This window comes from Mus caroli, unplaced genomic scaffold (assembly GCF_978045245.1).
Source record: "Mus caroli unplaced genomic scaffold, Mus_caroli_1 scaffold_18, whole genome shotgun sequence".
Classification (NCBI taxonomy): domain Eukaryota; kingdom Metazoa; phylum Chordata; class Mammalia; order Rodentia; family Muridae; genus Mus; species Mus caroli.
Window position 1 is genome coordinate 79,986,150 of NW_028227273.1, and position 261,586 is coordinate 80,247,735.

The 261,586-nt window shown below is 47.1% G+C and overlaps 2 protein-coding genes and 1 long non-coding RNA gene across 5 annotated transcripts; 1 reads left to right on the plus strand and 2 right to left on the minus strand.

The window, feature by feature from the left end:
- Positions 1–14,376: 14,376 nt before the first annotated feature.
- On the minus strand, positions 14,377–137,387 carry Smoc2 (SPARC related modular calcium binding 2). The gene is made up of 13 exons (XM_021186294.2): positions 137,103–137,387; positions 90,903–91,074; positions 79,837–79,943; positions 78,891–78,990; positions 70,833–70,880; positions 67,932–67,982; positions 66,388–66,462; positions 48,103–48,289; positions 41,626–41,708; positions 21,409–21,511; positions 19,454–19,728; positions 17,528–17,568; positions 14,377–15,655 (listed from the first exon to the last, which is right to left on the minus strand). Exons 1-13 carry the CDS (start codon positions 137,184–137,186, stop codon positions 15,638–15,640), a joined length of 1,344 nt encoding a protein of 447 aa, XP_021041953.1. The 5' UTR covers positions 137,187–137,387; the 3' UTR covers positions 14,377–15,637.
- Positions 137,388–201,271: 63,884 nt separating this feature from the next.
- On the minus strand, positions 201,272–213,447 carry LOC115029751 (uncharacterized). Of its 2 annotated transcripts, XR_015045834.1 has the most exons (4): positions 213,103–213,447; positions 212,744–212,868; positions 203,646–204,450; positions 201,272–201,494 (listed from the first exon to the last, which is right to left on the minus strand). It is a non-coding gene; the product is annotated as an uncharacterized LOC115029751 (long non-coding RNA). The 2 variants fall into 2 exon arrangements; XR_003835315.1 differs by lacking the exon at positions 201,272–201,494 and having other exon boundaries at positions 203,381–204,450.
- Positions 211,155–221,150, plus strand: Dact2 (dishevelled binding antagonist of beta catenin 2). Of its 2 annotated transcripts, none has more exons than XM_029471581.2 (4): positions 211,155–211,790; positions 216,981–217,113; positions 218,148–218,423; positions 219,112–221,150. In XM_029471581.2, exons 1-4 carry the CDS (start codon positions 211,743–211,745, stop codon positions 220,761–220,763), a joined length of 2,109 nt encoding a protein of 702 aa, XP_029327441.1. In that variant the 5' UTR covers positions 211,155–211,742; the 3' UTR covers positions 220,764–221,150. The 2 variants fall into 2 exon arrangements, with proteins under 2 accessions (XP_029327441.1, XP_021042178.1); XM_021186519.2 differs by lacking the exon at positions 211,155–211,790 and adding an exon at positions 212,202–212,460.
- The last annotated feature ends 40,436 nt before the right edge of the window (positions 221,151–261,586 follow it).

The following is a 261,586-nucleotide window of genomic DNA, read 5'->3' on the forward strand; positions in this document are numbered from 1 at the left end:
GTTCTCGACGAAAGAGACAGTCATTGGTTCCAAACTGTTTATTGGTTGTTCATCATGGAAAATGGATCCGTACCAACCCTTAGGGTGGACCAGAGATTCAATACCTTTGGCAGGGAGGAATGTCCAGGAAGAGGAGCTTATTGGTTAAACCCTCAGGGCCTCTAGGCACCTCATTAACATGGAGAACTCTGTTCTGAGGAGAAGGTCGTAGGGAGTGTGGGACGTGTTCCAGGCCAGGAATCTGGCAGGGATCAGGGAGATGCCTGGGTGCTGGGGACTCAGACCCACTCTACCTTACCAAGTTTCCTGGCTTGGTCGACTGTCCCATGCTGGGTGTTTCCAGACATTGCCTAAGTTAATGAGCAGAAGGTAGGTTTAAGCACAGCTGAACAGGAGGAGGCAAGAAACTTGGGGTCAGGACTGCAGGCTCCTGAGAGCCAGCATCATTGATCACTGATAATGGCCCAGTTTCTTTTTCCTTGCTGTTTCTTTTCCTTGTTATTGAAATGAAATGCCCACCCAATGAGGTTCTTCACCTGACCTCAGGTGTGAAGTGCCTACCACACAGTAGGTGCCCATTACTGCTGGCCTATGCCACTTCTTGTCCTTCTCTGGATCCTTCATCCCTCCAGCCAGCCCTCAAAGCTCCTGCAGGCCTCTGAGCTCCACCCAGATGGGGTGTTACTTGGCCACAGGATGCTGGATGCTCGGGTATTCTTCAGCAGTGCTGATTGAGATGGCTGTGTGTGGGACCACAGCATCCCCATATTGAAACACTGGGGAACACAAGTGGATACAAAGTAGAAGCCACTCTGCCCAAATGTGGAAGGAGCCCTACCCTGAGTTCAGTTCCAGTTCAGGCCGAATGTGAGCTAAGGCCTCTCCATTCACCAGCTAGTGCCGGAGCTGAAACGACCACCTCTGCCATGCATCACAACTCTGAACTTTGTATCAGAGTGTGCTGAGTCTGCTCTCTGCACTGCTTGTCAAATGTCACTGTCAGAACACAACATTCTTGAACATAGCACACCTCTTTTCCAAGCCTGTAGTCTCAGCAGTTACTGAATTTAGAAACACATGAGCTCAGAACCAACGAAGCTTATCCAGTTCTAGGTTATGGATCTGATTTGGCTACTAGAACAAGTTGAGATCTTGTTCTTCAGTACAGTCTTCACCCCTCTCTGCTGTGACCAAAAGGAAGAGATGGGAACAGAAGATGGAGTGGTCTGTTTATCTCACCTCAGAGAAATGTCCATATAGAGCCATGCCTTAAGGAACTAAGAGCCTTCTGGATTCCACAGTCCAGGATTTGGATTCTGCCTGCTGGACTCTCCCTCATGTCCACTGTTACCTGTTCTGGTTCTGAGTCTCTCGGTGATGACCATGTGGGCTGATGAGCTTGACAAGAAAGCAAAGGTGGCAGGTCCTACATGGCTACTGTTGTCCCTGGAGTCAGAGGACAAAACCAGCCTCCAGAGCCATATGGGCACATGCTCTGTCAGGATAGTAACAAGATTTTAATCCTTCGAGGTACCTTGGTATGCTACCTTCCTTGGTTCACAGATGGGTTGATTAACAGTGCCACTTGTTCCTAATTCTCAGACTTGGGGCATCTAGATTCCGAGCCACAATGCTAACTTATATGTCTTGCCATTAGGAAGACTAGTTTTATAGACTCCTTTCTATAATGAACTTGACATTTCAAAGTCAACCAGGATGCTCAGATATTATGACAACTGATACCAGAAAAGTAACTTGCCTTCCAAGTCATGGTCACTGCTAAGAAAGAATATACTCATTGTTCACTGACTTTTAATGTCAAATAGCTAACAAGTAAGAAGGGTGTCTCCAGATGGCCTGGGGAGTCTCAGTGACTTCTAATAACTTATGGTGTTGAACAAGCAGCAGAGCGCAGTCCACACAGTCTATACCACCAGCAGGCAAGCTGATGTCTGCATTGAGGTGGCTCTTGCCCGTTCCCGTGGGTCCTGAGCCCAATAATTCGGGTTTTGTACGTGTCAGATCCTTGTCTGTAAACCATCTGAGTATCCTGGGCTAGTGTGGGATTTCTTTGTGCCCAGTTTGGCAGTAATGACCTCAGCATCTTCATCTGTGTGTGTTGAGGTCTAAGTTACTAGCATACTGCAAGGGTGTGGGACCCTCAACTCTCCCAAACTGAGACAGTAGCTTCCTGTCCGTGCTCAGCAGCTCCTCCTCCCACATCAGCCGCACAGCTGCCCATAGTGAACCGAGAACTGGACAGTTCTAACCTCAGGGCCAGCTGACCACTTAGCCTCATATCTGAAGTACATACTCCATTACACTAGAGGCAAGTATGTCCACAGGTGGCCCACGAGGTTCGTATGCCACAGAACAGCTATGGATGCAGCTCAACATAAAGCGGTAAACGTGAAACAACATTCCTTTTCTTTTTAAAATTTTCTCCTGTAACTCGATCGTATGTTTCTCGAATGTGAACTTTGGGGTTAATAATGTCAAAAGGTTAGACATATCTGCTACTGTTCTTACCTATAGCTGGACTATCTACAGTGATGGCTACCTATAGTCACCTGTGGCCTGGAAAGAGGACACAGAAAATTCTGAAATAATTCATAAGAGTTTTATGAAACCTCAGGACATCCTGCAACACCCGCTCTGGTCTAAACCAAATGTGATACTCTCAGTCAGTCAGTGACCCGTGTATCATCAACGGGCATTGTAACACTTTATCCCTCCCTCAACAAAGCAGAGTACTGAGGCTCAGCACACACACACACACACACACACACACACACACACACACACACACACACACAGAGAGAGAGAGAGAGAGAGAGAGAGAGAGAGAGAGAGAGAGAGAGAGAGACTGTGGTCGCTATCATCAGTCTATTCTATGAGTTGCTGTTGATGGCTTCCTAAGCCTGATATATAAACTAAGCTTTATGATAGCTACATGTGGGCAGAAAGCATGTACCATACAGACTTCTTTGCTAGGAGCCCTTGGCAGCATCTCCTGCAGAAGAAATGGGGTAGCTGTGACATACACATGTACATAACACACTAATGTATATAATGTAGGCAGCATGTACATATGCACATATATTTACATAATGAGGATCCAGGTTTATTTATATGTAGGTACAACATATATACATACTTAGGTGTGCATAGCACTTGGTCTATGTATGTGTGCATAATCTGCATGTCCATGCTTGTGTGTGTGTTATAAGTGACACATATGTTGTATTGGTGGTTTCTATGGAGATGGCTAACACAGGAAGATAGTGCAGATGAGAACCCCATGGTGGGCACAGCTGCTATAAGTCTCCTCTGATTTCATTTGTGTTCCTCAGAGCCTGAGACATGGCTGATGCTTGTAGCTGATAGGCAGATGATCTCAGAAACCACATGGCCATGTGGCCAGTGATGAAGGGGAAGATGGCTGAAGAAGAGGGTGCTAATTCTGAGATTAACTTAAAAACTCCTTAGAAGTGCCCAGGTGCCATTGGGCAGTCCTGCATGGCCTTGGGCAGCATCTGGGATCACAAGGTCTACTTCTTGCACAGGGGCAGCACCCTCTTTCCTTGGCATAGAGATAAGGAGGTTGCTGAGTGTGGGGAATTAGCTCACTGAGAAGTCTGTGGGAAGGTAGATGGAGAATACCAGGGGCAAGCAGCCTGGGACACACGGCTAAATATACATGGTCAGGTACACAAGGCTGGGCACACAATTGAACAGCCACAGTCAGAGGTGGCTGCTATCCCCTTCAGCCCAGCTCACAGATGGCTGGCCTCAAGAGCCACCACTAGCCTCTGAATGTGGCTGTGAGACTTGAAGGCAGGCAAGAATTGAAGTCCAAGGAGACAGTGTGACTACAAGTGGCACAGAGGAGCAGCTTGTTCAATGTCAATGGGGTCCAGGGACCATGGGAAGTTACAGTGCACTCCTCAACTCAGTGTGCATCTGTGGAACACAGCTCCAGGGTCAACCACCAGTAAAGCTGAATTACAGGGCCACGTCTGTTTTGACTCAAGAAGTGGTTTTCTTTTTAGCAACTACAGACAAGGCTCTTGGGAGTCACATGCACACCAAAGTCAAACAAGTTTCTCACCAGGGATGTGTCAGCTAAATAAATATCCCAAGGCAATTCACTCCACTAAACAGCCAGAGCTTCAAAGGGTCTATTGTTAAAAGAAATGAAGTAAAAAAAATATTGTGGAATTGGGTTTTGCTTAGAGCATTAATACAAAAACGTTCTGAAGGGAAGTTCACCTCTGCTCTGCGGCAGCTTGGTTCCCACATACGATTGAGATTGCTGTTCATTTGAGGTCCATGCTGGGTCTTCCTTCAATTTCTCATCAGTTTGTATTATCTGAGTGATACATTCTGTGGATGTTGTGAGTCTGGTCTTCTACACAAGCAGAGCAAACATAACGAACCAAGAGCCAAATAGGTAAAAACGGAAGGATCTTGACTTCCCAGTGGTATATGTGGGATTGCTTTGAGTGTCTCTGTCTCTGTCTGTCTGTCTGTCTCTCTCTGTCTCTCTGTCTGTCTCTCTGTCTGTCTCTCTCTCTGTCTCTCTCTCTCTCTCTGTCTCTCTCTCTCTCTCTCTCTTTCTGTGTGTGTCTTTCTTTCTCTACCATGTAAGATCTCACATAGAAATTGATTATCTCCTAGAAGCAAAGATAACTCCTACCAGAGCCTGACTGGGCTGGCTCCTCTGTCTCTGTCTCCAACATCTCTAAGGCCTCATATGCAGGTGTTTTGTTTTGTTTTGTTTTGTTTTGTTTTGTTTTGGTTTGGTTTGGTTTGGTTTCAGATCTTGCCTGAGATTATTTGTAAAAACAGCACAGGACACTGGTCATCTGCAAATAGTGTGTGGATAGGTGTGTCACAGCAGTCCATCTGTCTTCACACTGGCAGGAGCCTTTTCTATGGGACCTTTAAAGGGGCCTGGGCACCTTTAGTAGCCTGGGCTGGAGCTTTTGCCCCTGCCTTGGCTTGCTTGAATCTTAGGCTTCAGTTGACAGAGCCTCTGACCCTTGGCCACGTAGCTTCGAATCTGCTTCCCAAGCTTGGGGTGAGCAATGAAAGCCAGCCGACCTGAGTGTGCGGCTGGGGCCCTTTGGCATCTTGGGCTTGACGGCATGAGGCTTCACAAGGGCCTTGATGGCCTCTGTGCATGCGTGCACTCACTGCCTTTGCATTGTTGGCCTGCATCTTCTTCAGGCCTTTCTTGTTGTGCTTCTTTTCCTCGGGAACTTGCAGTCAGCCCCCTTAAGAGATTTGTATCTTTGCGACTGGGATTTCTTGATGTCATTTCTGTGTCATTTGTGGGACTGGTTGTGTGTGGTGTGGTTCTTGGACTTGGCCATGTCTGCACGGTAACCCACAGCTCCCGCAGTGCCTGGCTCATACGCAGGTCTTGAGCAGGTGAGCTCAACTGTGTCAGCCAAAGCGGCTTTACCACAGTGCCAATGCAGCCCAAACTGACCTAAGAGATGAAGGAAAATGTGCTCCTAACACGTCCTGTGAGGTGGACAGGTGAGCACTGCTGACTCTCAGCAACAATTGACCTGGCAGTGTGTTCTCTTAGAAGGGGATCAGCCTGACCTGGAAGAAGATGCTGAGGTGACTGGTGGCCTCCTCTGCTCATGGTCCCCACAGGATGACTGGATGCAAGGCCTCTCTCTTCTGACACTCAGAGGCTTACCTTGCCCTGTTCACATGGAGAGGCACCAGTGCTGCCTGTTAGCAGGACCCAGTGCTCATGGTGGAAGGCTGTATGTGCAAACACATGATAGCACATGAAGACAAATGTACCTGCCACTTCGGAAGGGTGACCAAGCTTGCTATGCTCATGTCTACACTGACACACACAATGCATTATCCTTTTGGGCATGAGAACTCTTCTTTGGGGGTGGACATGACAAAAAATACAACCAGTATGTAATGTGCCTTTACACATTACTGGATAACTCTCGACTCCATTGTTGTTGGTGTTCACTAAGATGTTTCAACAGGAGTAGCAACCATAGTATTGCTTTCACTTGGACTGTGTGAAAAGTGAAAGAGTGAAATGCTAAGAAATGTGATTTTGTTTTTTTTTTTGTTGTTTTTTTTTTAAAGATTTATTTATTTATTTATTTATTATATGTAAGTACACTGTAGCTGTCTTCAGACACTCCAGAAGAGGGCGCCAGATCTCGTTACAGATGGTTGTGAGCCACCATGTGGTTGCTGAGAATTGAACTCTGGACCTTCGGAAGAGCAGTCGGGTGCTCTTACCCACTGAGCCATCTCACCAGCCCGTGATTTTGTTTTTTACTTATTTTTCATTTTATGTTCTGTGTATACTTTGCCTGCATATATGTGTAAGTGCCTAGTGCCTGCATATATGTGTAAGTGCCTAGAGGCCAGAAGAGGGCATTAAGTCCCCAGACACTGGAGTTGTGCGATTGTATGCCAGTGTGTAGTTGCTGCGTATCAGTCTCTGATCCCCAGGAAGACCGAGAACTCTTAAGCCCCGAGCTATCTCTCTGACCACAAGCAATGGGGATATTTTATTTCATTAAAATGTTTGAGTACTTTTAAAGAATGTAAAAGTTCACCAGGAATGTAAAGTGTATTTAAACCATAGCTCTATGCTCTGCATTGGGTTTCACTTTGCAGTAGTTGTCTGTGGGTCTCATCTCTGCTGATTCTGTTCATGCATGGGAGCAGATTGGGAACTAGCTCAGGACCATAGGAGCCATTCCTCAGAGTCACCTGGAATGCTCAGTGCATGTCTTCTGATTCTTATCAGAGTGTAGGTGAAGGTTGAGGTCCAAGTTCCAGAAGTGCATGGTGTGAGCTCTGGCTACTGTGTTCCCAGTGTCACATGTGAAGGGGTCAGTGCTGAGGCCAGAGGTCATCTGGTTCATGCCCATCCGTGGCAAATGGGACATGTCCAGCTCCTGTCTGGGACGGGCTACAAACCTCCTCACCATAGCGGATCCTGAAAAGAGGTGCTTTTGAGACGACTTCTGTCTCCTATCTCCCCACACTGGGAAGAACTAGAAGAACTTAGAAGGATGTCCAAGGTGATAATGGTTCTCAGCAATATGAGTTCCCAGCTCAAGAATGGCTTGAGGCTCATAGGACCTGTTCTCCACCTGTGATACCCCTCCACTGTGCTCCAGACCCAAGTCATAAAGCTGGCTTTGCTATTCCATGAATCCTCATCACTGGGCCCTAAGCATTGTGGGGCTCTACGGTCATAGTAGGCTTTTACTTCAGATGGGGACTGATGGTAATATTGGGAAGATGATAGAAAGGATGGATAGGGAATCATGCTCAGAGGTATGGAGCACTCAAGGCCATCGTGTTTAGAAAGAAGAGAAGGAGGAAGATCAGGCTCTAAGCGATATATGGGCAGGTGAAGCATGGAGATCCAGAAGCACTTATATGGGGAATATGAGGAGAGGACAATAGAGAGAGGAGAGGAAGGTGTTAGGTCCAGAGACATGAGACCATCCTGTGGAAAAACAGGATAGTGGGGAGAAACATCAAGTACTATAGGGCCATTCCCTCCACCCCATGAAGTGAGAGTATAAATCCAAATTGACACCAGTGGGCACAACTTTGTGAGATTTCTGCTGTTAGTCCAGAAAGGAGTTTAAGTCCAAAAGCAGCACTGGAGATGCTGTTGTCTAGGGTCTGTGACAGAGTTGGGTACATCCACAGAGGGGCCACTCAGTAATAATCCACACTGTGGTCCAGATTAGGGCAAGGAAGAACAGCTGGGCATTAGTGGGAACAAAGGATGGTCATGGCACATCCTGGGCTGCAGGCTTGTCTCCAAGGCCACTACGGAAGGATGGAGGGTGAGTGGGAAGCAGTATGTGTGGAGTTGGTGGGAGACCTCTTCCCCATGAAATAATAAGGCATCCCCATGTCCAAAAGAAGGCAGCAAAAGCCCAGTAGATAAAGACTCGTAGTAAATAGAAATTGGACAAGCTCAGGAGTACCAGTGCTGTGCTGGGCACTGGCAAAGGCTGCCCACAGCCACAGGCCAACAGTCCAGAGGGCAGGGTGTCCCAGCTGCAGTCCTACAGGGGAGAGTGGATCATGTGTGTATGCAGGGGTCTTTAGAACCTTTCTATAGGGAAGATGGAACACGGAGGGCAGGCAATAAGCAGCAAGACCATGTGACCCTCCTCTGGAGCCCTGTTAGATGTTACCCTGTGAGGTGAACAATGATGTTCCTTTTTAAAAGGGAGCTGAAATTCTGAAAACTAAAGGAAAAAGTGGCCACCTCACATAGGCTGACACCACACTCCCAAATCAATCTAAAGCATGCCCAAAGATCTCTTCCTATTCCTGCTGCCTTCTGTATAGAAATGCTGTCTTTGGCACCCGCCCATTTCCCCTATGTCAGTCAACATGCTTGCCTAAGCATTGATATGTGCCCAGTAGCTGAAACAGAAATGGAGGGGGGGAACTTCAAAAAAGAGAGCACACAGCTCCCTGTCCCTGTCCACTCACAGGAACATCGGTGGCAAGCCTTGAAAAAGTCACTGAAGAGTGGACCAGAGGGATTTAAGCCTAGCTCTACCTCAGTGAGGAACATTTAGGTCACTCAGAAGACAGGCTTTCCAAAGGGAAAGGATTGATGAATAACAGGTTGGATTTGTAATCAAATAAGAGCCATCAGTCGTGTTGCTAGGAGCATTTGTTCACATGGCTTTTTTTTTGACGCCCTAAAGGTAACCAGCTGGGGTTGTTCCTGTCGTTCCTTCCAAATTTTGTTTAAAAGAAACATTTTCCTTTTATTAGTCTATCTACATTTCATCTCAATGAAATGAGACAGAAAGCAGTCCCCATGTTCCCTCTACTGGGATGCAGGCTCTGAACACTGTGGTTCCTTCCTCCAGGTTGACAGGACAAGCCCCCTGGCAGTTCTCTCGTGTGTAGAGAACATGAATGATGGCATCTCCACATCCTGTCACAAGATGGGGTAGAAAATGTAAAAGGGAAGAGTTTTCATTGACCTTAAAGACATACTGAGATCTTGAAGTCAAGTTACAGAGTGAAGAATGAGCTGATTTAGTGGTGAGGACTCTGAGGGGTGGGCAGTGGTTTCAAGAGCCTGAAGACTTTGCAGTAGTGGTTGTGAAGACCCAATGTTGCTTTGAGGGTGCCAATATGAGCTGGCCCTGTGACAGTCTAGCAACCTCTCCCCATGCAGGAGGAAGCCACTCCCCACAAGGACCGCAGTGATCTGACAATGCAAGGGTAGTCGCCATCATTTACATCTTTTTGGAATATGTCTGTTAATGGTAATTAATGATGGCCCAAATTTTTATATGGTTTTTCTTTGGTTATATAGAGTCACTCAAAAGACGAGAACTGAAAGGTGATTCTCACCATGGTACTTTAGGGATCTGGTAGAACACTTAAGAGAGTAGGACCCTTTGGAGGAATCAACAGGTCACTGGGATATGGGATAAATATCCACTCTTGCCATCTGTCCTCCCAAGTAGACAGACTGGGGCCAGCCAATGTTGGACTTGAATTTCCTATCTGAGCTAAATACATCTTTTCTCTTATAAGGAATATAACTCTTTACATTTCATTTAATGGGTGTTTTTAGGCACCTCTATCTGGGAATGTTAAAAGAGAAATCAGTGTCTCAAAAGAGATGAGGTAGTATGCATACTCTTACACAAACCTCTTAATTCATGGCATCTTTGTGGATATGTGTGTCCTTTTCATTCTTTCACTCAAACAGAAGGAATTTAATAGTAGCCCAGAAGCAGGCTGGTGTCTGACTCAGTTTGAGAGCTTGGCTATCCTGGCCTCATGCTAGAAATCCTCCTGTCTCAGCCTCCCAGGAGCTGAGGTGACACCACCACCATGCTCTGCCAAGAGTCTTTGGTGACCTAACTAGTTGGCTATCAAGTAGATAGAAAACAGATAGAGCCCTCACTTCCCAGACTACAGGATTCTATGTGCTTGGTGTGGATTCTCACTGCCAAGTTCCCACTCCTCCGTTGCGCGGTATTAGGTAAATGGTCTGCCGAGTGAGGAAGGAGGAGGGAAGAATTCAGAATAGATGCCATCCACTTGGGCTCTTCTCTTTGTTACAAATGAAGATGGTGCCTCTAGAAGGCTCAGGAAGTCAAAACTGTCATTACACATGTTGAGATGCAGTGTCAGGGGAAAGCCTGGTCCACTGAAATCTTGTTCCCGTGTACCTGCATCTCTGAAAAGGCCAAACGCAGTAGTACGCTGTGGTTTCCGGATGTTACAGAAACCAACTGAAAATCCAAGCTGCCCTCTGACCATCCCTCATACAGGCCATTTTATTTCATTTTACTTTTAGAAATAACTTCCTTGTTATCGATGTGATGGTACTCATCAGAAATTCCCAACGCTTGGGAGGTTGAGGCAGGAAGATCAAGTTCACAGCAATCTTTCTCTAAAGAATCCCTGTCTTGAAAAACAAGGTAACTGATTTATTTCATTAGAGCAGAGCTCAATTAGTAAAATCTCTCACCAAGTTAGATTATGTTCTTATGCAAAAATAAATGGTTCAGCATGTATTAAGTGATAGAACTTAATGATAATGGGGGGGTCATGAATATGTAAATTAAAACTAAAGCACACAAAAGAGCCCTTTTAGTAAGTCCAGCCTTGCTAAAAGATACTCTGAAGTACCCCGAATATATTTTTCCTCTAATAAGGAAACCTCTTCACTGGGGAGGACATCAAGCCAGGTTGTAGGGGATATCAAAACTCTAATTTTGGCAACAAAAACAACTTAGTATTTATACTTATTTATTATTAATTTACTGGGTATGATTTCAATTTTAACTTGAGGATAAAATTATTTGTTCTGAAGTTAAAGACTTAATAGAAGGCCATGTAAAACCTCCCTGCCATGTAACACACATGAACTGAATTATGAAACCCACTTATCATCATTACTAAGCACTCAGGCATCCAGAGGCAAGAGGCAGGAAAGGAGCCATTGACATCACATAAAATATATAAGACAGATAAAAATCACGAGGTGTTGTTGCTCCACCAAGAATGAGAGGCTGCCTTGGGGCAATGCCACTCTGTATGCTGAGCAGGTCTCTCCCCTCTGCTGATTCTCAGATTCCTGTCTAGTCCAAGGCAGGGAGCGAGCGGAGAGAGACAAGGCTGAGGTCATAGCTTATGACCAGAGATCTGATGAGGTTCTACTGGCTAGAGCACGGGAAACTAAAAGCATGAAGCAAAATGTAGCGTATCCAAGTTTCCCCAGCTTCCCTGCCCTCCTTTCTTCCTCTGGTCCCAAGGCACTGTCAGGAGCCCCTGTGACATTATGGAGACAGACCTCAAAACCAGGACCCAGGGGTCTGAGAGAACCACAGAGCAGATGACTGCATCAGCCCATGCATCTGGTTTCTCCCTGACTTTGGGTTTGCTGAGATTAACTAAGTTCCTAGGTCACTGTTATTCCCCTTTGTAATTTCTGTTTCTAAGAAACAAAATCCACTCCTGCTCATTTCCCTTGGTTCATTCTTAGACCTTAGAGGGATTGTCTGTGCTTTAGACTCAAGTGTCCTGTTAGGAGAAACATCAAAGCTGGATGTGAAATAATCAGACCAACCATGGAATGCTATGAAATACCATGGAAAGTTCTTCACACCACAAACAATTTAGTATTTATACATATTTATTATTTACTATATAATAAATAATCCAGAGGATTCCTGGGAAGGAGCCACTGTTTGGTTTGAGGTGTTGAAAAACACCTTTTGGGGCGTTTATGTGGTCATGAGCTCACAGTGTGGATCTCACAGCTACGTTCTCCCCACAGTGCTCAGCATCCATTCCCTTTCTACCTACTACCTCAGGAAACTAGTGTTTTGTTACCAGAATATCCACATACATAATGTGCAGACTGAGGCCCAGGAGTGTAGCTCTGTCCTGCATCCCACCCTGTCATGGCTTCCTGGCCTGTGGCACTCACTGACTCTCATGACAGACAGACTCGCATGACAGAACTGGCAGCACAGACAGACAAGCAGGCACTTACGCAGCTGAGCTCACTGTGTCTGCACAACCATTAGAGAAAATGCCCCAAGGCACACTCATCCAAAGGATGAGAGCCCAGAGTAGTCCTGTGTCCAGCATGGGGCCAAGAACCAGGTCCAACAAGGTCTTGACTATTTGGCTATCTCAGACCACACACAGAGGCAAGAACAGAAACAAAGCAGGCATACTTGAGCTGCTAAGTGTTCCATGGGAGCTGTTTGTAGCACTGCGGAAAAATAGGAAAAAAGTGGCCAGCACATCTTTCGAAAGGGAAAAAAATACTAAAAATGTCTTGATATCTAATTACTCAAAATGCATTCCAAATTTTGGCCTGTGGGGTAGGCTATGGTATTAAGATTAAAATCATCTTTCCCCTCCAACACCATTATCATGTAGCAGCAGCTGCAACAGCACCACCAGCAGCAGCAGCAGCATGACCACCACCATCACTGTTATTATCACAGTCACTTTCCTCCTGCTTGAAAAGACTTTCCTGTTTCATTGCCATCCCACTTGGATGACAGGAGGAGGGTGACTATGATTATAATGGGGATGGATGGTGGTCCTGATGACGATGGTGGTGGTGGTAACGGTCGTGGTAATGGTGATGGCTGTAGTGATGGTGATGGTGGTGGTGGCGGTGGTTGTGGTGATAATCATAACCATCGTCGCAGTTATCACATCATATCCCCATTACCACCATGACTGCCACCACCACCAATCATGACCAATCACCACCAATCATCATCACCACCATTGCCATTATCACATTATTATCACAATCATCAGTATCATAACACCATCAGCATAGTCATCATTATATCATCATCACCATCATCACCATTACTGCCTCCACCATTAACACCACCACAGTCACCATCATCACTATGATCAATAACAGCATCCTGACTGCCCTCACCATCATCATCTGCTCCTCTGGTTTTACCCTTTATGGGTTTTTTTTTTTTTTTTTTTTGTCTTTCTGGAGTAGTGTTGTTGCTTGCACAATTTGGTTTTGCCCTTGGAAGCCTAGGATCACATTAGTCAGTCCACACCAGTTTCAGCAAGAGCTGAGACATTTCACCTTGATAATGGAAATAGTTCATCTGTAACATCTGTGCAAAGGATGTATGAGACACCCAGTGTGCTTCCGAAGGCATCCTCATAGGATGGCGAGGATGCAGGAAAGGAGGACGGTGATGGGGCATTCTAGAGGAGACATCCAACCCTAAATGTAGCTATTGTGGGCAGAGAGGGGAGCCAACTGCTGGTTTAGATTTTCAGTATTAATGCCCTGCAATCAGAACCATGTGTAGCTCCTGCCTCACCCATGATCTGTCAGCCTCCTGAACATTCTGTCCTCTCTCATGCCTTCTTCAGAACCTGGCCTAAACCCTTTCTTCACTCTGTACCCTCTTGGCCTTCTCATTCCCTCTCCCTGTGTATGTCACCATTGCTCAGACTGGGGGTTTTCCTGCTCTGAGTTTGGAGGACCAGAGATGAAGTAGAGATACTGGATGAGATTTACCGGGGAGGGAAGGGACTTCAAGAGTTTTCGTGAGATGTCACGGAGCAAATCAGGGTGGTGCAGAGCTCTGGAGGTTGGAATGGGAGAAGGAAAATGTCACCTTCGGGGTACTGGTTATTTGACTCATGGAACAGCAGTAGCTTTGATAAAACAAGGTGCCATTTACTGCTTCTGTCATGTCTGGAGTGTCTGCAGCAAGAGAAGCATGGGGCGGGTGACATTAATCCATACTGGAGGTCTGTCACACAGTGAGGGCATAGAAACGTCTAGTGTATCACACAGGGCAGATTGAAGAGTTCACAACTATTAACTCACACATCCCAGCTGTCGTGGAATGAACCAGCACTCTAGTCCTGGAAAAGAGACCCCAAGGTTCAGAAAAGTTGAGGAACATATCCCATTTCACACAGACTCCTCCAAGAGGCAAAATCAGACCCAAATCTGCTGGGCTAGCACCCTCAACTTTGGCTTCCACTAGTGGACAGATTTTACAGTGAGCAATCATGAAGAACTGGAGAGAGAACTCAGTGTAAAGAGCATTTGTTGTTCTTGAAGAGGAACCACGGTCAATCTCAGGACCCATCTAGCAGCTCACAACTGTCCATAACTACTATTCCAGAAGATCTGATGCTCTCTTCTGACCTCCATGGGCACCAAGCATGAACGAGGTGCACAGACATACAGGCAGGCAAGACTCTCACACATCTAGAAGAATCTAAAAAAATAATTTTTAAACAGTAATCTTTTATGAAATGCGGAAAAGAAGGCTAACACAGTTGAATCGCATATTTTAATCTAATAAAATGATTAAATTCAGAGTTCAGAAATATAAAAGATTATCCAAAACAGTTAGGATCATACTTGTTTGTAGACAGCATTGACATGAGCTGGTCACTTCTTGCCTCTACACAGTTCAAATGAGCAAAGGCCTTCTGCAGTGTGCGTTCACAATGCATCTACAGACATATATTGAGAGGCTGGGGACCATGAACAATTTCCCATATAAACCCCAGAATTGCCCCAGCTCTCCTCCCATCTGCCACTGTTCCTTGAGAACAGAGAGTACAGACTGACCTAGGTCAGAAAGTGACAGCCAGCCATACACTCAATCTAGTCCAGTCTCTCACAGTATGGTCATCCAGTCCCTAACCTTCATCCCATAGTGGCCTTGGGTGAATTCCCTCAAACCTGATGCCTCCACAGAATGAAAGTCATCCTCAGCTGCCTGTTGTTCAGCACTCTTGGAACGATGTAGTCTAGCTGTACCTTCCTCAGGATGTGGTCCATGATCTCTGTAGAAGGCATTTTTCCTTTCCAGTGGACCCTAGCAGGAGGGCCCAGACACTCAGAAGTGAGGCAGGTGGACTGGATCCTTCCTGGGCCAATGAGATGGAGCCGGCAGGCCAGAGTTAAATTTGCTCTCTGAAAGAGGACTCTCTGGCTGCTTGCCCATTCAGCTCCCTTTAACAGGGATTCAACAGTAGGGTTGGCTCAAGCAGAGGCTAAAACTGGAGTCTGACAGAGCCTGACAGCATAGTCTCAAGCAGGGGCTACTGGAAATTAAGGCTATGCCTGAGCTAGTGCCTGTGTGACCCATGGTGTGAGTGACATCTCTAGAGAGCAAAACTTTATGAAACAGGCAACCACTGCAAGCTTCTAAGGATATGGTAGGCTCTGGCTTGCATCAAGAGCACAGAGAGCAAGCCAATGGAGACTGGAGGCAGAGGAAAGGGCAAGGGAATAAACCAGGCCCTCCACAGAGGGACGAGGAAGTGAAGTTGAAATGCATTTAAAACCCACCCCACCAGCACAGATCTTGAAGGTCAAACAAGGACACATACATTGTATGTGATTAATTTCCCGAAGCCAGCCTTCCTTTTTCACAGATCACAACAGTCCGTTTAAATATCTCATTTCTACAAAGTGAATTTACATTTAAAGTACAAAGTGCAAATACTATGTGTTTTTCGTTTTTAATTGCTCTTTGGTGAGGGAAAATTCCCACATGTCTAGGAACTGTCTTGAGTGGTCAGCCGTTCATCCTTGTTTCCTGGGCTGGAGAAACAAAACAAAAAAACAAAATGAAGATAATCTTAGGAAGATGTCTGTGTCTTCCCTATGCAGACAAAGACTTGCTCCTGGAAGTAAACCTACTTGCTATGAGGAAAGCCATACAGGAAAGGACAGGGCACCTTACAGTAAAGAATGAGTGGGCCTGTTGTTTAGGAAGTCTTTTCTTCCCTTGAAATCACCAGCAGAATATATCATCTGAGAAAGATTGCATTGACTTCAAATACTGTAAGTGAACTAACTACAAGGTGGCACAGATAAAAGTCCCAAACTTGCAGTCACCAGACTTCAGCTTGGGTTACGTGTGCCCCCAGCCTAAACAGTCTTAACTTTTTTCCTTTTGATGTTTCTGTCTTGCTGTTTTTACCTAAGAAGAAATTCAGCTTGCATCTGTGTTTGCTGTCCTTCACCAAATAGACTTTCAAGGGCAGTCATTTAGAAAAGGAAATAAATAAATAAATAAATAAAAGCAGCCATCTTTTTATCAAGTGCATCAACCTGTATAAATGGAGATTAATCTTTTTATCTAATACCTAAAATACTAAGCTTGGAATCTTAGGCTGTCTTTCCTTCATTCTGATAACCCCAGGAGGAGGTGAATAACCTCTAATGCTAAGCTGGTGAAAGCTTTGTCTTAATTATAAGGCCTTCTGACGGACCTCAGTCATCACCGAAGATGCCCAGAGCTACTGGGGAAGGTGGTTGCTCTTGAGAGCCAGAGCCAAATGCTCGAGCTCACAGCTCTGATCCTGGCTGAGCAGCTATGAAGCTACCTAGGAAGAACTTTCAGATTTCTGGCCCGCTGAATCACCCCATGGCATAATAATGGTAAGGTTTCGCTCCGTGCACTGCGGTACTGCAAGAAAGATGGAAAAACCACACTGCTGTGTCTTTTTTTCGGGAAGAGTACTCAAGTGGAAGGCTTGGTTTTGAGTTGGGGTGTTTAAGATTGCATGGCACATGTGTGTCTGAGAGTTGCCATTAACTGAAGCAAACAGCCCCTGGGAAGCCTTTGGAGGCAGCTGGGTAATTGCTCTCAGACCTGCCCCCTTTGCAAGTGTAAGTGATTTGCAGTGTGACTGGAAAAGTCAAAACCATAAACATTTACTAAACAAAGGAAAATGAATCACATGTCCTTCCCTAATGAAAAGGCTTTCAGTTCTCTCCAAGGTGTGCACAGGAGGTCCCTACTTAAAGCCCACAATAAACAGGGACCCTCCGTCTGGCATCAAACAGGTGCAGCCAAAGTAAACAGATAACATACCAGAGTTAATAGAGAGCTCCGCTTGCCTGGGTTTGGGCAAAGAACCCTGGAAAAGTGTCCCCACTTAGGCTGCGGCTGGGACATGGGGTCCACAACTGCACGCTTTAATTGCACACCTAGAAATGTGGCCTCGGAAACACAAATGTTTGTTAACCCAGTAAGGAACTGAAAATCTCTTTGTGAGATGAACTCCTGCCTCTTTTGATCTCCAGGTGAGTGGGTTATTTGAGGGGCAGAGTGTCTCTTGTCCCAGCCATCTCTTTAAAGAAACAAACAACAAACACCAGCTTCCCTGACCATTTCTTCCACACAATTGGGAAACCCATCTTTAAATTAACAAATTAACTGGAATTTCAAATTTAAAAAAAAAAAAAAACAAAACAGGGCAGAATCTTTAAATACAGGATTTATCTGGTCAGTGGTCACAGGCAGAATTTGGCAAAAAAAAGTTTCTTTGCTCCAAATGCCTTAACAAAGCTGTCTGGTTTTCCTGAAGATACCACTGTGCCTAGTCCTACAAACAGACCCCGGTTTCTCTTGTAAAGTTTAAGTAGATCGGAGTACAATAAAGTCTACAGCACAGATATACTCACCTGTCTATTAGAAGAAGTCCTTTCAGCATTTCCTCTGGGGGCTGGGAGGGGAAAAGACATTATTGCTAGTCAAATACTCCTCAATGACAGGCTGGACAGCATCAATCAACAGACTGGGTCAAATGGCAATGTACCCAGAGAGGCCCGAAGCTAGATTTGGAAGAGTGGGCTTTTAAATCACTACGGAAACATTGTCTAACAACACAAATGCCCTACTGCAACACTGGGAGAGTGCCTTGTTTTAGCCCAAATCCCAACCACACAAGAAAAAGCAGAGTGAGCCTGAGCCACACCCACACACATTCTGTTCTTTGAAATATTTTGCTTCAGTATTAACATCAGCTTTGGCTCATTTCACTCATGTGCTGTTTGTCCTTGGCTTGGAGATGGGGGGTTCTCCCCTTTCCGCTCTCAGTGAAGTACTCACTCCTGTGCTACATGGACACTTGACTTCAGGTGCCCCGCCCCTACCTCACGCTGGTCTCTGCTCAGAGTTCAGCCCCTCTTAACTGGACAAAGTCCCTCCTTGCCCAGAATCGGGGTGGGGGGCACTTCTCCAGCCTTCCTTCCTACTTTGTAATGGCCTCCATGTACCTCCATTTCCTCATTCATTCCTTCCTGGCCGTGGACAGTTGCTGTCGGTCCCCAGTGGACTCATCTTCCTCCTTTCTCCCTATTCATTGTTAGTTACATGAGAGTATTAGATACCCATTTCCAGTTTCCTGCTGGCTCATAAGCACACACAGGCCACTATCCCAGATGTTCCTGTCTCCTAATCCCAGACTCTACCTCCAACCATAGCAACTTATCAGAATTCTAACAGGCAGCAAGGAAAGCTGGACTCTACTTCCCTTAACTGTTCTCCTGCCCATTCCTTTCCAGGACCGGGTAGCTCCATTCCAGAGCTACTTAGTAGTCTCATGACATCCCATGAACATTCCCTCCTTACAGCTCAACACCTGCAATAGCTCTGCCTCCGAACCCATTTCTGAGTTCATGATTCCCAACAGCCCTCTGTCCTGTGCAGACAGCCACCCCACTCAAAGGAACATGTTGAGCCCAGATACCCTTTTGAAGTCATCCTAACTGGATCTATACCATGTGGTTTCCCAGAAGGCAAAACATCTCCCTCCTTGTATCTCTGCCCCCCGGTATATGTCATGGTGACCATTCAGCATTATATAACCAAATTAGGGTCCAGGCTAGATTTTTGTCTTGGAGAAGTGATTCTTGCTAATTTATGAGAAGATGGCTTTTTATTTTGAAGATCGCTATCTAAAGTCCCTTCAGCCAATTACTGTTAATGCTGTCCTGACCACAACAACATGGCTCAGAGGTACAAAGGGAAAAATGCACTCATGTTCCACACATGCTCTCCAACATGTTGATGAAGCCAGTCACCAAATCATAGAATCAAATGTGAGAACCTCAGACTCTATCTATCCTGGAATCCTCTCTACTCCTGCTACATCTGATGACTTAGGCCAGCCCCCACAGAGAATCCAAGTGTTAAGCCAGCTAAACCCACTGGGACAACTGATCTCCTAGAGGTGATAATTTCACTGTCCTTGACTTGGCCTGAATGTTCCAGTAGAGCCTATGAACTGTGTTGGCCAGTTATCGCCAATGGTTCTACAATCAGGAGGGAAGTCATGTCTGAACAGATAGCCATTGTGATTAGAACAGGAACAGGTTGGGCATTAGAGCTGTACTCAGCTTATGTTCCTGAGACTTGCTGCTCTCCTGGCCAGGTGACAAGATGCTGACCACCCGTGGTCACTTCTACGTGGTCGACAACAACCAATGGCATACCGTGTATCTCCTATATACCGACCGTAAGGCATCCTGTCAAATCCAGGAAGCAAACCCTCGACACAAAGCCCCAACATGATTAAAGTGCAGGGTACTGACGTAAGGAAGGCTTACTGTGGCGCTTCCTGGTGTTGGCTTTACCCTCCTCTCTGGTGACACCCAAGCAGCCCATGAGCTCCTGCACGGTGATGGACTTGTCATTGTTCATGTCGCAGTACTCCACAAACTTCTTCACACACTTTTTGGGCTTGGATTTCTTTCGCAGGAACCTCTTAAAGGGTTTGATCTCCTTCTTGCCAATGTCTCCACTAGAGTTCTTATCAAGCAGCTTGAAATACCAATGCACAACCCTCTCCTCCAGGGTGTGGCTGGGGTCTGGCTCTGACAGCCTAGAGGATGAGCAAGCATGTCAGACAGAAGGCTGAAGCTGCTGTGCCCCCTGACTCTGGCTCCCCCCTTCCCCACCCTCACACCTGTGCCTACCCCAATGCACTACCTGATGCGGCCACCTCCAAATATAAGCCAGTGTGTTCAGAACAAGGAACACCACAGCAATGTGTGCACCGTGGTTATTCAATTGCCCAAGGCCTTGAGTTCAAGGTCACTGACCTGAGACCTGGGCTCAGGTCAAGAAGTAACAGCATCCACCAGAGGCATCTAGAGTGCCAGGCTCTCTACCTTAATGTGATAATTTGTCTACTGTGTATGCAAGATACACTTAAGTAGATGAGGTGAGATCAAAATTTTTTTCAGTTATAACTAGACAATTTTCTTTGGAATTCTTTTAAAGCTGTACATTCTGAGATACAGATAAGTCAGGCTGTGAGTCAAACCTTGACACTGTGCTGTAAGGACGTCCACCTCTCACCTGAGGTGAAGAACCTATGCCATCACTTTGGACTCAGCGGACTCCACTGTTTAGATGGACTTTCCTCTGTGAGAGTGCAAATACAGCAAGCAGATGCCAACAGCCCCCGGCGACTGGGCTCGCAGGCACTATTGTGGGTCAGACACTCATAAGGCAAGATAGTCCCTTCTAAAGTACATGACGGGAGGTTGAAATTTAGGTGACTTCTTTTGCCTTAGCTTATGCAAATGTGACATTTCCCCCTCAGTGTTCCTTCTCCCCTTATGCCTTCCTTAGCAAAGAAAGCACAAGATGAAGGGCGGCTTTTTGCTAAGGAGGCTTTATACAGGAGACAGCCAGGAGCTCGCTGTCAGGAGGACATGGAAACAGTGTTTTTAGAAAAACAAAAGCATTAAAATAAAGTTTCTTTCAGAAATAAGAGTGAGAGATTGTGATCACCCAGGGCTGAGTTTAAGTACTGAAGTGCCACAGCCGTTCACCTGGACAGCTCCATCACCCTGTACTGTGAGGAAGTGGGCACACAGGCACCGTTAGTTCTACCGTGACAAAAAACCAAGTCTCACTGTGTCTACAGTGTACACAGGAGAGCATCTGTAGGGTGAGTCTTGTTGGTGGGATCAAGGCCCCAGCTGTACACTTGAACCTGGATAAGAAGATAAGTCTCACATGTGCAGAGCAGGGATCAACGATAAATAAGTCCCAGCACTCGGGAGGCAGAGGCAGTGGCTCCCTGAGTTCAAGGCCAGCCTGGTCTGCAGAGTGAATTCCAGGACAGACAGGGCTATACACAGAAGCCATGTCTCAAAAACAAGTAAACAAACAAAAAATTAAAAAAAACAACAACAACAAAAAGCCAACTTTTTTTGAGTTGCAGAATTCCAAAGTAGGTAAGTCAAAACCCAGTAGCTAAGTCTCAGACTCAGTTTCCACCTATAGATCCACCCAAAGCAAGTGTGTTCCTCTTCTCAGGCCTCCCTGGGCCCCAGGAGCCCCTGATCATGAAGAGGGAGGCTGTTCCCAGGGTCCTCCTCCTCTAAGGTGCTCTCTCTCTCTCTCTCTCTCTCTCTCTCTCTCTCTTAGACATTCAAGTGAACTGCCTGATCTCACATGGCCACTGGCCAGGAAGAATTTAGCTTTCCAGATTCCTTCAAACTTCTGGGCTTCAAGCCAGCATATTGCTCTGCAGCAAGACACAGTATACCTGCCAGAAGAGGAAGAGGGGTCAGAGACGGCATGAACCATGTCTGTGGAGAGCGCATCCAGGACACTTGTCAGAAACTCATGCTTTTTGGCACCAGGACAACCTAAAAAAAAAAAAAATGCACATTTCCCCCCTCTGTTAGTGGAATTCACAAGGTATAACAGAAGTCTCTGTACAATGGAAAAAAGATTTAGTATTCAGAAATTAGTAAGTTAGACTTGCTTCATATGAATGAGATGATTGGATGCAGGCGCACTGTATTCGTACCTCATGCTCACCAACTGTACCACTATAATTCATAGGTGTTGACCTTGACTCACAGCAACTATCAATCATGGCATCTAACATTTGTTGAATTATGACATGAGATTAAGATTCTCAAGCTTTAGCCTCTGGTTGATCTCTAAAGCCACAATACAGGCATGTATGGGTGTCCCTTTGTTACCTGAGGCCTCAGATCCTTGGAAACATCCGCAGTAACCAAGTGCTCCCTACTGGGATTTTCACAAGGAAATCTAACCCAGGGTAGTGAGTCCAGACGCTGCCAGCCACCATTACATAGTTCCTGAAATCCCAAGTCTAGTTAGAAGCAATGTCAGGCAGATCTGTGGTTGCCTCCTTAGGGGCAGATTCATCAGTGCAACACATATCAAGGATCATGGATGTTCATACTTGTGAGCCCCAGAGCTCACCGTTTAGGATCTCAGCCCAAGAGAGATTCACCAATTCTGGTATCCAGAGCTCGACTTTCCACAGAGCATTTTACAGGCATGGTAGTGCTTTTTTACCAACCTCCCCTGCACTCACCCCCACTTGGGGTACCTGTCTATCAAGTCTGAGATATTCTCTCCATCCTGAGTTATGGTAGCTGGGCAGTAGAGACTAACATGCTAGTGTGGTTGAAGACATTTTGGTTTCATAGTTTTCCTTTAGACACTTGGGTTGTTTTATTGTTGTTATTGTTGTTTTGTTTTTTGTTTGTTTGTTTGGTGTGTGTGTGTGTGTGTGTGTGTGTGTTTACTATGATTCAAACAAATACTAGCTGCCTGTGGCAAGGATCTATGGAGGTCTGTTTTGACTTATTAAACATTCTAGCAGAAAACAGATGTTAGCCTTTCATAGAGTGTTTGGAACTTGAGACAAGAAAGACTGTGTATCTCTTCTGTGCTCAATTAAAAGGATGGATCACAATCTACAGAACAAGCCATACCCACTGAGTGAAGGAAGGGCTCTGAGAAACTGTCCTGAATCCCTGAGGCATTCTCCAGAAGGGAAACAGAAGCCTGAGATTGCTTCAAGTGGTTGCTGGCTCTCCAAAAACTTCTGGAAACCATCTTTGCTGGACAACTGGAGATGACACAGGCATTGATGGTGTGAAGACAAGGATGGGAAATCAAGCTGCAGGCCCATTGGAAGGGGCTTCCTAACTGCCTATATGCTCATCTGGCCCATGATACCTCTGAAGGAGGAGGCATACTGGGAAAGCATGGTAGGCCTTTGCAAAACCCTGAGGTGCACACATGAACTCCCCAGCGCTTGTCAGCCTTAAGAGACTCAAAGGGGAATATGGTGAAGGTAGCCATTGTTCACATCTTCTCAGAGAATGTCCACTGAGAACCTGTGAAGAAGCAGGGATCTGGTCACACTCGAACTCAAGCAAGGTCCTTGGGATGGATGCCAGGTATGAAATCCTTATTTTGTTTTACAGGAGGTAACTGATAAGCCATTTATTTTAGACTCTGACATCTATGTTTGTTATAGTTTTAGAGACATCAACAAATGGAAAAAGAACTGTGCATCACATCCAGAGAGGGCAGAATGAAGAAGTGGTTGGACTGGTTGGAGCAGCAACCCAGGAAGCTGCTCATGGCGGTCTGGGTTAGGAGAATGAAGGGAATGTCTTAACTACATGGATGGTCAGAGGTAATAGTGGAGATGTAAGAAAGAGACCCAGACAAAGAGCCAGAGTTATCTACAGGCTGTACCTGCCAGGTTTGTGTTGATTGGCCACCAAGTACCTTGAGCTGATTTGCTCGCTGTGAGAATCTGAGAGCCTTTTGCCTCCACTACAGAGCCTAGAGCCATACTGCCTTTGTGATACATGGACTGGGGCATAAGAACATTCCCAAAGTCCAAGACAAACAGATATGAGACTGACACGCTCAGAAGAGAGAGCTAAGAGCACCCATTGCCCTTGAAGGTGATGGCTTTCCATATATGAAAGGTAGCTGGACTATGTGTGTACAAAGTGCGTCACCAGGAATATGCACTCTGATAAAGTGCATATCCAAGAGAACTGACCTGGCTTGAGGTGAAGGGACAGTGACTTCACGTGGCCTCACAGTGGTCTGGTGTTATAGACAGAAGTCAATTCATTCTGCAGATACCAGTTCCCACACCCACACTACTAACCTGCCTATCCATCTCAGGAGCAGAGAGCCTTTGGTTTCCCCCGAGACATTACATCTCTGTCAGGACCACAGGCTGGCAGGAAACACAAGACTCATGGGTCATGCTCCATGCTTCCAAGTTCTCTTCTTAATCAAGCTGCCTGTCTTGGGGCCTGATGGAACGTTTCCAAGAAGAGTGACATTCCAGGGTAAGTGTCAGGATCAAGCATGCGGATCTTGATCTAACGGGACAGTCAGTTTATTTAGGAATAGTTCTGCTAGGAGGATGTTCTTCCAGTAAATGCATTACTGGGCTCAGAAGTCCTTGGCCCAGCAGTTGCTTCTCCAGAAGTTCATTTTCTATACCTTAAAAGATTTGTTTTTTTTTCTTTTAATCTTTCAAAAGAAATGTGTTCTGTACTTTCTATGAAACACCCCTATTTTTAAAAACAAGAGTCTTTTATTTAAAAACTACTGATTTCAGTACTTTTGCTTATGCTTATGATTTATCTTTTTTTCAGTATGCATTTATTCATGTTCACGACGGGCCTCCTGATTGCAGGGCAAATCTCCTCTGTGGATCATCACAATGAATGTAAACTTTCTCCCAGTAACCTACACGGCATGTCTGGCTACCACAAGGAAACCCCATGCAGAGCCAATAGAGGCAGAGAGCAGATGATCAAGAGAAGAGGCTGGGTGGTCCTAACCTGGGTCTTATAGCCATGCTGGTCAGGCACAAAGAGATGTTAGCCTCCATGCTAATGAAATACTGTGAGATTAGGGAAGGCCACTAGGATACAAACCCAGGCCTTGAGCTGGTCAATGTCCGTGAACTCCTGAGTCTGAAGTATCTGGTTGATGACAGGTTTTAGATTTGTGGGTACTTTCTTAGTTTAAAAAGTCTATTTTGAATTATAGCATTGAACCTGACATACAGCCAAATAACCCTCTGTCTGCAGCAACTTCTCAGTGAGGAATAACCAGAGTACTGTTTTCTCCAAGTTTAGAGTTTCCTTGAGCATTCTGGAACAAGCATTTCAAGGGACTCAGGAGTCTGGGGTAGCATGACGTTAGCAGAGGCTGGACCACAGCTTCCAGCTCATGGCACAAAGTGTTACACCTGATGTTTGAACCCACTTCAACACACAGGTTCTCTCCACCACGATAGCTCTAGACAATCCACAGTGTTGAAAAAATGGTGAATCCATTCAAACTCAGAGACACAGAAAGACAGAACGCGATAGAGGCATGAATCTTAGACCAGCTTAGTGGAAATCTAAAAGTGAATGGTCTTCAAAACTACAACCAGGATGGGTTAGAGGGGGTCAGTGTACTGACCCTGTCTGTGCCTGAGCAAGATCAAGGCCTCTGAGTTTTCCTCACTGCTCTTAAGACCACAGTAGTGGGGATGAAGGACCAGATTCACCCTTCCTGGACAATCATCCTAGTGTGTATGTGGTCAGAGTGGAAAGCACTCTTCAGATGACTTCAGTCTCCTTGCTGAGGGGGGAGTGAGGAAGGGAAGGTGGGCAGCCTTGTGAGCAGACGAGAGGCTGCTGTGGGCCAAGCCCATCCTGTCTGTGTACAAAGAAGACTCCATCCACCACACAGAGTATGGGGAGCTGGGAAATGGGTTTGGCTGAAAGGTCTGGGACTTAAAACAACTAGTAATGATCCATGGTCACAAGGCCTCTACTAAAACATGATATCACAGATATTCCTAGAAGGTGGCTGTTCCAAGTAGCTATCGTCTCCTCCTTGACTAGTCACAGACACATGCTGGGTGATGTGCTCCGGGACACAGGACCTATTCCCCCACCAACCCCCTGCTCTCTTTCCTTATGCGCAGTTCATACCTTCTTTAACATTTAAATTTACAACTATGAAAAGAATCAAAACTTAGACCCAGGCAACCAAGAGTTAGGAAAGTTTGCTCAGCTGCTTGGGTTTAGCTGCCTGCAACTTGTTACATAGGTGTGAAAAGCCAATCCCCTAATCCTTCCTCCAGGCTGGACCCCACAGAGGGTTTAGGATCAGGACGTGCTAGAGAAAAATCTCACTAAACTTTTCAAGTGTAAGATTTCAAAAGAAAACCAAACCCATTCTTGTGTTAACTCTATTTTTCTATTTTCTATATTTCTATACTTGAAATATTTATGCTCGGATCTCATTATTGTTCAGTGTATTTCCTGTCTTTTAAAGCATAGTTCCTGGGCTCCGGGATGCATGTTAAGGAGCTCACACTCATACATTGGTGGAAATCAGCTCTTGTTTAGGAGCCAAGGCCCAGGAGAGAGCTAAGATGATGGGGGAAAGCAAGCCATGGTGGGCACATGGCCAGTCAATGGCTCCCACTGGCCTAATCTTTTAAAGAAGCTATGGATATAAGGCCATGGGACTTCTCATAACAAACATCCCAGGAAGCCTTTGTCTTGGCTTAAATCTCCATAGGTTGGGCATCAGAAGGATATACACTAGGAATCTCAGGGACATGTCTGAAATATGGAGCTGCCTAGGCATTTATCCTCAAACCAGCCCTGCTGGTGCCTGGAATCTCTCTGAGTTTCCCAAGAGCATCGGTGACATTTGTCAAGGGCCTTGATGACAGCCATGACCCCCAGCCCTCAAGGTGCTTTAAAGGGAAGTGCTGCTGAAGAGATACTGAGAGAGTGGTCTTGAGTAAAGATTGGTGTCACTTCATAGGACTCATGGGACTTCTCTAGGTTCCAGTCTGTGTCCTTCTTACAAAACCTAAGGTCACAGGCCTCCTGGGGCAGAGTGAGCATCTCCGGACACATTTCACCTTGTAATGTGGCACTGTAAGTCTCTTCCAGGAGTCAGTGACAGTTCTGGTGCCTGGCCCCCACTACAGGCTGGTCTGGTCTCACTCTGTCATGCAAGAGAATAAACATATGCTGCTGCTTGGTGTCTTCCTGAGCTAAGGTTGTTGTATAGAAACTTCGCAGAGAATTATCAGGTAAGAGCTTTCTAGAACTGAACTGTCAATGTTTTAAAAACAGTTGATTGATAACAGCACTCCAGGAATCAACTCCAGTAATCCAGAGGCCATGGAGTCAAGGCAGAATAATCATGTCGTGCATGGGCACAGAGTCAGAGACCAGGCAACTAGGAATGAATGAAAGTGCACAGGATTGCGTCCAGCAAGAACAAGCTCTGACCACATACACAGTCTGAGATGTCTAAAGACATAAACACCTGGGTGGGTAACATCTCTATACATCTTAATTGAATGCTCAGTCAGTCCAGTTGGCCTCTTTAGGCTCCTAAGGATCTTCAGGAGTCCAAACACAGAACAGGTAGTTCTGAAATCTCCATAGCTCACGGTGTCTTCATGTTTAACTTCGAAACAGAAATGAAGGCCCATAGAGAAGAGAAAGTGACTCCTGAGCCAGTTAGCCTTGGCACACTTATGTCAGCCTCGTATAGTCAAACGTTGGCAGGGAATTTACCAGAACACCTACATTCTGAAGACAGGTCCCAGTTTAAGTTAGTTCCAGCATGTGCATTGATGTATATTTTGATAATGAACACTATAAGACATAGTGCAACACCAATTTCCCCCTTTTTGCACTGCTGAGATGGTAGCAGGTGTGTGGCACACACCAGGAAGATTCTGGGTGACTAATAAAAGGCTAAGTGTAAGGGATGTGGGTGGTCTCACCTTCCTGGGAAGTGCTGTGAGCCTTCAGCATAAGCATCTGCTTCTGTCTTAGTATCTTGACCAACCTCCAGGCAAAGCCCCCATCATTTTCCTCTTGCCTTTCACATTAGTTCCAAAGGACACAGCAAGGCTCCTAACTACTAGCTTGGAAACCCCAGACCTATTCATCCTCAGCCCTCCTCCCCACTCACTGCAGCTCTGTCTTGATGTTGCTCCCTCCATATTAACCCTCAGGCAGTTTCTTGCCTCCTTCTACCTCCCTTGCACCCCCAAAGCTACAGCAATAAAATGAAACACTTTCACAGGCTGCCACAAGTTTATCAATCAACGTGTATCTGCTAGTGTTTGACATGACGACACCCTTGCTTGAAGTCCTGGCTCTAACCCAGGGGATGACGTAGAGTCTAAGAAAGAGGCTCCACTAAACAGCTCACATGCTGGCTCCCACCTTGACCTCTGTGCTTCTCATGGGACCCCACTTCCTGTTCTGTTTCTATGACCAGTACTCAAATGTCATAGTTTCTGTTATCAACATTGTCTCGGTACTCTCAAATGACTGAGTTGGTCACACTTGTCTTTCTATTGTACATACTGTGATTCATATTGTATGTGCATGAAGGCCAAAGTATTGTCTCCTGACAGCTCTGGGATTCATGGCATAGGGGAGGCACTTACTAAAATGCTGTACATAGACTACATACCAGAACTTTACATGGGGTTCCCCTGGCTCTTAGTCCTGAGACTCTTGAGAGCTCAGGATTCATCTCCAAGATTATAAAAAAGAAGACACAACATATTTTTCTAGAGTTCTCTAGAGGTGGCTGATCTGATTGAGTTCCCAGTGGCAGGAGAAGGCAAGCTAGCCAATGACAAAAGTTGCTGAGTCACTATAACCTATTGTCCTCAAGAAGAAGGACCTATTGTCCTTTGGACTTCATGCACATTGGACTTGTGTGGTTTCTCACCCACACTCACAGAAAGCACAGAAAGATGCACTGCTCTTGTCTCAACAGGACAAGCTGCTGGGTTTCAAGAGGCTCCTCAAGGACAGTAGGGGACAGAGGAAACTTCTGCACTTGGGACTCAGGAGAATCAGGTGGGACAATGAGGTGTAGCAGAGCCACCCACTCAGTCGCAGACTTAACTATCTTGCATCTGGGTCAGGAGCATTGAGAAAAGGAAAAAAACAAAAACAAAAACAAAAACAAAAAACCAAAACCTTGGATCAATGACAGTCTAGTAGAGCCATGCCAGGAAAAGCTGTAAGATTCCGTCTTCAGCCTTCCCCTTTGCACAACACTTCATGATGATATCAGTGAAGACGGACATTAATTACCTGGCAACCAAACTGAGAAAGAGTACAAAGATGATTTCTTTCTCAAGAGGTTGGATAGCCAAAGTTTTAAAATTTATGATCCCAATCATTATGATTACTGGAATATTAAGGTAGCACCAACAGGAAATAGAATAGCCTAATGTCATACACCTAACGTCTTGGCAAGAGAAGCCATGCATGTAGCATCCTCACTGCAGATGAACAAGACTCTGCAGTCTTCCCCTAGTTCATCCAGATACTGCCCTAGAGAACTCGGGGCTTCTTTTCAGAGTAGAAGCTGGCATTCTCACAGGGGATTATGTAGTCAGGTGACTGAATGAGAGGGCTTAGGAAGGGAACATTAGAGGCACAGAGGGACAAGTTAGCTTCTTACACGTGATATCACTTCCATGGCATCAGGGAAAGTTGGACCATGGACTGAGACTCAGAATCCCACCTTAAAAGCCAGTGGCCTAGTGCCTGCTAATCTGCTCTCAGACTCAACTGCTCCATAAGTGGTGTATCTGCTCAATAAAAGTCAAAACAATCTAACTCATTTCTTGATGACCCTTGGGTTGCAGCAAGGAGAGTATTGTTAACGTAAAAAGTGCTATTTGACTGCAGGGATCCCTTCCTATGGAAAGATACCAGATGGTCTATATGTCATAATCTCAGACAAACTGGAATTTCTCAGGTGACAACTGTCCTATTTAATTTAATCTTTGGAGCTGTGAGTTTACAAAGTCAATGTACTGGGACAGCCCCAACCCTCTGATGACTTGTGTGGAAACTCATACAGTAGACGGCCATTCACCAAAGAGTAAGATTTGGGCTGCTCCAGGAGACCTGGCCCATCTTATATTATTTGTGTTCAGGAAGAATCAAAAGCAGACAGCAGAGACAGTGAGACAAGGTCAGAAAACATGAAGTCAAGATGACAGATGAACCTTGGTGAAGTAACCATATACTGGTGGCGTAACCACATACTGGTGGCCAGGAAAATGGACAGACAAGCACTAGGTGCCCATACACAGTGGGCACCAAGGTGAGAACACCCATGCCTGCCACCCAGGGTGGTACTCTTCAAGCAGAGCAGCCAAGATTATGTTCAAGAAGGAAGAAGAGTTTTTCAAAAGACAAGGCCAGCATCTCCTCACCCTCTGTCCTGGATCTTTTCTGGCTTTATCCTCAGAGATGGGATAACATACCCCTACCTGGTCATCAGGCATAAGACACACTGAATGGGTGCCAATGCTGGTGGGAGGCCAGGTGAGGTGTCAATGGAAGATCTGAGGGGTGCTAGAAAGGGCGGAGTACTCCAAAGTTTTTATGGAAGCCTCTATTTGTCTCTCTTAACCCTATAGAAACCTTGCTAAACAAGCCAGTCTGAAGTTGGGATGTAGGAAGGGGCTATGGTACAAATGAAGGAACAACTTATACTGGCTAAATGCTGCTGGCTTTGCATTTGCAAACAGGCTCTCTCTGGATTCCATCCCCAGCTTGTTTGTCAGAGCTGAGACGATTATCTCCCACAGTCTTTCCCTGGCCTTGCTCCAGACTCCTTCACCTACACTGTCATAAACCCAGGGCGTTAGGGAACAGGAATCCAGTTCCATTCTGAATGGAATGTTGTCACCTCGTGCTTATACATATTTATAGGTTAAGTTAATAACCTGAAGGATTTTCTATACCCCTAGAGTTTTACTTGGGAGGCAGCCACTGGATGGGGAAACTGGAAGCCATGTTTTCCCTTCAATAATGCTTACATCACCACTAGGAATCCTGTTTCCTCAGTTCAGAGGTGGCACAGCATGCAGCGCCCTGGCACATGTGCTTCCTGTCTGCTTTACACCCTGTCTCAGGAGGCTATCCACGGGTGGTGGGACCTGGACAAGAACGGCAGGCTGTGAGAAGCAGAGACCTGATACACTTTGTGCAAGGGACGTCCTTGGTCTGGTTCTGTGCCTGGCTTGGATCACACCAATCAGTCTTGGCATCTCTGGGCTCTGTATGCTCATTGCTTTCTTGTCAGAGTGGGCCCTGGTCCTCTGCATCCCAGTCATGAGAGCAGCATGCTGGCTCTGGTGAAAGCTGCTCTCCTTCTGTGTGTCTGCACAGTGCCCCAGTGTTCTCTGTCTCTGCTGCTTTAAACTTCAGTGAGAGCCTCAACTAAGGCTCCAGAATCCCAGGCCCACAGGACTGCATGGCACCCTACAGCAAGGGCCTGTGTGGGAAAATGTCAAACTTCTCAGCAAAGGGTGCACATGCTATCATGGTAAAATGTGTAGGGAAGAAGTCAGCATGAAAAGAAAATGAGGATGGAGAGTTGAGGCGGAAGACAAGCTGTGCTAATATGCAAAAGGTAGAGTCCTATTTGATGGCAGCAGCTATGGCAGGAGGAAATAAATGGTAGTCACTGTGACTGAACATGCAGGTTACAAAACACCCTTCCTGACAGGGCACAAGGAGCAGACTCCCTGTGTACTATGAAGCAAAAACTGTGTGTGAGGAGTGACTCCCGCCCCAGTGTGAATAAATAGGTCACTTCAGTGGGTGGGCAGACAAGACAGATGCTAAAGTCACAGGCCTGAGCCAAGCTTGGGCCCGGTACAGTCATGGACTGTGGGAACTAAAATAGGGGGCCCTGGGGAAGAGGGGGAAGGGAAAAGGCCCACACCCCGCCAGAGTTCCACCTATACTCTGGTCAGTCAGGCGTGGGAGGGCTGCTAACTACCTTCCACTCATCTCTGGGTGGGCATTCCTCTATCCCACTCTTCAGGGGGTGGCCAAGGCGCAGCCCTACCTGGGGAGCCCTGGAGCTACCTTGCTAAAGCCCCTGGGATTATAGGAGAGAGGGATAAGGGCAGTGGATCTTGATAAGCGGAGACTCTCTATAGTTTAAGAGATTTACTATAGAAATGCAGGGAGAAAGAGAGAAGGAAGAGAGAGAGAGAGACAGAGAGAGAGAGAGAGAGAGGAGAAAGGCTAGAGAGAAAGAGTAAGAGGGAGAGAGGAGAGGAGAAGAGAGAGAAGAGAGGAGAGAAGACAAAGAGAAAGGGGGTAAGAGTGAGGGGTAAAAAGCAAGAGACAAGTAAGATCATAAGAGGTAAGAGAGCAAGCAGGGGCTGAACAGCCCTTTTTATGGTCTTTACTGTTGCTAGGTAACTGGGGAGGAGTTTAGCCTGAAGATCAGAAGCTTGAGCCATTGCCTATGTGACTTCTAGTCATGCTTCTCTTGTGGGGGCTATGGGGGGCGGTAACTTAGGCAGGAGCCAGAATTCTAGGAGCATGAGGGAACGCCTACCATTCATGAAGGTGAATTATCACCACCGGGGTTCAGACCTCAGCTCAACTGGAGACCAGCTTGCAATTCCCCACCATGGGCAGAGGGTTACGTGGTTGGCACATGCCCATAACTCCCCAGCCCACTGTCACCTAGATTATGTGCTAGGCTGTCTTGAAATTAGGGCCATCTCCTCACACACATTCCTGTAACTATATTTCTTCAGGGAGAGCCCGACAAGCAAGGTTCTCCTCTTAGGATTCCCTGATACGAGCCCATGAGAACCCATGTGTCTCAAACTCACATGCTCAGCATCTGACTAGGACCCTAGGCTCTCCCTTGCAGAAGTGTTGGGCAAGATCACGCAGTTCAGGTACTTACAGAGTCCACTGGAACACACAGGAACTGGTCAGTCAGGGGGCTGTATTTTTATAAGCATATTCCAGACTAAGAAGTACATCAGGCAGGTACTACCAGATGCCTTCATATGCAGCTTAAAGTCCTAATGCAGATGCTGGCCTACAGCCCAGGGGCCTGGTGAGCTCATATAACAGTCCTGAAGAATGTTGAGAGTCCGGGTTGCTCTGACAACAGGAATCCAGTAGTGATAACGTAGTTTCAGGATGAGTGCCCAGTAGCCCTCTTTTTTGACCTTTGTTGGCCACAAATCATCATATACAACAAGACAGACCTACACACGGGGACTGACGGGCTTAGGGACAGCATGGCTGAACTTTCTCAGTGCCATGTCTGTTCTTGCTCTTTAAAGACCGGACATAAAGTACAACCAGTGCAGCTGGTCGCAGGCCTCCCTCATCACTTCACGTCCCCTGAGAAGCATGCAGTGCATGTAGTTGTGTTGGGCCATACAACCAGCCAGATGGCCTGGACAATCACTCCATTAAGCAAGTGTCTGACAACCCACAATCTGTTTGTTAGCTCTGGGCCTCTTAATGGAGGGGTGAGCAAGAGATTAGGTGTATATCTGTAAGGTGAGGATATGCAGTCTGGTGGAGGAGGTAGGCGTGAGTGGCCTGCATAGGACCCAGGTGGTGGGGACATGCATACACTGCCTGCTTGGGTTCCAGGCAGTAGAAACATGTATACGCTGCTTGTGTGGGTTCTGGACCCAGTTACTGACTGCTTCTAAGAAAACTGGGACTCTTAAGACACTGCACAAAACCTCACGACAGGTCAACTGGGAATTTGCTACCAAGCTGAAGGATGCACTATTTGCCTTTAATATGTAAAGAGTGAAGACGGAAAAATAAAATTACCAAAGGCCAACACCAAGGCAAAAAACTCAGACTCCTGAGGGCAACAATATGTGGCTGGACCCAACTTTCAGTGCATGTAGCTCTGTTGGGTCACAGCACCTCAAGCTAACCCTGCTGTCCCTGTTCCCCACAAGCCCTGCAGAACACAAGCATGATATAAGCTAGGAATTCTCTGGATTCCCAGTCAGCTCCTCAGCTGCCTAGGAGCTGATTCAGAACACTGTGCAGCCGGCAGAGCTCCCCTGCCTCCAGGTCTACACGACCATGCTCCACAATGCCTTTAAAGTGTGTCTGAGCACTAGGTGTGACTTCTGTCTGCTTAAGACTCCCCATAGACTCTCCCTTTGGTAGTTAAAAGGTCACTCCAAGCATGAGAGCTTGTGTGAAAACAGTGGTGAGAACCTGAAACTGGTCCTACTGGGTGCTTCCGAGAAGGCCTCGGAGCACACAGGCCAATAGTGGCTTCCAGGAAGCTCCACCTCATGCCTAGACTTTGCCACGCCTACAGCCACGACCTCAAAGGTGGAGGAAACACTGTCTTCGCTGAAGAACACACGAGTGCTTCCCAGAAATTGTCCCACCTGCAGCTATAGGCACCAGCTCTGATAGAAAAGACAATCTCTTATAAGCATCACCTGCCAATAAAAAAGCGTATGGCCAATGAGCTGAGGCAGGAAATAGGAGGTGGGACATCCAGAGAGAATTCTGGGAAATAATTGGAGGCAGGGGAGATTTATGCCACAGTGCAGTGGAGACAGATGTAAACCAGCTGGCAGCTAAACTCAGGTTAGAATAAACAGAAAAATGACTTACAAGCTAGTTGGAGAACAAGCCAAAGCTTATAGCCTAGATATTCATTAATAATTAGTCTCAGGGTTGTTATTTCTGGGAATTAAATAGTTGGACGGAAAAACTAGATTTTACAGACTCTTAAGTGTCCTCTTCTCCCTTTGTGAGCTGTAGAGGGGTAGGTATGGGTGTCACCAGGGAAGGGCAGGGGTTGATGGGCTGTAGCCCAGCTCCTTGCTGATTCTCTAGGCACAAAACAACTGCCTACTTCTACTAACTTAGAAGCTATATGGCCTCCCAGATGCCATGCAGAGAGGATGCTGGGGTGGCAAGTTCTGGGAAGCCAGTCTGTGCAAAAAGAGTATATGTCTCAAGAATTAAAAGTATGGCAACATACATCTCATGGCCAGACCAGAGCAATGGGCAGCGGTAGCGCTGTGGGTATGTCTGTATCCGGGTGTCTGCTTTATTCCTCTCATTACTCCAGAAAGAATTCTCCATTAGAAAAACTGCAGAGATAAAATTCCCACCGTTACATTGAATGAGCAAGTTGCCTGCTTCGCTCCAGGGAAGGTGAGAGGTAGTTACTATCTAACAAGATGGTGTGAAGTGACAGCGAGCCTCTCTGCTGAGCATGGCAGTGTGCCCCAGAGGTGTCCTGATATGACAGATATCACAAGGTCTTCAAGCTTTGAGCACCTCTTTGACTTCATGAGACCCTGATGACAAGACAGCCAAGTGGGGACTGAGGAAAGCATCAACTGTTGTCTGGGGACAAGGGGATCCCACAGGCTCAAGAAACCGATTAGATAGGAAGAACCCACGGGAAAAGATAGACCAGCAGTGCCGCCCGCCAGCAGCAGCGTCCTCAATCATTCCAGGAATTTCTGAAAGTCAATTAGCACATAAGGGGCAGCCATATCACCCTTTTGTCAGACAGAGACTCCATGTCACGGAGACTGCCTGCCCTCAGTTTGACAAGCCAAAAGAGAACTAGGATGAAATATTAAATCTTGTTCAAGGAAAACAATCTAGAAATTTCCAGGCCCTGCTATTTGTTCATTATAAACCATGCTTCCTTCCATTTTTGGCTACCCAGGAGCGTCCCGTACGCCTGTCACTGGTCTATATAGGTGGGCACTGAGGTCTTGGCCTGAAGAAAGTTATCAAAAGAATATAATCCAGTTTTTGCTTCCAGCAGGGTCTTTTCATAACCCTGCCTGCTATAGCTGTAACCCCAGAGGCCTGCCTGGATCACCTCAGGGAACTGGTGCGGCTGTCTCCACCCATGGACGTTCTCTAGCAGAGGACTGCCAACCTCCCAATGCCTGTGCCTTCCCCCTGAGGGGCCTGACTCGGCATGGTTGGGGATCAGCTGAGATATTCTTCTAATGAATCTGGACAATAGCTTCCCAGAATTCTACCCAAGCCTACTCAGGTACTCAGGTGTCAACAGAGATGTAACAAACACCAGTCTTCGTTTGTTCTCCCAGTCTCTCAGTCTTTCTAATTATGTCTGTCTGTCTGTCTCTGTCTCTGTCTCTGTCTCTCTGTCTCTGTCTCTGTCTCTCTCTCTCTCACACACACACACACACACACACACACGCGCGCGCGCACACACACACACACACACACACACACACACACACTCACACTCACACAAACACACACACTGTTGAAAAGGAACAACTCACATTGCCAAAGAGGGGTAACATCCTGACCAGCTCTTGATTCAGAACACAGGGTGGGTACTGGGGGTGAAACGATTTCAGATCACAGAAAATGATTTAGTAGGAGTGAAAAGAAAGGCAGGTCCGTTGAATGGAAGTATTATGAGGAGCTTTCAACTTGGCTATTGAGGAGTCTTAAAAAGAAAATCAGATTAGTCCTGGGCAAAGCCTAAATGGATAAAGTGAGCTAAGGTCAGGGGACAGCAAGCAGGACATTTATTTCTTCCAACAAGGTTATTTTAGATAAATGGCTTTAATAGCGAGGGAGGAAATATTTGTAATAGAATGGGGATTGTTTAGCAACAATTAAACATATTTGGTGTTGCCTGAGGACAGCAAGTCCTCGTATGTTTTTGAAGCCGTCTCTGGATGGCTGCTTACGCTGTTAACTTGTCTGGTGGGGCTTCTTTGGTGACTGAGAGTGACTTAAACTTCATTCTGTCTCATTTCTTTGTAAACACTACCCTCCGTACGTCGCGGTCAAGTAGCTTATCACATAACTAGTGATGAACGTGCCCAACCAAAGCTACACACACACAGTTCTAAACAGCTATGGCCGATGGAGCACTGCCTCCAAGAGTCGGCCCAGAGCCAGGACTCCTAGAGCTCTCTGTTGAATGTCCCTCCTGTCAGTTCATGTGTCATTTAACCCTGGCCCTGAGCTACTCAGCAAATCCATGGGTGTTCTTGTGAATGAGGTATTCATTATATTAAAATATTGGGAAACAAGAAGTCAAATAGAAGCCCTCAGATCTTTGGAATATTTATAGATGTTTTCTGAAATCTGACCATCTGTAAACACTCTTCGCTGTCAGTGCACCTCAGCACTCCTGGATGGGCATCCATGTGATGGGAAGCGTGTTTGAATTCTGCTGCTGCCTCCAGCTCTCTACAATGCTCCGGGCTGGGCCTTCTGCATGAACTATGCTCACTGAATAGGAAGGATGCTAAGATGTACCTGTCCCTCGTGGTCCTCCTGACCTCCCTGGTGTCCCACCAAGCTAATATGGTTTATGCCTTCCCTATCCTCCCAGCCCCTTTGCTAGCTGATTTTCCCAGTTCACCAAAGCTTTCTAAACATCAGGGCATTGGTTTTCGGATGACATACAGGTGAGTCACTGCCATGTTACCTCTAATCACAGCTAGCTGCTTAGTTGGCCCCGTGTAGAGCTATCCACACAAGGCTATTATCTTCAGGATGATGTTCATAGTGGTGAGCATAGAACAGTAAATTGAGAAGGCCCATTAAAGCACAGGGTGCTGACATGTGTTCAGTCCCTAAGGTGAGGCTGGCCCTGCTGCTCATAAAAATGAGGTCTATGGGTAAGGCTGATAAGCCTCTCAGATTCTTTTTCACTAGGAACCACCACAGAACTGGTACCAACCCTCTCCCTACCTGCCTGGTAGAAGGAGGATGGCACAGGATAGATACCCTCTGTGTGTGTGTGTGTGTGTGTGTGTGTGTGTGTGTGTGTGTGTGTGTTTGGGGGCTAGGGAAGCAGATGGCAGGAACAAGTTTCTGTATGCACAGAGGGACACACATAGCTTTACCCGTATGTTCAAGTTTAGAGAATTGTGTCTAAACACAGTATGAGCTAGGACCATATAGCTCAGTTAATAGAGCATGCAAGAGGCCTTGGCTTGGCTTCTCCAGCATCACAGAAAAGAGGTGAGAAAGCACATGTCTGTAAAACCAGAACTCAGAAGTGAAGCAGGAGGGTCCGGGGTTCAACATGATATAACAAGTTCAAGGTCAGCATAGGCTATATGAGACCCTGTCTCAAAAATTTTAAATGAATAATAAATACACAAGCATAAAGCCACCATGTTCTCAGCTGACTCATGTCTGAATTCAGCACTTTATCTGACAGGAGAAAGCATGAAAGTTGACGTTTAGTTTCTAAAAGAGAAGCATTGCCATGTCTCGCAGTCAGGGAATCCCCTGGCTGTGGAAAGTGCTGTCTGCTGTCTGCCCATCCGCTTGGCAAGAAAGGTAAACACCAACCTCTCCATGTGTCATGCAATACCTGGCAAGAATGCATAGCTTAGGGTCTAATTACCTTCGGAAAGCAAGCTAAGCTGTGCCTAGGGCGAGGTGAGGATCGTTTTCTGCTGCCTCAGAAAGTCATAATTAATTTTGAAGCAATTTACGATCGTGCTAAAATATTGCTCGAAAAAGATAGAAGGCGGCTTGATGGTTTGAGTCGAGGGTTATAATTACGCCTGCGATTGCTGTGGGCTGCCAAGTAGAGAACACACTCCTGAATTTCTTCCTCCTTTCACTGGGTAATGAGAGCAGAGGTATAAAGAAGGCAGTGAACTGCCAGGATCAGTTACCATTCCCACCCTGGAAATGTTTATTCGTTTAAAGCCTTATGCCACAGGCAAGGCACGTGGCTCAGTTGGGAGAATGCTTGCCTAACATGCACCAGACCCCCGGGTCCAGTCCTCAGTGCAGCATGTGTTTGTAACTCTAGCACTCAGGAGGTAGAGGCTGGAGGATTAGGAGTTCAAAGGTCACCCTCAACTATGCAGCGAGTTACGAGAAGCCAGTGTAGGCTTCATGGGACCTATCTCAATAAAAACAAAAATTAAAAATTAAAAAAGAAAGAGATTGATGCCAATTGAAATCAACAAATGTTTCTCAATACTGGGTCCCCAAAGGATGGCAAGAGAAAGAGTCTCGAGATTCCTTGGTCTGTCGTATCTGGTGGCCTCTGCACTCATGGAAAGGAGCAAGAGGGCTGGGTCTCACCCAAGGGAACCTGTGAGGTACAGGAAAGGGGCAAGAAAGAGTAGGTCCACATCTTCACCTGGTATCTCAAGCCCTGGATACAGAGGTGTACACCAGACAGGTGCATACTGATGGAGAGGCAGAGAGGGTGCCTGGAAGGTAAGTCCTAAAGGAAGAAGAGAACACATTTCTAATAAAGATCCCACTGAATTCCTCACAAATAGCTCGTTAGTCACAAGAGAGTCTGAGGAGAGGAAGACCAGTGCAGGTGGAATAATGGGGCACATTGGGGTACATTGTTCAAACCACCCATGGGCTTTTAAAACTTCCATTTAATTATGTTTGTGTGTGGCCATGGGCACATGGATGCAGGAACATCAGATGACCTTGGAGCTTGAATAACAGTGTGGAGCACATATGTGAGTGCCGGGAACCAAAACTGGTCCTGATCGAGAGCAGTGCCTGTTACTGATCGCTCATCTATCTCCCTGGCCGCTCAGCATACGGTACTTTAATTAGGAGCAAAAGAAGAGAGGTTTGCCTAAGGGGAAAAGATGGCTCTGCGACTATTTTATGTTTTTCTTAACCTGGTTTTGTTTACTTTTCTCAAAGCCACTATAAGGCAACCAGAGAGAAGCCCCTGGCATGAGAGAACTTTGAGGAACCCCCTCTCTTCCACATACAGCCTGATGCTAGACTCCAAAGACCAAGTTACCTCTTGCTGTCAGCGGGCATGAGCTACAAAAGAGGCAAGGAGAGGAAGCTGTCTTCCCAGCTTGACATGGGAGTTGAAGGTTGCCGAGCTGGAAGAAAGCAATGCAGAAAGGAACGCACGTCTGCACAGAAGGAAACTCACCCCTCAGCCTCTGTCACATGACGCTTCACCTGCCAGGTGGCTGGCTGCTGGGTTATTGTGGAAATACATTTCTCCTCCTCACAAAGGGGATCCTGCATCCTGGAGTTAATTTAGGACTTTCCTGGATTTCTCTCCTAATAAGGATAATGTTCCAACTAATGAAAGCTATTATGTGGGTGTGAGCCGTACTCTCCCAAACATTTTTGGGACTGCAGATGAGCTGACTTCTCCAGGGCTCAGGCAGAGGGATGGTAAGGCCTCGTGGTCCTTCCCCCTTGTGTCAGCAAAGTGCAGTGGCTGCCTTGACTCTACATGGGACCTCTTCTATATGCTGAGTGTTGGCTCTTCTGAGTAACTTCTTCTGACCTTCAGACAGGCCAAACAGTGATATCATGTCAGGTTCTCCACAGTGATGGCCACTGGTTCTCACCAAATTTCTTACAACCCCAGTCTTTGAATCAAGAACAGTAGCCACCTACAGTATGAAATCCCACCATGAGAGAAGCAAATGGGAGCTTCACTGGACAGTAACGTGTGCTGTTCATAGAGGGGGAGAGCCAGAGCCACAGAACTTAGAAGTCAGAGGGCATCGTATTAATGATACTAAGTCTTGGGTTCTTCATGGTAGGCATCGGGAGCAGAGAACATTGTGACATTCTATAGAATATGATAAGGCCTCATCAAATCCAGCAAGCAAATTGCTTTTAAGAAACCATATTGTTTACTGATACAAAAAGCCTGATTTCAGTCAACATGCCGGCAGAGGCTATAATCTAATCCTTGTGGGGAAGAAGCAAGAGTATCAGAAATTCAAGGCTATCCTCTGCTACATAGGGAGTTGAAGGCCAGCAGAGTCTACATAAGCAAATTTGATTTAGATACTTGTGGGAAAGTAGTCTTTAGGCCAGAGAGCCTCTGGGCCAGCTGAGAGGTCTCTAAGACCACAGCATCCATATGCTAAGGTCCCAGGCAGGGTGTCTATGCCAGATTCGCCCTGAACCGTATACTCTCTGTCTCAGTCCCTGATCCAGGAGGCAGGGAGCAAGAAGCTATCCACAGAGAGGAATGATGTCCTTAAGATGACATCACCTGCAGGTTCCTGAAACCTATGAAATTGGGAACCAGCAGAAAGCCTTAGTCAAGATCATCAGAGCAGGAGGTGGGCTACTGCTAACCCCGCTGGGAGGAAAGTGTGGCTGGTTCCCCACAGCAGGGCTAGGCCAGCTGTTGCTCTGCAGCGAGCATGTGCATACAGATGGTGCCATCAGGCCATAAGGAAATGAGGGTGTGCTGTCCTCTCCTGTTTATACAAATATTTTTCATTTTCAAGTTACCTGTGTAATCAATACAGTCCAAACTATGAAGGGAATGCAGAGAATTGCTACAGGAGGACTTTCTCCTGACCAGAAGAAGAGACCAGACCAACCTTGCCAGGCATAGAGGTCTTTACAGCGTAGGCTGTCAGAGCCTGGAGACTCTGGTGGGGGATTTGTGGTCTGCAGACACTTCAAGTACAACAACCAGACAGAAGAAAGCAGAGAGCTTCTTCCATGCATGGTCCTTACGGCACCGAGTTCACCTGTGACGTCAGTGTAGTGAAGGCCCTTGGTCCTCAGTCACAGGCAGACACTTGTATGCTTTTTGAGAAAGCAAACAGCAGAGAAGCATCTTCCAGCACAACACTGTGATTAATTGTAAGTTTAAATCTACTCTGTTTTATCTCAAGCAGTCCTGGCAGTTACGTTCACTTGGTATACAGATGGACTTGTGTTTATTAAAGTCAACAGCCAGCTTCAAAGGCAAGTTCAAGGAAGAGTCCTGTCAGGGTTCCCATCCTCCACTGAGTGAAGGCCTGCAGAAACTCCCAGGAGGGTTTTTTTGGGGGGTGGTGTGGGGGCTTGCTTTAGGGACAATTTTTCCCTCTTCCCATACATGTCTGGTCATGTCCTGGTGTCATTTCCACATTGCCAAATCTGAGTTATCTCTGAGGTCACTGTGTATCTTACCTGCCTCTTACATGGGTTCCCATGTCTGCTGGAATTCAGGCTCTTAGTGGAGGCATAAGGCACAGGGTCTACCAGACTTTTCACCCATCCCACATTATGTGTGGTCCTGAGTGGTCACCAAGCTGCCTGACCCCCAGGGATGCTGTACTCACCCTGCAGTGGCCTGTTCTTGTACAGGTCCCGGGCCTTTGCTGGATGAGCTCGGGCTGTGTTGTCACACTTAGGTTGCTCATACCTAGGAGCAGGGTGATAAGAGTGGGGTTGAGAGTCGGAATTGGAGTTGTCTTCAGTTTCTCACATCTAACAAGGTGTACACACACTCACACACACACACTCACACACACACACACACACACACACACACACACACACACACGGCCCCAGAATGTTTCATAAGCTCTACTGTTGTATCACAGCTCTGTGATTTAACCCCTTGGTGGCTTGAGCAAACACTCCTAGATCAACTTCTATCCACAGTCATCAGACCAAGGCTTGCCTCTTTAATCTGGTTAAGAGAGTCTTGTCTGGTGGTTTCTAAACACGCACACCCTGCCCTCCATTTTCTACTTTATGTTTTTATGAATAGCAAATGTCCTGCTCCAATGTCTCTCAGGGAGTTTGCAAATGAGTGGGAGTGAGGCGCGTGGGCATGAAATGGGGCAAGGATTTGCCACTTGGCTACCTTCAGGAAGGAGCCAAGGTCTCAGAAAGAGACTTGGACTCCACAGTTATGTCATTGAAAGACTTTTCAATACAACTAGTGGAGCTACAGAAATTTGCCCAAATGTTTAAAGAGAAAATAAAAAGGAAGAAGAAAGGAAGGAAGGGGTGGGCTGTGGTTTTACTGAGTGTTGGTGCATGCCTCAGAAGACCTGCCCATGCCTTCTGCCTGGAGGTACTTGCTTCCTGAATGTTTCTGGTTCAAGCCCAGATGTGTCTCTGATGCTGCTCAGCAGCTCCTTGAAGCTGCACTAGCCCCAGGCCCGTGTGAGTGCCAAGGTGACATGGAGTCCTGTACCAGAGACCACTGACTTCCCCCTTCTGGACATTTGCCCTCTCACTGTGAGCTCAAGGAACAGGTTGCCTCAGCAAGGATCAGGTGTGGAGGGCAAGAGAGCCCATCCCAGAGAGGTAGGGTCTTGTCCCCCCATGGGTGTAACAACCTATCTTTCTGACTTGTACAATCTAATGGAAGGTGTGTCCCATGAGCCATCCTTCCCTTCCAGCTACCAGCAGATGCCAGACTTCAACACTGACTGAGTCTGTTCCCCACAATTATAATCCCCTTTTTCCAAGTCTCATTTATTGACCCCACCTTGGAGACTCTTTCTTAGGGACTGGGGTGCTGCATACACAGCAGGAGATGGTCAGGAGGTGCTCCCTCATGGAGCACTATGTAGACTGAGGGAGCACTGGCTAAGAAAGGAGAAAGCTAGGTTGGAGGTGATAGGAGTACGTATGAATGGAATGTTCAAGGTCTTAGGACTGCAAATTTTTAGTCAGGAAATGGCAAAATTCTACAGGATCCTCCTCTCTTCTCCCTGACCACCTCCCTTTCCACAGGAAGGGCTGTAAGGGCACATTTATTTGGCTTCATTTTACCTCACTGATTTCCTACTATAGAAAATGAGAGAAAATGGAATTTCTCATAATGAGACATTCCTTAAAATCTTCAGAAACTAGGCATGGTAGTATGCCTGTAGTCCCCGAACTCAGGAAGTAGAGACAGGACAGGAAGTCTAGGCAGGGATGTCATGGTTAAGCATAAAAGCTCTTGTCACAGAAATATAACAACCCACATTCAATCACCAAAATCCACCGTGGGAGGAGAAAACTGACTCCAGAAAGCTGCCTTCTGAGCTCCACATACATGATGTGACATGTATGTGCCCAGATGTACACTCGCTCGCTCTCTCTCCCTTACTCACACACACACACACACACACACACACACACACACACACACACACTAATTTTTTAAAAGCGAGTTCAATGTACCTTTGCCTATAGAGTGGGTTTGAGGCTAGCCTTGGTTGCATGGGAACTTATCTCACAAAAACACACAATATATGATGTGCTATGAGATGTAATAATAATAATAAGATGATGATGATGAATGACTTGCAATACAGCTTTGTCACCATAGATATCAATGCCCTCTTTCCACAAACGTCACATCTTTCTGAAACACTGCTTTCAAATTAGAGTCCCCGATGCACCCCACAAACAGCCAAACTACCACATCCTTCCCCAAAGCCACTGGCATCTATTCTTTGAGAACAGAGACTCAGTGCCAGGCAGTATGGAACATTCACAGTCATAGGGCAGTGTCAGTGTGGTGGAGGGACCCTTACTCAGGTGGCTTCTGCTGCCCAGGACTACACAAGAGTCAAAATTCAGCTGAAGACAATAGTGAATGGCCTCAGCTGCCTCAGGGGTCGTTAACCACTATTCCTGAGTGATGCTAAAGCTAGAGAAAATAAATACCCTGGGTGTCGCAGAGCTTCACTCCAGTTTCCAGGCATTGCCTGAGGGTTAGGGGTAAGGTAGAACTGTCATCGATGCTGCCGTGACCTATAACCTACAGAGAGGTATGTGTCTCTGCTCTTAACTGATGGTGTAGAACTCCAAACCAGCCATCCCATGATATGGGAGTCATGGACTGTCCTTCAGTGTCAGAGAGCTGAGCCTTATTTCCAGTGTTCGTGTGGTCCACACGGTCGGAGAGCCAGGCCGTCCACCGACCCATGCCAACTCATTTGATCTCTGCTCTAGCTTGGGGCTGAGCTATCTTGAGTCTTCAGTGGTGCTGAAATTTAAAGAGCACATTTAAGTAACTGTGTTCTGCACATTTGAGAGAGCGTGGAGAAAGGCTAGCCGGTGCAGAAACAGTAACCTGGAGCGGAACTTGTGGGCTTACCAAAGTGAATTTGGCTGCAAAAGCCTTTGTTCTCTCAACAGTGCTTACTTCACAAAAGGAGGGGAAAAAAAGAACATTGCCTGGCTGTGGCTGCCCATCAGATACCAGGCTTGCCGCCATGGAGAAGTGCAATTTCACGCCCACATAGCCACATGCACACGGCCACTGTGCAGCAGAGTGCTGGTGTCAGAGCGGAGGCTGTCTCGAGGCAAATGGGGCCAGACTGCAGCACCAGGCAGGTGCACGAAGCCCAAGCAAGCCCTCACAAAGGTGAAAGGGAAGTCTGTTCCGCCACTAATGGAGCAACTGGCAGTCAGCCGACAGGAGGAATCCAATAGCCTTCTCCAAGCCCCTGCCACGACTGGACAGCAGCCAGGTAGAAACCTGCCACTCCTCCTGCTTTGGGGCCACCAGGCCTGGCAGCAGGGCCCTGCAGGTGTGCCCTAACTTTGTGCAAGGCCATACAAAATATGGTCAGAATGTCAATCTTTACCCAGGGGGCTGGAGAGCCTGCAAGATCTGCCATGTCGACCTCCTGGCTGATCCAGAGGGAAGGGCAGCTTTGCAAGGATGGACAGCACTGGGTGTGTGATTTTTGACTCAAGGCCACAAGAGAAGCACCGTATTCCTATGTGGTATATAAGGACAGAGACACAGCTTATAACTGGCAAAGGGTTTGACACTTTCAGCTTCCTGCTGCCAAGGTCAAGGAGTGCTCCTGTGGAAGCATGAAAGCAAGTGCTGAGCTCTATCTAGGGCAAGTGCAAGCCAGGGCTTCCCTGGTGGCTTGGGCCAAGCTTGTCTTGCTCAGTGTTGCACAAAGCACAGAGCTGCCAGGTGATGCTCTGTCTTCTGCCCAAGGTGCATTGAGCATCACTGTGTGGCCCCCACACCTTGCTCCCCAAGGGATTCCTGCTGTTTCACTACAATGTTACCATCCTAGAGGCCACACCCAGCTACTCTGTAACTCTGTGCCCCAAGTGCCTGCTCTTGCACAATGCCCTCCAGATTAATCATCATCCAAAACATTTCCTCATGCAGGCTGAGCGGTGGACCCATTCTGTCACCACCACCCCTTCCCTCAGAAGCCCTGGTGTTCATCCTCTGCATTCACCGAGTCCCCGTCCTACGACACTGATGCCTGGAACACGGGGGCCATTCAAATCATTTCAGTGTTTACTGACAGGAAATGGGAGGAAGGGAAGCCAGGACATGTTCTCACCACCACTGAGCAAGTGCGACAACACCAGCCAGGCTGTCCATCAGGGCTGATGTGGGCCGTGTGACCATAGACCTGAGTCTGAAAGCTCTGCTCTCTGCACTGCTTTCCCTGCTCCGACTGAACGCCTCACACCCCCCACACCACCTCTGCCTCATAGGGTCATCTTTTCCCTGCCTAGAAAGGCTGGTCAGGTAGGGACCAGCTGTGATCCCACCTGCACCTGCCCACCTCTGAAGGGCTCTCCACCTCAGTATCACATGTTATAGGATTGTCAGATGCTACAGGCGACATTATCTCTTTCCCTCAGAAAGGAAAATTTATTAGACTGGAGCCTGGCTCTGGTACTTAAGGAAGAAACCACAATAAATGGCTCCCTTCTCTAGCTGGGCTGGTGTCAGCCTAGGGATGAGACTGCAACTGGGCATGTCCATCAGTTCCCAGGGGAGGGCACTCGTACTGCTAAAAAGAGAAACTGCCTTGGGGCTAGAGAGATGGTTCAGCAGCTAAGAGCACCAGCTGCGTCTCCAGAGGATGTGAGTTCAATTCCCAGTATCCACACAGATCACAACTCTCTATAACTTCATCCCCAAAGGACCTAAACCATCTCCTGGCTTTGGTTAACTGGATGGAAGAAATGTGTGATACAGAGGAGGACAGCCATCTCAGCAGCCTTCTCAGTTTAGTTCAGGTTGAGCCTTTTTCTGAACCTTGGGAAGTACAGTTCTCCATCAGGCAAACATGGAAACAGGAGCCTGAGGTTGTCCTGTTTGGCCCAATACCAGGGGAAAGTCTTCACAGAGGAAAGAAAGCGCCTGGCTTTCTACTCAGCTACAATCTAAACTGTTCTCGGGTTCTCTGGGAATAGAATTATGCATGTTGATTTCACCATTTCGGAGCCATCTGGAGGAGTACTGGGTTTGACTGTGTAAGGATGTTCATTAGCCAACTCAGAACACCTCTGCCAGGGCTGCTTCTCCTCTTTGATAGAAATGTGCATGAAGCCAAGCCGGCAGCTGGTAGGAGCCAACTGGTACCCTGAGTGATGCATGCAGAGGGAGCCAGAGGCTCAAGTATATAGGAAGATCACTCCCAAGGAAGGCTGCTCAAGAAAAAAGTACACCCTGTCTACCTACACACAGGACAATGGATTACCATAGCAAAACCCAGGAATACAGGTTCTAGCTCGGCCACACAGCTTGTGCTTGCTTCCAAACCTAAGGCTGCTCCTCCCCATGAGATGCCCCCCTTCATCTCAGCTTTTTGGGTCCTCCAGTGTCTTGAGGACAGAGATGTTGACTACTAGAATAAGAGTTAATGTCATAGCATTGTTACAATATTCAAACCCCAAGGACGATGGCTCCAGTCAGGGGTTAGAAAATGGCTGGGATGGGTTGGACTTGGTCCTGATGAAGCCATAGCCATCCGAGCAATTGCGCTTTGCTTCTGCCCTTGAGATCTAGGCTGACCAGGGCCTCCCATGGAGTGCCAGTTGTAACACTTGAATAACTGGGGAAATGATTTAGGGAGCACTCCGATGCTCACCCAGGCACCTGGGATGGAGTCAGAGAGGGAAGCTCGTAACTCTCAGAGAAAAGATGTTTGCATATTTCTAAGTCTGGGGGAGGTTCTGTCAAATAGCTACTGATGGGTGTCCACCAGGCACATTCGCCCACTCAGGAACACCCCCTCCCCCTCCCCAGCATACAAAACAAGTACTAGTTCCTGCTGGTATTCAGGGAGAGCATAACTGTGTATTTAGACTGACAGAAAACATAAGCAAACCATGAATAACATTGATCACTCTTGCCTTACACATTCTCTCTCTCTCTCTCTCTCTCTCTCTCTCTCTCTCTCTCTCTCTCTCTCTCTCTCTCTCCATCCCTCCTTCCTTCCCCCCCCCTTCCCTATTTTAAATATACATTGATGTTTTATCTGTATGAGGATGCCAGATACCCTGGAACTGAAGTTACAGACAGTTGTAAGCTGTCATATCAGTGCTGGGAACTGAACCCACGTCCTCTCTCTGGAAGAGCAGCCAGTGCTCTTAATCGCTGAGCCATCTCTCCAGCCTTCACATATTCCGCTCTTTAAATGACATTTTCTAGATACAAATATTTACATTCTATAGAAAGCTATTTGAGGCATCTGGCTTCCTTGGCTTCTTAAATATTTAACCTCCCTGGCCAAAGCCAGCAGCAAGAAGGGGGCCAAATATTCTTTCCTAGAGTTGATCCCTTCTCTGTTTCATACTTGATGGCCCTTGACTGATAACAATAAGCTTCCCCTCCCATGGCCAAAATAACTCTTCTTAAGCAGCAGGAACACAGAGAACAGAGGACAGAATTCCTGTGTGACAGTCACACTCAGACTGTGACATTGAGTTTAACAAGAGCTGAGCCCATAGAAAGAATCTTGGGGGCAAGTTCCACTTTGCTGGCTGCATAACCCAACCATCTCTCCTCCAGCTCCCAAGGGGATGCAGTTTACCTTGTGGAGGTTCCGGGAATGGGCCGCCCAGTGTCCACTAGCACACACCAGCAGTATCCGGTGGATGGATGGCATTGCACTGGCTTGTAGAGACCACCATGTGCACACTCGGGGATCACTACATTGTCATTCTTGGGCTGCTTGGCTTCCTCAAGAGCTGACTGGTGCTCCTGATCACAGGAGGATGCTGCAGGGGTAGGAAGAAACAGGGAGTGAGCAGACACACGGAGCCAGCATTGGAGTCCAATGACCGGTCACAGCTAATTGTGCTGTGTGCTGTCCTAGCACTACAGTGAGAACCAGGACTAAGAACAGACAAGTGATCCCCTCCTCAGCACCCTGTTGTGAGGCTGGGATATTTTATGCGACAGGACAAGAATATGTTATTCTTCCCATGTGATCATACTATGTGCCCTTAACCCACGATCCCCGAGAAACACTTGTCATTGAGAAACATGGGCTTTCCTGCATGGATTATGGAGTACAGTGCACAGAGGTCATGTCCTCTCAGGCTAGAAACTCGTTTCTTCTTTGTGTCTAACCACTACTAGTTTATATCTCAGTGACATCTGCCAAAAGACAGATAAACTGGTACACACACACACACACACACACACACACACAGAGAGATCTATAGATAGATAGATAGATAGATAGATAGATAGATAGATAGATAGATAGACAGACAGACCACCAACCCTAGATTGGTCACATATAGTCTGACTCAGACAGAAGACAGCAGGCAAAGGCTCCAGACAAGGCAAGTGAACCACACCCAAGAGAAAAATCTCTACAACTTGGCAAGTAAGAAGTGACGATTAAGTCTAAGCTTGCTCTGAAGGCACTGCCTATGGTCACAAGGGGCTCATGAACACTGTGATGTCAGGGGAAGATATGAGGAAGCTGACAGGAAAGGATTTGTGCCTCACTCAGTGCTGCCCTACCTGCAGCAGCAGGTAATGGCCCGGGTGATGCCTAAAGACCAGGAGATTGCAGATGCAAACTGGATGTCTGTTTCGTAAATGTCTGCTGTCACTTTTCCCACTGCTCCAGTGCTGAAAGAACACTTGGCATTCACTACATGCACATTAATGTCTCTAGACGCAATAAATAATAGAAAGCTGCATCGATGTCAGCTTGCTTGGTGATTCTGAGGACAATACTGTATGTGTTTCTGTGATCTATCTGTGAACTGACTACACACCATCAAATGCAGTTTCTATATAAAAGCCACAGCCTTGTGTGTGATTAGCTCTAACTAATGTAGCTTGTTGATACTTCCCCTAGATTGCTATTCAGAAGGACTACTGAATGAGGAAGAAGAAAGCTAAACTAAACATCTGCCTGGACAGACATCATGGAGGATACAGCATATGGGGATTGTTCAACTCGCACAACTAAAAGAAAAAAAGAAATTAAGAAACTGGGCCTTGACTGTATTATAATCTGCACTTTCCATGTACGTTCCTTGAGCAACAAACATACACAGATACACAAATGAAACACACCTCCGATTGCTGGATATTTGACAAAGTTTTTACCCAACTATCATCAGAAGAAGGCTGGCATGAAAGATAGAGCAACAACCACTGGCCTTTCTCCCCAAATCTACTACAGCCTTGATAGCCATTCAGGGAAGCCAGGCAACACAACGGTCAGGCAACTCTGTGAAGACAGTTGACTGTTGACTTCTCTGTGGAACTGTCTGGCCCATCAGTCCGCGAGTAAATGGAACAGACTGTGAGAACAGCAAGCAAGCTACCCAAGGCAGCTCCTCAGTGTAGCCCTCCTCACATTACCTAAGGCTTGGCTGGCACTTTTTCAAATTCTTATTATGTCATAGAATGGACAGTGTGATTATCTGGCCACAAAATATGTTTGGTGCTCGAGTCCAAGGATATACTGTATCTACAGGAACGGGAATGGGAAACTTGAAATGTCCCTATGAGAGAGTTTATGTCATATTTGAAAGTTCCTCATAAGCAAAATGAAGTTGATCGAATTAAAGGATATTCGAAAATTTGTTGTACACTGTAAAATATCAAAGCCACTCTGCATTGGCAGATGAAATCCTGTTTATCTGAATGTTAGAGTAGGGCAGATGTCTGGCCCAGCCTCGACAATCTGCTTGCATTTGGGAATTCAAAGGTACTGGAAAGATGGAATCCCACTCTGTTGTAGGATAAGCCACAGTGAAGGCAGATGGTGTTTTAGCAAGGAAGGCCTTCAGGAATAGAAAACAAAGTAATAAGACAAATTATGCCGTAGTCAAGTCCCCTCTCTAGCTCCCCGCAGGTCCCATCCATTGCTGAGATCTGCACAGGCCACTCTGGAGTTCCTGGAACACAGAAAGTTCACTGTAGAGTCAGCGCAATACTAAATGTAACGTTCATCATGTTTACCTGACTCCACAGCTAATTTGTCCTGGATGGTCCGCTTCCTATCTGTGTCTGTCTTTTTATTTATTTCTAAGTTGACTCTGAAGAAGAAATCGAGTGTAGCTGATTTTCAAAGTGAAAAGGCTGATTTTCATTTTATTACTTAGTTCAATTAAGTCTTCCAAAAATTTGACTCAGCACAAAAGGATAAGGATGGGAAAAGCATGAAGGAAAAAGTGGAGTCCAAGTTTGGATTTACCTAGCCATGAGACTTCCTGCTCCTAATATAAAGGGTGTGTGTGTTTGTGTGTGTGTGTGTGTGTGTGTATGGCTGTGTATCTGTGTGTGTGCACACACATGTACATGTGTGCCTGTGTGTGTGTCTGTGTATCTGTTGTGTGCACACATATTCATGTGCACCTGTCTGAGTGTGTGTCTGTGCTTGTGCACGTGTGCCTGTGTGAGTCTGTGTGTATATGCCTGTGCATGTGTGCCTCTGTGTGTGTGTATGTATGTGTACACATATGTGTGCATGTGTATGTCTCCAGACCACATATCAAAACCTTCATCTCTAAGGTGATGGAATGGGATCTTTGCGGTGATTGGTCATAGGGTAGAGCTCAGATCTGGTCCGAAGGGACTCCTCTCACTCTTCCAGAATGTCAAGACACTTCAAGAAGGTGCTTTTTCTGGAAGCCAAATGTGCCTGTACCTTAAAGTAGGATTTCTGGACTTCCCAAACTGTAGAAAACAGCCTTGGGTTATTTCTAACAGACTTCTTCCATGTAGCTTTGTTACATCAGCTGGAGCAGACCAAGCAAGACACAGCAGACTTCCCTCAGCTCCTCATGAGAGGAGCAGCCAGTGGAACCTCAGCACCTCATGAGAGGAGCAGCCAGTGGAACCACCTGTGTGTCTTAGGAAAGAGGACTTACTGTCTCCCAAAACCGGAGAGGCTGGTTAGCACATCACAGCTGACACCAAGAACCCTGTCAGAGGTTGTCAGGGCAGGCCCGTCCAGCCGCTCTAGGGCAGTCAGTCTTCTGACAAGGCTGAGGTGACTTGTTTCTATTAAAGTGAATAACTTCATTACTTAAATGGCAAAACTCTTAGGAAACTGGAAATATGAAAAGATTTGTCTGAGGGGAAAGACATATTTTTTCAGTGGCCACAGTTGATATCATGTGGAAATGGCCTTCCTTTACTTAGCATTCTATGAGAAGTCCCAGGCAAGGCAACAGAGTCAAAAAAGAAAAAGTTAAAAAGACTGCAATTAAAGAAACAAAAATGTCTTTAAACATACATAACAATATTGTATATATAAAATATCCTAAAGCATCCATAAAGGAAAAAATTGCCAATGAATGTACAAAAGTATTTATATTTTATATACTGTGAATAAATGATTGCAAAAGTAAAGAAAATTAAATGTCATTTGTAATAACATCAAAACTAAATCACTTAAAAAATAAATTCATAATGAGAGGTACAAGATATTTAAAAGTGCCATTAGTAAAACAAAACTTAAGTAAATCAGTGGAGAGATACAGAATGTGGGTGGGTAGCAAGGCGTTATAAACATTAACATTTATAATGTTACAAAGTCAGATTCTCTAAATTAATTAGTGGGTGTAACATATTTCTTATTAAAATACAGACTTTGATGGAAACTAACATGTGGATTCCAAAATGAACATGGGAACTCCAAAGATTAAATAATATCTGAAGCATTGCTCCAAGGTTCCAGGGCTAATAGTGCCATGTTTGAAAAGGAGATATTAGACCACTAATCCAGACAGTGGATGTGACAGCTAAGTAGAGGAGTAAAGAAGAAAGGCCACCGCCCACCAGCACTGGTACTCACAAGGGACCAGAGTTACTCAGAGGGAAGCGTAGCATTCCCCAAGAAATGACAGTAGAATGTCAGAAGGACTGCGTGCCAGTTAAAGAAAATAGAGCCACACAGCACAGTGTGAGACATGCATATCAAACCTGCAATGTACTGACTCAAAGCAGACATCAGGAGTGCCCCACCATGTGTTTGGGACAGACTAACCACAGAAGAAAAGCTGGGCAAATTAGACATCATTAAAATTTAAAACAATCATCAGAAGATGCAATTAAAAAGTAAATGGCAACCGCAGATGGAGAAATGTTCCTAACACACATCTTGTCAAAGACCCCAAGCTTTTCTCTTCAATAAAACCGCAAATATTCCAATGCGAAACTCACTGAGTCTTCAGAGAGCAAGACACGGACAGAACAATAAACACTGAAAGAGAGGTCATCATGAATCGGTGACCACAACCACACTTGGGTGTCACACGTGTGCATGGTCCAAATTAAACATAAGGACGCCAAATGCTGGTGGGAAGTGCAGGGCCTGGAGCCTGGCAAGGCCTCCTCGCGGCTGACCGAATGCCGAGACCACTGTCCCATCCTGGACACTTATCCAAGAGGAATTAAAGCACACACATTCATGAAATGGCCAATCAAGAGATGGATGTGAACCTTCTCCACAGTCCCAACCTGTGTTTTAAAGCTGCCTGTCTAGGAGCTGAAAAACGCCCAGATTAAGTATGCTGCATGCAATAAAATAAAGTTTATGTATAGATCATAGAGAGGAAAAACTGAATCAAGACTGAACCTCGAAACCATTGTGCTAATTTTTAAAAGGACACCTCCGAATGGAAAGAGCACTCTCTTGTGCCCACTTGTAAGAAACACTGAAGAAATGAAGACTCGTGGGTGTACTCAAAACAGCAGACATCTTCGTGGGGAGACTCACCAGGGTTATGGAGCAGTGTCCACTGTGGGTAGCACGGCACAGGTGCAGGCTTTCCAGAGGTTTGTGTGTTAGCCAGGGTATCTCACAATGCTATCCCATCTTCCAGCCTTCTTCATGTCTTCCTAAAACATTGTCTGGACTCTCAGAAAATGTCCCTATTACCTCCAGGACTTGTATCTGGAAGCATCTCCTCCCTCTTGGTTGTATGCAATTCAGGACTGCCACAGCACACATCACACACGAGGGGTTTGGTCTGGGCAGGGGTGGACAAGGGACATAGGCAGGGTGTGCAAGGAGGGCAGTATGGGTGGAAACAGGGATACGCAGGAAGGCCCATGGCAAGGCTGCAGGGAGGCAGGTCACAGGTGGGGTCAGGTTGGACTGCAGCCTATGCATGCATGAAACCCCAGGATCTATCATCCTCTCTCACGCACACTTGGTTTCCTACCTCGTGACCATTACTAACTGTGAGTGTTCACCAACTCATGACTTGTGCCATGGTGGCACTGCCAACACCCAGTGACCTCAAAGAAAGGCGCCAGCAGGAAGCCAGAGAGCATAAGAGCTTCTCTGAGGCTACCCACTTCCTGCCCAGGTTTCTGACCCATAGGTCTCGGGGAGGTGAGGCCCCATAATTTGAGTTTCCGAGGAGCTCTGAGATCACGCTGAAATCAGCGGTGTTTTCGTGTGCCAAAGGCTTCTCCTTGTGGGTTTTCTCTTTCCCCTTACAATGATTACAGTGCTTAATTCTTATACACACTGTCCTCATCAGTCATGGAATCTCTTGTGGTTCTCTTTCCAATTACACAAAACCTATATGAAATGATCAAAGAAGTCAAGGGGAAACAAAGAATTCAGAAGGGGATTTGCTAGCAATGACATAGGAGAGTGAGCGGGGTGGAAGAGGTGCCCGGAAAACTCAGATCAGACAGTGCAAACTTGCTTGACTATTCACCAAACTGGGATCACAGTGTCTGGCTTTGCCTGCGCTTGGGATGTGGTCATGATTGGCAGTAAAGTATAATAACCCTGGGGGGTTCACATAATAGATTATGTTAAACACAAGGTCATTGCCATCGCATGACAGGGTGGTACTGAGCATACGTGTGCTCCTGTAATCCTCAGGACAGAGGGAGGTATGGGTTAGAACCCTGCATTCCATCAGTGAGGAGGTCCAGGCTCCCATGAGACTGGCACCCTGAGGGAGATGCGTAAATGTAGGAAATTGGTGTGGGTGTACAATCCTGGCATAGAGCCAAACTCCTTCTCCAAAAGCACCCCTCAAAGACAAACTAGGCAAAGTGATTCACTCCCACCAAAAACTATATTTCCTAGATAGATAGATAGATAGATAGATAGATGGATGGATGGATGGATCGATCGATTGATCGATCGATTGATCAATATTATACCTAGATCTAGGTTCTCTAGACACAAAAACAGAGCTGACATTGCTCAGCCAATAGACTCTAGCCCAAAGCACTGATTCTGGACCTTGACAGAAGTAAACAAGCACCGTACCAAGCCAAACAGAGACAGGTTTTCTAGGATGGTCATACATGCCCTGATTGTGAGAAGCTACTAAACTGCAGTCTCTTCCTCTGATCTCCTTCTAGTGACTTCCGTGTGTTCTGAAAACTACCAAGGAAATGCCGCAGTGAAACCCCATAGTCCTTGTGTCTAGCAAAGAACCCTGTGTTGAAATCCCATTGCTTTCCCACCCCTCGGGGGAAGCACACCAGTGTCCAAGCAGTTCCGAGAGTCTGAGAAACGTAAAGCCTGACGCTTCATGGTGCTTGCCAGCCCCACCCCTCTCTTGTCAAGTCCCCCTCAGACGTCGAGCACCAGCAGCACCGTGTTCCGCCACAGTCATCCGGGAAAGAGTCTCATCAAGTGAGTCAGCCCAGCTCCAGCTCTGAGCCTTCTGTCCCAGGACCTTTAGGAGTCAGTAAGAAGAGCATCAAATTGCCTAAGAACAGGAAATACTATTTGAAACTTCTGTGGAATTAGGAAATTGGCTCTATCTGAACACAGTTAAGGAAAGGCATGGTTTTGTTTGGTATCCAAGGACTTACAAAGGACATCTGAACATCTTCTATTTCACAGAAACATCCAACATTGAGGCCAGTGGCTTCACCCACTGCAGTGATTGCTAGCAGATCAAACAGTGGCTCAGCCTTCTCAGAGGTCCTACCTCTCTAAGGCAGTGACTTTGAAAAATGAGACAAGGGGCTAATGAGATGGCTTAGTGGGTGATAAGCCTGGCTGAGCTGAACCCCTGAACCATGTAGTGGAAAGAGAGAACCCACTCTGATAAGTTGTGCCCTGAACTCCATGCTCATACCCTGGCATGTGTGTGTCCTATGCATGCATGCCTGTGCACACATGCTCACACACACACACACACACACACACACACACACACACACACACACACAGAGAGAGAGGGGGGTGGGGCTGTATGCAAGCCTGTAGGACATTTTCTTAAGCAGTGATTAATTAAATAATCTTAAATAAGGTAGGGCCCCGTCCATTGTAGGTGGTGCCACACCTGGGCTGGTGGTCCAGGATTCTATAAGAAAGCAGAACAAGTAAGCCATGAGGAGCGAGCCAGTAAGCAGCACCCCTCTGTGGCCTCAGCATCAGCTCCTGCCTCCAGGTTCCTGCCAGGACTTCCTTTGGGGATGAACCTTGTAATATGGAAGTGTAAGCCAAATAAACCCTTTTCTCCCCAACTTGTTTCATCACAGCAACAGAAACCCTAAGATAGTATAATACCACACACACACACACACACACACACACACACACTCCCTGAAACACCTAAGCTCAGATTCAAGACTGCCGTAGGTCAGAAACAGACTAACACATATTTCTGACGTTTTGTGCCATGTATTTATGAGAAACAATATTCTCAGTGCTAACAACTGTAAAATCAGAATATGGATCATCTCGGAAAAATGTTAAGGAGCTCTACATTCCACAACATCAAATGTTCAGCCAAGGCGCTATGTAAAAGTGAACAAGCATATCCATGGCGTCAGGATGCAAGTTTTATCTTTAATAAATAGTAAATGTATATGCATACCAAAGAAGAGTGCTAAAATTCAACATGACTAATACTGTAACAAATTAGTAAATGTCTTAATCTCTATTACACACACACACACCTGGGGTCATGGCTCTTGAGTGGAGTATATTTAAGGAACCCTGGCAAAGAGAAAGCAAGCTGGGCTGGTGACTCACAGTGGGGCAGCCTGACTTTCAGACACAGCCAGGCCATAAGCATGGCATCAACTGATAAGCTGAACTTCAATGTACCCAAACATCTGTTCATAGGAAGATTCTATAAAGCAGATGAAAGAAGCCACACGTAGGGAGAAAATATATACAGGGTACATCCTTGACTTAGAAAGATCACTTCAACATAGTAAGAAAGTAAATAACTCCTTAAAACAGACAATTTGAACAGACACCTCACCAAAGAATACACTCAGATGTGAAGTGAACCTGGAGAATTTTCTTGGGCTCCAGAGCTGTCATGGTTAAAATGATTAGGATGTACAGCCACACCCCCATGAAAACAACTGAACCCTGAAGGCTGACAGCACCGAACACTGGTGAGGCATGGACCATGGAACTAACACCCGGGTTTAGCTACCTTTCTATTGCCAGGACATGGTAGTTTATAGAAGAAAGACTTTAACTGAACTTAAGGTTCCAGAGGTTTAGAGTTTATGTAAGCCACGAGAGGACACAGAGGGTAGCACTCTCACCCAGACCACCACACTCCACCCCTGCTCCACAAAGGCTTACGGCTATATCATAATGCAAGGTTTTAGACCAGCTTCAAAACTCCCCATAGTCTTTCACAGTTTCTACACTATTAAAAAGCCTAAAGTCCAAAGTCTCTTCTGAGACTTAAGGCAATCTTTTAATTATAATACACATTCCCTGTAAAATCAAAAGGCAAATCACACACTTCCAAACATACACTGCACAGAATATACATTACCATGCCTAAAAGGAGAAATCAGGGCATGCTGAGTCAGCATGGGAGCAAAGCAAGACAGAAACCCACCAGGGCAAACTCCAAACCCTGTATCTCTATGTCTCTGATAAAGGGCTCAGATGGCTCTGCCACTCTAGCCCAAAGTCCCAAAGTCTTCCATATTTGTCAAAAAACCCCAAAACTAAAACAAAAGCAAACAAAAAAAAACCCCAAACCCCCAAATTACCATGATCAGATCTATCTATCATGGCTAATGTGATAAAGCACTACGACCAAAGCAACTTATAAAAGATGGAGTTTAACTGGGCTTATGGTTGTAGAGGTTGAGAGTCTACGATGGCAGGGGGAAGGCACAGAGGCATCAGCCAAGGGCTCAACATCATGATGCACAAGCAGGAGACAGAACAGTGGGGTGACATGAGCCTTTCCCAAGCCCTTCTCCCATGCCACATCTCTTCCAACAGGCGCACATCTCCTAATCCTTCCCAAACAGTGCCGCCAACTAAGGACCAAGCATTCAAACATAGGAGCCTGTAGGGGCTGTTCTTATTCAAACCGTTACAGTCACTGTGGTAAGTGGGATTTCAGAATACCACGACTACAGGAGGATACAGAGCCAAACACAGACACCCACTATAATCCTGTACCTACACATGCAGCCAGGTCATGTGAATAAAAATCTATACAGACTTGGATATAAACACCTATGAGCTGATTAAATCATAATTGCCACAAATTGAAAACAACCAAGGCAAAAGTCAAGAGGTGAACAGATAAGACAACAGACTAGTCCATGCTAAGAAGTGAGCTATCACGAAAAAAAAAGATACCGAGAAACTTTACTGCACGTTTATAAATATAAGAGGCCTGTCAAAGTGATGAGGACAGCAGACAGACCACAGGTGCCTGGGGGCCACAAGGTATGGATAAGTACGGCAAAGAAGACCTAGGTAGTGGAGCCAGGATGAGCTGTCATGGGCCATCATTATACACTTCCAGAGATGCTCAAATGAATTGTGGGTATCTGATAGCAGCACCTAGCATCACTGGCCAGTGCAGTTGCATAGCATGTCAAGGTCCATGTTAGCTCTGGGGATGTGGAACACAGACAGTGGGGAGGCCAGTGGTTCTGTTCTCGGGACAATGTGGCTAGAAAGCTAAAGCTGCCTACAAAATGAAGTTTATACGATGTAAAAATAAATTAGTCCACACCTAAAGAGAAGTCCTGTTCAGCCCTGCCTTGACACTCATGTCTGGGCATAGGTAACACTGGCCTCCGGACACTGGTGTGTGTGTGTGTGTGTGTGTGTGTGCTGTTTGTATGTGTTTGTTTGTATGTGTTTCTCTGTCTGTCTGTTTGCGAGTGTGTGTTTGTGTGTGTCTGTGTGTGTGTGTGCTGTTTGTATGGGTTTGTTTGTATGTGTTTCTCTGTCTGTCTGTTTGCGAGTGTGTGTTTGTGTGTGTCTGTGTGTGGCTAGGGTGCAATGTTCCTCTCTCTTTCCCCAAACTATGAATTTTGATTCAGTCACATCTAAAAGTGGTTGAAATTGTGACAGGGTATTCTAGAAACCCCACAGGCTTTCAGCACTGCACGGGATGACTGAAGAATGTCAGTATGGATTTATAAATTATGACAAAGAAAAAACAGAAAATAAAAGGTACTGGTTTTTGAACAGCAAAACAAGAAACACGGATAAATATCTTAAGTAATTTATTTATTAACTTTTGCTTCAACCCATAATTTTGATTCATGTGTAACTTGACAGGAACAAGTTGCTTGTAGGGGTAGCCTTGGATATCATAAAATATGTCAGTAATTATGCAAAAAATGTAGCTTAAAATATTTAACTTAAGAAAAAAACACCTTCCAATTTTCAAGCGAGCAAGCACTACATTTGCTATGCTGTATTGTTTAAAATCTCTTCTAAAATAGAATATCATTTTTTTTTCTTGGATGAGAGTCATGACAAAACAACAAAAAAAATCAAGATTTCTAAGTTTTCAAGCAAAAGAGAAAATTGTCTGTGAGCTTTGAGATTTGGAGAACTTTGTTCTCAAGATGAGTTCAGAAGGTCTGGGCAGGAGTAAGGCACTGAGAGGGAGCAGGGCCCAGTCAGAATGTCTTAATGTCGCCCCGGGTCTCCCGCTGCGATGCACGTTCCCATGATCCTTTTCAACAGTGCTCGTGTCGCAGGTGTCTGGACACACACAGTACATGTGCCAAGTTTGCACAGACTGACTCTGCTTTGTGTGACGAAATGTTAATAAATGGTACTTACTAGCTTAGCTAAACGCTTCCGTTTACAAAGTATTAATATGTGGATGCAATAATCTACAGGTGCAGAAATTAAAGGTGGCTACTGCAGGGGAATGTCGTAAAGCCTCCAGGACTCCCTTTCCTGTGCACTGTGCATGCAGGAGGCACTTGGAGCCTGGGCCTCACCAGTGTGCACAGCTGCAGTCACAGAGGAGGAAAACATGCCCTGGGGGGCAAGGGGACGTTCGGAAGAGGCATCCTTCTGGCTGAAGTGCCAGACAGACATGCTATTACGGTTTCCTAAAACATGTATATGTTTTCTTAGTTTATTAGCATAGTTTTATCCTTGGCTGGTTTTCATAAAAGAAGCAAACAAGCATTGTTGGTGAGCAACGATCTTTTATACACAGTATCTGTGACTAGGAAACCATGTCTAAATTTGGAGGAACCCTTGCTTTCAGTCAAGGTTTGCCATATAAAAACAGAAACCTGTATAAAGAACTTTGAGAGCTCACCCAGCAGGAAAGACTTAAGTCCCTCTCACTGCTGCACAAACTCATTCTTACTCAGGGGACATTCCAGAACCGGACATCTGGACTACGTGTATGTAACAGCAAAAACTAGGGCTCCATGATGAGCCCCATCTCCACACCAGTCTTCTACTCAACTCTGAGTCACCCCAATAGCGATGACTCTGTGTGTGTCCTCCGAAATTTATACACTGAAGCCTCATATGAGAGAGTCTGGAGATAGGACATTTCAATTCCGAATGAAGTGAGTTCTCCAATTAAATGACTGGCCAGAAAGAGGGGCATCTGGGATGCTCAGAGGAACACTCCTGTGAGGAGGCAGAGAGCCCCTGTTGCAACTCACAGAGAATCTGCAAGAGACCAACTTGGCCAGTTCCACTGCCTGGACTCAGCCCTAGCTCAGGCCCGTGAGGAGGAATCCCCACTCTTTAAGCCCAGGGGCTGGGATATCTATGGAATCAAATACATGCAGCCAAGGCAAAATAATAGACAACATTAAAATTTGCTTCTGAAGAGTATTTAAAGAATTCTTTTTCTAAACTCCTAAGTCCCAGAAAAGCTAAACAAAGTTTTGGGAACATCATGGTGGCCTTGCTGCCAGGCAGCTTTGTCAGATCAATGCAGATGCCAATGTGAAGGAGAACTTCAATGACAAGAAGCACCATCCGTGGAAGGAGGTCCCATGCAGCGCGCCCATCAGTAAACGGCAGTGTTGTCATCTCTGTCACTCACAATGGTGGCTGACACCACTTTTAATCCATTACAGTGAAGAATGGACTGCCTGGATTAATTCCAAATTCTACTCTCAATGCCCAACTCAACGTCACAAGTTTCTATAAAACTGAGACTAGCTGCCCTTGGGGACACAAAGGCTCCTGAACAACACCCTGCCAGCAGCAGCTTCACCAATTCCTGATCAAGTGACCCAGTGACCCACACTGATGACACAGCAGGGGGTCTAAGAAGAAATGAAAGAAAAGCCAAGTGAATAAACCCATCCCAAAATTACCACCAAGCTTCAAAGAACACAGTCAAGGAAGCACACAGGCAACTCATGGAACAGGGTGAACTGTATGCTTAGCCTGTGTCAGACCTGTACCCAGAACTCATCAGCCTTGCTCTCTCAGAGCCTTCCTGAGAGCAATTCTTCACACCCACAGTGAACATTAGAAACATTCAAATATATTCACAACTTCACACCAGTAATAGTGTGTTTGTGTACTTGGCAGTCCATAAAATTTAACATTAACTTCCAACACAGACACACATACACACACACACACACACACACACACACACACACACACACAGAGTTTATATTGAGCTAGCAATGCAGATGCTAAGAGGCCATGCCTTTCTCTGAAACTATCTGTAAGAAGTAGGTTAGATGAGGAGGTTCTAGTAGCCTCTACCAGCATCTGCAGAAGACACACGTACAGCTAGTTCTTTTTTCTTTTTCTTTCTTTTGTTGTTTGGTTTGTTTGGTTTGTTTGTTTGTTTGTTTGTTTGAGGCAAGGTTTTTCTGTATAGCTTTGGCTGTCCTGGAACTCACCCTGTAGACCAGGCTGGCCTCGAACTCAGAAATTCACCTGCCTCTGCCTCCCACAGAGGCTACACTCTCTGACAGGATCCTATGGTGAGATGCTGCCTCAGCCCAGAGTCTCTCAGTTTCTGTGCTTCCCAAGGCCTGGAGGATGATAAGCCCCAGTAGCCCTGATGGCTGTTAGGAAAAAGGCCTCAGCTAGGTTGGCACTTCTCAGGAGAATGAGCATGCCGCCTCAGCCTTTGAAGTCCAAGAACTGCCATGCATATCTGGAAACAGCTGTTTTCTGACCTTCATTGAGACTTCACAATGCACCTCTTCCTTATCAGATGCCTGCCTTTCTTCTAGGTTCCGTGAGGAGGATCTCAGGGCCTGGCTAGTACAGTCCTCCATGAGAATACTGTCTCTCTCTAGTACTCATACACAAGGCCTCTTTTCTGTCTCCAGGGGCTTCTTCCAGAGCCAGTACCCCTCTACTCTGCATCTGTCAGAGCCAGAACTCACCTCTGACCACAGCCATGCAGTGGAGAAACACTAGCAGGAAATACATGTTTAAGGCAGATACATTCAGAGCTCTGCACAGCCCAGTCCTTTGTCAGCCTGAGAGACCCCCACCTCCTATCCTCCCATACCCAGCCATCTTTGGAAATCCTCACATCTCCTCTGCCCAAAACAGCAGGAGAAACCTACATTCCAGGTTGAGCTGCTCATCCAAGTATGATTCGGAAACACGTGCTTGCCGTGGAAACAAATAGCTCCCGGGGCTCGTGGAGCTGCTTTAAGGATGAAACGACACCATACGTAAACAGAGTCCTTAGCTTGATGCACAACCAACACCATCTCCTTTCTGTTCTGGGGCTCTGTTCGCACAGGAAACCCCTACTGCACCAGCGATTGGATGATGGCAAATTGAATTTCATCTGTCTTCAGAGAATAAGGTTAAATGTGCCTCTCTACCTGGAGATGCATTGGTGTGTTTCAAAGCAGCCTAGCCCAGGCTCCACTCAATTTCATTGCCTTATTTAAAAAAAAAAAAATCAAAACTCTAAAGCTTTGAATACTCTGATCATTTACAGTTTGATTGAACATTGAAATCTGAGAGTTAAGCATGACTGAAATTAACATACCCCCTCCCCCATATAGTTAGGAAAATTAAATCAACTCCACCGTGTGCATTTTTAAGTAGGATAATGAGCATTTTAAAAATCACTCATGGTTACAGCTACACTTAATGGGAATTATGCAATTTGTGTATTCTGATCTCTTCAAATGACCAAAGCTCTACAACTTAAGAGTCTAAATGGTATTTTGATGGTTTTATAAGTTTGCTTTTGAAAGGAAAAAAAAGAAAAAGAAAAACCTAGAAGTTACAAAATGAAATGTAACTCATATTATTTTCCCCCAGGGAGTGCAATTTAACTTGATTTAAAGCAGAATTAAAAGATAATTATCTTTTGGCATTAATTTTAATATATGCAATAAAGCAAAAGTTATCAATCCCGAATAAGGGAGAAAATATTTCCACTGCGGGGGTCCCATAAAACCACAGGACATGGTGACCATCAAGGGTGTCCTCCTGGACATAAGCCAAAGAAATGCTTAACCGTTGAGGAGGGACAGGGAGAGGGGAGGGGAGGGAGGTGTCCAAAGATGACATAACCCAGGCCTCTCTGTTTTCTCCAGCTTGTGCAAAATCCAGAAAGACAGTAAAAGGTTGGCCAGCCTATGTTCCATGGTCATCACAGAGACTGAGTGCAGGAAGCACTCTCTCCTGGAGGTCTGCAGAGGCTCAGTGTTGGGCTCTGGAGCGGCTGGAAGAGCCAGGGACAGAGAGAAAAAGCAGATACTCAACACCCCCACTCTGCATTTAAAAATAAACAAGTCAGTGAGGCATCCAACATCTATTCCATACTGCAAGTGGGGGGAAAGTCCAACTGCTGATGCAAGAGCTGTATCCAGAAGCCCTTCAGAAGTACAAGTGAGGGCCAGCCTCTGGCTAGTACCCAGGCAGGACTGCCTGCAGGCAATTAGAACTAAAGCTACAACAACATGACCTAAGAGGGAAGACTAGAGATTACCCAGCCACCAGGAACCACGCCCTGAGAACCCACCCTTGAAGTAGTAGCTGGTGACCATGGATACTCTGCTCACCATCGCTCCTCTACTACCGGGTATAGCTGTAGCCTTTCAGAGCTTCCAGGTGGTAGGAGATATGGAGGGCCCTGTGTTACTCTATATAACAGAGCCTGCCTTCCTTAAGGAGCATCAATAGATCCTTCAGACACAGAGGGGAGCCACCCCACCCCACTCCTCTCAGGGCTAGCAGACGGGATAACTTTAGATGCTGTGCTCCACAGGTTCCATGCTGACCCTGGTTAAGTGCCACTTGGGTGGCTGATCTGAGGTCCACATGGCTTCCATTTGATCTGGCAGTAACCTCTGAAATATTTCAGTGTCCATGTAGGGGTGGGGAAAAACAAAAGGTAGCAACTGCTGCCCTACCTGGTGTGGACTCACTCATCTATGGATGTTGAGAGAAGTTTTGAGCCTTGTTGGAGTAAGAATCCAATTCTTGGTCATCTGGCAAAGATTGTGAGCTCTGAAAATAATGAGTACACAGCAGCCTGGCTCTTGTTTGTTGTTTGCTTTTTGTTGTTTGTCTGGTAAAGGATGATGCTTGCTTTGTGGAGGGGAGGTGCATCACGTGAACATTGTCTAAATAGAATTCTTGCTGGAGAGTCTTCAAGTCACCACTCACTGAAAGATCTCTCTTCCCAGAGATAGGCAACTGGCCTAGCATCTCATCTCTATGGTTCTTTTTTTTTTCCCTAGAGTGTATCATCTGGATAAACTGCACATGGTTGTAGAGGTGCAAATAGATGCTCCTGTTCTGACCTTCATTCTCCTACAGACAGGACCTCTCCATGTATTAAACTGACGACTCAGGCTTGTACTCCGGAGCATGCTTCTTATTTAGAATGGGTCATAAAACCCTGTCTTAAGTTACTTTCTGTTGCTGTGAAGAGAGGCTATGATCAAGGCAACTTATAGAAGAAAGTATTTAAATGGAGAATTGCTCACAGTTTCAGAGGGCAAGTAGAGTCATGACTATCATGGTGGGGAGCATGGCAGCAGACAGGCAGGCATGGTGCCAGAGCAGTTGATGAGAACTTACATGCTGAGAGAACACCCAGGAAACATGGAAAGAGACAACTGGAGTAGTATGGGCTCTTGAAACTTCCAAGCCCACACCCAGTGACATAGCTTTTCCAACAAGGCCACACCTCCTAGCCCTTTTCAAGGCCACACCTCCTAGCCCTTCTCAAAGAGTTCCACCAAGTGGGGAAAAGCATTCAAGCATATGAGCTTATGAGAACCATTCTCATTCAAACTACGACAAACCCTATACAAATGGGTAGTCATGATTCGTGAGTAACATTTACTTTGTGACGCTGTTAACAGACAACGCAAGAAAGAAAAACTAAGCCTCTGTTTTAGTGTTCTAGACTGGTTTTTAAAGGGTCAGGTACAGGTAGGGAAAGCACTATATACATCAGCAAAGGATGCAGACTAGATTCATAGGCCTGCCTTGAAGTCATGCATGGGTAAGCTACCTTAACTTCTATCAGTGTTGGGCTGTGACCTGGAATTATAGGCTGAATAAACCCTTTCCTGCCCTAGCTGCTTTTCGTCAGGGTGCTCTGTGCTTTTCGTCAGGGTGCTCTGTCACAGAAATAGAAATAAAATTAAAAAGAGGAAGTTGCCACTAGTAATAACTGCTAAGTAAAAAATTCATTTTAAATTTTCTGCTTTTGCATATGTACAACTGGTACCTTTCTTAGAGCATCCAAGGGGGAAATCTCCATCAGGAAATTCAGCCATGCAGAGCCAGGGCCAGAAGGAAAAGATCAGGGACTAACATAGAACAGTGCTCACACACTCTTCGAGAGCCCACTGGCCATTCCAGGTAAGCCTTCTATTGTACCAAGGAGCCCCTGTCTCACATAGTGCAGCACCTGTCAGCAAGATTTCCCAAACAGGGTGTTCCTGGGGACCTGAGACTGAGAATACCAGACACAGCCTTCCTGACAGTCAGTCTTCTTTGTGCTGGGTATGGATGCACATAGATTCTTCTCTTCCAAGCTGTGACGCTTCTTAGATCTCTACTTATCGTATGTAAGACACACTTTAAAAGATGTGTACAGCCCAGACAGGGGCACTCTGTGCTAGGATGCCCTTTCGAGTAGCTGCCTCTCATCTCTGGGCTTCAAGGTCAATCCCAGAAAATTCCTGTGGTCACCCTGACCTTCCTTGGCTGCCTATCCACTAACCCAGAGGACAGCTTCAGATTTTACAAAGGGCCAGAGGAAGCAAGCAGGACAACCACCCACCATAAACCCCTGGAGCTTGTTAGAGCTGCTTGGCTTGTCTACAGAACATCGAAGCAGTTGCCTGCAAAGGTCATTTCTGTCAGTGCTGTCCTGCCGCAGGTACAATCCATACATTTCTGTCAGTGCTGTCCTGCAGCAGGTACAATCCATACGTTTGGAGGCTTTCACCTCTAACAGCCAAATGTTCAGACAGCTCGGAAACTACCTCAAAAAGAGCACTCACCAACCACCAGCCCCACTGTGCCTGGGCAGCCCACTGCACAGCTGCACACAATTCCTTCTGAGAATATAGAGAATCTAATAAGAAGCATTTTTTAAAAACCTGCAGAAGGCAAAAGTCTGGAATGAAATACTCCCTTCCGGAGTAACACCAGGTCCCAACTTACCTGAATTTTTATTGGTCTTGTTCTGCCGACTCTTAACTTGCTCGGTCCAGAGCGTAGGGTAGCGTGAGGCAATATCTAGAGAAACAACAAGGTGAACAGATCATTAGGCAGCATGGAGCCCCTCAGCTAAGGAACTCAGCAAGGGCTCTGATTCCCCGCCCAGTGTAACAAATAAATAACAGTTCACTGCACCTTTCAAAAAGAAACAGTTAAAAATGGTTAAAAGCACGTGACCAAGGAACCAATAATATAAAATTTTTAATATATTTTTTATTAATCTGAACATGTAACTAAACTCTGTTTGAATACAGACAGGTTCTAGGTGTTATAAGATACTCCAGGGTGAGCAGGGGTAGTTGCTCAGTGGTATGGTAACTTGCCTAACATACAGGAAGCCCTAGGTTTGTCCCTCAGCATCACCATGGGTGGATAAGCAGAGGGAGGTAGGAAGCAGCCTAATGCACAAATACATCCCATGAAGTAAAAATAGTCGCTCATTTAACATGAGACTCTCACATGGTTGAATGATTCCATATAAAATAAAACATGTAAAATATCTTTCACATCACACAGTTGAGGAAAGTAGCCCCTTGATATTAATTATCAGATGTGATTGACTATACATGGCTCTGAAAACACAGACCCTACACATTGCCTGGCTTTGAACCCCCTACCATATGGGACAGGCAGACCTGCACTCTTATGGGTGAACTGGAGTTCTCCAGGATGGAAAGTTAACATGGCAGAGCCCAAAGCAGCCCTACTACACAGGAGCCACTGCTATTATTTCTAAAGTATGTAGGATTCTGTACACTTGTGTGTTAGGGAGGCGTGTGTGTGTGTGTGTGTTATAATGTGCATTTCATACACATTTTACCCAAATCCTGATCCCATTTGACTTGAGAAAATGACCAACACTATAGACAATTTATTAAAGGTAAACATAAGAGGTCTATCCTTGTCACAGTGTCATAAAAGCCACACATGAGTAGGGGAATGGTACATGTCATCACACCATTTTGAACACATACATTTCTGTTAATAAAATGACTTCCAAGGGATTCTGCTCAGCAGAACCCTGTGGCAATGTGGAAAATTACCAGGAGAAGCAATGAAGGCTCATGACATGGGAAATGGGCTCTCATGGCCAGCCCACTGGACTGTTCTGATTTCTTCACATCTGCATTACACTATGGTCAAGCACAGGGCCTGTCCGTCACTCTCTGCACTGTGTGCATGTGGGCTGGAGTAAGGAACAGGAATATCATGCAGTAGCATGGTCCTCATTCTGCTCCCCATCTCTACCCCTGCACATCCTACAGAGGCACGCTTCAGCATCACTTGACCAGACTGTTTCTTGTCCTTCCTGGGTGGCTATCTTTCTGGGTGTAGGTCTTTCTAGATTCACAAGTGAGTGACAGCAGGCAGTGCCTTCTTTGTGTGCCTGGGTTGTGAATGGCATCATACCCATATGACTTGGTATCACTTCCTAGCCCCTGACTGCCCCTCCTTACTCCCCACCCAGTTCCCCATCACCTGCTCACCTTCTTCATCTCCTTGGGGCTGAGTCTCCAATGCTGGGGCTGCAGCATCATCTGAATTCAGAACGGAAAAGATTTGCAAGGAGACTACAATTATGAGAGTAAGCTAAATAAGTGTGCATCCAGGTTGGAGCCCAGGACCTGCAAACCACCCACAGAACCTCCCAACCCAGCCCAGCTCAGAGCAAAAACCAGCACCCCGGGGAGGCCAGGTAGCAACATTGACCTGCTTGCTATGAGACTGCTACTTTCAAATGCTATGGGAAGCTGAAATCCAAGGCCCACACAAACCATCAGGGCAGTGGCTACTATAGGGCAGTTACAGGCAAGTGGAAAACTGAGGGCAGGGGGTGCTAAACAACCAGTCTACTGCAGGCCACAGGTGTGGAAGGGAACAGAGATCTACAGGGGTCATTGTGGGAGTTGAAACCCATTCGTGCATGTGCTCCTATGCCGAGGACACTTTGAGAGCCACAGTCTGGACCAGCAATCCCCCCTCCCCATCATGTGCTTCCAGCCACTTAGTAGTGGAGGCACAGTGAGAACCGTAGGGGTAGTGTGCATGGGGTTGGGGATCCACAGAATGGGGAGGGTCAAGCAAATGAAAAGGTTGGTGGAAAGGCAGGGTGGAGTCTGAGAGGATTGGCTCCGTTTCCTGGCGAATCATCATCACTGAGTTTACTGACCACCTCCTGTGGTTTCCTGTGAAGCTCTCAGGGTCAGAGCACATGACACAGCAGTGGCTGGGACATTGGTCACTCTCCATCTCTCCCCCTTCTGCTTTTATTCAAGTCTGCCCCCGACATTTTGAGACTGTCATTTCAGAATCAACATATAAGACAAGGGCTGGCCATGGGACCCAGCTAGCTATGACTCCACCCTATCCTTCAACTGTCTAGAAGCCCCACTCAAGGATTGGAGGGGAGCAAAGGAGTCTTAGTTTTAAAACCTTTAATCTTTGATAACCTCTTGAAAAAAGTCTGATGTCTAAACATCAAAACTCAGGGTGACTTATATGGAACATGGAAGCCTAATGTTTGACACAAGGGAAACTTGATGCTGAACCATTTTATTTTCTATAAATAAATAAATAAATAAATAAATAAATTGGATGGAATAATATATTTAAACCAAATTTAACATACTAGGAATCGTGGAAGTTAATAGAAGAAGCCTTTAAATGGCATGTATGTCTCATGGGTTTGTTTGGGGTTTGGGGGGGGGGTTGAAAGTGAGTTCTTGCTGGTGTATATTGCTAAGGATCAAATCACTCTGGTGAGCCACTCCCAAGATCACAGGGTCCCTGCTGGATGAATAGAGTGTGGCTGCTGAGTGTAGGCATATTTGGTGATGTTCAGCCCACAGGTGGAGCTGTGCCCAGGCTCTGTCCCTCCAGCTCAGGCCCCTGTGTGGGCAGCCCTCAGCCTCACCTGCCCTCGGATGCTGTGATGCACAGCACCATGGGCCGGCTGGAAGCTCTAACAGAGGACATAGCCTATAGAGCAGGGAAGCTGTGCTTTCCTCCACATTTCTGTCATGTCTCCCTTGTTATCCCTAAACCTGGATTGTTGCTTCATTAACACTTTCTTTCTGTTGGGTGCCTGTCCAGAGAGTGGTGGAGTTTGGTCCACAGGCCTGCTTGTTCCTTAAATTCACACCCAACTTCCCAAAGGGTGTCCTCCAGTGGACCCCATGAGCATCCTGATAAGGAGATGCTCGTGGGCAGCAGAATCCTCTACCTTGTGGTCCCCCACCCCCATCAAGTACATTCTATACCACACAACCCTTCCTCCTATAAATCTTCAGGTGTTCTCTAGGCTCAATGATCAAAGACCGTGCCTGTTTCTGACTCCTCTGAGCATACCTCAAACCTCTGTGGATGCTTTAGCCCTCTTTGTCTACCTCAGGGCTCTCTGCATCTTCCCCAGGACCCTCTGTACTTATTCCATGCATACATCTTAACAGTACAGAGATCTTTATTCCAGGGCAGGAAGTCCAGTTCCTGGCCAAGAGACTTTCAATTTGAGCCCCTGGAATGGAGCTGAGTAAGCTTGGCTCTACTTGTCTTCACCCCACTTCTCTTTGACAGGTTTATTATACTACAACCCATAGGAGAAAAAATGTCTATGGTTATGTAAAAAAAAAAAAAATGCATCTTGAAAGTCTCTCCTGACTCCAAAGACTAAAGCAGAATGTGTGTTACAGGGACTTCAGGGGAAACAGAGGATGGTCAAGGGACAAACAGACAGATCTTCCCAAGGTGTCTCAGTAGGCAGGTTCCAGCCCAGGAGAAGATGAACTTAGTCATCAAGTGGCCCCCAAAGAAAGAAGAGACTGTCTGCCCAATGCTCAGAAGAACATTTGCTGTAGAGAAAGCTTTTGCCTCTTCACATTGGCACATAACATTCATTTCTATGGCTCAGAATGTGTGAGAGGCCAAAATACTGAACCTCTACTCTCTGGCCAAGTGCCTCTCTTGATGTTGTCCGAATCACTCAACACACCTGTAATAGAAATCAGTTCACCCACAGGGACCCTGAGATACCCACCGGATTGACTGACACAGCCGAGTTGAGCAAGGCACTCCTACCTACAGCTGAATCTGCCACACCACAGCATTAGCTGCTATATTACAGTTCTCTTCATACACTCAGTGCTATCCTGCACACCTAACACAACACACCCACCATGGTCCTGAGCCCCTTTCAGGGATCCCCACACACGCTGAGTGTACTGCCTGAACCGTAGGTGACTAGCAGAAGGCAGGACTGGACCCATGATTCTGGAAGATCTGGGCAATACCTTTCAACGTACCTCAGTTTTAACTTGAGAGTCATTTCAAGGTGCAATCGGATCAAATCTTATATATCAATCATTGTGCAAATTCATATCAAGATAGTTTACCTGCTCTCCCTGCTCCTTCCCGCTGCGGCAGCTTTTCATTTATTGAACCTAAGACAGGAAAATAAAGAACGGAATTACAATGCTCTACCAAATGGTTTTCTTCAATTAAGGAAAGCAGCTCTGCCCTTCTATTTTAATAAGTTCAAAGTACATTCTCACGTTCTAGTTAAATTGCACATGTCACCTGACACCACCCGGGGAACTGTAACCAAAGTAGTGGCACTGACAGTACAGGGGAGTCCCCATTTTTAGGCTCTGTAGCTAAGTGTGGAAGACCTTTACCCCCAACATATGGCAACATATGTACCAGAAAAGCATCCTGCATCCTTGTCCGCACACAGGGACACGGAGTGCTGGAGTCACAAGGTACAGATCAGACAGATGGAGTTAAAGGAAACCAAATCCTTGGCTCCAGCTTGAGTCTGATTATGGGAAGAAAGGAAAACTGTAGACTTGGCATTGGAAGCGGGACACAGACCACTGACAGATCTAAGGAGTGTGACGTTCTCAGGACGGTGAAGGACACAGGCTGAGGACATCCCAGGTGCTTGCTTTCCACATAGACACGGCCGTGGGTACCTGTGCTTCTGCCAAGCTCATCTCTCTTCTGTGTGAGGGCCATGCGCTCACCACACTGTCCACACGTGCTTCGTGGAGAAAGGTGTTGGTGTTGCGCATGTGGACACAGTTCCCACAAGTCCACGAGGCAGTGTTCTTTGCCTTCCAAAGCATTGGATACCAACTTCTCCCACATCTCCACTGAGGCACTCTTCTCAGAGCTGAGACTAATGCAGTGCCCCTCAGGGAAGATGCCCCAACTTATAACCTGCTACAGTTGTTTTCGGCTGTGAGTATGAAACTGGAAAGAGACCAACACTTCCATTAAAGGCAGAGATGGCTTTGTGACGTCATTTCAATTGCTGGCATTTCTTGAAAAACAGTAGTAATGTGTTGGGAGACACAAAAGCAAGGAATTCGGAGACTCCTGGACACAGATGGCTGCTCTGTAAGTTACAGCTCTTCCTGCTTCTTTGTAGCTGCTGCCTAACCTATACCTTAGAGACCTTAGCCCACAACCCAGGAGGCCAGAATGGCAACTGGACTTCCTGGATCATCAGCATGCATCCGTACAGGTACCATCTGAGGCAGGTACCTTCCTATTCCTGTCTAAATTTGTCTCCTGCCTGGGAATTCTGTCACTTATGGGGTCTGGGTTTACCTTGGTAAGAATCAGAACTGGCCGTTCTGTGCCTCCCACTGCTTCCTGGCATGCCCCATCTTTGGGAACCAGCTCCTTGCACAGCTCCCTTGTTAACACATCCTTCTTCTCACCACATGTAGCTATGATGAATCAAAGATTTCCCTCTTTTGACTCCAAATGACAGGATTTTGGTAGTATCTCTGAGCATTTGTGTGTGGATGGGGTTTTAATTTGTGAATGAAATATAAATATTCTAGATGATTAAACTACTCCCTTGAGAGAGATTCTCGGGACTGAATTAAGATAATCTTTTGTAATCTGAGGAGGAAACAGAGCAAGCTGCTGACCAGAAAGCTGATTAGAGACAAGATCAGGAAAAGACTTGACAGCTTACCACCACCACTCTCTCCCCTGGGGAGTTAGGGGTGGGTTGTTCCCTCTGAGAAGCCAGAACTCTCCCCAGGGCACCCCAGCTTCTCTGGGAAGATCCAGCAGCGAGTTCATCAGGCCCTCAGCATTTATGGTTAAGCCAGAAATAGTTCCATCTTGGTCGTCATCTGTAGAAAAGAGCTTCACTATAGAACCAAGTGTCCCTGATCACACACTGTGCCATCCAACATTGGGAAATAAGGAGTTTGACTTGGTGGGATCTGGATTCTATCCAGGATCAAAGACTCCATGGCTTTCTATCCCAGCCTCTCTGCAAGGTTCTGTCATCAAGGACTGGGAAGGGAACTGATCACAGATTGACAGCCAAGATAGTGGGAGAACCAAGGAAATCCAGGACCAAGAGGGCAGCTGGGATTTCTCACAGAGCTTGCTTGCCATTATTATCCACAGTGGGCTGTCCATGATGTGTCAGTCCCCGGACCAGCACCAGAAGAGCACACTAAATGTCCTTTATCAGTGAGTCTCTGCCTTGTGAAAGGGGTCTTTTAAGTAAGGTGCCATGTTTAGCAACTGTAAAGGGTGTTATAGGGGTGTGACCCATGTATTACAGAAAAGTACTGGACTCTCCAGCTTGCAGCCCTGGTAGCTGGTTAAAATACAGATCCAGCTACATGGCAAGAACAAAGGGCTACACACAGCCTCACAGATGGCAGTGCCCTAAGAACATGCTAGCTCTTTTCCCAAATAAGAGGTGAAGTATATGCTATGGACACCATGGAAGCAGCCGGTGTGGGGGCATCTGCTCAGACAGGTGGCACTCACTCACCTAAAAGAGCCACTATCTCCCTCAGAGCACAGTTAACACAGCAAGAATCACCCTAGAAATCACCAACTCCACAGATCATATGCCTTTTCTTGGGAGAGGCACTGGAGAGGGCAGAAAGGTTGGGGAAAGAAAAGAAAAAATGGACTGTGCTCTCTGTTTTAGGACAAACATTTTCCTTTGTCACTTAGCAGCTGCCAATGGCTTCTGCTCTCTCATTCTCTATCAAGAAGCCATGAGCATGATGTGAAAGATTAAGCCGGTATTGGAAGACACAGCATGGTAGGAGAGGAGAGGATGTGGCCCTCAGTGCATCTCAGCTCTGTGACCTGGCCTACGTCTGGATTTACCCCCTTTAAACCTATTTTCTTGCCTACAAAATAGGCAGAGTGTATGACGCCTGTAACCCCAGTGTACTTGGCTGAGGCACAGGGGACTTTCAAATTTGAGACTGGCCTATGCTACAGAGCAAGACTGCCTCAAGAATGCCACAACCACAAAGTAGCAAATGGGTACTGTGGTGACCTCATATAGAAGCAAGCCAGCAGCAACAATGTTGACTGTCCCCTCAAAGTGACATCACTCTGTGTGCTCTACACGTAGACAGTGAAGGAGCTGCCAACTCATTAGAGCAGAGGTTCCATGGCCACAACACCATGGCTTTCTCCAACTTGTTTGTTCATTTGTACAATCATTCAACCTGCCACCAGGAATTGTGTTAGCTAAGGTCAAGGACTATCTTACTTCTTTGTCAACCGTTGAAAGGTCACCTGTCTAACCCAAGGCCATCTGTAGTTTATACCTGGGTCTTCCACACCCTGAAGGAGAATTCTCTGGATCAAGCAGCAGACATGGGCATGAGAAGATTCCAGAAGAGACCATCAACCTGCACAGCCTCATCAGAATGGCCACAAAACTACAAGTGGCAAGATGGAATATTTTAAAACTTGTTAGTAAACAGACAAGGGTGAGCACCATGGGTTTGCTCTGTCTTGTTGGACCCTCTACTGAAGCATCCACCTGCCATCAACTCCAGAGCTGGTCTTTAGTATGGGAGCCAGGCACGGAGGTGTTACCACATACAAGCCATACTGTTTCCGTCCCTCTCCTGAGAATTGAAATCTGAAGCCTACTTCAAAGGCCAACCTCTGGCTCTGACTAGTGTCCCAATGAAGACTCTCAGGATACCACAGACTCTCGGGATACCACGATGCTGAGAGTCTTTTCGCTGGTGAAATGGCTGAGAGGCTAAGAGCACTCTCTGCTCTTATAGAAGATCTGAGTTCAGTTCCCAACACCCACACCAGGAGGCTCATAACTTCTTATTACTCCATTTCCAAGGGATCTGACGCACTCTGTCCTCTGTTGCCAAACACAAACACATGGGCATAAACACGCAGGCACACACATATACACATAAATTAAAAATAATAGATATTTTTCAAGTCCTTGAATGAAGGGTCAGACTACAGACCCTACAATATCTTAAACCTGACTAGGAATGAGCTCTCAGTCAGTAATTAGGGTGGAGGGATTAAAACCTAAAGTTATTTCCAAATTACAAAATTAGCCTGCTACAGACACTCTCCTTGGAGGGGAGTTTCTTTTTTCTTTTCTTAACATTTGCATCTATGCCCAGCCATTTCAGTCTTTGAAAACAGAGAAGAAAGAAAGGGCAGGAGAGAGGCAGGGGGAGCAGGGAGAAAGGAGGAGGAGGGAAGAGATAGAATGAAAATTAAATCCCTGAAGACTACACTCTGGAGACCTGCAGACCCTCTGGAGAGCCCACACCCTTCACCAGCATAGGATATGAGGGAAGCAGAACAGACTCTTTGCCATTTTTCTAGGACATGTCTGGTACCAGAGAGGATACGCAAGCATCAGCTGCAGACCAAATGCTCTAAGCATACAGGGCTCCATGAAGCACCCAAGTCTCCAAGCAAGGAACATCCACTCTCAGGAGGGGAGACAGGAAGCCACCAGGGAACAGCTCAGTCCCTCTAAAGCACCTTTGTCTTTAGCTTCCTGTCACCACTCTTCTTGAAGCTGTCCCCACCAACACCACAACCTCGGGAGTCTTCCTTCAGGCCATCTCCCTTTTGTATAGCTGATAGATGCATAGACATAATCCAGAAGGCGTCAGAGTCAATAGCACTCAGAAATGAGACCCTCTGCTATACCTGCCAGACCTGCCCTTAGTTATGAGAACCACCCCTCTGCGGTAGCTGATGGTATTCTGTATGTGTGTGTCTGCAGTGCTTGCAATGCTTGTCCATTGCTGGCCCAGGCTCCAGGATGCACCGGTGTCTGCCAGGCTCCACTCGCTAGTGCCCAGTGCTTGGCAGTAGCAGCAGTAACAGTGAACAGTGAGTGGGCTTCTTGCAAAACAAATCCAGACAGGAATACTGCAAGAACTGGCCAAGCACTGCCCTGTGGTGGGAAGAGGCTGGTGGCTCAGGAATGCCCATTGAGGAGTAAGACAGAAAGAGGAGGTAAAGGTTGACAAGTCTACTCTGTCTCTTCTGCCTGAGCCCTCTGCCCCTCACACCTATGTCGCCACAGGGGATCAGAAGGAGGAGGAGGTCACTGGTTTATGATCTGAGGTTAATTACTTATTAGTTCAAGCAGTGGCTGACAGTGGAGGTTGGCACCATGGAAACCCGTGAAGGAGACTGGCTTTTTGTAAGAAAGGAATTAGGGCCTTTCCATCCTGATCCCTCAAGACAATTGTGGATCTAGATTCATAATGTAAACAAAGATGTGCAAGCCCAGTGGGATGTTAGTCAATTGGATCTGGCAGCGACAAAGACATCAGCCACTCTACATACCTATGAGAGGGGGAGTTGGATCAGGGTATCCAGCCTCAGGGACTGATCAGCTACTGGGTTCTGGAGACATCCCTGCCTGGCTATCCTGGTCACAGGATGTACGGCAACCTGACAAATCCCTTTTATTGTATGTCCGTCCGTCAGCTCCATTCCTCTGTGGTCACTACTGGACACCTCCAGGCCAGGGCTGGTTTTGTCTCCTGAGAGCTGTAAAGTCCCTGCCCCGTGTTGTGCTTTCCTGTGTCTTCTGACTCACACAGCTGTCAGCTCCGTGGCACCAGTGAGAGAGACAGGGAGTGTGTAACTGTCTGCACTGATGTTTATCCTACTATGAGGCTAGCACTCTGTGTTGTGTTATCCTACAGACAGTCCCAGGGTTTGGCTTTTATAGCCAGTGTTGCTGTAGGCCAGCCACATGTCTGCACCACACAGCTGTGTTCCTCCAGGGTCCATTCCCAGAAGGAAAGTGCTGGGTCCTGAGTGACCAGCTTACACACTGCCATGGGTGGTCTATTGTTCTGTCCTCTCCCTTGCCACACAGTCACCTCTGGGTTTCTGTCTCCAAGCCCATGTTCTGAGAGTCCTAGTGGGACTCTAACCTTGATGCCCTGGCATGAAGACACAAGGACACCCTCCTCTAGAAAATGCTACTGCTTTGACCACTTTGGAACTGAGCTATTCTTCATCTATGGCCTCAGCACACCAGGTCTTCCTGGTTTAGCTAAAGGCTTGGGGAGGGGTTCTGCACTATGTCATTGGATACAGACATAGACGGGACACCCGCCTTTATCCCCACTTAGATGCTACAGAGCATATTTACACATGGTCCTAATAAGCACATACAGACACAAATTCATACACACACATATGCACACATACACATATTGGCATACATACACATATACGTATTACACATACATATATACCATGTACACACATATATATATATATATCATGTATATACATGCACATACATACCATGTATACACAGGCACATACTTACATGTACTTCACATATACATACATACACCCATGTGTAAATATATATATATATATATATATATATATATATATACACATATATATATATATACACACACACATACACACACATATACATACATGCACACATATACCATGTACATACAATACCCACATATACACACATACACCCACATTTAGACATGTACGTACATACATATGTATACATACACACATATATGTATACATATATGTGTATATATATGTGTGTGTGTATATATATATATATATATATATATATATATATATAAATTCTGACAAAAATTTGCTGTCTTCTGCTCATTTCTAACCTAATTTACCCCAGTTTAACAGATAATTTATAGCTGGAGAACAGTTATGTACCACCTGTGCCGTACACCAGCTACACCTGTGTTGTGCACCACCTGTGCTGAACATCGCCTGGTTGCTGATAACATGGGCATATCCAAAGCATAAGCTCCCTGGGATTTGCAGACAATATCAGGGCCACTCTCACCTGCTGTCAAAGCCAGCCCAGTGTAAAAGGAAGCCCACTACCCCACTTCTATATCAGGCAGTGTCACGACGCAGGAAGATGTCCACTGTGTTATGTCACGACGCGGGAAGATGTCCACTGTGTTATGTAAGGCTACATTGTCAGTTTCGTCTCTGTGGGGTGAAAGTAGGATGCCCAATTCCCCCACAGCCCTCCCCTAAATTTCAGAAGGCATGGAACCCTATTTCCCCGCTCTCTGCTTTCTCCCAGGGGAGCAGGTCTGTCTTTTCTTCCACAACTCTGTACAGGAACTATTCAATGTAAACATTAGCTCATAGGGAAAAAAAATAGCCCACTGTAGGTTTCAGTGGTAAAACAGTTTTGAAATAAAACAAATGTTATTTCCACTCTACATAACATAGAACATGTCAGTTTCAGAGATGAACAGTCTCTGAAATACAGGCTTTGTCACAAAGACCTGAGGAGGCCACTGCCAACGATCCCGTGCCCAGTTCCTCTGTCTGGGTCACAGTAAGAAACGGAATCTCTGCAGGCAGTGCCTGACCCTTAAATAGAAAATAAGTCTGACAGTTAACTCCAGACACAAACATTTCAACCCTCAAGTGACAAACTTGGAGAAATGTGTGTCTTACGTTCCTAGCCCCGATCGGTTTGCCTATTTTCATATTACAACCCAAAGAATTGGATGACAAGAATGCTCAGCTTCATCAGACAGACTCCTTCAGCAGACAGCAAGTTAGTCAGGCCCCGGGCGGGAGACCATTTTCACATAAAAATGATCTGAATCATCTATAACCTTTTTTGGTAAAATATTAGTGGAAAAGGGACCATTTTATAGACTGTGAGGCCGCCAGGCTTGTTACTTTCAGTACATCAAGCTCCTGTCTGAGTAATAAAATATCACACATAAACGTCTGGAAACTCAACCGTGAGCAAAGACCCACTTTCTCTTTGAAAACCCATGTATATAAACTCTGGATCTTTTGCTTTTTTTGGCCAAGGAAAACAATGGGTCATTCAAGCTGGTGACTCGAGCCTCTGTGGTTATATTTTCAAATGACTCAGGCCCAAGTGTGTCCCTATGGTGAGCTGTCCCCTGCCCCAACATGTAGACAAAAGTCTTTGGTTTTTTTTTTTCCCTCCAGGTCTATGTGCAGTGGTGTGTCCATGTCCAGTGAGCTCATCCCACATCCCCACCACCCCCCTCTAAATGTCCTTTTGATTTGTGAGGGAATCTGAGTAAGATGACCAAGAGAAACAGGAAGTCATTTCCCTGGAGCCAGCAATTAGTCAGACCTACCGGGGCACCTGGGTGTCTTGTGGGCCACAGCGGTGCCACTGATGGGTCTTCCATTTGGTGTAACACACCAACAGTATCCTGTGTAGCTGTGACACTGGACCTGCAGAGAAAGGACAGGAACGTGAGCTAACCACAGACAACGTCTCCTACAGAGGCACGTCAGAGGGTGGCTGAGACTCTCAGGTGCTGCGTTTGGGCATCCAATGGAGGCTGGGGGAGGAGATAGGTGTCCAACAGTGATAATGCATTTCTACATCACCTTCTCAGTTCCCCCAGATCCCTATGTCTACCTTTCAGCTGACCACAGTAGGGGACATCTATAAATGTAGCCACTCCCCATCCTATCCCTTCTCCCTTCTCCCAAACGTCACATTATGCTGAGATGCATGGCCCCTCTCTTCACATGAGCTCACAGATACTGATAACAGAATGTTTTTGCTGCTCTCCTAGAACCTACTCCACTGCTGGTATGCTGCAGGCAGCTCTCAATAACAGCATTGACCGAATCCAATTAGAACCAAGCTATTTCTGATGGAGTTGGGCCAGCCAGCAGCATGACCATAGGCAAGCCATGACTTGATGTGGCAGCATCCTACTATGGACTCAGTGGCTGAGTCATGGGGCTCATGAATGAGCTAAGCTACAATCAGAACAACGGCTCGGCATGTTGACCAGGGTTAATGAGCTTTTCTGAGAGAACTGCCTCACATCATATTCATGTAGCACAAGGATGCATACGCCACAGCTTTGGTATAAACACCTGAGCCAGCTGGGGTCTGGAACCCTCCCTCACGTACCATAATACTGTGAGACTTCTGAGGGTGGTGTCTCAGGAACAAGATGACTGTTTCCCACTCAATGGCTCTGGCTCCATCCCTTTCGCTCCTAGCCCTGGAACCTCAACCCCAATGGCCCAGGCTTAGACTCTCAAAGCAACACAAGTCACCTGACTGTAGGTGCCGTCATCATTGCATTCTGGAATAAACACTTGCTGGAACTCCTTCCGGGCCTGCTCCTGGGTGTACTTCCTCTCAGCCACACACCTGGACACATCTGCAGAAAGACCACAGTAGAGCAGTTATAGGCAGGAGGGGAAGACAACAGGCGACATTCTAAGAGACAAGTACAAGCTGTTGAGGGGGTAGACCACTGGGTTGAGAGAGGCTGCCCAACATAGCAGGTGCCTCCCTCTGTTCCCACAAGAGCAGAGAGGAGTATGACACATTCTCCACGCTTTATAGAAGGGAAATGGAGGCTGGAAAGAGTATCTGAAGGTGTGTGTGGGAAACGGGAAAGACTGACTTCCTAAAAACAAGAAGCAGGCTGTGCCAGGGCCCCAGGATGCACCTAGATGCAGATGAGAAGCCGGAACACACAACTCAACTCAAATCAGAGACAGGCATTGGGGCCTGATATCCCACCGTAGCCAACACCTGGTGGAGCTGAGGCTACCTTCAAAAGGAGTCAAGACTCACCTCTTTCCTCTGCATCTTGGTCCCTAGGATCTCACAGTATGTACCAAACTGTCAGGGAAGCATGGTGATAAATAGCTAAACATCTCACAGCACAAGTAAAAAAGGAAGCTGTCTCTGTGATGTATTTAGTGACATGAAGCATGACTAGTGAAAACTGTAAAGTTCAAAAACAACCAAGCAGACTGGGCAAGGAGCTCAGAGGTAAAATGCCGCCTGTCTGCATCAGGCCCTGTGCTCAGTCCCCCACACGAATATACAAAGTCCACCTAGGGTCAGTGAGATACTTCAGTAGGCAAAAGCACAGGCCAGCAAACTTAGTGACCTAAGCTCAATTTCCAGGACCCTGCCTGGTGGGAGGAAAAAAACCTGTTGTACAAGTTGTCCTCTGACCTCCACATGTACACTGTGGCATGTGGGGGGGGGGGGGAGGGAGAGGGAGAGAGGTGACAGACAGATAAACAGATACATAGATATATACAAAGACAGATACACAGATATACACATAGATACAAAGATAGATCCATAGATGGATACATAGATACACAAATACATAAATATATAGATACATAGAGAGATGATACATACATAGATGATACATAGATACATAGATAGATAGATAGATATGCAAATAAATGTAAATAAAGTAATGTAATTTAAAAATTTTAAATATATTTGATTTCCCTCAAAGGAAATGTACCCGCACATGTGAGCAAAAGCATCGACGAGCTAAGTCTTCACAGAAGGAGCCAAATGTTCTTTCTTTTTTGCTTACCAGACAGGACCTTGCAGGTGAATTCCCGGCTCATTTCAGATGCCAGCAAGGAGGCTTTGGGTGTGGGTCTAATACTAACTATGACCCATCTCACCATGCTGTTGGAGAGTGTGACAGTTCCTAAGAAGCGAATACACCAAAACATTGTAAGGCCTGCCACCTCGTGCACCATGCTCTGGGGACAGCACAGCAAGCCCCACCCTGTATCAGTTTGACCACACTGAATTTAATCCTGGAGACGGATCAGTTGCCAACACTCCTGCCTCCTAGTTGAAGTAACCAGTACCCAGATCAAGAACACTGCAGCCTCTCCCCTCTCAGAGACGCGCCACCCTAAGTCATCCATTCCTCTTCTCTGCACAGTTACTCCTGGGAGCTACAACCTATGTTGCCATTGTGGGTCCTGAGCAGATGCACCAGCTTCAGCCCAGCAGCTCTGGGGACACGGGTGACTCCTCCTGTCTTTGCCTCCCCAAAGCAGGGATTACGATCATATGCTGTCATTGCTAACTCTTTATGTGAGCACTGGGAACTGAACTCAGGTCTTCATGATTCTGAGCTGTCTCTTTACTGAGTGAGCCATCTCTTTGGATCAGTCAGTGGTTTCAATACAGTCTGTGTTCGCTGAATAGAAAACCATGGATTTACTGGTTTATCCTTTTTTTTCTTTTTTTTTCTTTTTTTTTTCTTTTTTCTGGAATTACTTGTGGATTCGCCGTCTAAAAGGAAATATAACATGAGCTTCAGCTTGCAGGCCTCTGCTAGGGAAAACATAGAACCATAGCTGCTATTCCTATTACTTGAGCCATCATAAACATTCCAGAAGAGCATAATTTTTCAAGCAACGTTTTGTTTCATCCTTGACTCACAGTTCCTTAAAGCTTTCACATTACCTTGGCCAAGCCATTTTCAAACTTGACAGTCTGTATAATGGGACTCTCATTCCAAGTTCATGGCTGGCACGTTCCAGGCTAGTTTGTCTTAGGAGACAATGGCAACAAACAAATAAAATCTGTGAAATCCAAGTATCAGATAATTACCATCCCCTGATGGCAAGCCACCTGCCTGCCGTGTCTCATTCCAGACTTTACTGGAATTCTTATCTTATCAAGGTCTCCACCGGGGAGACACTCTGGAGGCAGGGTCTTTGGGGGATCCACACTTGGAACTGACAACATCTCTTTATATTCTTCCTCTGACTCTAAGCTATTATGCCTCTGATATATATAGCCACACAAACCAAAGAAACGAAAACCTTTCACATCTTGAGCATTATATTTTCTCAGACCTAATTTTTCAGTCAACTTCAAAAGAATAGAATACAGATATTCTTTTAGCAGAGTTTCATTTACTGGTGTTAAATTTATGTTACCTTTTTTTTATTCTTTATGCTTATACAAACACTTTAGAAAATAAGCAACTCTCCTATTCAGGGACATCATTAAGTTAATTTTCTCTGGGCCTTTCGTTTCTCTTTGAATATAAATCCTCAACACCTAAGCATAACAAATATTACTGTGGTATTCCTGGACAGTACATAAAAACTCCCCTGTGAGCCATTTCCAGTTCAGATCAGTGCTGGTTACTGTGGTCCTGGTGTGGGATGACCGCTACCCTCTGCTGCCTCCACCCTGCCCAGCTCCAGGACACTGCTGTCACCCTGGACAGAATCCTGTGTCCAGTACACAGACACCCTCTACCCCAGCTCCTATCTACATCTAACGAGTTGCCTATTCTGAACATGTTGTATGGAGAACCACAGGACCTTGCTGTCTCATGGCACACCCCAGCTGCAGCATGGGGTACCAGTGCTTCCTGTAGTCCACCCAGCCATCTGCTGACCAACACTGGCAGACTCCATCTTTTGGCCACCATACACATGCCTCACTGAATATCTGGTCAGCTCTGAGTGCCCACTTTCATGCCCTTGTGGTTTAACACGGGGGTACAACTGTTTTGTCCCAAGTGACTTTGTCACTATTGGAATAGCTACTGAGGGGGAGGGGATCTACACTGGCTGACCTGCTTCACTTCCCACTGATAAGGGGCACAATGCTAACCTGTGCATTTCCCAATAGGCAGGTTTTCTCTCCTTTTAAACTGCCAGAGCCATCTCAGGGAACACGACTCTTGGTATTTTTAAAGCTATGATTAATTTCTATGTCATAAGAAAACTCAATTTAACTAGAAATTCTGATTTTAATATTCTCACTAGGACTGGAGAGACAGGTCAGCAGTTAAAAGCATGGGCCGCTTTTCCAGAGGGTCCAAGATCAGTTCCCAGTGCCCATACTGAGCAGCTCACAATCCTAACTCCAGCTCCAGGGGATCCAACAGCCTCTTCTGGCTTCTGTACACACACACACACACACACACACACACACACCACATACAAACACACACGGCATATACTCAAACTGACACCACACATACACAAATATATTCACACAGACATATAATAAAATTCTAATAAAATAAATTTATTAATAATTTAATCACTTAATTGTATATAATTTATTTGTTAACTAGAACAGAGAAAGTATCTTTGATGCAAATTAAATGAGACAATTTGGAGACCTTTTTGCTCTGACCTGAAAGAGCCAAGACTTTACACATTAAGCAGCAAGGCCCCGCTAATAACATCCAAACAGAAGTTTTTGATAAGTTGTTGATTAATACTTAATACATTTTTGAAGCAACTTTTTCCAATCTCAATTGAAGAGTAAACTAGATCCCAGAGGGATCACAGGATTATTGCTAATTGAAAACTTTCCCAGAAAAGATGTTGCTTGCTATGAAGAAACAGTGAGCAGTGTGGTTTGCTATGGTTATTTCGTGTGTGTGTGTGTGTGTGTGTGTGTGTGTGTGTGTGTGTGTGTGTGTTTAATGGGAAAAGAACAATTTCTCATCTTGCTGAAACCACTCAGAATAGAATCAAGCAGTCATTGAAAAAGGTGGCTTTGCTGGATGTCTTCTATCAAAAAGTCTTAGTTAGAGGGAGTTGAAGAGGGGCAGTTGGGGGCATTTCCAGATTTGTGCAATTGGGCAGCTCATGGTCTCTGTGCACAGTAGGTGCCTCCTTCAGGAACTCCTGATCAGCAGGAGCAGATAGAGAGCAACATCCCCAGGGCTCTGCTCACCCATGCCCATGCTGAGATGTTGTATGCCAAACTACAGATATTGACTCTGTCTTGGCATGTAACTTGGAGAGCAAAGAGTTTATTTGGGCTATACTTTCATGACCCCTTCCAACACTGGGGGAAGCCAATGCAGGAAATCAAGCAGAGGCCATGGAAGGATGCTTGGCTTGGAACCAAGAACCATCTGCCCAAAGTGGGTTCATATAGGCTAGGCCATCCCATAAGAAATTATTAATCAAGAAAATGCCCCACAAACCTGCCTACAGGCAATCTGATGGAGGGCTTTTCTCCACTAAGGTTCTTCTTCCCAAATAATTCTAAAACAACTAGGATGGCCTTTAACATGTGTCTTGTACAGAGCCAACTCCTCTTGGAGGTGGATAAATGTCTCAGTGCCTTTGAACACAGGGCAGAGCAGGCAGATAAGAGCACAGGTCTTAGTCTATGGGCCACTCAGTTGTCACGATTACTGCAATGGCCATGAACTCTCTAGGGTCAAGAGCAGATTGCACTACTATTTCCTATGATTCCATGTAGTGGCCACAGAAATGACAGACTAGTAGAGCCCTGCCTTTGATGTTCATGGCCTCAAATAAAGACAGACACTGTATTTCAAAGCTGTAATACTTTACCCACATGTAATTTAAGACCAGACTCTGGGGGGAAAAAAAAGACAATTCAGCAGTGACCCTTAGGTTGAAAGCACACATTCCATCCATACAATGATGTGCTATGGTGGGAACCTAAGGTCAGTCAGGGCACCCTCTCCCAGAAGGTCACTGTTGTCTCTGGCAATCAGCTAAAACAGCTAGCCTTGCACTCATAAAAGCAGAACTGTAAGTCCTTTTAACTTCACATGACAATGGGAAAGAATGTGGTTACAGAATTAGATAAACAGAGACAAAAGTTTCATCCTAAATCCATGAAGTATACAGATAGGAAGTGCTGTCACACAGCTGGCATTGCAAAGAGAGATGAATGGAAGCCATGAGGATTACTACCATGCGTTAAAGTGAGAGGTAGTTTCTACGGCGTGTAAACAGGGGATGTCTGCCTATCACCATCTCTGTCACAAGAACACACCTCACTCCCTGCACATCAGAATAGACGATGATGCAATCCCCAGCTTCTTTATGGTGAAGGTTGACTGTCAGCCCTCCAGCGGCTGGCTGATGCTGCACACAATTCCTCCTTCCTCCTGGAAGCTGTGCCCTGAGATCTCAGCTGAGCTAGAACAAATAGCGGGGCCATTTCCAGCTACGTACTCCCCAGCATTTTCTTGTCTTCCTGGCCATAGATTGGCAGGGAAAGGGGTGAAGTCCCTATGGTGACTTCTCAAGTCTACGATGACACAGATAGCAAGGAAAGCTGAGCGTAGTGCAGGTGAAGCTGCTGTAAGAGACAAGCAGGCAGGGCTGGGGAATCCTAGGGCAGAGCTGCTGTCTCTGAAGACTGCATCCATGGGAACAAAGGTATGCCAGCAAGGTGCTGGATGGAGGAGAGCCACAGACACCCATGCACACTCAGGAGCAAAGTCAAGCGCACCCTCACTTTCACACCATACATACTCTGCATCTGTACTCACACCTGCATGCTCACAGGTGTACTGATGCACACTCCCTCACTTTCACACCATACATACTCTGCATCTGTACTCACACCTGCATGCTCACAGGTGTACTGATGCACACTCCCTCACTTTCACACCATACATACTCTGCATCTGTACTCACACCTGCATGTTCACAGGTGTACTGATGCACACTCCCACTTGTATCTGTGTGAAGTCATATACTCGCACCTGCACACACATACACACATGTGCCCCTCACCCTACACAGAGTTCTAATGGACACCTTTCTTCCTCAGTGGGATTCAGATAGGTCCACTCCTCACTGAAGCAGCCAGAAGAACCATCCTAGCTATTCCTGTGGGTCAAGATAGTCATGATGGGGCTGCAGGCTTACTAGCTTGGTCTCGGCGCTTCCTTTACCTCTCCCATGGTGTTGTCTTAAAAAGTGAGACCATGAATGGCTGTATACAGAAAATGGGGAGATGTTGGAGCTTGTGACCAGTTTCCAGTTTGCTAGTTGCCCACCAGTAAAAGGGTGTTAGAAGTATTGTAAAAACCTTTCAGACAGGAAGACACCCAGCGTTCATGTAGTCTTCTTGGAGATAGAAGACAAATGTGTTCTCTACTCCTCTATGAAATGATAGATCCCGACTCCTGGACACCTCCAGTCTGAGGGTCTCAAACAGCAGGAAAGCTGAGCTCGGGTGGAGGCTGAAGAGTCTATCTCTGTTAGATAATGATGCTGAGCCACTGTGAGCCATCCTGACACAGTGAGAACTCTGCAATCTCCTAACAAGGACAACTGTTTACTCTCATCACGGGGTAAGGGCACCCTGTGAGTTCACGCCTCCCCAGTGAACAGTGTCATAGCTTTCCTACGTCAGGGATCCCAGTGTTGGTGAGTGGTGGTCACAAGAGGACTGGGCTGGCAACCAAACATTTGCATCTCCCCACGAGTCTACTTTGAGCTCTTTGTGCAGAAACCTTGAAGGGAGCTGTTTCCGGAAATCTATTATAGTTTTATTCCCAGAAATCTCAAAATAATCCCAAGGTTTCCTGGCATGTGACCTTTTCCTTTATTTTCTTCTCTTCTTTCCTCCCCCACTCCCATCTTTTTTCTGAAAAAAAAAAATCAGTTCCAGTGATTTTGTTGAAACAGCCATACTGGTTCCAGATCAAAAGAAAAAATATTAATATGTTTGCCGAGTTCTGAAAACACAAACTCCACAAATTTCTATGAAAACATGAGAAAAATCCATCAGTCTACACCACTGAAATTCCAGTCAGGGTCAATGTCAAATCATGACATGAGACGCGCACATTTTAATGCTATTTAATTAAATGCGGAATAAAATATCTTAATTGTTGTTTCCAAACCAACACATGCAAAAAAGACAGGCCCACAAATCTGTCACCCACAAAATATGTAAAAAAAAAGGCTGTAGCTGGACATTTTACAGTGTGGACAGCTTCCTTGCCAGTACAACAGGGAGGAGGGCAAGGTGGACACTGTATTTCTTGAAGGACCACAAACAAAATCTTGATTTCATGTCTCTTCAGCTAGCTCAGGGCAGCAAAGCTCACATGGGCTAAACATCTTGTATAGATAACAGCATTTGTAGTCTTTGAAAAGGAAGAGATGTTGTCAATTTGGCCACGACTCATCGTGTGGCAGCCAATGCTGTGCCTGGGTTTCATGGCATGGGTTCATTCCCACAAGCCATCTATCCAATGGCTGCTATTCAGAGCAGAAGATGTCACCCACTTGACTTTAGAAATCATGTAAGCAAAGCCTGGTGGTGGAGGCCACCCTAGGCAAAGACCCCATCCCTATGTTAAATCTGGTGAAGGCATACCCCAGCAGATAAAATTCACTCACCACAAATGGGAGCAAGTTAGAGCCTCTTGGGGTCCCACTTGTATTCACTCACCACAAATAGGAGCAAGTTAGAGCCTCTTGGGGTCCCACTTGTACCCCAGTGTGCCAGAGGTATGTGATGTCCACCCGTGTTGAAGCATCCATGTGTGGAGGGCACCCTCTGCTCCAGTTCTGTGTTTACTGCCTGGGCTGGCCACAGCCCCACATAAGCACAACGCAGAAAGCTGCTGGAGTCTGGGGTGTTTTTATTGTAATCCTTTCTCTGTAAGTTACGCTTGCTTTGGAGAGGTGTCACATTTGACTGATTCTCCCCATTGTGTTTTTAGAAGTTTATGATACAAAATTTCCTCCATTAGGGGTTGAGAACTCCACCAAGAAAATTATCCAGGAACAGCAGGCTGCCGGCAAACAGCAATGACCCAGGACTCCCTGAGAGAACATCTCTGTTCACTTCAAATTGACTCTGCCTCAATTAAGTCAAATTGTGACTAGAGCCAGTGGAAGTCTAAGCCCTGGGGAGACACCTCACACTAGGGACAGAAGAGCACCCCACTGTCACTTTTCTTCCCTTGAGATTGTCAAGCCCGCTGACCCCACACCATCCTTCTCATGCCTGTACTGGTAACCATGGCAGCAGCTGCTCAGTCTGACCACTTCCTTGTGGTCCATGACCAGGATGCCCAGCCGTGCCAAGAAAATGTGGCAGGAAGCAGGAACAAAGGATGCCAGGCTTTGTGGAGCCACGTGACGTCCACCGCTTCCCACAGAGATCATTTTTGAAAGCCAAGACCTCCTAGGCAATTGCTTCTAGAAGCTTCTGTCAGGGCTGCATGTTGGTATTTAATAGTTTTTATTTGCTCCTCTTCCTTCTGTGCATATAGCTGAGAGAGCAACAGTCAAGACATAAAATCACATCTAGATTTTCCTTAAATGTATGATTAGCTCTCAGTGCACAGACATCTGTGAGGGAAAGACCTAGAGTCAGGTGTGAACTGCTGTCATATCTGCTGTCCACAGTCTCTGCTAATGTGACTGTAGGGAGTCCATTAAACCCAGGGACACTTTTTCAACCACCCCATCTATTTCAACGTGAAGCTGCTGGGAAGAGTTGTCTGTGGCCGGAACTGGAATAGTGGACTCCTTGAATTTGAATTTGTAGGCTGCTCCCTCTCAACCTACAAGGTGCTACGAGGAAGCATACAGTCCTGTGGTGCCCATGGGAAACCATCTCACTCTTCCGGAACTGCAGGGTGGAACTGAATGGAACCTTAAGGAGTCACTCAGGGAGATGGAAGCAGCCATTCCCCAAAGTCATCAACCCTAAGCAAGTGCCAGGAATCGTGCAAGACTTGGGTCTGAATGAACCAGTGATGTGATCACCTGAACGTGCTATGTGTGTGTGTGTGGGTGTGGGTGTGTGTGTACAATACATATGCACGCATCTATGTGTGTGTGTGTGCAATACATATGCACACATCCGTGTGTGTGTGTGCAATACATATGCACACATCCATGTGCACGGCTGCATGTTCTTGGGCACATGAGAATATGTTTGCAGAAGTATGTGTGTGACTACCTGCAAGCTCAAGAATAAATAAAATCGAGAATAAATAGAACTCAGATTTTTCTCATTCTTGTTTTCCCTGATGGAATTACACATCTAGAGACAAATAGCAATAGGACAAATTAATAATATGGAGTATGCAATGTCAGGTGGGTGAGAATCAATAAAATATTTAGGTCTCCCCCCCCCAAATAAACAGGAATGGATGTTTAGGGACAAAGAATGTCATTAGTGAATGGCATTTGTCCTAAGTGTCCTCTTTTCCTCCTAACCACTAAGAAAGGTGACCGCCACTGGGTTATGTTGTTTCTGTAGTACTGAGAATTTTTGTTGTGGAATTGGGTTGATAATGTTTCTGTTTTGTTTTTATGAGTCAGGGTCTCACGATGAAGCCATATTGGCCTTGAAAGAAAAATCCTCTCCTCCCAAGAACTAGGATTACAATCATGACCCACCATTACTAGTCCTGGTCTCAGGACTAAACCCGGGGCTTCGTACATTCTAGACAATCACACTGCCACCACGCAACCTTCCAGTCCCCTGGCCACTTTTCATGTTATCTTGAGGCAGGGTCTCACTAAGTAGTGCAGACAGACTTTGAACTTGGGATTCTCCTGCCTCAGCTGCCCACGTGATAGGCCTGCAGGTGTGCTTCACCATGCCTGGCCAGAAGAGAGACAGTTGCTCTTGTCAGTGGTAGAGCTATCTGAGCTAAAGGACAGTGCCTGCATTACCTGCAACAATGACCCAAGTCTACCTAGCAGAACTTTGCACTTTGACAGAAAGAGTAAATAATTTGGCAGCTTGGTTAATTGAAGGCAGAGGCATGGCCCTGGTGGTGGTTAACGTGGTTAGGCTGTTTAGATAGGAGGATTGTCAGAGTTAATAGTTCATCAACACACAACTTCTCAAGGCCATTTTCGTCTGTGTGGTCTTGTTCCCCAGAGATGCGGAGGAAGTAAATCCCTTCTGAAAGCACTGTGTGCTTGCTGTTAAGCTGAACCCTTCATTACTGTGCGAAGCTTTGCCAGGCTTGCTCTAAGCTGTAACTCTGGCTGCTAATCGGAAGACTGATAAGTCCAAGGGGAACGTCCACACCAAACTGACCTCACTCACAGAACACAAAAGACAAGCTGATAATCATTTTAGAACACTTTGAGTCAAAAACAGACACACAACTCTGAAGGGCTTGTGATAACTTTGTTGTATGACAACATGAAACACTAAGGAAATCAGACAATTGGTAAAAATGACTGCTTTGCAGTTGGTAGAGATCCTTGCCTAGCACAAAAGGGGTCCTTGGTTCAGTCCCCAGCAGACCATAAACCACGCGTGGCTGTTCACATCTTTAGTCCCAGTACACTGGAAGTAGAAGCACAAAGACCAGAAGTTCAAGGCCAGCCTTTGCTCCATAGCAAGTTCTTGGCTAACATAGACTACATAAAGCACTGTCTCAAAAATTACTTTAAAATTCATAAAAAATTATTCTTCACATGCTCTGAGAAATAATTACCAATTTAGAAACTTTCAAGTTGTTGGGTGTGAAAGTAAATTATCTATGCTTTCGCCACATAGGCACTGTCTTCCCGCCATGACCATTGCAGCTCACCTTTGCAATTCCCCCGGTGAGCAATCTCCAGCTGTGGATCTTTGCACTTGGCCCGCTGGAACTCACATCGGGACAGGAAGGTCCTCCCGTCCGAGGCACAGAGTGGCTTCTGAGGGGAGCTTGGGCAGTCCAGGCTGCAGTCTCTGTCTTTGTCTTGATCGACTCTCAAGAACTTGGGGAAGAAAAAGAAGCAAGAGAGTTTTAAAGAGGAGGAGACAGGAGCACCGAGCAGACTGAGAACAGGCTCCAAAGAAATATGGCTACTCTGTGCTCACATATAACTGAAGCATCGAGTGAATTGCTTTCAGACTTGTACATTGTCCATTTTGCAAGTCGATAATAGCTGGCCACAAGTCTGTATCTAAGGTCTGATGGGAAGACACATGCAGCCCTTTGTAAGTGGAAGGTACTCTCCCATTCACCTTCCCCTTAGAATCTAGAGGAAGGGGCTCGCCCACTCAGCCATCCTCATAAGGGTGGCATCACTGCTGTTGTTGTGATTGCTGCTGCTGCTCCTCCTCCTCTCTACAGTCCCTTTTTCTAGTTCATTCAAGGTCAGATGTCTTCTCAGACCTCTGTAAGTCACTGATGTCTCTGCCCTGCAGTAACTGGCAGGTCAGCTTTCCGTATAAAGTGGCTCTATTGTCAGAATATACTTGTGTATCCCTTAGTGAACTAAGTCAGTGGATTTTCTTTTGCTTTTTTGTTGTTTTCTTGAGATAGGGTGTTTTGTAATCCAGGGTGGCCTCAAACATGCTATGGAGTCAAGGATGGCTTTGAACTCCTAATTCTCTTACCCTCACCTTCCAAGTTCTAAGATTACTGGGGCACACCACTTCATTTGTAAGTTTTATTCTTATGCTTTGAAAGTTATTGTTTCAACAAGCGTCAAAATGTTTGTTGAATGCATGCTTGGTCTCAAAATTGAGAAGCTGATGTATCCCTGTGAAATGCCTCTGGCTCCTCGTTTAACACGTCATCACTCACCCCCGCAGAAATAGGCTCTAAAGGTCGCACTTCCTCACAAGTTCTCACAACTGTAGTAGCGCCAAAACCCTCTGTCGGAACCTTAGGGTTAGCCATAGAACCAATTTGCATGGTGCAGTTCCCAAGAACAGACTGCCCAGGGTTTCTGTCCTTCCTTTCCTCTCTTATATGCTTGGGTTTGCTATGAGTCCTAGGGAATTCTCAACCTAGACACCTCTAGCCCTGCCATGGTCAAGGAATCAGAATCCCGGCCAACTTTCATCTACCTATTCCTCATACCCCAGACCATGTTCTGTCTAGTCATTCATTAAGCCAGATAGAAGAGCAAGCTGAACATGGCATTCCCTCTGGCTGGGAGCGTCTTGCATGACGCAGAGTTTCACCTATGAAGCCAAGGACCATCTTTCATTTAGACACAGAGCCTTAGATGAGGTTTCACACCAGGGAACATGACTGATGGGAAGACAATGCTGGCAACTTAGAGAAAATATCAAGTGTCCTGGAGCGAGGAGCGAGGGAAGCACAGCTTCCTGGAGCTCAGCTCCACTCTGCAGCCTGGAGTTCATGGACAAAGCTGTACCACAAGTTCTGGCCTTAAGGTTTTAGACACCTCAACAGGTGCTACCTCTAGTTGTGCAGCCTTATACTGGTCACATACTGTCACCATGGGACATGGTCCCCATGAGGACAATGACACAGACTCTCCTTTTTTTTCTTTTTTTTTTATTAGATATTTTCTTTATATTAATTTCAAATGCTATCTTGAAAGTTCCCTATACCCTCTCCCCCGCCCTGCTTCCCTACCCACCCACTCCCACTTCTTGGCCCTGGCGTTCCCCTGTACTGGGGCACAAAAAGTTTGCAATACCAAGGGGCCTCTCTTCCCAGTGATGGCCGAGTAGGCCATCTTCTGCTACATATGCAGCTAGAGATACAAGCTCTGGGGGTACTGGTTAGTTCATATTGTTGTTCCACCTACAGGGTTGCAGACCTCTTCAGCTCCTTGGGTGCTTTCTCTAGCTTCTTCATTGGCAGCCCTGTGTTCCATCTTATAGATGACAGTGAGCATCCACTTCTGTATTTGTCAGTCACTGGCATAGCCTCATACAAGACAGCTATACCAGGGTCCCTTCAGCAAAGTCTTGCTGGCATATGCAATAGTATCTGGGTTTGGTGGCTGATTATGGGATGGATCTCTGGGTAGGGTAGTCTCTGGATAGTCCATCCTTTCGTCTTAGCTCCAAACTTTGTCTCTGTAACTCCTTTCATGGGTATTTTGTTCCCTATTCTAAGGTGGATACCCATTGGTCTTCCCTCTTCTTGATTTTCCTGTGTTTTGCAAATTGTATCTTTGGTGTTCTATGTTTCTGGGCTAATATCCACTTATCAGTGAGTGCATATCTAATGACTTCTTTTGTGATTGGGTTACCTCACTAAGGATGATATCCTCCAGATACATCCATTTGCCCAAGAATTTCATAAATTCATGACACAGACTCTCCTTATCCCTCACCTACAAACAAGGTGGCTCTGGGTTGTGCATGTAGGGTGGGTCTGTAGAAACTGAAGCCTTCAAGTTCAGGACCTAGGTTCAATGCCTCAGTGAGATACATGCTGTAAGAAAGCCTTAGTGCCTCACTGACTCTGAGGTACATTTGTAGACATCTGAAACTTAGGCAAACTACTGAATGAGACACACTTTGTCGTGAATTACAGGACTGGGTGTAATCTGAAGACCAGGAAGACACCTGTGAAGTCAGGGAAGACATAAGGAGACAGCTGGACCAGGACTCTGCCTAAAATGAAGGATGGGTGTTAGCATCAGAGATGAAACACTGCATAACGCTCTGGACACTCCTCACAGCCTCTTTGTGTGTGAAATGGAAATGATAAAACAACACTCGTTTCATAAGATCACTGTGAACATAAAACAAGGTCATGTTCCGAAAGATATCTTGACCAGACATGAAGGAGTAAGTCATTGGCAATGAGCCCTACCAATCACAAACCTAGAGTCTATTATTTTAATATGCACATGTCCACTGTGGCTTCTCCGCAAATACCACTTATACTACGTTGAGTGCTGGGCATCCCTCCCATGTGTGATTATCTCCAGGTAAAAAATTGAGAGTGTGAAGCAAAAGAGCTACATTAGGTGAAAGGGGGATGGTGAGTGTTTTAAGAAAGTTTGAAAGAAGTAGGAAGACTCCAGAAAAGGACAACAGGAGCTTGGCTTTGTTTCACGGTGGCTGGAACAGTAAGTTAGGGAACATCTGAAGTCAGGGAGACACGGAAAGGCTAGGGCTAGAGGCCACTTTCCCTAGGTGGGAAAAAGTCACCTTGCATAAGGAATAAAGGTAGAACAGCTAGTAAAGATGCAGTGGACAGCCCCAATCCCACCACATCGCTGAAGACCTCTGAACTGAAGTCCTAGACAGAACAGGAGACATTACACAAGCAGGCCATCCATGTATCCCCCCTCTTCCTCCTTGCCTACTCACCCCTCCTTCCTTTTTCCCCTCCATCTTCCTCCCCCTCTCCTGTTTTATTATTTAAGGACCTAAAACCTTGTTTACATATTTACAAATACATTAGACATGCCCATCTTGGGTCCTATGACCTGGCATGTCTGCTAATTCTCTCAGCTTCTTGAATGTGTGGTCAGGAAGCCACAGCTGAACTCACGGTGGGTCAGGGTGCCCTTCTTGCTCTGTATCTTCCTTCCTCGTGCCCTTGAACATGTCCTCTTATCTCTTTCTCATCCCTGCCTCCTCCTCCCTACTCTCAGAGATGGAAGCCAGTGTTTTTGCTTACTGTTAGCATGTCTGAATGAAATTCAGCCATCTGCTGCTACAGTTTGTGTCGGTGGGAACTTCCTTATCCTAAATTCTTCCTAATAAGATACCATATAGCTGCTGTTACTTCAATACCAGAGTTACCCGTGGCAATAAGGAAAATACCTTCCTCAGCATTCAGTCATTAGCCTTTCGGGTCAGAGATGATGTGTCTGTAAACTCACTGTGCAGTCCTGAGAAAGGACTGAGCTTCAGACAGACATGCTCTGTCTGAGGTCTCTTCACTCTAAAATGTTTGTGGAAAGTTCCATGGACCACGGGCACTGTCCTCAACAACAACCAAGAAGCAGTTTCCTATCCAAGACCCCGGGGGGGAAGCAAGAAAGTGCCAATAAGGCATTAACAACTCCATTCTAGGTCACAGATCTGGGCCACCACACAGCCTTGGGATGTGGGAGAACCTTTGCTGAACCCTCAGCAAGTCAAGTTGGAACTCTTTAACTGGAAAACACTGGGAGATGGCTTTTATCCATTTACATGGCTTCGGTGCCTCATGCAGGACTGGCTTCGTGCTGGTGCTCAATACCAGCCTGTTGCCTGAAGAGCCATGTCAATGCAACGGAAAATGGAGGGGCAAGAAGAGGAGAAAGTGCTGTAGGATTCCACAATGACACCCAGAGCTCAGAACACTGAACAGCCACCCTAGGAGGAACCTGTGGCTCTTCCCGCCACCCATCCTTCATTTCTGTCTTCTCCTTTTTACTCAAGCCTTATCATACCTCATCTCCCAGGCTGTCTCCTTGCTTAGAGCTTGAACACGCTCGCTGTCACTGTGGTGAGCCAGGTTTGGAAGGTGCTTGAAGTCTTGTTTGCCACAAGCATTATTACCTTTCACTTAGATCCTTCTCATGAAAGGCTACCAGTAGCCTACCTTGCAAAAGAGCCTATCACCACGCCTCTGTGGTTTCAAAGAGGACAAGTGCAGGCATCCTCAGACTCAGAAGCCTGCTGCTGAAAAGCAAACCTTGGAGGTCCTACAAGGTGTTACACGGGAAGTAAGTGTGTGTGTGTGTATGTGTGTCTGTGTGTGTGTGTGAGAGAGAGAGAGAGAGAGAGAGATCAAACACCATTCTCATGAGAACCTGAACCATGAATTGTGTATGTGTGTCTGTCTGTCTGTCTGTCTGTCTCTGTGTGTGTGTGTGTGTGTGTGTGTGTGTGTGTGTGTGTGTGTGTGTCTGTGTGTGTGTGTGTGTGTGTCTGTGTGTGTGTGTGAGAGAGAGGCGGGGAGAGAGAGAGAGATCAAACACCATTCTCATGAGAACCTGAAGCATGAAAATACACAAATGACACATGTACATGTGACTTCAGGAAGCAGCATATGGTTTTCAGACTGTGCAGTGCTGGATACCCAGCATGAGGCTTAGCCCTTCGCTATACACCATACTTCATGCAGCACTTCCCAGGCCCTCAGGGGATCAGAGGAACCCTAATGGTTAGCCAAATCAAAAGCAAACTTGGGTAACAATTTCCCAAGCATAGAGGGAGAATAAGGGCCCCAGGACAAAACCATCCTTTCTAACCATTTCTTGGGCACCAATTGCTCAGGGAGAGGTGGTGGCATTGGTCCCCGAGGCTCAGATTGTAGGATAACAGCTCACCAACTTCCCCAACCCTGGTTCCATAAAGACAGGGTAGAGTATCAGGAGTGTTCACATGTGATTAAATAACCTGTGGGTGGGGACCCCAGGCTGTAGCCTAGGAAAGAATTCTCTCAGAGGCACCTGAGGCAGGTCCAAAACATGGTGTTTTGTGTACCTCATCCAGTGGTGCTATCAGTGTGCTAATGCCACAGTTAGACCTTCAGGATATAGTCTAATTTGGGGCTGGGAATGAAGCACAGTTGCTAAGGTAACTGCATAGTATGCAGAGAGCACTGGCTGATCCCTATTGGCACATAAAACCAGATACGATGGTGCAGGCCTGTATTAAGCACTAGGAAGTGGAGGTGGGACAGGAAGGTCATCACCTACCACACAGTAAGTTCAAGGTCAGTCTGGACTACAAACTCTGTCTCCGTAAACCTCCTGATGGTTTCAGTACTTTATGGAGCAGTCCAACTACAACCTCCAGTAGGCATCACTGTTCTTCATGCTGTCCCAGCTTTTCTGGAATCCAAGCACAGTGTGTACCTTATGAGGTGACCCAGTTTCTCTCCCTCCCTCCCTCTCTCTCTCTCTCTCTCTCTCTCTCTCTCTCTCTCTCTCTCTCTCTCTCTCTCTCTCTCTGTGTGTGTGTGTGTGTGTGTGTGTGTGTGTGTGCCGCTCATTTCAAAGCATCCATAGCAAATTGCACTAAAGTGCACACTACTGAGCAGGGAACTAATCTGGATGTCTGAGAACAGAGTAGAGAGCGAGATGGGACGGCCCGGAGCCAAACCTCAGTGAGTATCACACATTATACACTGAAGTCATTCTAGCAAGGATCAGGACCATGGGAGCAAACAGGAAACAGAAGAGCATCACTTAGCAGGAAGCCTAAGTTCAGGAAAAATCCCCATGCCCAGGTGCCATGTAAGAGAGAGGATGGCAGCCATGAGGTCTCACAAGGGCCTAAGCCATTGTCATATTTTATAATTTATTTTTATTTGGGGGGGGGCACTGGTGTTTATCTGCACATTTGTCTGAGTGGGGTTGTCAGATCTTCTGGAACTGGAGTTACTGACAGGTGTGAGCTGCCATGTGTGTGCTGGAAACTGAATCAGAGTCCTCTGGAAAAAATAGCCAGTACTCTTAACTACTTAGTCATCTCTCCAGCCCCCGCCATCTTCATATTTTAAAGAGCTGTGATATGAGCCATCCATGGCCAAGGATGAATAGAGGCTAATCGATGTCTATTGCTCGGCCCATCCAGCCCCGTGTGCTGTTGAAGATCTTACACACACACACACACACACACACACACACACACCAATCCCCATCACACAGTTCTGCCTGCACTCACTCACTTTTGCTTCCTGGGGAAACATGTTCCTCACAGCTTCTCAGAGTGTTTTCCAGAGTCCTTCAAGCCAGGAGCTCCCTGGGGTCCTTGGTACAAAGGGAGCTCCCACCTGAGGCCTTACTTTGGGAACTAGCTTGTGAATGAGCAGCTCCGAGAAGATCTTGTGCCCCGTTGAAACAGATGCTTAGATTATGCTTCTGCTAAAGAAGCATTGAGTCCTGAAGTGGGCCCATGAGGAAACGAAAAGCAGGGTAAATGACAACATCTAGCCTTGCTTTTGCAGCTGTCTGTCTCCTTTACTTTGCGTGAAAGCACAGAGATATTTCTAATCTTTCCTCTTGAATTGCCTGTTATTCCCAAATGATCATAGCCTGTCAGGAAACACAACACTCCACACATCCGTCACTCGTAATTGCCCATCAGAAAAGGCCTTACCTAGAGCAGATATCATATTCTGAGACCCACCTTGTCCACTCTAGCAATAAAGACTCTTTCAGGCTACCTTGCATGACTGGGAGGAGCCAAGAAAATGATGCACCAACAACAGACAGAACCACACGTAGCCATGAAGAGTTAACTGTGCTTACCCAGTCGACTTCCTCTGGGTCTGACTCTATTTAAACTAAAAGCTTATGTCAGTACCATAAAGGTGAACTTGGGGTTAGTGGGCCCTTCATCTACTCAGTGTGCCCATATTAGTAAATCTCTCATCCTTTCATTGGCTAGTTGAGTGAGATGGGTGACCAAGCCAGGGCTTTTGCCCCAAAATTTCCAGTTACATCATCACAGAGGGAAAAGCCCAGTGACCAGACTTTGCAAAGGCCCATGGGTGGGAATGAGGTTTTAATGAAAGGTACCTCTTCTGCCTGAGCCCTGTGCAAGAAACCAGGTGGCAGAAAGGGCAAAGCCATTTTGCCGAATGCTCAAAGGGCCAAGTACTGATATTCTCCCTGTGGGTCAATGACAGTGGGGACAGAGACCCAGAGTTAATCAGACCCAGGAGAAGCTCATAGGTCACCAGTAGATAGCTATTCCCTGTGGTCACTTAGATGGTCAGCAGGATCACCAGACCCAAACCCAAGGCTAAACCAGCCTTTTGTCCCTTCATCTCAGCAGCACCTGCCAGGGGGCCATGCTGGGTCTTTCTCTTCCAAGAAGGTAAGCCCTCCGCACTCAGGAACAACCCAAGAAGGAAGCCAAGGCAGGATACAGAGAGAAGGCCTGGGGTCTGGGATTGATTCAAAGCCCTGGTAGGGAGCTTCCTCGGCCAGCATCTCCATTCTCCCTCACCTTGCTTCATACATGGGAAGAATTCTTGAAATAGTTTTAGTTTTATTTACACTGTGAGATAGATGGCCAGGTCACAAAATCCTGGAGAGAAAGCCCTCCCATCTCTGCACCTCCAGTACAGATGCCTCACTCCCAGATGCCCCAGTGCTATCTACAGCCTTGGAACAGGAGTACAATCTAGGAGATAGGATCTGGTGCTAAGCACAGAGTGCCAGACACTGGCCTGTAGTCCTTCAGCTGACACCTCCCCACTAGAACTCAGGCACCCTTAGCTCAGGTGCTACCATGCCAGAAACTGAGCCCGTAGCAGGGCCTGGGATCCACAGAAACAGTCAATAGTAGGGTTTCTTTCAGGCCTGTTTATGATTCAACAGAACCCTCAGTAGCCCAAATATATTTTCTTCCAGGCTCTGCAGTCCACTAAGAAACCACTCACACATGAAGCTTCTACAGTCAAACTAATTGCAGTGAAATAAAATTAGAAATTCCACTGCCCACTGCCCCAGATGCACTTTGAGTTCTTGGTGGTCCCCTGCGGCAGATGCTGCAGTCCTGATAGCAGAGGTCATAAAATAGTCTAGCACCAGAGGCAAGTCTTTCCTTATCGAGAAACCAGGGCTACAGGATGACTGCGTCCCTAAACTAGCTCTCTAAAACACCCGGGGTTTCCCTGACAAAAGGAACGGTTTATAATAAGACAAGTAACAACAAACTCTGTAGCATATGACAAGTCCAATGAGTCAAAACTCCAGAGAGAAGGACAATTTTCGAAGAAAGTACCTTGAAATTCACAGCTCTGGTTATAGAGAAGGAAATGTTCTAATTGCAGGAAGAAGAGACACTGGGGCTTGTGTGGAGGGAAGAAAGGATTTCCAGGGACTTCAGAGGTGCTTAAATGAGAAAGGCAGAGTGGAGAGGGAACTCCATGGATGGATGCAAGGAAGAAGCTCTGGGATGGGGTTCCTAGGGAGAGGCTCCATGCAGAGGCTCCGAGAGGGTGGCTCTGAGAGAGAGGGGGCTCTCAGAAGGCTACCTCCCTGCTTCCAACAGAGCCCAGCAGGCCAAGTGCTCATGGGCTGGCACTGACCCAAGGGAGGCAAAGATAACAAGACCTAGAAAAGCGAGGTCAGAAGCCTAGTGGTGAAACCAGAATCCATGAGATTGTGGCTCGAGGGGCGACGGGCACAAGTTGGAGTTGGGGAGTCTCAGGTCTATCTCAGGGGGCAGCTCAGCTTTTAACAGCAGTTTCACAAAATGCTTGTCAGGTCAAGAATTGCATCTATTTCCTACATATTATAGATAACTTAGATGTTGTACACAGACAGGTTCTCACAAGATGGGGAGAGGCTGTGGAGAAGACCCCAGGATGGTCTCATCTGTCGGCATCAGATGAAGTACCGGTTGGAAGTTATCAAACTGGCCGCCACAGGCTTCCCAGGTCCTATCTCTAGCAATGCACTGCCATCAGGAGTGAGCTGAGCAGACAGAATCCTTAGGTCTTGCTCTTTGCATGGGCCTTCTTCTCTGTACATCAGACACACAGAAATACCTGCCTTGGCTCAGATACCCTGAAACAGGATGCATGGGTGCTCCCTGGCTCTTGTTAGTGCATTCATCTGACCAACGAAGCCTGGCTTCCACCTAGGATGTTAGGAGAAAGCTCATCAGAGCATCTAGCCTCTGCACTGTCTCACGAAGGACAGTGAGAAGGCCTCTTCATACACGCGTACATGCGGAGGGTTGGGGTGCAGGGGAAGAAAGAGGTTTATACTGGTTAATTTTAGTTTGATGGTGGTGGTGGTGGTGAACTTGACACAGGCTAGAGTCATCTAGGAATAGAGTCAACTGAGAATATGCCTCCATAGGATCGGCCTGTAAACAAGACTTGGTGCATTTTTCTAATGATTAAGGGGAGAAGGCCCAGCACACTGTGGGTTGTGCCACTCCTGGGAAGGTGGACCTGAGTTTTGTAAGAAAACTGCCTAAGTCTTGTGTAACAAGTCAGTAAGCAGCATTCACGGCTTCAACCTTCATGGCGCTGCTTGCCTCCAAGTACCTGCCTTGAGTTCCTGCCCTGCATTCCCTTGGTTGTTGGGAACAAAAATAAGGGGGGGGGGCTGGGGAAAAGTGGGGAGGAAAAATATGCCATGTCCGGCCAGAGTTCCTGTGCTCTGAGCAGGTGGACTCGAGGAGACTGCCAGGCACTTTCCACATGGCCACAGGTGAACATCTAAGGCTGACCCCACTCGGCAGGGGGTGGAGAAGGGGCAGCCCCCGACCGGGGACCCCCCAGCTACCTTGCTAAAGCCCCAGGGTTGTGGGAGAGATGGATGAGGGAAGGAGTTCCCAATACTGACCAGAGTGCGCAGCGGGTCTTGAAGGAACAGAGACACTCTATGGTTTAAGAGCTTTATTATAGAAATGCAGGGGAGGGGAGGGGAGGGGAGGGGAGGGGAGGGGAGGGGAGGGGAGGGGAGGGGAGGGGAGGGGAGGGGAGGGGAGGGGAGGGGAGGGGAGGGGAGGGGAGGGGAGGGGAGGGAGAGAGAAGTGAGAGGTAAAGGAACAAAGGAATAAGAGTAAGAGAGTGTGGTGGGGGCTGAAGCACCCCTTTTTATGGTCTTCACTGTTGTTGCTAGGTAACTGGGGAGGATTTTAGCCTGAAGTCAGAAGCTTGAGCTATTGTTTATGTGACTACTGACCATGCTTCTCTTGTGGGGGCTGTGGGAGGTGGTACCTTCGGCAGGGGCCCGGAGTTCCAGGAGCATGAGGGAAACACCTACTGTGTCATGTAGGTGGATTATGACCATCGGGGTTCAGACATCAGCTCGACTGGAGACCGGCCTGCAATTCCCCACACTTGGTGATGGACTTAATACATCCTTTCCTTCCCAAGTTGCTTTTGGTCATGGTGTTTCTCACCGCAATAAGAAGCAAACTAAGATAAGGTTCCATTCAGTTCCTCTCCCCAGAGCTAGCCAGCTGAGTGGCATGAGGCTGGGTCCCTTTTCTAGCTGAAGCTATATCTCCCCTTCCTAGTTCTGGAGAAGCCAGGGCAGGAAGACATCATTGCCCTAGCAGTTACTTGGCCTCCTACAGCTTTGTGGTACTGGATCAGGCCTCCAGCCTAGGCTTAACTCCCACCTTTAGGAAAAGAGAATGTCAAATTTGTTTACAGTTAGTTCTACCAAGTTATCTGGCTCCCTCTCTTAATCACTTGCTGTATTTGCTCAGGGACAAAGAGGAAAGCCCCTCCTTATGTGTCATATCACTATAACAATTTTATAAAATCTAGACTAGTGTGCCTGGAGTTATGCCAACCCAAAAAATACCCACAAGGGTTTACAATAGAGACAGATTTAGGACAGTTTGATGACATCTGGACAACTCATTAGTAATAACTTCAAGTTGCTGAGCCCATGATGTGAGCCATGCAGAGACTGCAAGAATGTCAGGCCACAAAGGGGTGGTACATCTCAGAAGTCCTCAATAGGCTACAAATGAGAAAACCCACTGAAAATGGCCACAGTAGCCAAGAGGGCTAAAAGGTGCACAGAGCTGCAGAGTAAGGTTCTCAGGTGGAAAGACTTTCTAAGTGCCATTTACCTAAGACTTGTATACTTACTGCAAAACAAACATATTAAACTGTTGATTTCTCCCAAACTTACCTTAACTACTGGTAACTAGTACACTTAATGTTTTATTAATATAGGTTAATACGTGAATCAAGTTAGATTAATTTGCATCGTGACACTGTGGCAGCCAACCCTCATGACAATGGCATCCATCTCAAAGGTACGGTGGCCTTTCTGTTTCCTGGGCAGAAAGTTTTCCTTTGTTTTTAGAGACCTGCCACTCACTTTAACACTTTCCAGCACCCACACAATCTCCTATGAGGTTAAGGTTATAAAACAACAGTGGATCATTGTCTAAGAATGTATGCCAGTGCAGTCTGGGCCATTTTTCACTGTTGATATGGTAACACTGAGGCCAGAGAACTGGGGTGTCATGCTCAGAAGAAAAAAAAAATACTTTTCAGTGGGGTGATTCTGAGACATCTTAGAGGATGCATCTTTGTCTTCCAGAGACGCTCTCTCAGACTATCTTCCATCTCTTAGGTCTCTATACTCCACTTACAAGAAAAAAAAAAAAAACTACAACACATCTGCCTCAGTCAGCAGTAATTTCAGCTTGGTATTTGGTCACAAACATTGACACTGCCCATGAACAAGTCTAGTTTTCTACCACATGATATCATCAGGGTGCTGAGAGACCACTGAGTCCCACCTTCTGTGAGAGGAGCTTACCTAGGTTCAGATTGGGGGTTAGGTTAGGGGTCAGGAGTCAGAGGTTAGGGGTAAGTTTAAACACAGCTGTGAGAATTAGATCCACTCATACCCTTAGAGCAGAGCAAGAGACAACGTGGGTGGCAGGCCTTTCTTGCTGTCTGTGTCTGCACCTTGCTTCTAAAACAGAAAGGGAACAAAGGGCTACCAAAGACTAAAGGGAAGTCATGTAGACTGACAATAGGTTCATGCATCCGTGCATGCGCATGTTTGTATCTGTGCTGTGTACACAGGCCTATATGTATGTGGCCCTCTATGCACACACAGTCTCTCGTCTATGTGTGTATGTGTTGCGTGCATGTGTATGTGTGCCTGCATGTCTGTGAGTCTGTGCATCTGTGGAAGTTGGTCTAAGGATATGCTTGAGACACAGAAGTGGAAAGTCCCATTTAATCCCCTCAACTTTTTGGTTTTGAAAGGCAGGACTGTGTTTTTGCCGCCATGGGAAATTCTCCCTTGAAAAAACAACCTTTAATTGTTCATGACAGAGCCAGGAGGTAGGGAATGAGTGTCAGGAATAGATCTTCCTGCAGGAGCCCACACCACATCTCGCCTTCCTGCCCTCTCCTGGGCTCCTGGCCCTTGTAAAAGAAACCACAAGCTCAGTCACCTGGTGTTCTTACACGAAGGATCCGGGCCACAGCTTTTCATAGCTACTTCTTCGCAGAAGTTAGCAGTAAGCCATGTAGTGAGGTGGGAAAAACTCTTTTGTAGAAAATCCCAGCTCTGGAGGGCTGGGATTCCTGTGAATCTCAGAGCTGGCTCACATTGTTTCCCTTCTCAAAGTCAGGGATGGTTGTGGATACTTTGAAAACCACTGTGACTCACCACCAACCAATATCTGTGGGAAGCTGGGACTGGGAGGACACCGAGCATCTGGTGCTTCAAAACATAATCACCATAATCACGTGACAGTGTTAAGGCACATGGAGGTCATGGGTCCTGGCTTTGGGGTTCTTCTCTTACCACCTAAACCCTCACCACAAATGAGTTCAGACCTCAGGCCAGAGGAAGATGGGAGATGCAACAGGTGGACAAGGGTATTAGAACTTATACAGAGGCTTTTCATCAGCTGCCTCCCTAGCGAGCCCCATTCGGCACACTCCTGAATAGTTCTGACGAGGTTAAGGGAAAGGGAAGTCACCTGCCATCTTGCACCATATTCAGGTCCCTGGCCACCAGAGAACCTACCCTACTTGTGAGTCACTAGAGGCTGCAACATCCCAGTGCAGGAAAACTTCTACCCTGCAGAGGACAGGCAGGGCACTGTGAAGTCCTACCCCAACCCTGCCTCTAACGAAGTTACAGGATTTGGGTTGGAAAGCAGAGCTGGCACTGGCCGCATATTCTTTGAGGACCCAGCAGAATCTGAACACACTAAGTAGGGAGACAGATGGTGTCCCCAGATCAGCCTCTAGCACCATCACCAAGCCACTGGTGAGTCATAGTGGGTTTGGAAGGGCACACAATAAGCATTAGCTTGGGGAAGAAAAGCAACAGGAGCCAGCTCTTAAGTTCATAGGATAAATCGCAGCCCTTCCAGGGCTAAACCTCCATCAAGACAGCCTTCCTATCCCAGGGAAAGGATTACTGCTTATTCTATGAAAAGGTGGTAAATGAGCCAAGCCATCTTAATTGCCATTCTCCTGCCGCAGGAGGAAACATGTGGATCCTTCACAAAACTTGCACATCAGTTTCCATGGAATAAGACAGAACCTGAGCAGAAGGGAAGTCACACATTGGGTCCATGACGTCTTTTGGTGGGCACCATGCTGCTTTGAATGTGGTGTTATTTTAATTCCAGATTCTGCCATTCGGTTATTTTTACAATGATGTTGAAAAAAAAGCTGAGTCCATGGTCTCATTCACTAAATTGGTTCAGGAGATACAGAACCTCTTCTTCCTCCCAGACACCATGTTTGATCAGGGACACTGAAGGACAAAGATCGATCGATCAATCTCTCTCTCTCTCTCTCTCTCTCTCTCTCTCTCTCTCTCTCTCTCTCTCTCTGTGTGTGTGTGTGTGTGTGTGTGTGTCTGTCTGTCTGTCTGTCTGTCTATCTCTGTGTGTCTTTCTGTCTCTCTGTCTTTCTCCCTGTCTCTATTTCTCTGCTCTGTCTCTGTCTGTCTTTGTCTCTGTCTCTCTCCTTCCCTCCCTCTCCCTCCACACCTGCTAGCAAAACCCTTTAGCACATTCTCCGTTTCTGTTACTTTTCAGCTCCAGTCTTTGGTATGGCTTCTCTTTGGTGATATTTTTCTTTTGTTCATACATTATTTTCATGGCTTCCTTGACATCTTCCTTCAGTTCCTTGAACATCTTTAAGATATTATATTACATCCTTGTTCTGTGTACTATCAAAAATGTCAGTTTTTCTACTAATTCCTTTTCCCTGAAATGTCCGTTTGAATGTCTAATGATGTTTGTTTGTTTGTTTGTTTGTTTGTTTGTTTTTTTTTTTAAACTGTACATAAGACTTTAACCATTTTCTGTTGCCAGATGACTTTGTGTCGAGGCTCTGCCAAGTGTGTACATTTAAGATCTTTTTACATCTTTTCTGAGCAACTTTCTCATGCTTTAAAAGCTTTCTGAGCAACGCTCATGGGTGGGCATGTTCTCATTTTGCATATGAGATTAGCTTTGAATATGCCCTCATTCTTGATGTATCCCAAAACAGAAGACAGAAACACAAGGGTGCATGTGTATTGGCCCTCTAAGGCCCCTAGAAGTCATTTTAGCTAGAGAGAAGAGTCCTACCACAGTTGGAGGATATGATACTGTACGCACAATGGTAACAACTACTGCTTCTTTGTCTATATCCCTCTGATCAGAAGGTGCAAGTGTTAATTTCAGCACAGGGCCTACAACATTTGTAGCCTACAACATCTTTTCCCTACACCAGGGTCCCACTCAGTCTCAGTATCTGCTGTAATATCAATCATATCTACCACAGAGAATTGGAAGGATTGATGAGGATGCTCCTATACTGAGAGTTAGAATGAACCTAAACTAACTACGCTTCACTGTCGCAACCTTCCCCTGAAGTCCCAGGCCTCAGACAAAGCAGAGTCTAAAATGGACTCTTGCGGGGCAGTTGATGTCTAGGTGGAAGGAAACCTAGAGTCCTCCACCATCTTCTCCAGACTACAGCTTCTTTAATTTCTTTATTATGTAGAAATGCCCTTTTAAATATATTAAAATGTACCAACATACAGTCTAGCCATGTCTCATAAATATAACTCAGATACTGCATCTTAAAGCACTAATAATTAGCAGAACCACTCTCTCTAAAGCAGGACCAGCTAAGAGCAGACAATGTGTGCAGTTCAGGGCCCTTGCTATCCCATGTAAGATAAGAGAACAGCTGGACCACACACCACACTCCACAGCTGTTCCTTTTCCCATGGACAACACCAAGAAGCAACCGGATAGAAAGCTACCCCCCAAATCCCATGACACATTAACTTGCACACACTCATGAGCATGTTGCCGTCACACACTCATACACATGCACGCACACGTGCACACACGTACACACATGCCCACAGACATGGTCTCCCTCAAACAGTGACATACACAAAGACATACACGCACATCACACACTTTTTCACACAATGCTTTCACACACGTACATGCATTAACATGTACACAGAGAGAGACACACACACACATACCACTCCTACTCCCACCATGCTGCTCTCCCAGCAGACATCAGCAAGCGCTCACAGAATCAGGAGGGGGGGTGCACGCTACTTATTCTTAGGACTTGAGAGGTCACAAAGCCAAGAGCCAGGACTCTGACTCTCACTCACAAGGTGCCCCAAGTACTATCAGCTCTCTGAGAACATCAGAGAAATTACAGCAACAACAACGTTTATCTGTACGCCTTCAGTGCTTCAGCTCCAGCCATGTTTCCACAGAATGATGGGAGGAGACAGCAGTGAAGTCAAAGAGAGCAGCGAATCCAACCCAGGGCTGTGGAGAGTGACCTTAAATGTCCAACCCACAATGGCTATCCATCTAAGCAGTGGGCACCAGCTTCCCCAGGAAGGAATCCTCCTGCATCTGAGCCCATCTGTTCCTCATTGACACCAAGCCTTGAAAAGTGCAGGCCCACAGGAAAATGAAGCCGCACATACTGCAGATTTCGAGCTAACCAGCCTTAATTGGGACTCAAAAGTATTCTAACTTAGCTCAACGTCGGTTAAAGGTCTGCAGTCAGCACCAGCATCACACACTGAAGTCTGTAATGAACGCAGATGTTCAAACCAGAAACCAAGGAAAACAAACTCTCTGGTTCTGAGCACTCAGTGGTGCCTTGCGCCTGAGCCCCAGTGTTTGACAACACAGAAACCCAGGCTGATTTACAGTGTGTGCTGAAGCCAATGCCATGCTGATACCTCTCCGCCAAGCAATTCCACTTTCAAACTGCATGGAGTAAAACTTAGAACTGTACAGAAATACACATGATGATGTGCATCATCAGCCACCGAAATATTAATCAAAATAGCAAAATAAGACTGAGGAAAGCGAAGTCTCCAATACTAAAGCTTCATCCAATAAGGTAGCAGAGGGCTGAAGCTGTGGCGCCTGCGAGGCAGTGGCTGCCCAGGATGCACAGGGCCCTGGGCTTGATCCAGTACAAAGCAAAAAAAGTAGCAATGACAATCACTATTATATCTGCAGACATCAGAAGTATACTAATTCACATCGTGTAAAACACTGAACAGTTCTGTCTTACATTGTCAAACAATATTTTAAAATGTAAATTTAGAATAGGATCCCAGTTTTCCGATCACTATATGAAATATCACACACACAAGCACATATGTACATACATACACACAAATATGAACAACACAGAAAACACACTTATATTTAAAACACAAACATATATGCCTAACACATGTACATACAGGCACATATATACATACATACATATACACATATATGAACAATACAATACATAAACACATATTCACAACACATAAACACACACATGCACATACATACACACATATATTCACAATACACATACACATATATACATACATAAACACATATATTTATAGCACACATACATACAGGCATATATATATATATATATATATATATATATATATATATATACACACACACACACACACTCTCTCTCTCTCCATAGATGAAAGCTTGAAAAATTCTCAGTAGCTAAAACCTGTCAGAGAGATTGGTCTGTGAGTCACTGAGACTTTCTTCTCTGTTCTCCTAAATGTCGCAGATTTCTTCAATGGACTTCTCATCTGGTTTTCTTTTGAAGTCATTCATTTTTCATCCGCCTTATTTTTCCCACCTTTAACTTGTGAAACACTTAAGGCCCACTAAAAGCATACAGCAATATGCCTGGCACCCCGGTGCATGGAATCAGTGGTAGACCAAGAGTAAAGCTTGCATTAGGAAAAGAACATTAAACTGTAAGCAAGCCAGACATCTAAAGATCTAAAGACGACCAGCAACTGTGTGTCCCCTGCCTCTTCACACAAGAGACATTTCCTTCCTGGGACTGGGGAGATCAGTTATATATAAGGAAAAGCGTGGGTCCGGTGAACTTTCCCAAGGCTGCCTTGCGTTCTGCAGCATTAGAATCAGAAGTAAATGGGTGACTTCCTCGTCCCACCCTTTGTGTCTCTGTGGTATGGATAGTGGTGTCTGCATTACCATCTTGATGCTCATCTGTGGGGAATGAGTGCCAACCTGAATGGTGGCCATGTTGAAGCTTTGACACAACCTGTCCCTCAGGGAGCACTGGCTCCTTACCTTAACACCTTTTAAGGCTGTCTTGTCCCAAACTTATCCAAGCACCATCTAACTCCCCATCTATCTACTTGACCAAAGCCACTGAAGCCTATGGAGGCAGCCTTCCTGTGGGAAGACCTTTCTTTCTTGTCTCCTGTACACCCTGTGTACACAACCCAGTTGTCCCTTCCCCTCCCTCCCTCCTTCTCCCCTCCTCTCCCTTTCCCCTGTCTTTCTCTTTTCATCAACTACCTCTTTACTTCTCCATCCATCAAGGTTACTACATCCTTCACAGTTGCATCTCGTCATTGGGGTAACCGGACATCCTTGTCCACTAGCAGGACTCCACACCCAAGCTTCCTTCATCCCTGTATCTGTGATATGCCGGGACTACAGGCAAATCTGCACTTGGTATCTTGGGAATAAAGGAGGGGGGGATGAATTCACCTGGGTCCACAGGGAGAGAAAGGGAAAACACCGGATGGAGTGAGTATGCACTAGGCTACAACATGGCTGCCTTTGAATCAGCACAGTCTAACTAAGCCAGGAATGCAGCCCAGACTTGAACCTCTATCTTACCTGACTCTCAGCTGAGTGGCACCAGGCATCGCTGAGACAGAGTCGTGGAAGGCTCATGGTCTCCTGACAGTGAAAAGCAAAGGCCTCTAGGCTCTGGGGTATACTACGTGCACTGTGTTCTGTGGTTCCCACATGACTGCATGCCTCCCACACTCAGACACTCGATACCCTAGCCAAAGGTTCCCTGTAAGCCACATGTGCTTATTGTGACAGCACCGGCTCTGTACTGGCCATCCCATGCCTATGTGGCTGACTTCACCCTAACTATTGTTTCCCAAGTGGCACGAGCAAAGTGCCAGCATGCAGGTCTCAAGATCTGCCGGTATCAGAAAGAGGCAGAGGTAACCTGGTATCCATGGACTTCTGGGTTCTCACCTCTTCTCCCAGGAGCCGTGCAAACAGGACTTCCTCAGAGCATGGTCTCTGGGTACCCCTCAAAGGAGAAATTGGTAAAGCCACAGCAAAGCATATGCTCCAGGCCTGCTGGATTCCAAACAACGTGGCAAATACAAGCAGAAGGATTGCAGGATCCAGGTACCACACCTGAGCTTCACTAGGGTCTCTAGCGTCATATCCACAAGCCCACACTGGCACCTCCCCTCAACCTACATCTTCTCCAGCCAGCCAAACTCCAAGGTGCCTGCATTTCTCCACCCTTCCGCCACAGTCACCCTTCCCTGGCAGATTCAGCGTCATTGTTATATTCAAGGTAAAGGGCTGGTTCACAGGCTTTGCTCACTTCTCAACACGTATGAGTTTCAGCCAAAGGATGAAGACTTTCATAGTTGGGGAAGTGTTTGCCTGCAAGAGTCGGAGTTTTGTCAGGTGCCATGAAATTACAAGCATGCTTTTGGATAGGGAAGAAAGAACAGGCACCTTCAGTGCACCTCTCTGTACTCTCTGTGTGCTATTAGGTGTTTAGGCTAGTTCTTTCAAGTAAGAAGCAAAAAAATTTCCTATCGTCCCTATAGCAAAAGCCAAGTACAGGTTCCAAGACCCTTAAGCATCCAGTGTAATGTGACTGACTTGTGCTTTCGGGAAGAAAAATGCTTATTCCCAACCACATCTATTTGAATGAAGGATAATATGTAAAATATCAGATTTAGCCAAGGTTCGTCAAGTTTTAACTGAAGAATCGAGATGCCGAAGGCAACAGCAAGCAGTTCAATACTGCAGTGATGTGAAGATGGTTGTATCTAAATAAACACAGCTGTCTTACATAGCTCACATCCACAATGCAAAAGGTTTGACTTTTTTTCCCACAGGAACCCTTTAAAGTTCTTTAACAGTGTGACGAGTGTACAGACAGACTAGACATACAGACCAATAAAAGAGAAGAGAGGCCACAATCAGGCTCCTACACATACAGCCAAATGATTTTCCAGGGGCTTGGAAAGCCAACAGGCTGAGGGGTAGCAGCTTTTAGCAACTGGCCTTGGGAGGACCGGAAGCCCACGTGCAGAAGATCAGAACTAGACACTAACCCAATGCCACACACAAAAGTTAACTGAAGATGAAGCAAGGAGCCACCACGAGACACAAAACTCTTGAAGAAAGCACTTAGAGATGAACCATGGCCTTGGGTCTGGGCATTACTTCCTGGCTATGATGCCAAAATTACAGGCAGCAAAAATAAAGGTTGGCAAGTTGGTTGACATCCTCATGAAAGGTAAGTCTGCCTCAAAAAGTAAAAATGAAGTGAAAATGTAGGTCCTCAGTATGGGGGGATTTGTCTGTAAACTGTGCATCTGACGAGAGGCTGAGGGTCAGAACACACAGAGAACTGCCATCCCCTAAGACTAGCAAATAGAACCTGAGTAACCCTTGGCTGTGGGGGTGAATACATGCTTCTTCGAGACAGGATATGAATTGAGATGTCCGATGTCACTGATGGTTTTGGAAATGCAAATCAAAACCACATGAATGAACATCATATTTTACCTATTAGAAGGCCCACTATCAAAAACTTAAAAAGGAAGTAACAATTACTGAGAGAGAGTGAGAGACTAGGAACTTGGTCAACTCAGATGAGAATTTTTGGTGGGGGAAAAGGGACATAGATGTTCCATGTGACCCAAAACTGGAGTGAGTGTGCAGCTCAAAGAACTGAAACAGAAATTAACAGAAAAAAAAAAAAAGAAATTAACAGCTACTTTTGTTGCTGTGATAGAAGCACTCCTACCAAAAACAACTTATAGAAGACAGAATTCATTTGAGCTTGGGGTTCTAGGATGGAGTTCCATAACTGTGGACATATCATGGTGCCTGGGGGCTGGAAAGAGAAGCTGAGAGAGTAAGCTGGGAGGGGGACAACACTGTGAATTCTCAAAGCCTACATTCAATGGCTTACTTCCTTCAGCAAGACCACGTGCTCCGTGCCCTCCAAACAGCTCCACAAACCTGATACCACATGTTCACATCATGTGAGTCTGTAGAAGATGTTTGCTGCCCGAGGTACTTACGAATTCTCTATACAGACCCAGAATGCTAACAATACTTAAAATACAAGCCTGGCACCTGTCTTCTCATCTAACTACAGGTGAACGACTAAGCAAACTAGTCTATGCACATACTGCAATGTTAGGAATTTAAAACAGAAGGGAATTCTGGCATGTGCTGCAGCAGGAACAGGCCTAAGAATGATGGCGCAGAGAGGTAACCCGGGAAAAGTCAGAGACTCCACGGCAGGATGTGCTCAGTATCCTAAGACCCACAGAGACAGAATGGCAGTGACCCCAGAACGGTGGCAACTGGAGGCAGGCAGGAGAGGGATGGGACCTGTTTAATGGACAGAGATTTAGGTCTGCAAGTTTTAGGGTCTGTGTGTTGTTTATATAACAACACAAATGTGCTTCACACATAAGTAGGATGAAAATGTCCAAAATAACCAATTTGTATACATATCTTCTCTTAATTTTTAAAACCTTGAAGAAGTAGGACTGGAAAGAAGGCTCGGTGGTTAAGACCTTACTGATCTTGCAGAAGGTAAGAGTTCAGTTCCCAGCACCCATTCAGAGGATCATAACCAAGTGTAGTTCTAGTTCTAAGGGATCTGATGCCCTCTTCTGGCTCCTATCGGCACTGCATGCACGTGGTACACAGCCAGGCGAACACTCATACACATAACAAAATACATCAATGATAGTATCTGCAAACAACAAACATTCTGACCCCCCATCCTTGACACTCCTTAACTACCCTGTGTCCTGGTGACTCAAATGAGAGTAAAGAGCAGCTAGCCCACACCACCTAGCCACAGCTAGCCCACACCACCTAGCCACAGCTAGCCCACACCACCTAGCCACAGCTAGCCCACACCACCTAGCCACAGCTAGCCCACACCACCTAGCCACAGCTAGCCCATACCACCTAGCCACAGCTAGCCCATACCACCTAGCCACAGCTAGCCCATACCACCTAGCCACAGCTAGCCCATAGCTAGCCACAGCTAGAACACATTTAGCTCATGAGGTTTAGACATCATTGGCATTAGATTTATCTAATATAACTTCATTGGCAGTTTTTTTTAAGCCAGAAAAGAAGTCCTCGTGGGATCTTAGAACTGAAATTCACTTAAAGATGAATTTTTTTTTGTCCAAAAAAAAAAAAAAAAAGCACTGAGCTGTTGGTGGAGATTGTTTAAAAACTAGATTTTTGATATAACAAATCAAACATTCAAAACATTCATGGCAAGATAGCTTAATAGTTCTTCTATTTCATAAGAGAGCAAAGACGCAGCAGAATGAGCAGTAGGGGTTCTGTGTATCACAAAGATTTGCTGCAGTTCCTGAGCGCCTGGGCTGGGAGCAGGAGACCTGTTTAAAAGGACCTGGTGGCTCTGTCCTGCAGAGAGACTGGACCTCACCTCACCACCTGGAGTAACCATAGCCCACAAGGTAAGTCACAGTGGGACTATGAACTGCTAGAAGCAAAGCCACATGCAGATTTGAAGCTAGGAATAAGTGGTATGGAGTTGTCAAGCTACCCTGTGCCCACCTGGCTTTCTGATGGGGTCAGTCTCAGCTCCCCCGGAGCACAAAACACCACCACTGGCAAAGGTTACTACTGGGGACATGGACCTGTTTGACTTTCATGTGTATTTTCTGAGTGGATCAAGCAGAGAAAATTATTGTTTCTAATTTAGTCTGCCTGCCCAAAGGCAGGAAAGAAACATACACACTACTTCATTGAAGGAACTGGAAATTTCCGTTCTGCTCTCTTGGGGGGGGGGGGTGGCGGGGGGAGATGGTCGGCAGGGGAGAAATCATTTCTAATGAGGCTGCAACCAGGCATCTTGGCACACTGGCGATGTGGTGAGCACCCTTTGTCTCTGTAAATGTCAGTATGCTGACCAGCCACTGGTCGGGAACCAAAGGCCCTGTTTATTTTACCACAAGTGCTTGTGATCCAGCCTCAGGACAGGCTCAGAGTTGCAGGGGGAGCTGATGTTCAGAAGTTTGTTGATTTCAGGACCATTTACAAATAGAGAGATTTAGAGGATTGCCCAGTTCTTGAATCCTGACCCTCTACACACTATGGATCTTTTTTTTTTTTTTTTTTTTTTTTTTTTTGGTTTGGCTAGCCACGTCTGTGTTTGTGTAAACTGGTGAACCCATATCTGTTTAATAAACATTCACTTATCCCAGCAAAGCTGGGTCCTTTGCTCGGCTTTGCATACTCTCCCCTGCCAGGACCTATTCTCTATGCTCAGGAAGACTGCAGGAGTTTATAGGGACTAACACCCCTGGCCTCACAGAACACACACCCTATTACTAGGAGCCAACCCCAGAACCTGCAAGGACAGTGCTTAACTTCTCTGGTAAAGATTATCTCCCCACTCCCCCACTTCCCACCCTCACCCACACCCAACCCCTGACAAATCAGGACAAGGATAATCAATTCTATGGAGCTAAACAGAAGGGCCAGATCAGCTAATGCAGCTCTCTGTCCACGGAAAGCAGCGGCTTGTGGTAGCCTAGCCAGACTGCCTCATGTGACTAACCAGAAAGGTGTGTAAGCTCAGAGCTTCTGAATCTAGAAAGTACTTAGCCTTGCTAGACACCCTCTTAACACATCAGATGCATCTGTTGACTCAGAAATAAGTTTGGTACAAGACCACCATCACCAAGATCAACACAGAATGATGTATTAGTGGTTCTAGAAACTTGAATGGACAGGAGTGATTGGAGGAAGAACAAATTTTAGTGGGCATGAACAAATGCAGATCAGAGGTGGCCTGAAAGGTGTGAAATTCTCTAGGCAGGAGGCACATCCCATTGTGTGTAGTCAAGGTTTCACAAGGCAGGCAGTCCCAGACACACCCCAGCTGCTGGCTATAGTCTCTGTAGAAGACAAAGGCCTGGAGTGCCTCTTGTTGTCCTGGACACAAACTCTCCCTTTATTCTCAGTGAGCCACAAGGACTATTTTATGTCAGCCAATGAAGAACCATGACCAGATCCCTAGGGCACCCTGCAGGCACTCTACTCAAGGGTTAAATCCAATGAGAAGTCAGCAGCTTGTTTAGTTAAAAGAAATGGTGCTTCCCCAAATGGAAGTAGATGGACTGACAAAACCATCTTGCTCACATGTTCACATACATGGGGATTTTTACATGACAGGTAGTACACTGAACTCAAGAAAAGACTACCTTGGTCTTAAGTCAGTCGTGAATGACTGCCCAGCATGGGCAAGGCCCTGAGGATTATTCTCAGCACTAAAAAAGAAAACATAGAAGTAAGAGGAGTCCATGTTGGAATATCAAGAGAAAAATAAACCTTGATTAACAATGAAAATAAGCCGGGCAGTGGTGGCACACACCTTTAATCCCAGCACTTGGGAGGCAGAGGCAGGTAGATTTCTGAGTTCGAGGCCAGCCTGGTCTACAGAGTGAGTTCCAGGACAGCTAGGGGAAAAAAACAAAAAACAAACAAACAAACAAAATGAAAATAAATAAGGAACTCTAAAGTCAGCTACCAGGCAAACATAACCTTAAATGGCTCCCAGATAGATAGATAGATAGATAGATAGATAGATAGATGGATGGATGGATGGATGGATGGATGGATGGATGGATGGATAGATAGATAGATAGATAGATAGATAGATAGATAGATAGATAGATAGATATTAACATGCACATTTGTACAATATTTACATGGCTTTATTGAAATACATTTCACATACTCCATATTCAAAGTGGGGAAGTACATTTTTTATTTAGTTTAATCTTATCACTTTGATGGTTGGTCGTGTCCATTCTGCCAATTGGATTCCAGAGGCACCAGTAAAATCCATCCATCATGGTAACCAGAAAGTTGTGGGAAAACTCTCAGTGTTCACCTGGGAGGCATTGGGACCTGGAGATGTCCCCACCCCAGTCCTAGCAGCACTGGCTTTGATGCTCAGAACAGATGAGTCTCACTGAGATGGAGCTACAGTTCTGAAAGGAATGCTGGGGCCGGACAAGGATTTACTGTCCCTCTGCGCCAGTCACCATTCCTTGGCCTGCTAATGCATCCGGTAAGCCAAGCATTCAGGATGAGTTTTCTACTTGGCCTCTCTCCCCACTCTGCTTCCTTCCCACACAAGGCAGTGGCTAACATGGAAACAAACATATTGCAGGTGCACCCTTCACTGGGCTGGAGTTGGAAAAATTCGTCCTCTGGGACAAATGCAGAGAAGCCAGACTGAGTGTTATACACACACTATGACAAATATGCTTTGTTCGTGAGATTTAATAGACTCCCATAAAGCCAAGCAATGGGAGAGGATGGAGTCACCCCCTCATGCATTCTACATCAAGCCTAGCCACTCACCATCCCCTACCAAACGCTGCCAGATTTCTCTAAACCCTTCCCCCACCTCCACAGCCATCAAACAGCTTCATGTGGTCTCTAGGTGCCCAAGAACAAGGGAACAAGAGAAGGGCCCAAGTTTGGGGGTACTTCCACCTAACCAAGAGCACCTTGACTTTATGTACATGCAACCCACAAAAAACTATGTTGAACATCGCAAAGAAAATTATATGTGTTGTGTTTTTGTTTAATTTCTAAGCAACAAGGCAATTTGTACACAATAGTAGCCCATACTGCATCCGTCTTTCTACAGACAATTTCTACAAACTTTCCCTCTCCCAGCTAATAGCACATTAGAACAGATCTTTGGGCCTATACGTTATATCTTGCCTGGGTCATTTTATACAGCCTAGTCATTTGAGGGACTGTAGAAAGGTATCCCCGAGTTTGATTCTATTATGGTCAAGAACTTGAGAGTAAACCCATCCTCAACAGTTTTAAGGGAAAGGGGACTCCACAGAATGGCTCCAGGATCCTATTTATTATCAAATGGCGAATATAAAAACAAAGGGGTCAATTCGATATGGGGTCTGACAAAAATATGAGTATGTCAGATCTTTGACAAAGTTGACAGACTAAAAGGAGAAAGGAGCCTCTGGGAACGAGCCAGGGGTCCACCGATGATGGACAGGCAAATGCTGGTAGATGAGATCTGCTGGAGGTGTTCTAAGGGTCTATCTGGAATGTAAGCTGCTTGAGTTTGGAGTGGGGCTGTGATCCACCAAGCCTTTGAGCCCTCTCAGAGCCTTGGTCCACCTAGGTCAATGTCTGGAGGATATGTGTTGTGGAACCAGTGGGATGGTGTTGTGTACCAGTACTCCAAGCAAGCCCACACACAGTCTTGACTTAGTAGTCCCCTCCATGGCTCATCATAGGACTATTATTACTCATCCAAGTGGTTTTCTTCAATATGAAGTGGCTGCACTTTGAGAAATGTCCCCCAAAAGCTCTTTTGTTTAAACCCTCGGTCACCAGGTGGTGGCGATGTTTACAGAGGTTGTGGAATCTTTAGGAGGTTGAGCCTGGTTGGAGGGAGTGGGTCACAGGGGCATAGACTGCCCCCACTTCCTGTTTATTCTCTGCTTCCTGAGTATGGATGCATTGTGGCCAGCCAGCCTCCTGCTTCTGTCAGCAAGCCTTCCTACCGGTTGTCATGTCTTCCCCACCATGGTGGTCTGTGTCTTTCCAGACTATGAGCTACAATAAACTCTTCCTACTTTAAATTGATTTTCTCCTGTTTGTTTGTTTGCTTGCTTGTTTGTTTGTTTGTTTTAAATTACTGCAACAGAAAAATAAAAAGACTGAAGTTGTTCTAAGCATGCTTCCATAATGATATGATAAAGTCTCAATACAGAAAGAAATCCAGAAGCTGTCAAAACATGATGACTACACATGTAAAGACAAAGTTTTAAAAACAGGGTCTAAATCTGTAGCACTGGCCTGAAACTTCACTACATAGACCAGGCTGTCCTTGAACTCATGGATATCCACTACCTACATCTAAGTGTCTGCATGTGCCATACCCAGCTCCAGGGGAAACTGTTTTAAGAAGCAATGAGTATAACATTATCAGGTCTAGATAGCTTTGAGCTAGAGGAAACATTACAGAACTTGGATTTCTAGCTCTTAGGCATGGAGACACACTAACAGAAACCATAGAACTGATGATACGGAAGCCACTGCCCTCCAGATCCAAAAGTGCCCCCTCCTTCCTGGAGAAGTCCATCCCTCCCACCTAGGATAAACAAAAAGAACAATAGACGGATCTCTGGCAGATTTCAGGAGTATTAATGGTTCTAGAAGCATCCAAGAGCAGGTAACACACTCTAGAATCCAAACAAGATCTCCATCTGTGGTGTCTCTGCTGGGAGACTAGCATTGCTACCTGGAAGTGCCATCTCTTATATCCCAAGCATTATGCCAGGACATGCTTGGCAGAACAGAGAGTAAAGGGATTTTTCTGGTTTTAAGTTTGGGTTAGTAATTGGGCCTGGGATATAGTTTTAGAGGTTTAGTTCATTAGCTTCGTGGTAGGGAGTATGGCAGCATGCAAAAGGACTTGGTGCTGGAGAAGGAGCTAGCAGTTCTATATCCTGATATTTCAAAGACAGAAAACTAGATACCACAGCACACTAAGCAATCTCCAAGTAGCCTAGAGACTACTCTTGTGATATTTTGGCAAAGAATATGACTGCTTTTTCCCCCTGTTCTAAAAGAAATCTGCCTGAGGCTAAACTGCAGAGTTTCAGATTAACTTTGGCACAGCAGAGTTCAAGACACCTTAGTATTGACTGTGTTGTGTAGTTAACCGTGATCATTCTTACGCAGATCTATAATGAAGAGGAATAAGCTAGACAAAGAGAAATTACAAAATGTACAGTTGGAGGAGAAAGGGAGAAGTAGGAAGTGTAATGGAGCTAAATCCAGTGCTCAAGGAGATAAAAAGTTAAAAAAAAAATCAAATTAAAAAAGAATTAAATAAGCCGGGCGTGGTGGCACATGCCTTTAATCCCAGCACCCAGGAGGCAGAGGCAGGCAGATTTCTGAGTTCAAGGCCAGCCTGGTCTACAAAGTGAGTTCCAGGACAGCCAGGGCTATACAGAGAAACCCTGTCTCAAAAACAAACAACAACAACAACAAAAGAATGAGATAAAGAGAATGGTGAACTTAGGGTAAGACTCCACCCAGCTAAGCTCCCAACTTGTGAAAGGCATTTAAAGAAAGGCTTAAGTAGTGAAAAAACCCTGGCTTCAATAGAAAACTGGTGTAAATGTAAGTGACTGAGGGGGCCAAGTTCCAGCTCCGACAAGCAAGAAAAGTTGGCAGCTACAACCATGTGGTGCTGGCTTTAGAATTAAGAATACGAGAAAAGAATTATAGATTCTCTTTTCTAAGCTAGAGAAGACTTCCTAGGCCAGGCATGTTTCAGGGGTGCCTCTACATGGAGGCTCAGAGGTCATTGCAAAAAGCTGAAGGTGAAGCCTGGATTTTGTTGGAGATTCCAAGATGTTGGGGATGACAGAGTTGTGGGATACTTGCCAAGGAGAGCTGTTAACAGGATGTAGAACCAGCCCACGAGACTGCCTTGAATCTCAGAAGAGATTTTGATTTGGGGCTTTTTAAACAGTATTGAGACTGGGATAGACTCTGGGAACTTCTGAAGCTGGACTGAATGCATTTTTGCATTATGATATGGCTACATGACTGTAGGAGGAGCCATGGAGTGGAATGTAATGGTTTGATTAAAAATGACCCTATAGACCCATACAGCTGTGAACTTGTTGGAGGAACTGTGTCATTGGGGTGGGCTTTAAGGATTCAAAAGCACATGCCAGGCCCAGGCTCAGTCAACGTCTGTTGCTCTGTCACTAGCCCGTGTTCTCTCTCTCTCTCTCTCTCTCTCTCCTGCTACCTGCCAATCAGGATATAGAACTGCCAGCCCCTTCTCCAGCACCAAGTCCTTTTGCATGCTGCCATACTCCCTACCACGATGCTAATGAACTAAGCCTCTGAAACTATAAGCCAGTCCCAATTACGTTTTCTTTTCTTTTTTTTTTTTTAAGAATTGCTGTGGTCATGGCGTCTCTTCACAGGAATAGAACAGTGACTAAGGCACCTGTTATCAAATTAACAATAAGAGAAGTGTGGGAATTCAAAACATAGCAAGGAAAAGACACTAAGATTCCATCTCTGGTTATTTGCTTCAAAGACAAGTTCAAACTTCTAAATTGCCCTACGTGCTGTTTCTAAAGATCCCTTGTATCTTTCCAAGTAGCTCCCTGGCATTTCTAGCAGGACAGGGGAGCTACTCTGAGACTGCTTGTCTCTGTAGACACCCACAACCCCAAGGTATGTGAAGCCTTCCCATCCATGATTGGAAACCATCTAAATCAAAGCCACTACACAGTGAGGCTGCTACATTTTTTTGTTTTTGTTTTTGTTTTTTTTACATTTTCAATTTTAATGAGTAAAGTTATTGCCTCTTAACATATTTTCTCCCAAAATATTCCTACATATGAACATAGACAGTCTGAGTGTCCAAGACTGCCCATATTTGAGGTCTATGTTAAATACAGCCTTAACTTCAGGTTAATTGTGCAGTCAGCAAAAGGGTACAAGAGGTGGTGAAGTAGACCAAATATGTGTCCCATACCTGGGTTCCCAGCACTGACCATTCTCAACGGAATGCTCCCGTATCAACTGAAGACTCTGAGCATACAAGTGGCTAACCCTTCTTGTGGTAGAGTGAGGGAGGCCGACAGGAGGAGTTCACTCCCTCCTCACCTGCCTCCTGCCCCCACCGCTGTCCTCAGGTATAAGTAGTTAGGCAGTGTGACATATTCTGTCCTCGTAGCAATGCTTCTAACAGCCACAGAAGAGAGCCTTGCAGACACACTCCAAAATTCCTGGTGTTGGGCAGGCAACGACAGACCAGCTGTTATCTTGCAAAATGTGTTATATTATTGTATCACATCTAGGCTTCTTTGAATTGCCTGAAAGGGTACCCCATAATTCTGAACAAGCGCCTGGGGGTTAGAGTTCAGGGATGTTCTTTGTCAGGGGTTCAGTTAAGAGGGAGGGTCTGCAGAGTCTTGTCTGTAAGTGTACACAAATGAAATCTGCCTGAGAAACTGCTTCCCTGTGTGTTCTTAACACTTTTACAATAAAACAAAAGGTCTTCTGGGGTCTCCAAAGAGTTTGAGGTTTCAGTTATGGCTATTGCTCAGTCTAGATTGTTGAAGCCAGATGCCTACTATTGGAAAGGAGAACCCATGATTCAGAGACAGGGGAGTCAGAGAAACTGAGCTGACCACAGTGGCCTGGGCCTATCCCAGCTCGGCTTCTGTCCCAGCTCTTGATGCAGGTCTGCCTGTATCTCCCACAGCAATTTCCAGCATCGCCTCTCACTAGTTCCCCCAACTCCCTAGCCATGACCAATCTGAACTCATCCTCTCATGTCTTGAGAATCCCCTCCAGATGTTGCAGACGGATCCTTTCCAGGTTGTTCTGGGACCTAGTACTTCCTGCCTGTGACCCAAATTCCTCCACACCAGTCCAGCAAGCCTGTGACCCTGACAGGAACACATCTATGGAGCACTAGAATGAGGTTTAGGCCCTGGCCCAAGCTCCTGACTCACAACTTGTACTGGCTGCAACTTTCCCACCTCGTTCATCATGGCTGGACACCCACTCATCCCATGACCCTGGCGTGTCATTTAATCTAGCTATGTCTCAATGTTCTTGTCTGTAAGATGGGTGTAATGAGAGTTCCCATTGGTAGGGATACAGTTAGATGTGCCCACTGTTAAGGATGTAGTCCAGAGTATCCACTGATAAGTGTGTAGGCAGAATTATCTAGTTCTAAGGATGCAGTAAGATGTACTTGATGCTGAGGGTACAGTTAAGAGAACCCACTGCCATGAGGTACAGTTAATTCTATACACTGTTAAGGATGACATTTATAGCACCCACTGCTGAGACTGTGTTTTGAATGAGATGTCACTCATAATTTCAGGCATTTAAATAATTGGTCCCAGCCGGGCGTGGTGGCGCACGCCTTTAATCCCAGCACTCGGGAGGCAGAGGCAGGCGGATTTCTGAGTTCGAGGCCAGCCTAGTCTACAAAGTGAGTGCCAGGACAGCCAGGGCTATACAGAAAAACCCTGTCTCGAAAAACCTAAAAAAAAAAAAAAAAAAAAATTGGTCCCAGTCGGTGGTGCTCTTTGGGGCTTTGGGGAGGCTTAGGCGGTGTGGACTTTTGCTCAATGATGGGTTGGGCACTGAGATTTTAAATGCCCAGTTCCATCCCCAGTTCACTGTCTCTGCTTTTTGTTTTTGGTTTAGTATATGAGCCTTCAGCTTCTCCTCTAGGGAGTCACACTGTGGTGGTGACAGAACTGTAAGCCCAAATAAATCCTCCCTTCTATAAATTGCTTTGGTCATGGTGTTTTATAACAGCAACAGAGAAACAACTAACACAAAGCTTTGTAGCAGAAGTAGGCTATGTCTATGTTGGGTGTGGTAGCAAAGGGTAAGTGTTTGACTAGAAAGGCTATTGAACACCCAGTAAGCAGAGTTTAGTGGTCGGTCACAGAAGTTCTGGTGGCAGTTCTGAACATTGTATGCTGTGGACTGCAGAGGCCCCAGCTCAAGGAGTTCCAGAGAGAGAGCAATGCTAGCACCTGGGGTAGAGATCATTCCAGTGAAATTGTGTCAAATGATGCGACTGCTTTCTGATCTTATACTAAGAACCTGCCTGAGCCTGAACTTAAAAGAAATGGACCAGACAGCCTAATATTGACTGGCTTCGTCCTATGATTATTAGCAAGCGCTCTCACACAGGTCTACAATGCAAAAAGAGCAAGCAGGACAGAGAAACAAACAAAATGTACACTTTGTAGAGAAAAAGAAGCACCGGGGAATTTAATGTTACCGCTGAGGTTTATGCTAAAGACCTACGTGGATGATAAGACTGCACTGAAATAAAGGAAAGAGATGCCTCCTGGACACCCAACCCAGCTAAGATTCTGATTCTCAAAAGGAAGAAGCCTGCGGATTTTCTGCTGGGATAGAGGAACAAAGCAAACAGCTACAAATGTAATTCAGGAGGGCCAGAGTTCATCGTAAACAGTAACCAAAGCTGGCAACATGAACGTTATCCACCTGGTGCTGGCTTTAGAGGCATGAAGGAGACACAAGTCACAAGGAACAAGGAACTGATCTTGGATTCCCTCTCTGCAGCTTTGGAGAGCTGCTGAGATCTGGCACTGTGTCTAGGGAAGCCTTGCATTGAAGCCCTGAGAGACGTGTGATGATATGCAAGTGAAGCCTGGGTTTGCACCAGAGACCCAAACAGGTTGGAGATGCCAAAGCTGTGGGATGTTTTCCAAGAAAAGCAGCACACAGGTAGTGGAACTGGCCCGAGAAGGAGATGTCTTAGCAAACAGCAGAGTTGGAGGGCCAGAACTATCTAAGCCATTTTATATCAGATATGAAGCTTGGGAATGTGGTATTCGACCTGCTGGCCTTTGGTCCAGGGCATCCTCACTTTGTCCCTGTACCTTTTTTTTTTTTTTTAATGGTAATGTATGTTTGTGTCATGTCGTTAGATGTTGGGATTATGTGACTTGCTTTTGGTGGGGGAGGGTTACAATTGGGAGATTTTTTTCCTGAGTCTCAGAAGGATGCTGGACTTGACCCTAACGTTAAAAACACTGCTGAGGCTGAAACATTATGGGGATTTTTGCAGTTGCACTAACTTTGATATGACCAGGGGCCTCTGCGAGTCAGGGGTAGAATGTGATGGTTTGAATTAAATGTCCCCCATAGCCTCAGACATTTAAATATTTACTCTTCATTTGATGGTGCTGTTAAGGAGGCTTAGGAGGGATGGCCTTGTTGGAGAATGTATGTCTGTGTCAGTGAGGTGACTTTAAGGTTTCTTCCATTCCCAGTTCACGATCTCTGCTTTCTGCCTATGGTTTAAAAGATGTGATTTCTTAGTTTGCTGCTTCAACCACCCTGCCTGCCTGACACCACACCGCCCTGCCATGAGAGTGATGGACTTTTATCACTTTAAAACTGTAAACACAAAGAAACCTCCTTTATAAGTTGCCTTGGGAAATAACACAAGGTGTCCAATCAGGTTACAGCAGTAGACATCCAACAGAAAATGAACTTAGTAATTTTTGTAGAGATTTCTCTTTGTCTCATACTAAATTGTTTGCTTGAACATGATGGTTTCTGATTTTGTGTTAGTATTTTTCTGTGTCTTATATGTGTCTTATCCAGGGTTTCTATTCCTGCACAAACTTAAGGAACAAGAAGCAAGTTGGGGAGGAAAGGGTTTATTCAGCTTACACTTTCACATTGCTGTTCATCACCACAGGAAGTCAGTACTGGAACTCAAGCAGGACAGGAAGCAGGAGCTGATGCAGAGGCCATGGAGGGATGTTACTTACTGGCTTGCTCAGCTTGCTCTCTTATAGAACTCAAGACTACCAGCTGGGGGATGTCACCACCCACAATAGGCCCTCCCACTCTTGATCACTAGTTGAGAAAAATGCCTTACAGCTGGATCTCATGGAGGCATTTCCTCAACTGAAGCTCCTTTCTCTGTGATAACTCCAGCTGTGTCAAGTTGACACAAAACTAGCCAGTACACAGTCCAAATCAAGATGCCTTCTTAAAGGAAGGGTGGTTGTATAAAGTAAAAGGCAGATGGTTCATAGCAACAAAGAAACCCAAGGCTCTGAGCATTGGGAAACCCAAGGCACTGGACATTGGGAGGTGGGGGTAAGCATTCTGCTCAGTAGCCAAGCCCACCAGCACAGCAAACCTCGGCTCCAAGAGCCTTGCTTTTACTGGGAGTCTAGGTTTACCTTGTAGCATGAGACAGGAGATGTGAACAGGCCATACCAAGATGGCATGGGGAGTGACTGAGAACTCTTCTGCCATTTACAACACAGAAAACTAAGACCCAAGAGCAGATTCACCACATTGAGCAATGGATCCAGGACAACACAGAATGCTGGCTCAGGCAACAAGATACCCTGCAGCTCCTATTACCTGCCAAGTCCCTGTACCACCCTCATGGTATCCATGAGGACTCAGGAACTGGTGCCCAGTGAGGGCCCTCATGCTCTGAGTTCCAATGTCTGACCTGTAACATACCTGTGTCATCACACTGAGGTCTTGCCAAGCTTTCCAAGAGTTAGATATTTTGGAAACTGTCCAAGGGGCCTTATTTCACTCTATGTGGGAACACAGTGTACAAGAAACTCTGGGTGTCCATTTTATTGTAGGTAGAGAAGAATGAATTGGGATGCCACCCTCACCAGAAAAAAAAAGGTAAAAGAAAAATCAAATAAGGGCATGAGGAGTGGGGAAGGAAGGAATAAGGCTATAAGGAATAAAGGAATACTATCTATCAGCTAAGAAAAAGGACAAAACCATTAGTTAGCATGTCCAGGTGTTAGGTGGTATGTCCAGGTGTTAGATGGCATGTTAAGGTGTTAGATGGCATGTCTGGGTGTTAGGTGGTATGTCCAAGCTTCCCCTGAGCAGCACCTGTTAAGCTTCTGTCTAGAGGCCATCCTGTCTCCAGAGCAAAGGTGAGCAGTCCTGGTATGCTGTGTGTGAAGTCCTGTGGCAGTCCCTGGTATCTGTCACCAACTCACTTGCAGACCTCGTGCTGTTGGTTCTGTCTCCCACATATGATCAGAACAACACTACCCTGCGTATTTACAAATAACAGCTCCAGGGAACTTTATAATCACAACGCTGTTCTATAGGGACCACAAAAGGTGAGCTAGCCTGAGTGAGCCACCCAGAAGTACTCTTTGTGGGTTGTGGAGGTGAGTGAGCCCCTGAAGCTCCCTAGTGTGTATGACAAGCAAGCCCAAGCCATGTCATTCTCACAGGGAACAACCTGTGACATAGAGCTGAGCTCTGCCTACTCCCATGGTTCAAATCAGCCGCTGTTCAGCACTACATCCTGAGAGCTCTAGACCCCTCAGCTGAAAAAAAATTACAAAGTTGGAGGGATTTTGCTGCTGTTGTTGTTTAAGTTTAAAAGTTACTATTTGGGGTTCTGTATTAAATGGAAAGCCTGAAAGCATTTAAAGGGAAAGGTTGTTATTTTAAGTGACTAAAAAAATAAAAATAGAGGACTAGTTATGTTTTGGCTCCGAGTCCCTGTGTTAGTCAGATGTTTTGTTCCTGTGACCTGAGAAATTAACTTTTCAAAGGAAAGGGGATTTTCCGCTCTTAGTTTCAGAGGTGCCTCTCTGGTCCCTTGGTGGTGGTAAGGCAGAAAGGACACAGCAAAGCAAAGAAAGAGATAAAAGGATCCAAGAACATGATGTGCTCTTGACAGATATGTTCCAAGCAGCCTCGTTCCTCCAGCCAGCCCTACCTGTCTCCTCACAGCCCACTCAGGTGAACTAACCCCATCACCAGGTTAGTGCCCTCAGGGTCAGACCCACTCCGAATCCCCTCAGCTGTGACCTTAACTTTGAGCCTTTGAGACATTTCCAGATTCAAAGCAGAACAATCTGGCTCCAGGCTAGTTCACTCACCTGCCTTATATTCTCTGCTTCAGATGGTTTGCAGCCTCTGCCTCTCCATCCTTCCCTGGGAGCTTAGGATAACCTCACTGGTACTTACTAGACTCAACAGCAGCTGGAGCCGGGCAGAGCCCAACTATAGAACAGCAAGAGATCTGCTCACAGGGTGGGTGGGGACGGGACAGACAGGAACAAAGAAGTGCACACTGGGAAAGGCCTGGGAGATGAAGAGACAGAGACTGGGACAGATGGAAACCTGGAAGGATGGAAAGAAGGAGAAGAGAAAATAAAAGAGGGAAAGAATTGAGGAGGGGTGCTGCTAGAATCTAATCAGCTAGGCAACATAGGGAGATAGGTCTGGCACATTTCAAAGGAAAAAGAAAGAAAAAGGGGCAGGGACCAATAGAAATGGTGACATAGATTTGAGTGAGGGCATTAGTGTTTGTTTGTTTGTTTGTTTACTTTTCTTGTGGTCTTTGGATAAAAGAACTGTAAATGGATTTTGACCCAGATGCCAACTGTAAGAATATACACAAGAGTGCATCTCATCAGGGCATCTGTTTAGAATGTATCTAACAAGAACAATGGTCCCAATAAGCACATTGCTAAGAATACACAGAGCAGAGCTGAGTACTTGGCTCAGTGGCCCTGTGGTGGAGCATGCCTTTAATCCCAGCACTTGAAGGCAGAGGCAGGCGGATTTCTGAGTTCGAGGCCAGCCTGATCTACAGAGTGAGTTCAAGGACAGCCAGGACTACACAGAGAAACCCTGTCTCAGGAAAAAAAAAAAAAAAAAGAAGAAGAAGAAGGAGGAGGAGGAGGAGGAGGAGGAGGAGGAGGAAGAGGAAGGGGAAGGGGAAGAAGAAGAAGAAGAAGAAGAAGAAGAAGAAGAAGAAGAAGAAGAAGAAGAAGAAGAAGAAGAAGAAAGTGTCTAGTAAGAATATCTATAAGGAAGTATTTGACAAAAAGATAGCCAAAGAGGATGTGTTCAAGGAACTAGAGAGATGACTCAGGCTAAGAGAAAGTGCTGCTCTCCCAGAGGACCACTCCAGCACTTCAGCACCCACATCAGCCAGATCACAGCTGTCTGTAACTCTGGCCATACAAGCACCTCTGCCTCCTGCATCCTGCCTCCTGCCTCCTGCCTCCTGCCTCCTGCCTCCTGCCTCCTGCCTCCTGCCTCCTGCCTCCTGCCTCCTGCCTCCTGCCTCCTGCCTCCTCTCCTGCCTCCTGCCTCCTGCCTCCTGCCTCCTGCCTCCTGCCTCCTGCCTCTCCCCTTCCCCCTCCCTCTCCCTCTCTATAAATATATCTCTAATAAGGGTGTGTCTCAATGGAAATCAAGCCAGTAGTTCACCTTCCATGAAGCACATTTAAAAACTTGCTGAACTACCAAGGGAGCAAACCTTTGTTGCAGTGCTGGCCACAGGATAGTGATCTGCTGTAGCTAGTTTTCTTTTACTATAGATTAAAATTCATTTTTAAAATGTCACATTTTAGAGCTTTATTGTGAAGAGAACGGATACAATATTAACTTAGCAAACAAAATAACTCTACTTGCTGCTTTACAATTAATGGGGTAATTAAGTTTGCAACAGAAGCAAAACAGAAACCCCAGAACATGCCAGCCTCCTGTTCCTCCCCCCAGCTTGGCTTGTTTTAAAGACAAATTTCTACCCCTATCTGATATTTGCGTGTAACACTGAGTTTGACACAAATGTCCCAGACTTCTAAAGAAAGCTATTAGAAATATCGAATACAGTGCCTCTGCTTTTTAGTTCTCTCATTTGGGACTTTGTGTCTTGAGTCAAATGTCTGAGGCTGGAAAGCCTGAGGTCAATGAGAGCAGAAGATGCCTCTGTAGATGGAAGCTGCGATGGGGCTGTAGTGTCTGAAACACAGCTCATGCCCTTGGGCTCCCTCCTGTGGCAGACTTGGGAAACATTAGAAGCACCTTCCAAAGGGTGGAGGGCTAGGTTGGTACTGCCCAGAGATTGCACCTGGATGTGTCTCTCTGGGAGGGTGGAAAGGTGGGAGAGAAGCCAAGAGTACAGAAAAGGAACTCACAGCTCCACCTGGATTATGTCTATGAATAGAAAGATCTGTCTTTGGCAACTCTACCCAAAAGATAAACCTTTTAAGAGTGAGACACTGATTGGCACAGCACCTATCTGTGTATCCGCTCAAGAAAGAACTTGAGCGTGTGCGTTCAGGTCACAGCTTTTGCTCACTTTCCTTACCCGCAGGGGGTTTCCAAACTCCAAGCTGCACACAGCCAGGACATATATTTATAGTCATCTGGTAAGGAGAGGGTGAGGGCAAGTGAGATAGCATCTGGGGGAGCTCAGAAAGCTGAAAGAACACTACAGAGAGCAAAGACAGTTTGGTTATTAGTGCAGGTATCTCGATTCCATTCCACGATTCACGGAAGGCCTAGTGCTGTCCCTCAGAAGGGCTGTAGGGGTGACGTGAGGAGGGCTGGAATCACAATTCACACCCATGAACAGCCTGGGCTGACCACACTACTACTAGTGGCCTAGTGCGACTCTGGGATCCGATTTAGCATTTTATAAATGACCACAGTTAAATCATGGGAAGGCTGGAAGCTGTGATTTTTTTTCCAAGTCTCCTGAGGCTTTATCCAGGGACACTGAGTTAAGCAGCCAATGAAAACCAGATGAGCTTCACCTGGTGGAACGAGCCTTGGACAAGCACAACCCAGGAGAGCTAAGGAAGCCCCTGTGCATGAAAAACCAGGAGCACCCCACATGGGCATCACCCAAAGGGAATTTCCAACCTGACATAAGGCACCCAAGTACAAATGCCTGTGATCGGCAATGATAAAGTATTCCTGTGACAGACAGAAAGGTTTACAAACAAAAACACAGCTAAAGGCGACCGGTTCGAATCTCAGCAAGTCATTAGGAGTAGGAAGCAGCCACCAGCATACATCGTAGTTCAAAGTTGTGTTTATGTCAGTGAATTTTGGCACACTTGTCTGGTACGGACGCTCACATGTATTAGATGGCCAGTAACCCTTTTGTGGGGGGGGGCAGTGGGGGGAAACAGTAAGGGCCACTGTCCCACACAAGCACTGAGAACCACAGTGTCAGCTCCACCCAAACCCATCTACCCCTGACAACAGAAACTAGGTCTGAAGAGACAGGGCTAGGAACAAGATTCTGTAGAGTTCTACCATCTCCTTTCAACCCTGGAATGGACAAGCAGTCCTCAAAGAAGAAGAAATGGTCATAGTTCTTATTGGTTGACACGTGTTCAGGGAGGGCGCCTCTCCATGCATTTAACCCATGATGTGGGAAAGAGAAAGGGGGCAGGGCTCAGGGTATCACCCTGTCTCCATGTGTAAAATGTCCTGTGCACTCACTCACATCCTGGGCAGCAGGTCTGGCCAGCACTGTCCTGGAAAAGGCCTGTGATCCATACATCGGTATCTGGTTTCCTTCAATAGTACCTTCCTTTGCTCCCCCCTCTCTCTCCCTCTCTCCCCTCTCTCTTTCTTTCTCTCTCCCTCTCCATCTGCCTGTCTCCCTCTCCAACTCCCTCCCCCTTCTCCACCCTTCTCTCCCCTCCTCTCCCTCTCTTCTTCTCTCCCTTGTCTCTCTCCCTCTCTCTCTTTCTCTCTCCCTCTTCCCCTCTCTCCCTCTCTTCCCCTCTCTCTTCCTCTCTACCTTCTCTGTTTCTCTCTGTGTGTCTCTCTCTCTGTCTCTCTCTGTCTCTCTCTCTCTCTCTCTCTCTCTCTCTCTGTTTCTCACCCCCTCCCCTCTCTCCCCTCTCTTCCCTCTTCAAATCCCTTTTAAAAATAAGCTCCTCTAAAAGAAAGTGAAGTGGTGAAGTGTGTGTTATGGCGTGCATTGTCGCTTCAGAGGCAGGACAAACAGGTCAGAGCCACTCTTCCAGCCAGACAACAGGAGTACCCTCTGCCTGTTCACTTCCCCTCCAGGATGTAGCAGCCACCTGGAAGCAGACGTACTGCCATGCTTGGGTGGACTCTTCTTTGCCACAGAATTATGATGGAATAGTCCAACACGCATTTCATACTCTCATAAAGCTCAGGAAACCACACAGACAGCTTCAGGGAGCAGCTTCCACACACAGGAAGTGTCATAGCCTGGAACCCAAACCATAAACAGATGATAAACTCAAAAATATTTCTTCTCTTTCCCCTCCCCCATCATGCCACCACTGAAAAGTAGAACACTAAGATCTATTCCCCAAAGCTAACTCGTGTGTGTGTGTGTGTGTGTGTGTGTGTGTGTGTGTGTGTGCATATTTGTGTGTTCAGGTGCACATGTGCATGGGTGGGTGCATACACATATTTGTGTGCACAGATAGAGGTCAAAGGACAACCTTAAATGTTGTTCTTCAGGCTCCACTCATCTTTGTACATCTAAAACTGGTCTCACATTGCCCTGGAGCTCACCAAGTAAGCAAGGCTAATAGACTAGCAAGTCCCAAGGATCAGACCCGTCTCTGTCTCTTCCTTACTGAGATCCCAAGTGCCTGCTGACATACTCAGATTTTTAAAAACAAGAGTTCTTAGAATCCAACCCAGGTTCCCACACTTACAAGGCAAACATTTTGTCAAATGAGCCATCTCCTCAGCTCTTAAAAGCCAGATTTTAAAATGTTTAATTGTGCATAGGAGAAAACTTAAACAGTTCCACACCCTCTGTCGAATGAACAAATCCAAAATCAAAACTAAGCTGCACACTTCAACATTTTTAGTTAATTTCATCTATTTTCTATTTTTATCTATTTTTTTTAGTTATTTCACTATTTTCTGAATTATAGATAGAATTCCCTTCATCATCATAAAATCTCTATTTATTTGCTTATTTATTCATTTATTTGGTTGGTTTGTTTTGTTTTGTTTTGTTTTGGAGATAGGGTTTTTCTGTATAGCTGTCCTGAAACTTGCTCTGTAGACCATGATGGTCTCAGAGATCTCCCTGCCTCTGCCTCCTATGCTAGGATTAAAGGTATGTGTCACTACCACCTACAGTGAAATCTCTACTTCATATCAAAATGGTTATCAGATGAGATAACTATATCCTATGAAGCTTTTTTTACTTTTACTTGATCTCTCCCAGGTGCATAAAGGTGAGACATGTCTGTGCTGAGGGCTTTCCCTAGTTAAGACTGGTACAATTTTCTTCAAGTTGTAAGTACCAGCTGGTGTATGTAAGTAGATGAAAGTCATAGGAAGGGGAAGGAGTCTGCGGGACCCTCAGAGACCAAGACAGAAGCAAGAGTCCATAAGGCAAATGCAAGCCCAGGTTGGATGTGGCCAAAGAGAATGGAAGAAGGGTTGGGTGAGGAACTGTGAACATTGGGACTGGGGGTTTAGACATGTAGTATACCTATAACAACATGTAAAACCAGAGCACCATAAAGTAATGAAGTTGGAAAAAGACTCAGAAAGATCTGTCTACTAAACACAGAGACACTCCTCTTACCTCACATCCACAGCCCTGGTGCCCTGGAGCTAAAAGATATCCTAGGAGTGAAGACCACCTATCCACTAACCCAGCAACACACACTCCCATTGTTGCCCCGAGTGCTGCCAACACATCTGCTAGTTTTTCGAGCTCCTCGTGAAGGCATGAAAGCTAGCAGGTGTACACACACCTGTGGGACCAGAGAGGCGTGGCCAGCATAGTCCTCCTGGAGCCCACAGGAGGGCTTCTTAGGAGCGAGCCCTGGAGCTTGTGGACAAGTGCATTGTTCCTTCAGAACCCAGCCCTCATGATCATCAACTGATCACTGGTTCTTTTACACAAACACTGGGGTCTCAGCCTGGAGACACCTGCTTTTCTGGTCCTTTGTGACAGTATATGAGCTGACCAGAAGAAGCCCTGTCCTGGAGTACCTGACAACTGTCTTCAACTCAAAACGAAGCTCAAGCTCAGCTGTGCTGTGCACCCATCTGGAGCTCAAAGTGGATTCCTTGCTCCTATTGACTTGGTTACTGGATCTAAGAGACAAAACACCCAAATCTGCAGGGGCAACTTTTACGTACCAATTGTATTTTTGGTTGTTGCCAAAAAACTTAGGGATCTGTTCCCTAAGCAGTGACTATAGTCCCTAACTCCAGGACAGGCACAGGATGGCCCTCGGAGAAAAGTACTCACTAGACTGTCCTCCACCTCTACCGGTCCTCAGAGTCCTCCCTGGGTTCGAGGTCATTTCTAACAATGAGAAGGAGAATCTTTCCAGTCAGTGCCAGGTTCTGGAGATGAGAAGAGCTTGGGGTCCCATCCTGCTGAGAAGCTCCCAGTACTACAGACACCAGTCGAAGGTCACAGGGATAAGACTGTGAAGTACAGAGACTGAGAGCTCCCTTCCATGAGGGCCAGGAGGGAAAGGTAAGAGAATTGCTACAGGCTCATGGGAGGAGAAGCAAAGGGCCCTATGAGTAACTGTGGATGGAGGGAGAAAGTGAGAGCGAGAGCAAGAAGAAAGCAATGATGTTATCAGAGGCTGAGGGAGACATGGATGGATGGATGGATGGATGGATGGATGGATGGATATTGCATTGCATGTACCCTATAACAGTTTTACAGTAAGCCACACTGGGTTCAACACAATAAAAATATGAATGTACTTGGCTTTTCGTCAACAAAGTGAAGTTATCCTGTGACCTTCCTGGTGTTGAAAATCTAGTTAATTTGGCCAGACTTTATAATATAACATTCCCAGTTAAAATTCCTTTTTAAATCTAAAATACAAGTGTGAGTTGACATCTTTATGCCATGCTCTTTATTTTAATTGAATTACATACACCCTTTGCCTTTCGATCTTCAGCCTGGAACTATGAAACCATGGCAGACTGTGTCCACGGTCCTCACTTGGAGGAATTTGGTTTTAATCCATGTGAAATTAGAATTCAATGCAAGGATAACTCCTATTCTGAGCCTTTTCTTCACGTGGGATATAGCATAATCTTTCATACATGTGTGGATATTTAAAGTCTGAAGACACACAATTAGTGACAGGACCCTGCTCCCCACGCAGAGGCGGGATGTTTCTTCCCCTGTAAATGAACTCATTCACAAAGAGAAATTCTCCTTTCAGTTTTCTTTAGCTTCAAAGCACAAATGGAATGTCCTCATTGTGAGCTTGTGCTTCTATGTAGGAAATCATGTGTCTTTTAATATAATTTTTAACCTGTACACATTCCCTTTCACCTCCAACCTCACAAGCCACAGCCAGCCTTTATGGCCTCCACATCCTATCATCCTGGCTGAACCAAAGATACACTGGGATACACTGGGATACAAGATCCCTTAAACCCCTGAGCCACTGTAACCCACAGGTATCAAGGTTGCCTTAGTCAGGCTTGAAGCTATTCACAATCTTCATTTCAAATCAGAACTAAAGGTTTAGAGATCATGTAAATGAGTTCCTAGTAGGAAACGTTGTCTTTAGTTCCCTCCTCCTTCCCCCCATTTCAGAGACCTTCTTCACAGAGCCTCAGACACAGTGTTGCCAGAAGAGGAAGGAAAATGTGATCACTGTTGGGCTATGGTGTCACAGCATCATGGTCCATACATTCCATTGCACCATCACTCAAGTGCAGAAGGAAACATGATCATGGACAGCACGTCCTGTCCTGGACTGATGACCATCAGTGGTGTTCTTCTGAATCCACTTGTCCATACTGCTGTCTTCCCATCACTGTCCTTCCCTTCAAAGATCCATGCTGAAAATCACAGAGCACACGGCAGAATGCCCGCATCTCCTCACCTCACTCCACTCACTGGAAAGAACGCTAACATCTATGCACAACCAGGCCATGAGAAGGGTGGAAAAACCCACAGGCTGGCTCTGTCAGCTGGCTCTGTCAGTGCGCACTTCCTCCCCAAGAGGTCAATCAGTTTACTCATTCCCAGAACAAATGGGCAGGACAAAGGGAAGAACGTGCTCTTCCCATCTGCCTGGACAGCCCACATGATTTCTCTCATCTAGGCCAGGAAAGGAATCTACTCTAATACCCAAGCACCCCTTAATGACACAACAGTGTTAAGAGCTGGCGGCTATGGCTTCTAAACTCCCTTCCAACAGCATAATCTGGATTGGAGAATGAGTGTAGCCTGAGTGCATGCTGGGTAGTCTTCCTCATTCTATAGGTAAGACCAAAGAGGTTCAGTCACTTGCATAAGATCATACACCCATCCAGAAGAAACCGGGCCCCCACACATCCCCATGGACTGTGAGTCCCGTATACTCCTGTGAACTGAGAGGCCCATTTATTTCTATGAATTGAATTCCACACACCCATAAGAACTGAGTCCCATGCACTTTTGCAAACTAACACTTCAGTCATTTACTAGAGGCAAAATAGAAACCTCGTACATAGGAGGCCATTCTCTAGGTTAGTCTTTAGGAACCCAAAGACATCTCCAACAAACAGAAGGTAACTTGATAGGAGATTAGCAACCACATTAGAAAACTCCAGAACATCTAACATTTCCCAGTGACTGATCACTCAAACTTCGATGTTATCTGAAGTACTTTCTATTGCAACCACAGTCGTCACTTTCTAGATGGGGGTGGCAGGGAGGAGAGAAGAATCCTGGCAAATAGTTTATAGCTTTAAATATTTCTCCTGGATGCAAAAGAAGCAGCATTTTATGTGTTAATGTGATTTTTAAGACAAAGTGTTCTTGGGGAGTGCGGTAAATGGGGCACTTCCTGTATGGTGTAAGACCAAATCCCAGCTCCGGTAAAGGGACCCCACAAGCAGCTGGCACCCATGGAGCCCAGGAAACCTTGCAACAGTGTAAAGAGACAAAGGGGGAAAGCAGGAAAGCAAGAAGTTTCCAGAAGGGGTAGGGCAAGAAAAGAAAATCTGTCCTGTTTACCAATCTTAAGACACAGAGAGAGAGAGAGAGAGAGAGAGAGAGAGATAGAGAGAGAGAGAGAGAGAGAGAGCGCGCACAGGGGGTGAGGCATGTCTACTTGATACTTTCAGAAAACAGTATAGTGATTACAGAAGTCTGCTGCTTAGAGCTCAGATACATGGTGCTAAGACCTTTTGAGAACTGGCCAGTTTCCCAGTGGACTTTTTAAATTTGCTCGAAGTGTGTGCACGAGCTCTGTACATACATGAACATCTGTGCACACATTCATATATGAATGCACGCATGTCGTCCCTTCAGGCTCTTTGGGGTAGGGCAAGACTGAGGGAGTGAAAACTCCCTCCAGTTTCCAGCTATGGTTCTAATCTATCAGTCGCTCACGAGACACAAGGCAGGGCCCTAGGACTGCCCCAGAAGAATTTTAGGTATGAACAATGAACTCACTCAATCTTCCCCCCTTCAAGCTGCTGAGAAACAGGGAGAGGGGAAGAAAATAGCAACAGGCTGGCCAGCTTGCTTCACTTTTGCAAAGAACTTCCACTCGTGGGCTAGCCCTAGTTTTCCATAGGCTAAGCACCCTCCCCAGGGCACCTACCACTCCAACACTCTTCTCCACAGGAGCCTGCTCACCACCTTGGTGTTTTCTTAAGCACTTGTTCAAAAACACGTTTAAGTGGAATGCTTTCGTTTCTGCAGATTGCATTAATTATGGGCTCCCTAGCGCGCGGGCCGCAGGAGGGCTGCCCGCCGGGCTCTGCAGACACCAGCCTGCAGGAGTGGCCGCGGTTGTGTTGGCCCGAGGTGGACGCGCTCAGCCCCCATCCACAGCGCGGCTTTTGGCACCTCACCTCGCGCCTTGGCGTAGCCAGTACTGCAACTAAGAGAGACAAACTTAGAGCGGTCAACCACAGTGCCACGCGCGCTCGGGAGCGCGCCCTGGCGCGCACTGCATCCTGCCCCTGAGGAGAGGACCCACGAGACCAGGGGCGCTCCTCTATGCCTCTTGTGCTGCAGATTGTTCCTCCTCTGTGAGTTGTTTTTTAGTTTTTTGGCTTTTGGTTTTTGGTTTTGGGGTTTGGATTTTTTTTTTTTTTAAAGAAACGCGCTCTTTAATTCAATGTCATATCTGCTTCTTCCTCTCAATTAAGGGTTCTCTGAGATGCTCCGCCACAAGTGGAACACATGGGCTGAGGCCCCTTTCTCTTCCATAAGGGGGGTTGGGGGACAAGGGGTCCTCGTGGCGCTGGAGCCGAAGATTGCCCGCTTCCTAATCCTAGGTTGGGTCGGTGGCGTTGGCAAGGTGGGCACCCAGTCCCGGTGAGTTCACCCTGAAAGAGCTGAGGTGCATAAGTGGCCCAGATCCTTGTTCCTGTGGCATCTCATCTCGCCCAAAGTGGGGGACACCAGGCACTCCTGCATGTCAACTCCCTTCTATCCTGGACTAGTAGGGCCAGCAGCCCTTCCCGTACGGAGTAGCTATCGACCCTGGACACGCACGCCGTGGAACTCTTCCGGACCCACCTGTTGGAGATTGCTGGGCCACCTGCTCCCGGAGCCGTGTCCCAGAAGGAAGAGTGGGTTCTCAGTGAGGGACAACAGAGAAAGACGGGGGCGCGTCCCGGGACTTACCGTGAGCGCTGAGAACTTCTGCGCGGGCACTGGCGGCAGCAAGGCAGCGAGCAGCGGCAGCCAGCACAGCTGTGGCGGCAGCATGGTGACACTGGAGGGGACCAAGCGAGGCAGACGCCCCACGCGCTGCGCCCTGGCACTCGGCGAAGATCCGGTGTGCGAACGTGCGGGCGGGCGGGCTAGAACTGCTCCGCGGTCCTATGGCCGCTGGTGGAGACCGCACGGCCCCTCCGTGCGTTCTGGCCGGCGCTCCCCGAACTCTTCGGCTGCCGCTGCTGCTGTCAAATAGCCCTAGTTTCCCCGGATCCTCCTGTCCCGCCCTCTTCGCCCTCCGGCCCGCAGATCTCCTCCCTCCGCCCCACCTCCCTCAGCCACCGCGCCCGCGCAGGGGCCGCCCGGCGCGCAGGGCTGTGAAGGAGACAACGAAGGCTACCAGGACTAGGCAAGCGTGTTGTTGATGCTGTTTGCACGCCTCTTTCAAGCAAATGCAAGGGCACACCTTACAGGCATGCACACTCACACTGGCTCCACGAGATGCACTGAGCCCCACCCTCCTGCCCTAGGGCGCCTTCTGTCTTCACCTTGGAGGGTCCCCACTGCGCCTTGCTTGCCTGTGGCTTTACATTCACCAGAATGTAGCACTCTGACATGCTAAGTGGTCATTGGCTCCTCGGTAGGGCCTCTGAGAACACCACGGAGTCCTGCATCTTTCCGCAGGTTAACGCGGAGGGCGGGAGGGGTCTGAAAACAGATCTGTGAGGCAGATGACTTCCTTGAGTTGGGCAAACTTAAGAGGAAGGTGAGCGCACACATTAACGTGGCCGCTTTAAACAGTTTAGGCAAGCATTTCAGGTGTTCGGCAGCAAGCGCATTTGAGTAGGCTTTTGACTGTGATAGAAACCAAGGGGATTTTGCACACCAGGTCCTGCAAAAGGAGCATTGCTGAAATAGTTTAGCCCTGGCTGGTAGCTTCACAGGAAAAGGCCCTAATTCTACCTCACGCAGAAAGCCAACTGGGAAGACTTTTGAGAACAAAGAATCAATTGACTTGTCAGGGCCTCTCTGTAGGGAGCAAAACAGCAAGCTCACCTCTAACTTCTCTCTCTGCTGCTCTGGAGATTCCTGTGAGCTCGTAGACCAATCAGAAAGCAGCTACCCTGCCCTAGCCCAACACGGGGACCTCTGGAGAAGAACAGCCAGCGCTGGAACTCCAAAAGGATAGCCTTGAAGAATGAGGTCAACTGAGCAAACAGTCCCAACTTCATCAGGTGGGCTGTGCCTATTTTCAGGAGGTCATTAGGAGTGGGCTTGTGGACGGCTGACATTCCCTCACTGGAGGAGAGAACGAATGGGAAGTATCACTGGACTTCACCTCAGATGCTAGGTGTTCCTGCAGTTCTTCCTAATAGTTGTCCTTCGGGGCCTCTGGAGGTACTCGAGATCATGAGCTGGGGCAAATTCATCGAGAGGGGCTCCATCTATGTGGGTGTGGAAGCCATCATCCAAGCTGTGTGAAGACTGGACTATGGATGCTCTGACGTTAATCACATTCCTGCAGTGAACCCCTCACCTATGCATGTTAGTAAGCACAATAAGCTCACTAGCTCCCCATGTTGAACTCCCCATGGAATCTAGTTTGTTTTGCCATTGGGGCCTTTTGAGGAGAGGTAGATCTTGCTTATGTCTCCTCAGGAAAGGAACTCTCTCATCACACAGGGAAAGAGAACCTTCTAGAGACGGCTGGTGAAAGAAACCCTCAAAACTCGAAATCTGTCAAGCCTTCAACACCCTTCCTACACAGCAGGACATGGAGGAACATTGTAGCAAAACTCTTCAGGGTCAGACTCAGCCCAGGGACAGGCATGACTGAGTAAACAAATAACATATACATTGAAATTAAAAAATGAAACAAATGTTGTGTACTTCTAACTTCTACAATAGTAGTGGTGGTGATGATGGTGATGATGGTGATGGTGATGATGATGATGAAAATCAGCACATTCAAGAAGTATTTGGTACAAAACATTTTCTTTTTACCTTTTATTTCAAGGGTACAAATTATTAGCTGAAATGTCTTCTTGGGACTCAAAGTCTGAAAATAGCTTTTTGTCTGCTCTCTTCCGTGGAAGTGTCCAGCAAGTAACAGGCTTCATTTGCTCCCATTTTACAGATGAGAAACAAAACAAATAGCTGTATGTATGTCTTAGCCAGCCACAAAATCGGGGGCCGAGTCCAGATGTCCGAACTTGGAACTCTGGCAAGTCTGTCACATCCCCTGGAGACGTGGAAAGCAGAAGACAGCCCCTTGGCACTCACTGCCTCGAGGCCTCCAATCTCAACACATCTTTCATTTGTCCTCTGAGATTCCAGGAAGATCAGTGTAACAACACGCTTTTCCAAGACACTGACAGATGAGAAGGGTCGGAGCCTTCAGAGACCCTCTAACATTTGGAGGCACTAACATGTGGACCGAAAGCCAAGTTCTGTGTTCTTAGAGATGCTCGAAGTGAAATTTGGAGAGGTAGCCAGTTCCCATTGTGTGGGGGAAAAGTAGAACATTTATTAAAACCACTAAGAAATGGTTTTATGTGTCAGCCACTTCCTTCAAAGTTAAGGCAGGAAGTAGTCAGCTCGAAGGTCTGAGACATCCCTACAGGAATGAAATAATATCCCCTGCTCCTGGAAATGAGCTCTCAATTGTAAGTGTGGCAGGCTTGCTTTTGGATGTGACCCTTGGACCCCAAATTTACATTTCTGTCATTAGCGAGAGTCACAGTGAAGATGGGCAGAGAACTGGTCAGTCCCTGTGGGATTATCTTGAACACACATGTCTCTCCACAGACTCTCGTTAGCCTTCAGCCCTGCCGTCCTTTCCTTGTTTTACTGTGTTAAACTGAAAAGTCTTTTTGCTCTTGGTGAAGAGGCCATTCACCATAAATGTCTGGCTTACTCTAGGTATTTAGCCAGTAAAAGAAAAAAGTGTCAGACATCTTCCCAACTCCCAGTATGCAAAACACAAGAAGAGTCGAAGGTCCTTTTCTTGTTCTGTGACTTCCAAGGTTTCCCTCGTCCTTTGGAGGCTGGATTGGAGCAAGCAGCCAACCACTGTGCCTACGATGCACATCACAGCCAGCCGCCAGCTTCTGGTTTCCACTTAATCCTAAGAGGAGAAATCTTCACAGATTCCCTGGCTTTCCTTGGGTATATTCTGTATAAATGCCCAGGGTTTATGAAGTCTCTATCCTCTTATTGGCCTGTCTTTACCTCTTCCTATATTGTGGTCCCTTCAATCCCTGGGATATTTAGAAAACTGGGGCTCTTAGATTCATTAATAGACGAATTTAAGAATGACTCAAACAGCCGGGCGTGGTTGCACACGCCTTTAATCCCAGCACTCGGGAGGCAGAGGCAGGCGGATTTCTGAGTTTGAGGCCAGCCTGGTCTACAAAGTGAGTGCCAGGACAGCCAGGGCTACACAGAGAAACCCTGTCTCGAAAAAAAAAAAAAAAAAAAAAGAATGACTCAAACAGAAGTCTGAAGATAATTTTAGTAGAGATGAAAAGGAAAACACCCCAGCTGTAAACCTTAGCAGCTGTCCGGAGGACAAGAATGAAGAAGAGAAGGGGGGAAATTGCTCTCTGTGAGCCAGTACAGAGGGCAGACATAGGACAAGCACTCATGTGGCAGGGAGGGGGGCTTTAAAGAAAGATGGGAAAGCCCAAGGCATTAGGGAAAGTGTGGTCTGAGCATGGATAGAGCATGTGAAAATGAAAAGTTATGCCTTTCTGAGGGATTCCGAAGTAAGAAGATATATGAAGCCGTCTTGCTACCTCTCTGTAAGCTACCACATTAGGAGTGGAGATCCTGTGAAGACTATGTAGAGTCTTCTTGAAGGAAAAAGTATTTCACCCATCTCCTTAGCAGGCTTAAGGTGAGCCCTGCCTTCCTAAGGGTGGTCCCTTGGTCAGGTGATTGGTTCAGCACAGGACAGAGCATTTATCAGCTTGACCAGGAGTTTTCCCTTGATGGTCCTTTATTGATGCTCTAAGGAATGGATCCACCCCTAGCCTTTGCCCAGATTCCTCGGCTCCAGTTCCTGCTTGTTAGCATAAGTGAGTAGACATTGACAGAGACTGGCTGGGGATAGGGCCATTGCTCTAGTTTCATATATGTGCTAGAGTTTGGATTTGTCCTGTGTTCAATCATATAAACAAGCCTTCATGACCTTCACATAGCAGATTCCCTGTCAACACTTCCTATCGCTTTTATGGATATAATAGTTCATGATCACGTTACAAGCTAAGTCAATTCCCACAGGAACCCCGTAGGAAGGTAGTCTTCTATCAGCAATGATAATGAGCCCAGGAGGTCGCAGGATGTGCCCAGAGCCACAAGACTGGCAGCACAGACGCAGATCCTAGCTTGGCTTCACCTCGATAGGGTCTTCTTCTGTCTTGAAGAAAAGTTTTGAAGAGACTAGGAAAGGCTCAGGCCACAGCCCAGCCTGAGATGCTTAGTTCTTATGATTTGAAGTCCCGACGTCCTTTGGGGAATGATGGGAACTGTAGGCACTTCATCCAGGAGAATCTGTGGGCATGCGCACGTGGACATGCACTCACTGGCTTATCCTTCTGCGCATTGTTTGAGGTCTACCTCAAAACAAACAAAAAGCACTTTTTGTGGTTGTTTCTGAATTATTGATGATTCTTCAACTCCAGCACAGTATTTCACAACTTAATGTTTCCAAAGAAAGCTCTGTCTCACAAAGCCACAGGCAGAATCCTCACCTTCCCAGAGAGATCCATCCCTGCAGCACTGAAGACAGATGCCAGGGCCTGCAGAAAGGGCACAGTCCTGGGAAAGTGGATGGGTGATTCATTCAACATAAATAATGGATCCTATTGAATGTGCAAAACGCCCTCTGAGGACTACTGTCAATATCCAGGCTCTATGAAAGATCTGCCTTTCTGTTCCTGGAACAGCGTCTGTCAGGGGGCAATACTTGCAGAAGACATCAGCTCCCGGGTTAGTAAAATTCACCAAGACCCAAGATCACAGAAACAGTCTCTTAGTCTCCATCTCTCTTTCTGACTTTTTTCTGTCACTCATTATGTCTTTCTCTGTGTATGTCTTTCTCTGTCTCCCTGTCTGCTTCTATCTCTGTGTGTGTGTCTGTCTGTCTATCCCACAGCCGAGAGTTATACTCCTCTCCAGTGGAATCACAGCATCTGGGTTTTTGGAGCTTCTGTCCTGCAGGTTGTCGTTCTGAGAGCATATGGACACCTCCTTTCTGTGGCTCACTCCCTCACGTTTTAACATTCACAAGGTGGGATAGCCTTAAAAGATATTTATCTGTAAGAGAGTACCGTGTCATGAGCTAATTAGGAATATTTTCATTTTCATAGTGGCAGATTAAATAACATTATACTTAACAGTATTATGTAAATTCCAATCATTTCTGGATAGAAAATAAATTTGAAATGTTTTTTAAAACTTGAAAATGCTTAAAGTCTACAAAGTCCTAAAAATGAATAAATAGGCTTAAAATTACCTCTGATAAGTCTCCCCCATTTTTGATACAGGATTTCTTTATATAACAGCCGTGGGTGTCCTGGAACTCCCTTTGTAGATCAGGTTGGCCTAAAACTCACAGAGATTTGCCTGCCTATGCCTAAGTGCTGGCATGAAAGGTGAACACCCTACACCTGGCTATTTCTGTTCATTCTAGACTTCAAGACTCTCTTTTTTAGCTAAGTGATTCCACCTGTATTTTCATACTGACCATTTTTCCAAGTCATGTCCACTTAGAGGCTCAAAGTTCCCGGGAAGCCCAGCTACCCACTAGACACTGAGTAAATGAAATATATTGCAAAGCTTGCCATGTTTCCCCATCAATGTGAGGTGATCTTTGACATCTTGGACTGTGCTCAAAGGAAAGATGTAGCACGAAGTCACAACTCCGTTTATTAGCAGAAAGTTGAGATGAATCTTCATGGGTCTCCTTGAAAACAGATGTTTTGTGTCCTGAGCACCCAAAGTGCACATCTTGCTCTGCTGAGGATGTTGTGGCAATGAGGGTCATAACTGGTGTTATGTTCAGAAAGCTCTGAAGAAGTTGGCACATGTCAAAGAATGAGTAATTCAGGTTATGGAGGAGGCAGGCTCCAAGCGCTTGAACAAACAAGGAACTTACTGACGAGGGTGGAGCTAGAGGTAGCAGACAGGTTCTGTGCCACTCTTCCTGTGCAGTTGTGCTTGCATTTGCACGACTCCTCCCCAGACGGTGTGTGAGCCTGGGACACTGAGCAGCTATTGCATGCATATAAAGAGCCAGCTCCACAAGATGTAGAAGACTCCCCTTCTGCCCTCCTTTCTGGAGCCATAAGCATCTCTAGTGTGAGTACTCTCAAGGCTAAACTGCCTTACAGGAACTAAAGAAGGAACATGGTTTCCTTTGGGTATGCTGAGCTGAATTTCTTCAGTTCTGTGTGCTTTTTCTAAGGACAAAAAGGCACTAGAACGGTTGGAGGCAGAGTAGCCAGGGCCAAAGATGTTTCAGCTTCCTGGATTGGAGGCAGAGAGACATGCTTGCTTCTGAAGACAAATCAGAGTGAGCTAATGAAGTATGGCTGGCTTCATAAGGGGTGTGTGGTCTAGGGGATACACAGCAGTGCAGGGTTGGGGGCACTTCTGCCATCATGGGCTTCCACTGCCAGGCAGCTTAGGCATGAGGTTGTTTGTCTAAATACATAGAGAACTTTCTTTCTGAGATACATCTTAATGCTCAGAGAAGGGTGGGGAAGTAGAGGGATTAAGGCCCAGAGGGTGTGTGGAATTCTGTCCCACTGCAGCTGGGTCAGAGAGCTGGGCGGACAAGAGAGAATCACTGGAGGCTAATGGAGAGCTCTTTTTAATAGAGTGTCTTCTTACACCGTTTTCTATCCATATAAACTCTGTCTGTGTGGTCCACACTGTCCCAGAGGACTCCTGGCAATCGGTATTTCTTTCACCATTTTAAAACTTTTTTTTCTCCTCTGAAGGTATGTCTCCCATGAAGACAGGAAGAAGGGAGTCCTTAGGCTGGGTTGACAAGGAGGGCCAGTCCTGAGGTAGTCTAGGCCTGGTCACAGGGAGGGCTGATCCTCCTCTGCTGAGATGGTTTAGGCTGGGCTGGATCCTGAGGTTGGCTGAGCAAGAATGGAAGCAAGTCCTGAGTGGATTGAGGCTAGGATTTAACCCATTTTAATGCCTCTCAAACATGAAGAGGTTCCGGGATCTCCAGACCCAGTGAACATGGGGGCCAGAACCTATGTGCTGTGTGCCCCACAGAGAGCAACACAGGAGGGATAACACCCCACTCTTCCTCCTCAGTGCACATAAAAGGCAAGGCACAAAAAGCAAAGAGAGGAGTGGCCTAACCCGGACCACAACAAAGCACTAGAGAAAGAATTGGCAAGGCAGGGAAGTGAGGAGGGGAGAGAGGCAGACTGAGGACTTACTCAAAATATAGGAACCCACCACCGTTTTCATAAACCTGTATAATTTCATAAGTGCATTCTAAATACTTATCCTTATACCCACAGATAATGTAGCTTTCAAGTATCAGGAATGTAGCTTCTCTTTGCAGCAGGAGACTATTAGAGAAAGCCACAACCAGTCAAAATACAAAGAACACCTGACTGGTGCCCAGTTCCAATTGACACAACTACACCACACTGCCTGAATCTAAGGCTCAGGAGATATTACAGAAGAGAGAGCAAGGAGACTGTAAAAGCCAGAGGACCAAAAATTCTGCTGTGGTGTGGTCCCTTCCAGTTGTGATAATGTATTAGTTATTTTTCTATTGCTATGATAAAACACCGTGACCAAGGCAATTTATAGAAAGAAAAGTGTATTTGGAGCTCACAGCAGCTGAGAGCTTACATTTTGAGATAACAACTGTGCAGGAGGGAGGGAGGGAGGGAAGGAGGGTGAGAGAGAGAGAGAGAGAGAGAGAGAGAGAACTGGAGTGGTGTGGGCTTTTGGAACCTGAAAGCCCACTCCCAGTGGTGACACACTTCCTAATCCTTCCCAAACAGTTCCAGCAACTGGGGACCAAGCATTCAAGTATAGGAGATTCTGGGGACCGTTCTCATTCAAACTACCACAGTCCGGAAAGCGATCCCCATGAGATATTAAGTACATGACTGCTTATACACCATCCAGCAACAATGGGCATTCCAACCTAGAAGGGGGAAAATCTCACCTCTAGATGGGGTCAACTAAAACCTTCGGAAAGGGAGAACTGAATATCCCCCCAGGGATGAGCCCCTGATTGGTTATCCAATGCCACGTGCTCAGGCCTCTTGCAGGCAACACTGACTTGCTTGGCAGGTTGCATTTGCTTATGTGTTCATCTATATCTAACATCCATGGTTGAAGGAGAGGAGGCTATACATTTAGGAGGAAGTTTGGGAGTACTTGGGAAGGATAGGAAGTGTGCCACCCCCTTCGCCTTGGAGACTATTGGCTACCAGCCTGAGAGGACAAAGGAAGCAGAGACAAAGAGCAGGATTTGGACAACCGTGAGTATGACAGAATGACCTCCAAAGACCGCCCCTGTGAGACAAGTCTACTCCATTGTTCAGGGATAGGGTATATAAGGACTTTTTAGGGATACAAGTGAAAGGGGTCAGTTGTCATAACATCAGGTGAGTGGGAAGGGCTGATTGGTTATAATACGGCACCTAATTGTCAGGAAGCCAGTCAGGAAGCCAGAATGGGACTTGTGTGCCCAGTTATGCAGCTTTGCAGAGACTCTGTACAAGGTCACTTTTCAGACAAGGCCAGCCACCTGTGTTCAGGGACACTCTCCAGACAGAGGCAGAGACAGGGAAGCCCCACTGAGCTAGAGAGTCCCCCATATTACTTACTCTGAGCTCAGGAAGCCATCTGGTCATTGGGGTACTGCTCCCTTAATAGCAAGGTTCCCCGACAGGGAAGGAGGAAGGAAGCAGAAGACTGGCATAATCTTATTTAGTTAGATTATTTTAAAATGTACATTAAAAAAATATGGCCCTTGGATTGAGCTATTCAAGGCAGTGAGAGTTTCTTAACTTCAAAATGAAATGGGTGGAGTTGGCTACATGGCGCAGCATGTAAGGGTGCTTGTCATCAAGCCTGACGCCCTGAGTTCGATCCCCGGGATCCACATGGTAGAGGGAAAGAACTGACTTCTGCCAACTGTCCTCTGACTTACCTCTACACTTTTGCCACGGCATGCTTATGCCACCCATGCATAGATGACACACAAACACAAAATCAATGTTCAGAACGCTGATTAAAATGAAATGGACTGCTAAGTCAGAGCTCTCTGTCCTCCCCGGCTCACCTGCTGCTTCCCCCCGCAGATCTACAGCTCTGCAAAAACAGCTGCACAAAACACCCCCTCTGGCAGACATAGTTAGGAGTGAAGAGAAAGGCAACTCATTCCAGCTGAGCTAGCAGGCAGAGCAGGCACGCCGGACCCAGCTTTGAAGTGCTTGGCACTATTGCTCCAAGCAGTAAGGACTAAGTTCTGTTTCCACCGAACACGAAGTTATAAGTGGCTAGACTTCCTGCTACTTAACTATTCTCCCTTCCCCCCCTCCCCCCTCCCCCCTCCACTTTATGATGAACTATGCTAACTTTACCCTACAGCATCTATAAACCTGGGAATTCTAAGTAGGACTCTGGGAAGCTTTACCCACACCCATCAGAAGACCTGGCGTCAGTATCCCCATGTTCCAGCAACCACTTTATCATGGTCAGTCCAAACCTCAGAAGCTAGAGAAAACGTCCCAAGCTCAAATGTTGTTAGACACGTTGGGCACAGCTTAGCTGGCTACCTTGATCAGCAACACAGAGGCTGCAGGAATGCTGCCATCTTGGCCTGAGCACCATCAACAAACCTGCCTGGAGGTCAGGGGGTATTCATACTCTTTGTTCCCTGTGGTCTCTTCTCCCAGGCTGGCTGTTGGCTCCAGGACTGTTGTTAGCAAAAGGACAAACCCCTGGGTATCCTGCAGTAGCCCAGTCATGCCAAGCCTGACCACAGCTGTTCATTGATAAAACCCATGCCCAGGTCCCTGAGACCTAGCTCTGACTGAACTCATTTGCTCAACTTATCTCTGGGAAGCCTGGCTTAGGAGCCAGGGCGCTATGGATGGCTTTAGCTCCTCTTTCTCAAAGTCTTCTCCCTCTTTCCAGAGCTTGCAGTGAGCTCATTTGTTTCTTCTTCTCCACTGAGTGCCTTTCCTAAGGGCCATAGGCAGAGTAGGGCAAGAATCCACACCATAGAAGCAGCCATTTTCTACATTAACTACCACTGCACTGGGACCATGACCACAGGCACAGCAATGCCTTACACTTGCCCCCTTCCTAAAACCATACACACACACACACAAGCACGCACACACACACAAACACACACACCACCATCATCACTACTACCACCAACACCAGATCACACACACAAGCACACACATACACACCACACCAGACCACACATACACACACACACACACACACCACACCACACCACACACACATACACACACACCATACCAGACCACACACACATACAGACAGACACACCACCAGACCACACACATGCGCATGCACACCCCGTACCTACACACACCACACAAGACCACACACACACACACCATCACCACCACCACCACCAGAACACACACACACACACACACACACACCTGTTCTCAAGTCATGCACTCATTAAACTTCAGGCTATGTATCCTCATTGCCTCCTGAGGACTAAGCTCCTGTAGAGACATGGGGCCTGGGTATGCCTAGCACCTGGCATATTCTTTGACATGCATACAGGCTCTCAGGTTGCTGAGTAATACAGGGTGAGTAGGGGGAATACTAAGAGGGCAGATATGGACTAAGGGCAGATATGGACTAAGATACAAGCACTCAGGGAGCAGAACTTGGATCAGGAGTGGAGAACTACTCCAGAAAAGTAGGATATGGATTCAACCACAGACTTCCCGTGTTCATATGAACTGTGAACACTGGGGTATGGCTCATTGCAGGGTAAAGCTAACATGAATTCATTAATGGTCTGACTCAACTCTGGCAGCCTCATATTCTAGCAAAGGATTATGGAAGGCAAGAGGAATTGTTACATAACTCAGGGAAGAGAGCTGGGAATGGAGAGGGAGATCGCAGAGCTGGCTTTGGCAGTATTGGGGGCTGGCAAGCCTGAGATCCACAGGGAGGAATGGCAAACTGACCCAGGAAGCAGCTGGTGTATCCAGAGGCTTTCTTCAGGCCAAATATTTGCTCGATCAGGAAACTTTCTTTTTCCCCAAAGGTTTCAGCTGCCTGGTGGAGGCCCACCTACAATGCACAAGGTCAGTGCTCACAGCATTTTCGAATGCTTCATGGCCACAGACACATTGTGTTTGGCCAAACAGCTGGGCATCTTGGCCCAGACATATTAACACATAAAATTGACCACTGTGGCTGTTCTGTATGTCCCTGAGCCACAGACATCTAAAACAGTATTGTAGAGCTGGGTAGACTGTGTATGGCTCTTGGAGGAAGCGCTCCAGCAGCACAGGCTTTATCAACAGACACACAGACACATATGAACACAGCCTCACTGTGAGCTGTGCGGCAAAGGGGCTGCTGCCTTCAAAGCGAAGATAGACCAGATAAGAAAATCAAGTTGTGCTAAGCATAAGTCAGAAAGGGCAAGCTCAGCCCACGAATTATCCACATCTTCTGCCCCTTCCTCCTCCTGCTGTTTCCTGCTCTTTAATAGCTCTGGGAAGGGAAAGACAGAAAAATTTAAGAGATCTTATCAAGGAAGCATGGCTGTGTGTACCCCGGGCTCACCCACATCCATGGAAGGATAGACCGGATGAGAGGCAGGTAACAAGTCAGCTTGCTATTATTCACAGCACCTGTTTTCAATTACTCCTGTCGAATTTCATAACTCATAGATAAGTTTGGCTGCTGAGGCAAAAGAAGAGTCCGTCCTGTCTATGCATTAATCTGCACTGTTTAAAGTGTACAAAAGTCCTACATCGGGGCTGCCTTATGTGGAACACACAGAGTCAAGCACTACCAAGAGACCAGGGACTCCACAGGAGAGGGATGTCAGGGATAATGGTGATGGGGGGTGGGTGGGTATTGAGATGATGGTGATGGGAGGTACTGGGATGACAGTGATGGGGGAGGGGTACTGGGATCCATCCCATGGCTGTGGGCTATGGGTGTTTATTTCATACTTTTTACTAAATGTGTGGGCTATTTACTGTTGCTCACTATTTGAGCTAACCTCACCCCAACAGGAATCAAGGAGTTTAAATCAGCTTCCAATCCAATGCTGTAAGATTCTGAAGGTGAAGGGTAAAGATGGACCAGAATACTTTCTGGCCCTGAACTAAGGGACTTCCCCAACCTACTGCCACCCAACTCTAAGCCATGTGTTTGTTGTGGCTGTCTGTTACCATTGCAATTAAATTTGGTGGTAACAGAAACAGAGGTAAACATGAGGAGTTTCCTCACCTTGATCAGGTTGGAAACAGAAATGTTCATACACACTACCCTTATTCAACACAGCACCTGAGGCCACGACAACCAGCATAGCATGAAGAAACACAAGTCTTGGGCTGAGAAGGGAACAAGTAGACTGCTCTATATGCAGAGAGTATAACTGGTAAGGTAGGAGAGTCCCAGTAAATCTACTCAAAAAAGAAAGAAAGAAAGAAAGAAAGAAAGAAAGAAAGAAAGAAAGAAAGAAAAGAAGGAAAGAAAAGAAAGAAAGAGAGAAAGAAAGAAAGGAAAGGAAGGAAGAGAAAGGAAGGAAGGAAAAGAAAGAAAGAAGGAAGGAAAGAAAGAAAGAAAGAAAGAAAGAAAGAAAGAAAGAAAGAAAGAAAGAAAAGAAATGGGGAAAATCCTTACAAATTGAAAAATGATTACAATATATAAGACTAACATGCAAACAACATGTTTTTATGGCAGCCATATATTGATTAAATTTAAATCATGTATGGCATTCAAGGCAAGAAGATACATACTTCACAAATAAAATTCTCAGAAACTCTACATAGCAATTTCATTTTTTTTTCATTTATAAAGTGCTGATAGAACAAACCAAGGAAAACTTGCATAGGACACATAGAGTGGCATGCCGTGTTCACAGAGCAGAAGATGTACCATAAGCAAGGGATTGCCTCCTCCCAATTCGACTCACAGCTTTAAGAACATGACCATCAAAATTCCCCCAAGGGTTTCTAGGGAGCACCATCAAAGTTGATGGGGAAAGGCATGTGATCAGGAGCTGTTGGAAGCAGGGAGGACACAGGGAGGGATATAGCCACTTGATATTAAACCTTGTTGTATCTTCATTAAGGTAACACAGTCCTAGAGGAGGAGTGAGCATGGAGATCCAGCCGTGAGATTTGGAAACACACCCTTTCAAATACCCCAACCAAGACTGAGTTGATGGAAGAATACCCCTTTCAACTGAGAGAGAGAGGTGGGGGGGTTGGGGTAAGTTGTTGACCACTGAGTTGTATTCAATCCCTTCAGATTGTATATTGAAGCCTAAACAGTCTACATCTATACTTGGAGTTCAGGCCTTGAGACAAGGGTCGTTACTGAGAGAGAGGGTAGGACCTAATCTGAGGAGGAAGAGACTGTGGTCCCTCCTCCATCCATCCATACTCAGAACAAGCACTGGAAGGAGATGCCACCTGTTAAGGACAAAGACGGCATACCAGAAACAAACCTCTTGTGAGCTGACTTTTGGTTCCTATACCCAGAGACTTCTAGAAGTCAGTCTCCATTGTGCACTCCTCCAGGGTATTTGGCTACAGAGGGCCTGCCAAACTGATTTGTGAGAATTACCAGAGTCCTTAAACCTGACACCAGGAATGGAAGATTATGTGATCCCACCAGAAAAGACATCAGGTGACAGATGAAACTACTAACACTAAATACCTTTAGAAAAAGTGGTATGGTGTGGAAGTGGTATGGAAACCTCCCACTGTAGAAGTGTGTGTGTGTATGTGTGTGCACATGTGCGTGCATGAGTGTGTACGTATATATGTATATATATGACCATGAAGCTCTGTGGGGCTTGAAAATACAGATACACGTATTGAAGGAGAAAGTAGGGAGTTGAGTGGAGTTGCCCTAAGACAGGTGATAATGCTCCTACTAGACAAACTAAAGTAAAACTCTGAGTGGCAGAGATAGTCTTCGGTTTGGGGGGCTGCATTATTTTTTCCACTCTATATGTTCAAATGTGCCCACCACTCAAGGGAATCTACAGAGTCCATGCAACTCCTATCGGAATCCCAATGAGATCTGGGCAGAAATACATTTTCAAAAATCCTAAAATTCAAATGGAATATCAGAAGAACCCATGTAGCAAAAACCAACCGTAAGCAGGAGAAGGTGGCTGTGGAAGATTGTGTTTCCTGACGTATAGTGTTTCAGTGGACCAAACAGAATGACAGGTCCGAAAACAGGCACAGATACAAAACAAAGTAGAAAGCCCAGAAATAAATCCACACATATACAATCAACCAATCTTCACCCAGGTACACAAGGGGCTGGGGTCTCTTCAAACTATCAGTGCCAGGAAATGTGGATATTCACATGCAGAAAAATGAAATCAAGTTTTTATAGCCCATTGTTTCAATTGGCTTACTGTTGATGTACTAAAACGCTAACCAAAACCGGCTTAGGTGGTAAAGGGTTTGTTTGTTTGGAAGCCAAGGCAGGAACTCAAAGCAGGAACTTGCAACAAAGAAACCAAGGAAGAGGAGCCTGTTTGTTCAGTGGCTTGCTTCCTCTGGCTTGCTCATTTACCTTTCTTATACAGCCCAGGCCCACCGGCCCAGGCAGGGGACCGCTATGAGCCCCCACCCCCCCCCCCCACACACACACATTAATCAACAATCAAGGACAATGCTATGAAGACTATGAAGATAGGTCCACAGGTTCATCTGACAGAGGCAATTCCTCAGCTGAGAGTCCCTCTTCCCAGATAAGTCTGGTTTTCTGCCAAGTCCATAGAAACTAACCAGTGCACTCTCTGTGTGTAAAAATAACTTACACAGAGTTGAGACTTAATGCAAGAAGCAAAGCTTAAAAAAAACGCCTAGAAGGAAATAGGGGAGGGGCGCGTGGGTCTTGGGCTGGGAAGGAATTCTTGGGGCAAAAGTGAAAGCGGACAAAAGACATTATGTTAAATAAAAGGGTGCAGCGCAGTAAAAGAGGCAGCCTGTGGCAGGGGAGAAAATATTCAAAAGCCAGACACCCTATAAGGAGTCAACAGTGAACCACAGGAAAATGGACAGAGATCCTAAGCAGACTCTTCTCAAAAGAAGCTGTCAACAAATAGCAACTTGGGAGAGAAAGGGCTTCCTTCTTAGGGTTCAGGATACAAAGTTACAGTTTGTCCTTCGCTGGAGGACAGAGTCGGCAGAACTTGAAACCTTCACTCACACCACAGCAGTGAGCAGGGAGAAACTAACCCTTGTGTGCGTAGAGCTCAGCCAGCTTTCCCTACTCTTCCAAAGTCCAGGACCCAGTCGTGAAATAAGGCTGCCACCTTCAGCCTCAATTAACTCAATTAAGACAATCCCTCACAAGCATGCCCAGAGGCCAACCTTATCTTAATAATTCCTCATTGAGACTCTCTTCCCAGGTGATTCTTTGTTATGTCAAGTTGACCATTAAAACTAGCTGTCATCTCAGGAAAATGCAAATCAAAGTCACAGTGAGGTGTCAACACTTTCCTTAGGATAGCTCCTAGCACCAGCCACAGACAAGAGCTGACAAGCAGGAAGCCTCTTAGCTCTTGATGAGAATGTAAGTTGGTTCTATTACAGAGAATGCTAAATAGCATGGAGACTTCTCACCAAGTTGAATGTTCTTCATAGGAAGGTGGCTGGCTCCATTGCACAAGGGGTGGTACATCAGACATCTAACACTCACAGGACCCAGGATCCTACTGCAAGAACACATGCACAGAAAATGAGTTCAGGGTTCTGAAGAGACACAGCCACTCCCCCCACTCCACTGTAGCAATGCACGCATTATCCATGCCAAACTGGAGGAAAAGGGTGACAGAAGGCAGAATTAGTATGCAAAGTAGGAGATGCTGGGCAAAGGATGTGATATTTCCATTATGCTGGACCCACACGCTCTAGGAAAGTAATCCTTAGCCTGGCAACCCCAGCGGATGGCAGGCAGGCTTCACAGAAGCACAGATCAAACAGCAGGCAACACACTAAAGGGTGGCCATATCCACTTTTAAGACCAGAACAAGATGAGGGGGATTCACTGTGCTGGTGGCCTCTCTCGGGGCTCTGTGCTTGGCAGAGTGTTCTGGTTCTGCCATCATAAAAGATCCCAGGCCACCATCAGCTGGGAGACACTGTTAGCATGGCCTAGAGAGTTGATCAGCAAGGGAAGCCAGTGGATAAAATCCAGAAGGAAGTGGAAGTGTTCGAGCAACTTGCTAACATCCTGAGTCACCCTCTTAAAAGAAAGAGCCAGATTTGTTGTGAAGAATTCTGTCATGGGTCACTGCACTGGGGGGTGGGGGTGGGGGCAGGGATGCCATGTGGTGAGACAAGATTGAGCTGTTGGGGAAGAGCAAAACTGTGCTAAGGGGAAATATTGTTTGAGGTGTCCTGTGGGCCTGGAGATAGAAGACTGGAGTCCAGAAGAAAGACTCGGTGGGCAGTTCAGGAGAAGCTACCAAGAGGCAGGTAAGGTCTTCAGGGACACAGGTGGGCTTATGGGTATTTCCAGATAGTCCCAAGACCTTCAGAGCCAGCATCTCCTTCCCTGGGGCACAGGGCAGCTCACGGTGATTGGTAGAAACCAAGATCAGTGACCTGCCTAGATGCCAATTGCACACAGAGATCCCCGGTCCCACCCATGAGGGGCTCACCTGCCTGGACTCTTTCCTTCTCTCATTCCCTTGTGCGTCTTTGGTTTTAGACAACAAAAGGCAGCTGATGTTTACTCTTATCTAAAATATTAGCCAACGTGTCCACATTCAGGGTGGAGTTCCCAGGAGACTCAAATCTACTTTAGCCCAGGCTCCGGCACCCGTCCATAGCAAGCAAGAAGGAGGCTCAGCACCACTGTGAATAGCACCTCTGTGTAAGCCAACATAACAAACACATTTAGAAAGGGCCAGAGAAAAGCGCTGCTTCACTGCAGTCAGCCAAGCAGCCAGTGCCAGGTGTGTAATCTCACCTTTCATCAACAAGTGAGAATTCTTGGCTCCCTCTACACCAGTCTTCCCTCTTCTCTGGCCCACCTGGGACACGTATAGCTTTTGACATGTCTTAAAGTACGTTTGCTTTGCAAAATTGATGGTAGTTTAGGGAAAGAGGGTCAGGCTTCATGAGACTGTGCAGGCTGCACGCTGAAGCTCAGTATACTCAGTGCATTGGGTCCTCAAGCCTAGTCCTCAGTCAAACCAGGGCCACTGTGTATACTCTGGCAGCCTGCATGTTTACTCTAGGGTTCTAGAATGATCTGATACCCTCACTTGGTTCACCCCATGTCTCTGTCATATGAGGGATTCATCCACCACAGCTAGGGGGTTGGGCCTTCATATTCATATCCTTGAGCAGATGTGTCTGGTGACAGCCACACCTTAGGAGGCTTCCTAACAAATTCAAGATGAGACCAAGAACCAGCATCCTTTCCCCAGCTTCCCACATTCACAGAGTGTCAGTACACAGAGGCACACATTCCCCAAGGGCTCTAGCCAAGAGCCCAAGAATACAGAAATGAGATTCAGCCTTCGTGATGAAAGTTGTGAGTCTGTGGCGATACCCAGAACCCCCTCTGTTCACATAGGTGTCTTCAAAACCTAATGTTGACTTTATCCTCAGCTCTGAGTTACACCTCCTCCGTTGTCAAAAGGTAGCTGAGGGACATGAAAGACCCTCAGAAGACACAGCCAGCCACATTATCATTCTAGGTACACCGTTGTACTTAATCGTCCCTTTAGTTGGTAAATAAATACCGAACTACTTGTTACATGTTAGGGAGAACACCATTTACCACTCTCCTCAAAACCCCAGTTAGCCAGATCTCCTGATCAGAGATAGTCTGCTGAGCATCTTCATTGGTGTTCACAATCTGTGGCCCTGGAGATACACCATTTATGGGTATACATGTGGTTCCCAGGAAGCCCCTCTGCAGAAGGAATGGAGTCATGTCGGCCAATGCTGCCTTCCGGTCTTTCCTTTTATCTGGCTATCAGGGAGCCTCGCAGTAAATTAGAGTCATTTTGAGCCAACTTTTAAATTATTTGATAAATATCTAATGAAGTCTTCATGTGCAAAACTGTTTGTATTTTTATCACAAAGGTGTGTTTCTTCTCTGCTGGAGCTGATGGTGTAATTACTGCTCAGGCTTTCTGAGTGTGTTACATAGATGCCTGGTGCTCTGCCAGAAGCTTCTAGGGGGTCCAGGAGCAGGTCCAAAATGAGAGCAGAGTGTTTTAGGAAGACTCAGCCCAGTGCCCAGGAGAGGTTGAATTTGAGGCCCGGCTGCAGGCTTCGTTCCCAGGACTGTGTACTCAGGAGTCTCTGCATGCATCCGAGCACACCATGGCTGTGAATCTTTTTGCTACCCCAGGCTTCTCCCTTCCAAGTTAGTATAGGGAGCAGTTCCTGAGCACTGGGGTACAGAGTAGGCCAGTGATTGTCTTGAAGGAGCACATGCCTGTGCCATGACCTTTCCCTAGGCAGTGTGGTACCCAGAAACAGTGTGACACCCAGAAACAACTTACAGGGCCTGGGTGCCCTTGATTCACCGTGGTGGCACAGGCCTCCAACAGCTCCAATTGCCCAGAGTGAGACAGCAGGTAGGCCTCACCTGCAGCACAGGGGTGAGAGAAATGTGTCCCCGCAGAGGGCCAGGCATGCAGTCATTTTTCCTAAATGTGGAACTGCCCCCAGCTTCCATCAAGAGCAAGGAGCCCTTCCGTTGGAGAAGCTGTGTGTGTCTCTGAGCTCCCACCTTCTCATCCTCTTGTCCTTCTGCCAGGTCTCCTGTACCTAGCCACAGAGAGTGGATGTCTAACTTTTCCTGAATAACTGTTAAAAGTAGCACACACTTGCCAGAAAGAAGACACTGACTGCCCAGGGCAGGAAGCTCAGGCTAGAGCCCCGCATCACAGAAGTTGACTGTCAGGCTTGTTGTGTGTAGAGTGGAAGCCGTTAGATGAAGGGTTGATCTGTGGGACTAGCATGCTCACCCTCCCATGCTCTCCCATGACTCCCTTAGGATAGTCATGGTCATGGAGATGCCGGTTCCCACTGGTTGCAGATGATGTGACTGCTCCATCGTGACTTGCTGTTCCAGGTGGAAGGAGCTAGGTATCCCTTGGCATTTGTGGAATAGCCCAAATAGAACAGGTGCCAATCTCATTTACCAAAAGCCACAGCCCAAGCCTTCCACTTGAATATATTGACAGGCCAGTACATAAGCAAGACAGAGCACTATACCTCCGTGATGTCTGTCTGCAGACCGCCCCCCGCCCTCCAAGCACCTCCATTCCCTACCTTCTACCCCTGAAACCTTCACTCAGTGACTCATAACTTTCCGAAAGTGTTTTGGCTGAAACTATTTAGTCTTGGTTTGGTTTTGTTTCGGGTTTTTTTCCAACCGAAGAAATGGTTTTGTGTGAATAAGACTGAACAAAACTATGTTTTATTTTTGAATCATGGAAGAGGATATTTTTAAAAGAATAACTGACATTATTTTTAAGTGGTGAGGCCAAATTACTCAGCTCTTTACATGCTGCCCAGGAGTACGTGGGTCCCGGCAAGGACTGGTCTGGCTTATTTGTGGTTGTGGTCTTTTTGTATACCCACTAGAGGGGAAACCAAATCTTTCTTAAGTGTGAAGAGAGAGGGTCCCTGAAGGAGGACCCAGGAACTTGTCTACTCACCTGGCTTGGTGAAACCTCCCAGGATTCCTCAGTGGTGGTAAAATGAGACCCCAGAGAACATAGAAGTGCTTTAGCTGGCTGGATCAGCTCAGGAAGATCCACGGAGTCAGCAGAGTCAGCTCCGAGGGATTTCCTTTGACTTCAGCTCTCTCATCTGTGTAGGAGCACCTGTGTCATAAAGTCTACAGTGCCCCCAAAATACAGATACTGCAGCCGTACCCCATCACCATCTATCTGGTGCAGAGTTCTGGTGGAGCAGGTGAGGGAACAGTAAGGGCAGAAGGCTGGGTTCTGAGCTGGCAAGACTGGTGTCTGCAGATAAAGCACTTAAGGGGCATGGCCAGGGAAGAGGCCATGTAGGAACATGATAAGAAAGTAGAGGCCAGTGTCTGCAAGCTAAGAAAGAGTCTTCCTCTAGAAAACAATTTGTCCTAGCATCGGTATTGGAGACTTCTATCCTCCTCTTTGAGATTAAGTGTCTGTTCTTGGAGCACCAGACCAGACAGCTTATGAGATGACAATTCAAGCTACTGATACCAGGCTGGCCTTGACTCGGGTGGGTTGTCATGACCAGCTGAAGGGGAGAGATCTCACACCAACCTTAGTTCTTCCAGGTCTCCCAGCTCAGCCCAGGGCACTGATATGGACCCCAGATCTTCTGGACTCCAGTTGTCTCGCTGAACTCTCGTCAGGGCTTCTGAAAAGCCAGAGGTCACTAGTCCCACTAGTGAAACGTGGGCAGCAGGAAAGGGGTACTTACTAGGTTATCAAGCAAGGTACCATCTGCATGTTGTGTCTCTAAGTAGCCAGGTGTGAGACAGTGAGACAGTTGATTACAGAAGAAGAACAATGGACTGTTTCCAGAAACATTTCCAGCACTGCTAACAGCGGCTGAGCTATGGGACCAACCTCGGTGTCCATCAACAAAGGAAAGGATGAGGGAAATATAGCTCGTATGCATGAGAGGATGTTTTCTCAGCCATAAAGAAAAAATGAAGTTGGGACATTTGGAAAAAATAAAAACTGGCTACAACTGGGGACCACAAATACTGAATGACTTATGTCAGTCTCAGACAGACTGCATTGTTTTCTTTCATTCATGTGTCCTGGACTTTATACAGATTTATAAAACCATACATGTACAGATGGCATAAAAGCAGAAACCTGCAGAACAAAAATGGTTATGTGGGGGAGAGGAAGCTGAGGAGGAGAGAGGATGCACATCAGCCCCAGGACACACACATCCCAATGTCCTCTTGGCTTTGTCCAGTAGAGGACTTGGCCTGGCTCCACCTATCGGTCCATGGTTTCCTGCAAACCCAGCTACTCCTTACCACCAATTCTTTCTTCTATCCAAATGGGGTGTGTGCTACATACATGCATGCATAAAAGCAGAATTATGTAGACTTGAATAGTGATAATAATTAAAATCAATTTTAAGGCATTTTTATTAGATATTTTCTTCATTTACACACCATTTACAAATGCTATCCCTAAAGCCCCCTTACCCTCCCCCGCCCTGCTCCCCAACCCACCCACTCCTGCTTTCTGGCCCCGGCATTCCCCTGTACTGGGGCATATGATCTTTGCAATAAGAAAGTGTCTCAACTTTCCTGAGTGTGAGACCAACAGTGTAAAGAGTGGGGAAAGACACCGCTGATGGAAGTCAGTGTCTCACCCACCCAAGGGCCTCAGCATAGCACAGCACCCACCACCACCTCCTGGTGAACTCCAGACCTTCTGAGAGAAGCAGCCAGTATGAGGGGAGATGGGAGGCTTCCTTGGATGTAGGTCAGAAAAGGGCCACCCCTGCTCAGAGCCAGGTGGGAGGGAGAGCCCAGCCCAAGAGCTCAGTGCACATGCAATTTGGCACTGTGCACCCTCCTGACGAACTCTCAGACCACAGGGCAGGGGTGAGCATATTTTTAGCTCTGCCTATAAATATTTGAGTTAAATCTTTATTAAATCTTGTATGATTCATTCCATAATTATGGCTTCTCTCTGTGAATTGCTCACTGTTAGATCATTTCTAGAATTAAAAGAAAACTCCCAGGTATAAATCGCTACCTAAGACATCCAACCAAACCTGAAGGGCACCGGCAGAGCAATCACCCACCCTGCAATGGGAGCTGCTGGGTTGTCTTTCCGTCTCCAGCATGTGCCTCCACCCACCTGCTCTGCTGGCCACCTCCTTCCTAATCATTAAGGGAAGAGGAGAAGGCTTCTCACCCTCAGCTCTCTGCTCTCTTGCTTGTGAACTTTAAATCCTGGGCTTCTGGCATGGAAGATGAGGAAGGCAGCATTCTGGAAGGACAGAGAACCCATGGCTATCTTTTAGGACAGCAGCAAAAGAAACTTAGAAAGATGGTGTGTCTCATGCTGGAGATAATTCCTAAGCCATGCCAAGCAGAGCTGTCCCCAGGGCCACAGAGATTGAGAAGGATGCCCACCCACCCCAGGACACACACAGCTCGCTGTCCTCCTGGCCCTGTCCACTAGAGGACTTGGCCTTGCTAGACCTGTCCATGGTTTCCTGCAAACCCAGATACTCCTCACCAGTGCTAACTCTTTCTTCTACCTAAAGCAATATTTTCAAAATCTCTCCCATGCCAGGCTGTCTTTGTATAAATAAAGGCCTTGGTACTCACTTGCTCTGTGAGAGGACAACACCTCTCTCCTGTGGGAGGAGGGAAGTTATGGCACCTACCCAGACACACTGAGAAAGAAGGTGAAGCTCACAGTGGCTGCATGACACCTGCCATTGTTGAACTGTTCTTGGGGCTATTGCCCCTGACAGGGTGATTCCTGCTACTGACTCTTAAACATTTCACTTGCCTCAGATTTATCCGGCTTTCACAGAATACTGCTGTCATTTTATGATCGAAACATGCTTGCTGAGTTTACACCCCAAATCAAGTTACACTTGGAGCGTCAGGTATCGTCTGTTTTTTTTTCTTTTCTTTTCTTTTCTTTTTTTAATAGATATTTTCTTTATATACATTTCAAATGTTACCTCCTTTCCTGGTTTCCCCCTCTGAAAACCCCCTATCCCATCTCCCCTTCCCCTGCTCACCAACCCATCCACTCCTGCTTCCCTGTCCTGGCATGTCCCCTACACTGGGTCATCGAGCCTTCTCAGAACCAAGGGCCTTCTCCTCTCATTGATGACCAACAAGACCATCCTGTGCCACATATGCAGTTGGAACCATGGATCCCTCCATGTGTAGTCTTTGGTTGGTGGTTTAGTCCCTGGAAGCTCTGGGGGTACTGGTTTGTTCATATTGTTTTTCCTCCTATGGGGCTGAAAACCCCTTCAGCTCCTTCGGTCCTTTCTCTAGCTCCTCCTGTACTCAGTCCAGTGGTTGGCTGAGAGCATCCACCTCTGTATTTGGCAGGCACTGGCAGAGCCTCTCGTGAGACAACTATATCAAGCTCCTGTCAGCAAGCACCTGTTGGCATCTACAATAGTGTCTGGGTTTGGTGACTGTATACGGGATGGATCCCCAGGTGGGGCATGCCTTCAGTAAAGCAGAGGAGCTCACCCTGGAGCAGAATACAGGGAGGTCCACTCCTTAATAAACTGCACAGTAGCCAGCAAGTGGAGGAGAAACATGCTATGTGCGTCACACAGAAGGATGACCACAGGCCCCTCACAGGGTGGATGCAAGAGTGCTGGCCTCCAGCAGGCTACACCAGGGGCCAAGGTGGGGCCTCCCTTGTAGAGGCCAAGTGGCTGCTTCACAAACACACACTCCCAGGTTTGGATCCTGCATCTGCAGAAGCACGTAGATGACCAGCTGTCTGGCCGGCTGGCTGTGGGATGCAGTACGGGCTGCCTCTCCTCACAGGGTAAACACGCTCGCTCCGGAAGACTGCTCCCTTAAGTACTCAGCCACAGATTTGTTCTCTTTAAAGGAAACTGAGGACAATTTTTCTATTGTATAAAACTAAGCCTGTGGCACATTCATTCCTCACACCTGCCTCCCTCTTGGGAAGTGAAGCCTAGAGACTCTCTAGTGAGCCAGTTTCCAGAGGTTCTTGTAGTTCCTGGACATTGGCAGGATAATGCAAACCACTGTCTATGAAGGCACACAGCCCTGGGGAGGCCAGGCATACTCTAGAATCCTGAGACACATTCTCCAAACCTCTGCATCTGCCTGCGTGGCGCCTCCTTTGGGCTCTGTGTGCCATGTGCCTGCTTCTTTTAGAGAAGCCACAGAGAACCTCAGATTTTCCTGGGAAGCTTGTGGTCTGGGGCAAAGGTTCTAACATCGACAGCCCAACAGAGATAAGCAGCTTCTGCCCTTTGGCAGGCAGCTCCAACTTTTGGAAACTATAAAACCAACATCAGACGTAGATACAGAAACCCCTGCCCGCAAAGGCTGGAAATGGACGTTTGCCTGTGTCCAGAGAGTCTACCGCTGGCCCTTGTTATTTGGGGGTTCTCTGTTATTTTTATGGCTGCTTCCATACTGCAGAATAATATGTCAATGTGACCAGCCTGAGGATGCTACAAATTTCTGTGGGTCAAGACAGATTACAACACAGAACAGAGACCATCAGAGGTCATCTGGGGTATCTTCTGCCAACCCTGACCCCAGTCCTGACCCCAGTGACTGGGGATTCCCATCCTGTCTTATTTCAGTCACACACGGTTCATCTTTTTTGTGCTAAATATAGCACAAAATCTGTCCTGCCCAGGACTTGGTTTTTTTCTTAGAAAACACTTCCCAGCAGCCCCCAGTGAGATTGTAGCTGCTTCACATAGTCCTCTAACGTTCTGTCAATGGGGAGGGCCCAGCTCCCCCACTTCTGTTCATCATTAGTACAGTCTAGCCACTCTGGTTACTGAGTCGCCTCAGCACTTTTGTGGCCCTGCCCTGTAGACCTGTGCCTCTGCTAAAGGTGCTGCATGGACCAGCTTCTGGGTTTTGCTGACTCCGCTTCCCACAGATGTGTACTGATGAGGGAAACTAGAGTATTAGACCCCTGATATATTGTTCTTTGTCTTTCGTTCCGCTACTGCCCACCCAAATCCTCCACCGTACACCCCTGGCCTCCCTCCCCCATGCTCTCTGTGGTAGATGGAGGTTGTGATTTCCCTACTCTACGTAGTTCAAGTAGACACCTTCACGTCTTGTGTATTATCCTCCGTTGCCGTATTATCATTTGTGATGTCCAGTCTCTTCCAGAAAATGATGCAGAATCATCGTGTGAGTCTATCCTTGGTGCTAACTAAGTAGATGAATGTCACCCATTTGGTGTGGGTTTTCCTGGGAACCCTGATAGACACAGCCACAGAAGGGGACTAATAATTGCACAAGACCAAATCCTGGGCCATGCCCCATGCCCACATTGCCCATAGGGAGTTGGAGGAAGAAAGAAAAACTGAGACTGGAAGGGCCCAAGACAGATGGACTGCCAGGGCTTGACATGAAGGAAGTGCCCTGAGGGTGGGAGAGATTATCCTGAATGCAAGTCAAGGAACAGTGTAGGATTTAGTCGCTGTCAGTGATCACAGGTAGAACAGCCCAGATGAGAGGCCAAGGGTTCAGGGCAGCACGAGGCACATGTGATGGGCAGTACATGGCATCAAAAATGAGTAACATTAAATGCTAGGAGCATGGAGCCAGAGGGAGGCTCTTCCCAAGTGGGAAGAACACAGCTATACTGTCATGGTGATGGAGACATCCCAAGCAGAAGAGAGCAGTCAAGTGGGTGGGGGGACTTTGGAGCAAGCAGCTGAGGGGAATTGTTCACAGCACCGTTTTCCCTCATGCGGCCCATTGTTCACCTTCCTTACAGAGCGCGCACACATTCCACACACAGCCACACCCTTCTGAGGCTTCCATCAAGAACATAGAAGTTCTTGGATGGAACACACTTCCTCCTTGAAGCCCTAGCCTTCCAGGGCTCTGACCAGCTCTTCCAAGTTGGACTGCTGTCCTACCCTCCCCCTGCATTCTTGGCTGGGCCCCACATCACTTCTCAAGTCCCATGTCTCTCTGCCTTTTGGATTCCTTCTGTGACTTGCTGGAGACAATCAGCCTTTTTTAATCAATGTGCATGCATAAGGTACATTTTTATTATTTTCAGCTGGCCTGAAAACGACTCATCTCTCTCCCATCCCACTTGCTGGTAGTTTTGGACAGTGGATCTTTGATTTAACAATCACTCCTTCTCGTTATTTCAAAGCCGTTGCTCTTCTTCCTCGGAGCAGTGGGTTTTATGGTAAGGCTTTTGCAAAGCTCCTTCCTTTTGTTTTTTTCTTTTGTGTAGGCAATACATTTTGTTCTTCTGGGTACTTTCTCTATCTGACAGTTCTTCTATGTGTCCCCAGGATCTACTGAGCTGGAACTCCCACTGCCTGGCCTCTTCTCTTCTCAGGGAGTTACATCAGCCTGAAGATTTATGCCTTCCCTCAACTCTAAGCTTTCTTTTCTGTTTTTTTTTCTCTCCTTTTTATTAGTTTCCCTAAGAGTTTTTTGAACTCTCTTATTATCATTCTTCTGAGAAAGACACCAGGCCCTGCTGCTGACTGCTGCACATCTTAATATTCTTTCTGCATTTGCCCCATCTCTCCATTTTTAGTTGTTTTCTGAGAGATAATCTGGCTTTTATCTTCAAGTTTACTAATTGAATCTTTAATTATCCTCATTCTGTTATTGAGCCCTTTATGGACTTTTACAATTTCCTTTAATCACAACTGTGGTTTCTACAAATGTCTTATGCTCTGTCGTTCCCTGTTCCGCTTTGGGCGATGTTTGGTTCTTATTATGCTCTGCCATCTTAAGAACATTGCTTTCCCGTGGCTCAGTTGCTTCTGAGCTTGCTGGCTTCTGTAATTTGGGGGACAGAAACCACCAAGATGCTTCCCCATTATGCCTTGTGAAAATACACTCAAATACAGCAAGGTCTAATCCTCTGCCTTCACTAAACTCATCCACAGAAAGGGTGAAGAGAACCTTTCCCCACTCCCAGACTATAGCAATAGTCTGTGCTATTCCTTATCATAGTTTGCATATAAAATGTCCTCAAGTGCTCAGGCAAGGTCCAAGGCTTAGCTTCCAAGTTGATGCCACCAGGAAGGACCTTGACAAGGTCCTTTGGTCACTGAAGTGCAGACTTGAATAAGATTGGGGATCCCCAGGGTCTTCTTTCTCATTGCTCACAGCTTCTGAGTGAGTGTTTTAACTTTAGAAAACACTCCTTCCTCCATGTGCTGCCTCTATACAGGCCAAAGCCAGGAGGCCAGCCATTCATGCATTGATGCTTCCAGAATGAAGTGCCAGAGGCCAGCTTCTCTCTCTCTAGGATGATGGTCTCTGCATTTTGTTGCAGTGACTGAAGTCTGACGAATACGCTGGCCTTCATGAAGATCCTGCCTTATAGAAACTGCTGTCAGGACACGGAGCAAAAAGAGACTGGGGCTCCTGGGGCTCTGTCTGAGCAGGAAGGGGCAGAAGCTCCCATCTGCCATTAGCAGGGCTAGGGATCTTAGCAAGTATCTTACTCTGGCTCACCCGTGGGTTAAGTGGGAGTTCCAGCATTCACTGCTGATAGGTGATTCATGGCTGACCCACTCCTGTGACTGCCTGGATGAATACTACAAGGTCAGACAGATGGCTATGTTCACCAACTGACTTTCCACCCCAGTTAGCCACCCGGGAGAGCAGCCCGCCTCAGTACTTGAGGATCTGAATGAGAGAAGGTGAATCTTTGTCAGCACAATCCTGGGCCATCTGCGACAAAAGTGTGATTGACAGGGGTCTGCATCTCTCTCTAGCTGTTTAGCATGACATGGGCACCAGCTGAACACAGGCAGAATGGACTCTTCAGGAGTAGCAGAGTGACACCACCACCTGCATCCCTCTTGTCATTGATGCCTCCACTCTGAGATGTCCTGGCTTGTGCTTGACCTCACAATCTGGCTTCTCTCCTCGGAATTATCCCTTAGAGTATTGGCTGATTGGCTTCAATAACTTCCTGCATTTGCTCTAACTAAATCAATTGCACACACCCCAGGGGTTTTATGAGCCGGAAATATCTGGGGTCTGATATCAAATATCAACAAGACTGGGAAAGTCGCTGGGACATGTTCCCATGTAGACGGTGCACTGGCTGATCTGAAGGACATTCGAAACGTGTTCTTCAGCAGTCAGCATGTTCACCGCAATGGCAATGTTAAGCTACATCCTGTCCCTCCTCACACAGGAGAACTAGCCTGTGACTAAATCTTGATCTTTATGACCATCATGTGAGGGTGATCAGATTCCACCCACTGATGGAATCAAAAGTCTCTATATAGGGCTGAACGTTCATACAATCATGCTCACACGTGTTCCTCACAAACACCCGCACTCACACATACTTCCAAAGTCACACACGCACACTTACCTCACCTGCTCGTGCATTCTTTCATAGGAGGTAGACCATAGGCTCTCTGTGGGTGACTGATGGTCCCTCTGCTTCCTTCTGAGTATTAAGCAGGACAAACCGGCTGTGGAGGTGACCACTTTGATGTCAAATGCTGCCTCATTCTGAATGATCCAAAGCCTTACTCCCCAAGACCAAGAACAAGTCCAACCTCTTACAAGTGTGCTCAGGACATGGGTGCCCAGGGAACTTAGCCTATTCCCCAGTCCTCACAGATCAAAGAGGTCCTTCCTGCTCATCGCAGCTCATGGAACTACAGAAAACAAGATGCAGCCACAAGAGCTGCAGAGAGAAGCAGGCAAGCCCACATCAGCAGCTGGTGGCACTCACTGGTGCTACTAATGTCATGCTGTTATCTCCCCCAGCAAAGGAGACAGACACCCCACCCTCCAGGCAGCTGCCAGGCATGGAGCAATACTGTTCTTCTTGTGGTCAAAATATGTAGTGTCTTTAGTCACTGTAACCAATCCCTGCTCTTCTGGCTCTCCTCTGAGTAAGTCACTACCTCCTGTCAGAGTCGTGGGGAGAGACAATGAGAGTTTAGCACCAACCTGATGAGCTGCAAAGCAGCCATCATGAGTCTCTGCCCCCACCACCACCACTAATTGGTACCTGGCTCCTAAGACCTGAGCAGGTTCTATTCGCCTTCCCTTCCTATTCAGCTGAAGACACACAGCTGAAGTGAGAGTGTGTAAAATCTCCAATTTTTAAAAACTCAGTCATATACACAGAGACATGTGGTTGTAAGGTATAGAGAAAGAAGAGGGTGTCAGGCTGTGCCAGGGAGGCCGAAGGAGAAGAGGGAGAAAAAGGCACTATTAACTAAGTCCACATGATCTTTCCCATGCTAATATGCCTGTTATAAAGATGAAATGGAGAGACTAGTGTGGGTCCCCATGAAGGGAATGATATACTGGAAATTACCATTTCCTGCAAGGTTAAGATAAAACTCAAGTCAATCCCAGGAGACAGGGAAAGCCATCCATTCATTTAAAGAAATTGCCGGGGTTCTCCACAATGTCCTATGTAAAGGATGCTCTTGGAAGCATCTCATACCGCAGAAAATCCAAACACGGCCCTGACAGTCAGGGGTTGGTTATGTGAGTGTAGCACGTGCAGTGTGGAAAGCTTAGGGAGCATTTGAAAAAGTCTAACCACCATGGCCTGAGCCATCGCAGCGTGCTTATATAAATGCCAAGATCCCAGCACTTTCTGTGTGCGTCAGGCTGTCCACGTGCTCTGTGCTTCTCCTTAACAGACCTGACTCAATGAAGACTGTTACCACTCCATCTTCAGATGAGGGACTGAGCCCAAGATAGCACCGTGCTCTGACACTTGATGCCATCTGACAGCAAAATATGGTCAGTTTACTGCCTCTTGTGTATGAACCCCTGAGAGAGAGAATCCACATATATGTGGGTTCATTGCCACATACATCTGTGTGTTCCTGTTTGTACCAATGTGTGCTTTGGCCCATTTATACGTATGAGTCCATGCACATGGGTGTGTGTACACATCCACATCCACGTATCCAAGTGTGGGTTTTGTTGGGTTTAGAAATGTTTCCAAAGCTTTAGGGGCTTTCCATGTCAAGGTTACACAACTATCTCCTTCCCCTTCCCCTTCCTTTATATTATAATTGCTATGTTCTCTCTCTGTTTCTATCTCGCTTTTCCTTGCTGTCTCTTAAGTAAACCTATTACTTCCATAACTGGAAAACAAGCCGATCTTTAAGTGGAAAGTAACAATAGACTGGCTAGGGACTCTTGTAAAGTTTATACTAGTCCTCCTAAACTTCGCTCCGTCTCCTCAACTCCCATCTTTAGACATATATCAAAACCTCTCCTTAGTAACCTTCAAATTCACTTGGCATAAGGACAGTGGAGTTGTTAATGCAAGCCACGCATGCAGATGGAGTGTGGGTGAGCAGGGCGAGGACAAGTGTCCCCACACCAGATGGTCCACCAGCGGGCTTCACACCCCTTTCCCAGAACTGACTCAATCTGTCTCTGGAGAGCTTTGCTGAAGTCACAGCAAAGGAGACTGGAGTCCTCCACAGAGGCCTGCGGCACCATACGTCCATCCATTTGTGAAGATGGAGGACATATGTGGACATGTGCCGAGGGGCAGATGAACCACCCCGACTCCTCATCCCAAGTGTGCATGGGAGACTGTCTGTGATGACCAGTACAAGTGTCAGGGCTTGGCCACAGGCCGCTATACCCAGCGCTGCTCAGAGCTCTGCTAACTGCTCTGACAGGTCATTTGCTGCCCACCTCAGTGAACACCTACTTGCCCTCATCCTCCCAAAGTGATGGTGCTGCCAGGTACCCAGCCCCTGTGGCTGAAAGACGCCTCTGCACTTGCTTTATGCTGTCCACATGTGAGATCTGTTGCTGTCACCTGGTACCTGCGGACAGCACTCAGTGCTGGGTGCTACACTTCTATGTGTGTCTGACTCGCTGTGATTCCCTAGAAACAAGGTGTGAGTGAGTTGACTGTCATCTGGATTGTCTCTGGTGTCAGACAAGAGACCCATCTCTGGGTGGATCTGTATGGGTACCTCATGGAGGTGAGTGTGGGAAAAACCCTCCCCCAGAGCGGGAAGCACTCTCTGAAGGCAACCCAGATATAAGAAATGTCAGGGAAAGCCATGCCCCTTGCCTGCCTGCCTTCCCTTCTTGCTAGTGAGTGCATCTGTGCTGTTATTTCTGGCTTTCTGCTATTAGAACCCAGATTCTCAGCCTTCCCATGTGGATTGAAGACTAGAGATTGTCCTCCAGGCCTTCAGCACCAGGGTGGGATGTCAAGGCATTCAGTATGATAGACAGAGAAACTACCAGGTTCTCAGCCTCTCCAGTTTGCAGACAGTGTCTACTACATAAGACAATCTAATAAACATATATATATACATATATATATATATGTGTGTGTGTGTGTATATATATATATACACACACAAACACACACATATATACATATATATAGTGTGTGTATGCATATATACATATGTGTGTGTACATGTATATGTATGTGTGTGTAGATACATGTATATATAAGTATATATGTATAGGTGTATATAAATATACATTGAAAGGGATTATTATATACATATATTTGTGTATATGTGTACATATATAAATATATATGTATATATTCCTACTGTTGGTTCTATTTCTCTACAGAACTCAAGAGCTCCTGATGTGTCCTGGGTTGAGGGAGAGGTGCAAGTTGATAGACAGTGACAAAGAGCAAGCTGTGGTGGCCCCTGGGCAGCTCCACAGGGCTCCCATATCCAGGTATACCTATGAGCTGGCCTGAAAAGGTAAGTCCTCTCTGTCCTCTACAGAGATGCTTCAGCCTGAGTCAAGCAGGCCCCGGAGGCTCTGCCCAGCATGTGATTTCCAATACTACTACAAAACCTACAAGGGTCTGAGGGGACACAGGAGGACCATGACCAGGCTGTTGTCCCCAGTGCTCAGGAAAATCCCCATTCAATTTGCTCACAGACAAATGCATATCTGTAAGCCATGCCTAGATGGTTAAATTACATAATAACTTCTGGAAATAACTGACTTTGTATGTCTGCCCAGACATGATGATTTCAGCACCCAATGCAGGGGATTAAGAGCTTAACAGAATTTTAATCCAGTCTCTCTAATCCAGAGGGCAGGAACCAAGACCTGGTTTTGTTTCTGTCACTCACATGACAGATGTCTAAAACTGTTGATTTGATCTCATCTACCCAGATACTGACTTACCTTGGTTGGCTCGTTCCTTTTCTGTAGGTGATAATATTTTAGGCTTCTGTTGGCTTCCCAGTTGTATTTCTGTAAGATCAAATGTTATTTTTTTTCCGGTAAAGTGTCTCTGACAATCAGCTAGTGAAATGACGCTGACTTCTCCAATCCCTAGTCTTCAGTCCACATGGGCAGACGGTTTCTCCTGGACTGCCTCCCCAGGTGTGACTGTGTTAGGGTCCTGCAGCCTGTGAGGCACGCGAGTGTCCTCCAGTGGAGTGAGTGGGGCATGCAAGTTGGGCCGGAACACAGTGGATCAGAATTCCATGGATTTTCACATGCTAAGCACACAGCATCAATCCAAGGCTTAAAGTATGGGTTTCCAAAGACTGATTTTAGCTTTGGACTCAGATCCCTTTCCTTAAAGAACCCTTGCCCAGAAACTTAAACAGACACAAGTGATAAACAGACGTTCGCTGAGATGGCCTGGCTGGAATTCAGGCATTTGCTCCTCCCAGAGGAACTTGGGGCTATGAGGAAACTTTGAGGGAGAATGGTGCCACAGGCCTGAGAAGCTCAGCTGTGGGTGTCACCTAAGCAGACAAGAACACTGTGCCTAAACAGCTCTACAGTGCTTGCTGCATAGAAGATGAACTCCCTGGATAGTGGCCCCTATTCTCTTGAGCTGTCCCTCGGCTTGTCATGCTGCCATCGACCTACATTACCACTGAAGACAGAGAAGGATAGGCTACAGTGTTGCTGTGGATACTTCCCTGTCTATGGTGGCTCTCACAGGGCAGATCCTCAAAGTTCCCCATCAGCACCACCGCCCAATCCCATCATGCTGGTATTTGGTAAAAGACCACATAAGAAAGAGGCATGGACACTAACACCCCTGTACCCCAGGTCACAGTGTGCACACACATACTGGAATCTTGTGTGTCCACACAAGCAGGAGGAAACTTGGGAGTCCGTACTCAGATGCACAGAGAATCCTGGATCCCTAACTACCTGAGGACACAGGAACAGCCCAGAACCAGCTCAGAATTTAGACATGTGTGAGCATTCAAGTCAAGGGCAGGCCAAAATAGGCCTGTAGTGTTTGGTTTAGTTTTGCTTAAATATATATATATATATATATATATATATATATATATATCTGACAAGTTAAAACTAGACAGAAATATGCCTGAGGCTACCCAGCTGCAAGGAGCCTGGCAGATCACGGGTGAGATGGTGTTCAATATTCATGTCATTAGTGGTAGTTTCTCTGCTGTGAAGGAAGGCACTCAGTCTTGTTTGTATCTGCTTTTCCTCCTGGTGCGGTTTGTGTTTGTGTTTGTGCCCAAGGAACAAACGCTTCTGGATTCTGGAGCCAGAGAGCTGGTCCCCAGAGGCCCTTGTTTGAATGGGACTCTGCCTTCGCTCGGTGGGGAAGCTGTTGGAGGAAGATCCCAATCAGAGCTGCAGATCGGCTGGGTGTGCTGCAAGCCCAGCCAGGTTCTGGGAATGGCTGCCAGGCCTTGGCTGAGACTTGCTGCCAGGTTTCTGCCCTCACTATCCTCCAAGGACATTTGATCAGCAACCGTGGCCAATGTCGAGTGTCCGCAGAAACCCCAGCCAAATATGGGGACTCTCGTGTCTCACAGCTGGGACTCTGCTTGTCTCACACCCCCTGTGTATGTGTGTAGTGCTTTTCAGGTTCACATGGACCTGGCAGAGAGCAGAGAGCACTGGCTTGACTGTGGTTCTGTGCAGAGCCCCAAAGTGGATTATAGGCTCATTTGCAGAAGAAAGGGTGACAGTTTTCAGTTTCAGTGACCTGAAGCTACTTGTTCCACTTGGTTTCTACCAAGGAGAAGGAGTGGCTATGAAGAGCTTATGAAGTGGCCCACATACCTGGCAAGCTCACCTCACTAGGCACACCTGGCCCGGCCGGTGCCCTGCAGACCACCTAGCCACTGTGACCAATGCTTGCAGGTGCAGGCAGCTTGGAGATGGTTCCTAGGCTGTGTAGAGCTGAAGTTAAAGGGTGGAGTCGGCCTGGGTCTGAGTGCTTCCCAACTACCTTGCAGACTGGCCTCAGAGATCTCCTTCTCACTTGCTGGTTCTTACATCTCAGGATGGGCCTTAATCAGTGATCTGTTCCATTTCCTAGTGGTGAAGCAAAGGCTTTTTCTCGGAGGGTCGAACAGGACCCTGAATGTTGTGCCCCGCTCTTGATGGCCAGGGGACATCCAGGCCTGTCGAATAAAGCAGAATATAGATAGCCTCTATCTTTCCTCTCGAACATGAAGACTCAGGATAAAATAAGGTCTCCAAACAGTCTCTTGGTGCCTTGGGGGCCACACTGGTCACATCTCCAAGGATGCAGCCATCCTTACATACTGTCTCAGGGCACAGCCATCCTGAGATCTAGGTCCACTTGCTCTGTCTGCCACTGAGATTTCCCCCCAACACACATACCTGGTTCCTTGCTTCCTAGGCTCCTATATAAGCCCCTTCATGCAATAGACAACTTCATGTAGTAGATGGGTTGTTGGGGACCTCTCCAAGGGGAGTTAAGGAAAGACCTTTTTCTCTTATGTGTGTTCCAGATTCAGAAACATATAAAGTCATTCCTCGAATTGTCAGAGCCCACCCTGGCTGTGGCTACCTGGCCCTCAGGTTAGATCTGAAGCCAGCTCACCCTCCACAGACACTGTTGTGAGTTTTTGACGGTGGCCTCAGTTATTTGAGTATTCGGGCTATTTTTCACATAACTCTGGTTTGATTAAAACCCAAATACATTTGGCCAACCACGTTTCCCTTTAATTTTTCAGCAGATATTTATTTTAAGGGAAATATAAGCCATGTATTACCAATTCCCCTTGTTGCGGCCTCCAAGCCAGCCGTTGGTGGTTGGGGGCCCCTGCCAGTGCCCTAGACTGTCCCTGAAAGTCCCATTCAGGGGAGACAGCCACCCACTACACAGCCAGCCTTCTCATGCACAGAACCCACAGGGAATGGCCTGTAGTCCTCTGATACGTGCTGGGTGCGGATGTGTGTCAGTTCTGAACAGGACTGAGTTTTTGTTGTTGTAACTTATAACCCATGATTTGTGAGTGGTTTTAGACTAGGAAAAACATGTTTTTGCTGCTCTGACTGACGGAGATCTCAAGTCTGAGGGAACGTCCTGACATTCCCAGACCCGGTCATCTACAGAAAACTTTCCAGGCTCCCATTCGCTTTCTGTCCTGAGTTACTAGCTGATCTACTGACGAGAGGAAGAATGGGAGGTGAACATGTCATTAAAAATGTTCAATCCCCTTTATGCATCGCTGGGGAATGGTGCAGCCAATGTGGAAATCAGTGGAGGGGGCTCTTAAAAAAAAAAACTAAAAATAGAACTTTCCAGATTAGCCTGTTATATCCCTCCTTAGTAAGACCCAATGCAGACGTGTCTTAGAGATACTTGCAAATATTCATGTTTTCACTGCAGCATGGGTCATGCTGACCAAGTTTATTATGGTCAACCTAGATGCCCATGACAGATGTGGGCGAGATGCACCACAGATGCACAATGGGATTTTTTAGCCATAAAGAAAGAAGTATTTGTGGGGAAATGGGTGCGACTGGCAATCGCTGTACCAAAGAAAATGAGTCAGATTCGGAAAGATACATATCATATCTTTCTTTTCTCATCTGTGAGTAATAGGATTTATACAGACACACAGAATCACACATACATGTAGAGCATGGGAATAGAAATAATGCTAGGGTGACAAAGGGGATGGCAGGAGAAGAAGTGGGAGGAGGAGAGATGCTTGACATATCTGAAATATTATTGAGAAGGTCTTTATAAAACACACTGGCATATATTCATGTATAGTGAATTTTAAATAATAGTTTAAATTTTTTCAAGCCAGGCATGGTGGCACACACAATTTAATCCCAGCACTCAGGAGTCAAAGGCACTCAGATCGCTGAGATTGAGGCCAGTCTGGTCAACAGAGTGAGTTCCAGGACAGCCAGGGCTATACAGAGAAACTGTCATGAAAAAAAAAAAAATGAAGCTCACAGAAATTTCCTTTCTAAGCCAACCACTACAGCAACATCATTTCCTCGAAAGGAAAACACAAAGCTCTCTTTAGTCAGTTTGCCATTACTGTAACAAAAAACCTGAGACAATTAGCTTGTGAAGAGAAAGGTTTACTGTGTCTCGTGGTTCTAATAGTTCCAGCCCACGCTTCAATGGACTCAGCTTTCGGGGCATTTTGGGTACTGATAGGGAACATGAGATAGAAGAAACTTCACATCCAGGAGGCCAACGGAGAGGAGGAAAATCCCAGAGACCCACAGTTCTCCTCAGGCCATGCCTTCTGCATCTAAGGACCCGTCAGCCTATCTCTATCCTTCTGCTACTTCCCAGTGGCATTGCCGTGAGAAGCCTTTGACACACACCCAATGGGAGATACCAGACACCTAAATACAGCATTTTATTGCTATACCCAAAGGCTCATGTCCATCTCACAGTGCAAAAGACCCTCAGTCCATCCCAAGATTATCCAAGTCACCTGTCCAGTGTCACCCCAAGGGGCAAGTCTGAAGACTCCCTTGAGATTCCAGACAAACTTGACCAGGAGCTCCTGCAACAAACTTTCAACACTCAGATTCCTACTCTAAAAATGAAGAATAGGGAGAAGCAGAGAGGAGGTACCAGGCCAAGACTGAAACTCAGCAAGGAAAACATAACTTGAAGTCACAGTCTCCATGGCAACTTCTAAGGATCATGGGCCATGAACTCTGAGGAACTCCACCCTTACAACATGGCTGGTTGCAACACACATGACTGCTCTCCCAGGCAGGCTTCCCACGCTATCCATAGTTTTCCAAACACATGCTTCATATTCCTGGGTCTCCACTGTCCTATTGATGACTGCAAGGATCATCTCTGATCCTGCCACACACTGCCCTGGCATCGAGAGCATTTCCTTGAAATCCCACTGGAAGCCTCTGACAGTACAACTCGTACCCTCTGCCCATCTGCAGAACCAGTATGGTGAAGACAATTGTAAGGTGTGCTTGAACCAACAGGTATGCTTGAGCCATATTTATGGTACCCTTGGGACATTTCACTGGCTGAGCAGAAGGAAGTGGATCTGAATCCAAGGACAGTTCTGGGCATGCAGAACACTCCAGGGCTCTTTGGATTGGGGGTGGGGGAATCTGCCCTGGAAAAATTTCTGAAACACATTTGCATTTCTACACTTCTGAGCCTGTGGTAGAGGCCTGGAGCACTTTATGTTGAACTGTTGACTGTACCTGCCCTGGATAGGACAAAAATAGACACTTCTTTCTTGGCGGTGCCACAGGTTTTCCAGCTCCTGCTATTCTGCTCCCCTTTGATGCTGATCCTCACTTATAAAGTGGGCTAAAGAAGAGTTACACTCACTCATCCATCTGGACACTGTGCTGCCTTCAAATTCTCTCCACCAGAGAAGTTGTCCGTCACCTCTTAAGCTCAATCTTAACAAGTCCCAGGACACGGACAAAATGCAATCTTTTTTTTTTTTTATGTTGTAGTACAAATAAGGATAATCTCTTTATAGTTCCCAGGAGAGTGTTCTGTTCGTGTTCGTCTGAAACCTCATCAAGATGGTCTCCACTGTCTACATTTCCTTCTACATTCTGTTCTGAGCTTACACAGAATTGCCAATACAGTCTCCTCAATGCACTCCAGGTTTCTCTGGCTGCTCCTTTGAGGTCCTCCAAGCTCCCCCTATAAAGCAAAGCCTTCTCCACCTTGCCAATATAGCTGTACCAATGATCTCACTCCTGACACCGATTCTTTATATTAATCAGGTAGACCAAGATACTTAAAATAATGTACTTATGAAAATTCTTATTTTCAATGATGGTTTGAAAGGTCTAGTCCAAAATTAGGAATACCCACCCTTTAATGAGCCAGAAAACAACAGAGGAGGGGAGAGAAGAGAGACAGGGAAGAGAAAGAGGGAGAGAGAGAGAGAGAGAGATCCCAGCCTCAGTCCCTTAAAGACAGGAAAAAGCTAAAGACCAGTTATGTCTCTTGTAGATGCTATTACAAGCACATGACAGTGACAGCTGGGCCGTCATCATGCCAGGCGTCCATGAAGACTCCCAGCGAGACAGCCCGGTGTGGGCTCACTTGTGTCCCACAGCCCTACCGTTTACAAGAGCTTGGCTGGTGTAACTGTGACCACAGTGTGACTCATTGCTCCTTTATTGGCTCCTGTTTTATTTCAACAGCCATCACTCACGGTCGTCTTCCGTGCCCACAGCCAACCCTTGGTAACTGGGAAATGTGCTAAGTGAGGATCCTCAGGCTCCATCCCAGGTATGGGCTCTGCGGCAGTGACACCCAGCACTCTCTGTTTACTCAACCTTAACACAGTGAGGTCAGGTGCGGCACTACTGAAGTTTCAGAGCTTAGAACAAATGAACGCAAGAGGGTTTGGATAAGCCAGGATCCATATAGCCTCGGTATATACCCTACAGAAAACCTCCAGACAGTGGAACCAATAGGGAAAGCTGCATACGTGACCCCTGAGGAGTCTCACCCTGACACCTGAAGGCTGTGAACATGGTTTACAGCAAAAGGGACTTTACAGATGAGCTCAGGTCAGAAGCCTTTGGGTTGGAAGTTGGGAGGAGGTATGGTCCTAGATTGCCTAGTGAGCCCTGGACATAGTCACAAGTATCCTTGGGAGAAAGAGGAAGAGAGTCTCTTATATGACTTTCTCTGGAGAGAAATAAACACATATGTGTTCTCCCTAGATAGTGTACTAATGATGGCAGATCTTAAGAACCACGATTCCCAATCTAACATGGTTAACCAGAGTTTATTCTGGGTACTCTCAGGACCATGGGTGACTCCAAGACAGGGAGCATCATCAGAGAGTCTCGCCTGGCCTGGGTAAAACTCACAAGATTTGCATCCCTGGAGCTCCCTGCCCAATGCAACCAGCAACAGTCCACTCTCTGGCCATTGTTAAATGGCTTAGTGTAGTTGGGGGAGGGGGTGTTCCTCAGCGCCATAAATACCTCCCTCTAGAAGGAAATGACTACCTGACCATCTGTTCAATGCAAAAAGCTGATACATTCCATGAGCAGAAGCTATACCGGGTGACACATTTAGAAGATAGAGAGGTATACATGCCTCTAGAAACTGGAAAGGGCCAGAAAAGGTACGGTGCCTGGCACCTGAAGAATGAAGCAGCCCTGCCCACACTTTCCCCTTTCCTGTGAGTCTGACTTCAGGTTTCTGACCTCAGGAACTCTGGGACAGCAGGTCTATCCTGCTTCAAATCACCAAGTGAGCAGGCTTGTCGTGGCAGCAATAGGAAACTCAGAGTTCCCGTGGTAGGTCCAGGGACAGGAGGACTGACCACATCCACATCCACTGGTTCCTGCAGTTCACTGGGTCTTGCCCGCCATCATTTCCCGATGGGACATAGTGTGGCACAGAATGGGCAAAATCCAGCAGAAGACAGGAAAATCTCATGGTCTTTTCGAAGAGTAAAAGCTCTCCCTCAGAAATGGCAGTGATCCTCCTTGGAACCAGTCCAGACAGACCAGCTTCCCACAGATGCCATTTGGTCCTGAGACACTGCACTGGCGCATGCTGATTTCTGCTGACAAGAGTTCACAAGGGTGAAAGGTGTGAGGCAAGCATGGGTGTAGTTGCTGGGCCAATTCAGCTCCACGGCAGAAATGAAGTTCTGGCTGCAGGAGAGCAGTCTGTACCCCATATAAATGTTTTATGGCCAAGAAGACAGGGTCCTAAAGGTCTCACATGGCGCCCGCCACATACTCACCTGTCAAGCATCTCCCCCTCTCATTCAAGAATCAGAAGCAATCGACAGAAGCTGGCGACAGAAAGAAGGGGCTTTGCAACAAACCATGAGTCTTACCAGAAACTGGCGGGACCAGGGACTGTGGTCTCTAGCCAGAGAACAGGAGCATCTAACAGAAGTTCAAAAGGCTCCCCACGATGTCACAGGCAGAAGAAGGGACTTGCATGTAACAGCAGTGTGGCCCATGTCAGTTGTATCTTTCAATGATGGAGCCACTGCAGAGGCCAATCAACACCAGGACCATCCAGTCAGCATCATTGTCACAGCTGCATGGTCTGTGGCAGAGTTCTCAGGACAAAAGTCAGAGGGATAGAGAGACTTCCCTGTCCCCAACTGACCAGGAGCTGTGAGCACCTCAGAGCACCGTCAAGTGGAAAAACAAACACTACACTAAAACACTCTCCATTCCCCTGCTTAAATGTGAAGAAGTTTGGTGGAGAGAACAGAAAATATACCCCCCAGAACATCAGAGTATTTGTGCAGATATAGACATGACACTCCCACCCTCACCCCCAACTCTGTGCTGCTTGTGTGGCACCTGGTTATTCCTGCAAACTTCTGGTGACAGCATCTTCTCTGAATGCTGCAGGGAGAGACTATTAAAAATGGTACTGTGTCTTCCATCCTGGTCAAGGGTGGGGCCCGCTGGGGTCTGAAGAAGCCAAGGGTCTTTGTTCAAAATTTAATCCCGTGCCTAGAGGTTTGAGGATGCCAATTGTTTGAGAGTTTTCTTTGGGGATGAAATACATACTTTACTAAGTCAACAGATTACTAAGCATCTGGTGGTATGAAAACACAGAACCAAACCAAAACAAACCCCAAGAGATGCCTTGATTTAAAAAACGCCTCTAACCATGTGCACATGTGGCTGGGCCACCTCCATGGTACCGATCTTTTAAGTCCTGACTGCAGAAAGATTATAAATGTCAGGTTTTATGAGGCCATGGAGAAAAAAGGATGCATTGGCTCAGATATTCTAAACCATTGAATGTATGGACTCTATTACACGGAGCAGTGTAAGACCTGTCCAAACAGCCCTGTGCAGTGGACGTTTAAAGGCACAGAGAAGCATTCCTGATGTCAGTTCCACACTGACAATTCCAGGACGAATGGGCCCAGAGGCCGGATCTGGTTTCCAGCTTCAGGTGACTCATTCTCAGCCCTAAACACCTTGTTCAGAGCTAGGCCACCTGGGAGAGGAGCCAATCTCATGTGAGAGAGAGGCTGAGGAGGGAACAAGAAGCCGCTGGATTACGAGTGTGTCATCATGACACTGGTCCCAAAGGGATCCTCCAGTCCCCAGTGTAACCCCCCTCACCCCAGAGAGACCTGGGAGACACGTTGTTCTTGCTCACCCATAAGCGTATCTGCTGCTCATGACTGGCCATGGAGACCCTCCAGGACTGACAGCCAATGGTCTTCAACTTGATCATACACAGACACGTAGTGAATGTTGGAACATGGCTTTCTTATAGGAGGATTTCTGTGGAGAATGTAGTATGATCCCTGTCTTATAGATAAGTTTGGCATGGAGTATCAAAATTCTCAAAGCTATGTAGAGACAGAGTGAAGCTCAAGTTCCCCTCCCCCATCTGGTCCCACAGCCAAGTACTGTGTCCTGGCTCAAGAAGTGATACTTGATAGTCACAGTGGTAACACACATGCAAAAAGTAAGTCTGGAGTGTGCCTCACCCAATCCCTCTAAGACTCTGGGAGTTGCGGTAGCTTAAGGCCCAACCTGAGGTTTTACATCAGATCTTGCGACTTCTGGAATGGAACATCAGAGAATGGCAACCATCCTGTGCTCATGATTTTCTGGGACCTAGAACCATTTCTGCAAATACTGTTCTTTGAAACTCCAGTGGCCTGGACAATCTGGGGCAAGGATAGGCACTTCCTTGACATCACTGGTACATGCTGAAGCCCTTCCTCAGATAACAGGACTAGGCATCTACCTGAGAGGAACTGGCATCTATATGACTGTATTATAGCACAAGACTTCACCTGACCTCTGTGTCAGCCAGGACACCAGGAACAAACTCCAAGAAGGACCTGAGAATAACTGGCCCCATGCCCCAACTTCATTTGGAGAAGCTGGGGTTTCCAGATAGCTGCAGGAGACCCTAAAGGGAAGGACCAGCCATTTCTGGAAGAAGAACAAGGTGGTTTTGCCATCCCTAGTAGCTTCCCTCTGCCATGGTGGGTTCTGCCCTCACAAAGACCCTTCTGGACACACCTAGATGGCCACATCTGAGCCACTGGCTGATCCCAGATGGCAGCTATGTACTGGATGCTGAAGCTGGCTTCTGGAGAACAGCTCTGTACTCCCAGCAAGTCAACCCCTATCTCTTGTCTCTCACAGCCAGGACAGTTGGGCACCAAGCTTGAGGATAAAATGCTGATGAGGTGGCTCTGTGCTGGCCCAGTGTTCCCAACGGCTGCATCTGCCTTGAATTTCTACTGCAGTCAGTGGTCCAGGTCCCTCTCTTCCTCTGGAGAACTGGACTGATCAGTAGCTTCTCTCCATCACTCCTTCCGAGGAGAAGCAGCACCATATCTCCTTGGCTTTTATAAGGCTTTGAGAAGAACTGGAACCACGTCTCTCTTACAGTGTTCCGAGTTTGGTGCGGAGATGCTCCAGAAGCTGCTAATCTCCCATTTCTATTGTCTCATCTACTAAGCTTAGTTGATAATAAAAGTAAGGAGAAATGATAAATGTGTCTGCTCACTACGTGATAATGCTGTGGGCTCAGAGTCAACAGAATCTCAGGATTATGGCAGGTGCAGATGTGTCACGAGTGTGTACCACGAAGGTGACAAGAAGCCATGCAGAAGTACTCCATGTAATGAGATCAGTGAGCCAAGAGGTCCCAGGATAGCAGGACCCTGGCTGGGCTTAGCCCTTGCTAGACTTGGCCTTTGCTGTGCTCTTCTCGGCTCTGCCCTGCTCTGCTATGTAACTCCACTTAGCCCTATCTCTTCTCAGCTCTGCCTGGCTCTATCTCAACCCAGCTTAGCTCATCTTTTGCATGGAGAAGCCTACCCTAGGCTCAGCCCTGACTCTGAGGGAATCTATACAGACTGTTAACTGGATGTAAGGCTGTTCACTTGAGTTTCTGTGGTCCACATTCCTAAACGGAAAGAACAAAGACCCATCTTCCCCTGAGGCTGTAGTTTTCTCTGAAAGGGGCCCAAAGATGTAGCCTCTGGGTGAGCTGAGAGCCAGCTGAGCTGAGGGAAGGAGTTCTCGTTACCAGTAAGTCAACACAGGTGCGCATTAGGCGCTGCCAGGCAGGTGACGGTTTGTTTTCCTTTCCCTTCACAATCATCCTTTTTATTCACCTCAGCTCAGATCTAAGCCCTCATCCCTTCGTGGATCAAGGAGGAAATGTCACCTGGCACTTGTTAGGTATTAAGTTTCCTTATCAATAACGGCCTGCCCGCCCAGTTTATCCTGGCCTCGGGCACCTGCAAGGCCATAAAAGACTGTTAGATAGAGCCACCAGCCTGGAGCCCCCAGAGAGCACTGTTGCTGAGGGCCAGCCACATGCTCCTGCTCCGGGCACACCACATCAAAGCCAACTACTTCTAAGTAGCCAAATACAACCATAAAACCAATGAAAGGCCTTGTCAGCTTCATTCTGGCAGCTGGCTGCTTCATGTCACTGATGAAGACTCTCTAGGAGACATGTGTCCATGGAGAAGAAGATGAGCAGTGAGCAGGGCTGTAGGTTGGGGAGAGACCCAAAGGAGGCCTCACTCTGGAGACGAACCCAAGAGGTGACTCAAGACTCAAGACCAACAGGACTGCAGGGAGAGTGACTGGGTCTTTGAACTACATCTAGATCAGGCATTGTCACCATGAATATCATCTTAGGCCAGTAACTGGCCACAGGTGACACTGCTATGGCCTCTGGCCAGGCTGTGTTCCTGGTGGTTTGTATACCTGTGAGTAAGGCCAAGTATGGATGTGTGCACAGATATGGTTATATGTATGTGTATATACATGTGTGCAAGGATTGTGTAAGCAAGCACATACATGTATACTGGGGTACAGAGATATATGAGAGATATGTGCACATGTGTGCATCCTTGTGTGAAGGATGCATGTACGCGTGCGTTTTGTGTATTCCTATGTTCGGGGGTACCTGCTAATGTGCATGCAAGCGTTCACATGGTACCCCAAAGGCATTGTACCTGATCTGGTTATTGGTTCTGGAAATTTTCATCCCTTTTTTGCAGCACTAACCAAAGATACTTTCAGAGGAAACTGTCCCCACACCATTCTCAGGGCAACAGGTGACAGATAGACAGACAGACATTTCTTTTTCCAGCATCTGTTCGTCATTCCTCCTTCTCCTGACCTGCTGAGAGTGCTTGTGGAGTCTGGGACCATCCAGACAGGGTGGCCTAGGGGCTGTGCTAGCCTTTTCAGAACTGATAAAGGAACAAGAAAACATTTTACTCTGACCATAAGTACTCTTGAAGAAGCAGAGAACTTTTAGGGTCTCAGCACCAAGGTTTGCCATTATCCAGCTCTACGGCCACTATGGAGATCAGTTTCCCCGCCGTGGGTTGTAAAGCTGTGAGCACACCTGTACCTGAGATCCCAGTGCCACCTAGTGATTCATGACCTGTTCCTGCAGGTGACTAAGTGCTCACCAGCAGAGGAAACAGCCCCACCCCACCCCCTAACTTGTTACAAACTGAGTTTTGTCACTTAGCACAACACATCAAAACTCCAACTCCTAGTTTCTGTGAATGTGAACGTAGCCAGGAATGGAGCTTTGGCTGATGCCAAGTTAAAATGGGGTCATAGAGGGACCAGAATCAGGTTAGGAGACAAGAAGGGATGAGACATTAAATAGAGCACCTGTGTCCATTTCATCCTGTGTCCAGGATGCCTCAGCTGTCAGGTCTTGCAAACTATGAGTGCATTTAAACCACCCACCATTCTGGCATAGGAGGCTTAAGGTACATGTGCCAAAGCTATGGAGTGTTTCTGAAGAGATGTAGCTTTTTCTAACACTCAGGTAACAGGGACATTATCCAGACCCAGTGATATTCAGCAGGTGTTTGCATCCAGCCTCAGGGAAACTTGTGTCTTCTGCTCTGTCCGCTTGCTCAGATTTTCTGGGCCAGCACCTTGTTGACCGAGTGTGGCTTCTGCCTCTTTGTTTTGTCAGTGACAGAAAGGAGGTCAGATATGCTTTCTAACCAAAGTATTCATTACAAGATGGTTTTGCAAAATAACAATTCATTTGAGCGGTACTCGTCTACGTCACAAAACCCTGAACCACTGATCTTCAAGAACCAGAGAGGACGAAGAGGTCCTGAATCTTGCTGTCCAGCATGCCCATTGCCAGCAGAACTCCTAGACCCAGCCACAGCTTGCCGAGGATATCTCAAAAAGCCTCCATCTGGCTGCTCTAATCCTTCAGTGGACTTCACATCTGGGTCTATCTATGGCAAAGCAGATAGCTGCTCCCCAAGGAGGACCTCCCTGTGGTTTAGCAAACAGAATGTTTGAAGTGTGGAAAGCTTGCAGGGACTGCTTCTCTTTTGTAACAGGCTAGGCACCACTCAAAACCAACTCTGAAATGAGCCAGCCCGCAAGAGGGCTTCATCCAGTGTGGGTCAAGGGTGCCCCCTGCTGGCACGACTGCTCAAGTTGGTCATTTCAGGAGCAAGAGGGTTGAAGGACTCTGGGTCTCTCCAAGCTCCTGGTAGCCCTGTACCCACTTCTGAGCACTAGAGCACAAGCTACTGACCCACCTCCTGGTAAGAATGAGAAAGTCCGTGTTCATTCCCATCAGTGTGGCATCTCAGGCACAACGCAGCCTTTGCACACTGTTTCACTGCTCCTCGTGCCTAACATACACTGACATAAAAATATACAAGTCACAGGACCACACATACATTTCTATTATATCTACTGTACAGAGTCCTCTTAGATAGATGCTTCTGGAATTCATAGGGTGGGAACATCGTTCTTGGCAGGGACCCCTTCATGGGAACACCTTCAGAGTGTGTCACAACTGCTGGCCTGCTCATGAAAGTGTAGGCACATTGCGCTGTGTGCTCGTGACACCCAGTCCAATATGGCGCCTCTGTGCAGGCCTGGGAGAGAGAACGCGGGCCTGTTTCCTTTCTCCTAACAAATTCTCTAGCTTAAACTGTCTCTGAGGGTTCCCTGGTAATCCAGAAAGTCGGGTCAGAAGCGGCCATCTTCATCCAGAACTTCTCTGTTCTGATGCTTCTCTAGCTCGGATGCCCAGCCAGGCCGAGGCAATGCAGCAAGCTCTCCTTGGAGACTCCTACAGGGGAAAGCTTGCAGAGGAAGGAGGGGAAAGAGCGGGCGCTGTAGGGAGAAAGCCTGCAAGCCAAAAAGAAAAAGCTCACAATGAGAGAGACCTTACAGGAAGAAAGCATTTGCAGGGAGAGAAGGGGAGCTTGCAGAGAGGCAGGGGAGAGAGAGAGAGAGACAGAGAGACAGAGAAACAGAGACAGAGAGAGACAGAGAGAGAAGGGGGGAAGGGAGGGAAGGGGAGGGGAGGAGAACTCGAGGGGCAGCCAATGCATGGGTTAGAAATGAGGAGCCTTGAATGGGCCCTGCTTTTTCTGCTCTCCTTTGCAATTTGGAGCAAGGGCAAGAGAAGAAAATATGAAGATCAATTAATTCACCGTCTGCCTAAGGAGGAGCTCGGGGTGGCTGTCACAGCTAACTAAGGGTCACAGAGCTCTCTGTGTTCTGCCAGCTTTCTTCTGAAACCATTCATCACTCAGGCTCCGCACTTTAACACAGCTTTTGCCAGAATCTTGCAGAAAGTTAGAAACAGAATCACAAAGTACTGGGGGCCTCACACTGAGCCAACAAGTCTGCAGGTCATTCTCCGGATGAGAAACCAAAACAGCTACAGTGCTGCGAGTGATTGTAAATACAGTCTTAGTGAGACCAGCTTTTCACCTACGGGGCTCCAACCAAGAACAGACGTTCTGTCTGCCCAGTGTGTGGTTAATCCTGCCTCCCTCCGAGGGAAGAGCACTAAGGATACTGCAGAGCTGTTTCCATGGCTCAGGCCTGGTCCCATTTATCATCGCCTTCGATGGCTCCTTGTTTGTACTGGAAGATGTGGGGTTAGATGTCAGCATCCATCGCAGAGGTGGTTAAAGCAAAGCATGGAGATCATCCATCATGCGGCAGTAAAGGCACGGAGCCAAGAGCCTGCATCCACTCCCCAGCAAGTCTCTGCCTTCCCCTGGGAGCCACCCTGCAGCAGATCTCACCTGGGCTCCCAGCCAGGAGCCAGTGGGGTAGTGCTGGGAGGGGGTGTGATGGAGTACGGGGCACATCCACGAGGCAGCACGTCTGGAACAACTTGGGGGCATTTTAAAGTCCTGATGGCCAGGCACACAGGGATCACATTAATACAAAGCCCAGGTGCAACCCACGCATCAGGTATTTTAAAGCTCCCAAGTGATTATCCAATTATCTGCACTGAGGACCAGGACCACTGAAGTTGGAAACAGCCCTGATCCCTGGCTGTTCTTTAAGGAGTCAGGTTACAAGGCAGAGAGGCCTGAGTCCTAAGGCTCCAAGCTCTTTCCAGAGTCTCTCAGTCAGCCTGTGTCCAGATAAGACATAAGATATAAACATTTCTGTACATACATTCCCCATAAGCCCTGGATGAGTGAATGCTCTCTGTCAACAGGAAATCTCGGGTGACACTGATTATTTTTGAGACAAGATCCTCTCTGGCCTGAGGGGTCCTCACCTGTTAGGGGTGACCATGCCTGTCTGTTCTCCCAACATTGAGATTACAAGTGTGTACCATAGCTCCTGGCATTTTACTTGGGTCCTAGGGATCAAACTCAGGCCCTCACGCTGGCCCCAGCCAGTGGAATGAAACTTTACTCTTAAAATAATGTTTGTGGAACAGTGCTGTGATATGTTTCAAATGTCAAAATCGACTTCTTGCTTCAATAGAAATGACATGTGTGCTATGAGGCAAACACAGTCAATTTGAAACCATACGGCTCAGAGTCTCCCTGAGTCCCGGGCCCCAGGATGGCCAAGTTATATAGAGGAAACACCAATGACAGCCATGCCCATGTGTCCTTCCCGAATTTGTAGAGGCTACAACTTCATGGCTAGCTTCATGCTACTAATGATGGGCGCGTTCATCAAAAACATCCATCTCTCTGGTGGTTGTTCATATGCCCTAGGAATCAACACAGATTCCCGAGTCAAGTAAGAAAATGGATGGCTAAAGGAATGAGTGAGTGAATTAATGAAGGAATTAAAGTGAATAAGTGCAGGATACTCACATGCACATACACACGTACATACTCACACATGCACACATACACACACATGCACACATAGACACACACACATACATACACACACATGCACCACACACAGATGCACACACATACAGGCACACACACACACACACAGTTCACAGAGGTCTTTGTGCTTACAGATCAGCACCAGGGGAACCTGGAATGTTAAGCAAACAGGGTTGTTCCTTCAAGGAAAGGAATGCAAGCCCTATTACCTGTGTATATGCCCACATGTACACTCACACACATGTACACACACATGCACATATATACACACTCACATAGGCATGTATACATATGAACCACACATACAGGCACACACACATGCACACACATACCCCACGCCCCCCCACTGAATACATGAATGACTAAATGAATGAATAAATGAGTGAACTGATAAATGAGTCAATGCTTAAGTGTATAATTGAATGAATGCACGACTGTCTGAGTATGTGAGGAAGTACCTGCATACACCAGTATCTGAATGTATGTCTCTGGTTCACGCACACACACACACACACACACACACACACACAGATACCACCCACTCACACACATGCACACCACACACACACGCATACATACTCATGCTCACACACACTTACTTGTACACTCACCCACACACACACATACACGCACACACACGCACACGTGGCTAGAGGCTCCTGTTTGCAAGTGGCTATGATGCAGTGAAGGAGCTGTGGTCCCAGCTGACAGTGTGTGTCAGAACAGAGTGGCGACTGTCCACCCATCCACCCGAGGATCCCTGAGAAGTCTGGACTGGAAACTTGTCCTAAGTGTCAAACAGGCAGAAATTCCTCAGAACAGGAATGAGCTTCAAGTTACAAAGAGAGCAGATGCCCGTGCCTGGAAAACTTACTACTCTGTAAGGCATTTCTGAGCTTCGAAAGAGTCCTGAGAAGCAAATGGGAGTGTTTTCTTAAAGGAGCATGGGGTGCACATCCACTCTACGTGAGCAATGCAGCTGTTAAGTCTGGGGAACTGAAGGCAGACGCTTGGCCTCTGTTCCCATGGACACACTGGCCCCTCGGGATATCTAGAAGGCGTCTGCATCCCATGCAGGGTGTCCTGACGTCAAGGAATCAATTCCTCCTAGAGACATGTCTGAAAACAGTGTAGGTGCCCTGTTTAAACAGCCCATGAGACCCCCTCAAGGTCCAGGAAGGAGGTGCACCCAACCTGCAGCCATGAGACACATGGCCACCTTTACCTTAAGATAAACTACATTGTTTATCTTAACACAAAACAGAAACTTGCCTACATATATTTTGTGACTTTTTTTTTTTTTTTGGTAGCTCTCCAGTTCCCTAGTTGTGAAGTTCTCTAGTGTGAATTTTATGGATGACCTCTGTCATGGTGTCAAAGGTTGGATGGTAATAAATGTGTGGCACTACTCCAGTGTTTTGCTCTCCTTGGGGTATGATCCAAGAGGCTGGCCCTCGGTACAGGGCACGTCTAACACTTGGGAGTGATGAGGGCAAGGTTCATGTGTGGCACATCATTCCCGACTGCTCTGGACAGCATTTCTAGCTCCCTGGTGACCAGGTCAGGATGATATCTCATTGGTAGGCAAGGTTCTCTTTATCACAGTGTGAGTAACCTCCGTGGTACGGAGAACCCGGGTTATGGGATTTGAAGATGTTCATGGAAACTGAGAACGCAGAATCTAATTCAGAAAAATGGTGAAAAGCTCTCCCTCTGTGGACTTTACATCCAAGGATCACTTGCTAACCACTGTCTTCCTAGCCCTTGGCCACACACGTGGCTGGAGGTGCTAAGATTCCTGTAAAGGAAACCCCCTTTTCCCTGTCTTGCTCCTGAGCATGTCTTCTGGTTTCACAGTTAAGCCAGAAAACAGAAAGCAAAGTCTCCTGAGGAATATATATCCCTGAGGTAAAACATCACAGCCTGAGCCTACCGCCCCACCTAAGAGCACCCACCCACAGAAGCAACACATGGAAGAAGACATGGATTCCAAACAACACCCACAGAACTCAAGGCCAGCCGGCAGAGCCCTAGTCCCCCTGGACACCATTCCCACTAGCCCAGTCCAAAGATGATACCACTCCTGGCTCCTCTCCTCTACAGTTCCCATCATCACCCACACGCAAACTCTCAGGGCTATCACCAGCTGCTAACTGAGGCTGCCTCTCAGGGCCCCCTTGTAGAGCCATCTGGAGGTCTGTTTGAGTCACTGTCCTGAGTCACAGCTGTTCGTTCACCCAGACTGACAACACTGCAGAGTCCCTTATAGCTTCTTGTTCATCTTCCCAGTCAGTCTTGCTTATCAGAGACACATTCCCCCACCCCTGCCCCAGTGGAGGGTGTTTATGTTGTTCTAATCGTACCAATATAAATAACATAAATAATAGGGAGTGAGAGGGTCTTGCTCCTAGAGGAATGTTGTCTCACCCTGTGAACCCCCTGGTGGGGTTGGCATGTGACTTCTGAGATACTGAACAGCCAGGCAGTAGAGAGCAGAAGAGAAATCTGCCCCCTCCTCTTTCACCCTTTCTCTCCCTCCCTCTGCCCCTCCCTCCTTCTCCTTCTTCTACTTCTCATTCTTCTCTCCTCTCCTCTTTCCCTTCCTCCCTCTTCTCCTCCCTTCTCCTCCCTCCCCCTCCCCCTCCCCTCCCTCCTCTCTCTCTTCATTTTTGGAAGCAGAGTCCTGGGTGTTGTGGTCCTCCAGGCGGCACCCACCCCAGGTGACTCTATCAACTCCCCATGGGTTCCAGGGCTCTGTTGCCCTTTCACCTCAGAGTGGGTGTCTCTCTAGTAGGACCCATGCATTTCTCAATGCCATCTAACACGTTACACAAAGATCAGTTTCACACGCCAAAATTATGTTAGACAAATGAAACATATTCTTAATATATAAATAAAGAACATGCTCTAGAAAGTGTGAATCCTGTCATCGCTACCACCTGGAATTCATTTCCAATGTTGGCTAAAATCTGAACCATCCCCTTCATTACTACACTGTTTACCTCTCTGTGGGGAAGAGGGCGGTTCTCAAAGATGTCTGTTAACCTCACAGGAGCTCAGAATCACCATTGTAAAGCAGCTGTAAGCAGCCAAACCTTCTCAGAGTCTCTCTCTCTCTCTCTCTCTCTCTCTCTCTCTCTCTCTCTCTCTCTCTCTCTCTCTCTCTCTCTCTCCCTCCCTCCCTCCCTCTCTCTCTCCTCCCTCCCCCTTCTCTCCCTCCCTCCTCCCCTCCCCCTCCTCTCCCTCCCTCCCTCCTTCTCTCTTTCCTTCCCTTCCTCCCTCCCTCCCTCTCTCCTTCCATCCTCTTTGCTCACTTCCCTCTTCCACCTCCCTCTCTCTCTAGCCCACTCCTTTCCTCTCTGTGGACAGACATACCTTGTGATTGGCAGATGACCACACTGTCCCTCCACCACCACCACTGTGCTACGAAAAGTATGGTGTTCTGAAACTGCAGGCTAGGTTTTCAAGACAGAAACATGTGACTGTGGAAGCATGTGCCTGTCCTGTGTTGTTCTGGGGACACAGTACTGTACAGCATGGACCTGAGACTGCCCTTTGGGCTGCTATCGAGAATGTGCTAGATAAGAACCCACACCTGAGCACAATGGTGGCAAGTGTGCTTCCTGCAGAGAAACCCCTCAAACGACACCACCTTCACCTTATCCTGGGGTCTAAAGAACAGACATGAACATAGGATTCAGAGCAGAGGGGACAGCTATGAATCCCATGTAAGGTACACAGCTGGTGGGGAAGTCCTCAGAGGTCAGAGGTCTGGACCTGTGGCTCCACCCTTCTCGGCCAGGTGCACATTCCCTGCTGGTCTATTCAGCAGGTGTGGCAGGAATTCAGGTTCTAGGGAGCCTAAGCCAGGGTCTCCTGTCTGGAGCCAGCCATGCTGCTGGAGCAGCTAAGGCAGGCAGAAACATCTGTCCTGAAGATGAAGATCAACCAGATACACAGAATCTAATAGAAGAGAAAGCGGGAAAGAGTCTTGAACTCATTGGCACAGAGGGAAAGTTCCTGAGCAGAACACCAATGGCTCAGGCTCTAAGATCAACAATCAATAAATAGGACCTCATGGAACTGAATAACTTCTGTAAGGTAAAAAAATAAAAAAAATAAAAAAATAAATCAATAGGACAAATTGGCAACCTACAGATTGGGAAACAATCTCTACTAGCCCTACATCTGACAGAGGGCTAATATCCAAAATATATAAAGAACTTAAGAAGTTAACCTTTAAAAAAAACCAAATAACCCAATTTAAAAATGGAGTAAAGATAATCCCATTAAAAAAATGGGGCTCAGAACTAAACAAAGAATTCTCACCTGAGGAATACCGAATGGCTGAGAAGCACCTGAAAAAAATGTTCAACATCCTTAATCATCAGGGGAATGCCAATCAAAACAACCCTGAGATCCCACCTCATACCAGTCACAATGGCTAAGATAAAAAATTCAGATGGCAGCAGATGCTGGTGAGGATGTGGAGAAAGAGGAACACTCCTCCATTGTTGGTGGGATTGCAAGCTGGTACAACCACTCTGGAAATCAGTCTGGCAGTTCCTCAGAAAATTGGACATAATACTACCAGAAGATCCAGCAATACCTCTCCTGGGCATATACCCAGAAGATGTTCCAACTGGTAATAAGGACACATGCTCCACTATGTTCACAGCAGCCTTATTTATAATAGTCAGAAGCTGGAAAGAACCCAGATGTCCCTCAACAGAGGAATGGATACAGAATATGTGGTACATTTACACAATGGAGTACTACACAGCTATTAAAAACAATGAATTTGAGCCGGGTGTGGTGGCGCACACCTTTAATCCCAGCACTCGGGAGGCAGAGGCAGGCGGATTTCTGAGTTCAAGGCCAGCCTGGTCTACAAAGTGAGCTCCAGGACAGCCAGGGCTATACAGAGAAACCCTGTCTCAAACCCCCCCCAAAAAAAAGAAAAGAAAAAAAATGAATTTATGAAATTATTAGGCAAATGGATGCATCTGGAGGATATCATCCTGAGTGAGGCAACCCAATTACAAAAGAACTCACATGATATGCACTCACTGGTAAGTGGATATTAGCCCAGAAACTGAGAATACCCAAGATACAATTTGCAAAACACATGAAAATTAAGAAGAAGGAAGACCAAAGTGTGGATACTTCGTCCCTCCTTAGAATGGGGAACAAAATACCCATGGAAGGAGTTACAGAGACAAAGTTTGTAGCTGAGATGGAAAGAAGGACCATCCAGAGCCTGCCCCACCAGGGGATCCATCCCCTAATCAGCCACCAAACACAGACACTATTGCATATGCCAGCAAGATTTTGCTGACAGGACCTGATATAGCTGTCTCTTGTGAGGCTATGCCAGTGCCTGGCAAATACAGAAGTGGATGCTCACAGTCATCTATTGGATGGATCACAGGGCCCCCAATGGAGGAGCAAGAGAAAGTACTCAAGGAGCTAAAGGGATCTGCAACCCTATAGGTGGAACAACATTATGAACTAACCAGTACCCCCTGAGCTCGTGTCTCTAGCTGCATGTGTAGCAGAAGATGGCCTAGTTGGCCATCAGTGGGAGGAGAGGCCCCTTAGTCTTGCAAAGATCATATGCCCTAGTACAGGGGAATGCCAGGGCCAGGAAGTGGGAGTGGGTGGGTAGGGGAGCAGGGTGGAGAGAGGGTATAGGGGACTTTCAGGATAGCATTTGAAATGGAAATGAAGAAAATATCTAATAAAAAATTGTTCAAAAATGGAGTACAGAGCTAAACAGAGAATTCACAACAGAAGAAGCTTGAACGGCTGAGAAGCACTTAAAGAAACGTTCAACATCCTTAGTCATCAGAGAAATGCAGTCAAACGACCCTGAGATTCCACTTCACACCAACCAGAATGGCTAAGACTAAAAACTCAGGTGGCAGCAGATGCTGGTGAGGATGTGGAGAAAGAGGAACACTCCTTCATTGTTGGTGGGATTGCAAGCTGGTACAATCACTCTGGAAATCAGTCTGGTGGTTCCTTAGAAAATTAGAAATGGCTCTACCTGAAGACCCAGCTATACCACTCCTGGGCATGTACCCCAAAATGCCATACCATACCACAAGGACACATTCTCTACCATGTTCATAGCAGCCTTATTTTTAATAGCCAGAAGCTGGAAAGAACCCAGATGTCCCTCAACTGAAGAATGGATACAGAAAATGTGATTCATTTACACAATGGAATACTACTCAGCTATTAAAAATGAAGACATCATGAATTTTGCAGGCAAATTGGTGGAACTAAAAAAATATCATCCTGAGTGAGGTAACTCAGACCCAAAAGGACATGCGTGGGTATTAGCCAAAATGTACAGAATACCTAGGATACAACTCACAGACTGTAAGAATTGTAACAGGTAGAAAGGCCCAAGTGAGGATGTTTCAATTCTACTTAAAAGGGGGAAGAAAATAATCACGGAAGGCAGAGAGAGGGAAGGACCTGGGTAAGAGAGAGAGGGGAAAGGGGGAACAGGATCAGGTATGGGTGTAGGGAACAGAAGTGAAGCCCAGGGAGCCAAGATAGGAAAGGAGATGAACCACCTTGGGTGTGTGTGGGGGGGGGGGGGAGAGGAGATGAACCATCTCGGGGGGTGTGTGTGGCAGGGGGAGGAGATGAACCACCTCGGGGTGCGGGTTGGGGGCAGTGAGGTGTGGGATCCTCTAGAAAGTACCAGAGACCTGGGAGGTGAGAGTCTAAGAACTCAATTGGGGTGACTTTAGCTAAGATACTCAACATTGAGGAGAGGGAACTTGAAGAGTCCACCTCCAGTAGATAGACAGGGCCTCAAGCAGAGAGACAGGGCTACTAACCCGCAGTCAGAATTTCTGACCCTAAACTGTTCCTGTCTAAAAGAACTGCAGGTGTAAAAATGGAGATGAGACTGAAGGAAAGGCAGTCCAATGACCAGCCCAACTTGGGATCCATCTCATGAGAGAACATCCAAGGCCTATTAGTGATGCTATGATGTGCTTACAGATGGGAGCCTGGCATGGCTGTTCTCTGAGAGGCCCTACAGGCAGATGACTGAGACAGAAGCAGATACTTATACCCAACCATTGAATTAAGGTCAGGGACCCCTATGGTTGAATTAGGGAAAGGACTGAAGAAGTTGAAGGGGAGAGTGATCCCATAGGAAGACCAGCAGTCTCAATTTACCCAGACCCCCATGGAGCTCCCAGAGACTGAGTCACCAATCAGGAGCATACATGGGCCAGTCTGAGGCCTCTGGCACAAGTATAGCAGACGTCTGCCTGGTCAGACCTTAGTGGGAGAAGATGTGCCTATCCTTGAGAGACTTGAGACCCCAGGGAAAGGGCAGGCCTGGTGGGGAGGGGGAGCACCCTCTTGGAGGCAAGGGGGAGGAAGAATGGGATGAGGAACTGTGGGAGAGGGGACCTGACCGAGGGTGGGGGATGTGGGGGGAAGGCATGCAACAACAAGAATGTAAATTTTAAAAAAAGTCATCCAGGCCTCTTTCCACCAGGGGGTGCCAGACCCCAACAGCACTGACAGGATTAAAGGGCAGGGAGATAGCCACAAGGCCACCAGCAGCTGAGGAATTCCTCCCTGCTGGGACAAAGGGGAATCCTTGACTTAGGAGCTTACACAGGTGACAGCAAGCGACACAAATGGGAAAGAAAGAAAGAAAGAAAGAAAGAAAGAAAGAAAGAAAGAAAGAAAGAAAGAAAGAAAGAAAGAAAGAAAGAAAGAAAGAAAATTACTGTAGTTTGAGTTGGTGGCATGAATGGATAACCCAGTTTTCATTTTCAATTTTCAGCAGCCTTATTGAGGTGTAATGTAATCGTCACAGAATAAGCCACCTCTCTGGAGAGTACACAGGGCATCATGAGCCCCTAGTGATTACAATGCATGCTCTAATGGTTTCCCTCTGTGCTCCACGCATGGTCCAAGCCGACCAGTGCTGCTCCTGGCTCCAGAGGCTGCTGTGTAGACAAATTTCACCAACATCCCAGAGGATGGATGGTCACACAGATCTCTATTCACCTGCTCTGTATGGTTACTTCTTGTATGTGCATGTGGACGCACACATGTGTGTGTGTGCACATCAAAACTAAAGTTGACATTAAGGGTCTGTCCACTGAACCCACAGATCTCCAATTCTGACTAGTCCAGCTAGCCAGCTTACTCCAAGGATGTACTGTCTATGCCTCTTGAGTGGATGAGATTACAGGGAGCCACTGGACCTGCCTGCACTTAGGTGGGTGCCAGGGTTCTGAACTCAGAATCTCATGTTCATTCAGTCTCCCACAAGGCCCCCTAACTCTTCAGTCTTGGTTTATTCGCAGGTCTTTGAAGCCTTTCCAGTACCCAACCCAGTTCTGACAAGTTCTTTCCCTTTCCTCTCTCCTCTCCTCTCCTCTCCTCTCCTCTCCTCTCCTCTCCTCTCCTCTCCTCTCCTCTCCTCTCCTCTCCTCTCCTCTCCCCTCCATTCTCCCCTCTCCCCTCTCCCCTCTCCCCTCCCCTCCCCTCTCCCCTCCCCTCTCCTCTCCCCCTCCCCTTCCTCCCCCTCACCCCGTCCTTATTTCAACCATATCTATCCATACCCACAAATCACTTGAGGTGTTCTGAATTGCTTCTTCACGGTGATGCAAATCTTCCAGAACTCTCCACATGTCAGACCCCCTCCCTCAGATGTAGCTATAATAAAAAGTATGACCCTGAAACACTATGGTAAGGCTGCGTCTGTCAGGTAGAATAAGTCTGTGCAGCTCTGATGACATGGCTTCTGAACTGGGTAGGGGCATGAAGTACTTGTTATCAACCCCTCATCTTGCACACAAAGAGAACACAGGTAAGACCCGCTAAACAGTCAAGCTTTCAGACCTTGTCAGCACAGTGGGCAAGTGGACTTCAAATAAGGCCATAAGCTTAACATTCTTCAGTGTGGGAAGGACTGGTGAATTTCATTCTTATTTCTACAAGAAAATGAGGTTCTCTAGGTTTCCTATAGGGGAGACTTCTGAGCCACTCCATATTCCTCTTGAGGACCCTGCAACTCCCATATAAACACCAGAGGGCGCACTTCCCACACTGGAAGGTGAGAGTGCAAACTTGAAAGAACGCACACATGCAGGTGCACAGACACATGCACACACACATGCACACAGATGCACACACACCCATCACCAGAGGCTGTGATGTTCATTTTAAAACAGATGTCTGGTTGTTTTAGAAGCAATGACACTTTTAGTGTACTCTCATTTGGCATCATAATGCTGTCTAGATGGCTGAGTCCTCACAGCCTAGGTCCTGCTGCCTCCTCAGCCAAAACACAAAAGCCTCAGAGTATTGATCCTTTTAAATTGATAAACTTTTAAAATGTATTGATGAGCACGTATAAAAGTAGAAAAATCTCCAGCATGATAAGGACACATGACCCTCCAACTCAACAAAGACGTATGACCCATGACTTGAGTAAGAGAAGAAAATCCATATCTAAAATAGCTACCCCTGAGCCCCATAAAGTAGAACCTGAAGGAAAGGCCAAAGCTTCAAGGGAGAGTGTGCCCCTGGTCCCATCCTTGTAAACCTGGAACCCAGAGAGCACAGGAGCCCCCCACCCCCACCCCCCAGCCACCCTGACTATGACATGGTTCTGGACCAAGCAGGAAGAACTCAAGGAAACTTCCCTTAAGAATCCAACTGTATGTCTAGAAAAATGAATCCCAGTATGTGCTTCCAAGTTGACGGAGCCCTCAGACGCCTAACAAAAGCCAGAGCAAGTAACACTTCCCTGAGGGACCGTGCTCCTGAGGTGTAGTTCTAGATGACCTAGGATTATAACTGTAAATCGCTGAGCACACGGATAACAAACCAGAGAAGCAAAGCCTGAGGAAGCCATGTGGCCGAGCAGACTCAGGCCCTCTCATGGCATGGGCTAAATTCAGTATATGATTTGAAGATGTATTTAAAGAAATATAACAACAACAATAAGACAAAGGGAAATAAAGCTATTATAGTGAATAGGTTTGGTTTTAAAACCTAGAGATAAAACCTAGAAATGAAAGTTTTGTTCGGAGCCGAGAAGGAAGGAAGGACCATCCAGAGACTACCCCACCCAGGGAACCATCCCATATACAACCACCAAACACAGACACTATTGCATATGCCAGCAAGATTTTGCTGATAGGACCCTGATATAGCTGTCTCTTGTGAGGCTATGCCAGTGCCTGGCAAATACAGAAGTGGATGCTCACAGTCAGCTATTGGATGGAACACAGGGCCCCTAATGAAGGAGCTAGAGAAAGTACTCAAGGAGCTAAAGGGGTCTGCAACCCTTTAGGAGGATCAACAACATGAACTAACCAGTACCCCCAAAGCTTGTGTCTCTAGTTGCATATGTAGCAGAGGATGGCCTAGTTGGCTATCAGTGGGAGGAGAGACCCTTGGTCTTGTGAAGATCATATGCCCCAGTACAGGGGAATGCCAGGGCCAGGAAGCAAGAGTGGGTGGGTTGGGGAGCAGGGTGGGGGGAGGGTATAGGGGGATTTGGGGATAACATTTGAAATGTAAATGAAGAAAATATCTAATAAAAATTTTTTAAATTATTTATTTATTTTTTTAAAAAGAAAGTTTTGATACTAGCAATCAGGCGGAGCCAGCCCAAGAAAGCGGTGAAGGACTTGTGTTGGTCCTGGGGAGGAAGCCAGGACAGTCACCCGCATTCAGTAAGACTCAGACTCATTGTACTTCAGGGATCTGTGTGAAAGCCAGAGGCATTGCAAAGATGTTAGACAAGAGCAAAGACAGTGACTCGCCTGACAGTAAAGACACATCCGTGTCCCTGTCTACACACTGTCGAGACTGCACCGTGGAACTATAATTTCTCCAGAAATCTGTACTGGGAAGAGGAAGCTGGAGCCTGGTGCCACACAATGTGGAGCTTGTCCCCTGAAAGAGATGCCACATGTTCTGACAAGTTACCATACCGTTACCTTTCAGGAGAGGCTGGAGCCAAGACAATGGTGGGTCTGAGGTGGGCGGGATCACATCTTGACTGGGCTGCTGGGCTGTGCACACATTGAATAAATCTTCTTTTTTGTTTTTTCACTATTACCTGCTTTTTAACTGGCCCATTGAGAACGAGTATCCAAACCCGGCTCTACAGAGGGCTGGGGGTACAAGCTCTGCCCCAAACAACTCTAGTCAAGTTTTTGGCAAACCAGACCAGAGGACAAAACCACTTTTAGTGTCAGCCACTCAGAAGTCAACCCCGCATGGAGAGGACCGATGAAAGGGTCCCAGCATCTGTGAGGGTCACTTTACTCCAGGGAGACCTCTTCAGCTGACCACGGCTGCTTTTTAACCTCTACTTGGTGGTGCTGAGAAATGAGCATCTGGACATGGTTCTGGGCTCTTGTGGAAAGTCAGACCCTTAGTGCATCTCTCTGTAATTGCTGAGTGTCCTCCTGGCTGATTGGTGAATGTTTCTGTGAGGGATGAGTTTCTCCCTGACTGGTGCACCTCAGGAGTTGCCCCCTACCTCAATCCCTGTCAGTTTGAGCTGTTTTCATTCTCTTTGAACCATATTTTAGTGACTTCCACTTGGTGACTAACTGGTTTTGTCTTTTGGAGTCTTCTTAGCCACTTCAGTTCTGTTTAGTATTCAGGCTAGTAAGCCATCTGTATAACAAAGCCTTAAACTATGTGAAAGTCTGCTGTATGGCAGGGCCTATTTGGGGTTCTGTTGAGCCACTTGAAACAGAATGGGGCTGGTGAGGAGATCTCTATTATGATTGGTGTAATCAAGACAGTAAGAGAAGTCCAGCTGATGAGTCCTCTGTAAGCTCGCATGGTTTCTAAGAGAGCAAGGCACAAAACTCAACCTGTACCTAAGACTCCTGACAATAAATGAATTAGCAACCCTTTGCCTGTGCCTTGATTTCTTCTCCTGTTGTTGTGACAAAATAGTCGGACAGAGCAATTTGAGGTAGAGGGTTTGGTTTAGCTCACTTTTCAAAGGTCCCTCGTGATAAGGAAGCCCAGGTAGCAGAAGCCTGAAGGAGAATACACATGAGGAAACGGCAAAGATTGCATGTCGCTGCTCAGCTCCTTCTCTAAATCCACACTCAGGAAACAGCAACTGCTGCTCAACTCCACCATTTGCAAAGATTGCATGTCGCTGCTCAGCTCCTTCTCTAAATCCACACTCAGGAAACAGCAACTGCTGCTCAACTCCACCATTTAGTCAGTCCAGGATCCTAGGGAATAGAGCTGCCCACAGTGGGCACGTCTTTTCCATTAACTGGATCAGGATCACTCCCGTAGTCATGTCCATAATTAGTCCACCCCCCAGGTTAGTCCAAATTCTATCAAGTTGAGAATTAATAGTAACCACCAGAGTCCAATTTATTTCTATAACTCTTTTTTTTAAGTTCAAGCTCTTTAATGTAATAGGAAAAAAGTTTTGTCTCTTGTTTCTATTTTGCCTGCTTCTTTTTTTTTTATTAGATATTTTGTTCATTTACATTTCAAATGCTATCTTGAAAGTCCCCTATACCCTTCTCCAGCCCTGCCCACTCATTAAATGTTAAAATTACTTTTTTTGGCATGTCTAATTCAAAATGTGAGTGTTTGGGGTAATATTTGGACTGCAATAATATTCAAAAGCTATTGCTTCTGTTTGGGTTTTTTCCTACTTCCTTTAATAAAAATAGTTAGCTAAACTGCAAGAAGCCGGAGAATCTGAATTTGAGACTGGAAAAAAAAAAACTGGCTTTATGGGACTTTGGCCAGCCTATCTAAAGTGTTCACTAACAGTCCTGTCAATTTACAAGATTTTTTTCTTGGCAAACAGAGAGTCTTGAACTTTCAAGTGTTAATTCTCAAAGCTGAGACTGGGGAAAAAAAATCTCTTTAACAGTATTTATGAGAGACATAATTTGAAAGGTGATTAATTTGCTAAAATATTTCTTTACTGAATACTGAAACCCTTTGTAAAGGGATTTTTTTGATAGGCACACTTAAAATGCAAATTTAAAAGATTGATTTTAGGATTGCCTTGTATATAAAGATACATTTTCTTGATTGTTAGGCCCTTGTCCATGAATGTAGGAAATATATTTTGTCAATGTTGAAATGGGTTAATTTTGTTCTGGAATAACTACTAGTAGGTACTATAGTTTGTTGTAAATTGTGTAATGAGATTGAGCACATATACATCTCACTTCGTGTGTACATCCATTGTAAAAGATAAAAGCAGTCTTAGGATCCCCCTTAGGATTGTTGGATCACTTCGTATCCATGCTTTTCCAGAGAATGACCTCACATAGGTCATGGGACTGTGACTCTGGACGGAACCTGATGAAAAGGTTAATAAAATATGTTCGCCTTTTAAATGTCCAGATGCCTTTAATAAGTGCACAGTGATTATGTCTGTGCAAGCACTTGTTCTCGGCGTGGCAGACTTTCAGCTCAGAAAGCACACTGGGGTGCTCACTTTGTCTCTCTGCCTTTCATAAAGAAATCCCAGCCCTTCCCACCCTAGCCTTTCTTCCATTGTTCCCACAGACAGTCATGTTTCCCTGGTGTGTTGAGACTTGCCTCTGTCTGTAGGGAAACCTGTCTGTGCTGCTTGTTCTGCATGTTTGAATGTGATGCTGTGTCCTCTCCCTCTATCATGTTAGCTACATGTTAGTAAGTACGATGCCAGCTCTTACCAGAATGGAGATAATATTTTTTGAAGGGATGAAAAGAAAAGAAAACTGGGTTCACTATCCTGTGGATCTATTTGGTTTAAAATTATTTGATTGGACTTAAAATTGTCAGCTGTCCTTTTAAAAGGAGACTTGGGATGGACTTATGTACAGTTTGTAATTTCCTTTTTCCTTTTTGTCGATCCCTATTAAAGAAACATCTTCCGGTGTCTGCTCAGTCTTCGTGGAGGTGAGGTTTGCCTCAATAGACTCTTAGTACAAGAAAAGCAGGATGATTTCTAATGAGTCCCAATGTCCACCATTACGCCTGCTCTGTGGCCTATACTCCTGCTTGTCAGTCCCCACTCAGTTCTCGATGACACTGACTGGGTGACCTGTACAGCTTCAGTTCTCTTCTTTCGTCCAACTTAAAGCTTCATTCATCGCCGTTGCAAGATGAATGAGTAACCAATTCATAAGTTTCCATTCTGCCAAACCATATAAAGACCCACTCCTCAGCTAGGAGCGTCCGCTGGACAGTGTTATAAAAAAAAAAAGCACAATTGTTCCCTTTTCTTTTTGTCCTTTAAAAGATAACTTCATGCTTGTGGATGAAACTTAACTGTTGAGTAAGATGGCCGACGCCTTTAATACCAGCACTCAAGAGTCAGAGGCCGGCAGAGCTCTGTGAGTTTGAGGCCAACCTGGTCTACATAGTGAGTTCCAGGACAGAAAGCTTGTCTCAAAATGACATTCATTCATTCATTCATCCTAAAGTTGTCCTCTGACCTGCACAGGTACACAGTGACACTGCCACCAAGCCTGAGGCTCAGCGTTTGATCCCTGGCACCCATATAGTGGAAGACGAGTAGTTTCCTAAAGTTGTCCTCTGACCTGCACAGGTACACAGTGACACTGCCACCAAGCCTGAGGCTCAGCGTTTGATCCCTGGCACCCATGTAGTGGAAGACGAGTAGTTTCCTAAAGTTGTCCTCTGACCTGCACAGGTACACAGTGACACTGCCACCAAGCCTGAGGCTCAGCGTTTGATCCCTGGCACCCATGTAGTGGAAGACGAGTAGTTTCCTAAAGTTGTCCTCTGACCTGCACAGGTACACAGTGACACTGCCACCAAGCCTGAGGCTCAGCGTTTGATCCCTGGCACCCATATAGTGGAAGAAGAGTAGTTTCCTAAAGTTGTCCTCTGACCTGCACAGGTACACAGTGACACTGCTTTGAGCTACAGTGACGTCCAGGATGATATCCGAAGGCCCTACAAAGATATTAGGCCATTTACATAGTGTGCTACCTGGGCACATGCAATAAATGAAGGTAACAAAATTATTTTTAAGCCTTTATGTTTTCTCATGGCTTCGTTAGGCTTTTGATCAGTTAAGACACAATCTCACTGGGCTGGAGAGATGGCTCAGCGGTTAAGAGCACTGGCTGCTCTTCAGTTCCTGAGTTCAGTTCCCAACACAACCACATGGTGGCTCACAACCATCTGTGATGGGGATCTGATGCCCTCTTCTGGTGTGTCTGAAGACAGCTGCAGTGTACTCATATACAATAGATAGATAGATAGATAGATAGATAGATAGATAGATAGATGATAGATAGATAGATAGATAGATAGATGATAGATAGATAGATAGATAGATAGATAGATAGATAGATAGATAAAAATCTCGTTTAAAAATATGACACAATCTCACACAGCTCTGACAACTTGTCAGGGCTCCCTGCAGGACAGACCGGAGCTGAGGGACCTTGGCAGGCAGGATCGCAGCTTGACCAGACTGCTTATGGTACATGCCTCAGGTTTTTATCTAAACCCAGACCTGAGGTCAGTATCCCAAGGACGGACCCAAAAGTGGGGTGGGGCACTGGACCCTTTTGTTCCTCTTCCTAGTGTGTTCACATTGAATACATCTCCTTCCAACATCACTATTAATTTGTTTCATTAACTGACCTGTTGGGCAATCCTAACCACTCAAGTAACAGGCCTGTAAGGAGAAACTTCACCTCATTATTAGTCTAGAGAATCCAATTAAGACTACGATCATTCAAAATTTGACATTCAGCAAGACTGCAAGATGCCTGTGTTCAGGAGAGACAGACACCTGCAGGTGAGTGGAGGAAGCTGTTTCCACTCCAATGAGAGACCCAAGTTCAGAGGAGCGATTAAGCATGCACACACCATGAGACCCACCTCTGGGCAGGAACCGTGGGGCACTTGTGGATGTATGCCAGAGAGGAAGGGTTAATATCCAGAGTGGCTCTATCATGGCCTGGGGAGCAAACAAGAGTGGAACAGAGAAGTCATTTACAGTAAGGTCATGTACAGGCTGCACTGAGGTAGTGTTCTTTGCAACGAGGTGGTGACCCCAGAGCATAATGTCCTACACTGTGACATTGCTGTGAGCCACAAGTAAGCTAGACGTGATGTCCAGGATGATATCCAAAGGTCCTACTAGGCCATTTGCATAAGTGGGTGGGCCTTTCTTACGTGCTGGTGTCTGCACAGTTCTGGGACCCAACCAGCCATGAAGACACTGAAGGACAAGTGTGACTACTCAGGGTCAGAATCTTCTGTCTGGCCTGCACCAGAGGCTGCAGTGTCGCCTGCTGTTCTGAGACTATGTTCTTGCCAGGCATCTACCGGGAATGGAGCCTAGTAGTGCAGTCTCCCTCAGACTCTGCATGGCCCCATCACCTCCTCAGCAATCTTGGCATCGTTGCTTCTCTGTGTGGAAATATATTTATGCCACTCAGCAAAACCCTACCCTCCCTTTGGGGCTTCACACATTCACACCCCAACTCCTCCTCCCCCTGGGTGAGCCCCACAGGTCTCCCTCATAGGGCTGTTCCCTGTGCTTGAGGCTGGTCTTGCTCATCCTGCCAGACACATAGGGACATGCCGATTTCCTCTGTCCCCATGGCAGATGACACTCCAGTGCCCTGTGGTAGCCTGGGTCTCTACAGATGTTTCTCTGACCTTCATAAGCCCTAAGGCTCTTGCCATCTTCAAGGCTAGTAGGGTGCTAGGCCAAGAGAAGATGCCAAGGGCCACGGTTGGGCAGAGCAGCCCCCCCCACCCCCACCCCAGCTTGCTGGTCCCTGTTTAAAATGGTAAAAATCACTGGTTTCTCATTTGCTTGTTTTTTCCACATGTCAAAACTAACATGAAATCTAGAGCTGTCTGAACATTTGCCCACAGGTGTCACGTATAGGTTTATTTCATGTGTTATTATGACAGAATGAGCTATCCTGGGCCTCAGAGTAATCTGCCAAGGACAAGGACGTCACCTACCATTAGCCCCCCCTCTGACACTGGGCGTAGCAACTGGGCTTTACTGAGCCCTATCCTGGGGACTTGATGATGCAGGCCATTCACTCCTTAAACCACCCTACAAGTCACCTTCTAAGGGCCAAACTTGAAACATAGAGACTGGGGTCCAGATGCATGACGTCAGACACCTTGGGAGTGTCAAATCTAATGCCAAGTGACCAAGAGTCTCTGCCCTGCGGTTAATACTTGTATTGGTTGCCTTTGGGGGAACGTCTCCTTATCCTTGCGCGTGAATCTAGGAGAATATCCTCATCTGTGATGACCCTGAGAAACTAAGGCTTATTGTTCTGAAAGTCTTTGTGTGGCTAGAGTCTCATAGCTTTCCAGAGATCCCAGGGACCCACGCCATCACTGCCAAGTGCCATGCCAAAGAATTAGAGCCAAGGTCGGTCATGCCTCAGAGCACACGAGCCTTTGTGACTCAAGGGGAGTCCTAGCCAGCAACCGTGCTGCGCAGCTGGGTGAAGCTGGCCACAGGGCAGAAAACACATCAGAGGAGCCGCTGCAAGAGCCAGGATTTAATCTGATCAATAAAGTAGTACTCCCTGGGCTAGACAGCCTCAGGACCTGTGCACAACACCCAGGGAACAGAACCAATAAATAGTATTGTGCACAGGTCCCGAGTTTAACTGTCTTTTAAGGATGTCAGCATCACCCTTTTTGAGGTCAGATGCTTGCCAAACGCATCAAAGTTGATGTGTAGTCCACACATATGAAGGTCTGTTGGGCACCCTCCAGGGAGAGCAGATGCCTTTCTGTGCGCCCAGGGTACAACATACAACAGAGCAAGTGAAGTGCGTGACCATGCAGTGTATATTTCCGATAGCTGGTGGTGGGCTTAGAAGGTTCACATGGCACACAGCATGCGGTACCCCTCAATATATACAATTACTAGGTGTCATCTGGAATAAAACAAAAACAAACAAACAAACAAACACCTTGGCCTCGAGGCCTGGGGAAGTAGTGACTCTCAGCAGGATGTGCTTGCCCAGTATGCACAAGGCCCAGTGTTCCATGTCTGGTACACACACACACACACACACACACACAGAGAGAGAGAGAGAGAGAGAGAGAGAGAGAGAAAACTTACATACATAGTTTCTTCTGAAAACTCCATGTGATGTCCTAGCAGCTGAAACTCCAGTTCAAGCAAGTTCCATTCAAAAGATATCTGTTGAGAGGGCGCTTCAGAAGCCACCAACACACAAAGGCAGCCTACTCCCCTTCTCCATTTCTCAGATCCCTCCAAGTCCAGGGAAGATGTACACAGCAGAGATATGGTCTTCTGAGAGGACAGTACTCCTGCTCAGAACCTGTGTCGGAAAGATGACACCTACAGGGGAATAAAACCCATTGCATGGGCCTTCCTGACCCATCTTCATCCACGGTGAACTTGGATCTGGAGACTTCAGGCAGGCAGACGTTTGAAAAGAAAAAGCAGCCTGCCTGAGGCATTGGTACCCAGTGAATTTCACCTGGGGGACCCCGGTGATGTCCCACAGGAGAACCGATATCCAGTCGCCATCTGTTTCTGCCCAGGGACAAAGGGTCCTTCCACGGCTTCCTGGGACCTGTGCCAGTCACGTCCGTGAGACCTGATTGGTTTCACTTTGTGGCTAAGGCTCTCCAGAGCCTAGATCTTCAGTGGGGGTGTAAATAAAGCTATGTGCAGAGGGCTTTCGTGTATTTAGGGTCCTTTATGTTGCCTTTTGGTCTCAAAAATCAATCCCGGCAGCAGAGGCACTGAGAGATGGGCAGGTAAAGCTGATTCCACAGCTGCCAAGCTGGAGGCGTCCATGAAAGGCTGTCAGAGGTAAAAGGCCCATTTACATACGCTCGATGGGAACATGGAGACAATGGGAAAATAATTCCATTTATGCACTTGTATTCAATTACTACAAAAGAAGAGGAAACAAAAAAGAAAATAGTCTCTGGTTAAGAAATGCCTTTGCAGAAGCTGGGCTCCTATACCCTTCAGGGCTTCATGGGGGACCCAGGGTTAGTTCACCCATTACAGCCAGGAAATGTCTTTGAAGCCCAGAGCAACCTGAGACCCCTTTGTCCTTCCGTCTCCCAAGGAGGAGAAGCTGGTAAGAGAATGTTCCCATGGCTTACCGCCTCCCTGTAAACTCAGATAATCCACAAACCCATTGACTCAGTCTCTGGCTGCGTCACCTGGGAGGGTTAAATAATCCCACTGCTGTGTGGCATTTGGCTGGAGCACCTGACTTAGGCATCTGTTTTGGAACATCCTTAAACATTGGCAAACACACACACACAAAAAAAAGTATAAAGGCTAAGTCAGAAACAAACGGAGAGCACACCACAGTGTGTCGGAGCCCACAGAAGGAAGAACAGGCTACAGCAACAGGGAAACGTGAGACCACCTCACGAGTGACCAAATTATGAGAAACAAAGGGTCTGGAGGGATCTCCCATGGGCAGGTGAAATGTTGCATTAGAGTGGAGGGAGGGTCACAAAGCGACCTGTGCCATCTCCTGGGCTGCAGGCAGATATCTTGAAGGAGAAGTAGGACCTGGCTGAAGATGTTGGGGAGACATTGGAAGACAAGGACCCAACAGATCTGTGTTGCCAGACTACATAGGGCACAAGCCAGTTGATTAGGTCTAAGAAGAAAGACTGAAAGAACTAGACCTCAAGGCAGTGTCCAGGGAAGACCCACTCCACACTGGAGACAGCATCAGGAAGACATGTGTATACATATACCTATACACACATCACACCCGTGTTTACATGGTACATTTCCCATACTGTTGGTGCTACCCTGCTCCAGATGGACCCAGAAAGCCTTGTTTTCTCTATGGGAATGCCAAGGTACCAGGGTTCCTCCAGACACATCTCATTTCTCTGTGGGAAATGGAACTAACTAGATTCCATGTCTCTCTGAGCACCAGAGATTTCCCCCATCCCACAGAGAGGAGACTTCTAAACGTCTGTTTTTCTCTATGCAGTGTGACACCACTGCCTGAAACGGCTAAATCAGATGTTCCACACTGGCCTGGCCATGGTCTGAGACACTTCCTGAAATCAGATTGCCCACTGTACACTGGAAACACTAACGAGAACCTTGACATCACTGTAAGATGTAAACAAAAGAGCATGGGGCTTGGGAGCCACAAGTAGGTAGTAGAGAGGAGAGGCAATAGGAAGAAAGCCACATGATGTTTAATTTGCCTTAGTGCCTTGCTTCTTGGGATTATGTAATTAGATTTTAATATTTACATTTAGTTGAGCTCATGAAGTTATTTTGCAAATGGTGTATGAGCTGCATAGTTTTGTGGTTTTGTTTTGTTTTGTTTTTGTCAACTTGATACAGGATCTCCATTGAGAAAAATGCCTCCATGAGATTAGCCTGTAGGCAGTCTGTAGGACATGTTCTTGATTCTTGATTTATATGGGAGGGTCCAGTTCAGTGTGTGTGGTGCCACAGACGGTCTTGGGTTGTATAAGAAAGCAGGCTGAGCAAGTCACAAGGAACAAGCCAGTCAGAAGCGTCCGTCCACAGCCTATGCTTCCATTCCTGCCCCCAGCTTTCTGTCTTGGGCTCCCTCTCACATACACAGAACTTGAGTCCCTCTACTCTGTAAGCGGAGATAAAGTCTTTCCTCACCAAGTTGCTTTTTGGTTTGCTTGTTTGGTCATGGTGTCTTATCACACAGCCTTAGAAAGCTAACTAGAACGATGTGGTTGCTTTTAGTAACAATATTCATGGTGACATTGGGTGGCAGTGCCTGGATCTAAGAATGCCTAGTGAAGGTGTTGGCAAGAGTAATAAGAGAGCCATTTCCATGCCCGTATTCAGACCAGCATGCCTTGTGTTCAGGAGACACGACATAGCAGGGGTAGAGATGTCATCAGAAGGCAGAACCAAGGGCCTAGCCGAGTCTTAGCCCAGGGAGGTGCCACTAGTAGGAATCAGTGGCACTGGGTTGGGAACTGTAGCTGATGCTCAGATGAGGTATTCAGGGCAATGTGTGTCTCCTAGGTTACTCCAAATCCCATCAAATTGACCATCAAAACCAACCATCAGGGCAGTGTGCGTAGGGTGTTTTGCTCGTGTCCTTAAGAAGGAAGGCACCTCTAGCCTTCATGGGCCAGGCTTAAGCCTGGCACTTGCCTTCCCGATCAACCTCTTCAAATTCCCACTTAAAGACACTGTCACTTCTATAATTTCATCTCCTCAGTCATTTTGGGGTACATATGCTGTATCCCACATTGCATTAAACAGGGCCCAGTTTCTTCTGTTTCATATAATTCAGTATAGAGCTCATGAACACCAATAGTAAATACCCCAGTTAAATTTCCAATAAATAAGCATAGCAGTAGGTCACCTGTCACAAAAAATCGTGCTTAAAGATAGGAACGTGTGTGTGTGTGTGTGTGTGTGCGCGCGCACACACACACACACACACACACACACGGTGAAATGCAGTTTTATCTGTAATACAATTATTTTCTTACATAAGGCCCCAGATTTTTAATGGTGTCCTTAAACACTGAAAAGAAAAAGATTAAGTATTACTTAACTGTAGGACAACATAGTCTGCTTCTCAATACAGGAAAATACATGCATATGTATATACGGGCACATGTAGCTCATGTAAACAGATGCATTGGCCATATGTGCACACATGCATTATATGCACAGCACACACATTCACAAGCACACATGCACGGTACACTACACATGTTTCACATATATACTTATATATGCATACACAGAACACACATACATGCACACTCACATATATACCACATGCATACACACATACAATCACATGCATACAGTCACCACAGATCATAGATTAGCATGTCAAGCATATATACATTATGTTCATATGCACAGCCATGCATATATATATATGTGTGTGTGTGTGTGTGTGAGTGCACATATACATAGTCACCTGTATGTACCATATGTTCACAGAGACATATGTATACATATACCTATACACACATCACACCTGTGTTTACATGGTACATTTCCCATACTGTCGGGGCTACCCTGCTCCAATGGAACAATGATCCTAGCTCCAAGCTCAGCACAGGCCACCATCTCCCAAGGTTTTGATAGTCAAGTCTCTCCCCTCAGCATGTTCATCAAGAAAGGAAATACCATCGAGTTGTAATGTCAGATGCTGAACGCCTAGAAAGAAAAGCAACCCAGGCAAGTCTTCCTGTCTGTAATAAAGAGTCTGGCTCACTGACAGGGCTTTAATGTGGCAGAAGCTCGAGATAAGGCTTTATGTCTGTAATAAATTAGAACCAGACACTGCTCTGGCTCTTCCATGGGGCCTTAACATTGTAGAAGCTTAACGTGTCTTTTAAAATCAAGTCAGAACACCAGAGTCTGAGGTGTGGCTGCATTTATGAGGGCCACAGAAGCTGTAGGCAAGGCACACTGGGAATTTCAGCCATGCAGTCAATTTTCTTACTTGTTCCCAGGAACCTCAAGGTAGGAGCAGTATTCACACCGGGTTAACTCCTCCCATGGGGACAGTTTCTCTCTAGTTCACTCTCAAGGAGGGCCGGTCCTGATACTGCCCTCTGGAAGCAGGAGAGTGCAGCTGACAGCACATCATTCTGCTGCCATCCGTAACAGAAAACCAGCATACATAGCCCCTGGAAACCATGAAGAACCACTAGGAAACATGGTCACAAGTAACAGGGTACGGTGTCCTGGTGGCCGCAGAGCCTGTAACCAACCAGTGTGTTCACCCGGCATCTCCCTCATCACATCCATAGGCTTGCAAGCACAGATCGTTGTGATGGCACAGCTGTGAGGTTCCTCCACCCTGGACATGAGTTCTGCTTGAATTGCTCACAGGAGCATCTTGAAGACAGAGTGCTCTTCCTTTCTTTATAAGAGTAGCTGAGATCACCTGTCAAGTGAGCTGCCTCTAATGAAGTCATCTCCTCACCCCGCAGGGGTGCCTCCTCCTGCTGCTGGCAGCAGAACCTCTTACAATAGAAAGGAGGTGCTAGCCCTGAGCTGAGGATGGGGGCGGGTAGTGGATCCTCTGGAGTGAGGTTTCACAGATCATTTCACTGATAAGGGAAGTTTGTGCTGATTGACGGGCATCTGAACGGATTCTCCTTGCATAACCATGGTTGCCTTCAGCAATCCCACAATTACTGATTTAATATGGCTGAGTTACACCATGTGTAATCTTTATAGCTTTGCTGTGGGAAGAAGAAAGGAAATAGCAGGCCATCTGTCAGTTGGATGATGGGTTGCCGTAAGCACTTCGAAAGCTGGAGTTCTTACTTAAAGGGAAAGTTAGCCAGCACGGAAACTGCATGGCCCAAAAGCCTACTGTATGCACAGAGCTCTACAAATGTACATTATGAATAATAATAAAGACAGAGGATAGACTGATGGTACTGTGAGAGACTTCAGAAAGCATTCACAAGAAAGCCTCAGCTCCTGGGGACTAGAAAGAAGACAACAGCCATCTCTACACATCTATTGTATCTTCCATAGTATGTGGACAATAAAATCACTTCTATGGTACGTTATGCAATCTAAGAGATTATTTAAGAAGATTATTTAAGATACAATTAGAAAAAAGTCTGTTCAGGCCAATGAAAAACAAGTCACTGTGTGTTTTAGTAAATATTACTGAGTGATATTTAGTAAATATTAGTATTTAGTAAATATTTAGTAAATATTACTGTGCCACGCACAGAGTCCAAGTCTCTAAAATATCTCATTAAAGGGAACACCTCTCTCCAGTTCCAACCTCCTCACAGGCCAGTGTGTGGGACAAACAGTGAGCTATAATGGAAATAAAAAGCAGGTTGTAAGATGTTCTGAAAGGTGCTGCAAGAAGCAAAGGTGGGAGAGGTGAGAGGGACCCAGTGCCCAGATCTTCTTTTAGGAAGACAGTCCCTGGGAAGGGGGGAGGCCAGAAGACAAGCCCAATGGACGGATGCCAAGAGAGACAAGAAAGGCAAGCACCTGGAAGGTGAACTGCAAGAAGGTCCCACAGGCACACAGGGCCACCTCATGTGAGGTTGGAAGCCAAAAAAGGGTTTTGAGAACAGAGACAACAAGGTCCTTAAGCTGTACGGATGGCTGGGTGCACTGCTAGGAACCCACCACATGGGGGCAGCAGGCAGCAAGGAGGCCTGCAGATTAGGTCCAAGAGGGATCCTGGAAACTGCACAGGGCATCCCAGCTCAGTCCATGCTATGCCTATTCAAGTACTGTAGTTAATACTCAGAAACAATTAATTGAGCCCTGTCCTATAAACAGAGGTTAGAGTTGAGAAACCACCCTACAGAGCAGTGTCTGGCTAAGGATCCCACTTACTGTACACTGTACCTGCACACTTAGTCAAGTTGAGCGCAGTGTGTCCAAATCTTCGGCCCCAGTCATCACAAGTGTGGGTGTCTCAGTCACTTCTTCAGAACAAAACTCCGGACAGACTCATTTTAGGCCTTTTGGGGACACTTGCCCAATTGGACCCCTCCCCCACAACCCCCATTACCCACCTGTAACTTATGAGAACACGGGTTTCCTCACACTTGCCAGCTGTGGGCATCATTACCCCCTCCCATGTCTGCTCATCTGATTAAAAGGAAGTTTTACTTGTTTTATAAAGGGTATGCTGTGGGGGCAGGGCATAGTTACAGGCATTAACACACAAGAATAATCTTATGCCCCAGCAGTGAACACCTAAAAATGAAAGTGGAAAACGGTTTACAACACTATAAATTAAAAAAAAAAAAAAACCCTCAAAAACAAATTGGACACGGCACAAGGCTTACTGATAACTGTGAGGCATGGTTGAATAAACTGAAAGTGGACCTGACTGTGTGGCAAGGGGCCCATGTCTGTGCACCGGGAACACTCAACCTAATGTAGTATTTCCCGTTGACTGACAGGTTCCGGGCATCCCCCAACAAGACCCATGCTGTCTTCTTTGCAGACACTGGCCATGTGACCCATAAATTCTGTGGAAATAGGGAGGGCACAGAGCAGGAGACAGTAGTGAGAAGATGCAGGGCTGGAGAGCTCATGTGTCCAGACTTCAGAACCCAGTGAAAAGGTGAGTCATTGACACAGCCTCGAACAAGCATAAATATAACAGAAAACAGAAATTCCTTCTCCGGATCAGCTGACCCTCCATTGATCTACATCTCCCACTGTTTCCTGTTGGGCAGTGGGCTACACTGTCTGCAGAAGAATGAAAGAGACCCAGGAGGATCAAGGACAGAGCTCAGCCTGAGCGGATGAAGGACTTCAGAGTATCAGCTTAAACTACAAAAGCTTAGAAGTCTGTAGCTTCGAATCAGGCAGAGACTTCTCAGTCGTCACACAGAAGGCAGTAAAAAGCGGGGGAAACTGGTGCAAGGAAGTAAAGATAAAGAGTAAAAACTTTAACTAAGTTCAGTGCTGCGAAGCTGTGATCTAGGTACACACAGAAGGCTGGAGTTCCTTGGAGACCAGCCTGGTCTACGGAGTAGTTCTGTTGTAATAAGACCCAGTCTCAGAACCAAACAAAACAAAAATAGGGAAGTAAAATGAATAGAAACCTGTAGACTGGAGAAAACATTGTGAGAATCCTGTATCTAAGAAAGAAATTGCAAATAAGGAAAGAGTTTGAAGGAGACTCTGGTCTTCGTTACTAAGGAGATCACCGACGCAAAGCAAGTAGCGAACCTGAATGACCGATTCTACAGGGAAAAGATACTTAACCTCCTCCCGCCTGAGGAATCACTGCAAGCTACACTCCACAGGCCTAGGTGCTCTGGATGGAGGCACCTTCCCACCCGTGCTTGGGAGAAAAAGGTGAGCACACAGGAAAGTGGTCTCTTCTCAGTAACCGCCAGCGATTCAACAATTCCTGCCTTCGGTAGACACTCAAGGAAGAGAAAAGCATTTTCATCCTGTGTGCAGAAGTGGATGGCAGCTTCTTCCTAACTCATCACTGGAGGTACATGAAGACTATAGACACTCTACTCGGCCAGTAAAGTGCTGCAAAATGGGCGCGCCCGGAAGTCTAGCAGCAAAAGACCCGGATAACAGGATTCCACTCAAGACAGTGTCCACAGGAGGCCGCTGGGGGGCTCTGAGCATGGAGTGAGTAAAGGAGGTGGGGGCGACTGATAGTGTGCGGCTTGCTTCTGGGATCCAGACAGTGTTGCCGAAGTGACCACCATGGTGAGAGCTGCACACCTCAGGAACTTTCTAGAAGCTTCCTTAAAGGTGCGTAGCATGTGTGTGAAGCTGGACTCGGTACTGAGAAGCAAGCACAGGTTTTCCATGTACATTGGCGAACCTGGTATAGGCTTTTCCATTTTAATCAGCTTACAAATAGGAACGTGCTTCTTGCAGTGTAAATTTTTTTTTTTCTTTTGTAATTTTTTTTTTAATTTAAAAACCTAAACAAAACCTTTGCCTATGCCCAAGCTCTCCTCTCTGTCCCTCTGCGGAGGGGCTTTTGGCCTTCCCCAATGAGATCATAGGTCCCAGGGGCGCAGGGGTTGGGCGAGGGCGCGGCCGGTCGACGGGGCGGGTAGGGGGCGGCCACTGTGACCTCCGGCGTCGCAAACACCGCCCTCCGCGGCCAGCGATAGGTCCCACCCCACCTAAGCGACCTGCGGCCGGGGGCGGGGAGACGCGGCGGGGACGCGCGGCGCGGCGGTTGAGCGTCCGGGAGATGTGGGCGCCGAGCGGCCAGGGGCCCGCGGGTTGGGACCGCCGCAGGGTGGGCGCGCGACTACGAGCCGCACTGGCCGGGCTGCAGGAGCTTCAGGGGCTGCGCGCCACGCAGCAAGCACGCGTGCGGGGAGCCCTGGGCCTGCACCCTGCGCCAGGGCCCCGCGGCCAGGAGCTGCGTCTGGAGGCGGCGCTGACCGCGCTACGGGAGCAGCTGGTAAGGAGCAAGTTGGGCGCGAGCGGCCGAAGGGACCTGCTGGGGCGCGATCGGGGCGCAGTTGCGTGGAATGTGCGATCGGAAAGGCCAGATGCGCGGCTGCTTGGGGAGCGCGCCGCGGGGTGCGAGCTGGAGAGCCGCGCGCGGGACCCGGGGTTGACTGCGCACCGCCTCTGCGGCGGACACAACCTTGGTGCGGCGGCGCGCAAGTCTGGCTAGACAGAGGCTGTTGTGGGGAGCGTGGGCTCCATTCCGCCTGGCAGGAGTCTGCGCACATACTGACCTCATCCCGGGAGCAGGTCATCCGGCTACACAGCGTGAACTTGAGCCACAGGGCACTGTACTGGGTTCGCTTGGGTCATTGAGGAGTCTTGCCCGCTGAGGATCGTCTCCAAGATTGCACGTCACCTGATCCCATTAAAAAAAATAACACGAGTTATTATTCGGTATTATTATTATCCGGTATGCGGAACGTGGGAGAGGGGATTGGTGGCGCTTTCTCATCTACCCGCGCCCATCGAGTCCCCCTCTGTAGACCACTGGGGTCCCTCGGGAGTAGAATTGCTACCCGTTTCTAGAAACAGCTCAAGGTTCCTTCCCCTCAGTACTGCAGTATTTTTAAAAGAACAAAATAGTGCGCACTCGAAAGAGTGTGATAGCGTTGCGTCCACAACTCTTAAGTGGGATTTTTTTTTTCAAGGTGAAATTTGGATCTGTCCTGTTGAAAGTAGCCTCTTGGTAAAGTTCAGGGTGAAACTGCTGTGTTCCAATCAGCTTTAGTTCAGAATAGTGTTGGGTTTGTGTCTAAAGAACCAGGAAGTCCAGTGTCTGAGTCACTACTCCCCAGGACACCTGGAATCTTCCCTGAGTGTAAGAGATCTGGCTGAGGGCGGAATCCAGATGACAGCCTCCTCCAGTCTGTGAGACACCCAACTGCTGCCCAGAGAGGGACATGGCCGGTGAGGACTGGACTCTGTACACTGTTGCACCACGGGACCAAGGCATTATAACAGGTGCCTGTCTTTAGGGGTGGGTGGGGGTGCGCCACACTGGTCACGTGACCTCAGGCAGGCAGGCGCACTGATGAGTTACAAGCATGACCCGTTCCTGAAGGTTAACGATTAACTCCCCCGTCAGCAATACACAAACCCAATCTGTGAGCCCTCACACTCCAATTACCAGGAGCCTGTGGAGAGATCAAACAAGCTTTTTGTTGACACACTCCCCCTCCTCTCCAGGAGACCAGGAGGAACACACAGGCTTTGTCTTGAAACTTGGTTCACGGGGAAAAGTGAAAAATAATTGAATTCTATGTGGCTTTATCACTTCACCATTTTTCTTATGCGGGGTGGGGGTAGGGATGGGGTGGAGGGAGGGTGGGGGTGGATGGGAGCAATGTTACTTGTTGAGTAAAGAAAGAGCTGCAGTACATTCCGGCTCACAGCCCTCCTGCTGGCTCACCTGGCCCCCAGCCCTCCTTCTAGTGTGAAGGAGGAAGACTCCTATAGTCAACAGTTATCCTGCAGGAATTCTCAAGTAAGGATGGGTTTAGCATTTCTAGGGATTTGGTGTCCATCAGATGGGCTACACCCTGCTAATTGCAGTGTCAAAAGTCACAAAGAGAACTCAGTAGCAGCTGCTTAGAGGAATTTTGTTCGCTAGATAAATCAGTGACCCTTAATGACTGACCCCGAAAAGATAGACTTCTCTGCTAATGAAATCCCATGCCCTCTGACCCTTGACCCTACACTCAACTGCAGGTGACCCTTTAAACAGTAGGATGCCCGGTGAATGTTTTCACAGAAACTTGTAACAGAAAGTGGTCTTTCAGTCCCCCACACGTGGGCTCAAGTAGGAGCACTCGCTGGATGGCACCAAGCCAAGAAGCTGAAATATTCTATCTTGCCTCTGCTACATCCGGGGGAAGACAGGATGCAGACCGACATGAGGATCATCCTACAGGGGTTAACAGGTCCTGACTTGTTCTGAAAGGGACAGCATGCAGCCATCCCTGCCCTTGGCAGGCTCAGGTGGTAACGCTGTGGCAAGAGCAGGCCACTCTGATTCCGTAACTGTGAATGGTGTTTTCCTTGGACTAACTGGCTTGCTCTGTGAACAGGCAGAGGGCAGATGGGGGTCAGATGAGAGATCAAGAGCAGAGGGACGGGCCAGATTTCTCCAGGGTCACTGTCAATGGCATCATGAGCCAGATCTGTGAGCAGGGCCCTTCACTGCTGGCTGATGTGCTGTGAAGTTTGCAGGAGGCCACGAAGGGGTACTTCATGCATAACGCATTTCCTTTGTTCACCATTAGCCTGAGAGGAGAGGAAGGAAGTCTCTTAGATACAATCTCTACATCCTGACCTTTTTATCCTTCAAGTATGCTATCAAGTTCTCGTTTGGTTTTTGGTTTGGTTGCTTTGGTTTTCTGCTGGAGTTGGAAAAATGGAAGCGCCTGTGGGGGAAGGGAAAACAAATTCCTATCAATTTCTATGAGATGGAGTGAGCCCTTTAAGAGTCAGCCAGCTCCCTTTTAGTGGCACCATAGACCGGCAGGTCTCAGACACTTTAGTGGTCACCAGGCTTTTCCCATCTGGGAAAGCTGGTGAAGCCCCATGGTCCTAGGCCTGTCCTGGAGCCCAGGATCTGTAGGTATACTGGGTGTCTCCACCACTGGGACTATGTTTAATTCTCACTTGCTGTCTTAGTCAGGGTTTCTATTCCTGCACAAACATCATGACCAAGAAGCAAATTGGGGAGGAAAGGGTTTATTCGGCTTATACTTCCATACTGCTGTTCATCACCAAAGGAAGTCAGGACTGGAACTCAAGCAGGTCAGAAAGCAGGAGCTGATGCAGAGGCCATGGAGGGATGTTCATTACTGGCTTGTCTCTCCTGGCTTGCTCAGCCTGCTCTCTTATAGAACCCAAGACTACCAGCCCAGAGATGGCACCACCCACAAGGGGCCTTTCCTTCTTGATCACTAATTGAGAAAATGCCTTACAGTTGGATCTCATGGAGGCATTTCCTCAACTGAAGCTCCTTTCTCTGTGATCACTCCAGCTGTGTCAAGTTGACACAAAACTAGCCAGTACGCTTGCATCAGGCCTCTGACACCTGACTCAAATCTGGGGGATTTACCTAAGTGCTCCAAAGCCTCCGTGAAGCCAGCATGAATCTTGCAGGCCGTAGATAGGCTTGGTTCTGGGAAGAGTTGCACAGCCTGGCTGTGTAGCCATTTGAGGCCCGTCCTGGTCACAGTGGCTTTGATCATCAAGTTCAGCCTAAGGAAAAGGATGAAGACCTGAGCCAGAGTTAGAGGGAGTCTTAGGGAGAATGGCATCAGTCCTGAGAGTGTGCACAGCCCAGCTGAGGAGCCCTGAGGCCCCTAAGAACCCTGAGATCTTGAGATCTCAACCTCCTTGAGGTCTCCGCTCCGCTCCCGGGGCTGGCCCAGGTGTGCACACAGGGGTCAACCTTTGTGCAAGGCAACCAGCTGGACCTTTGAAGACGACAAGCCCAGATTGAGAGAGGCAGATAGATACTGTTGCTCTCTAGAGCTGGTCCTGGCAGAGGGGCGTTATGTCTGTGGGCCCTATGACTTTAAGGTAGGATTTTACAGGAAAAATCTGTGTCAGTCCCTTGATGCATCTCAGTGTCAGTTTCTGCGTGGGTGGAAAGGGGACAGACACCTGTGGTCACTGGGAAAGTGTTTGTAACTGTGACGATGGAAGCAGGTTCTGGACCAGGTGTTGGTTCCGGGAAGTTTTGCTTTGACAAAGTTCAGCTTTGTCACCGATGGTTATAGGAGATACTGTTGCTCTCAGTCACACACACACACACACACACACACCCCCGCATTCAGACCCTGGGTCGGAGTGTGGGACCTATCAGCCCTAAAAAGCCAGGGGAGGCATCCATCCTCAATAGGCTATTCAAACAGCAAGTCATGTGATGGCCCTGTTCTTTCCATCACAAATGAACAGGAAGTCATTACTGCCAGCGTCTTCTGTACTGCTGAGATTCAGATGTTGTTCCCACTAGAAAAATAATGGTCACGCTCTCCAACAGGCAAGCCACGCCCCCCAACAGGCAAGCCACGCCCCCTGGGCTCCACCCTCTGTCTGCCTTAAACTCACTTGTTATTTAATGAAGAAAAGATGTATCCAGCCAGCTTAGATGTGGAGAAAGTGCAGGGCTGAAAGGAATTGGTTTTTTATCAAACAGTACTGATTAGTTTGTGCTCCTGTACTCAAAACATCCCCCACTTTGTGTGGACTACATTCTGTGTGTGTGTGTGTGTGTGTGTGTGTGTACCTGTGGGCACATACCGAGGGGTGACAACACCTTTACTGTCCATGCCATGAGACCCAAGAAGGTGCTTCCCACCAGTTGGCAGCAGATGCCGGTTGGGTGTGCTTGACCTGAGTTTGGAGTTTGGGTCTTCCTTTCACCATCGGACCTTGGTGTAGATTCTGTTCTCACATCAGATTTATTCCTCCTCCTCCTTTACCTCCTAGTCACGGCTAAGGAGACAGGATGCTGGCCTGAAGACACACTTGGACCAGCTGGATCAGCAGATAAGTGAACTGCAGCTGGATGTGAGCAGGTCTTCTTGCGAGGCCTTGGATAGTGACAGCAGACCCAGCTCAGGTATGGCTCACGATGACTGGACATCCACGGTCTGGGCTGCCAGGATCCTACCCTGGGAAGGGCAGTACAGCATTCACTGTCACCCCTCACGGACACTGTCTGACCTGACATTAGGAATAGTGACAGCCTCAGCCTGTGTCCTCAGCTGATCTCACAGTTGGGAGGTCCCTTGGGCAGCCTGGGAAGTGTATGTGACTGAAGACTTAAAAAAGCTTTAACTAAACATGCTGAAAGAAAAATGTAAATATAGTATATATTTAAATAATATATAAGCTAAAGACCTTACATACAATACAGTTTATAATACATATGTAAACTACACACACACACATATATATATACATATACATATATATTATGTAATATGTAATATATGTCAGAAAAATCTCCTTTCTGATAGTATTAAACACCCCATGAATGCCTGGTTTTACTGGATGTACATGGACCACATGAACTGGTATTTTACAGACCACCTACTTCATTTTAAATAAGTATGATTTGTTAGCCAATCACACAAATATGTCCCTTCCTCCATCCCAGAGGTTACAGAAGGACATTGTTGTCAGTCTCTGCAGGCTTGTGTGACTTGGTCACTTTTGTTTTCTTAATATTCTCTGGATGGGGTAAAACTTGGAAGCAGGGACCCCTGTCTCTGGGTTACAGTGGTCACAAGGCAGTTGTTACAGCAAGCCTGGAGTGGGTAGGCAACCCCTCTGTACTCTTGGTATTGGCTTTTCCAGTATAGCTTGGGACATGTTAGGAACCCAGCAATCCCTGGGGCTGAGGACTCCTGAGAAGGAAATTCCCCTTCAATTGCATATTAAAGAAAGGAAATAGTACCCAAAGCAACCGGAGGTCCCCTTCTGAGTATAGCTATGGGTCAGATGTTCCCATAACCACTCCCAAGGTTACCAGCAAGAATCTGTGCCCATCCCCACAGGCATTCTTACCTGCTCCTTACCCCTCCCTGTGTCAGTAAAAGCAAGAGAAAAGAGCTCTGGGGATACACTAACCGCCGTGTCTGCTCTGCCCAGGTTTCTATGAGCTGAGCGACGCTGGTTCCTGTTCTCTGTCCACCTCCTGCGCATCTGTTTGCAGTGACCGTCTATCCCCCTCCCTGGGTAGCTGGCTGCCTGTGTTCCAGCCCTCCAAGTCCAGGTCTGGCATGGGGGACTGGCGACCCCGCTCTGCTGATGAGACCACTGTCCCTGCATGGAGCCCACAGCCCACAGAAGATAGCAGGCTCCTGCATGGTGCAGAGGGCACAGGCCGGCTGAGGGGCATGTTCCGGCCCAGACCAGTGTCTACAGGTGAGAGAGGGAGGCAGGAGCGAGTGAGAGGGACAGCACATGATAATACCTCTAGCCCAGTGGGGAAGAGGTTAAGCCTCACATGAAATGGGGGCGGGGGATGTGGGGTTTTTTGTTTTTTTTTTTGAGACAGGGTTTCTCTGTGTAGCCTTGGCTGTCCTGGAGCTCACTTTGTAGACCAGGCTGGCCTCGAACTCAGAAATCCGCCTGCCTCTGCCTCCCGAGTGCTGGGATTAAAGGCGTGCGCCACCACGCCCGGCTGGGGGGGGGGGGGATGTGGTTTTAAGTGACCATCTGGTAGCTGGGAAGAGACGTCCACATCACATCTAAATGTGGCACATTCAGAGTGACGATCAGTCTACAAGCACCCTTCATGCCCTTCATGATTTTCCAAGAGAAAAAGATATCACTTGGACCCTTCCATCCCCCCCCCTCCCCCGACCTGGCCTCAGTGCCAGCCTTTATCTCTGTGGTGAAATTCTTAGTTTCACTCTCAGGCTGTGGATGCTGGAGCACTTAGCTGTCCCAGGTAGCCTCCAAGCTGTGAGGCACTGAGCCGACATCTCCTGACCTCTCTAATGGAAGAGCAGGGACCCGCATACAGAAGAGCTGGGTCTCTACGCGCCTGTGGGCAGCAGGAACTTGGCATCTGTCTGCATTGACATGCTTCTCATGGTCTCATTCCCAGGTGATCTCGAAAGAGTCCTTCCAGCTGACGTGGGGCTCCAGAGAGCTGGTACTGATGCTGCACACCTCCTGGGCCAGGGGATAGAGATCCCAGCCCACGCCCTGGACCCCAAGTACCAGCGTGATCTAGTAGCCAGGGGAGGCCAGGAGGTGTACCCATATCCCAGCCCCCTCCATGCGGTGGCCCTGCAGAGTCCCCTCTTTGCTCTGCCCAAAGAAGCCCCGGGTTTCGACATCTGTTCACCTCCCCACGAGCCTCCTCTGGTCCCTGTTGATGAGAACAGGACTCAAACTGAGCCGATCCGTGAGCTGGGCTCAGCCGAAGCCTACATTCACAAGCTGTTGCATCTGCGGGGCCAAGAGCTCCCCCTGAGAGATGTGGGGCAGGAGCAGGGAGGTGACACAGCTGCTTTTCCACAGAAGTCCTGTGGCCAGAGGTCGGAGAGCACATGTCAGCTGGAGAAGCAGGCCTGTGGAGCTGACAGGGGAGGAATGAAACTAGGTAGGGGTGCTGCCAAGGACAGCCTCAAGCAACATGGGCCTGTGTCCCTTGCGGGTGCCGAGCCCCTCAGCAGCCCCCTAAAGGAAGAAACAATTCCTTGGAATCCCTGTGTCCATGGAGACAATACTGTTGGTTCCTCACCCTGCTCCCAGGCCCAACAGCCTCTTAATGACTATGGCCAAGGACCAGTCCTGTCACCATCCAGGGTGTTGGGCACTGGGAGCCCACCTCTGGCCCCGGAGCCCTTTGCCTATACATCCTGTGCCACTGGTGAAACCTCTCCCGTGAAGCTGAGGATGGGCTTTTCCCAAAACAAGGCCATGAAGGTCAGAAGAAGAGTTAGTGAGAAAGTCCCAAGGCTAGGGAAGCAGCTCCCTCCACAACCAGAGAGGCAGCGGGCCACAGAGCAGGACCCCTCCTCCAGGCCCCATCAGGGAGGTCTCAGCAGGAGGCCCACACTGGCCCGGGAGCCTCCTGGACGCTCCTGCTCTGAGTCCACCCTCTACCCCGTGCCCTTCCTTGTCCCCGTAGTGGTGGCCCAGAGGGAAAGTTACCCAACGTCATCCCAAGCGTTCTTCCCAATGGAGGCAGCTCTCTTCAGCTCAGCAGCCAGGCGGAAGCAGCGCAGGTGGCAGTCCACCATGGAGATCTCAGCCAAAGCCGGTTCAGTCAGCCAACCTGGGCCCAGCTTGGGGCTCCCTAGGTCCCCAGCCAAGAGAGGAAGTGGTCCCAGGGCCCAGAGCAGGCCCACACTTGCCCGTCAGGATGCCTGTGCGAGGTGTGAGTCGGACCCCTCGGAGCACTCTGCAGACTGCGCCTCACTTTACCACTCCACCATTGCCGAGACCAGCGAGGACGAGGAGGCGAGTGACCACACTGCCAACCGCTTTGGGGACGAGTCCAGCAGCAACGATTCAGAAGGGTGTTTCCGGGGCAGCCGCCGTCGCCTGGCAATAGGCAGTGCAGAGGCTGGGCAAGGGGGGTGGGCCTGGCCTCGGGTGCCCCCCCAGCAGCCCTCACGGGCCCCAGGAAGCAGCAGGCCACCCTTGCCCCCTGTGCCCAAACTGTGCCGCATCAAGGCCTCCAAGGCCCTGAAGAAGAAGATCCGAAGGTTCCAGCCAGCAGCCCTGAAGGTCATGACCATGGTGTGATGGCAGTGTTTCAGGACAAGCCTAGGACCCCAGAAGGTGCCATGTGATGAGCTGGCGGAGGGTGGTATCAACCTGCTATTGCGCTTAGTTTTCTCAGCCACCCTCACTGTGGTTGTGAGTCGTCTGGGGTCACATTCCCTCCAGCCATTTTCATTGCATGACCGCAGTCACAACTTTGCTCCTCACCATCCTCTGCCTGATTTGTGGGGAGAGGTCTCTAATAAGACACTTCTCCCCAGAGACATCTTAGAAACATGGAATCCTTTGCGGGGGGCGGGGGCGGGGACGGACCAGATTTGCATTTAACTCCATATTGCAGTTGTATGAACAAACACCTATACCATGCTGGTATAGTTCCAAATAAAAGAGCCATTTCCTTTCTCCTCAGCCACTGTCTTGTCTCTTCCTTCCCAACATGGGACACATGCGGACCTGAGGCAAGAAAGGTGTTTGGAGAATAAAGCCTAAACCCTGGATTCAACCCAGGTGAACGGAGTAGGAAAGTAATTATAATTATAAATTACTTTATAAGCAATTATAAATTATAACTTATTTTCATGTTTGTAAAGAAAAAAATCTGTCATTTTTCTCCAACCATTCTTACGAATGACAGGTTTTCAGCTCAGCTGTTCAAGGCTGCAGTCACAGGTAGCTTTCTGGATCCATTTTACATGATGCCCTAGAGGGGAGAAGGGGGTGCATTTTATGGGATTCCCTTCCCCTTTATACTTGACAGAAGCCTTGAAAATAAGGAGACAGGAAGACTGGCTGAAAGTACTGTTACAGTAAGAATCACACCTGGGCTAGATATTCTTGTATTGAGAAGCTGTATATGGAGTGAAGGGTGAAGAGACTTCAAAATGGATTAAGGTTTAGAACAAAGAAGTCGGCTTCCCTTGAGCAGGGAGGGAGGGAGAGAATGAATGCTTTGGGAGTTTTGAAGCAAAAGGAAGCAAGGGGTTTTCTCGGCAAACCACACCAGAGCGCAAACATTTTGAAGGGGCCAAGGGAGTAATCTCTGAAAAGCAAACAGCCCAGTATCTGCCTTGACTTTCTGCCTGTGCCTCCTGGAATTGCTCAGGCCAGGGCGTCTGTCTCCCTTGTACTTTCATTGGAATTTAAGGGAAAATTAAAAACCAGTATGACCAGAGCTTTATTGTAAAAGATGAGTTTTGGCTCATGGCCTCAGAGGGCTCAGTCTATCACTTCCGAGAAGGCATGATATGACAAGACAGTTCATATCATGGCGGACCAGGAAGCAGAAAACAAGATGGGATGTCACCAGATAATGTACTCCAAAGGACCAGCCTCCAGTGAGTCAACTTCCCCAAGCCAGGACCTAACGCTGAAAGTTGTCAGTCTTCCCAAACACTAGCAGCAGCAGGGGAGCACGTGTTTAATACAGGAGCCTGTGAGGGGCATTCCAGATTTGAACCACAGCGTTCTACCTGGGGTCCTCAAAGGCTTATGGCTTTAGTCCACTTCCAAAAGTTCCACAGCCTCAGTTCCAACATCATTCCAAAGTCTTGAGCCCAGAGATTCAAGGCAATCTCAGCTTTGAGTCCCTGAAAAATAAGATAGCTATATACTTCTAATACTCAGTACATACCACAGGGTGTGCTGCTAAAATGCTCTAATTCTTTGCCCCATTGTTCCTGAGGTTATGAGAAGCAGTGGTTTGGCACAATCTTTGCCCATGAGGCTACTGGGACGTGTCTGAGCCCTGACGAAGCTGTCTAGGCCCCTGCCCATACCTGAGGCTGCATACTCAGCTCTGACTCTTCTAAAGATGGCATGAGCCCCATCCAATGTCCATGCTGTTGCTGGACATTCTCTCTCTCTCTCTCTCTCTCTCTCTCTCTCTCTCTCTCTCTCTCTCTCTCTCTCTCTGCAAGTAGAGGACTGGGGAGACTCAAAGGCACCCCATGGAATGCATGTTTCTCTCTCTCTCTCTCTCTCTCTCTCTCTCTCTCTCTCTCTCTCTCTCTCTCTCTCTCTGCAAGTGGAGGACTGGGGAGACTCAAAGGCACCCCATGGAATGCATGCTTCTTGGGGACATGTGCTGTCATAACAGCTCATGTGCTGCTGATTGCTGACATGGGATCAGCATAGGGGGGACTGTGATGGGTTGGGGTTACTCAGTATTATTAACGATGTTCATCTTTTACAGCAAACCTGCTTTGATTTGCAGACCACTTAGGTGCCAACATGGCCACCAAAACTTCTGCACTGTAGCCAGGAAGATGTGGGCCTGTCTCACCATGCACGTGCCGTGAAAGCCTGGAGCTGCAGACAAAATCTGTGTTTTCTCAGCTTTCTCTGCTCTCAACTCACACTGTGGTGGTGGGTGTGTATGTATGTGTGCACGCACATGTGTGTATGTGTGTCCATCCATCCCCTTACCCTCCTGTTTCCTCATTGGAAAAAAAAAAATCTCCAGCGAGGCTTGTTAAAGCAAAGCAGGAAACCTTCATTCAGAGAACAGAGCAGCAGGAACACAAATGAGACCCAGCTCCTGAACAGTGCTGGCCAGGGGACCTCATTGCAGAGGAGTGGGTGGGGCACCCGTGATGGGCATTTGGAAGCATTTACAGATGGTCATTGGCAGAGCGCTCAGGAAAGAGGATCGATCAGCACATTCCTTAGCAAATCACTTAGCTTCCTCTGGCAGAATACACTGCTCTCACCTCAAAGGGAGTAAGAGACAGTCTATTCTGTAGCCAGACATAAGTGAATATTGCCCTGGAACACAGGTTTGGGTTGCCCAAATACCATGTTCTAAAGCAGTAACAATTTTCTGCAATCTTTCTATCAGCAGAACAAAGAAAATCATAAATCAAGGGTCTTTTAAAATATTTTGGTGGGGATACCAGTAGCTGGGTTACAACAAAGCAAAGAACATCTCTACTATAGCCTTAGACATCATCCAATGGCATCCTTAGCTTGGGAGTTGATGAAATCTAAGGGATCTGTTTGTACATTCCAAAAGGATTTACCTAACAGCCAGGAAGATGTTAGGCCACATACAGAGCTGGGCAATAAATAGCTATTGGGAGGACCAACAATAACTCAAGCTCATTTGTCTCCCAGCCTGCAACATTCCATCTCTCCACAGTCACTGAAGGTCTAATCAGTCAATCAGCCTTGTAGAATGTTTAACATAGGTGTGGCTTTTTCCCTAAGAGCTTCAGTTCACATATTTTAGAGTAATTTTCTTTCAGACAGACATATCTACTCCTGGAAAGAGCAGAAGCCCTCTGGGCAGTGTGAGCTATGATATGGAGACTCGCAGGCGCCTGAGGTACACTGGCTGACGGATGGCACCTGACGAAGAGCACAGGGCAGTAAGCTGAGGCGTCTGGCACAGGCTCTTTAGGAACTTTTTATAAGTTCTAGCGTGTTTGAGTTAAAATAAAATCTTATAAAAAAAAAAAAAGAAAGCCAAACTAATGTAGAAATTAAACATATAATAATTTGTAAGGAACTTAACTGTGATGTTAGTGAAAGTACCCATCTCTCTTTGATGAATTGGATTGTATCATTTAAGAAACTAGGCTTAGATCAGGCATGGCCGTGAACGCCTTTGATCCCAGTACTTAAGGTAGAGATAGGAGGATCTCTGTGAGTTCAAGGCCAGCCTGATCTGCAGAGTGAGTTCCAGGACAGTCAGGGCTCTGTAGAGAGACCTGTCTCAAAAGAAAAAAAAAAAAGAAGGAAGAAGAAGAGGAGGAAGAAAAGAAGAAGAAGAAGAAGAAGAAGAAGAAGAAGAAGAAGAAGGAGAAGGAGAAGGAGAAGGAGAAGGAGAAGGAGAAGGAGAAGGAGAAGGAGAAGGAGAAGGAGAAGGAGAAGAAGAAGAAGGAGGAGGAGGAGGAGGAGGAGGAGGAGGAGGAGGAAGAGGGGAGGGGAAGGGGAGGGGGAGGAGGAGGAGGAAAAGAAGAAGAGGAGGAGGAGAAGGAGGAAGAGGAGAAAATAGGCTGTGTTCCATGTATTTATTGGATGTGCGGGTCCTCTGTGGGGTTTGTTTGCAATCTCTGCCTCCCAGGAGAGAGCATACGCTTTAGACAGCGCAGCTATCAGGAGCTCTAGAGCCCTTTATTAAACACATGAGGCTAAAAGGAAAACATGGCTGCCCCAGCAGATCAGCTGTGTTCCGTCTCGGAGGGCAGTCCTTTACCATCCGTTAGAGGTGAGAAGGTGTGATCCTAACACAACAGACTTTATTGGGCATGCCATGTCTCTTGTATGTACAGTGCTCAGACATATCCACAAAGGGAGGACCTTGAAGGATCTTGGTGAGTAGAAATGCCAGGGCCTAATCACAAAGACTGAGCAACAATTGTGTAGCCACGGACTGCCTTGCAAGGGACCCAATGGCCACTGGGTTGGGCAGAGACTGCACACAAAGAGATGGAAAAGTCAATTAGGCAACCCTATTGGGATAGGCAGGGAGCATGTCACTGCCTCAGCTTGGTCTCCTGTTCTTTATGTCCCTGAGTGTCACTGGAGATGATATTCAGCTTCCTGAAGGCCATACTGGGAAGCTCGTGGGGCACATATTGGGCAGGCTGGTTCCTGGGGAGGCTACAGGTGTGGGACTGAGCTCCCTCCTCACCTGAATTTGGTAGCTGTCCCTCTCTATACTCAGCCGCTTAGAAGCAGGCGGCCATAATTAGATTTGTGTTTAGAAAGCCCCCTGGCCCCAGTAGAGACTGATGGCAGGAGAGACTATCTCCATGAGGTCCAGATCCAGGAGAGGGCACTCCCGGGACTACCTAGAGTGGCAAAGCTCAGTGCCAATGCCACTGTGACCTTCCCTGGGTCTCTTGCTGTGTGTGTGCCCATGGATCCATGACTCAGACAAAAGGTACCAGTGTGTTTGGGGTTGTTCACTCCCTGTGACACATGAGAATTCTTACATAAGTAAGAGCAGCTTCAGCAGAATGCTCTACCCAGGATTTCTTTCTTTACACTTCTTAAGATTACATTTTCATTCCTGTTTTATTTCTCTTTTTTCCAGAGGTTCCTGATGAGGAAATGAACAGAACAGGTATGAGAGGATCTAGTAGACTCAAACCTCATTTTTCTTAGCGACATTTTTTTTTCTCCATTTGCCCACACTATTCCCTTCAAATTTGGAACTCCAGTTTGGGGTGGTGTCTGCTATGAATATGGAATATATACGGTCCCTAGGACATCAGAGCACCCAGAAGTAGATACAGGCAGTATTAAGGTGTCAAACACACACCATTGACAATACATGTGGGACAATCAGTGTTTGTGTTCTGCTGGGGTTTTTTAACACTAAAGCTTGTGTTGTCCAACTACAGGATCTGTGCCTTGCTCAGAACCAATAGCAGAACTCCATAGATGAATAGTGCATCAGTTACAGCTTTGTGCCCAGGGAGATTTTATATCTCATCATGGACTTGCTTTGCTCGAGACCCAGCTCTAGTGGAGCACACTTCTACTTGAACTGCTTAGGAGGAATCTGAGCATGCTCATCTCAGGAAGGCTACAGGTAATCCAGGAAAACAAGGTTTATGAGAAAGATTCTGGTTCCTCTTGATGGTCTCTCTGAATTGCAGAAGATGCAGGATGTGTGGAGCCCCATCAGATGCCTGATAATCTGAGCACCAGGGGCCCATGGGAGATCCCACTTAATAGGCAGATTGTTTGCTTGTTTGTTTGTTTGAGACAGTACCTCATTGTGTAGTCTGGGATTAGCTCGGTAGACCACCAGGCTGGCCTCAAACTTCTCGGAACTCCACTTGCTTCTGCCTCACGCAAGTGCTCAGATTTTAACATACAACCTTTAATATTGCAACGTGGGGAGTGGGGAGGAGACCGGTTTATTGAAGACTTCCCAAAGGCCTGCAGCGGAGAGAATGCCACATTTAGATTTGGAGAGGTATTCATTAGCTCCAGTGTTCAGAGCACAGTTGCCAATGGCTGACATTTATTACCTGCCATTTATTTTAACAGGTACATATGATTGATAATTAAATATGCTTAGCAGCTGTACAAAGCACAGGCCCTTGGTGCCTGTGACAGTTCAATGAGGTGGCTGTGATATGTGCTTTGTAGTCACACTATATAAAGAGGAAGGACCCAGGGCAGAAGGAGAGTGTTTCTCGGGTAACTACTTAGCTGGTGCAAAGGCGTGGCTGAGGTCAACCAAGGCCTCTGGTTTCAAAATCAGCTCCCACATCTTTGGTCCCCACTCACAGCTAAAATGCAGGCCTATTTATAATTTGTGAGTGTTCTGGTAATTTAATCAAGACTAGTGGGAGAAGTTAGTTGAAAGCTCAAGAATAAAGGGCTCACCTCCTCCCCAAAGAAGCTGGAATCTAGGAACTTTACTCCCCTGCTCAGAGCTGGGAGATACAAAAGCCTCACCAACATGCCCCCAACATGCCCCTGCCATGCCCCATCCCAACCCCTACCCTGTCCTTGCTCCTCCTGCCTCTGTTCTACCTCAATTCTGCCCCTACCCAGCCCTTGTGCTACCTTGATTCCTGCCTCCACCCCTGCCCTCACTCCCACACTTATCTCTGCAATGAAGTATGTCTCAGGCAGACATCCTTGCATGGAGATGGCAGAGGACATAGTCACCTGAACTCCAAAGCACACATGCTGGCTTACTGTTATTTTGCTTAAACCTAAGAGTTTTTTTCCACTTACATAAAAAAAAAAGTCTTCTTCTTCTTCTTCTTCTTCTTCTTCTTCTTCTTCTTCTTCTTCTTCTTCTTCTTCTTCTTCTTCTTCTTCTTCTTCTTCTTCTCCTCCTCCTTCTCCTCCTTCTCCTTCTCCTCCTTCTCCTCCTTCTCCTCCTCCTTCTCCTCCTCCTTCTCCTCCTCCTTCTCCTCCTCCTTCTCCTCCTCCTTCTTCTTCTTCCTTATATCCCTCATATATCCTCTATTTATCTTCTATCTTTCTGTTTCAGGCAAAAAAACTTTCCATGTCCCTTGAGACTTTCCGATGGGGCAGGGTCAGAACCAGGACACTACCCAGGCAAGGCACATAGGGATCCTGTCATGTCTAGGGAATCTGTGTTTCATGCAAACATGGCTGACAATTTCATGTCAAGTGACTGAGTAACATCACAGAGTCTAGCAAGGCATCAAGCCAGACAGATGTACAACCAGGCTAGCCAGCAAATTCCTCTCTTCCCTGCTAAGGATATAAGCCAACTACTCTCCACTGTGTCCTGTGGGAGTGACCAGAGTTCTGTGTCTGGTGTGAACCCAAATATCCACATATCAACATTACCCTCAGAATAATGGGAGATAAGAACCAGGTTCCTGATGTGGCATCCTGACCACTGTATGCCCACAGGGTCACCCCTGAGCTCTTTAGTCCAGGGAGGTATTCCATTGACTCCAAGGCTTCCAGGAGACAGTGTGGCAGGACCTGTAAGTAGAGAAGCCTCCGTAGACTAAGCTGAATGATAGCCACACCCATCCTGGCCACCTGACAGCTTTCCCTCCATCTGGGGGACTCATCCTATGGAAGCTGCCTTTGCAACTGTGGTTGCTTTCTTGCCATCGGCCACAACCCATTTGCTGAAATCAGAATGTTCCAGTGTGACATCTCAGAGCTGCTTCACCCTCCTGTGGCACTCTGGCTGTCCCTAACTTGAGTGGGCGACCACAAGCATGCACACACCTTCTTGTTCCCATGCCAGGTTACACAAAGCCATGATTCTATGCCACAGGCAGGACTGGACAGGGTAGCTGGCACTGGGGATATGCCTCCACCCTTCCTCAGGGCTTCCAGGCTGGGTCTTTAGATACCTCCCTTTGTTTAATGATGCTGTAACCTGCTGACATCTGGACATGTTCAGCTGTTCAGTTTATTCCCTCCAGCCAAGATTCGCCTCAGTAGGAGGAATGGCCAATTAAGGCTGCCTTGGTCTTTGGCTATTTGTATAAAGGGATCCCACCTTAAAAGTGGCCAGATGTGCAAGGCTGTTGCCAGGTCTTCCAATCTGCAAACAGGCAAGAGAGGAGCTTCATAAAAAGACAGCTAACTATTCTAACTGATATCTTCATCAGGAAGGAAGAGACTAAACACACAGCTGCCACCACAATAGAGATATAGAATAGGTACACAGCGTCCCGACAGAGGTACTTAACTGTGAGGACCACAGCTTGGTATAATACAGCTGACTGGGGACAATGACCAAGGGACAGAGGAGATTCCTGACAGGGAATGGGCTGGTGTCTCCTCTGTCTTCAGAGGGCCTTCGCAACAGCACCCTTTCTGCTTTTGGTCTAGCCTAACTCACAGATCTCTGCCCTTGAGCCTCTTCCAGGCCTGTGGCTACTTTGTCCCAGGCTCTATCACAGGTAGCCAAGTCCAGCTCTTAGTAGTCTCAGGGTGCTCAGACAGAGTAGCTCAGGGGCAGAGACCAGCTCTCTGGGATTGGATGGGTACACACATGGCTTTGTACCAGAAGCCATCCATCATTTTATGCCCTAGCAGACAGAAAAGATAAGCCCTGAGCACCCAGCCATGCAGACAGCTAGGTCAAGGTCTCTAGTGAGGACAACTGTAAGCTGAGCCCATGCAGCCCATCCCTAGCTCTCTCTCTTCACTGTGCTCTCAGCTTCTGACTCACAAAAGCACAGGACCAGTGTGCACTGCATACATGCACTGGCTGCTGAGAGATGGGCACAGAAGGAAAAGGCATGAGCTGTCTCCAGCTTGAAAGGTCTGGGAGATATTAAAATAGTAATTTTTTTTTTTTTTTGGTTTTTTTGAGACAGGGTTTCTCTGTGTAGCCCTGGCTGTCCTGGAACTCACTCTGTAGACCAGGCTGGCCTCAAACTCAGAAATCCACCTGCCTCTGCTTCCCAAGTGCTGGGATTAAAGGCGTGCACCACCATGTCCGGCTTAAAATGGTAATTTTAAGGATAGGGAAATGTAGAAAGATTGCCTGCCATGCCTGTGTTTAATCCCCAGAACTATAATAAGTATACATTGATGTATAATAGATATGAAGGTAGGTAGGTAGATGATATATGTATATATGCACATATATGTATATATGTGTATATATATGATAGATGAAACAAATGAGAGAAAGGTAAGATGATAAATAGATGATAGATAGATAGATAAATGATCATGTGTGTGTGTTTATGTGTGTGTGTGTGTGTATGTGCCTGTGTAAACATGGAGTACAATGAACATCACCCAACCCCACCGTGCACAGATAGAGAGCACCCCTTTATGGACACATTCTCCACAGCTGCAGAGCCCCCAGAAACTGAACCATAGGAGTTAAAGCTCTAAAGGCAGGAGGTTCACATGCCAGGTATCCTCAGGGGTTCCCCCTCCCCCTCAACCCTTATGTGCCTGACATCTGTCTCCCTCCCAAGCTGATCTATTGAAAGCTTTGCTCCAGAAGAGATGGTGTAGGGACCTGGGGCTTTAGGAAAGTGGTTGGTTGGGTCAGAGGGTGGAGCCCTGGTGAATGGGATTGGCACTTTTATAAAAGGCTCCAGGGAGCTCCTATCCCTTTCCACCACAGGCAGACAGAACTGGGTGTGTGCGTGGCTTGGAAAGCAGTACTCACAAAGATCTGCTGTAGCCTGGGAGTCCAAGAACTGCATGAAATCACTGTGGATTGCTTCCAAGCCACCTGGTCTATAGAGATGAGCTACAAGTTACCAAGAGAACTGGGACCTGGAACTTGTTGGTGAATGTGTCATTTCTTGGCACATGGACCGCACTATCAGTTTTGCCCTGGTGGCTTAATAGCTGTCTTGCTTCCCTTGTCCTCAGCCACACCACGTTCCCTCTTCTTTTTTCTTATTACAGAGACATTGTCATACTGAGTCAGTGCCTTATCTCATCTCTAAATTAGGTCCACTCACAGCAGCCATGGGTTAGGACTCTGGTGCGTTGGGATCCTGGTAAAGACAAAGGGCTCTGGGCTCCCATGACTTGGGCAGGTATGCAGCAGGTGTACAGACTGTAAGCCAATCACACTGCCTTTACTTTCCCCTCCAACCAGCTGCTTGGGGAACTGGGCCTGAGATGCAATAGAGGTTTTGAGTTCTCACAAAAGGGGTTCTGGGCATTTCACTTTGCCCATCCAGAGAACAACAGTGCAGAGAAACTCCGGGGCAGAGCACACATCCATTAAGTGAGCATCTACCACTAAGTCACAGACACCTAGTTAAGTTTCTAATTTGGTCAAGGTTGATTTCCTCAGTTTCTCTATTTACAGACACAGAATTTCCCTTACAATCCTGTTATTCCTGGGGCTTGGAGAGGCCTCAATTGGTAAAGTGCTTACTACATAATCATGAATACCTGAAGTAAATCCCATCACCTGGGTAAAAGTTGGCCTGGTGGCATGTACCTGTAATCTGAGGAGGTAGGGACATGTGGATCCTGGGGCTCACTGGCCAGCTAGTGTCACCTAGTCAGTAAGTTCTAGATCCCAATAGATGATGATTGACAGGTGATAGATAGTTGATAGATAATAGATGATAGATGATGACTGATAGATGGATAGATAGACAGATAGACAGATGATAGATCTGTTCTTTTATTTCTCCATTTCAGCAAACCTGACTCTTCTGTTGAGAAATATAAAATTGTTGCTTGAAGTAAATCTGATTTTTCCCAACCACAAGCAGGCCTTCACCATTGGACCCATGACTGTGCCTCAGTCACTACAGAGTCTGTGTCTCCCGCTTGCAACTGACAGGACAGGTCAGCACTGCCCTGCTTCCCAAGGGTCAAACATGCACTAAGAGCAGAGTCTGCCAAGGGCTGGATATGGCTTCCTTCAATCACTTGTCTCTGGTTTGCGGTAATGAAGTCATCTGACCTCATGCCACATAACTAGGGAGCCTCCCATTCTTGGTGCCATGGTGATTGGTCCATGTCATTCTTCAGACATGGCCAGGACTGCCCTCTACTATAGCATTGGGATGTATCGAGTGGCCCGGCCAGGTGATGCAGCCTGTGCCAAATCCTTACATGATGGTTCTCACTCCCCTGTAGCCTCTGGAGCTGAGGACTTAATCCAGGAAGGAAGGGCTTAGCATAGCTTCCTTAGTTTACTACCTAGCTCACAGAATGGGGTAGCCTAGATGGAAGACATAGCCAATCACACCAGAGTCTAAGATCTACAGCAGCACAGGTGAAGGAGTAGAACCTGAGAAGTCGATGACTCCCCCAAGGAGCAAGCAGGTGGAAGACTGATCAGGGCCAGGGGCGATTGGTACCAGCTGCATGACTCATCAACCCACCCCCTGCCCTCCTTCTGTGGCTTGGCATTGTGTGGAGCTAGGAGCCTGTGGGTCAGGAAAGAAAATACTGAGGCTTGCCTGTAGGAGACACCCAATGAAAAACCCTTCTGGAACTTTCCAACTGCTAAGGAGCGGCTGTCCAATGATGTATGCAGCTCCTTCCTTCTGGAAGAGAAAGAATGCGGATACTCTCTGAACAAAGATCTCTCTCAGGTATCCCTGCTGGACAGCCCAGCAATTCCACAGTGCACCAACTCTGTACTGTTGGTCACACTGACCCCAGCTCCTAGCAGATGTCACTGTCCTACCCCCAGCTTTCATGCAAGAGCGTTTGTGTTCCCTTACTATGTCAATATGAAGGGAAGAAATGCGCAATCATGGGATAGATTGCATTTTAAGAAATGGAAAACACATTTTACCAAACCAAGAGCATAACGTTGAAGGCGCGTGCTGGATTCCATATGTGCTGAAGTTCCGTGGACTGCCTGCTTCTGTGGCTCTCTTTCTAGCGAAGCCTTTCTCATGTGCATTAATACAAGTTCCTTTTCTAGTGTCAGCCAATGCCAGCTTCAGCCTTCAGCCTGAGGCATTCCTGCTGACTTCCCCAAGGGGACTTAGAAATGTGTGGGGAAAAAACAACAAAACTGAATTCAACGTTGTACATGGGTAAGAAAGAAAGTGATTTCTAAATCCCAGAGACTGAGCCAGGGCCCATGAAGGCCTCACCCTGGCAGGCTGGGTGGGGCTCCGGCAGCTGAGAGATGCGGGAATCCTCAGTGACCAAGTCATACAGTGGAAAAATCAGTGTTTGCTGTGAGTTAGTCTACTGTGGGTGCAGGGAACAGAAAGTCTGGGACCGTGATGCTGTCAGAGGCAGCAAGGGGTCTAGCCTTGTCAGTGGTGGGCAGGGACAGGCTGCTGCTCTTGGAGCTAGGTGACTTGGGAATCTTGCCCAGCCCAGCTGATGTGATTTTCCTGGTTTAGCAAACAAAGACAAGGGTAGAGCATGCATAAAACTTTAAAAAAGAAATTGAAAGACAATGGCTTATCCATTTTTGAGGAAACACAGCTGCCATCTTGATCTTGGCCATCCATAACTATAAATGTCCAGGTCTCGAAATGTACACATTCTACCTTGTAGAACACTGAAATAATACAATTATTGCAATTTGATTTATGCATACCCCGCCCCACTGCCCTGAGAACTGTGATTTCTAGTCTTTGAGTAAAAGATGTTGGTAGGCCTTATTGGTTGACGATACCAAGCGGATGGCTTGTGGGTTTCACTCTGGGCAGGGTGGTGGTTGTCTACTAGCCTTGGGCCTGTGCCAGCAGCCAGGATCTGCATGTGGGCACAGCCTCTGTCTACTTTCACAATTGCCTCTGGGAGGCTTTGAAGCCCCAGAACATGTCCCTAAGGGCTTGTCTGAAAAGCCTGGTTTTGTTCAGCCCATCTATTTTCAAAGCTGGCAGGGAAAAAGATATGTGTAAGTAAGGTACCTAGCGATTAGTGAGGACACCTGGCCCTGCTTTTTAGCACATTCCTGGTGATTGCAGGGAGTGGCTGCCTCCCTAAGTGAGGCTCTAACCAGGAAAGGCCTTAGGTTTTTAACTCCAGCCCCTCCAGGACCCAGCATACCTTTTCAGCCTCCTTCCTTCCTGGAGGCTGCCCTGAGCCCTTGGTCCTCATTTGTCCTAAATAGCCACAGGGAGGGGATGTGGATGGGAAAGATCCCGCTGACCTGTGGTATCCTCAGGGACTCTGAAGGGGAGGACTGGTCCTGGAAAGAAAGTAGTTTCTAAACCCTAGAGGCCACACTACGAGTCAGGGACTCTAAGTAGCTCAGGCTACCCTAGAACTGGCTGTAGTTCCCATGCTCAGTGATTCCCTAAGCACCCTGAAACCCGGCACCCACAAACCCTGTTCCCCCAAGCCCTGCCCTGGAACAGCAGAGGAAGGAATGCCCCTGTCCTAGCCCTGGGCTTCTCTTCTCCAAGTTTCTTTGTGAAGAGCAGAGGTTCCTGCTCACCGGGAGTAGAAACAAGGAATGGAAGTTTGTTCAAAGACTCTGGTAGACCACTGACCATACGACTAGTCACAAATGGTAACTGGTATGAACCTGATATATGACTAGTCACAAATGTTAACAGATATGAACCTGATAGATCCTAAAGATAACTGTCACCTAACCATGGGACCCTTATAACTTTTTCAGCAATGAAACTCACTTAAAGGACCCCCAAGCTGCTTTCAAGTCGAGTAAGGAAGAATGTGTGTTGCAGATCTGTAATTTTTCAGAAACAATGAGTGCTCCAGGCAACTGAGGAATGCAGAACGCTGGAGGGGGAAAGCATCTGGAATGATTACTCAATACCAATCAGTCAGCTCTAAACACACACACACACACACACACACACACAACATTATACAGACTGAGAGAGTTCTATTATGCACTTAGGAACACACATACACTACACTACATAGAACAACGATTTAAGAAAAAGAGGCCATAAATTTGAAAGAGTGCAGTGGGGCTGGTACATGAAAGATTTGTAAGGAAGGAAGGGAAAGAATAAATTATGCAATTATATTATACATCTAGAAAATAAAAATAAGAAAAAAGCGAGCGAGAGAGAGAGAGAGAGAGAGACAGAGAGAGACAGACAGATAGATGGAAGGAAGGAAGGAAGGTAAGTAGGAGGAAAGTTCTAACTGCAGCCTCCTGGGAACCCTGAATTAAGATGGAGCAGCATTCGTGAGCACCTGGAAGCCTCTCCACTGCATTTGAGACAGGAAAATATGACTCCTCACCACAGAATCAACCTGCCCACCCTGCTCAGTCTCACCTGCATGATGTGCAGACACGTGTCTGCACCAGGGTCTAGCCTGAGGACCTGGAGTGGCTCAGGCCAGCCCAAGTGCCTCCATCCTCTCAGAAACGGTCCCCAGACAGTTCTCTACCTCTGGCGGTGTGAACTTGTGCCTGGTATGGCCTGGTTCAGCATTGCCCTTATGGCTGCCCAAGTACCAGGAAGATTTTCTTACCAGCACATGAGCACAACTCCCTACTGTGTGCTGGCTTCTCGCCATTAGGAAGCCAAGGGGATTAAGGTGTGTTTTTCTAGGCGACTAATTTGAAGTAGCGCCCAGTAAATAGAAATGGTTTACAACAGCAGAAAAATCATCCAACACGATGTGGTTCTATAGATGTCCCCGTCTGCTGTGCAGAGACTCTGTCCCCCTGAGAATGGGACCAGAGGGACCATGAAGCAGTGAGGGCCACACTGTTGGTCCCAGAAAAAGTTAGGGAGTCATGGGTGAGAGTAGAAAGTGCAGAAGTGGGAGAGTTGGAGGAGTATGCAGTCGGTCATGTGGTAAGACACCATGGTACATGTGACAGGCAAGACAGACAGACAAACAGACAGGGTGTACTGACTGCACACAGGCATGAAGCAGGAACTCAGGAATAGGGAGGCTGGTGGAGTGACCCTCCCGGGTGCACATTCCTGAGAATTCTGCAATTACCCAGGACAATTCAGACCCACCCTCCCCTGGGCTTTGTTTCTGCAGATGAAGACTTGGACCAGTGATGCTTCTGTTTCAGTGGGTGCTGTTGACGGCTTGGCTCAGCCTCAGATGTAATTTTAGGAAGGCAGAGATATATATTTTAATCTTGTCGATGTTGTCTCTTACTGGGGAAAAAGTCAGCTTACTAACAAAGAGCAGCACTCCTAAGCCAGCACTATCTACAGACAGCAGACAGACGCTGTCCGTTTGTCCTGTTCTATTGTGTACACACCACAACCTCCACCACCCTGAGGCTGAAGCTGTGGAGAGTGAAGCAAAAAGAGCAAGCTTTGTCTTTTCCTGTCTCTCACATGAGGTGTGAATGACACAGGTGCTTGTCATAGTCTTGAGGGCCAAGGAAAGGCTATCAGAGAGCAGAGAGGGGCTGCTGACCTGTGGGTGATGTGGGCAAAGGACATCCAGCAGCAGGGGCCCAGGCTCAGCTTTCTGCTGCCTGTTTACTGATCTAAAAGATTTAGACTCCCACAGAGATCTCCATTTCTTAAGTTAAACAGTCAATTAAACAGGGCGAGCTGAGCAGCCGTGCACGTTAACCATTAAACCCGGAGAGGGAGAATCAACCCACTCCGGCTCCCACTCTGAGCTGCTCATGGGGCCTCAATCCTCCTAGGGGTGTGTTCCAGTAAATGTCAGCATCAACCTCAGAGAAGAGCCATGTCTGTGAGCCTGCACCCCAAACCTCTTCACTGCCGTCTTGTCCCGGGGTGCAGTCAGTGAAGGGAGGCTGGGGAGGACTGATTTGCTTCTGAGCTCAGGGTGAAAGGCTCTTTTACCTGCTCCTGGGGACATTACTGGGAAGGTCTGAGGCTCAGGACAGGGGTAAGAATGTAAGGAAGACATTGATGCTCATCCAAGTTTGGAGAGACAAGGACACTTGGGGCTTGAGACTGAGGTATCGTGGACCACAGAGAGAAGCCCCACCCATTGCCAACCTGTGTCAGCAAGAACCCATAATGTTGATAGGACTGTTACCCACATGCCAGAGAGAACCCAGGGTCCCTCCCCTCCCTTTTCCTTCTCAGTCTCCCCATGACCAGGACGGTCACTGAGACAAAGCACCAGAGAGAGTCTTCCCAGCAAGATGGCAGCCATTTGCTCAGTTATGACTTCTACCAAGTCCCTGCACCAGCCAGTGTAGACAATGGATTCCTCCATCAAAAAAAAGGACAATTGTGGAGGCTGGAGAGATGGCTCAGCAGTTAATAGAGTTCTTGGAAGACCTGACTTTGGTTCCCAGCTCAAGACTGCCTGTAACGCCAGTTCCAGAAGATCTGGCACCTCTGCCCTTTCTGGGTATGCAGATGCATACACCCATAGGAAAACTCACACAGAATCAAAATTCATAAAAGTGAATCAAAGAGAGAGAGGGACAGAGACAGAGACAGACAGACAACACTGGAACTTCAGGGATGAGAGAAGTAAAAACAGCACTCACATTGCCCCCACATTGCTGATCTAAACACAGAGAGGACCAGCTGCCAGCCCAGGGTCCCCGAGCCAGAGCCCAAGGATTCCAGACCCCAGCACAGCACCCAGTCCCTGCCCAGGAACAACTCTAAGGGTCATTGCTTCCTGCTGCCTCCTCCAGCATATCCTGCCCTACCTTCCTGGCCCTGAAGTTGCATGTAGAATTACCACACACAAAGGAACCCAGTGGTTAGCCAGTTTGAATGGAAATCGAGCACCAGAGAAAGCAGAGCAAATGCCACCATTAGGCCAATAGTTACAGCCACCTCAGTGGGGAAAACAGGTCTCCACTGCAGGAATGTCTGATGGTTACTCTGTAAACAGGGGGCTTAGAAGGAACATCCCCGCCCACTGTGCCCTGCTCAGACTTGCTCCCTCCACGGAAGAGCCAAGTGCAGAGTGTCCTAAGATGGAGATGAGCGTGTAATTCATTGTGACCACGTTCTATTTCCACGTGGAATAAATATGTTGCTTCAACTCCCACATGGGACTATTTTAAGGTAGATTTCTCTTAAGCTATATGCATAGAAGAGGTTTTTTTTTTTTTTTTTTTTTACACATGGCTTTTCTTAGAAAAGAAAGAAAAGAAGGGGAGAGAGAGAAGAAACAAAGGAATGGAGGAAAAAAGGAAGGAAGGAAGGAAAGAAAAAGAAAGGAAGAAAGAAAGAAGAAAGGAAGAGAGAGAGAGAGAGAGATTGGGTCCTAAAACAAGCTAGAATCCATTTTTGCTTCATTTGCTCTGCAGCTGTCACCTGGAGGCCCTGCTCAGGCAGCCAAGCGGTTAACCTGCTCCATGAGAAAGAGGGGCTGTGTTTGGCAGCAGGCAAGGCCTTTGGTAGTAAGATCTCTAATCAACACCCGCAGGTCCACAGTGTAGGTGGGACATGAATACACTGCTTTCTGTAGCTTTTAAAGTGAGCCCAGGATGAAAACTCTGGAATGGCAGAGCTGGAGTTGAGAAGAGAGTTCAAGTAGCTGTCCATTGAAAGGCATTTTCCAGTCTCTAAAACAACAGACATGGTTTCAGCTCCCAGGCTGGTGCCGCTGCCGGGCTGCACACAGCACACATTGCCCAGTGCATCCTATCAGACCATCATCCCATCAAAGGTGGGCCCAGAGCAGGGGTGCTGGCCCCATACCACATGCCCCACTCTAACTTCCTCTGGTGTTTTTGTGTGGCTGTGTGCTTTTTGTCAGAGACATGCAGAATGCCTGGGAAGGGGCCCACAGTGAACAAACCCCAGCACACCTCCGGCTGATGAAAGCATTCCCTTCATGGGACAGAGACAGGAAAATCGGGTCATTTAAAACCAAGCAACTCTGTATTGTGGGATATGATGTTGTATTCCCTGGAGAGTGAAATCAGAGACCTCTGCCTCCTGTAGTCACCATACATGTCCTCCTCCCCAAGACCAATAGGTCAACATATCCACCCAAGGGCCAGGGTTGGTTGGACTTCAGCCTTATCCTATGGACAGGGCCACATGCCTGTTCCTTCCCAGACCACGTGGAGACACCAGGCCACAGCTGCTGCTGTTAGCCATGGTAGCCAGGGCCCAGCTCTGAGGTCCCATCTCTGTTGGATCTGTAAGGAGATTCCACCCCGCCATCTGGCCCCATCCCAGTTTGGGAAACAGATGGAGCTAAGCTCTGTTTAAACTGAGCAACAATTTTTTCTCATCTCATGGGCAGATTGTCTCCTCCTTCTGGAGTTCTGGGGTGCAAGATTTTCCATAATAAATCCCCCACGCCCCCACCCTGCTATATCTCACTCTGGCTGGACAACTGGGTGGGCCAGAGACAGCACTGATTCCCAACCTGGCTCTTCCAAAAACGTCTCCCACCCACCTCGCCTGTCTGGTAGAAACACCTAGAACAAGAGTCTACTCAGTCATAATCAAAAGGCAAATTGCAGGGGGGGGGTGAGTAGAATATGAATTATACGCTTCACCAGCAGGTGGGCACAAAACCAAGCCATTTCATCCTTCCCCGAAGCCTATTATGAAGCCCACGAGACAGATCTTCAAGTCAGCAAGCCCAGAATTGTTGGTATGCCGAGGCCGTTGGCAGAGAAAAACAGTGGCTTCGGTGGCTAGTCTCTCTTTAGCATCAGACTTAGGCATGAGACCCACAGATCTGTGCTAACAAAATGGGAAGGACCTCTTCTACTTTGCTTTCTGTTGCTGTGATAAAACATTCCCACCAAAAGCAACTTGTGTGAAGAAAGGGTTGATCTCAGCTGATACTTCCAGGTACTAGCTTATCTCTGAGGAAAGGAACTCAAGACTAGACAGCCCTGTCTCCAGCTTTGACATCCACTGATGTTGCCTGTTTCATGACTAAGGGAACAAGGTTCTCTCACACACAAGAGCCTAACTGTGCAAAGTCCCAACCAGAGTGACCTCAGGACACACCCCCTTTTGTTGTTCCCACAGCAGCACGGCTGTGTGCCTGGTTATGTGTTAACAGTTTGTGTGTAGACACACTATCAGTGTGTATACTGTGTAGTGTGTGTGTGTGTGTGTATGTCTGGGTATAAGTTTTACGTGGTATATATTGTGTGTGTGTGTGTGTGTGTGTGTGTGTGTGTGTGTGTGCATGTGGTATGTGGTGTTTCATGTACACACATGAGCAGATGCAAAAGAACCTATGATTTTCTATGTGGGCGGAACACCCAAGTTCCTGTGGCTGCTTCCCTGGTCTTAAGTAAAGTCTGGTGCTCTGCACGGTCACAGCTTTCTTCCTAAAGTGGACTCCTGTAGGCTAAGAGACTCACTCAGAGAGCTTCAGCAGGAACTCTCAAGAGTGATTGCTGGTGTTGCTGGAAGTACAGGTGGTCTCAGTGGACATGGGTCTGCTTCTGTAGCGTGGCTTTCAGCCTCGTGTGGTGCCCCAAAATGAGCCTGATGGGAGAGAGGCATCCCTGGGATTCATCCCCAAACACTTGTGGTGCCCAGAAACTGCTACCAAACCCTTGGCATCCGTCATCACCACCCATGGTTCCCACACGTGCTTTGGCAACCTGGGGTGGGATGGGGCTGTGTATGTTGTATGAAATCCTTGTCACTGCTATGGGGATCTGCACAGGCATGCCTACTCCTGCTAGTGAGAGACAAGGGCTCTGCAAGCCCTGCTCAGTTTCCCATTGCCTTTAAGGATGCCCGCGCTCACAGGGGGGGCCTGATTTCCTGTTGACTGGGCGCATAATGGGGAAACAAATGCTATGTAGTGAAGACCTAGGTTCAAGAACTAGGAGGTGGGTAGGCTCCGACACTTCTAATTCCAGGGTACAGATCTCCTGTGGATCCTCTGGCCTTGCCTTTTGCCAAGACTGGCTTTCTGTGAATTCTCTCTCTCTCTTTTTCTCCTTCAATTGGTGGAAAACCTGCTCAGAAACATGAACTCGTCCCAGATATCCTCCTCCTGTTAGCATATATGTAGGGCATATTGTAGATATGTGGTATATACTGCATGTGTGTGTGGTGCGTGGTATTTCGTGGGTGAGACTGCTCCATACCCTGTACTCCTGGTGTGCTGCAGGATGCAGGCTTTTCTACCCAGCACCCCTGGGACCTGTGCAGCCTTGCTCTCAGGCCCACTCAAGCTCATCAGATACTACACAAGCCTCTTTGATCTTGGCTTACTGAGGAAAGAATATACCTGAGCTCCCTCATCCCACAGCCCTGTGTCGTCCCCCCCCACCCCACTGCCACTGCCTCAGGCAGCAGGCAACTGTTTTACCCATAGCCCACTACCCTTTCTGATGCTCTCTTGCTTAGGATTCTGCCCCCTTGCTGGGTTCCACCCCCACCCACCCTGCTGTGTCTTTGTAGAACACACACTCAGATGGGGGCTGGGCTGCACTGCTGTTATCTTGCTGGGGCCAGCACTACTGTTATCTTGCTGTGACCCTGTTGACATACTCTAAAAACATAAAACAGATGCTCTGGCCATGCTCCCTGACTCTTGAATAAACAAAAAAGGGCCAGCTGAACTCCTTGTCAGGCCTGGGTTATCATGGGTTCATTTTCCTAGAGGAGAAAATAGGAGTTGAGGAAAGCAGCCGTCTCTGGCTGTTAGCTTCACCTAGCTGCCCACACTGGACCTTCAGCAGAGGTTGCTGCCACCCACTGCAGCCTGGGGCTCCTCAGGCACCACCTAGCTCTAATAGCTTCCCAGGTGGAATACAACCAGTGGGGCCACAGACAATTGACTCCAGGGGCATTCACTGGCCCACCAGCTCTTGTCTGGGGCCCTTGGTCTCTTTCCTTTCGCTGCTTGGCCACTGTCCTCTCTGGAATTCTTTCTTCTAGTCCCAGGCTGGCCAGATCCTTGACCAAAACATCCTTACACAGTTCTCAGCCCCATGTAGATTCTCCAACAAGCTATGGCTTTCAGTCCCCAGAGAAGGTAAAAACTTCACAGAGATGAGATATGCCCGGGTCTGAGGAGGACACGGTGACAGTGGTCCCTCCCTCCAGATTTCTGAAAGGCAGCACACGTCCCAACAGGTGAGGATGGAGAGAATTGTGTGGAGGAAGGGCTGGCATTGCTAGTTCCCACTCCTTGGGCACTTTCCCCACCAAGCCCAGGCACTGCTGAGTTTCCTGGCTCTCTGAAGGAGGAGTGTCTTGGACTCTCCAGGATGTGGTTGCAGCTAGAGGTGAATCAGCTACAACAGGAGTCTCTATGAAGGCACTGGGGTTGGGGGAGGAAACCTGAGGCTATTGGTCTTCGTGTGCGCTGAGCTCTCAGGAAATAAGTGTTAATTGTTGAGGGGCTCTGACCTACTTTGTTCCTTCATTAGGAATTGTAGGAAGCTCCCCTCCTCTGGAAAGTTTGGAAACAGACATGATGGCACAGGCCTTTTAGCCCAGTTGTTCAGTAGGAGGAAGGCAGATCTATCTCCAAGACTGTGACTTCTATGCCATCTTAGGCAACTTCCTGAGACCCTGTCTTAAAGCAAAAGTAAAACTAGGGCTGAGGGTGTAGTTCAACAGAAGAGGCTTGACTGGCATGGGGGGGGTGGTGGTGGAGAGGAGGATGGGACTCACAAATCCCCAGTGTCATCTCTGCCAAGAAGCACTAGGAGAGAGCAGAGATCTGCAGGTGGTGGCTGAAGTGGGAAAGGCACAAAGTATATTGAAAATATGTCTCAGGGCACACAGACTTGGGGTATGTTTATGCTAACTCCCCTGCTCCAGTGACAGCAGCCCTGGCCTTCTGAATTCCATCCATAGCCAGAAAGCTATGTGTCATGGTGAGAGTGGGGAGGGGAGGGACTTCACTGTTCTGAACCTCAGACTGGAGTGAGAGAAGAGGCGGTCTGCAAGGCTTTCTCCACTAAGGCACTAGGACATACTTTAACTTCTGTTTGGTGACACCCCCTCCCCCATCAGAGCACACAAAGTCTCAGACAGGCTCGAACTGTGATCTGTATGTCTCAAAGGGCCCACTCTCAAGCCTTCTTGTTAGATGGATGGGCCTGTACTCTCTGGCACACATTACCTTGTAGTATCTCCATACCATAGTGGCTCTCCATGCTGGCATAGGTGCCCCATGAGCCCTCCAGACTGGTGCAGATCTTAGGAAGGAGCTGAGGCCTTGGTTGTATGTTGTTTCTAACCTGGTGATACCCACAGCTCTCCTGGGAAAGCTGCCGCATGCAGACTGACTGCAGCCTTGCCTTACCTCTTTGGTGGTGTCATTCAACTGGAAGCTCACAGAGGCTCCTGGGTGTAAGTAGAAGCACTGAGCATTGGGAAGGGAACTACAGGGTTTCTGGGGGTTCTTAAGGGGCACAGCTCACAGCCTTAAATCATACCTAGGCAGTAGTTCCAGGAACACGTCAGAGGTCACAAAGGAATACGTTATAATACCACACAAGTATCCAGATACACGTGCAAGGGATTTCCACTCTTACCTTAAACCCCTGAGATGCACTGCTAATGTGAAATCTAAGCCCAACACACCCCTGCCCATGAAGCTGAGGCTGCTAACACTGTTCTTCCCTCTATTACCATGGTAGGTCTCCTAGTAGAAGAAACCCCTGCTTGCCAGTATAGGGAACAGGGTCAGGCTGTCCCATGCTGTTAAACTCTGCAGGTGGAGGACATATAGGGGTGATCCAAGGACCGCAGGCTCTCTAGCATCAGGAATCCAACCATTCCCTCCCCTAGTAGGAGCCTAGCATGAGTGTCTATAGCCCAAGAGCCCAGCTGGATATACATAGCTGCTCTGAGTCCCAGGTTAATTTTTAAAACTTCTGTGAACTCTCAGAGACTCCCCAAGAATAAACAGCATTAATTATCCCCCAGGACCATGCTCTGGGAGGAGGTCACAGAGGTCAAGAGTTGCCAGGAGGGAAGCCTTTTTCATGGAGCACTGAAAGGGCTTGCTTTACATAAACACTTTAAAAACCAAGACAGCAGCCTGAACTTCCATGCGGGGCCAGTATGACTCTCTCAACCGCAACTGGTTCACTGGGGTGGTTGGGACAGTAGCCTTTTCGGGTTTCTAGCTCAGTGAACAGATTCAGAAATGCCCTTTAAGACCTTCCAACTGCGAGCCTCTTCCACTTTTTGGAGACTATGAGGGAGGTTTGCAAGGGTAGTCCTCTTTTCCTCTCAGTTGAGATGCGTTTGAATTCCAGGAGAGGCCCGCCATTGTAGGAAGCTTTATTTAAATTTTCCTATATGTTTTTACATTAAAACAGATAACATCTTTGTTGGGATTAGCCAATTTAAGAGCCAGCAGCTTTCCAAAGATGTCAAGGCTCGCATGTGCTTGGTGCTGTTCAGTCTTCCTGGCTTGGTGGCTCCAGGGCTATCTGGTCCACATCTTTCTTAAGAAGCATCAGTGGCTGCTTCAACAAGCCTGGGTGAATGCAGCATCTCAAGTGGCATCTGGTGACAGACAGACAGACAGACAGGCAGGCAGAATACATGGTATTCGGACCTTGGTAAACAGGCAGCCTGACAGTCAAAGTTGTCTAGAGGGGACACAGCAACCCTTACCTACCACCGAGATCTTCTCTTGACAGCAGGAGCTACCCCGGAGGACTGTGATTGTACCTCTGTGATTGTTTCAACCCAACACACAGACTTCCCTGCACGCGGCCAGGTGGAGGCTGGTGTGGGTGCCAACGATAGTCTACTCAGAAAGCAGGCTCCTTATAGGTCACAAGTAGATCAACGCAGGCTCCGATAACTGGTTTTTGTGCAGGTCTCTAAGATGTAGAGGCCCAGTTGATGTCTGCCCAGAGGTGATGGGAGAAGATTTTAAGACAGGACAGGACTCCATAGAAACTCAGAGAGAGGCATGCTGACAGTCCTACCCTTCCTGACACAATACTGGAGCCCCCACCAGCAGCCAGTAGCTTCCTGTGCTTTTGAGAGCAGAAATCACCAAGAGAGCCGTGGTCTACCAAGCATTTGGCCCCAGATGAGTGGCCATCCTGGGTCAAAGGGCCTCCTCTAGTCTAATCCAAGTTGGTCAGGGAGCACTGTGCTTCTTAGGGGCCCAAAGAGTATGAAACATAACAACCAAAAGATGCTGCTATCGATTACCTGTCTGCTCAGCTCGGAATCCAGGAAGGAAATCTGCGTGTCCCACTACTATGTTCTAGTGACACTGATGGGGGGCTTGGGGCCTGAGCACACTCACAAGGAAACCGTTGAGGGGTAGTCTCATAGACAGTGAGCCTTGTCAGATCCAGGCTCCCCCTCCCCCACTGGCAATGCAATACCCCAGAGGGGTAATTCAGAAGGTTCTGAGAAAACAAGAGATAAGGAGTCTGTCTGCTCACCTGCTGGAGGCTGGGAGGCCTGTGATCTGGGCCTGACAGCTGGTCCAGTCCTGGTGCTGACTCCTCCTGCGGTGGATGACAAAGCACAGCAGAAGAGAAAAGAGTGGGCTTACAAATGTGAACCGGTAGCAGCAGGGTGCTGAACACCTTTGGTAATGAGCCCACAGGAAGGTGAGGCCTGACCTCCAAATATGGGTTACAGGCTGCTCATTTCCGGGACCGCTCACACTTCCACGGAGATTCTTATGGAATGTAGATGCGGGGAGAACTGGGTTTCTGCTGCCCTTTCTTCTGCTGTACCAGAGTGAAGAACGGCATAGCGTGCAGGGAAGAAAGATTAGCGTCTGCAGGGGACCTGTGCCTTCTAAATGGTCACTTCTGGGGACCCTCCTGTGGAGGCAGGGTCTGGAAGGCCTCTCAGGCCTCAGCCATTCATTAGGACATAGGCCCAGCACTAGCCATCTCAGAAAGGCCCCACCTCTTCGTGCCTTGTGAAGACTGCATCTCCACTCAAACCAAGCACACAGATGTTGTGTGTATCTCCTGTTTGGAAGTCATCTGGTGGTTCAAGACAATCCAGTGTACTCTTTAAAAACATGATGGGGGAGGCAGAGGCAGGCGGATTTCTGAGTTCGAGGCCAGCCTGGTCTACAAAGTGAGTGCCAGGACAGCCAGGGCTACACAGAGAAACCCTGTCTCGAAAAAACCAAAAAAAAAAAAAAAAAAAACATGATGGATGGGCCAAATAAAGAATGAAGGTTAAGTCTTGGTTTGCTTTTACTGAAAATATGATGTCATAGTCAGCTAAGGAGCCGGGGTCAATAATGGCCATTCATTGCCTTCTAGTGTTTGTGTATCAGTAGCTAAGTCAAGGCCAAGCACTCCCGTGACCTTCACTACTTAGGACTGTCCCTCATTCTGACCTTTAGATTCACCTGGATCTGATCATCCATTCAGCTTTCCAAGGAGACACTCCCTATTCAGAACCCAAAGAGCAGTGCCCAGGGTCATAGGGTGACGGGGGGGGGGGGGGGGGGGTTGTCAGGATAAACACCAAGCCAAAACATTAGAGGCTCATTCATTCTCTGCTTAACCTGTTTTCTCAATCTCATCACTGTAAACTCAAGAGACATGTCAAAGAATTCAGACAGCATCGCCTTGTTCTGTGATGTGGTGTGTGTGCACATGCGTGTGTCACTGAAATGCTACAAGTCATAAGCATGAGATGTAAGTCAAGCCACAGAAATGATGCAGGGGAGTCCAAGATCTTAGTGAAAGCGCCACTCGCTCATTTAAAGGTGCAGCTGTTCTCACTCATCTCCCTTCTTGCTTTAGTTTCTACTACTACAGACTGATAGACAATCACTGTAGAAAATTCAGGGAGAAAAAGTATGCTTGGAGGAGGTATGGGGAAAGAAGAGAGGGGAGGGAGGACGGGAAGGGAGAGGAGAGGGAGGAGGGGAAGGGAGAGGAGAAGAAAAGGGAAGAGAAGGAGAATGGGGGGGGAGACTGGAGAAGAGAAGGGAGAGGAGAGGAGAGAGGAGAGGAAAGGAAGGAGGGGAGGTGAGGGGAAGGGAGAGAAGAGAAGGGAGGAGGAGGGGAAGGGAGAGGGAGGGAGGAGGGGAAGGGAGAGGAGAGTGAGGAGGGGAAGAGAGGAGAATGAGGAGGGGAAGGGAGGAGAGGGAGGAGGGGAAGGGAGAGGAGGAGGGGAAGGGAGAGGAGAGTGAGGAGGGGAAGAGAGGAGAGGGAGGAGGGGAAGAGAGAGAAGGAGGAGGGGAAGAGAGAGGAGAGGAAGGAGGGGAAGAGGGGAGGGAGGAGCAGAAGAGAGGAGAGGGAGGAGGGGAAGGAAGAGGAGGAGGAGAAGGGAGTGGAGAGGGAGGAGGGGAAGAGAGGAGAGGGAGGAGGGGAAGGGAGAGGAGAAGAGAAGGGAGGAGGAGGGGAAGGGAGGGGAGGTAACAGGAGGAGAGGAGAAGGGGGAGAAGAGAGGAGAGGGGAGGGGAGGGGAGGGGAGAGGAGAGGGAGAAGCGGAGGGGAGAGTAGTGGAGGGAAAGGGAGGGGAAAGGAAGGGAGAGGCTACTGTCTCATCATATATCTAACTTCATCTGAAAACAGGGCTACCACAAAACTCAAGATGGAAACAGGCAGGTTTGTATGGGGAGTGGGGTGGAGGGCCATGGGGGCTGGGAATGAAACAGCGATTAAGGAAAGAATAAATGGAAAGCTCCTTCCCAAAGAGCATGGACCTGATATGATGAGTTATAGCTACTCTCAGATTGGGACACACCAGGGCAAGAAGCTGGCATTCTCTATACTTCCCCAAATGCATGGCTACTCTAAGAACTCACTCTGGAAAGAATTTATTAGCCGCAATTAAGTCTTTTATAGTGATTTAGATCATTGGGTTGTCCTTTCTGAAGGCAGCCAAAATAAACAGCCCAGCCCAGTCCCTTCCTTCTGGGGTGCTATGGAAACTCAGCTACACAGAGTAGAAGCTAAAGTCCATCAAAGCCCCCTCTGGAGACCAGCCAGCTCAGGCCTCACAGCAGGATGCCAGCCCAGGGCATCCCAGAGCACATGCTGGCTCTGCATCCTCCTCAAGCTTGCATTTGCCTGGGACAGCCCTGCACTGAGAGATGCACATCACAGACTCCTTTGGGGAACAGGGCATCATGTAAGGAAATAAACCCAGGAAGTTCAAGTGCTCCAGCCAGTGACGCAGTGCAGCTCCGTGGTGAGCCTGCACACAGCTGCCCACCACTGGCCCTGATTCTGGGCTTGGCATCCATGTGCCTCATGGAGTGGGATACTTGGAGAGAGGAGGAAAGATGAGCAGCCCTCTTTTGCTGATGTTGCAGGCATGGTGCCAATGGGCTTGAACCTCCAAGAGGAGCCTGCCCAATGAGAAGCTGGCCACCACCATTCCTACAGCAGTTGCTCAGAAGTCACAGGAGCCATTTTGTCCTTAAGATGGAGTTCTTGCTGATGTGTTTATAAAGAGATAAAGAGAAGGGGGATATGTTCTAAGAATGTGTGGTGAGGTGTGGGGGAAGGGTGTGCCTCTGAAGGCCCATGCTGAGTCACCCTTTCCCTCCGGAGGGACCAGCCATGTGATCTGTGATGATGATAGTACAGAATAGAGTTTATTCAGGGCATGGGGAGGGGAGTTAAGAGGAAGGTAGAGGCAGAGAAAGGCGGGGGGTGGGGTGGGGAGGGGTGGGGTGGGGTAGAGGAATAGAGGCCAGCCATGAGCACTTGGAGAGAGATGGGGAAGGGAATGGGGAGAGAGTAGGAGCAGGAAGGCAAGAGCAAGAGAGAACAAGAGAGCAAGAGAGAGGAGGGGGCAAGCACCCCCTTTACAGTAAGTCAGACCTACCTGGCTGTTGCCAGGTAACTGTGGGGTGGAGCTTAGACAGAAGACTAACACTCAGGACCAACTCCCTCTGAGTGCTCCTGTTGTAAGCACTCCTGCCTCTGTTAACCCTTCACTCCAGCATTTTTGTTCCCTTGATCATCCTCGAGCCCATACCCTCATTCCTTCTTCCACCCATTCATTCCTTCATTCACTCTTATCTCCGCAATCTAAGACACAACTATTGAACACTTCAGGGTCAGGTGGAAGCGTGACTTGAGAGCACAGAATTAGAGAAATGGAAGGTGAGGGGAAAGCACCGCTTTGGGGACACTGGAGGTGTTATCCGTCTGCGGGGAAGGTTAAGTTAGCAAGCCGATACAGTAACACATAACATAGACCAATTCATCCGTGGGTTTATATACCAACTGACAGCGAGCCAGCTTTATTTCCCAAACTGATCACTGTGGTTTTCTCTTCTTAACACATGTTCAACTAGGGAGAAAACAAGTCCAAAGTCCATCTCCAACTCCTCGATCATAATCTTTGAATAATTACCACACGCTACAGGCAAAGCTGCCTTCCACTGGTGGAACTACTCCCAGACCAATGGCCTTTGAAGGGAGGGGGCAGGGGACCATTAGTCTCTGATTGTCAGACAACACTGAGCAGAGCAGCAGTCGACCCTCAGATAGGTGCCCAGGTATCCAGGGCCAAGGGTATCTTTGTTCTCCCACAAGCAACAGGGCCCACACCACCTCAGGCCCATCTTAGCTCCAGGCCAGCTGGGCTTCTAAATATTCTCACTGGGCACTCGTCTAAAATGCAGTCATCCCTCCTCTCCCAACTCCGTGGTGGGTTTTGCTGTTTTGCTTATTCACAGTTAGCTGTTCGAGGTTCTATTTTGTACATTGCTCACTTTATTTCTATTTTTATTTGATTGATCCATTTCCCGAGTGACATTCTCTACACAATTTTCAGTTTTAGCACAGAAGACACCCAAGAACTTCAGGTTCTACCAATTTGCATGATTGAAATGGCAGATCAGTGCTGTGCCAGCAGCCTCTGAGGGGATCAGGATGGGGGTGGCCTGAGCCCACTCTCTCTGCTCCCAAGGCGTCAGGTGGGTGCTGTGATCTCTCCTTTAGCCTTCCACACTGTAACAGGGCCAGCTATTCCTCTTGGCTATCACTTCCATTGTGGCTTCCCTTTGAAATGTAACACCAACTGGCAGGCAGTCTCTGAAGGGGCGGATGCGGATCACTGGATAAAGCCAGCCCCGGCATTAATTTCCTGAGCTTGGCAAGAAAATCACTGTATCAGAGCCACTTAGCCGAGCCCTGCCCCCAGCCCTCCATCAGTGCCAGGAATCCAGGACGGTGTCATTCCTGAGAGCTATCAAGGGATAAACATAATGGCAGAGCCCCTCATAGCGCAGAGCTTTGCATAAGCGGTGTGGGAGATCCCCCCCCCACCCCCGTTGCTAGGTGCTGGGATCCCTATAACACTGTCTTATGAGCTGGTTGGTGATGAGAGAGAGAGAGAGAGAGAGAGAGAGAGAGAGAGAGAGAGAGAGAGAGAGACCCAGCTCCCTGGCAGCAGTCTGAACTTCTTAATACCAAGTCACAAGACTGACAGCTCTGATGAAAGTTGCTGTGTTTCAAGGATTTCCACCTTAATACAGGAGGAGATCCTTGGGGTGGCTTGGGATGCAGAGTTGGGAATTGATTTTCAGACCTGAATCCTGCTTTACAGATTAGCGATACCCCTAGAGGCAGCCTACAGATTCCTGGGACATTTCTTTCATGTCAATGAATTATTTAAAAACATAGACTAACAGGTCCTTCGCACGGAACACCACTCCGAACACCGTCTATCATGAACCATTTTGACAGAAGGGACTGCGCGGCAGCCTAGCTCATAGCTTACAGTCCCATGCAGGCAGGTGTGTGTTTGCTCCTAAGCAACCATGGTCTGAGTTGATCGAAGCTGAAGAGAGTGGCGTGGGCACCTAGCTCCATTCATCTGAGAGCAGATACGGAACAGCCTTCAACTGAATTACCGAAAAAAAAAATCCCACCTTGTAAGAATAATCTTACACTACTCTGGCGATAAGAAGGCTCTCAGTGGTCCTCTAGGCTGGCGATAAGAAGGCTCTCAGTGGTCCTCTAGGCTGTAAGCGTCATCTGTCTGTTCAAGTGGTTGGCGTATGTCTTTTTTAAAAACATGTATATGTATTCTATGTGTATCTGTGTGTTTATATGTGTGTGAGTGTAGGTGTGTATGGGTGTGCACATGTATGCTCATAGAGGCCCAAAGTTGACGTTATGTCTGTCCCTGGATCACCCTTCACTTTATTTATTGAGCAGGGTCTCTTGATGAGTGCAGAACTCATTGGTTCCAGGCAGTCAAGTTTGACCTGGGAATTACTCCACTCTGTGTCTCAAGTGGTGTCTCTCAAGAACGGTTGATCTTGTCTTCTCTCTCTCTCTCTCTCTCTCTCTCTCTCTCCTTCCTTCCTTCATTTTCTCTTTCCTTCCCTTCCCTTCTCTCTTTCCTTCCCTTCCCTTCTCTCTTTCCTTCCCTTCCCTTCCCTCTTTCCTTCCCTTCCCTTCTCTCTTCCCTTCCCTTGCCTTCTCTCTTTTCTTTCCTTCCCTTCCCTTCCCTTCCCTTCTCTCTTTCCTTCCCTTCCCTTCCCTTCCCTTCCCTTCCCTTCCCTTCCCTTCCCTTCCCTTCCCTTCCCTTCCCTTCCCTTCCCTTCCCTTCCCTTCCGTTTTCCTTTCCCTTCCCTTCCCTTCCCTTCCCTTCCCTTCCCTTCCCTTCCCTTCCCTTCCCTTCCCTTCCCTTCCCTTCCCTTTCCTTTCTTTTCTTAAATGTGGAGTCTGGGGATCTGACTCCTGGTCCTCACACTTGCACAGGATCACTTCAGCCATCTCAACCAGCCCCCAGATTACATCTTTAAATGTAATTCAATCCACATTACCCTGCCCCCAACAACTTAATCTGCATTTTAAATGTTTTTCCTGCCTCCCAAATGCCCATCGCACTCTAAACGGAATAGTCTGTGCCGGAATGGGTCCAGTGCTCAGAGGAATACTAAGGGCTCTCAGTTCCTTCCCCTATCAGGCAGTTGTTAGAACAAAACCTTGTGATAAGGTCCTTGCTCCCTTGCTCTGTCCTATCTGATGAATGGCATTCCCTGAAAGCTGATCTGAATGTCCCAAAGCAAGCTGCCCTGGAAGTGTCCTTGTGGCTCAGCCTGGCAGCCTCTGCCTGTCCTCTGGGTGTGAATGGGATTTGTGTAGTGTTTTCTTTTCTGAGCCATGTACTCTCACTCAGCGCTGCTGTTCAAAGGGTTCGCTGTTTGCTTCCCGCACCGGAGTCAGCGTTGTCTGAGCCAGCGGCGTGTCTGGGCTAAGAGCAGCCTTTTGTTTCTAAGTGTGACTGGGTTTCCCATGTAATACAGAGCAGTTCCTCCCATGGGCTTGCCTTTAGCTCAGTGAGAACATACACAGGGCAAGCAGGCTGCCCTGTGTCCTAGGGCCTCACACACGCAAAAGTCACAATGCTTAACGGGTTCTCAGAGTCATGGTGGCAGAGCAAGGGCTTCAAGTTTATCTAGAAGGGATGTGAGGAGAAGGGCCATGTATGCTGTACCACGGGATTTGGCAGGAGATGGCAGATATATACAGACTGCTGGTAACTGGGCCTGTCCAGGTGAGGTGTGAACATGACAGTGGTCTCTTGAGGAGCAGGGGAAGTGTCTGAGCAGTGAGCAGCACAGCTCTGTGTCACTCACTACGGGGAAGCTTCTACCCAGATGAACATCCCAGCCTGTCAGTGAATAGCCATGGCTTTCTTGGCCCTCGGTCAGTAGCCTCAGCCTCAGACAGACTTCAGGCCACGAGAAGATGGTTGATGGACATGACTTCGCTTTTCAGCAGGGCCTGTGAGGTTTTGCTATCAGCCATAGTAATGAGAGGAGCACACGCCAGACCTGCTAGTCTAATAAACACAGAATCAGAGAAACCCAAAGCTCCCTGAAGCTCACAGAGCCCCCTTCCATGAGGACCTCTAGGAACAACTGCCCCAAATGCAAAGGGCCACAGCTTGGGGAAGGAGGCTGAAACACAAGCCCCACACCTGTCATGGTTACATGGAAGAGCTCTTCAGACAGTGAAGGAGCAGACAGACCCTCAGACCGAACATTTTGTGCTCCTGTAACAGCCAAAGACCCCTGGCTTAGTAACAAGCAGACACTTGGCAAACTCCTGTATCCATGATGGCTTTAGGACCACATGGAGGACCCACTTGGGCCTCACTCTCTAGGGTCACAATTGCTTCTTCTGGCTGACACCCTCCCTGCTGTGCCCCAAAGGGACCTCATAGACCAGTGTCAACCCTCCAGATCAATAAATACCCAGACTGGGGAACTCCAGCTCAAACTGCCTGAGAGGCTCATATTAACCCTAACCTCTCCTGGTTAGATCTTCAGGTTTACCCACACTGCTGATGTGTACTCCCAGATCCTAACAGGGGGCTTAGGGGTAGATATTTGCTGCATGGCACTTTGGAACGAGAGCTGAGGTATCAAAACATATGCTCAGCACAGACACACAGACATGCACTACATACCACATAGATTTACACACTACATCACATATACACATACCACAAACACATACTATACCACACACAATATACACACACATACACCACACGAACACACACACACACACACATTACACCACACAAACACTACACCACACACTATACCACCCACACATTACACCACACAAACACTACACTGCACACACATATACTACACACTATACCACCCCCCCACACTATACTATACAAACATACGATACCACACACACACCACACACACACACACACACACACACACATTACACCACACAAACACTACACCACACACTATACCACCCACACATTACACCACACAAACACTACACTGCACACACATACTATACCACACACATATACTACACACTATACCACCCCCACACACTATACTATACAAACATACGATACCACACACACACACACACACACAATGTGCAATGCATAGGGAGGGTGGGAGAGACCGAAAGCACAGACAAAGACACAACGGACCGTGTATAAAATCAAACCCTAAGCCCAGCCAGGAAGCTGATGGCAAACCCAGTGTCACGAGGTTCTTATGGCCCGACGGGGCAGAACCTGGTCATTAGTGGAGAGAGTCTCTAGCTTTGACTCTGACTTCCCACTTCACACTAAGCAGAGAAAGCCAGTCTACCCCTTATTCACCCCAAGAAGCCATGTTGAGATTCCAGCTGTAGTTTCTCAGCAAGGCAGCACCCCTCAGGACCTCTTTCCCCACGAGGATGCTTACTGCTTGTGCTGTCTCTCTGCCTGTTGAGTCTCCGCCAAAGGTAAGTGGCTGAGGCACGGAGTCATGTTTTCAACAGACTCACAATCTGACTGGTGATGATTTTCACTAAAGGATTACTTGTGCTAGGAAAAACAGACAGGGCTCAAAGGGAAACTGAACACAGCTCCAACCTGTCCCACACAGTCAGTTTTCAAGCCTTGGTTGTCACAGGCTCAGAAACCTCTCACACACTCACTGGGGAGGCGTCACCTTATGTCCCCCTGATGAAAGGGTCAGATCATGAGTTGACAGTGGCTCCGCGTGTCTTAAGAAGCAGACATTAGGCTGAGGCCAACACCCTTAGCCTCGCCTCCAGAGCTCTCCCCAGCCACGTTAACCTGCCCTGAAAAATCAGGCATGCCCAGTCATTCCCCATGTCTCCTCAGATCACGAGCTGGCATGAGGCAGGGCTCAGCCATGTTTTTCTGGATCAGAGACAGAGCCTTCTGCAGCTTGTTGACTTCATCTTGGCAGTGCTCTCCTGTCTCCGTGTTCATCTCCTCCCCTAGGCCTCCCTTTCTCTCCCGATTCCTATGTCAACTTTCAAGTGTGTGGAAGCATCCATTGCGCTCTGAAAGTCCAGCAGTACCTCTCATTGTCCCATGGTGTCTAGGGGCTTGGATATGATGAGCAGCTCAAGATCTTGTACTCCCACTGGCCAAGCTCATAGTTACCATTGCCCCATGTGCTCAGTGCCTACCTTACCTCCACATTTACATATATGGTGTTCCTTTCTCATGGAACACTCACTCCCCAGGACCTTCGCTGTTTAGCTGAGACTCATCCTGAGGTCTTAGCTGCCATCTTGCTTCTACCTTGCACCCTTGAAGTAAACGGATGGACACCTACCCCACTGGCCCAGCTCCTTTCTCTGGAATGGCTGGCTGCACGCACTTTTCTTCTCCATGGACTGGAAAGCATTGTGAGTCAGAGGGTTGGAACCTCCCCACTTCTTGCCAGCACAAGAGCCACAGACACTGGGATAAGCCTTGGGGATGGAGAGACCTCATAAAGGCACAACATAAATGCCTTGTATGTAAGTTGCACTTGACTATTGACCATGTGAGACGGGATGGAACAAGGTTTAATTTCTCTTTGAGCCCTGTCTGTTTTTCATAGCACAACCAAACCTTTAATGTAAATCATCACCAGTCGGTGAACAGATTGTGAGTCTGTTGAAAACAACTCACAATCCATGGGAACTATTCAAAGACCCTTGCTGTTAATTCCCTTAATGCACACACTCAATATGTATCAATGCTGAAAGGGATGACAGTCAGGTACCTCTTATTCACAGATCTTAGACTAACACTGCTATTAAACCTCCATAAACAAGGATGAGTCAGGATGGGCAGAGCACTTTCAGAGCACATGTCTACTAAGTCTACTAAGTGATCCCTTCCTTTTCCAGTGAAGTTTGACCACAGGTCTTGCTCCCATGGAACAGCCATGATTTTAGTTCCTACCCAAATAGGATACTGAACAGTTCCATTTTCTCAAGAAATAGAGATGCCCATCACCTGAGATTTTTAACTGAGAGCAACTCAAAGCACAAGATGTTGGTGACTTGAGTCAGGGAAAGATCGCTTATCTCATAAGTAATAAAGTTCAGAGACCAGCTTTACAGCACCTCCCTGGGGACCTGGGACCCAGCTTTCTACTTCTGTGGGCCCATCTTTTTGAAAGCCAACCTTGAGACACTTGCTCTGGATCCAACCGTATTGTGTGAAGAAATGCATGAGGTGACCCTGACCCTTGACCTTTTATGTTCTCTCAGGCCATCGGTATTTTTAGCTAAAAATAAAATCTTCCTACATGTTAGAAAAATTGTAGGTGAAGCAAAGAAACAAAACAACATACCAGGCAGGATCTATCAGAACTGCCAGCACCTGGAAGGTCAGCTGCAGGGATCATATTGATTGCCAGCTTGAAAGAGTCTGGAATCACCCAGGACACAAACTTGTGGATGTTCCTGGAGTTTCTAGGTTGGGCTGAGATATGAAAACCAACCTTGAGTGTGGGTGGCGCCATCTCGTAGGCTGGAATTTCCAGACTTAATAAAGATGTGTGAACTGGGCACCAGCATCTGTCTCTCTCTGCTTCCAGACTGTAAGTGACCAGCTATTTCATGCTCCTGTGGCCAGCTCCCCTCATGATAGACTGTACCCTCACATTGTGACCCAAACTAATCCACTCTACCTTTAAGTTGTTTTTGGTTGAGTATTTTGTCACGGTAATAAGAAATGTGACTAAAATACATCAGGAAAGCTCTCAGGTGATCAGCCAAATGCTCACCTGAGGACAAACCTGAGGACTGTGAGGACAAACACAACTCAGACCCACCAGGAAAGCATCACAAAACGTTTGTCCATTCACCCTCCCCTTCTCCATCTCAGCTATAGGTTTCCAGGGAGTAGCCATGCCCCAAGGTATCCTAGTCTCTGGTTTCAGAGGGAGAAGAGCAGAGCTCTTAAACAAAACAAAACAAAACAAAACACTATTGTCTTCCTCTAACATGTTATGTGATGCCTGGATGGCCACAGCTGCCCTGGACAAAAGACCAGGAACAGCTGGAACACAACAAAAAGTAGTAAAAAACCTTCTTTAGAAAACCAAAGCTTTTAGAGGTGCCCATGGGGCCTGGAGACTTCGGAGAGAAAGACACACAGCCTGGGCAGATTGAAGCTCAGAAAACATCTGAGATGGCTCTAAGCTTTCATTTCTGTTCATTGCTAAGATAGCTGGGAGGAGGGAGTGAAGGCCAAGATAGGGCTATGAAGAATCTAAGTAAGTATTAAAGGAAAGATCCAGGACAGGAATGCTGAGGGATATAGCTCAGTGGTACAGTGCTTGACTGGAATGCATAAGACCCTAGGTTCGATCCTTAGTAGACACAAAAAGAGTGTAGAGCCAAGTGCCACAGATCGGACATGATAGACTTCTGTTCTGTCTATTCTATCCTAGCAGTGAAGGATACAGATCCTCAAGTGGCCACTCCTTGTAGCCAGGCAGGACTCCCAGTGAAGGCATAAGGACAGCAATTCACCCACAAAACCTTTGACCCAAAATGTGTCCTGCCTACAAGATGTGCAGGGACAAAGACAGAGCAGAGACAGAGGGTATGGCCAACCAATGACTGCCCCAAATTGAGGCCCATATCATGTGCAAGAACCAATCCCTGACACTATTAATGATACTCTGTCATACTTGCAGACAGGAGTCTAGCATGGCTGTCCTCTGAGAGGCTCCACCCAGTAGCCAATGAAAAGAGATGCAAAGACTTACCCCCAAACATTAGATGGAGCACTTAAAGGTCCTCTCTCTCCAGGTGACTGTTTAGTGCTTATATAGACCCATGGAGGGACCCTTGAGTCTGGTGACTTTCAAGTCTTGACAGCCTCCAGTTTCCCTCCACAATAGAACACCACTAGAAAAAAAAACCTGAAATTTTAAAGAAATTTAAATATGTAGAGATAAAATCTGAAGAAATGTTCAGCCAGCAGACCTATCCTGCTAAAAACACTTGGAGCATGTTCAGTGGAATTAAGACGGACAGGTCAGAGCTACAGAGGAACATAAAGTCTCCTGGGAAAGGTGAGTGTGTAAGTAAGCATAAAAAAAGGGTTGAGCGTTCCTGGCTTGTAACACCATCTCTCATTTACTTCTTGATTGCAAGAATAAATTTACACAAAATAATTGCAAGTCTACACTGATGGATGGGCTGTTAGGCACCTGCAGTGTGGAAAGGACTCAGCTGTGTGGGTAGAGGCGTCCCATGCTGTCAACGGAAGCTTTTGTGTCCAATGAAACGTTCTGCGATTCTCTTTAATGTATGCTACAGAGGGGATTTACTCCTGCTTTAAACTTGATCCTTGTCAGAAGTGAAACTCTGGCTTCCAAAGCAGAAGCAAGTATCAGCCAGAGACTCCTGCCTCCACACGCACGTCGCTTCTGCGTGCTGCAGTACTGGTGAACACTCGCTGCAACTACTGAGTTTACATAATGGGCTGTTTTCTATGTGCAAGGACCCTGTATGATGATCTGGAAGCCACCTCCTACTGCGTTGAGAATGATGTGATGATTGACAGGTCCCGAGTCTGTTTAACTGGGTCACGGTGTGAGATTGTTTAAACGATGGCTGTGTGTTTTGTTAAGACTCTTTCTTGTTGAAGCCAGCATTTCTTGATTCATTATTGAAGATTTTACCTCTGGGACTTGTCTCAGTTTGTTGTTTTAATGGTAGCCATCCTCCTTCTTGAATCTCTGTTCAGAACCTAAATGGTTTTCCTGAGTTCAGAGAATGGCGAGTTACTTTGGAGTCACTACTTTGAATTTCTTTTACTTGTTATAAACCATCCTTTCCTGTCTTGTTTGTTTTTGCTGGGGTTACATAGTTCTTGTGCCTGGCACTGATATCTGTGTTTGGTGAAGCACGTGCCTCTTCAAGTTTCATGCAGTGGTTGTTGTCATGAGGAGAATTCCATCTGCAGATGAATGCTAGAAACCTGGCTGGGTAGATTGCATTGGTTTGGAATCTGGGTAGGTGAGTCTGCACGGCCTCTGTGCAGGCTCTTCTACTAGGTCAAGATGAGAAGCATCAGAGAATGTCTCAATCGCCCATGGCTGTCTCATCACTTCATGTAAGTTTCCCCTGGGGTAGCATCACCTCAGGTTCACGAGCATGTGGAAAGTATTAAGTCCCAAGGGATGGAGTGTGGCCTCCTGTTTAAGACTGGGGTTTCCTTAGGCTTCCCAAGCACTCTGGGCTAGCTCATCCCCCCACTACCCCAGGTGGTATGCTGTCCTCTCCGTGCTTGGGGCACAGCTAGCTGATCTCTGAGGGCAAGATTGGTAGCAACTGAAGCCGGAGCACTCTGTGGGTTCTGCTGCAGTTGCCAAGGTTGCTTTTGCTGAGCCTGTTTCCCCCAAAGCCAATATCTATGAGTATAGTTCTGTCATGGGAAGAGGGCACGGTTAGGTATCCCTACAGCACAATGAGCTTGGCGGCGTCTATGTTCCCAGGATAGCTGGGGTCTCTGTAGGGAAAGGTGTGGCAGGTGTCTCTTGAAGGTAGGGCAAGCTGGGACGTTAGGACGTGTTTTGCAGCTATGGTGTTTGTAGGTATGCTTTCAGTGCAGATTGCCGGGTATTCCTACTTACCCTCTATTCTGGGAGAAAGACTCTGGGTTCACGTTGCTTCTGGGCATTCAGAGGGACAGTCGCTAAAACACCCAAAGTGCGCATGCTCTAAAATGCGCATGCTCTGAAGCATTCCCCTATCCCGTGCTTGCCACACACCAGGAAGCACCCTTCATGTTATCCCAGTCCGTCAGAATGCAGCTGCTTATTTCTCTGTCCTTTCTCGTTGTTGAGGGAAGGGTGTTGGGCTTAAGTCTCGGTCTCTTCTCACTAACCTCGAATTCAAAATCTCTCTTAAATTTAACAGCACGGACCCCAAGCGCTGTTTCCACCTAGACCCTTGAACCTAGACAATTTTATCTTTGGCCGTATTATTTCTGAACTCTGTGAATTTTTATTTGACAAAGACATTTAAGAATGTTGATGTTAAAATGACAGGATGCTGAGCCGTCCCACCCCTTGGTCATGCCCTGCTGGATCTCCTGCCGTTAGTGACAAGCAAGGGAGTCTTCAGAGCTCTGTCCAACTCAGCATGAGCTTGGGAAGAGCGCACACGGAAGGCACGGGGTGATCTGAGGACCAACGCAGTGCTGAGATTTGCCTGCCTTGCTTACACTAACCAGCTGCCGAGTTTAAGACCCTTGGGAAGGAGGGATGGATATGCACCAATCAGGGCCTGCCCACAGCTCTCCGTGCCACGTGCCACCAAGCAGACTACTAGTGGCCATCTGTAGGCACATCTTAAGCCAGAGGTGGGCTTGCTCTGGAAGCCGGACCTCTGTGTAGCCTGACCCCTGGAGTTCTATCATCACTTGCCTGTGACTCAGATAATGAGGAAAATCACATCACACTCACACAAACATATCTTAGACACGTTTCAGGGCTTTGAATTTTTAATTAATTAATTATATTTCACGTGACCAAATTCGAAACTACAAACCTTTGAGGATGACAGCATGATCTTCCATTGGCTTTTCACTGGTAACCAATGGTGGACAGATCCTTTGGTGTGAAAAATAGCCCATCTCCCGCAGGAACCATGAGGAACCACAGGAAATACTTTCTTTTTTTTTTTTTTTTTTTAAAGATGTATTTATTTATTATATGTAAGTACACTGTAGCTGTCTTCAGACACTCCAGAAGAGGGAGTCAGATCTCGTTACGGATGGTTGTGAGCCACCATGTGGTTGCTGGGATTTGAACTCCTGACCTTCGGAAGAGCAGTCGGGTGCTCTTACCCACTGAGCCATCTCACCAGCCCAGGAAATACTTTCTTGCCAGAAGGCATCCAGACAGGACCAGCAGAGCGGGGACACAGCCCCCTCAGTTTTTCACTGTAGAATAGTCTATGGCTCACACTTTACTTCCTCTGCTGCGAGGAAGGGTGGCCACTCTGTACTCTGTCTCACCATTCCTCCCTTTTGTATTTTGGAAATCCTCAAAATAACTACAGCTAAGTCTGCTTAGGAAATGGGTGTTCTGAGCCTTAGCCCCCCCCCCCACCCCCACCCCCCACGAGGTAAACCTGTGGGCAGGGTTCTGGCCTGAGCTTCTGAAAAGGTGATCTAGCCCATGGTCTGGGAAAGAAGAGGGAATCTGAGAGTACAGAGGCTGGTGAGAGAGACAAGAGCTGGGTCCCCAAAACCTATAGCTCTGACCTGCCCTCTGAAGTTCTAGACCCTGCTGGACCCTCACTGCCTATATGCCTTCCCATGCAACCCAAAACCAAGAGCACTTTAGTCTAGCAAAGCTGATGGGATTTTTACAACACTCAAACTGGATTTCTGAACTGTGGTACTCTCAAGACATTGTGGATTCTGGAAGGGTGGGTGGAGTTAATTATAGGGGGACTTGGTCTTTCTGGGTCCCTGACAACTTGTTGCCGGGTAGAAGAGGCATTGCAGAGACACCAGGGTCCTGAGCTCAGGGATCCTCAGGGAAGACAGTTCTGTGAAGACTTGTCATTGCCAGGCTATTCATTGGCTGTGGCTGTGAACTGATATCCCCCTAGGATGTTAGAAGCCACCTTCATGCCACATCCATCCAGAACCAGTGGGACCCACTGACCTCTGCAGCACAAGGAAGGCAAATCGTGGTCTCTTCTACTCCAACCACATCTAACCACTTGGTTTTAAAGTGTTCCTCAGGGGTGAAGCCAGAGGAGCTGGACAAGATAAAAAGTAGTAACCCAGGCTGGAGAGATGGCTCAGCGGTTAAGAGCACTGACTGACTGACTGCTCTTCCAAAGGTCCTGAGTTCAATTCCCAGAAACCACATAGTGGCTCACAACCATCTGCAATGGGATCCGATGCCTCCTTCTGGTGTGTGTAAAGATAACAACAGTCTACTCACATATATAAAATAAACAAATAATTCTTAAAAAAAAAAAAAGCAGTAACCCCCACACCTGCAGGAATAGAGAGGCTCTGCTTACTGTGGACCCAGCCTCTGCCTTTTTTGCCCTGGGTAGAGAATGCCACTGGGCAAGTGCCTTCCCCTTGGCCTTCAGAGGTCCTGTTGCTAGCCACTGCAAATGTGGTCCTCTAACTCTGAGAATTTCTTCATGGCTGAATGCCTGAAACAGTGTAGTTTTATGACTATGTCTCTGTGAAACCCACATTTTCAATGGCTCTTTGTGGACATCAATTGCTCTAAGCTAACAACTATTTTTTAAGATGTGGCTTGAGCAGGAAGCCGTTGATAAGCACAGTTTTACTGCTCTGCGGGCATTCACAAAACAACACTTGGTAACACACACAGTTGAGGGA

Bases quoted from the DNA above. Each gene is read 5' to 3' on its own strand.
- Smoc2 (XM_021186294.2), bottom strand. From the start codon at position 137,186: ATGCTGCCGCCACAGCTGTGCTGGCTGCCGCTGCTCGCTGCCTTGCTG. The intron at 79,944-90,902 runs GTGAGCTGCAAT...GTCTTTCTGCAG, and splicing joins TCACCGGGGGAATTGCAAAG to ATGTGTCCAGGTGTGTGGCT. The intron at 21,512-41,625 runs GTGAGTACAGCA...TTTTTTTTTTAG, and splicing joins CAAGAACAGGCCACTGCAGG to GTTGTCCTGGTGCCAAAAAG.
- Dact2 (XM_021186519.2), top strand. From the start codon at position 212,245: ATGTGGGCGCCGAGCGGCCAGGGGCCCGCGGGTTGGGACCGCCGCAGG. The intron at 217,114-218,147 runs GTATGGCTCACG...TGCTCTGCCCAG, and splicing joins TGACAGCAGACCCAGCTCAG to GTTTCTATGAGCTGAGCGAC. The intron at 218,424-219,111 runs GTGAGAGAGGGA...TCTCATTCCCAG, and splicing joins GCCCAGACCAGTGTCTACAG to GTGATCTCGAAAGAGTCCTT.